Consider the following 265260-nt stretch of genomic DNA (forward strand, 5'->3'; position numbering starts at 1 on the left):
AATTAGCACGACAAAAGGTGAGGGTAGCCGCGCCAGCTGCCGCTTGGGGCTTCAAAGCGGTAAAATAATTAACAACAACAACAAAAAAAAAAACGGCAAAACGCCCCCCCCTCGGGCTCTGAGAGGGTCCCCGCGAGCGGGGGTTCAACTGAACAGCGAACAAAGAGCGAAATCCAGAGATCCCCCGCAGCTTTCAGATCGCCAAGTGGAGCATATCGAGTTCGTCGAGCCCATACCCCACACCTGCATTTATTTAAATGAAATCATTTTTAACATTTAAATTATTAAAAATAATTTAGAGGAATTTTTAAATACCAAAATGTAGGGAAATGCGTGAAGGGAAAAGCTTCCACAGGTCTAAACTACTGTTGTGGGAAAGGATTCAAAACTGCAGCGCCCCTGGCTCTGGCTGCTGTTTGTGTTTATATTCACAATACTCTTTTATTTTGCCTCAAGGGATCGTTTACACTGAAACCCAAGAGATTTGGCCTTTACCTGTACAGGCTGAATGAAAATTCCATATACACAAGAAACCTGCACACTTGAGAGCTCCTGGCTCCCTCTTCACCACTGAGGGGCCAGGCAAGCACTGAACGCTGTATCAAGGACCGAAAATAAAGAATCTAAAAAGAAAATTAAAAGCAACTATTTCAGTTTAAACACTGGGGCGGGGAAAATACTTAAGAACACATGAACATCTAAAGTTTTTATTTTGAGGTACAGACACACACCTTGAGTTCACTGAGGTACCCTGCATTTTTAGCTACAGAATGGAAAAATTACTCTTTCCTCCTTTATCTGTAAACCATTTAAAACAGAGCTGGTTTCTTACTGACCAGCACCTAGTATTACAGGGTTCTGACCCATCACAGGGTCTTCAGGCACTAACAGGACAAAGACAAGTACTCCAAAGAGAAGCTGCATCTTTAAGAAGTTTGTATTTAATTACGCAGTGTTATTGAAAAAGCCATGATATGTTTTAATATACAAGATGTGTTGACATAACCAAGCCCAGACCTTTGTTCATGTTCTTTATTGTATGTTTGCATAAACCAAGCTGAGATTAATTTGTTTTCCTCCCTTTGCTCTGTATTTCTTGGCACAAATGTTATGGCTAAGATCCTCTTAGTAGCTTTCATTTAGCTAGAAGACAACAGTATCTGCTGTAACCAAACACTTAAGCCTTGAAATTCCTCTAATTATCTCAAACAACTCTCCTATAATGCACATCAGCAGATTTTTGCTTTGGTTCTATCTTTAGTGTGTTTATATCTGCTAAAACTATCATCTCATCTCAGTGTGTAGATGTTTTTAAGTCAGGGCATGTCACTGAGATTTAGAAATAGCATTTTACTGGCTGCAAATGAGCTCTCTTGTCTGGGGAGCAGAACAGCCATGTACTTTTCAATTCAGATCAAGGATAACACAAGGTCTGGCAGTTTTTCCTCACTATCTTTTAGATGTTTCAAAAAACATCTTGTCTTTCAGAACTGGTTTTCAGGTCAGGCTGACACATTTAGCCAGAGGGGAGCAGGAAATGTCAGTGATAAAGCAATCCTGTACTTGAGCAGAAGCTGTTTCACTGGAACACACCAGGAAACCAGTTGAATGCTACAGTAAATTGTGTCATTCAGAGTTCAAGCAGGAACGCAAGGGGTATTTTTTTAAAATCAAAAGGGCAGGCAGTCCAGAATATCCAAAACACCACAATGCCCAACTTGCAAGCAAAGAGAAAGTTACCCATGCTTCACACTTCAGCTGGTAAAACCTTGGGCAGGTTTCCTCTCCTGCAGTGGAAGAAAAGGAGATATTCCCAGAGCTACAGCAACCCCAACATGTACAGAAGCAGCACTCCAGTGCCTGCCATGTCCTGGACTGCATGTCCTGAGGACACAGCACAGCCTCAGTCCCAGGGTTCAGTCTTGATCCCTTATCATCAAGATCTGAGATCCCTTCAAGAGAAGCTACTTCACCCCCTCAAATACTAACTTTTAAACCTGCTTTCTTCTTTTCAATGGTCTCAACACTAGGCTTCTTGTTCCAAGCCTCTGGCACTATATTCACCTCAGTTAGCCATGGGCAGACTGGGCTGCAGCGAGATGTGAGCTGCCTCCAGGAGCAGCTCATGCCCACCCTTCATGCCCCACCAGCCCTCCCTCTGCTAAAAAGGTGCAAGAGTGTGTCCTCAAACATGCTGCTTGAGCAGGGTCGTACTTCTAGACCCGACTTTGCTGTGCATTGCCACGTGGCAATACAGACTCAATGACCTCAGCTCCACTACACTTGTGCTACATGCTCTTACAACCCATTGTACATTTTCTATTGTGCAAGTGTCTGCTCAGTCTGGATTATTCCGCTTCCTCCAGGTAACCCAAGGCTGAGTGCAAGAACTACTGCATTTCCTCATGTTCCCAGGGAGCCAGTTTCTTCAGTAGGATCTACATTACTCAGATCCTCCTCTCATCCCTCCACTTTTGCTGCCACAGTGATGACTACTCAAGGTGTTCCCTAGCCACTATTATTTTTCACTCGGCATCTCCATTCCCTCTTAAAGCAAGTGTTAGTGCCAGCCCAGGGAAGCAGCTCCATCTGTGCTGGCATTGCAACAACTAGCAATTTGCACAGAAGTTCCAGGGAAGACAAATTCCCCAGAGCTTCATTAGCCCCAAACTGAAAAATGCTTCCAGCTGTGATCAAGATGAATCTAACCATGCACATATTCATGCCAGAGCATTTCAGTGGAACTGCCCACTGATGGACACTGCAGGAAGTAAGCAGCACAGATAAATCATTTGTTAAGTCAATAGTGAACCATTGCCCCAGTTTTATTCCACAGGTGACGAGCTTCTGGTGGTACATGATTTTTAGAGCCATAAAAAGTAAATACCTTGGGGTTACTAAGAGTCCCATGACACGCTTGAAACTAGTTAGATGCTTCCATCTGAGCCAAACATTAACTGGGGTAAAAATCTACCTAAGTTTTCCTCCTGTGGGAAATACGTTGAGTTTGTATTTTCTTAAAAATCTGCATGAAAGTATTGAGTATACAGTAGCATTAATTCTGTTTGGCAGAGGACCCTTGTTTCTCAATCAAATAAAGCTCAGGAAATCCACAGCTGTGATCTACAGGAACTAGGTGGATATTTGAATCTCTCCAGAGTGAACAGAGGAGGTACAAGGCAAGCACCCCAACAATTCAATAAAACTAGGTACTTTAGTTACTTTAAGCTCCTTATAAATTTGTTGTTAAATAAAGCAGAGGCAGGATACCTAAAGATACTTTCTATATAAGTTGTAGCTATGAATTAAGTCAGTGTCCATCAGTACCCACGTTGCATCGTCACCAGAATAAGAGTTTCTTCTTCTGCGCTGCTGAAACCGGTTCCATGCTCAGGAGTGTCTCTGAGAACGTACCTCCTTTGCATGACTGCAGCTTGCACATTTGTATATATACAGATACACAGAACACAACAAACTCAGCACCAAGAGTAAAAATACCATGGACACACACAGCTCCTTGAAGATCAGTTATCCAGGCCCTGAGCCTTATGGCCCAGGGGGATTTAAAGGGCTTGTGTTGAAGCAGCTTCATTGCAGCTGATGTCCAAACTCTGTAAATAAAAGCACATCCAGGCATGACTCCTGAGTCACACCCTGTAGGTTTTCTGTCAAATCCACACCAGTACGAAGTCACAAAAGCCTGCAGGAACCTTCAGCCCATTTAAATCAATATGCCTGGTTCATGCCCTAGCAGCAGGAGAAATATTTCCACCCTCAACCCACCTCACAGCACAAGAGCAAGCAGAGGTGGTTCTGCAGCAGGACAGCTCACCCAGGGCACAGACATTGCCTTACAGGGACAGAGGACAAACTCATCAGACAAGACCCACTTTGCTCACATGAGCTATGCTATACAAGAGATTAAGCCTATTTTTTTCTGAGCATTTCCTTTAAGAGGGCAGTATAAAGTCACACTGGCTCTCTGATTCATACCTTATCTACATAAGCAGTGCCTCCACCCTCAGCCCTGTCTGGGCCAGTCAGTTTTCAAGTTCAGCCCCACCAAAGTCAGAGGAATACAAGCAAGTCACTGTCCTCCCACAAAGCACAACGACACTTTCTGAAAGTGCTGGTGATTAAGTGCCCTATCACATGGGCTCTGTCCTAAGAGCAGCCCCAGGGGTTGTTCCCTACTGCTCTGGAGACAGAGACACTAAGCAAGGCCAAGCTCATAAACCCTGTTTCCCACAGCCTGGACAGCTTTTCTCTGAGCCTTCCCTCCAGCACACTGCAGAACCAGAGTCAGCAGCTCACTGAGACACAGTCCCAGCCCATCCTGCACCCCAGCAGACTGAGGTGCCCACCAGCCAGACACCCCTACAGCCAGAGCTAGTTCCTGTGTAAAGTCTGCAGGGAAGGATCCCTTCTGAGGTCATCTCCCCCCCTTGTCAGTTCTGCTCAGCCTCATTCACTTGGAGAGATCTGGTACAGCTACTAGCAGCAAGGCAAGGAATACAAACTGCTGCCAAAACTGTCCTGAAGAGCTCAGCAAAATCCCATCCCTATAACACCTCAGCTACACCTGATTGTGCTTCTGGCTTAAGTACCATGAAACCAGGTGCACTGAATTCAGGCAACCCCACCCAGCTGAGCGAGAGGCCATCTGAAGCCCACCCGGCCAAGGCAGTCTCATTTTAGAGTCCTCTCTCAGCAATGGTGTTTTTTTAGTTCCTTGTGGTTATGAGTTGTCTGTACTTCTGCTCAGTGCCAGCAGGCAGAAAGACAAAAGCAGAACATGATCTTTATGGGCATGCAAGGCTGATTATTGATCCCAGATGTTGACCTTGGTATGGGGGTTTCCCAAAGCAGGGCTATTCACAGCTGTGTTAGCTGCAGCCAAGGGAAAAAAATCCAAGCTAGAGGGGAACAAAAAGTCCTTACATTACAGAAGTCAGCCTTTAATGGTTTTCTTTTACTCTGGCAGGACAATTTTTGCTATAAAAGAGAGTTCAGAAGCCAAATTACAAGCTTCTAGCTATGCTGCAATAATAATGTTTCTTTCTTACAACATGCACTCCTTTGACAGAGCAGATAGAGGAAACTTGGGTCTGTATTTCACAGGATCCTGCTGGATATGAAGCTGTGACAGAGGTGAATGGTTTGGGGCTGAGTGGTGCTTTTCTAACTCAGGACTAGTATAAAGTATCTTTCTGTTTTTCAGTAGCTCTTCACAGTCTCGTGTTTGTTCTTGCAAAGGAAAATCTGTAGGTTCATGGGAACTGAAATGGAAGCCGTTATTTTTCCAGACAGATAGCCTGCCTCTCCTCCTTTGCTTGTACAATTGTCCGTGATGCCTTTCAGCTTTATTGTGATTTCCACACATGAGATCCAGAGAGGGGCTTTGAAAACCACCCAGCCCTGAGCAGCATCAAAAGGGGCTGACGGGTCCCAGCCGTGCCTGAGCGCCCCAGTGAGCAGGGGAACCCCCTTTTCTGAGCCAGGGGCCAAGAGGAAGAGCTGGGTTCCCAATTCTGCCGCTTTCTCAAGCGTCCGCAGGCCAATGTCCCCGCGAGTGTTGCGGGCTCCCCTGGAGAGGGCAGCCGAGCATTGCTGAGCGCGGGCGCACGGCTGAGCTCCAGCAGCCGCTGGAAACTCCTGAGCCACAAATAAAGGCTGAGGGGAAATAACATGAAACAAAGATTTGGAGAGCAGGAGATGTAATTGCTATTCAAAACCATCACGAATCCACCAAATGGGGGGAGCTGGGATCCAAGTGGGAGGGAAGGTTGAGTTCCCGCTTGGGAGAAGACAGGTTGATGGGGCTGTGGGAGGAGGTTGCGGCTGTTCCGTAGGATGCCAGAGCAGGACCTGCAGCGGGGCAGGGTGCATTCGGGGGTGAAGGAGCACAGCCCTTCCTTTGCAGCCAGCACAGCGTGTGCTCCCTACTATAGGTTGTATGGTCTTTACACAACCATAATGTGGCCAATTCCTTTGGGATTTTGGGCAAACTTGCCTCTACCCACCAACACGGAGCGTTGAGTAACAGCCGATATTCTCCCTGGTGCTCTGGTGTCACCCAGCACTGTCCCTGCTCTCCAGCAGCAGCAGCACAACCTGGAAATAACCAGCTACAGGCTGGTGCTGCCCAGCTGAGGGGAAGAAGTGGTTAGCTGTGAGGAAGGATAGCTGGGAGCAGGTAGAGCAGAGACCTCAGCCTCTGCAGCCCTGGGTCCACCATGACCACAGCAGTATGATTGTGTAACTTAAGACCTTAAGCCATTTCCTTTGCCTTCCACTTGCAAAGAGAAAATCACCTTACTCTTCTGGCATTAGCAGAGCACATCTGTGTACAGAGAAGTGGCTTGCCCACTTGCAGGGGCACAGAGAGGTGGGGTTCTTGCTGTTAATGGCGCCGGTGAGCATGCAGACAGCAGATTTCTGAGCTTGCCCTTAGACCTGCACACAGCTAGGTATATCCAGATTTTTCCATGTCTGCCTCCTAGCTCTTTTCCTTCCCCTCCTCTTCCACTTCCCTAGAGAAATCAGGAAAAGACCCTGAATGTCTGTTGCCTCAAACACTTCAGGTACATGGAAGAATCGGAGGGACTGAGCAAATTATTTCAGCGAGTCGGAGGGTTAGGGTGGTTGTGAGATGTGGCACTAGCAGCCAGAAGCAGAACACGAGACCCAGAGGGGAAGTGGGGAAGGAAAGAAAACCTGACACACGTCCACCAAAAGAATGCAAAAGAGAGCAAGAAACCAGAGGAAAGATTTGTGCTGATGGATTTCCAGCCCAGGGGAATAAAACAGAATGGTATGAGACACCCAGATGAAACCAGAAGTGATGTGAAAGGAGAGGGAAGCAGGCACCATCCGCAGCTGCACAAACTGCCCTGAGAGCTGGAGGGATGGGAAGCCCCCAGGCATCCCCAGCCCACGACACAAGCAAGAGGAGGTGAGTGGTTTGCATTTGCTGGCCCGTGGGGAGATCATGCAGCCAAAGATCCTTTTTCTCGCAGTAACACACATCGTACCTTTGAGCCCACGGTGCTGACATGCATGCATGGGGAGACTCCGCGGCGCAGGGTTTTGCACTGGGAGATTCCCGGTGTTATTCACAGAGGGTGGGAAAATTGTTATTTAGAATGAATGTTTCCTTAATGAGAACATGAAAGGTAAGTGTTTAAATAACAGACTGGGGACTAACTCTTTACAGCTGGTTTTAGGAAATATTAATGTCAGATATATCAGAGTTATTTCCAAGCTCGCAAGCATGAGTATGATACGAGCTCTCAGGCTGAGCATTCTGCTCGAGTCAGTGTTTATTATGACTCCGCGTGTGGTTGTTTTGGTGGAGTGAGAGAAGCTCTGATTTTCCATGCTTTGTACCCAAACTGGCACTCGCAGTGCTGCTCTGCACCCACGCACCCCTGTGCTTCGAATGCTGTCACCCCAAGCACTCACACATGGACAGGACTGGACTCTGAATAGAAATAAAGCGTATAATCCTCAGTGTGGCACTTGTGCTAGCCAGTTCTTACACCAGGGACTTAACTCCGCTCAGAATTGTTTAATATGGTTGGAGGGACAAACCGGGATGAACAGATATTTCCAAAATAACAGCAAAACTTCTGCAACTAAACCAAGAAATGTGTACAAACGAAAATATTTGTAAAGCAAAAGATATTTTACTTTTTCAGCCAGTGAAATGTCCAAGCGTTAATGAAAATTTTTGCATCGATCCCTTCACTTGTTCATATTAGGTGATCACTTAAGCCATTTGATTTTATTGTAAAGATCAAATCCGTCAGAAATTCTGGCGACGAAATATTCAAGACTGGCACTTTCAGAGTGCTGCAGGCACATTGCACTGGCTGATTGCAGCAGGAAAATTTAATTTGATATTATCTAAGCAACCACCATGTTAACTTATTAATCACAAGGATTCTGAGATGTCTCTGTAAATGAAGAAACCATCCCAAGTGATATCAGAAACCGTGCTGCTGCATGCAAGGCAGTGTCAGTCTGACAACTGAAATCAATTGCAGCAATGCACTGAAATGGAAAAGGACTTTTTCACTTGTAGATTTAATTTCCACTGAAGCCACGGGGGGTTATTAGCTGGAGTGAGCGGACTCACAAGCAGATCTAATGGGGGGAAGGTTTCTCTGCTGCTTCTGGGCACTTTGCAGTCAGTGAGGCTGTATCAGGAATATATTGCATTCCCAAATATCTTATCTGCATTTTGTTCCTAATAGCTGGGCTTTTTGTTCATTCACTGCCTTGCCTCCTTTGCTGCCTCCTGGGGCTATTGTTATTGGCACTGTCTGGGGGATTCTCCATTGCAAGAGATGGGGTTTCCATTGCTTTATTTTGGCAGAATATTCCCCACCCTGGGAGATCCTGCTGACAGGAGACACTTTGCTCTGCTGGGAGGAGAGTTAATCCTGTGCAGAGGCCCAGGAAATCCCTGCTTGGATCCTACAGCTCCCAGGGACCCCGTCCCTCTGTGCTACAGCCTCCTGGCTCTGAAGGAGGATGAGAAGCCCCTTCACTCTTTCTTGCTGAGCTGAAATGTCAGCCCGGTGGGCAGGGACTTTCAGGACTTGGTGGGCTGGTTGTGGTCAGGATGCCCAGTGGTGCCTGGGGCTGTAATTCCCAGGGAGGTGGAGCTGCTGCCCCTCAGAAGGGGGTTTCCACCCTGGAAGCGGGACTTGCCCCTTCAAGGATGCTGCAGATCAGCTCTCCCCTGGGATCCAGATAAGGGCTGGCTTGTTTCCTAGGAGCTGAAGCATGCAGGAGGCAGTGGGCATGAACAAACAAATGGTTGAATCCAGGAGCCCATCTGACAAGAGAAAAATGTCCCCTGGGCAGGAAAAAGCAGCCTTATGGCCAAAAAACCCAGGGACAGGCAGTACAAGGAGAGGGGCTCTTGGCACTGCCCGTGTTTTCATGCTCTGGAGCCTCTACAGAAGAGATCTTGTGCTGGAGCAAAGCCCTGTGCTTTCCATCACAGACACGGGAGCTGGAAGGAGGATTTGGGGAGCTCAGACAAAACTGCAAAGAGATTCATCCTTGTCATTCAACCCGAGACACAACAGATGTGGGAAGAGAAGGTCTGGGCTGACTGGCTGATTGCTACGAGCCCAGCACAATATTTTGAACCTGAGGGCTTATCTGAAATATGTCAGCTTAACCGAGAGAGCTGCACCAGAACAGTGTATCAGGCAGTGCAGGAGTTATTTTGCCATTACAACCAAATTCTCTCCCCATGCAACATAACGTGAAGGATAGCATTTTGCTGGCCTTCAGTCTCTTGCCTAGTGTTCAGTACAGTTTCCAAGCTCCTCAGTATGTTGGTTGGACTTTGCACAACTGCAGTTACTCAGAATTTAAGATGGTCCTAGGAATACTGGCTGCAATTAATAGCCGGGGTGATGCTGGAGTCTGCTTAATTAAGAGATGTCTTGGTTTGGATGCTGGAGTTTTGGCTGGGGAGTTTTGGATACTCGAGGAGGCAGTTGCTGCCCAGGTGGCCCCTGGTGAGCCCTGAGATATGTCAAAGTCCATCTGCCCACTAAATCCATCTCTCTCTGGAGGGAGAGATGTTGTCAGGTTTAATAACAGCAGTTAGCAATTACTGCTGCACTTGGGGTGTTTCTGCGAAAAGCTGCAGGAAACAAGAGTGCTGAGATTAGAGTGTAACATCTCCGGTCCTGCACGATTACCCCATGCCAGAGCTGATGTAAGAGGAGAGAGGCTTGCTGCAATGCTGAGCCACATTTCAGCCCAAAGTCCAGGCCTCCTCCAGTCCGATATGCCAAGAAATGCAAATCAGGGTTGAACTGCTCTGGCTCTAACATGCACCGAACACCCTGCAACTGCCGATGTTTGAGCCCCGACAGGCAGGCAGGAGCAAAGTGTGGGACTCAGGCTCTTCTCCGTGACCTCCTGGGCAGCATCTCAAGTGCTCAGGGGTATTTTGCAACTGCTGTAAAACACAGAAATAGTGATGAGTGTCAGGAGATAGGAGAATCAGCGGGGAAGGAAGTATTGAAGACAGGTATAAAATACTTGCCACTGCTAAGATGTTGCGGACAGAGGCTTTTAGCATGTTGGTCACTGCTGGCTATTGTCACCTCTTAAGACAGCTGTTGCCTTTGCTGAAATTCAGAAAACAGACAGAGAAACCACAAATGGTTGGCTACAGGTGGCTGGAGCCCAGCAGTGCAGCAGCCCGGCCCCTGCACCGCCTGGGCACTCGCTCCACTCCCCGGGTAGCTGTAGCTGTCACACGTCCCGTCTGCTGAGGCTCGTGCATTTTGGACATTTCTTCTTTTGAAAGAGAGCTGAGGGCAGGGACAGACAGTGACTTGTTTGTACTGGGGGAAGGGGAACACTGTCAGCTCAGTGCTTTCCTCCAGCAGCAGGAGCTCATGGTCCCATTGCCTGGATGTGGGATCCTGGATACTCCAAGCCAGGCAGACGCTTTCAGGAAGAGGGGTCCTGTGCCGTGGGCTTCTGTAGCAGGTCGGTACAACCTGCCGGTGCACGGCACTCGGGACACAGCATCTCTCTGCTAATAAGGCAGCTTTAGTGTATCCAACAACCGCCTCGTCATCTGCTCTCTATAACTCAGTCCAGGATGACCTTGTTCCCCCTGGTACATGAAGCAGCACAAGGCAGCTGAGCCCTCAGTGAAAGTACATTTGGTTTAAAACACGAGTATAATCAAGAGCAAGAATGGGAGAAAAATAACGTCTGAAGGACAAGCTCGCCAGTGTAATGAAGATGAAGGGATTTAAATGCATTAAGCTGCAGAAGGGCACCGAGCAGCTCAACATCTGCCTAGGGGAAAATAAGGCACTTCCCTCTATCACATCTCTGATGAAACTAAAAATATTGGTAAAATTAACCTAATCCTGGTCACAGACAGGGGTTCTTAGGTTCAGGTGGTCTAACTCTTTGCATGTCCCCATTTTGATGTCCAACCAGCACTCTAATATTGATGTTAAACAATAACTTTTAATCACTCTGACCACGGGACACACTGACTCACAACACAGGGGTTATGGGGGGAGAAATGCAACTTTAATGAGGCTGAGCTTTATAAAACTGCAATGAACAAGCTTAAATATAAAACCAGTCTTGTCATTTTATGTGTTCAAACAGCTTTGGTGAAGAGTAAATGTTTCAAAGTGCACTTTGTGTTCCCAGATGAGCCGCACCGAGTCCCCGGCAGTGCAGTATCCCTCGTCCTCCTCCATCCCAGCCATCTCCCGGGGCAGCATCACTCAGACGGGCTGTTCTCAAGGGCCTGTCCCTGGCCACAGCATGGTGTCACCATGAGCAGCCCCTTCCACCGCTGCTGGCCCTGAGCAGTGAATCCCAGAGGGCTGGTAGGAGCTGGCCCAGGATTTGTACAATTCTCAGCGTTGCTGCTTCCCTCTTGTGGTGAGGAAACAGCCAGAGAGACGGACGGGTACGGACAATGGACGGGGTACGGACAACAGACGTGGTATGGACGTGGTACCCATGGGCTGTGATAGACGGGTCTCAGCCAAATCACTGGTGGGACAAAGCCCAGATATCTGCTGGGAAGAGGTGGAAGCTGGCTCCAGCATTTGGGCTGTGAACCTGAACATAGGTCTCCCTGTGCTATTTTCCTTTTGTTTGCCTCCCTCTAAAGGGAGGGATGTGTCTGAGTGGGTTGAATTTATTGCTCGTTGTGCTCCTGTAAGTCCTCTTCATCTCGGTCTTTTTCAGAGCATCTGAAGAAGGGCAGAAGGAAGCAGAAAGGCTGTCCGCAAGCTCCTAGCTCCAGTTAATTACAATGGATATTTGTAAGATACCTGAAAACTCCTCCAAATGCACCGTGAACACTATGGAGTGCTTCATGGTCCTCAGCACACAAGCACAGAAGATAAGCATTGCCACGCTGTGCGGCCTCTTTGGGACATTGTGTGTTTTTGAGAACTCTTTGGTGCTGTACTTGATCTTCTCTTCCCCTGGGACCAGGAGAAAGCCTTCCTACATCTTTATTAGCAGCCTGGCCTTGGCTGATATCCTGGCCAGCATCATCTTCGTCTGCAGTTTTGTTAACTTCCATGTTTTTAATAAAACTGATTTCTCTAAAGAAACTTTCCTGCTGCAGCTGGGAGGGGTGAACACATCCTTCTCTGCCTCCCTGAGCAGCTTGCTGCTGACAGCCCTGGACCGTTACATCTCCATCAGCCGGCCCTCCGAATACAAGCTCCTCATGACGAGGAAGAGAGCGTGGGTAGCCCTGGGGGTGCTCTGGGTGACATGTGCGGCCATTGCTTCCCTGCCCCTCCTGGGCTGGAACTGCTGCACGCTCGATTCGACCTGCTCCGAGCTGTTCCCATTTGTGGATGGCAACTATCTGTCGAGCTGGATCTGCTTCATCATGGTCCTGCTGGGGTGCATCGTCTACGCCTACGCGCACGTGCTATGGAGGGCTCACCAGCACGTGGCCTACATGGAGAAGCACCAAGCGCAGGCAGGAAAGCAAAACACCAGGATGAGGATGGATGTCATGCTGGCAAAGACCCTCGTCATGGTGCTGACTGTCCTTGTGCTGTGCTGGTCTCCGGTCCTCGTTCTTATGATCTACAGCATCTTCGCCAGGCTGAGCAATCACCTGCGCAAGGTGTTTGCCTTCTGCAGCACCCTCTGCCTGCTCAATTCCATGGTGAACCCCATTATTTATGCCCTGCGGAGCAAGGAGCTATATTCCTCTCTGAGGATGGTCTTTTCTCGGTTCAGGAGGCAGCTGAAGACCTCTGAGGAGAGCCCAGAAACAGAGACCACCCACAAGTCCTCCGTGATAGAGACTGTCTGCGAGGACATGCGCGTAACATAGGGAGGCAGCTGTGGAAAGTCTGTGCTCGGGCTGGCAGAAACAGTCTGATCACTTTTCTTTTTCTTTTCTTATGGAGGTCCTGGGAGATGAGGGATCAGGTGCCTGTCACAGGGCCAGCTCCCGCTGATGTTATTCTTAGATGCTGGGACATAAAGTGCAGAGAGTTACATAGACAGGCAGTCCCTGAGCTGCAGAGATACCGGTGCCACATCAGCGTGCCAGCCATGAGGCAGAGGATAATGCCATGCCCCAGAACAGAAGATCCTGATATTTTATGACAACTATTCCTGCCTGGCCTCCCACCTGTTCACCAGCCACCTCCTAACCGATTTTTGTTATATTCAGTGCTGTCTTCCTTACACTCTCTTAAAATATAGCTACCTTCAAGTAAAACACTCCACAGACCTTCAGTTTCTGTAGAAATCCCCAGGCATCTTGTAACTCTCTAAACCCCTTAACTGGGCACAGGCAGAGTCATACAAGCACCACCAGCAAAGTGATAATAGCACATCACTACTTAGCAGAGGTACATACCAGTCTTGAATGCCATCCTGGGTGTTATGTGTTAACAGCACAGTGACAAGAGGTCATCAGGTCCTGGCAAAGGTGGCAGAGACACCACCAAGTCGTGACAAGCTCCTGCTGACAGTGAATGGCTCACTGCATCATGCGGGAGCAGGACTGGCAGCAGCAGGAGGTACCTCTGCCCTTGCTAGGAGACGTGCAGATGGTTTCTCTGGGCTTGTTTGCAGATGGTCCTGACTAATTGTGTCTCACAGCGTTTAGGATCATGTTGATTTTAGCATCTAATTCTTTATGGAAAACTGAAATGCTCTCACTGTGGCTGATGGACTCTGCCATAGTTGAGGATTTCGAGGTGGGCAGGACCCTGCAGGCAGCACATTTCTTGCAGCAAATTTAAGGAAGGCTAACCTGTGCCACAAAGGTGTTTGATGGGTGTTATGTGATTAAATATTAAAGCCATTTTTCAGCCTTTTCTTCCATTAACCTCTGGGACACGAACTCCTCCAGGTGATAAAATTAAGCCCAAGCTGGGGCAGATACTCTGAGGATAAGGAACTCGATAGATTTTTTTTTTTCGAATTACACAAAAGCAGCACCTTTAGGTGTAAAACCTGCAAGGAGAGCAAAGTGGGACAGGGCCCTTTGCCAATGCCCTGTAGAGCAGTGGGGCTGCCAAATGCCTCTGACGGGGCTGAGCCTGGCCCGGGACATGGCCACAAGGCCCTTGGACTCTGCCCTGTTTCCCCAGAGGATGCACCTGTCCCTCACATGTGGGTTTTGGAGCCAGGCCCCAGGCCTGCTCTGGCTGCACGGGAGGGCCAGGGGGAGAGGGGTCTTATGGAGGCTGAGCGGCCATGGGGCCAACCCCGTGGGCTCTCTCCTGGCTCCTCATGGGATGAACACAGAGGCTCAAACCGTAGGATGAGGCACACAGGCAGCGATAGTGGAGCAGAGCCGGGCTGGGAGGGAGAGAAGGAAGAAGGGAGGGAAGAAAGGGGCCGCCAGCCCCGCTGCCAGGCGGACCGCAGCCTCGAACCCGCGGCCCCTCGGTAGCAATGGCGGTGCCTCGGTAGTCATGGCGGCGTCGCGGCGCCGTTGCCTCGGTAGCCATGGCGGCGGCCGCGCTGACGTCACGCGGCAGCATGGCGGCCGGCGGGGTGCGGTGGCTGCTGGTGGCGCTGCTGGGGCCGGCGGTGGCCGCGCCGCGCTACCGCCCGGACTGGGCCAGCCTGGACGCGAGGCCGCTGCCGGCCTGGTTCGACCAGGCCAAGGTGGGGGTGTTTGTGCACTGGGGGGTGTTCTCTGTCCCGGCCTGGGGCTCCGAGTGGTTCTGGTGGCACTGGCGGGGCGAGCACCGCCCCGACTACGAGCGCTTCGTGCAGCACCGGTTCCCGCCCGACACCACTTACGCGGACTTCGCGCCCCATTTCACCGCCCACGACTTCCAGCCCCGCGAGTGGGCCCAGCTCTTCCGGCGGGCTGGTGCCAGGTCAGTGTCAGGTCCTGGCCAGGGCTGTTGGGGTCCCTGAGGGGATGGGGGCAGTGAGTCTGGGAGATCCCTGATGGGGTGAGGGAGCCATTTCTGGGGATCTGTGAGGGGATGGGGGGTCCCTGAGGGGATGAGGGAGCCATTTCTGGGGATCTGTGAGGGGATGGGGTGTCCCTGAGAGGATGAGGGAGCCATTTCTGGGGATCTGTGAGGGAATGGAGGGTCCCTGAGGGGATGAGGGAGCCATTTCTGAGGATCTGTGAGGGGATGGGGGGTCCCTGGTCACCCAGCAGATGGGGGAGCCATGTCTGGGGGTCCCTGAGGGGATGGAAAGGCCTGGAGAGGATGGGGGGCTGTCCCTGGGGTCCCCAAGAGGATGCAGGGGTTCCTGAGGGGATGGAAGGGCCAAGTCTGGGGATCCCTGAGGGTTTGGGGGACCCTGAGCAGTGCTGGAGATCCCTGAGGGATCATGCCCAGCGTGCTGAGAAGATGATGGGCCTTGCTACTTCCTAAGTCTCGATTTTTCATACTTGTCCAGCATTAAAATCCATTAATAATGTCTATTATTCCTGTAGTCGCTTCTAAATTTAAAGGGTAGTGAAAGGGGGCTCCTCCCAGCGTGGTTATTCAGGCCCTTGCTTTTTTAGTGACTGGGTTTGCCAGTGAGGCTGGGGAATATCTTAGGTAGTTCCTTTGTCATCCTGATCCTTTTTTTCCCTCAGGTACGTGGTACTGACCACGAAGCATCATGAAGGCTTCACCAACTGGGGGTCGTCCGTGTCCTGGAACTGGAATTCTCTGGATATGGGGCCCCACCGAGATCTTGTAGGAGAGCTGGGACAAGCCCTCAGGGAGAGGTACGGCGCTGCCAAACTGTGCTGTTGCTTTCACCTGTGTGCATTGAATTCTCCTGACTGTTCTCGGCAAATAGTGGAAAACAATGAGTTTAATATGAAGAAAGTAGTGCTTGCAAAGTCATGAAATCTTCTGTGAAATAATAATGCCAAGTAATCTAATCTGTCACTGGTTCTTAATCCTTACTGCTAGCCTAACTCTTTCCTCTGTGTTTTCTGCCTTTCAGCAACATACGCTATGGACTGTATCACTCTCTGTTAGAGTGGTTTAATCCACTCTATCTAGCTGACAAAGAAAGTGACTTCAAGACCCAGAACTTCGTTTTAAAGAAGACCATGCCAGAACTTTATGATCTTGTCTTAAAGTAAGAGCTGCAACCAGTTAGGAACCAAGAGCATTTCCTGGTTTCAATACTGTAGAGAAAGATGCAAAGTGGATGCAGAGAAGAGAGGTGACAAATGTTAATTTTTTTGCCAAGGCAAATCTGTTCACTTATCAGTAATGATTTGTGGTAATTAGAAAAGGGGTTCACATTTGCCCTGTGGACAGTCTTAATTTGTAGAATAAGGTAGGGACAAATTTTTCATGCAAGAGCCATTCCCTTTAATACTGCCTTTGTGCAGGGTGGCTTTGAAAGTGGAGCAAGCTGCTTCGTGTTTAGCAGAGTAGAGGAGTGACTTTACTGCAAATTTATATCTTTGCCTTGCTTCCCCTTGTTCACAAAAATACGAGGCTTGGACACATGTTGCTCAGAATATCCGTTGTCCCAGGAAAAGAATGTGCCTCATAATTGCCTTTGAGGTGCAAACTTCTGGTTTTTGAAAGAATTGCATCCTCTCTTGAGCCATGATCAACACATCGTTCTTTGCTGCTGCAAGAACCTCACTTGAAGCTTTGTCTGAAGCAGAAAGTCATAGCATAAAGCTCCTGGTAACGTCAGTAATAGGAAGAGGAAGTGAAGCTAGACTCCAGACGCAAGAAACACAGTGCTTCCTTCATGCTAGGAGAAAATAAGCCATTTTGAAATAACATTCATCTCTCTGTTAGATATAAACCAGATTTGATTTGGTCGGATGGAGACTGGGAAGCTCCGGAGTCATACTGGAATTCGACCTCTTTCCTTGCCTGGCTTTATAACGATAGTCCCGTCAAGGTATCGCTTTCAGCTACCCCGCATGGCTGCTAGCATTTTATGGGTATGGAAGGTCTGGCAGCAGTGAGATGTGAGTATGATCAAATCAGAAACCTGCTTGGCAGATGCCAAATGTGCTTTATTCTTTTGAAAAAAACCAAAGAAGCCTATACTGTGCTCCTCTGAGAAGACTCTAGTGTCCTTTACAGCACACACGTGGGAGGCTCAGAGGTGAGGAACCTGGTTGCCTCAACTTCTACCTGAGTGAATAGAGAGAACTTCTCCCAGAGAGGGATTCAGCCTCCTCTGGAGGATCCTCTCTCTTTCCATTGATTACCCAGGGGGGTTTAGCTGCCTTCCTCCTAACTTAGATGCCTTTGCTAACTTAGCGGGGGGTGAATGCAAGCTGAAAAGTCCAAAACAAAACATTCTCCCTACTGAGCTACGTTTCTTCTTTAGGACACTGTTGTTGTTAATGATCGTTGGTGTAATAACTGCTCCTGCCATCACGGAGGCTTCTACAATTGTGCTGACAAATACAAGCCAGGGACCCTGCCAACTCACAAGTGGGAGATGTGCTCCTCCATTGACAAGCTCTCCTGGGGCTATCGAAGCAACATGAACATTGCTGAGTTAATGGATGAAGCAAGTATCATTGAGGTAAGAAATCTGAAATCAACAGGTGTGGGGGAGTTACTGAGAATTAGAGGTTTCCTTCATCCTTCTACTTGCAGAAAGAGTTGTTGTGTTTCATACAGTCAGGCTGGAGTTAGAGGAGCAGCTGATGAGGACAAAGCCCTCCTCGGGTTTCTTTGTTGTCAGTAGTGAGAATAATGCAATTTGTTACCTTGATTTATCTGGCACAGGAGCTAGTGCAGACTGTGAGTTTTGGAGGCAACTACCTTCTCAATGTGGGACCTACAAAAGAAGGGGTGATTGTTCCCATCTTCCAAGAAAGACTTCTGGCCCTTGGGAGGTGGCTGGACACTAATGGGGAGGCAATTTATGAATCCAAGCCGTGGAGAGTGCAGATGGAGAACAGCACAGACACAGTCTGGTAAGGACTCCGTTGCTCAGTACCATCTGGGCTGGGACTTCCAGAGCTGACATTTCTTTCTTATTTGTTCTTAAATTGGGTATGCTCTGAAGTGTTGCCATCAGGTGCAGATGGCGTTTAGGTAATATCCTGCCACTGGAGTGCTCAGTTACTGCCCCAGGGTGTTATCTAAGGAATATTTTGCTTGAAAGAAGAGAATGAAAATGAAGACTTAATCCATCTTGCTTGATCTGAAAAAAACACTCTTCCTTTAAAAAAATTTCCATGCTGCTCCTGTCAGGATTGTTTAAGTAGTGGTCCTGGCTAGTCTGGATTGCACAAGTGAGTTCATGTAAACACATACAGTTTGTAAATGTAGTGATACTTGCTTTTAAGCTGTTATATAATAGTACTAATCACTGTTACCAAACTGTTAAGATTTATGCTGACTGAGAAGGGCATAGTGAGTCAGGAGCCAGAAATTGCTACAAAACAGAGTTATTTTTCTTCCTCAAGTGTGCCCTAGTGTGTTGAGTCTAGAAATGCAGAGCAACAATCGGGATAAGGCAGCATATCCACTCTGTTGACCAGAAGCTGAGGCAAGGACAGTTCTGCAAATGACATTTGCTTTTAAGAAGCACAACGGACTTTGTTTGGGTTTCATCAGCCAGTGCTGACTGGATAAATGGTGGGTCCAAAGTGACAGATTTTGGAATGAGGGGAAAGTAGGTGACCCCTGTGCGGTGACAGTAGGCAAGCCGGTGTTCTCTGGAAAGGTCAAGCTCATGTCTGGTTCTCTCTCTTATGAGGCTCTTGACCTTGCTGAACTCTTGCTCTCTTAGGTACACTTCTAAGGGACCAGCTGTCTATGCCATCTTTCTGATCTGGCCTCAGGACAATGTTTTGAAGCTGTCCTCGCCCACTTCATCCCCAGCTACACAAGTAAGGAGCTTGAAAAAAAAACCATAACACACTCAGAGAGCCCGTTTTGGGCACATGTGGGCTGGGAAGGTCCAATCTGACTTCATTGGGAAACTGGGCAGAGTGCAGAAGTTGTCATCCCATACTTCTCATTCTGGGGTACTCTGCCCTCCCTCCAGGTCCTTGCAGCATCCCAGGTTATTCTCCAGGCTTTAGCTCACTGTTAACACAGAACATTGGATGGGACCTACCAGGAGAGGCTCACAGTCTGCCACAGAATAGACAGAGACACTTCTCCCCCCCAGAGGCTTTTGATCCTGTTGGCACAGGGAGGTGAAGTAAATAACAAGCCTCACACATAGAAGGGATCACTGGTATTGCATCTCAAATTCAGATCAGGTACACTGACCCGCTAATTGTAAATGTAATTGTAAGTGACGCAAATGCTGGAGTGCCCTTTGCTCTAAACAAACAGAGGTAAAGCCTTCTCAGTTAAAAAAAAAAAAAAAAAACAAACAGCAAACTCCAGTCAGATGTTTGGCCCTAAAATATGCCATCTGTTACCTTTCATGGGCTGTGAGTGATGGATGGAAATGTGCAGGACTGCTTTGAACAGGTGGGAAATGCTGTACAGAGACTGCAAACGTGTTCTGGGTGTACTGGGGTGTTCACATGGGAAGCATCTGTGTGAGCTACAACTGAGTGTTTCCCCTGCCCTCCTCTGCAGGTGACGATGTTGGGTTTTGCAGGGACTCTGAAGTGGCAGAAGTCCCCAGGTAAAGGACTGCTCATAACTTTGCCCTACATGCTTCCATCTCCTCTGCCTCCTCAGTCTGGCTGGACTGTCAAGCTTGAGGGTGTGGAGTGACGGCTGTGGGATGAAAGCAGCAATCTGCCTTTCTTTTAAATTGAGGATTTTTCATTTATTGTTGAATAAATTGTTTTTCTCTTAAGAGATTCTCTCTTCCAATCCCTTCTGCCTGTAAGTGACCTGGCTATCAGTGGACCTTGGCTGGCAGCAAAGGACTGACCCCTTCGCTCAGCAGTGGGAAGCTGGGATGTCCTTTGCAGAGACCTTAGAGTGGCCTCCCAGGACTTAAAAGGGCTACAGGAAAGGGGGGAGAGACCCTTGATCAGGGGTGTAGGGGTAGGATGAGGGGTAACGGTTTTAAACTGAAAGAGGTCAGATTTAGATTAGATCTAAGGCAGAAATTCTTCCCTGTGAGGGTGGTGAGGCCCTGGCACAGGTTGCCCAGAGAAGCTGTGGCTGCCCCCTCCCTGGGAGGGTTCAAGGCCAGGTTGGACAGGGCTTGGAGCAACCTGGGCTAGTGGAAGGTGTCCCTGCCTGTGGCAGGGGGGTTGGGACTAGAGGGGCTTTAATGTCCCTCCCAACCCAAACCCTCCTGTAATTGCATGAATTTAACAGAGAAGCCACCGTTCTGAACCGAACCTCTGAGTTCTGCTGTTTCAGTGAGATAAGATTTCCTGCGCTGATGTCGAACTTCTCTAAAAAGGGCTGAACAATATGTACTTAAATGGTGAAACGCCCCTTAACGGTGTGTGTCTCTGCAGTGCAGTTGTTGTGTAGGCCCCACAACATTGCTTACGGGCTTTATTTTGTTACTGTATGATGTGGTGCAAGAAAAAGTTGCCAAAACACCAAGAGTTTAGCACAAGCTGAGCGCCAGTGCTGGGACAGCTGCTGAGCTGGGGTTGTTGGAGCTGTTACTCAATTGACAAATAATCATCAGTAACTGACGAACCTGTGTGGACTTCAGAGAACTGGCACTGCCTGCCAGAGAGCCGCTTACTCACAGGAGCATCACCCCGGCTCCGGTGATGACGTTGTTATGAACAGAGAGGTGGGAAAAAAAGGGACAACAGAGCGATGGCCTTTTTGTCTCCCAGCCCCATCACGCTGGCAACCTCTGGTGCAGGGTGGGGGCCCATCCAAAACAAACACGCCGTGTTTATTTAGCGGCAGGAGCCAGCACAAAAGCCATCGTATAAGTGAGCGGCTCCCGAGGGGCGGCACAGTGCCGGTGTCGGAGAGGAAGATGCCACAGTGCGCCACTGGGTCGCTGTCGCGGGACGGCCCGCGGGGACAGGTACGGGCTGGGCCTCCCTCGCTCCCCCGACGGGCCTCGGGGATGGGCAGCGACCGCCCTTCGCCGCCGGAGGGGACGGAGAGGCGGTGGTGGCTGCACAGCCCCGGCCCCCAGCGAGGGTCCCGGCTCCACGTGGAGACCGCGGGTGTCATGTGACCGTGAAGCCACGGGAGTCACGTGGGGGGAGCGCGGTCACGTGAGAGTGGGCGGACATGGCGGCGGCGCGGGGCCTGCTCTCGCGTTGGGCGGTGTCGCTGCGGCCGGTGAGGGGCGGGGAGGGGGGTGCCGGGCCGGGGGGCGCGGGGCTGGGCTGACGCTGTCCCTTTGTCCCCAGGTCAGCGCCGCGGCGGCGGCCGGAGCCTTCCCGAAGCGTGTGAAGGTGGTGGAGGTGGGGCCGCGCGACGGGCTCCAGAACGAGAAGGTACGGGCGGGCCGGGGCTCCCGCTGCCCCCCCCCGCACCTCCCGGGGGGTTTCTCTAACCAGACTCCCGTAACGTGCCATCGTGCCCCACCGACAGGGTTTGTTTCTTTAAATGCCGCTTTTTGGTGTTGAAAGATGAGGGGTTTTTTTCCTCTTTCAGTGGTGGAAAAGTTTATTGTGAAAATAATAAGGTCGTTTTTCTTTTCTTCTTCTTAGAATGTTGTACCGACAGCGGTGAAAATCAATTTAATCAATATGCTGTCAGAGACGGGACTTCAGGTTATAGAGGCCACCAGCTTTGTTTCCCCCAAGTGGGTTCCTCAGGTCAGTAATCAAGCAGGATTTACAACTGTATGTTATAAAAATGCCTAATAATAGATAGTAAACCAAGGAAAAGATTCTGCTTGCTCAAAATCTTGTTACCATGGCTTGTAACTGGGCAAGAAGCAGCAAAGCCAAATAAAAGAGGTTGCGATATCCCAGCCTTCCCTTTGGACCCTGCGAAAGAGGGAATGTACAGCTCAAATACAAACAGGTGCCTGAGCACTTGTTGGCCCTGGGTGACTGAACTATGATCCTTCACAGGGTACAATGCTGTTTGCTCTTTAGAGGCCCATTTCTTTTATTTGTAAATATTGCTGTCCCAGTTCATAAAATCAAATTTAAAAAATGATTTTGTAATTCGCAGAAGTGGATGTCGTCACCCTGAGAAACCTTTCCTTGTTTATTTTGCAGATGGCTGACCATACTGAAGTCATGCAAGGAATTAATAAGTTGCCGGGTATTAGTTATCCTGTGCTGACCCCTAATCTGAAAGGATTTCAGGCAGCGGTAAGAGATGGCAGCGTCTGTTCCTGGTGCCTCGTGCAGGGTTGCCTACGAAGAACGTTTGGTTAAGGGTGGGAAGTGCATCTTTTATTCTGGCAGGCAGCAGCCTCATCTTGTAGTTCCTTTACAAGGGATTGTTTTGCAGGCGAAATAGAAACGTGTTGTTTATAATAGAAAATACCTTGATACGTTCTCTATTGTAAAAAAAATAATTTGTTTTAATTGACAGTGATGCTTTCAGTCTTATCTGCATGTCCCACAGCTCTCCTGACTACACCCAGCAGATGTAGCTTTACTGCTGCATCTGTAACTTAACACTTCTTTTGAAGATTAACTTGGGTGTGTCATCATGGTTTTGCTGTAGAATGAATGGAGAAAAGAATTGGGTTATTCAGGGAAGAATTGGGGAAAAAATATTTTTTATAAAATGAGAGAACTGTATTCATGGTTGCTCTTGTCATTTCCCCTGAAGGAGAAATCAGCTCGCGTTAATTTATACTTTCTCTTGGCAGGTGGCAGCAGGGGCCAAAGAAGTGTCGATCTTTGGAGCAGCCTCTGAGCTCTTCACTAAGAAAAACATCAACTGCTCCATAGAGGAGAGTTTGGAGAGATTTGATGAAGTGATGACCGCAGCGAGAGCAGCCAGCATTCCTGTCCGGGGGTAAGAAGTTCCTGCTGCGAACTTCGCATCGAGCAGGTCGTGTGGAGAGATGTGACTGCTTGAGTTTATCTCTTTGGAACCCAGCCCATGCAGTGCTGGGGAGTGGGATTTCTTTTAAACTTTACCTTTTTTTGGGGGGGAGTCTCTCTACCTGAAAGAGTGCAAGCAGATGTGAGCTCAGTGCATTGAGAAATGTTAAATTTGGAAACACCGCCACACTAACGAGGTTTCAGATCGTGGCCTGTACTGCTCCTCACAGTTTACACTCTTCCAGATGGATTCACCCTTCGTGTAATTATTCTGTCTTCAGCTTTACCAAATGATCCAAAATAGCACTAGCTTCTTGGCAAACATTCCACATGAAAGTGCATAAATCCACAAACCTAACAGTCCTGTGCATTCTTGTCTTGGCAAATTCTTCATGTCCGTAGAAGAAGTAATTGTTGAATCGTTAATTATGTAAGCTTTGTCCACTGGACTGATTTTTAGAATATGAAATTAATTCTTTCATTGTATAGAGCATGCAAGATGCAGCACAAGTCCTGATGACTTTGGCTAGTATAATCTCACTTCAGTTCTCTAGCTAAAAGTGCGTATTTTTTTTAACCATAGATACGTTTCCTGTGTCCTTGGATGTCCCTATGAAGGGAAGATTTCTGCAGCTAAAGTTGCAGAGGTGAGTTCACCATAAATACGACCAGAATTTCTGAGAGGTTTTTGGCTCACTTTTATGGATGTGAGTTAGGCACTGGGGGCTGAAGGATGTGTTAAACCATTTAACCAAAGACTGAGGGAAAACTGGGGAAGGGTACAGCTGGGTACCACCGCAGGGAGGGGGGACTGAGTCCAGCTGAGATGGACAGGGGAATTCAGGAGGTGTGAGGACCTGGAGATTGGTGATCCCAGAGAAGAGTCTCCTGGCTATTGTCCCCGTGGCTGTTGTGCTCCAGGGAAGCATGCACTGATTCCTTCAAGCAGCGGGTCTCCAGCTGTGGGGAAGGGAGTGACAAAGCCGCCTTTTCAGTAAGTGTCTTGGCTTTTGGACAGGTCTCAAAGAAGATGTACTCGATGGGATGCTACGAGATTTCCCTCGGTGACACCATTGGCATTGGGACCCCAGGGAGCATGAAGGAGATGCTGACAGCAGTCATGAAAGAGGTGCCAGTGGGGGCTCTTGCAGTTCACTGCCACGATACCTACGGGCAAGCTCTTGCCAACATCTTGGTGGCGCTTCAGGTAAGATTTGTGCTTTGAAGTACAGCATCTTTCCTTGGTTTTGGTTTTTTTTTTTTCACCTCTTGCTTGTGAACTGTAGATTCAGAACCTCTTAGACTGGCTCTTAGGAAGTATTTCTTTCCAGAAAGGGTTGTTGGGTGTTGGAATGGGCTACGCAGGGCAGGGGGGGAGTCCCCATCCCTGGAGGGGTTGAAGAGTCGGGTTGACCCAGCGCTGAGGGATCTGGTGGAGTTGGGAACGGTCAGGGTGAGGTTCATGGTTGGACCAGATGATCTTCAAGATCTTTTCCAGCCAAGATGATTCTGTGATTCTGTGATTTGAGGAGCAGGACCACAGTTTGTCCTTTGAGGAATTTCCTGATAGCGGGTTTGTTTGCAGATGGGTGTGAGCGTGGTTGATGCTTCCGTCGCTGGCCTCGGAGGCTGCCCCTACGCCCAAGGAGCTTCAGGAAACGTTGCTACGGAGGACTTGGTGTACATGCTGAACGGCCTGGGCATCCACACGGTAAGCGCGAGCAGCCTTTGCCAGGTTCAGGCTTCAGCAGGGGTTCGAGATTAGCCCCAGGGAGCCCAAGCCTAGCGGGTACAGCTGGAGGATTGCTCTGGCTCTGCCGTGCAGGTCAGGCAGGCTAAGCCTGCGGGCCTTGTCTTGCTGTGCCAAGCCCACCCCCACCACCAGCACCATTGCCTCCTCTCCCTTTTTCTGCGCTCTGCAATTTGAACCCTCGCTCTCAGAATTGCACCAGTGAGCAGCAAGCGCTCAGGGCCTCGTTAAAGTACCCTCTAAAGGCTCCCTCACCCCCTGCTGATCTCTCCCAGTGATGCCAGTTGTTACTGGGCAGCCTTACGTGGCAGAACTGGTACCAAGGCATGTCGTATCTTTTTTTTCCATGAAGGGTGTGGATTTGCAGAAGTTGATGGACACGGGCACATTTATTTGCAATGCTCTCAACAGACGAACCAATTCCAAAGTGTCCCAGGCATCTTGCAGACTGTGATACTCAATCGAGTTTCTCTTTGGATCAAGAAGAAAGCAAGGATCCAGCGTGGGCTGGGTTTCCCCTCCGTTCTGCCTCTGATCTTCAGTGCTCCTTCCAGGCTCAGCACTTGAGAGGAAATGCATAATCCACCAGAATCTATGAAGAAATGAAAAAAACAAGTACTATATTCAACCTTGAAGATGTTAGCCATTTGCCTTAGAGAAGGGAGGACGCGGATGGACCGAGGGAGGAGTAGCACCAGCTCAGAACAGCATCCTGTGTAACTTCTACCTCGAGACTGTTGCCATAAACTACCAGCAAAGGATAAACCACAGCTTTTCCAGTTAGAGCACTTCTCCAGGTCAGGCTTGACCCTTCTTCCCTTCTCTCTTTTCACTACAAATGTTAAGACTGAAATCGAAAGGTTCCCCCTTCGTCATTGAAGTGTCAAGGGGCAGCCTTGGGCCTTCTGTCTTAGTGTTTAGGGATTGTAATAACGGACTGTATCTGTTGTAAGATACTTCTAAATACTAGCAGTAATAAACACATTATTTAATATTCTGCACTCTTAGAAATTTGGTTTAACTGAACCAGTTTAAGAGCTTTTGCTGCTGGTTTGGTTCCAAGTGCCTTTTTTACCAGCACTCAACATAGAAATGCTGCATCAGGGTGGGCTGTGGCCCATCCCTGGAGAGCAGACAGCCTGAAACACGCTCATTCTGTACCCACATGTACTCCTCACGTCCTAGGGAAGTCTCCCCCAATCTTCTATTTAAGATAATTTATTTAATAGTGTGTTTGTGAGACCAGAGGCAAGTGCAGAGCCCCTGTCCCTCCGTGGGCTGGGCCTGGTTTGTAGCTGCGTGCTGCGCCTTTCCCTGACTGTCCCAGCGTGCCGCGTACGGGACCGTCCTGCCGGGCCTCTCCACATCACTTAATAAGCTGTAACAATTAAACCGTAACACAGAAATAAGCTGGAATCGAATAAATCGGGGGGGAGGGGGTTAAACCCGGGGCTCAGTGGCCTCCTCCCGCCGCCAGGGGGCGCGATGGCACCGGGCGCTGTCCGCGGGGGCTGCGTGGCCCCGCCCACCCCCCGCCGCACCAATGGCCGCCGTCCCTCTGCGCTACTGCCGCCCCGAGGGGGCGTGGCCTCCACGCGCGTGCGCCCCCCGCGACTTTTTGTCCCAGCTGCCGCCCCGTAGCGGGAGCGGCGGTGACACGTTTCCATGGGAGAGCGGGGCGCGTGGCACCGCGGGGGGGCGGGGAGCGCGGCCCGGCCTTAAAGGGGCCGCGTCCGGCGCAGAGGCAGAGCGAGTGCGGCGGCGGGAGACGGTCGGAGCGGCGGGTGAGCGGCCGGAGGGGGTGCGGGTGGGGAGGGGGGCGCCGGGGAGCCAGGCCTGAGGGCGGGGGGTGAGCGGAGGGACATGCAGCCGTGCCCTCCTTCAGCAGGGGGGTCCCACACCCCGGGCCCCTGAGGTAAATCCAGCCCCTGAGGGACATTCAGCTCCTTGGGGGTCCCCCAGCCCCACAGGGCCCTCCAGTCCCGGCCCCTCAGGTAAGCCCTGGACCCGACCCCAGCCCCCCAGGCGATGCGCAGCCCCTCAGGGGACCCCCGGCCCCCCAGGCAGCCTGGTCCCGGCTCCTCGGGTAACTCCCGACCCCAGGCCCAGACCCACGGGTATCCCCGGCCCCGTGGGGAGCCGCAGCCTCGCAGGTAACCCTGCCCCATGGCTGTGCCACGTCCTCGCCCTGTCCCACATCCACACCCTGTCCCACAGGCCCTTGCCCTGTCCCGCTGCCTGCTCACCTGCCTGGTGAACAGCAGCGTTATTCTGTTTTTCCACCCTTCAGCTGCGTGGCTCAGGCTCTGGCCTCTCCTGGAGCTGCCCTCCCCGGCTGCCAGAGCAGCAGACACAGGGTAGGATAGTTTAGAGGTTTCAGTTTAGTTTTCAAACTTAGACAGAGCTCTGAGAGTGACTAAAGTCATCCAGGGAGAAAACTTTCCCCGTGCTGCCTCCACATGCCTTGGTGGATAAATAAAGTGGGTTCTGCCTCCTTCCCACTGGGCAGGGGCTGCTTGTCGGTTCCCAGGGATTAGGGGCTTTCTTGCAGGTTATTTTCCAGGTTTCTGCTCTGTGTTTGCCAGCAAATGTCCCCATAGTCTGCAGTGACCCAGTGCCCACCTTCCTGGGAAATGGGTGGAACTGGGCCAGAGCTGGGCAGAGGAAGGGAGGCTGGAGGGGGTGCTGGGACTGTTGTAGAGAGGGAATTTCAGAGCTGGAGAAAAACCAGGGAATGGGGGAAGAGGGCAGAGCTGATGCCCCTTGAGGAGACCACCCAAGCTAATGCCATTAGATGCCTCCCTGCCCCTGTGCTTAGGGGTGAATTAGCCTGAGGGATTTGTGCTGTAGGAAATGGGTGACAGCAGGATCTTGACTGGATTTAACAGGAAGAACAAGGGTTTTTCCCAGATATGTGTCAAGTGTCAGATAAGCCCTCCCTGTCCTGGAGGCGTGAACCACATCGGCAGGGTGTGCTGCAACCTGCCCAGCCCGCTCCTCTCCGGATGGTGGACTCTAGGCAGGGAGTGCCCGCAGGCAGTGCTGACGTGACAGTGTCCAGGTCCTGCCTGCCCCTTCCCTCTCAAGGCCCCTGGCTGCCGTGCCCACCCCAGGCCACCTCACACAATGCTCTCATTGAAGGGCCTTTCCTCCCTCAGGGAACCATGGCAGAGAAGATCCTGGTGACCGGCGGAGCTGGCTACATCGGCAGTCACTGTGTGCTGGAGCTGGTGGAGGCTGGTTATGTCCCCGTGGTCATAGACAACTTTCACAACGCCATCCGAGGTACGGAGAGCCTTCATCCCTTCCCATGCAAGAGGCTCGGCCCCTCTCAGCCCGTGTCGGGACCTCCAGCTCTCCCAGTGCCTCCACCCCCTTCCATCTCCCCAGGGGCAGACGCGCTCCCCGAGAGCCTCCGGCGTGTGCAGCAGATCGTGCGCCAGCCCATCCTTTTCCAGGAGCTGGATATCACCGACGAGGCAGCGCTGCAGGAGCTCTTCAGTAAGGTGAGAATAAGAGCTGTGGTGCCCCAAGGTGGCTTTGTGGGCTGCAAGGGGTGAGAGGGGTTTGTCCTGGGGGTGGGAGCCAGGAGGGAGACGCAGGAGCTGAGCGGGGAGGACAACGCTGAGGAGAGGCTGTGACCAGCAAATGTTTCTCTGGGCCATGGAGATCACACAGGCTGGCTGAATGAAACACCTGGGGAGACTTCTGACTGGTGGCACTAACACCAAGCTCTTTCTCCTTCTGCAGCACCATTTCTCAGCCGTGATGCACTTTGCGGGGCTGAAGGCAGTGGGGGAGTCGGTGCAGAAGCCCCTGGAATACTACAGGGTGAACCTCACCGGGACCATCCGCCTGCTGGAGGTGAGCAGAGCCGGGGGGCAGCACGCGGTGCTGGGGGGCCGCAGGGGTGCTGGGTGACCCCGATCCTGCTCTGGGGTGGCTGTGCTGGCTGGCAGCCTGGTCCCTGTGTGCTCCCAGGAGTGTGAGGGTGCCTGCACGGTGGGAGCTGGGTGGGCTGAGCTGGAGGGTGCGGAACTTGCTGGCTCAGTGGCGGCTGGTCCCTGCTCCCCAGACCATGAAGACCCACGGCGTGAGGAACATCGTGTTCAGCAGCTCTGCCACCGTCTACGGAGACCCCAAATACCTGCCCCTGGATGAAAACCACCCAGTTGGAGGCTGCACCAACCCCTACGGCAAATCCAAGTACTTCATTGAGGAGATGATTCGAGATCTCTGCAAAGCAGAGAGGGTGAGGAGCTGCCCACAGGCACGCAGGGCTGGGAACCGAGATCTTTTCCTAGTGGAGTGTTCTGGGGTGACCCCACCACCTTTGTGTGTCTCCCCAGGACTGGAACGCCGTTCTCCTGCGCTATTTCAACCCCATTGGTGCCCACGAGTCAGGCATGATCGGAGAAGATCCTCAGGGGATCCCGAACAACCTCATGCCCTACGTGGCGCAGGTACCGCCCCGCCGCAGCCTTTGAGGAGACCTGGGCTCGTGGTGCCTGCGCAGGGCACGGGCTGACGGGGCTCCTACGGGCTTGTCCCTCTGTGCAGGTGGCAGTGGGGCGCCGGGAATTCCTGAACGTCTTCGGGAACGACTACACGACGGACGACGGAACGGGTGTGTTGTAGAACGGGTGGAGCAGAGCCACCCCAGCTCCTCAGCCTGGTTGCACCCCGGGCAGGAGGGCTTTGCGCTCACCTCCTGTGTCCCCGCAGGCGTCAGGGATTACATCCACGTCGTGGATTTGGCCAAGGGCCATATCGCTGCTTTGAAGAAGCTCAAGGAGAACTGTGGCTGCAAGGTACTAAGAGGGCCGTGGTCTGGGGTGCGCTCAGGGCCGGGCTCTCACAGCCCTAGGGGAGATAAAGTGGGGCCTGGCCCTTCTCTCACAAAAGCAGCTGACCCATGTCCCTCATCCTCTTCCCAGATTTACAATCTGGGCACAGGCACCGGCTACTCCGTCCTGCAGATGGTCCAGGCCATGGAGAAAGCCTCAGGGAGGGAGGTAAGGTCTGACCTGCGGCTTGCAGGGCCATGGGCACAAAGCCAGCTGCTCCCACAGGCCGCCCCCAGCTGTCCCCGCCACGGCAGCCCTTGTGCCTGTGTCTGCAGCAGCCGCTCCCTCAGCTCCTGGGCCCCAGACTTCTGCTGAGCCCCAGGAGCCCCCAGGCCCCACGGTGCTGCTCTCCCTGCAGATCAAGTACAAGATCACGGGCCGGCGGGAGGGAGACGTGGCCTCCTGCTACGCCAACCCGGCGCTGGCCGAGCGCGAGCTGGGCTGGAAAGCTGCCTTTGGCCTGGACAAGATGTGTAAGAGCGTCGTCCCCTTCCCCGACAGGCCGTGCTCCACTGGCTGCCCCTCTCCTGGCCCCCCCTCACCGCCGTTCTCCCTCTTGCAGGCGAGGACTTGTGGCGGTGGCAGCTGCAGAATCCCACAGGCTTCAGCAAGAACTGAGCCGTGGCCCGAGGGCTCTCCTGGCTGCTGTGGGCTGCTCCAGGGCTCCCCCCGGGGCCGTCATCATCCTGGCTGCAGTTCCAGCTCCCCCTCCTGCCTCTTGCATGGGGGCAGGAAGGCAGGAGCACCCCCAGCCTCTCTCCTCGTCCTCATTCCCCCAGGTCCTTTGCATCTCATAGAGCAGAAACCCATGGAAGAACAGAGCCAGGGCCCAGCTTTGGCACCCAGGGCACGAAACCCCCTCGTGGGAACGCATAGGGGCTGGTGCTGGCCCCGGCAGGGAGGGGTTGCTTGGCTGGGCCCTGCAGCACCCCCCAGCGCTGCTCCTGGGCCCTCCCTGTGCCCTGGCAAGTGGCTACATCCAGCACTAAAACACACGGGTCCTGTTGAGCCCAAACTGCTGAGGAACCCACCCATTCCCTGCTGCAGCTGGAGCCCCCACAGCCCCCTGCCCTGGGCTACTGAGCCCCTACCTCATAGCCCCAGGAACCCCCCAATCCCCCACTCCCACAGGGACCAGACCCATCCTGAGCCCACCACAGCTCATTTCCCCAGGGCTGAGGCCCCGATGGCTGCCAAGGGCTTTCCCCCCATCAACACACCTTCTCCCCTGCCCCCCAGGGCAGTTTTGGGGACCAAGCCTCATCTCCCCCACGCTCCTGTGCCAGCCCCGGGCATGGCCAGCTCTGCCTGGCTGCTGTTAGATGTGGCTGGTGCCTGGTTTTCCTTTGTTGCCTGTGGCAGCCGCTTCCATCATCACGGTGCCAAAGGCTGCCCAGCTCTGCTTGGCTGTCAGATCCTGGTCCTATTTATTACTGGCAGCTCTTAACGGCTTCGTTACGCAGCGATGACGCAGTCAGCCCCGTTCGCTGTCGGTTGGATTAATAACTTATGCTACTAAATTATGAATTGAGCTTTTGATTTGTTTTTAAATAAACTTTCTTACTTTCTAAGTGGCGCTCTGTTCTACTTCCACTCAGCCAGAGCTGCTGTCCCTGGGGCCTCGTGCTAATTCCGCGCCCCCCCCCCAGTTATAGGGTGCTGATGGCGCGTCCTGCCTGGCCATGAATGACGCCAGCTCAGCTCTGGGAGAGGTTTATGATTTATTTAACCTTGTATCTGACTCTGTGGAACACACACACAAAAAAACCCCAAACATTTACAAGGAAGACAAAAGAGAGAGAAGGAAAGAAAAAACAAAACAAAACAAAAAAAAGCTGTATTGAGGAATGGAGAGAAGCCGTTCTCCCTCCCGGGTCCTCAGCACGGCCCCGGCCAGGCACGTGCTGCTCAGGCGGGGAGCGAGCAGGAATGCTCTGCAAAGGGGCCAGCACGGCCACCCGCGGCCGTGCCCAAGGATGGCCACGAGTCACAGGCCCCCGCTGGCCCCCACTACGCACACGGTTCCAGTTCACAGTCGAATAGGTCGGTCTGTCTGTCTGCCAGCCCTCAGGTAACCCGCGGGGAGCTGCGTTCCCACCCCAGCCAGCCCCTCTCGCCTTCCCCGCCCGCTGAGCGCCAGGAGGGGAGGACACAGCAGCTTTAAACCAGACAAAAAGTAGAAGAAACAGCAGGACTGAACCCCAAAAGCCAAGGGGCAGAGCTGGGCTCGCCCCGATGCCAGCAGCAGGTTTGCTGGTTTAAGACTTCCTAAAGGGAGGAGGGGGAAAAAAATAAAAAAACCAAAAACCCAACCCAAAACAACCCAAGAAACCAACCAAGGATGGGTCTGAGAGATCCAACTCTCCGGAGAGCGGGTTATTGCTTTGCGCATCCCGGGCAGGGAGGGAGGACGCGGCTGGAGCAGAGCTGCTGCCACCGAGCCCCCCGCCTGCCCCCCCCCCCCGGAGCAGCCCTCGCCCTCGGGGAGGTGCCAGCCCTGCAAGCCCAGCCACAGTCCGCTGCTGGCCACGGGGCAACCCAGCAGAGGCCACAGGGCAAGGGGCCAGACAGGACACGGCCCCACGCAGAGCCGGAGCACGCGGGAGGGAGCGACGGCCCTTAGGCTAGGTGGGTTTTGTGGTGGTTTTGTTTTGTTTTTGTTTGTTGTTTTTTGTTTTTTTTAAAAGACATGTACAGCTCCAGCCCCCGGAAGGACCCAACAGTGCTGTGGGCTCAGCCCATGGAGGAGAGGCGAGGAGAAGGGCAGCGCTGCTCAACAGCAAGTGCCCTCGGCCCTGCAGGAGGGGACGGGGCAGCCGGGACCCCACCCATGGAGGAGACATTCAGGGCCCCATCCCCGGGGAGCTGCGCTGCTGGTGGGGACAGTCCCAGCCCCACACCCCAGCCAGCCACAGCCGGGCTCCCGCTCGAGAGAGGATGAGCCTCGGCCGCAGCCTCCAGGTGAGGGATCCTGGGGAAACCTGTGATTGTACACGGAAAAAGGCCAACAGAGCCCACAGCCCCCGGGGGGGAGCACGGAGCCCCCCGCACTGCCCCACGGGATGGGGCACGGCGGCACCCGGGTGTTAGATGCTGGTGAGATGATGGCTGGGAGCAAAGCTGCTTCCTTCTGCTGCACCAGGAGCCCTCCCTGAGGGCCAGGGGGCCTCTCCTCGCCTCTCCTCTCCCTCCCCGAGCCAGCCCAAGTCCAAAGGGAAGGAGAAGTAGCAGCAAAAGAGACATTAAGGACCGGGCCAGCGCCGGGCGGGCTCCGTGGCAAAGCCGCTCGGACGCCGGCTGTAAACGGCAGCGCTTTGGGGCTCTGAGGGCGCAGAGCGAGGCCGAGAGAGGGAGAGACACCGCTGGGACCCCTCGCTGGGCAGCAGAGGAGATTGTAAAAGCAACAAGAGGAGGAGGAGGAAGGAGGCGATTATCTCAAGGAGGGCAGAGCTGCCCCAAGCCAACGGCTGAGGCTGCTGGAGTGTGGGGCGAGCCCGACAGGGAGTGTGCGTGTGCGACAGGGCGGGGGCCGGGGCCCCATGCCAGGAGGTGCAGGAGCTGCGCGGACGTTTTTCTGCCAGACCTGGGAAACGGGGCAGCCTTTGGCGGTACCGGCCCGAAGCAGAGCCTCTCCCCTGGGCCTTGAGGCGCTCGCAGGAGAGTCCCGGGTTCCTGAGCTCTGATTGAAAACCCGTGAGTCGCCTGAGTGGAGGCCGAGAGCAGCTGCAGAGAGGCCGGGCTGAGGGCAGAGGAGGAGCACAGGCTGCTCTGGGCCACGGAGGGCTCCGGAGGGTGCCCCAGCCCTGCCCTGTGCCTGCACCGCTCCTCCCGCCGCACAGGGACACGTCCCACCCCTAATACTGTTACAAAAAAACCCAAACCCAACAAAAAAAAACCTCACCCGCGCCGTGCCAGACCCACACACACTGCGGTGCCCGAACGGGGAGTCAAGGGGATGGTGACCCCCCCAGAAACCGCTCGGAGCAAGAGGAGAGAAAAGGCCACTCGAAAACTCGCCTTAGCTCCAATCTCAGCTCCGAGAGCAGCAGGGAGAGATGAGGCACCCCCAGCCGGAGAGGACGCGGTGCGAGGAGACGGGGAGAGGCGGGGGCCAGGGGTGCGGCGGGAGGTGCAGTGGGGTGCCATGGCTTCCGTTTGCAGCGGACAGGTCACGGGGGGAAAGAGCGGTGGCTGCAACCTCGGCGTCCTTCCCTGCGACAGTCTCGATTGGCTCCGCTTAGATCCGGGGCAGCAGCTTCTCAATGAACTCCTTCACCGCCATCATCTCCTGCGGAGAGGACAGAGCCCGTCGCTCCGGGGCTCCTCGAGGGCCGTGCCTCGCCCCAGGCGCAGGGGCTGCACGTCCCGTGTGTCCTGGACTCTGCAATTTCCCTGCCCCGCCTGACCCACCGCACTGGGGTCAGTCCCAAAGGCAAAACCAGCCCCCGAGGGCCCCGTCCCCCCTCCCTGAGGCACTGACCTGAGGACAGGAACTGTGCATCACACCAGGGTAGGTTTTGAACTGGACCTTGGTGGGGGTGACAACAGATTTCAGCTTCTCAGCAGTGAGGGCCCCGAAGCGGACAGGGATCATAGGGTCCATCTCCCCGTGGCACTGCAGGATGGCGATGTCCTTATTCACGCCATTATTCGCCGCCTGCAGCAAGGAAAAAAGTGCTCAGGGGTGCCCAGCAGAGGGGATCACCGGTGGGGAATGGGGCAGGTGCTTTGTCCGCGTCCCCTGGCAGCTCCCCTCCTCAGCAGGAGAGCTGCTCGCACAGCGCCTCCTCCCGGCCACCAAATGACCGAGACTCTGGGCACAAGGAGTCCTGGGGAGCAGATTGGCTCACGGATGCCCACACCAGATCGGTGGCAGAGCCCTGATCTCCGCTGTGCCCTCGCCCGCTCCACATCTGAGGAGGAGGGAGGTGGATTAAGCCCCAACCACCAGCCCCGGGCTCACTCTGGATGTGAAAATCCCCCCGCGGTGACCCTCCCTGCGGACACACGTGGCAGCGGCAGCGCAGGGTACCTGCGGGAAGGCCTTGTGCAGCGGGAGCCAGCAGCTGAGCGCCACGATGCCGGCCAGCTGGTGCTGGCAGGTGAGAGCTGTGTACAGCGACAACGCGCCGCCCTGCAGAGGATGAGGAAGGTCTGTTAGTGCCACGGGGCTGAGGGGGGCGGATCTGCAGCCCCGGCTCACCCAGCACCCACCCGCCTCCTCGCCACGGATGCTCCCTCTGAGGGGTGTCTTCGACACCCAACCCTTAGCCTGCTCCACCTCAGCCCCCCGCAGCCCAGCTCACCTGTGAGAAGCCCCCCAGGATGATGCGGTTGGGTGGGATCCCATTCTTCATCTCATGCTCAATAATTGCTTTAACTGGAAGAAGACAGAGAAAAGGGTCAGTGAAGGGTTGGGGGGGGGATGAAGAGCAGCACCCAAGGCCTGGGGGTACACACAGGACCCTCAGCACATCAGGGTGAGGCAGGTGCCAGAGGTCCCAGGGATGGAATGCACTTGGCTTCCACCAGGGAGAAGGTGTGCTGGGATCAGAGGAGAGCAGAAGGGAAGGAGCGGTGGAAGGAAGACACCCGCTCCTGTCCCAGAGAGGGAGAGGTGCCCACGAGCTCGGCGCTTCCCCCTCCCCAAAGCCACTTACTGTTTTCTGCAGCTTTCTTGATTCCAGCTTCATCCTCAGGGGCATCCGGAGTCAATCCCATCAGGTCAAACCTGGGAGAACAAGCAGGGTCAGCCCCAAAACCTCTCCTAGCACCCAGGGTGTGGGGAGGTGGGAGCTGGGTGTGCTCTGCCCTTCCCCTGACTCCTACAGGGCAGCAGATTTTGGCTCTTCAGTCCCCAAACTCTTCTCACTTCCCAAAATAACCCCCCAAAAGGCTCCCACCCACCCCTGCCACCCAAAGCACTGACCAGGAGGGCATAACCATCTTCATGTTGAGGGTCACCGGGATCCGGGGCCTGTGGAGAAAAAAAAAGTTTGGGTGTTTTAGTTCAAGTGCAAGAGAAGCAAGTCCGAGCCGAGGGGAGCGGGGTGACCGGTTCTCCTGCCCGCAGCTGCAGGATGAGGCTCCCAAGGGACAGCAGCAGGTCAGTGCCACCAGACCAGCCTGGGGGCTGCAAGGTGACCCCAGGGATCATCCGTGAGCCCCGAGCCGATCCCGGCTGAGCAGGCAGCTCCAGGGCGTTGCCAAGCAGCCTGCCAGGGGAGGAGAGCACCCGCGTCCCTCTCCTGTTTGCTGCTGCCGAGCCAGGAGATGCTGATGGAGCAGCTGCCTCTGCTGCCAAGACAGGACACCAGGACCCCGAGGCCCTGCTGCCAGGGACGCCGCTGCAGCGGAGCTCTCCCAGCCCAGTGAGTGCCCCCCTGCATGGGCTGCTATTGACACCGGGGACACACGGGGAGCGTTTCCTTCCCTTTCTGCTGAGCCCCCTCCTGCTCAACCAGGGGGATGGGGAAAGAGCTCTGGTGGGGCTTCTGGCTTTCACTGCAGCTGTCGGGGAGAGGCAGAAGACAGGAGCAGGGGGAAAACAGACTCAGAGAAGCGGCTCCTGCACTGCTCAGCTCTGTGGGGAACCCCGCTGCCTGCAGGCAGAAAATGCCAGGGCTGGGGCCCCACATGAACCAGCCACAGCCAGAGATTAAGTCTCACTGCGCAGCCCCGCGGGTAGGTGAGGGCACAGGCCACCGTCTGCCTCCCCAAACGGTCTCGGCAGTGGGCACCAGCATCACAGCCCACCCAGGCCCCCCAAGGCCCTTCCCGAAGCAAGGACGGCACTTACGCGTGAGGGCAAATATATTTCACGTAGGGGAGGCGGATGGAGGAGAGGGCGTCAGCCCAGCTGTGCCTGGGGAGAGAGAAGAGCAGGCAGTTCAAGGCTTGCCTTTGCATTTTGGAGGATGCTGGCAAAGGTGACGGATTTCCCCCAAGGACAGGTTTTTTCCAAGGCTGCTGGACCCCTGCCCTGATGTTCTTTTACTGGGTTCTGCCCACCCCAGCAGCCTGAATCCCAGAGCGAATCCCCAGCACAGGTCTCCTCTGTGGCAGGGCAGAGGCAGCACACAAAGCCCCGCAGCTGGAGGCAGAGGAGCCGCTGTCAGCAGGGGAGGAGGGAGCATCTCCTGTGCTGGTAGAAGCCTTTTGTTACTGCTGTATCTCACGCTGTCCTTTAAGGTGGCCTTGCACATTAGAGAGATGCACTCGCGTAGATACAACCCAACTCCCAGCCCTCCCAAGGACTGCAAAAACCGCAGTGCTTATCTGCTTGTCTTAAAGAAAGCAGAAAATCAAACCCGCAGGAGGCAGGGGGCTGCCAGGCTGCCGGGATCATAAATATTCAAGTGCAAACAGCTGCTGGCCGGCGATTCCCTGCGAGGGTGGCGCAGGCACGGCTATCAGGTCGAGTTCAAAGCCCCAGACAAATCTTGGAGCTGCCCCGGGGGAAAGCAGCACCAGCGCTGGCAGCAAACGGCCAGGCCTGGGTCTGCGTTCAGCAAACCTCGCGTCACAGCCAGAGTCGGCTCCAGGAATACTCACCCCGTGTCTCCAAGGCCATGTAAAAAAATGACCTGTTAAATTAAGCAGAAAAACAAAAGAATTAGCTGGTGCGACAGCCTGGGAGAGCGGCAGGGCTGGGCTCGCAGGGAGGCGGCAAAAGGCCACTTAGTCACTAACTAGAAGAGACTCAAACAGGCAGAAATTAGCTGATGCTAATGAGATGTCTCTGCAGCTTTGAGCATGACGGATGGGTGGAACAGGCGTATCATCATCATCATGCACAGAGTCTGCTGTCACAGCCAGGTCCGTGGGTGTCGGCGGCCCCTTGGCTGCCCAGCGGAGCAGGGGAGCAGGGAGCACGGGACCGTCCCGCCAGGCTGCCCGGCACCGCGCTGAGCGGAGGCTGAGCCTGCCCAAAGTCTCCAAAACCCACCCCTACAGGCTTTTCATCTAAGGCTAGAGCAATCCCTAACCAGTGGGGAGCAGAGGGAAGGCAGCCTGCTTGGTCCCAGGGAAGGAACAGAGGATTTTCTTTGGGGGATTTGCTTTTAAAAACTTAAAATATCAGTTCCAGCTCCCACTGACTTCCCTGCAGGTCAAGCCTAGCTGCGAGGCTGCGCCTGTGCTTCCACCCTGGATCAAGCACCAGAAACAAACAGCCCAGCCCAAAGGACAGTTACTTTTCCCCAGCAAGACGAGGTCTTGCATCCCCCCTGATGCACCAAGATGTACATCTGAGGAGCTGAGGGACTGTGGGCTCAGCTCATGGCTCCTCTAAACCCCACGGAAGCAGCTCCTTATCTTCAAGACTGCTAAAAGGGAAGAAGCAGGTAAGGCAGGAGGGGTCCGACCCTTACCGCGGCAGTCTCCCGCTCTGCCCCTGAGACAGTCACTGCATCAGCGAGGAGGGGGACAGACATGTTGTTACCACACATACACCGAGAGGGACTCAGACACTGGCACCTGTGGGACAGAGGGACAAAGGTAAAGCAGGAAAATAAAGCCCTCTTCCCCCTGGCAACTATTTGCTCCAGAGGGACTGGCTATTTGGGGGAAAATTAAAGAGTAAGTGAAAGGTTTGATGTTTAAGGCCCTGGGACAGTCCCACTCCATCCCTGGCCTGGCAATGCCGGAGAGCCAGGAAGCAGCAAACACCCTCCACGTCGCAGCACCAGATGCGTGCGAGTGGGGATGCGCGCGTGGGGTGTTGAAAGTGTTAAAATTAGCTCCTTCTGTGACACCTCAAAGCCAAAGTTATTTCTGTGACTGTAACGACGTGGGCAGAGGGCGGCCGGGCGATGCGCAGCCTCAGCATCCCTTCCCGGCTGCCAGCAGAGCTGAGGAGGAGCCTGACCCACATCTGCTCCGACGGGAAAGAAGGAAATGCTGGCCCTTGGCACGCTGCAGCACAGGCTTTACAGCACTAATAAAAGGTCCAGCCCTCTTTTATGGAGCCATTTAGGGATAAACTGGAGCGTTCAGGCGCTGGCCCGAGACCCAGCCCCGCGCTGCCTCCCAGAGCCTGCGCCCCCCGCAGCGATGGCATCCCCCTCCCTCCCTGAGGCAGCCAGCCAGGACCACTGCGCTGTCCCCACCGCCACGGCCTCCTGCCAGCACGAAGGGCTGATTGTCACCTCCCGGATCCTGGTCACCTGCAAGGCGGGTGGCTCTGGCAGAGCTAACAGCCCCCACGACACCGCCTTCAGACGCGACAGTCGATGGTGTTTGTTCCCGGTCCAGCACAAATCACTAAAACTACCGCACTTCCCGTGACAGACCCTAACCCCCGCTTACCACCCAGGACTAATTAGATCAGAGCACATTTAGAGCACTGGCATCATCTCCCAGGAGCAAGATCAGCCTCCCAGCTACTGCCAGGAGCAAGATCAGCCCCCACGGTCTGCTCAGGTCTTCACATCTCACACTGAGCACCATCCCCAGAGGGTTTTGGATGGCACAGGACCACCCAAACCCCCCCCAAACTCCCGGTACCCGGCAGACAGCCTTACCCAAGAGAAACAGCCGCCTCCTCTACCAGCCTGGACCAAGACCTGCCCGACTTGTTTCACCAACTGTTCGTCAGCTGTTTCCCCGACTCAAATAAAAACACGGGGAACAACAAGCTCCTCGGGTCTGGCGAACCTCGCAGACGCACAGCCCACGTGCTCGTGTGTACTCCAGGGTCAAAACAACCAGCGAGAAAAAACAGCACCTGCCAAAAATCCTGGCAAGAAGAGCCATAAATAAAAGCATCTTCCATGACAGATGGAGACGCTGAAACGTGCTCCCTGAGCAGACACAGACTCACGTCTTTGCTTTATTCACAGAGACTTCACAGAAAAGAGGGGGTTTGAGGGTCAAGGCTGCCCAAAGCACCCCACAGGTGACACTCCTTGGAGACACCCGAGATTTCTCTGGGGTGTTTCTGCCCCACTCCCGGGGTATCTACAGGAGGGTCCACAGCCATCACCACAAGAACAGCTCGAGCAGAGGCAGCCCTGAGGCCAAAACATAACACAGGAAGGATAAAACCCCCCCCAAAACGTATCTTTGCCTGCATAAAAGCACCCCCACGCAAAAAAAAGATCAACTTTTGTCCAGCCTCTGAGCTACCACACCCCACACCTACCCCTCGCCCACGAGAGTGACGCCAGTGGGAAACCCACGGCCCGGCCCCAGAGTTACGCGTCGTCAGGAAGGGATCAAGTCGCTTAATCGTCGTTTATTAACGTGCCCCAGCCTCTCCCGGAGGCCCGGACCGGCCCGGGGGGAACCGGCGCAGGGAGGGAAAGGCAACAGGAGGCTGGAGAAACCCCGCCGGGACGGGAGGGCCTGCGGCAGGGTGCGGGGGCCCGAGGGGAGGCCTGAACCCCACGGCCGCCCCGTCAGCTTCCCGCCTGCGGCGGCTGGAACGGGAACGCCAAATTTTCCGCGGAAATGGGGCTTTTTGGGGGTTTTCCTAAAGGCTGGGAACCTGGAGGACTCGTACCGACCCTCCGGGAGGCCTCTGGGCGTGGGAGGAGGTGGGTGCGCGGCGGGGGGGCGGCTCCACGCTGCGTGGAGCGGCCCCGTTACCGGCAACGTGCTCCCGCCGCCGCCCCGAGCACGAGGCCGCAGGGGCCCACCCGGGACCCGCCAACCGGAACCGCAGCGGCGGAGGCGGGCGGAGCGGGGCCCGGGGAGCGCAGCCCCGGATCTCCGGCCTCTCTGACGGCGCCTGGCCCGCAGCTGCACCAGCCGGTGATCTACCGTCCCGCTCCCCCCGTTGAACACCCCGCCAGCGCCGCGGGTTAGCGGCCCCCCTCACCTCGCCCCGGCTCCCCGCCGCTCCTGCCCTCACGGACCGACCCCCCCCCCGCCCCGCCCGTCCCGCCCCGCACCTCTCCCGCGGGCCCGGCGCGCGCTCTCCTCCCGGCTCCCCCGACGCGCTCCCACCGGAAGTCCCGCCCGCCGGGTCACGGCGGGGTCAGCGCAGCGGAAGTGACGCGCCGCCCGCCCCTCAGGGAGCCGCCATTTTCGCAGCGAGGCCCCGGGGTAGGGGCGAGCGCGGCCGGGCCGGCCCCGGCCAAGAGGGAAGGCGCGGGGCGGCTGGAGCTGCCACGGGTTTAGCGGGGGGAAGGCCCCAGGCCTGCCCCGCTTTCCCGTCTCTACTGCCGGCGAGGCACCGAGGCTCCCAGCGCACAACCGCCGGTGGCAGCCGCGGCCCGGAGCCGTCCCCGCTGCTCGCTCACCCCCGCACCCCCCGGCTGCCTGCCGGGATGGGAGAGCCGCTCCACCCCCAGGCTGTGACCCACCCTCCGGGACAGGCGTCAGGGTGACCAGGCCACAGCTCTGCACCTCAGTGTGTGTTTTATTGGCAGGCAGAGAAGTAAAAGATACCAGACACGAGCTCGCCACTGCCTAAAGACCGACTCTCCCTTCTGCAGGACCCAACACGCCGCTGCCCTCAGCGGCCACCTTCACCCAGGCCTTGCACACACTCAGTGCTCTGCTTTCCAAGGCAAAGACTGAAACGTAAAGCTGATCCAACACTCTCCGGTGCTTCAGGAAGCCATTTCTGTCCAAGTCAGCCCATCACGTCCGTACGCTTGCACCACAACCTCTGGAGATTGCCGACAGCACCGTTAGGAGATGAAGTGAGTCTGTGGGGTGATTTGTTCCAACTTGTGATCAGCTGGGTTTGCCGATGCTTCGTAATTGCAGATGGTGACTTCGTGGCGATGAGCCTGTATGAAGATTAAACGTGTTAGTCCAGAGGAGAGCAGAATTTGAGTCCCTCCTAAAACACCTGACTGGCAAGAGCTGAGCAGGTTCCCATCTTGGACTTTTCATCACAGATGGCCCCACACTACTCCCACTTCTTCCTCATCGCTAGAGCTCAACTTAAGCTACAATTTAAAGCCCTTTTTACACTATTAGCACAGTTTTGCTCATCTCTGCTCTCACCTACCTCTGTCCACTCTCCTTTCAAGCCTATGTAAAAAATCTTCGTTGTCTCTGCTCCAAAGTTCTTTGGAAAGTGGATGGAGAGGTGGTATACGTTGGAGAAACGGGCAATTCTGAAAGAAAACACACTCTGAAACTGGAGCTGTGCATATAAGCTGCCACTGCACTGCACTGTCACCTCCTCCCAGCACGGTGCTCCTGCCCTAATCCGAGTCAGACTTGGGAGCAAATGACTTGAGGATGCAGGAGGAGCAGTTTCCCTCACACTTGCAGTGAGTGGACCAGCAACAAGCTGCCACTGGGCCCAGGAGCAGGGGACACAACACCAGGATGATTCTGCACCCCGAAAAGTCCTGGGCCATGCGTGCAGGCACCCTGCTGGCTCCGGGGAGGAGGTTTTCAGACTGGAGCTCTCACCTGACAAGGGCAGGACAGAACTGTGGAGGCAAAATCTACTGTGGGCAGCTTCGAGATACAAGGGAAGGAACGGCCCTCTGCTAACACTTTCCTAAAATTCAGCAGCACAGCAGCAGGCTGGATAGAGTGCAGCTCCTGTGCTCGGCAGGAGCAGCCCCTGCACCCCCCAGGCGCGTGGGTCCGCATCGTACTTGGTGGGGTACTCCAGCTCGCCCGTCGGATCCCGGTTCAGGTTGAACATCTGGTCCGGTTCCCTGGCTGCGTCATCAAAGGACATGTGAGGAATATTCTTGAACCTGGGAAGAGAGGGAGGAAACACAGGAAGTTATTAACATACAGGTTAGCTAACTGGTCTCCTCCCCATCCATTAGCACTACCCAGATTCTTCTCAACAACAAGAAACAATTTGCTTTGTCTTCTAAGGGAAAAAATACTGACACCACCACAAAGCATCATCATGTTCCAGAATACCCAACACCCTGAAGAAATAACAAGGAAGAGTGAGGAACAAAGCTGGGGAGATACAGATCTCAGCATGCTTGGGTACACAAAGAAACCCAGACCCCAGTACACTGGAGGCCAAGGAAAATAGGGCCTTGATAAAGGTGTATTTCTTCCCCACAAGCAAGACCTGCAGAGTACTCGGTACTCTTTCATGTGAAAATAAAAGGCAGCAGTAAGAAGGATCTCTCTCCCTTTAGGAGCTAAAGCAGGCCACGCAGCTCAGCACAGCAGCAGCACTGCCAAGAGCCTTACAAACCTCACCTGGCTGCAGGACACTCCGTCACTTGTGTCCCTCCCTCCCAGGCCACAGTTTCCCCCCAAAGCGTAACCCCTCTTGGCCCACTGATCCTTCTGCAGCCCGCTAAGCCACCAGCAGGTCGGTTTCTTCACAGCACAGCCAGGGTCTCAACCAAACCTTCTCTGCTAAGTAAAATCAGCACCCCATTTCTCTAGAGAAAAGGCAGCAAGTAGCCACTCTCATCCTCGTACAAGTTACAGTTTCTTTTTCCTGCTGGGGCCCTGGAATGACGGAGCTGCTGCAGTGACACTGCCTTCTCCCACACTGCGCACCCTCGTCGGCTGCTTGGGCGCCCAACAGCCTGAGAATCGCTCTTCTCTTTGGCTACAAGTCAATCAGTTCAGCTTAGGCTCCAGCAAACTTAATGCTTCTTTTACTTACAGCCTCATCTCTGCCGGATGCGTACCGTCATCTTCTCCCATCACAATTACTCCTTTTAATTTCACGTTGCCCGTAAACCTGCCGAGAGACGCAGAAATGGCGTTTTCGCCTCCGTTCTGTCCACATCAGCCCCGGTGACAGGAGCACACAGACGTGCCTCGCTCCCAGGCACACAAAGGCGAGGCATAACCCCTGCCAGAAGCCAAAACGACACCAAAGGAGCTCAGGGAAAGAACTTACGGGATATTAAACAGAAGCTCCTCATCATCGTCGCTTTCTACGAACTGGGGAGAGAGAAGAGCAGGTCAGGGCTGGTGCGGGGTCGCGGGTGTCGCACCGGGGGAACACAGGCAGCGTGGGGCGGGTAACTCGGGGACAAGGCGGGGACCCACAGCACCCCTCCCGCCGCCCGGCTCTCCTCAGGCAGCGGCACCGCCGCAGGCCCCGGCCCGGCCCGGCCCCACCTGGGCGCGGTCGCCGCGCTCCTCCCAAGCGCGGAAGACGAGGGCGCCGCTGCCCTCCCGGCGCTCGTTGAGGCACTGCAGCCGCTGCCGGTCGATGCGCAGGTAGAGCCCCCAGGCCGCGCCCCGCTCCCCGTCGACCGCCGCCACCTCCCCGCAGCAGCAGCGGCAGCGCCCGGCACCGTGCGCCATGATTGCGCCGCGCCCCCCCTCTCGCCGCGCCTGCGCGCTCCCGCCCTGCGCCTGCGCGCTCCCGCCGCCCCGCCCACCGCGCCTGCGCACTGCGCCGCCCCCGCCCGCCCACCCGGGGGCGGTGCTCGGCGCTGCACGTGCTCGGCCCCCGGTGGAACCGAGCACCAGCGAGAGATGCGGCCCGGGGCGGGGAAGGGGGCGGCCAGTCCAGCCCCGGACGAGCCCCGGAGAAGGCCGGGCCGCACCGGCAGCGCCCGCCGCTGGGGGAAGAGTAAAGGTGCTTCACAGCAGCGCTGGGAAAGGCCCGTGGGGTTGAGACCTGGGGCTTGTTCCAGCCGTGGGGAGACCGAGCTTGGCCAGGGGCCGGGGTAACGGTTATTACTCAGAGACGGAAAAGGATAAGCAGACACGGTCCAGGGTTTGCCTTTTATTGGGACATGAGTTTTCTCTTTTTGTATAACTTATCTAGTTAAAATATTCATCTTCATTACCACAAAAAAAGGAACATAGAAAATTGTATATACACAGTTGGGGACCAAAATACAAATGCAAGTCCTGGTCACTCCCCCTCCTGCCCCCATCCCTCATCCTACCACCAGCGGGTCGGCGAAGAGGGAAGATGCAGCAGCTCTGCTCAGCGCCTCCATGTGTGGTGTAGCACAGAAACATGGCACCGGTGTAACACCCCGGGAATGGAGCAAGCGCTTTCACCCTACACTTTGCTTCCTTTATGTCTCATAGAAGTAACCCTCCTCTCTTCCTGGCTGAGGGCTGCTGCCCCCTCTTCCATCTTCGCAGCTTTAGTGTCTGAGCAAGAGGCAGGGGAGGGAAGGGAGAGCGGCTGCCATCAGTCCCAGGACCAGTGGGACCCGCTCAGCACCGAGCAGAGGCAGTTCAGACACAGTGTCCCACCTGATCCTCTCTGTACCCCCCCCCCTGCAATCCAGCCAAGCTAAAACACAGACAGAGCTGGCAAAACCGAGAGCAAAGAGGCTGATCCAAGAGAGAAGGTACATCACCCCGTAATAGCAACGCTTTGGGCAATACCCACAGCCCAGTATCAAGCTCTGGTATTAATCAAGTGGCAGTTGAGCAGTGCCCAAGATTGTTCTTGGGCCTCACCCAGGTCCTTTGCTCAAGGCTCTGCTGCAGCCTGAACACAATGCCAGACTCCCCTCCCCTCTGCCCCTACCCCAAGTACAGAGGAGAAATAAATGGTAGCACAACGATCAGCAGAAGATAATATATTGTTATCTAATTAAAAATACAGCAAAAATTAAATACAGCAAAAATGCAAGAGTAAGGAGCCATTACTTTACAGCACAACACAGACTGAAATGCTGCACGGTAACATTAAAGCATCTGGGACTGTAACAAACTTACAGCACATGAGAGTCTGAGAACGTTTTTCCAAGACTTCCAAATTAAGAAAAGAACAGACCAAATAAACAAGAGACAGGTGTTCAGAATGGTTCTAAAGAAAGGAAGGGAGAGAAAAAAAAAGAGGAAAGAAAGAAGCAAACCAACAGAAACCAGAAGCACACAGGGACTTTTCTAGAGCCCTCCAGGGAGGACTCTTCCCAGCAAGGTTTTCCCCCGATCAGCACGCACAGACAACTCCACCAGTTAGGGATTTGGCAGCCACAGAAAGCCAGCAGCAGAGCCTCCCAAGAGCTGCACCACCAACAGCACCCACTACCAGCACCTCTTCCACCTAGACAGCAAAGTCCTAGGGCAGCAAATATGGCTTGGAACAGGAGAATCTCCCCCTTTCCGATCCCACGGGACCTCTGAGCCCTGGTAGAGAGGCTGGCTTCCTCACTCCATGACCTGCGTCTAACCAACTCCATCCTCTGGTGGCACCACTTCCAGGGAAGTTCACTTTCAAGGCAGACGTAACCCTCAAGCAGAAACATTCACCACAATAAAGCTTCACATTTAAGAGCGAGTGCCTAGTTGTTTCTGCCTCCCCGCACTCCGCTGCGGCCTTGGCAAGTCCACCCGAAATCACACACCTCGTGCAGCGCTCAGGCTCCCGACCTCCCCAGAGGAGCTGTGCTCCAGGGCACAGCCTCACTGCCACCAGCCAGGTCACAGCACACACCTTTTCCTTCCAGTTCCTCAGACACCAAGCACAGCCGAGCTTTTTGAACTCCTGCTATGAAGTATGCACGCATTAAAAACAAACCACGGTCCGTTATTCACTTCCCTCCAACCGCAGACAAGTGGTTTCAGGTTCAAAGACTAAAATCCTTGCTCTTTCCAAAGAGTGGGCAGAGCAAAACATACAGCCAAAAGACAGGATTTAAGCACCAGCTTCCAAACTGGAAAGAAATCCTTCCCAATTCCACACAGAAAACCAGAGAAAAGTATTCCTTCTTTCCACTAAAAGAGGCAAACCGATGCCTCCATTGATATTTAAAAACTCTTTTAAATTCCAGAGGCGAAGTCCCCTAGCTCTCTCCAAAAACAAACAAAAAAAAAGTTAAAATCTGACTTGGTGCACAGTAAAATTTCTCCCCAAACCCCTCGTAGTTTTATTCCCAGTAGCCAGCAGAAGACAACAGCAGCAGAGAAAAAGTCCCCAATGGCTCTTGGCATCCCTGCACAACAACATAAGCATCTGTACAAGATCTACAGTAACAGCAGAGAGAAGGTCGAGAGCTAAGATTTTATTAACATACACGAGAGCAAAGCCTCAGGACTTAATGCGCTTGCCAAAGGATCGATGAGCAGATGGGCCACCAGTCTCACCTGTCCCAGAGAGTCCAGGTGGGACTTTGGGCCCAGCAGGTACCAGATCACGAGGAAAGACTCCCGTGACATCCAGTGTCCACTCAGACAGATGGATTCCTGCCAGCTCCAGTCAGAGGCTGGCCCTTGTACTGGACTGGGGGGGATGGACTACTGGGAGCAACATAAATAATACCAGCGGGATAGAGGGGCAAAATATTAATTAAAATCATTTTATAATTTATTAAGAGGTTAAATAGTAAATAGTCTCTGGATCTTCCACTCTCAGCAGGTGCCAAGACTTCACATTTTCTTGTGTCGGGAGATTCTGTACACCCTTCTTTTGACGGATGACAAAGCCAGAAACAGGATGTTAAGGGCAGGGGGAAAAGAGGGGGGGCTTGACACTGAGAAAGGGACCAGAATAAAAGATAAAATACTGTGCTGTCGTCTTGTGCAGATCGAAGCTTCTCCCAGCAGCTGCAGCCTCCAAAGAGTTCAAAGAAAAGGGCTGTTTGGGTACCTTCTCCCGCTTCAGTGCCACTCCCCCACGAGAGGGAAAGTCCCACATCTGCACTGCAAACTTATCTCCGAGAGAACCTGTTTTTGAACGCTTTGATAGTCTTTGCCATCATGGGTGCAATTTCTGCAATAGAAAGAAAAAAAAAAAAACAACCCCAAATCAAACAAAAAACCCACACATTAAAGCAGCAGTCACAACCTAGGAGAGCAGAGAGCAATTCAAAGCTGCAGCCCTGGCAAAGCAGATGCAAGGCAGGCAGAAGTGTGTGCTCTCTGATTACGGCCTGTCACATTTTCAGGTCACAGACCGAGGAGAGCCCGTTCTGCTATCTGCACTGCAAGAACACAGATCTCTGGTTAAACTCTCCCTGCTTCCTTCCCAAGGGAGCTGGACTACAATTTCATTGTGCCAAACAGCTGGACAGACACAGGAGGACAGCAGGAGGGGAGAGGACAGCAGGGTTTCTGCCTCACTAGTACCATTAGGACAGGCTGATACAGTCAGCACTGAGCAGGTGGGTGAATTGGACGTTTCCCCATGCTTTTTCTTGTGCAAGAAGTTTGAACAGACTTTTATCACCCTCTCCTTAGGGAGAGGCCACCGACATCAACCCTCCTGCACAGCCTGGATTTCTCCTACAGCAGAAGCAGCAGATTTGTGCGTTTGTAAAGGAGGAGCTCTAGGAGACCACACAGATGCTCTGCAGTTTGTACTTACTCTTCACCGGTGGTTTCCTGGGGTCATAGGAGGAGAAGGTGCTACCTGAAGATGGGACAGAATGGGCACTGCTGGTGCTGGGCCCATCATAGGATTGCTCCTCGCTCACACGAGTGTGGCTTTTGCTAGATGTGTACAGGACTGGTTTTATTCTGAAAGAGAGACAGGACAGACATTTCAGTAAAGGAGTCACTGTGGTTTGATGCAATTCTTCAGACACAAGCCACATCTGTGAACAGCAGCATGACTGATACCACATGGAAGCAGCAGCGACCGCGATCCCCACGCTTCCCAGCAAGAAGAGGCTGTTACCGTACAAGTTTCACTGCAAAAGGACCTCCCAGACACACGGTATGCTTTCCTGCCAGGACGGAGAGCTTCAGGGGGAAGCTGGCAGGAGCCCACAGGAAGAGAGGCCCTGAACAGCAAGTGCTACTGAAAAACACTCACTTGGTCTTCTCTGGCAGAAGAGGTCCTCCAGTGCCAAACTTCTCTTGTCGTCTCCGCACGTCCCGGGGGGGCTTTGCTGCAGAGTTCACAAACGCCATTTTGGCCACTCTACCTGTAGGAGGCCAGAGGAAAACATTGCTTAGATTCAACTTACTATAAAGGAGGCTCCTCGGTGCTTGTCTTCTTACAGCAAGCTCCAACCACCTCTCCCCAGTCCATTCATTCCAAAGCTCTGGTGATAGCCTCCTCCCTAAGAGCTGAACCTCTTGCAGTCACAACATGGGCTGTGAGAAATCAGACTGATCAGATCAGCAGCTCTCCTTATGTTCATCAAAAGAGCAGGAATGGTTCCCCCACCCTGGTTTGCTTCAACCCCAGCATGGAGAAGCCACTCTAGAACAGGAGGTGCCTCTACAACAGGAACATGTAGGGCTGCAAAGTCTAGTTTCCATCAACACAACTGTGGATGAACTCAAGAGCCTCCTAAGCCATTAAGCAAAGGCCATCACATAAAGAACAGAGAGCTAAGCAACTCCTAAATTGGACTAGATTTAAACCAGTCATTCCAAAAGACCTTCCCCACACCAAGACATCCCCTAGGCAGCATTCCCAGACCCCTCTCTGATCGTTCAGCCCTACTTTACCTTTGGGTTTGTTGGCATGAGCTGAGCCGATGTTCCGTGCTAACATGAGCAGCCGCTGCTCTCGTGCGTCGTGAAGTCGAAGGTACATTTCCCGCCAGGACTCAAACTCTTCTGGCTTCTCATTCTTGAAGTCTCGGAGACAGTGATTGTGCCACAGTTGATCCGTATCCTCGATGAGGACCTGAAGCAAACCCACATGTAAGCTGGGTTCCCTCCTGACACCTTCACTCCCCTCAGCCTCAGTGCCAGCGTCACTGGAATACCAGAGGGCAAGATGGCTTAGGGGCCAACTTGCAGCAAGAGATGGGCAGCTGGCAAATCCAGGAACTCAGGACTAGCAAAAGCCTTCTCTTGTTATAAAGAGTGTTGTTCTTTACTATTCTGCCACTGCAGCTGAGGACAGAACATCACTCCCACGTGTCACCACCCCTTCCCCAGGCCCGGGCACTCACATGATTACATTCCTCAATGCGATACAGCTGCTCTGGGGTGCATCTCTCCAATACTGGCTCCAGCACTGAGAAAGGGACACCACCCACTTCATAGATTGCTAGAGAGAAGCAAGATGCACAGAGTATTTATCCTGCTCCTTCCTTGCCAAGGAAAGGGCTTGATATCCTGAAATGCAGTGGAAAAAAAATGCAGTGCTGCACAACACTACACAAGACAAGGGGAAGGAGAAAGGAACCACAGATGCAATAGCTCTAGTGAGTCATCAGGCACCAGTATCTCCAAGTTAAGTGCCTGCACAAGGCTCTTGTTTACCACTATTTCCAGTGCTTTAGCACTCCCTGAAAGCACACTGGGTGCTGATTCCTGCAGCACCTGAGCTTTCAGTGACATCTCTCCCCTATTACTTAGCTTGCCTTGCAACAAGGGGCAACTAACTGTTCCCGTGCTCCAAGCCAGATGCTGTGGGATGTAACAAACAAGTTACCAAGACTTCAGTACACCCGCACGGCAACGTGACTAAGACAGATGAGGAAAGGTACTTACAGTCAATGTTGTTACTGAGGACTCTGATACACTGCTGATAGAGAGACATCATCTTTGGGAGGTAGGCAGTTTTAGAGCCCGAATACACTTGCATCTTTGAATTCAACCGGCGGCCTGTAAAACCCGCTTCGCTCTCTTCAACTGGTGAGGACACTGCTGTAAAGTGAAAGACTTGGAGTAAGAAGGGGACAGACAAGAGAAGAGCCCACTCTGATGAATGGCACAGGAGACACAAATTGGGAGTCACCCAGAAGCAACCTAAAGGGCTAAGTCTTCTCTTAAGAGACCTGCAATCTAGTTCAGGAAGAGCAAGTCCAAAGCCCAAGCCTCAGGAAGGGTCAGCAAAGGATCTTCCTCATTTCTGCTAGAACACGTGGGGAAGCAGCTACCTCCCCCTGAAACCTAGGCTCTGGGCAGGACACCGGACCCCAACAGAAAGACTCGAACCCGGGCAGCATCCATTCCCACTCTCTCCCACAAACAATGGCCGTAGCCCATTTCAAACCTATTTTCCTGCCCAACATACCTTTCCTTTTTGTCTGGGAGCAGGTAATGGACTCGATTGAAGGGAGAGGGCGGTAATTGGCCTGGATCGGGGGCAGCGGGATGTCTGGTAACGTTGGTACCACATCTAAAAGTATCTGGAAGCAGAGGATGTACATGCAAGTAAGCCAAGAATACAGGAGAACGTTACATCCTGCCAGCCTACAAACAGCACTGAACTGCATTTTGTTTGATATTTTGAATAAGCCATGTTACAGAATCACAGAATCATTCAGGTCGGAAAAGACCCTTGGGATCACTGTGTGATGTTACTGTGGCTCTGTCTAGGCTGTCTGTAATACAAAGAAGCCAAAATTTGGGATCTGAATCACACTGCTCTCTCCAGTAAGAGCCATCCACATCTTTAACCTGCTAGGTTCAGTGCTGAAGGCCTCTGGCAAGAGCCCAAGACAGATTAACAATGCAAAGAACTAGAGAAAAAACAGAAGAGAAAGCTGGCACAAACATTTCCTTGATCTCAAACACTCATTTACCCATTCTGTCTCTTCTCCTCCTCCCCACCTCCTACAAAGAACCCCACAGTGGTGGAGAGGGGAACCTCACAAACTGAAGAAAACCTAAAACTTTGATAGGACCACTTATTAGAATGAACGTCAAAGCAGGATTTTAAAACGCTGCTAAGATTATAAAAACATTTTTTGAAGAGCAGTGTTTCAAAGTTGAGTCAAAAGACAAAGCAGTAAAGGTTTTACACATTAGTCCCTGTTTATATACAAAACCCTGGCACCCATGTGGCCATGAATATGTACAGAAATATCGCTTGTTTTTCAAGCTTTCACAAAAGGTCTGTCTTCTAGACTAAGTTGCATTGTAACACCAATTCTCCCATTTCTCCCCCATTTCTGGAGACCCAACAGATTTAGTTAACAAAATTATAGTACTGACACAGGTAAGAAAAGGTCCATTTTAGAGAAGCATAAATACTCGAGAGGAGACATGGGAACCTCGCGAGCAGGTGGAGATGCATCGCCTGTTAGGCCAGATTTTAAGTTGACTCACATCTAAAGATATTCTATATGCATAACAAGCGTGTCATGTCCAATATGCTTTCATACGAGTATTTAGCTGAAGGTGTTTTCTGTTACTCTCCCCATTTTTGAACTAACAGCGTTTTGCCTTTTGCATTTCTTTTTTCCCCCCTCCCTCTTCACCCACTTTTCCAGCAGAGGTCCACTTGAACAGCACAAAGCAACGCCTGCGGCGTAGGGCATGCACAACACACCTTGTCTCCCAGCAGGAGCCAGGTCACACAGCCCTAGATACCCGTGAGACACCACAAGCACACCCTGATGCAGATCACAGCCCAGCACCTCCAAGCAGAAAACTAATAAGCCCCAGATGGCAGAGGACCAAGAGCAGCTGATCCCACCTTCTCTGTTCACTTTCAGATCCGTCAAAACCTTACCCTCTTTGGTTCAGGAGCCTCTGCTGGTTTCTTCTCTGCCCTTTTCTCACTTGTTCGCTTGTGGCTTGGACTTTTCCGACTCGAGCCTGAGCTGTTGGTGGTGGCTTTGGATCCGTTCTGTTTGCTGTGCCCTCGGTCTTTCTCCCCAGCTGACACAGAGGGTTTGACCACTTTCTTTTTCTTTTTCTGGGGCTGGTCATAGCTGAGGTATGACTCAAAAGACATCGTAGGTTGTTCAAATTCATCCTCCACTTCCCCCTCCCCAGAATTGGAGGAAAAGCCCATTGATTTTTTGTCCACATCGGAGGCTTTGCGCTTCCCCTCCAAAGCTTTTAAGCTCCCAGAAATTCCCTTTTCTTTAATCCTATTTGACGAGTCACTCTCAGCTTTCCGTTTCTCCCGCTCTGTGTTAGAGGTCTCCAGGCCTAGCTTGGGCTTCTCCAATTTACTTTTTTCAGAGTCCTGATGTTTTTGCTTCTTAACAGGGATGTCCAAAGACTCTTCCAAGTGCGGCAACGTGTGCAACTTCTTCTTTCTGGAGGTGCCGCCTTCTCGGTTCTTCTCCTTCTTGGTGCCATCTGACATCCTCTGCTTCTCCTTGCTGCCCCCTGCCACGGGGGCTTCTCGGAGTTGCTCTTTAAAAGAGGTCTTGTGCAATCTTTCTGGACTGAAGGCAGAGGTCCTGTCCTCCCCTCTGCCATCAAGTCGCTGCTTCTTGTGAGAAGACTTGTGCTCTTTGCTTCGACTCACATTCCCTTTATCGTAGAACTCACCAGAGTTCCTCTCCCGGCCTCCCCCCAGCTTCTCCTGAAAGCTGTGGCCTTTACTGGCTTTCCTACGAAATACTGTCGGTTCTTCCTGCTCCTCAGAGGCATAAGGGTCTGTGTACATATCCTGAGGGCTCTCACTTGGCTCAGGTGACACAGCTTGTCCATAGTCCGAGTACTCCTGATCTGAAGAGAGCACTGGGGAAGATCTGCCCCAACCCTTCCCCTCGTGGCTGCTATAGCCATAAGTCTCATGGGCTCTCTCAGGCCTGGGATACCTTTTGGATTTCTTTTCCCTATGATCTGGGCTATAGGACTGGCTGCAAGACGGCTGGAAGGGTTCTGAATACTCCTGCTCAGGTTCCTCATCCTCTCTGAGGGAGGGTTCTTGATGTCTTTTCCTTGAGCTGCTCCTCTCATAGTCACGGTCTTCAGAATCTAGGTTATTTCTGACGGGATAAGAAAACAAAATAGTTAAGATTAAAACTTCCCAATATGAATGAAAAGAGCCACTCCCCACAGACCTTGTGGATGGGAACCTCTCACATAAGACTAAGGTTGTATTTCATAGTATCATAGAATCACAGAATGGTTTGGGTTGGGAGGGACCTTAAAGATTATCCAGTTCCACTCCCCCTGCCCTGGGCAGGGACACCTTCCACTAGCCCAGGTTGCTCCAAGCCCTGTCCAACCTGGCCTTGAACCCTTCCAGGGAGGGGGCAGCCACCGCTTCTCTGGGCAACCTGTGCCAGGGCCTCCCCACCCTCACAGGGAAGAATTTCTTCCTTCTGTTTAATCTAACTCTCCAGGTGCTCTTCTGCTGCCCTGTGACCCCCCTCCAGGCTCTGGGAATCTCTTGCTGGCACTGGCATCAAGCTGGTAGGAGTGGGATGGATTAAGGCTTCCCTTCCCCAGCAACTCTAGTTTAAAGCTTGGCAAGAAAATGCTCTTCCCCTTCTCTGATAGACAGATCCTGTCAGCCCCCAGTAGACCAGCTTTCTCAAAGTGAGTCCCATGGTTTAAGTAGCTGAACGCCTGGCTGTGGTACCAGTCCTGTAACCAATTGTTGATTTGCCAGATTCAACTGGCCCTTTCAAACCTTTGACCAGGGCCCAGAGTCCCTTACTGCTGCTCCCAGGGCTCTGTAATCCTTCCTGATACTCCCCAGACTGCTCCTGGCTGTATCACTCGTGCCCATGTGAAACAGCAGCAGCAGATAATACTCGTCCGAGGCTCAGCAGCCTCTCGGTGACATCCCTGATACGAGCCCCCAGTAAGCAGCACGCCTCTCTAGAGTGCGTTAGGTCAGCTGATGGTGCCTCCGTACCTCTCAGGAGAGAGTCACCTACTGCTATCACCCATCACCTCCTCTTAGTTGCGCTGGTTGTTACATAGGGAGCAGACTGGGCTGCCTTACTCAGCTCCAGTCTCTCTCCTGATGTGACGGGTCTTTCCTCTGTGGTAAGTTTTATGGCAAGAATACCACTAATTTTCTCAGGCACAGTAACATTCAGAGATTTAGAAACTGCATTTTTAGTGCAGGAATTGATTAAGCCTTTTTATTAGGACTAGAGTCTTCACAGTTGTGAGACTGAAATGTCACATGACTGTCTCAAAGCTTGCTTGTGTCTGTGCAAACCTCCAAGACAAGCTGCTGCGGCCTGGGGAATGTTGCCCAGGGAAGCAGGAGTGTACTGAAGGATGCACCCCCCACTTCTTTGCGACTGCATTGTCAGACTCCTTAGACAAGTCTCAAAGGGGCATCCTGTAGCCATTTGTGGCTCTATTGTGTACACCAGGCACCAGGCATGCATTGCTAATGAACTGATAAGAGGCAAACATTTCTGCCCAGAAGCCGGATGCAACAAAAATCTGTGGGACCAGAGAAAAAAAAAAACTAAAGGTGGGCAGATATGCTAATCAGCAGATACGATGATCTTAAAAACTTTGCTCCTTGTGCATCCACCATCGAAGCTAGATCTGTGTGCACCCACCACTGAAGAACTGAAGACTGAGGACCAACAGGATGCCACTGGATCCATGGCGGTGACTATTCTTGCACATCCTTGCTTTATTTTTGTCTTTCCTTCCATTCTGTCCTATCGCTACCCCTCTTCACTTTTTTAATAATAAAAACCTGCTTTGGGTATACGGCATTTGACCTCGTTTGTGTCTTAATCTCGCTCTTGGGATCACATCAAAACCTCCCCCGACATTGGATCGGGACAACAGTTCACCAGAAAGCGGAGACAGATGCGTACAGAGACTTCTCTGTGCCTACACGCTCCTGGCTGTGTGGTGCCTATGGGAAACATGTCCCCTAGTTTGCCAGTGAAGCGTGGAGGGATACCACCACCACTGAGATGATCATGAATGACTAGGTCTTTATCACCCACATCTAAACGACCTCACTGCTGCGTTCAACACAGCTTTATCACTGCAACATCCTTGCTAGCATTAACTTTCAGTTTCCATAGGATTTTTGCACATAAAAGCCTTCTTTCAAAGCAAGCCACTTCCTTTACTTGGGCCTAGAACTTCCTCTCTTTAGCACCATAAAATGGGAAGCAAGCAGATTGCATGTCTTGCTTTATTAAGGGCACTTTTCTGGCATCTACCGTTAATCTCTTCATCAAACTGCAAATTCTTGAAAGTCAGCCCCTACTTTCATGCAAAACTGCAGCCATCAGCAACCCAATGCTCTGCGGCTAGCAGAGACAGGAAGTTTATGCCAAAACAAGGCAAAAACGCCATGCAGTGTTAGCACACTCGTGTTACAAGTTTTTCCAGAGCCATCACTTTGTTTCCTTGGTCAGAGAAGTTTATGATCTCCACTGCAAAAAAATGACAAAGCTTATCCATCAAGATAACCAAACGGGTTCACTTACCTGTCTGCCTCTTGGGACACTGGCACCAGCTTCTTCCACCTGGCTACGAGGTTCTTCGCAAAGTCTCCTACAAGCTCATGTTTCCGTAAACTGTTCACAGTCTTCCCAACACCCGTCTCCTTCAGGAGAGAGCCAAGACATGAATTAATCTCAGCAAAACAGTCAGCATTCTTACCTCTGCTAAACTTTCTACAAAGTAAATCAAGTTAACCTGCTACCTGTTGCTGCTAGATAGAAATAAACTTCCTTGATCTAATGGCAAAAATATCACATATATTATATTTTCAGCTGTCCTGGTTTTGGCTGGGATAGAGCTAATTTCTTTTTTCCCCCCCTTCCTTCTTAGCAGCTAGAATAGTGCTGTGTTCTGGATCAGTACAGGATCTGATATGAGAAGAATGTTGATAATGCACTGATGTTTTTAGTAGTTACTAAGAAATCAAGGACTTTTCAAATTCTCATGTCCTGCTAGTGCACAGGTACACAAGAAGCTGGGGGCCGGGGGGGAGCAGAGCCAAACCAACAGACCCAAGTTGGACAACTGAATATTCCATATCCTCTAACGTTATGCTCAGTATATAGATAAGGGTTGATTGGGAAGCTCACTCTGGTTGCTGAGATTGTGGGTTCAGGATTCCCTCTTCTCCGGGATCACTAGCTGGGAATGGGCTGGGCATCGATCAGCAGGTGGTGAGCAATCACATTGTGCATTATGCGTTTGTATCTTCCATTATTACTATTATTATCATTATTATTTTAATTTTATTTCAATTATTAAATTGTTTTTATCTCAACCTATGAGTCTCCTTGCCCTTACCCCTCCAATTCTCTCCCCCATTCCCTGGGGGTAGGGGAGGGTGAGCGAGCAGCTGCGGGGTGTTTGGCTGCCAGTGGGTCTAGACCACCACATCAGCAGACACCGTATCATTTATTACAGTTCCAGAAGTCAAAGACAACTTAACTCTACCTTAGTCAAACACTAATTATTTGTATTAATAAACCAAGACAGTATTTACCATGACTGTTGGTAAGTCTGAAGACAGAAGTCACTAGTAACGTTAAGGATTAGCACTTTCTAATTTTATGCTGATTCAGTTACGTGAGGAACTGCTCCAACTCTCATATCGCAGTCAAGTGTTAAGCTTTCGGGAGAACTGAGCATGACAAACTGTCCTCCGTGGCTTCCCACTTGCTCTGACACGCTCCTTCCCCGTGCCTGGAATGTCTAGAACTACGTCACAATGGTGCCTGTGACACCGGGCTGTAGCAGGTGGCCGAGGCAACACGCCCTGTTCCAGGGGAAAGCGGCACTTCCACGGCAACCAGTTATCCTGTGACTTGACAGACACGATGAAAGCGCGAGAGATTTCACAGCTCTTACCACAAGAATGTCAACTGTGATGGGCAACTCAGACAGCCTCTTCAGACTTTTCAGCAGCTGCAAAGACAAGAAGGAAAATGTTCATACTTCTCATACTGAACCACATACTGCAATTAGAAAGGAAGAAAATTCTGCACTGCGTGAGAGCTTGTTAGAAAGATCCAAGCAGCAGGCAGCTGCTGTCTTGCTCCAAATCAAGCTCCTGAAAAGATGAACATGAGGACCAACTGTACAAAAAATTATCATCTCTTTGCCTACGAGGGCCCACCTGAGAATCTTAAAACGCACTTAAATATTAATGCTTTCTTCACACAGGACTGCAACTTAACTTTGGCTTAAAGCATCAGGAACAGACACACACAACTCTGTTGCACAGCAAGTGGAAGAAAGGATTCGGGAACTTGTGACTCTCAGAAGGTGGTGCTGAGAATCGCATCACTTGTTCAGAGGAGGGGAAAAAAATTAAATATTAAGTCTCCATTCTGAAGTTTTGCAAGCTAGACACTGAGGGCAGGAAGATTTCTAGATACTCTTAAAGATCCAAGAGGGAGCCTGTATCTCCCCTGCAGACCCTCCACTCTGTCAGTGCTGCTGACAGTCTCTCCTCTCAGCTACAGGCTGTGCTAGAGGCAACTGATCCCTTCCACAGCCACTGCCTCTCGCCCCACTCTTTTCCCTTCCCATCACCATAAACCAGTGAAAAATGTTGTTTTCCTTCACACACACGCTGCCAAGCGAGGCCCTGCCAGCATGTACAGCTGCTCCGCAGGCCAGGGACGGAAGAGGAGCCCTCTCCAACTTGCACCCTGACAAGGGGCTGCAGCTGAAGGGGACGCAGTTGTACCTCTGCCACCCAGACGGCTTTGAACATCGCCTCACCGAGATGTCTACTGAGTTTTTAGTGACAGTACACTGCAGCACACATCTGACAGCACCACTGCCCCTCACATTATTTCCCGCAGCTCAGCTATAGCCACAGACCAGCCTCGTCAGCATTCCCATTATTATAGCCCCTATACAGCCCAGGCTTTGTTCAGCGCTGCTGTGCTATATGCCATACAAAGGGCTGTCCCTGATCCAGAAGATCTTCTCTTTAAAGGACTGCGCTCATGCTCAAATGTCAGCCTAAGCTATTCCAATCACCCCCACTTCCCCATGCAAGGATCAGAGAGCTTTAGAGGTTTCCTTCCTTTTGAAGGAAATAAGTTCTTTTAACCTATTGGAAGAGTGCTATTACTTTCAGAGAGAAAATACTCCTTGACACAGAGATAAGGCTTAAGCAGAACCACAGGACGGTTTCTGTTCACCAGAAACCACTGCCTCATCTCCATTATATTTAGGACTTCATTGCTGTGACTAAAGGTTTAGGTTTTCATAGTTATTTTAGAAGAGCGAAACACAGACACCAACAGTAACTGTGTTTCAGCACTCTTGAGCTGGGACACTGAGGGGGATGCAGCAGTTCTAGTTGTGCTGTAACCACAGCTAATTGGATCTTCAAGCCCTCTGTCCCTCCAACTCCAGGCTCACAGTAACATGGAGCCTCCCCCAGAATTCATGCGATCTGGGGCAGGTAATGTGCCCCACCACCTACCTCAGCTGACAGTGGTGGGGGGGAAAGAAGCCAGTTGAGCTAAAAAACCCAATGTCCTTTCAGTTTTCAGAACTGCTGTTACTTTGCCAGCACTGTGGCTCAACAAGCCCACTGGCAAGCAAAGCCATCGAACAGAGGCAGCAAAGGTAGAGACATAGCTCACCTCTGCTGCCTCCCCTCACATTGCCGCAGCAAGGCCCGCCACAGCTCACAGGTCGGATGCCCCCGGGAAGGCCAAGATCCTTCTGGCATCAGTAACGCAGGGGCTTGGACTAGTGTGTGCAAAGACCCTTTTGGAAGGGGGCAGGAAGGGAGAGGAAGAAGGATGGATCTCGTACTAGATAGAAAAGGAGTAAAACAGGGCAATATTAAAACAGTAACATCTCTGTAAGCTGATTCCCCTCCTAGAGGGTTGTTTCAGAGCTTACAAAATCCCACCATGAGAGGAAGAGTCAAGGGAAAACTCATTATGGTATTCTTAAAGCCTCCCAATTATTTTCTAGCTACACCCCACTGTAGCATCTTCCACAGCTCCTTTTGCTCTTTAGTTAGTTGTTGCCTTCAGGGCTGAATTCCGAGAAGAAAAGCTCTATTCTCAATGGAGCTCATCTCTGGATTTTGTATAGCTAGGGAAAGTGTGGTTTGAGACCAGGGGACCCACACATTTGTTCCAGAACATGTCTCACAGGGAACTGGCTTGTTCCACACCCACAGCAGTCAATGACTGGAAACCTGCACACACCTTAGGGGGGAAAAAAAAAAAAAAAAAAAAAAAAAAAAAAAAGGCTGGCTTTCTGAGAGGCCACCATACGCATAACCTTTGCCTAAGTGTCGCTTTACCAAGCTTTTATGCCTGCACGTTCATTAGAAATGTTAACACAGCTTATGTTCAGCAGACTTCTCAGGCAAGTTGTAAATCTCAAAATGACGCCATCAGGAAACAAGGCATTTTTGTTACCTGCGTCACCAGTAATGCACTTATCTGACAATCTAAGATACCAAAACCTGTGCTTACTGACGCTCTCCAAGCAGCCTGCAGCCTGGCAATATCCAAGCAGGGATAGATTTGGAAGCTGCGTTCACACAGCCTCACTCTGCTTGCAACCTCTGTGGACCACAGGTCCATGTGCATGAGACACACCAAATGAGACAACTCCGATGCAGTGAGGCTGAAGAACTTGTACCAATCTGTATTTCCTATGGAAACAAGCTGATGGAAGTACACCCCACTGCCTTCAGCTGAAATCGGCCAAGCTGACTCAAATCTGGCAGCTCATCTCCAAAATAACTGAGATCCTACAAGCCCTATGAGAAAAAGGCGACCAAGTAGAATCAGAAAACACAAGGCTCACATCTTGCTGGACACCAGATAAAATACATATGAGAAAGCTCTTTTAAAACACCCCAGCATAGGGTAGAGTTTCAGTCAATCAGACACAAGACACAAACCATAAAAACTTCACAGGGTGCCAGCCACAATAAAGTTTTGTTTAACTTGGTGCATTGTTTTCTTCTTCTAAAAGAAGTCAGCCAGACATTACAATGCTAACAACACACATTAATATCAAATTACTAAGCACAGCCTGGCCTCTTCCTCTCCATGAAGATGCTCTCGTGTTCATATTTCCCTTACTCTCTTCCCTCAGTCCTGCAGCACAGCTTCTATCCTCTCTGATGGAAAAAAACCCACCGTTTCCAAACCATTACAGCAGTGTCCAAAGTTTCACTCATGCAGTTCTGTGCCAGCAGCCTAATTTTCACCCCAAACCAATATTAATCCTTAACACCTTTCAGCAAGGCAATAGAGTTGTACATGATACTAGGCAAATAATATTCTTTCACATTACTGATAAAATATTTCAAACGGACAAGGCAAGAAAACCAAAGACTAGAAATGGAGTAACACGTGGGTAGCACCCAGACGTGCCGTGGATTTGTCCTACTGACAAAGTTGTAGCTGCTACAGAGCTGCAGAAACAGTTATAGCAGTAGAATCAAAAGCCATTTTCTGACATAAGAAGGTGTTCAGAAGATACATAATCTATCAAGACAATGCAATAGCAACTAAATTCAAGTCTAGAAACACTAACACTTCTGAGGATATAGTTGAAAAGGTATCAGAAGTAAGAAGAGTACAGGGCATGGGACCTTTCTGCTGGGGAAGGGAAAAGGTTTAAAGTCACTATCCTAGCTAGTAACAGCTTGCAACTGCTTACCACCTCTCCCTCCCCTTGCAAAACTGCGTAGGATCAACAGAGAAACGACTTAACACTGCAAGGTTACTGGAGAAAAAGTCAGCCTGTGCAAATAGTGCCCAAAGACTTACAATGCCCAAGAAACAGACAAGCAGTTATTGCCCCAAGCTGACACAAGGGTCAGGAAACAGGAGCACTAATTCTCTGTGCACAGCGTGCTGAGCCAATATTTGAAGTGTTGCGGGTGCTCTCAGCACCACGGAGCCCAAGATCCCCTGGAATTGACTCCTCAGCAGTCCCTCAGCTCCGTTTTGGGGTCCCACCGGTTAAACCCTGCTCTGTTCTTGGCTGAGAGGGTGAGAAAAGAAACCAGACCCTCCCATCGCTTCGCCCCCAGTTAGGCTGGAGCTGGGTACAGTGGCCTCTGTTTCAAAGGGTCAGCACTCAGCACCACAGCACCCATCCTTCTTCACGGGCAGCGTGAGGTCTCGGACACCAAGTGGTTCTGCAGGCGTTTGCCTCAATTAAACAAAGTTTGCTGAGTGCAGCGTGGCTGCACAGCCCTCACTGTCTCCTCTTTCATCTGAATTAAGTGAAACATGAACCAAACACCTGTAAATAGTCAAAACAGATGCTCCCCCTTTAAAATATAACATCCTAGAGAATGGGATAACAGCATGCAGTGGGTCCACACCTGAGCTCGACCCTAATTCCAAACATCAGTTGAAAAAACCAGCTCAAACAGAACTGAGAATTGCTGTCAGCAACAGACGCAGACGAATGTCACCAAACAGACCCGAGCACGAGCGTAGCTCAGGGCAGCGCACACGGCAGCCGCTCTGCGCCAGCTGCTGCGGGCAGCAGATTTTGGCAGCAGACACGTTCCCTCGTGGAGATGGGCGAGAGGCATCAAGCAGCCTCCCCACACCGGGGCAGAGTTAAAACTTGGCAACTACTTGCCCTGACCCCAACTCCCTAGCGATCGTGGTGCCCTTGCCACAGTTGTGGCCCTCCCTGGCCCCACGGCAGGGCTGCACCTCCCTGACACCTCCCGCCCGGGCTCACACCGGGCACCGTGGATCTTCCACCATGAACACGTCACCAGGGCAAGACTCTTCCGGCAAGTTCTCCCGTTGCCCGGTTGCCTCTCAAGCCGCACCCCATCGACATGCCACGGGGAGACCCCACACGAGGACCCTTGAACGCCACAGCGGGCCACCCGCGGGGCAGCCGGGGCCTGCGAGCTCAGCCCAGGCTGGCAGCAGCGCGGGGGGCTCCCACCGGCGACAGCCCCCCGGGTCTGCCCCGCTGTCGCGGCTCGGAGGCGGTGGGCCCACGGACCGCGGCCACGGCCGGGCAGGAAACTTCGGCGGGGGGCCCGCGGAGGGCAGGCCCGGCCCGGCCCGGCCCCGCTCCCCGCGCCCCCCGCGGGGTGGCCCGGGTCCCCCCGACCCCCAGCCCCGCCGCGCCGCATCCGCCGGGGAGGGGGGAGCCCCGGCCGCGCCGCCGCCGCCGTCACCTTCTTGGGCTCCGAGCTGCCCGCCAGCCGCGACTGCAGCTTGCCCACAACTTCCAACACCGACTCCGCCATTTTTACTGCTGGAGAAGCCGCGGCGGCGGAAGCGGCTTCACCGCCCGCTGGCCACACGGCGTTCCCCGACCGCCGCCGCCATCTTGGCTGCGGGCAGGAAACGGAAGTGGCGCAGCGGTTGCACCGGCCGGTGGCGGCCATGGCGGGTGAGGTCAGAGTTCAGCGGGTGCCATCTTGGGGCCTGGCAACGGCGGCGAGCAGCGCCATCTTGAGTGCTGGCAGGGCGCTGCTTGGGGGCCCGCGGCAGCCATGGGCGCCCATCACTGGGACGGTGGTGCCACCTCCGGCCCTACCGCCGACAGGACGGTCTTGTCTGAGACAAATGTCTCATCATACCTGTTCCCGTTGCGTCCCAACAGCTCCACCACGGCTGTTGGGAGTGAATGGAAAGTAGGTTTCTAAATTAATTCGCAGCCAAAGGCAAATGGAGCAGGGCTGCAGCTGCCCAGGCTGAGGGCTCCTCAGCTCAGGGTCTCGGAGCTGCCACCCCCTCCGCTCATTCAGGAAAGTGGGGAAGGCATCAGCAGGGTGATGTCCCCCCAGGTCATCCCCAAATGTCCTGGTGACCCCTCTGGAGTGGAGCCAGGCCTTTGGCAGTCTCCACATCGCCTCACCCTTGGCAGCGGCCAGGTAATCATGTTCAGCCTTTGGTTTACTGCCTTCTCCTGGTGCTGGCTGCGACGATGCCCTTGGCTGCAGCAGCGTTACCTGAATCCAGCCCTTCCCATGTCTCTGGGGACTCGGCTGAGGGCGGCTGTCCTCACATCACCCCAAAAGCCTGCTGTAAATGTAGAAGTGATAAGAGCAGTCAGCTGGCTGGGAGGGGAGAGGAGGGAGGAGGATGTTGTGTGGGGAAAGTTGAGGGTCTCTGTCTCTCAACTTGCAGAGCCCTGTGCTGGTCAGAGCTTCCCCTTGGACTAACCGGTCTTAACAGCAAGGTAAGGAGCAGACCCAGCCTATAGATGAGTCAGGGAGAACCAGGGCTCGCCTAGCAGGGTTTGCAGAGACCTTGCGTGGGGCACGGGAACTGCTGAATAATGGAAATAATGGCACGGGGAAAGACTTTGTTGTTTTCTAAAATGGGGCTGGAGGAATTATTGGCAGCAAAATAGTGCCCAGAGCTGCGCTGTCCAGGTAGTTTGCCAGGTCAGCTTGGTGTTTGCTATGACCCAGACCCTGCTTGAATGCAGAGCTGGGAGCACAGGCAGGTAAAGGAGAGGGACTCTATGTCTGGTCAGATATTAAAGAAAATAAGCTTGACATCTTTCCAAAGACACCGTATCACCCTGTATAGGTCCTGCTTTGCTGTTAACTCAGTAATATGGTGCAGGGCTGAGAGGTTGTGAGGACAACTACTGTCTTTTAAGAGAAGTTTACACAGCTAGAAAAAAATCCCTGTCTTCCCTCCTTTCTGTCTGGGCCCTTTGAAATCTCTTCAAACCATTCCAGCTCCCTAGATTAATCCAGCAGCCAGGATTAATCTGTAGGAAAAATATCCCTTTCAAGTCACTACAGTGGTATTTCAATCAGAAGCAGCAATGATGTCCCATTTTAAATTAACTGCAGGTAGTAAAGGTCACTCTGCCCTCCTGCAGCCAGACACTGGCATAACATGAACACGTGCTTCAAATCAGAGTCTGTCAAAGGTGCCCAAGGGGACAGGCAGGATCCCACAGACATCAATATGAGCCTTAAACTTCTCATGGTTCCATTGTACTTGTATGAAGTGTAATGCAGTTAGAAAACCTCTGTTTTATCCAGGAACAACTTCCCCCCTTGACTTCTGAGTGGGGTGGACAGGGGATGGAGAAAGCCAGCTGCATTGCTGGGCTTTCCAGAAGGAGTTAAGAAGGCTTTCAGAGCTCAACTGTGATGTTGGGCTCCACACCAGGCCCACAGGAGCTGCTGAGCACTCTCTAAAACGGGTCTGGAGCCCCTGAAAGGGGGGTGAGCAGTTTTATGGACAGAAGCAGTGGCTTGCTGCAGACACTGTGCTTGTTTCTGTAACAAAAGGCCAAAATCAAGGTGGTCTGGGGAGCAGAAGGGATTGGGCAGATCCTCAGTGCAGCCTGGTGGGACCTGACAGCCAGGTCACTTATTTCACGAGGCCAAACCCTCCTGCCCTGGCAGGTTGCTGACCTCGACCTGGCATCTGTCCTGCTGGGACTGGTCTCAGCATGGGGGCAGCAGGACAGCCACCTCCCTCCAGGACAAGTCCTGCTTCTCTTTGGGTTTGTTTGGCAGCAAGGATGTTCTTGCAGTGCTGTATCTCAGAGAGATGCAGGTCTGAGGGATCTGGAGAGAAAGCCTGGAAAAACATTTTCATTTCCTGGGAAATTCCAATATTTAACCTGTATTTTCACTTAGAATCCAGCTGAAAAGCTGAAACTGCAAATTTTCCTGGGGAATGGATAGTCAGAACAAAATGCATGTTTGGAAGCATCAAAGCGTTGTTGCTCTGAAAGGGTAAATCCCATTTCCTTTTCCCAATCCTGAGCTGGGTGTCAGAAACTGTTTCATATTCAAACACAGAGAGAGAGAGCAGCATTTGTGTCCCAGTTTCAGAAGGACTGAAGCCCGCTCCAGGATATGACACTGTGATAGACGAGCTCTCAGTGGTGTAAATTGGGGTAGTCCCGTGAAACTCCGCAATACCATGGATGGCTCAAGTGCCTGGGGCTTTGCTCCTGAATCCCCTTGGCTTCTGTGTTGTCCCTGCTCCCTCTGCTCACCCCAGGCAGCTGAGCTCAGCCAGGCTGGTGCTGCCGCTCTCCCCCTCAGACTCAGCCCTGAATCCTCTTTCCTGGCAGGGACTTTCACTAAACTTTTCCCTTCTTCATACTTTTGCTGAAGTCTCATAATGCCCTCCTTCTTCTTTGCCCAGTGCTAAATACGAGCTGATTACTCAGTTCCAAGAAACCTGATCTTTATGGCCAAGCATAATAAACAGTACCCAGACATGTGAGACAGCGCAGTAACAGCTATTTCTGGCTGGCAGATTTGTTCCCTCGTATATTGGCTGCTCCCAGCTCCCTCAGAGGAGCTGAGGTCACTGCTGAGTTTCAGACTGGACTTTCAAACTGGAATTTGGGAACATTCAAAAGCTGGATTTTTGCTGTTGTTGATTTTTGTTTTTTCCCCCTTTCACCTGCACTCTGAACTGGTCACCCCAAAGGGCAGTTGGCCCCACTGGTTACCCAGCAGTGCCTTGCTGTGCCCACGGGGCTGAGGGGGAAAAGAACACCTTTTGCTATACGGCTCTGCAGCACTGGGGTTCATCTCACCTTGCTGCTGTGTGGGAACCTCTGTCAGAGCTGCTGGGACTTGATTCACCCCATCTGACGTGTGCTTGAGTCAGGCAAAACACACGCTGCGATCGCTGTCTGGCTCTGCCTGGAGTCTGTGTCACCCCAGACAGCGGAGCTGTCAGCAGGGCTGAGCACAGCCCCACACCCCAGGAACCAGGGGGTGCTCCCAGTTTCCCAAGGCAACCACCCAAAAATCCCCAGTCCTTTTTTAACACAGCGAAGGTGCTGGTACTGGTTGAGAGTTGAGGATCCCCTCTTGCAGTCATGGCCCTCAATGCCTTTAACGCAGCTCAGAGGGGGTACAGGGCTTTGGAGGTAGTTTTCATCCTTCCCTTGGCCTGACCCAAAGAGTATATGAGTCCGTGAGAGTTTTTCCTTTGCTTAACTGAATCTTAAAGAGCAGAAGGACACCTTTACCCCTGCTACAAGGCTCCTCGCCTCTCCTTTCTCACCAGGTCCTGTTCTGATTCTGCCAAGATGGCACCTAAAAAGAAATCCCCCAAGAAGCCCAAGGTGGCTAAAGAAGATGCATCCATCACCCCAGTGATGGTGGAAGATGCTTTGTTAGATGTTGAACGCTTCAATCACTTGAATAGTTTGTACGACAGCGGCTCCAACGGCTTCCACTGCACAGCCACAGAGGTTGAAGCACCAGACCACGGAGCCAGCCTTCTGGAGGGGATGAACCAGATGCGCCAGAAGCGGTTCCTCTGCGATCTCACCATTGCCACCAAAACAAAGTCCTTCGAGGTGCATAAACTCGTCCTGGCTTCCTGCAGTGAGTACTTCCACTGCCTGCTGCAGAGGGACCCTCAGCTGCACCGGGTGGAGCTCCACGACGTCTCCCCGCTGGGCCTGACCACCATCATCACCTACGCCTACACGGGGAAGCTGAGCCTCTCGCTGTACACCATCGGCAGCACCATCGCCGCGGCCACCCAGCTGCAAGTGCCGGCACTGCTGAACCTGTGCAGCGACTTCCTTGTTCGGGAGATGGCCGTGGAGAACTGCGTGTACATCGCCAACATCTCGGCCACCTACGGCCTCAACCAGGTGAAAGACGCCACATGGAAATTCATCCGGGAAAACTTCCTGGAGTTCTCCAAAACCGACCAGTTCATGAAACTCCCCTTCGATCAGATCAATGAGCTGCTGATGGATGATGGCCTGCAGATACCCAGCGAGGTTGCAGCTTTCCAGATTGCCGTCAAGTGGCTGGAGTTTGACCCGAAACGGGTCCGATATGCTGCTGACCTCCTGAGCAACATTCGATTCGGCACAATCTCAGCTCCAGACTTGGTCAACCACGTGCAACCTGTGCCACGCATGATGCAAGACCCGCAGTGCCACAAGCTCCTCGTGGATGCTATGAATTACCACCTGCTCCCCCACCAGCAGAACAGTCTTCAGTCTCGGAGAACCAGGATACGGGGAGGCCAGAGGGTGCTTGTCACAGTCGGGGGTCGTCCAGCTTTGACCGAGAAGGCTCTTAGTAGGGAGATCAGCTACAGGGATGCAGAGGGAAACTGGAACAAGCTGACGGAGATGCCAGCAAAAAGTTTTAACCAGTGCGTGGTGGTGATGGATGGATTCATCTACATCGCGGGTGGTGAAGACCAAAACGATGCCAGGAACCAGGCCAAGCACGCTGTCAGCAGCCTGAGCAGGTAAGATGGGCTCCACCTGGCCACGCAGAGCCTGGGGAGGGGTTCAGAGCTGGGCCGTGTCTGCCTGCGCCCCAGCATCCCCCATGGGGCGAGGGACGAGTGCGTCGGGAAGGTTCTTCTTTGCTCTCAGTAACCAGTAGGTGGGTCTGGCCTCTGAGGTAACGCTGCCAGGGAGGGACAAACGCAGTGAGGCCCAGCACAGGGTGCTGGACTGCGGGCACGAGACCTGCAAACTGCTTCCAGGTGTTCAGTCTGCGTAAGCCCGGCCTGGGCTTCCCCTGGGGACTTTGGCACCGGGGCTGTGCTGCCCATGTCCTCCAGCAGCGCACAGCACCAGTGCAGGATGAGGGCAAGGCAGGGCCTCTTTGTATCTGCGAAGCCCCTGGAGAGATGGGAGGGCTCATTATTTAGAAGTAGCCGATTTTGTTACTCTGGGGAGCTCCCCTTTTCGCCTGCTGGCTGTTCCTCCAGCCAGTGCCAGCCTTGACCCAATCTCTGGTTTCCCGGGATTCCTTTTAAGATTTACTGTCTGTAGGATTCCTGTTGCCCTTCAGGCTTTCTCTTTCCACCTCCATTTCTCTCTTCATCATTTAAATGACAAGGTTTGTTTCCTAAATCCCCATAAACCTGTCACTGGATCGCCAAGGGATTACTATTCAAAGAAAGGAGGAGTAACCATGGCAACCTGACATGCAGTATTTTGTTTGCAGCCTAAACCTAAATTTCCCAGTGGCTCTGCCCATGGCTTGGCTCAGCTGCTTGAGGTTCCACACCCAACATTGGCAGTGGCACTGCTTGAGGCCAGCCCTTCACGTCCCTTGGTCACCACCCCTCGGTTAGGATCCGTCACTGGGCTCTTTCTTCTGCACCAAATGAGGTTTTAGGACCCACTGGCAGGTCTCCTTTCTATTTCTGGCTTATCCACCTTTCCCAGCATGACCTGAGTCCCCGTGGCATCACTCCGGGGACACAGCAGTTCCAGTTCCCTCTGCCATCTCCTTATCATGTGCCTGGCTTTGGCCTGGCAGGGTGGGCAGGGACCACTTGTCCCTAGGTCCTCTTCTACCTGCAAAGACCCAACAGAGGGGACAGTGACAGTGCCAGGGGACACCTCAGATCGGTAGCACTCACCATTTCCAAGCCAGGCTGGAGCTTGTGGTGGGAGGAGCATGCTGGGCTGTCACAAGGGTTAGAGCAGCAGCAACCCCAGCAGGCGCAGGTAGGATCCAGTCCCATGCAGTGCCATCGTCTCCATCTGTGCTGCCTGTCCAGATGTTTTTTTACGACTAGAGAAGACAGCGAGGCTCTTTCAGAGCACAGGTTGTCTCCTCTGAAGGCAGATGTCTGTCAGGCCCGCTTCTCCCCATGGGTCTGATGCTGGTCCTGGACAGACAGATCTGCCCTTGGTCCCCCAGGTATGACCCACGCTTCAACACCTGGCTGCACCTGGCCAGCATGCAGCACAGGAGGACACACTTCAGCCTGAGCACCTGCAACGGGCTCCTCTACGCTGTCGGAGGGCGCAATGCCGAGGGCACGTTGGCGTCTGTCGAGTGCTACGTCCCCACTGCCAACAGCTGGCAGAGCAAAGCGAGCCTGGAGACACCCCGCTGCTGCCACGCCACCACCGTCATTGACGGCAAGCTCCTGGTCACCGGCGGCTACATCACCCACGCCTATTCCCGCACCGTCTGCTGCTACGAGCCCAGCACCGACACCTGGAGGGAGCAGGCAAGGCTCAGCACCCCACGGGGCTGGCACTGCGCGGCCACCGCGGCCGGCCGAGCGTACGTGCTGGGTGGCAGCCAGCTGGGTCCCCAGGGCGAGCGGGTGGACGTGATGCCCGTGGAGTGTTACAGCCCACTGACGGGGCAGTGGAGTTACGTGGCGCCCCTGCCCACGGGGGTCAGCACGGCCGGGGTGGCTCTGCTCGAGGGGCGCTTGTGCCTGGTGGGTGGCTGGAACGAGAGCGGGAAGAGGTATCAGAAATGTGTGCAGTGCTACAACCCTGACCTCAACGAGTGGGCTGAGGATGAGGAGCTCCCTGAGGCCACTGTGGGTGTCTCATGCTGCACCATCACCCTCCCGCGCTCCCTGAGCTCCAGGTCCCGGGCCAGCTCTGTGGCCTCGGCAGCAGCCAGCACATAAAGAGGCCTGTGTGCCACGTGGCTTATGCCAGCAGCTAGGGAAGGAGACAGAGCTGAGGAGTGTGGGTAGCTGTATGGGGAGGCACGCTGATGTTTGGAGTTACTGCAAAGTCTCAGACACTTTTGTTTTGTCATGGCAAGTTTTGGGCTCTAGGAAAGTGTCTTCTGAGCTGCCTGCATCTCCATCCCGCAGCTGAAGCAGGGATTGCTCAGGCAGGGCAGCCACGGAAGCAAGCAGGGCAGAAGAGCTTTTCTCTTCAGCCTGCAGCACTGTATCGCAGTGTGGACTGGAAAAATGGAAAAAAAAAAAGACGAAAAACAAACTAGAATAACACAGGAGAAATTCTACTGTAGGAATAGTATTGCGAGACACTTTCAAAACAGTAGTATTGGTGTTAGGTACAAAAAAGTGACAGGTCTAGAATAGAACCTGTTGCTCACGTAGCATTTGTTCAAGGGAAAGACATTTAATATTCACTCTTTGAAGGTAGACACCTTCAGACCAGGAACAAAGTGAATCTTGATAGCAAGGAAGAGAACAACTCACCAAGATCTGCTCTTCCAAGTGCTGTGCTCTAGCTAAGCAGAAGGCACCGGGGATGCTATGAGACTCCAGGAGATTTGAGAGGCAAATGGTGCCCTGAAAATAAATTATCAGCTGGAACAGAATCTCTTCACATCTGAACCAGGAGCCCCTGCAGACATATTCCTAGCCAGGTCCTGTTATTTGTACCAAGCTGACAAGTTGGTTTTGAACTCAATCAGTGCTTCCCCATTACTGTAAAAGCAGAGTCTGACCTACAAAATAAGTGACTGGGAAGCTTGAGTTCCCTGGGGCAAGCACTTGCTCTGTGCCCAGGGTCCTCCCATCACTGCATCTGAGACAGTTACCAGTCTCTGTTAAAACCCTGGCTGCCTTTTCAGAAGGCGCAGACCCCCCCTTACAGCGCTGCAGAGCAGACTCGGGCTCCTGGGCTGGATACATCAGGACAAACCGCACCACAGCGCTCCAAAACCTGCCCCGGCAGGTCTGAGATACAGCCCCCAGCAGCCATGACCTGTGACAAGCAGGAGGCAAGAGAGGGGTGGTTATTTCCTGGCCTCAAACCCACAGCCTTTACATCGCCCAACAGCCACACGCTGAGGCCAGTGTCTTCTGAGAACAGGTCTCTGTCACTGGAGCACATGCACACATGACCCTGGTCGGGCTTGTCACCTTCGTCTCAGGCCAAGGCAGCAACGTGCTGCTGAGCATCTGGGCAAACGCTTTTGGTTTTCTTTTTTGCAAAACACAATGAAACCACATCCAGGAAGCCAATGAGCCACTCAAAGGAACCCCAATGTGCCATGAAGATGCCAAGAGCTTCAGCAAAGCAGGCTGATTTTCACTTCCTTTTGCAACTCACCAAAACAGAGCAGCCTGCAGAAGTTACAGTTCACAAAAAGGTATTGATCTTTGAGAATTCACTATCTCCGTTAAAGAGTTCACATCAAGCATAAAGCTATACCGAGGCAAAACATCATTTCTGTTTGAATTCTGCTTTCCTCCGTGTATTTCAGCATGCACAGCACATGCTGCCCTGGGTATTTTGGAACAGGCTCCGTCCTGAACAGCACTGGCAACCTCCCCTCGTTTATAACTCCAACCAGACTTGACAAGGGAACAGTCTAATCTTTGAGACAACACTGCACAAACACCCATGGAGGACCGTGGACGGATTTGGATGGAAGCAAGTTTGTTCCTTGAGTTTTTATTATAATTTTTTTACTGTAAGATGCAGAACCAACCACTAGAGGCAGAGGCAAGGGTGTTGCCAAACTCCACTTGTGTGAGCTGTATTGTCCTGCAGGGAATTTTCTCTTTAAACAATAAAGGCCATTCCTTTGCAGGGAAAAACTGTCCAGCTGTGTAATTAAAACAGTGTCAGTTCACACTCCTGAAACATTTTAACAAAGCAGTCAAGATTCATCCTCTACATTCCAAGCACAGCCAGTAATTGCTCCAGGATTTCTACAGCAGGTTAAGAGCCCCAAGACCTGTGGTGTCAAAACCCCAGCAGTGGTGGGTACAGGCACTCGAGCTCACTCATGCTGCCCACGGAAACAGCAGCGTGATGGGGGGGTTTCTGCTGGCTGATCTCAGCCCCCTCTTGCAGCACCAGGTTTGAATCTCAGCTCAGGAGCCTCGCCAACCCCCCAGGCCTTACCTCAGCCCCTTCCAACCACTCCCGGCGTGCTGGCTTAGACAAAGAACCGTCAGCCACATCTTGGCTTTATGGCTCTGCTTTATTAAGAGAGGATACACATGCCCCTTCCTTTGGCTTTCCATTGAACTTGCCCTCCCCATAGTTCCTAAAACAACCCCATTTTTTCTGCTAATTCAGAACCCCTGGTTTACTAAAGACCAGGCTGCCCTAAGACAGCAGGTTGGTCTGCAGAGGATCAGGACCAGCACACTGACACTTTGTTTCCTCTGGGAATTCACCCTCCAGAAATTCTGCTCTACAACTCCATTGGTCAAAAGTATTTTTTTCCTTCTAAGCCCATCTGCAGACTTTAGTAAAAATTCTACATATTATTTGTGCTGTTGGACAGTACAGAAGTGGAGACTGTATCCATGTAAATCCAACACTCGCTCCTGGAGAACAGCACGTTCTCTTCAAGTGCACAGCACCAGTCCATGGCTTTCTGCTCCCAGCACCTTCCCAGGTCAGGAGGAGCACCCATAAAATTCGCAACAGAAATTAGGGGTTAGAAAATTTTATTTGCTTTTTTGGTAACAGGAACTTCTCATTTACCAGGAAGGATGATGCCATCATACTGTGAGGAAAAAAAAAAACCACACAACCAAGTGAGAAAGCACTGTCAGGTAAAGGTGCAGTACCGCTGTGGTGAAAACTGAGCCACCGTGTTCATTCCAAGCCCCCCAGACAACACTGAAGTGAAACACCAGTTCTCCTTCAGCCTTTCAACCTCGCTGCTGTGCTGTTAACCTCCAAGGGGGGGCATTAAACTCCACTCATCAGCCCAGCTAAACAAGCCAACCCACCCTTCACAGGTTGATCCAGCCTACACTCCTCCCTTTTCCAGTCCCAGGATTTGGTCCCTGGAGGTAACTCTGCCACAGCAAGCAGAACCAGGCATGAGGGAGGGGAAAAAAAAACCAAACAACCCACACATTCAGCAGGAGTCAGCTGGAGCCTGCACTGCATGGGGTATGACCTGTGTAATCTAGGCAGAGTAACCATTAAAGAGCCTCCAGACAGACTGTCCACCTTTTCCATGTCTGAAAAAGTACAAGTAGTCCCCTCTCTGGCATTTCCAATCAAGCTTTCAGCATCTCCCATTCATTATCTGTGGCAGAGAACACTATGGCCAGATACACCAAGTAACTGGTTTTAGTTGGACCACTCCAAGTCTGGCAGCTGAGCCAGGAGCTGTGTCAGATAAACAAATCCTAACCCTGCCTCGTCACCTGTGATCCACGTACACACACCACCTCCAAAAACCGTGGGAGACAGATTTACACAAGGGCTGATACTTCCAGCTACCCTGCAAGAGCTGCTCTTTCAGTTCAGCACACAAAAAAGGGGCATGGACAGCACTCACACCCAAACGCAGCTTCTAGTGCCCCACAACAGTAAAAATTAATGATATAAGCAGTGATCAAGATCTCATCCTGCCCAGTGACTTGTTCCACCCCTTCCACAGTGAAGCATTTTGCTGATACTTGCTAGGAGACTCCTGGGATACAAAAATAAAGGTGGACTTTACCTTCTGCTGAAACCAGCGCATGGCTTCTTCCTTTCCAATTCTGTGCTTGGCTCCAATGTTGCCAGTCCTGCGTTTCTTGTCAGCAATACTGAAGCCAGGCCTGCCCAGCACCTGCCAGGAGAGGAGACCCACAGCACTATTTCATTCTGACATTTATTTATTTTCTTAAACTTAAGAGTTTTCTAGGAGGGAAGGGTAGAATTTCCACATCAGTAACCTCTCATTGTCATGTTCAAGACTGAGAGTGTTCTACTACCTCAGCTAAACTAAGAGCTAAGTAACTTCTGAGCAGCCAGGTAAACCGACAGGGACAGCCCCTAGGTTGGACACCTGAGCACATACACTGACTCAGAAGTCAAAAATGAGCATGGAAGATTCACTCACTCACTCAGAGGCCTCAGCTCTCAAGAAAAGATACACTGAACAGCATTGCTAACATGGACAGAACAGCTTCCCTCTATTTCAGAGATTCAGCATGAGGCACAGCAGAACGGAACGAGTCACACACACCACCCACCACCACTGCTACATGACCCAACCCCAGCCTTCTAGATGCAGAGAGAATCTTCCAGCACTGCAGCCCGTCTTTGTCAGCATTCCTGAAGCCCCTGCTGCGCTTCCCACTGCTGCTCTTTCCTTCCCCACACCTGGCACAGCTGTTCCGGTGCTATCCCAGGAGTACCAGTAAGAGCCACAGTATTTGTTTCTGAAGAGGCTTTGTGAGCCATGTCATATATCAGGGATTTTATGGCAGCCTTGGGAATCTCAGTTTAAACTTGGATTTTGTTGACATTTCTCTATCTTCCAGCACTCGGCCACAAGTTCATTGACAACCCAGCCAGGTATCGTTCTATGCTCCTTCCACACAAGCCCAGGAGCTGCACGGAAGCGGGGAATACGCACCACGTAAAAGTCCAAGCCGTAGATACCAATACTGGGATCGTATTTAATCCCCAGATCGATGTGCTCCTGGATTCCAAAGCCAAAGTTCCCAGTGTCTGAGAAGTTGTTTTTTCTCAACTCGTATTCTCGCACCTGAAACATTTGTTGTCAGTCATTATTGGCTGCAAACAGAGTAAGAAGTCCTGTGTGTTCCAACTGCCACCAGACCCACAACTTACTTACATGCAACAAAGTCTTTAGCTGTAAGATTTTGCTCCCAGAGGCTGCTCATAAATTACAGCAAAGATAAAACCTCAAGAGAAAGCAGCACCTGCACCCACTAGCTCTTAAAGAAGGATAAAGCAGCAACCAGACAGAGAAACAGTGCAAACACAGCAGCCTGTGTACTGGACAAAGCTGCTCCTCCATTCCTTAACATCCACAACTGACTTGTAACTAAATCAGGTGCAACATTTCAAAGCGCATATCTTTTCAGCTGGTACAGATTAAGTTTTGTTCTTTCACAAATCAAAGATCCAGAGCAGCCAGATTCTCACCTTCAACCCCTTCTCCAGAATCTCCTCTGCTTTGGCCCCACGAACTGTGCAATGAACAGCAATCTTCTCATTTCTCCTGATTCCAAAGGATCTTACAGTGTATCGTGCTGTAGGCAGGAATAATTACACTTAAAAGCTATTCAAAGCATTCCCACCCAGGGGATTTAGAGCTGGTTTAAGAAGAAATAAAAAATCACTTTAAAGGAAAGAAAAAAGAACTAAGGCAACCATACGCTCCCTCTTCGGGGATGAGGGCAGAGCAGCAGCCAATGTCTGGAGGCAGAACTAACCTGACAGAAACGACCACCAGCACCCCGATATTTAAGGCCCCCAATTCTCACAACAAGGCCCACATCAGAGCAGACCTCCCCACCTCCCTGGGAGCCGCACGGCCACTTCACCCTCTGCATACTCAGGAGAGAAAGGAAAACAACCACCGCTGAAGCCAAAACCCAAACTGCTCCTTTGCAACTTCCAGGACACGCTACCCCCCGCTTGGCAAGGGAACCCACCCCTCACCTTTGGAGAAGACGGGGGTCTGGCCCGTCAGCTGCTCCAGCACTTTGGCCGCTCGGGTGAGCCTGTCCCCGCTCTCCCCAACGCAGATGTTGAGGCAGAGCTTGCGGATGCGCAGCTCCCGCATGGGGTTCTCCTTTTCACCTTGGTCTTGCTGCGGAGAAACAACACGGGGCCTAACGGGGGGTGCCCGGGAGACAGCCCCCCGCTCGCCCCAGCCGCCGGAGAACGCTCCGCCACGCCGTTACCGTCGCCTGACACCGAGCCCTGCTCCACGCCGGGGGCCAACCCCAGCCCCGCCGCGGCGGCCCAGGCACCGGGCAGGCCGCGACCTGTCATGGCAGCCGCTTCCCCAGGGCGGCCCACCGGCTGCTCCCTGCCCGTACCGGCCCCGCAGCTCTCCCCCCCGGCCTCCCCCGCTCCCGCCCGCACGGGCACTGGCCCGGCCGGGCCCCGCCGAGGGCGGATGGCGGTGGATAGAGACGACGCAGCCCGACCGCGGCCCGCTGGCGCCGCTACTCACCGCCATGACGGGGGCGGGGAAGAGATCAGCCGGGCGCCGCCGCGGGGTCTTATGGGGCGGCGCGAGAGGGCGCGGCGCGAGCGGCGGCGCCCCCTGGCGGCCGGAGGGCGGCCGGCACCGCGGCCGGTTGCCGTGGCAACCGCGGGCGGGAGCGGGCCCTGGAGAGCCCACGCCGCCATTTTGTCCCCCAGGCCCGTGGGGGACAGAGGCGCGGCAAGGCCGCCGGCCCTGCCCATCCTCAGCCGAGGCTGGGCCGGGGCCCGGCCTGCGCCACCGTGAGCTGCTGCCTCAGCCGCGGGGTTTGCTCTGGGGAGCGCCGGCGGAGATGGTGGCAGAGGGGGCTGGGGTCCTGCCGGGAGTCCCGGCCTGACGCTGAGGCCGGGAGGGATGAGCCACAGCGGTTTTGCTGGGAGATGCCGCACCAGAAGGTGTTGGAGCTTCTCCACTCCCAAGCAGCATCGTGTGTAGCTTACCCGTGCCTGGCTCCCGGAGCTTCTCCCACCCCCACACCCCTGAGTTCCTTGAACCAGACCTGGGCAAGTGTTTCAATTTCACTTTGCTCTTTCAGGGAAGCATTTGTGGGTTTCAGATCTCTGCCTGGGATCTGGATCCTCTTTTTGCACCATTTTGACTTAATCTGGAGCAAGTGAGGAGTCGCAGCCTACTCCCTCACTGCGGTCAGCTGGGAGCAGAGCATAACACAGCTTCTCTGGGAAGGGGGCAAACCAAATTCACACCTCTTCTTGAGTCCAAACAACTCTTTCAGTGGCCACATCTTGAGCTGAATGCTTGCAATGAGGCTCTTGCTCAGTAAGGATGACACCAGCTCAAGGCTGTACCTGCTTATCCCCTTCCCCGCCTCTCAGGGGCCACGCTCAGGGCTGACAGGCTGAACTCTGTAATGCTCTCTCTTACTTTTTGCCCCAGCTTCTAAAATGGGATGAAAAATGAATGAATAATCAGCTTGTCTCATTAAGAAGAGAAAAAAGTGTCAGGAGTCTCTGTGCAGAGGGCGTGAGAAGATGCTAGTTAAAAAGTAACGTTACGCTACTACTTCATTATTGATTTACTTCACCTAAGAACAGCTTTGCCAGAAATAGCCACAGGCTCCTCACAGAGCTTGGCTGACAGCTTTACCAGCTCTCCGTGGATCTCATTTAGGGTCTGCCCATGCTGCAGCGTTCCTTCCCATGGGCAGAGGCTGAGGGCAGGGTTAAATGCACGGCAGGCAACACTGGTCAAGGGCTGGTGCCTCCCCAGGGGAGCAGATCGGGATCAGAAGGTGAACAGAGCTCGGTGAAGGTGCTGGGTGCTTCAAGAGTCAGAGTGTAGGCAGGGCTGCGTACTCATGCCATCGCCTGAGGATGCTGCAAGAGCCCCGGGAGCAGGCAGGAACACACGGCTCTTTGCTGCGCAGGTGAGAGCAGTGGAGGGGGCTCCTGCCTGCCCCGTGCCTGTTTGCAGCCCGTTCCCTTGTGTACCTTCCCATGCTCGTGGCTCTCACTGCCCAGCAGTGTCCTCCCTAGCCCAGTCTTGGATGGTTCCGCTGCCAAATGCTATGTAGAAGATCAGGCCAAACAGGTTGAGGGCTGCAGATACGAAGAAGGCATTCCTCCAGCCAGTCTGGAGATCCTGGGGGGCCAAGAACAGATCAGGATGGTGTCACCCTTCCCTTCATCTCCATGTAGTGATCACCCAACTACTGCCACCCGGTTCACTGGCATTAAACTCATCTCCATCCTCTGCTTGCTACTAATACCAACGACAGAAGAGCTTTGCTCAACTCAAGACATATGCCAGGCCCCCTCTTGTTGAAGATGCATTTCCTGCCTTGGCATTTTTGGAAACACTGTGTGCTGTGCTGAATTTAGGAAGCTTTCCTTCCTGGCACAGAGCTTCCCCCTCACCCCACTCCCTCAGCCCTCTCCCCATCTCCAAGTACATCCAGATGGGGCCCATGTGGAGCTCTTCCTGCTTTCTGAGTCATCCCCATGTCCTCAAAATGGTCCAGAGCTCTGGTTTGCCAGGTGCTACATTGCATGTGTTCGTTGGGAGAGGGGGTTGGCTTGGAGTAATTTTTGATTCAGTGCAGAGAAAGGAATCCATCTCTGAGAGCAGACCTGTGTTTTCATCCAGGGACATGCTTGCAGCTTGCAGCCCCAAATTACCTGGCCGATGAGAAGTCCAACTGCAGTAGGAGCAATAATTCCTGCGACTATGCCAAAGGTATTTGTGATTCCCAGCAGGAACCCTGCATATCTGGGGAGAGGAAGCAAAGATTTCCTGAGTGAGGCAGAGAGGAAACTGTCACAAGAAGGGAGATGAGTAGGTGCTGCCAGTCCCTTCCCTCATCTGCATGAATAGTGCATGTCATGCTGAGCAACACTAGGATCTTCCCTGCAAGACTGGGGGGATTTTAAGCCTTTATGCTCCCCCTTAGCTTACAATGCCATCAGCTACAGAGGATAAGGGAAGGGAGAGCAGGACTTGCAGAAGCCTTGGGGGATTGGGAACAGGAAGGACGCAGAGCTAGGGAAGGCACAGAGGTGAGACCCACTTACCTGGGTGCTATATCGATGTGGTTAATATTGATGCCTGCTCCTGTCAGGCTGATTATTGTCAAGGCCAGTGTTAGAAGGACCACAACAACTGTGGAACTGCAGCCAATGTAAGGCACAGCCACCAGGAAGGCGGCTGGGAGAAGCATCCCTTGGGAGGAAAAGGGGATGCGTTTTATAACAGGCCACACAAGTGTGTTGGAAAGGCTGGACGGCAGATGAAAGCTCGTCCTTACCGAGTGCTGAGAAGAGCTTCCTGATGGCTGCTGTGCCAAGCACTCGCCTGGCCAGGAGGAAATCGGCCAGCAGCCCAGCCAGGATGTGCCCCAGCCCGTTCCCAACATAAGGCATGGAGGAGAGGAGCCCGTTCTGCAGAGCAGAGAACAAGGCATTATCGTGTCCATGGCATGAAGCCATGGAGCCAAGAGCAGGGCAGCACTCACCTCTCTGAGGTCAAAGTGGAGGACGGTGCTCATGAACGTGGGCGTGGAGGTCAGCAGCATGTAGAACAGCCAGTCTGTGCAGAAGCAGGCAATGGTGATTGCCCAAAGAGGCAGTGATTTAGCCATGGCCACAAGTGGGAGGGAGTGGCCATGAGAGCTGCCCTGGAAGGAATAAAACATCAGCCAGTGCCTCCTTTCCTGTCTCACATTCCCCAGACAGGCTGTCCAGGCTTTCCTTGGCCTCTCCACCTACTGCTGAGCAGACTGGGACTAGCACTGGCCGTGGCAGAAGGAACCCATGTGCGCTGCCTCGGAGCAGTCCCTTTGCCACGGTGTCCGCAGCGTAGTCAGTGGCGGTTAAAAGGTTTGCGTGTACCTGGTGAGCCAGCGACGACATGATGTACTCCTGCTCCCCGGCACTGATCCACGGGTGATGTGCAGGGTCCTCGTACACGAGGAGGAACCAGCAGAGGCACCAGGCACAGCCCACGGCACCTGTGAGGAGTGGGGCTCTCGGTGCCAGCTCCTCTTACGGTGAGCTGCGGCAGTGGAGAGCCAGCGGGATGGAGGCTGGTGCTAGTGAAACGGCGAGTGTGGGAAGATGGAAAGGGACAAACTCCCCTGAACCCATTGCTCACAGGGAAAGGGGCTGCGTTGATGGCACAAAAGGTTCAGCAAAGGCACGTTCTCTAATAGTACCCCAGGAAAATGGCTTCAGCCTGGCCTGGCGGGTGAGAGGGGAGCCCAGAGCTCTGTGTGGGACTAGTTAGGATGGAGCTGATCCCACAGGACTCTGATGGGGAACCTTTAGGAGCTCTGCCAGCAAATGGTCTGCAGCGGGTTCGGAGTAGAGGGACATGATGGGCCATTACTCACCAAAGATGTAGAAGACAAAAGGCCACCCCAGACTCTGGCAGATGATCCCAGCCACAAGGAGAGCAAAGAATGTCCCAAAAGTGCATCCTAGGGATCAGAAACCAGGAGAATAATTTTAATGGGACTTTGTGTGACCAGCAGCGAGTGGGACAGACCTCCAGCCTGATTTGTGATGGGCAAATGTGGTGGCACAGATGAAGTGCCTGTGCAAACAATCACCCTTGTATCCAGGTTTGCTCCCTTCAGTGTCCATGTTCCCTCTTCTGCCTCAAGCTGACCTGAGCTGAGGAGACAAAGAACACACAGGATGGGAGGAGGAGAGGCGGAAAAGCTGAACGCTGCTAACGCTCTTTGCCAAGGACCTACAGACTTGAACTTGAGGTTACTACAAGGACTGGCTTGGAAAGAGGGGGGTGAGAGGAGATCCTGCACTTACTGAATCGGTGGTATGGAAAAATCTTTGTGTCTTACCAGCATCAGCGATGTTCATGAGCCTGCTGCGTTCCAGCGGAGGGGCCCATTTTGCCCAGAGTGTGTACTGAGCTGGAAATATCACTCCCTGAAAAGATAACAGGGGGGTATGGGGGGAAGAGACACGGGAGCGCAGCCAGGGCTAACCAGAGCAGGTTTTGTAGCCACCACTGACCTCAGCCAAGCCCAGCAGCACCTGCAGCCCGATGAGGAAGCTCACGCCAAGCTCTGCTGCTCGGGGCACGAGGAGGGTGAGCACGGAGGAGAGCAGGAGCCCGCTGCCCAGGATGGGTTTCCCCCCAAACAGCCCCGAGCAGTACCCACCCAGCGCCTGCGTGAGGCCGTAGCCGTAGAAGAAGGAGCTGAGGATGATTCCCTGAGTCTCAGCGCTCCAGCTATACACGGGGGCCTGGGGGAGACAGAACTTGTCAGACAGAGATCTCTGTTGTCCAGGCTCAGACTCCTCCAGAAGGGGAGAAGCAATCAGGAAACGCAGCCCTGAGCACAACAAGCTGAGCTCTCTGCTCCTTCACCCCCCTTTGTCCTCAGGGCTTTGTTCTGCTGCTGCTTCCAAGTCTGTCCTCATGCAAAAGCAAGAGTGGACTGAGCCCGGGAAGTGGCTTTCAGTTATCTGCATCTGCTTTCCACTTACGTCCTGAGCAAAGCCAGGGTAGGAGCTGCAGGGAGCGCTGCCGGAGCAGCCGTGGGGATGGCTGCTGTTAGTCATGGCGACGATGGCGATGCTGAGGCTGACCCGGAGCGCGTAGGCCATGAAGAGAGAGATGTGCAGGACCAGGGTCAGGCCACAGCGAGTGGAGCAGAGCCCTGCGAAAGTAGAGCACCCACAAACCAGGGCTGGTCAGCGAGGCCTCTCAGCCCCTCCTACAGATCCATGTCACCTTACACAGCAATAAATGGCTCTTTCCAGGTGCCCTCCAGGCATCTGCCACCGAGGCCCTGCCCTCCTCCTTGGCAGGGATGGCAGTTTGTATCTCCGGACGGAGAATGGAAGGGCAGGAAGGCAAGGAGACTTGACGGAGAATGGAGGGGACGCGTCAAAGCCTGACATTGTTGGCTCCCAGGCCCTGCTAAGGCTGCACTTCAGCCCTCTCCTCCCCAGGGAGCGGATTTACCTGTGCGGGAGGAGGGCTGCTCAGCAAGCAGAGGGGCTTCATCCTGCTTTGCTTCCGGCTCCTCCCCTGCCTGCGCGTTGTCCGTGTGGCGCTGCATCCTTTCCTGCCTGCAACGCTGCTGCCTGCTTCTCCTCAAGATAACGTCCAGCCCTGTTGGGAAGCAAATCTCAAACACCAACAAACACAGGAGCAGCTGGGCAGTGACCCCTGACGTTTCTTCCCAACGCCATTACCGGCACGGCAAGAGTGGAGCTGGCTTCCGGTCACAGATGCCTGCGCTGCTGGCACAAACGCTTTATGAGCCCAGGGATCTACAGCAGCCTCAAACCTCGCCGGGTCGGCCTTGTTTGCACCTGTGGTTTATAACCCTCGACCACAACAGCCTGGCAGGGCAGCGAGGTCTCTCCCACCCCAGGGGGCTCCTGCAGACGCCCCAGGGGTACCCACTGCCCTCCCTTGGCTGGTGTAAAGGGAGGCTCGTTCTTCGCCCCATCCCGTCCCCCCGGGGTAGCTCACGTACAGGGAGAGGTGTCTCCCCCAGCCCAGAAGGGACCAGCGGGGCCGTGGGTCTCCTGGCTCCGTGTCTCGGGTGGGGAGCGGGACGCAGGCACGTGCTGTCGCAGGATTTGGGATTTCAGGAATCTGGCTGGGATGGAGCAACGCCGGGGCTCGAACCCGCGCTCACTCGGCAACGCCGCGGCCCCGCCCCGCCCCCGCTAGACCACGCCCCGCTGCCGATAGGCCCCGCCCACCAGTCGCGCGTCCCGCCCCGTCTGGTCCCGCCCCCGCCAGGCCACGCCCCCACACCTGACCCGCGCCGAGCGCCAGTCATGTGCCCAGTCAAGATGGCGGCGCTCAGGGCGGCGGTGCTGGTGCTGCTGGGGCTGTGCGTGCGCTGCGCGGCTGCCGCCGTCCCCCTGGTTATCTGGCACGGCATGGGTGAGCCGGGACCGGCAACGGGGGGCGGCGCCGATCCTCCGGTAACGGCTGTGTGGGCGGGGCGGCGGTGCTTAGCTGGCCCGGCCCGCGGACGGGGCCGTGCTGGGACACGAGCAGGCCCGAGGGGAGCTCGCAGGCCGCCCCCGGCCCCGCTCCGGTGTCCCGCTCCTCCGGGCTGCGGGTTTCTGCGGAGACCGGGAGGTGCTGACCCTCCTCCCCCGGGTCCGTGTGTGCGTTGGCAGCTCCTGGCCCCGTTGCAGCAAGGGGGGGTCTCGGTGTGTTTGTGGAGGTGAGGTGAGAGCCTGGGCGGTGGCATGACGGTGCTTCACGGTGTTCCCCTTCACAGGAGACAGCTGCTGCAATCCCCAAAGCATGGGCTACATTAAGAAAATAGTGGAGAATAAAATACCAGGGATTTACGTCCTGTCTCTCAAGATTGGAAGCAATCTGATACAGGTAACTCACTCAGCTGTCACTCGCATTTCTGCTTGGCAGGGTGGCGGCCAGCGTGCGATGGTTATTGCAGTCTGTTATTAACACGATTCCACAAGGATTCGTGTTGTGCTTTCCCTGCTAATTTTTTTCTTCTTTGTGAAGTAAACAGCTTTGACAGGTAGAAACCAATAAAGTCTAGATAATACCTGCAGAAAAGAACTGGGGAAAACCAAATCCCTAATCTAAACTGGATTAATATGAAAATCCACTGATTTAGCATTATTCAGTATATATCTTCAGTATAATAAAGATACAGACTTCTTCTGTGCCTTCATTTTTTTGACAGTTTTATGTAGCCCTACAGAATTTCTTTAAATAGTGTCTCAGGATAATGTGCAATGTATGTTATTTTGTGGGATCTGGAGAAGATGGGAGAAGTTTGATTTTGAATATTTTTATTGTATATATATTATATTTATATATTACTTTATGTATATACACACACACAAAATCTGAAGGGACTCATTGTCAGGAAGTTTGGGGAAATGTCACTGTTTCATATGAGACAGTTTTGCCAGGCAGAGTAGGAACAAAGACGTGGTGAAGGGAAGTCTCAAAACTTGAATTTCGCTTCTGTCATTGTGAAAGTTAAGGTCCTCTCCCAAAAGCAGAACTGTTAGCGACCTATTTGCAGAGATTAAAATAGCGTAAAACATCATAAAGGGACAAATTATACTTTCTAATTTGGCTAATCCATCAGGATATGGAGAACAGCTTCTTTATGAATGTGAACGATCAAGTGAGAGAAGTGTGCAGCCAGCTCGCAAAGGACCCTCGCCTGAAAGGAGGCTACAACGCAATGGGCTTCTCCCAAGGAGGCCAGTTCCTGTAAGTTTACACTTCTCTTCCATTTCCATCAATTTCTGTTGGGGTTTAGCTTCTGATTTAAAACTCTTTTGAAGTACTAATCAGATGTAAAGTGACAAACCCCTTCATAAAGGTAGGAGCGCTCCAAAGGAGGCAAGAACGTGTTTCCCTGTAGCCCTCCTACCAGGAGGGGTTAATTCTCTTTGCAAACCTTACCAAAGTGCAGGAGCAGTGGCAGCTCTGTGTGAACCAGCGCTGGTGGCCTGGGTGGGCCAGTGCCGGCTCAGCTCCTCCCTCTTTCTCCACAGGAGGGCAGTGGCCCAGAGATGTCCTTCTCCTCCCATGCTCAATTTGATCTCCGTTGGGGGACAGCACCAAGGTATCACACTCCTAACTGCCTTGAAGGGTGGGGGGCTCTTGTTGGCAGGAGGAATGATTTTTTTGGCTTCTTCCTAAAATCTGACCATTTTCTTCTGGATTAAGCTGCCCCTTTGTTCTTGTCTGAATCTGGTGATCTGCTTTGGCCCAGTTGTTAGCCAACTACATTATCTCCTGTCTCGGTCTTGCTTAACTGGCAGTGAGAAGGGACCTTTGTAAATAGACGACTTATTGCCTGGGTGGAATTCCTGTATACTTTGGAAGCGCTTGGGATTAGTTGTTCTGGGAGAAGAAATTTCTAATTACAGAGCAAAGCCTCTGTGAAACTAAATCTTCTGGGTCACAAGGATATTTTGCAATTGGTGTTTGGAAGGCTAAAGCCCCAAGGAAAGGGAACTGATTTTTGCAGTAGATTAATAGAGAGGCAATATGAAATGGAATTTAAGAGGTGTACAATTAAGAGCGGCTGGCAATGAGTTTCAAATACTCTCCCCTGAGAAGTTCCATGGCTTGAGTCTATTTCTTTGTAGTGTAGTGGGAAGGCTTGTAGGGAACCATCCTGAGACCTCCTGGGAACACACCAGGCAAGCTGGACGGCTTGTCTGCATGCCCCCGTTCTCCAGAGCAATACCCTCAGCTCCAGAACATCATCCATTATCTTTGAGTGTAATAGTGCCCAGGGGCAGGAGGGCTGTCTAATGAGATTGCAGGATTAAAGGCCGCCTGATTCCCTGGGTAATTCTTGCCACTGCTCTGTAAGAGGCTGGTTCTTTACCAGCCAGAGGGATTAAGGGATTTCAGTTTGGCTCAGGGAGCTGTTACACGTCTCCACACCGCAGGCGTGTACGGTTTGCCACGCTGTCCTGGTGAGAGCTCCCATATCTGTGACTGGATCCGGAAGACGCTGGATCTGGGCGCCTACACACAAGCTGTTCAAGAGCAGTGAGTACAGTCATCGGGCGGCAGTGACGGCAGCCGGGCCCACGTGAGCAGCTCTGGGCTTCCGCTCTGATCTTTGGTTTCTCTGTTCTCCAGCTTGGTACAAGCAGAGTATTGGCACGACCCTCTGAAGGAGGAGGACTACAGGAAAAACAGCATCTTTTTGGCTGACATAAATCAGGAGAGGGTAAGGACCTCGCTAATGATTAACAGGAGAGCAGAAGCCTTAGCGCTGAGTTTATTCGTTTAGTTCTCCCTGGCAGGAGTTTAGCTGGAGGTCAGAGGGGAACATTTTTTGCCCTGCGTGCCAGGAGCGTACGAAGTGTTTTTGCTGGTAGATTTATGAATGAGGCTTGTCCATGGCAGAGCAGTTCCTGCATCACCACGCTCTTTCGGAGCCGTTGGTGTAGATGTGCCACGTGCTCAGTCCACCCATCACCTTTCAAGGGGGTGAATCCCCCCCTCTGCCCTGGGAAGGTGGGGGGGCCCATCCCCTCTTTACAGCCTGGATGCCACGAGCACAGCCAAGGGAGGCTGCTGGCAGAAACACACGTTCCTGCCTCCGAGGCTGCTGCGGTCCAGGGTTTCCTTTGCAGGTGCAGGTGGTTTCCCCGACCTCTCTCAGTGGACTCTCCGGTGACTTGGGTCTGTTCTCTGCTGCTCTCATCCAGGGCATCAATGAGACGTACAAGAAAAACCTGATGGCTCTGAAAAAGTTTGTGATGGTGAAATTTCTCAATGATACCATGGTCGATCCTCCGATCTCCGAGGTGAGGCAGGCAGGGCGGGTGCTACTTTTGGGTGACATTTTTGGTGCTTGTTTCTGGTTTGTCCTTTGGTGGCAGAACTTGAGGTTGGCGAGGAGCAGGCTGAATGCAAACATAGGCTTTCACCAGATGCTGGTCAAAGCCTGCTTATCTCCTGGGAGCCCTTCAGCAACCGTTCCCTTGTTTTTATTCCGACAGTGGTTTGGGTTTTACAAAAGCGGCCAAGCCAAGGAGACCATCCCGCTGAAGGAGACCTTGCTGTACACAGAGGTACGTTCTGCTGGAGGCTGAGGGGTTTCTGCTGTTTCCACTCTGTGGTGTCTCTGGGGCCTTGAGGAGCTCCAAAACCCACACCTCTGCCCTCCTCACCATCTCTGCCATTCCTGGGGCGTCGCCTCCTCTTACCAGTAGCTGTTTGGGAGGGTGTTTCTCTCCAGGCCAGTGGGAATTGCAGTGGTTGTCTCCTTCAGCATGTGTTTAATGAACTCCACTCCTTTTTAAAGCTTTTCTATAAGAGGCATCCCAAATGGTTTTTCCCCCTCTATGAGGAGAAGCTTTGAAGAGCAGAGGTGAACCCCTCCAGCCTGCCAGCAGTCTCTGACCATCGGTGCTTTCCTCCACGGCGGGTTCCCCCAGCAGTGCCGGCCTTTTGGCCATGGCAGTGCCCCGGGAAGTTACGGTCATACTTCTCTCTGCAGGATCGCCTGGGGCTGCAGGAGATGGACAAAGCAGGAAAGTTGGTGTTCCTGGGGGTGAAAGGGGATCACCTGCACTTCTCAGAAGAGTGGTTTTACACCACTATCCTCCCCTTCCTCCAGTGAAACCGAGGGGAGGCACCCTGGGAGAGAGCGCACTGGGGAGGGTCTACCACTGTAGTTAATGCAGCTGCTACTGTTCAACAGCACTTTCTGCGTACAAACCTGCGGGGAGCTGGGGAAGGGGAAGAAGAGGGGGTGTAGCTCAGCAGTTCCACACTGCAGTAAGAGCCCGGGATTTGTCTGGATGTGATTATGCTGCAGTGTGGGTGGACTGGGCCTCGCACTAACCCTGAAGCACTCCATCCTGCACAGGCCCGGGTAAATCTTCCTTCAGTTCTCAGAGCTGCAGCTCACTTGGCGATAGCAAAACGATTATCTGCACGAGAGGGGTGTTTTCCCCGTCACCTGTTCCTCACAGGTCACAACGGCAGTATTAACCTAGATCACTAGTGTAAGGAGGCTGCACCTCTTAAGGGGAGCAGCAAGTAGACTTACAGGGCTGTATGCGGAGGGAAAATAGTGCAGCCTCTCCTTCAAGATGGGGAAGGGGCCAAATTTAGGGGTTTCAGGGGAAAAAGGAGGGTTTTGGATTAAGCGGGTATTAACGGCTTGAACAGTTTTCAACTAATGGCTTGTTTTGTGCACTTTTGTACAGCAACTGAAATCAATAAAGACCTTTACATCTAACCAACTAAAAAAAAAGAGGCGAGATTTGACAACTACTGCCAGTTTGGTTTGAGGGGAGTGGAGGAAAGTCCACACTTCCCCAGGGGGACAGTATGCAAAGCAGTCAAGGCAGGGTCAGGCAGCAAGGAGCATCCTGTCCTCCCTGAGGTCCTGTGTGCCCCCAAAGAGCAGACAAGAGCCACTGTAATGAGCAAGTTGGCATTAACTTTATTCTATCTTCTGTATAATCTTAAGTACATAAGAAAGGTTTTTTTCACAAGCCTCAGGAGAAGACGAGTACAAGTCACAGGACAGTCTCAAAATAAAAAAATTGCATATTTTTTTTTTGTAAGTTTTGTCCTAGAGAAAAAGAACATTGACACTTTACAGAGGAAATGCTTTTAAGATATGCTTATGCCACCCGAGGCGTTGGAAAAATGAAGGTCAAAGCACGTGCAGCTCCCTTTATGGGTCAGTACAGTACTGTGTGACTTAGATCCATCACTCTGCTCCAGGGCCCTGGAACAGAGGCTACGAGCTTCCACCAAAGGAAAGAGCCAAGCAACAGGGGCAGGCTGAGAGGATTCACTTTATGGGGACTGATGGCAGATGAGGAAGAGAGTGATGAACCCACCTGATCCAACTTGGGTATTTTACAACACTGCACTACTGACCCTGGAATGAAGGAGACCCTTCCTCTGCAGAAGGGGACAGGTTCAGAAGAACCATCCTGGAAGACTGAACCTGAGAGTTCAGCTGCTCTGAGAAGGAAGCCCTGGGGCAAAGATTCCCTTTTGAGGTTGGAGGGCTCACGGAATAAGAGGTGCTCAGCTCCAAGCTACCAGCCAGACTGCTGGGGGGGGGGGGGGGGGGGTAACCGCCGTTAACTCCACTGCAGTCTTCCTGTGGCACTGGTTAATATAAAGCCTCCTGTCATGGCACAATCAGAAATACACTGAGCTAGTAGGAATGATGAAAGAGAAATGAGGGTGGAATGCTACGGCCCAGGTCCTCAGCCTTTGGTCCAACAAAGCCATTCCCAGGTCCTGTAATGCCACCAGCTCCATAGAGCTGGAATTAGCAGCTTCCAGGACCTTCTTGAGACATGTGCCATAGCAACTGGGTACTCTGGACCCCGACAGACCATTATTTGTTAAAAAGGGGACAACATTCCTCTCACACGAACAGTTTGCTTAAAGGCAATACAAAAAAAAACCCCGAACAACACTCTGAAAGCCAACTGCCAGTACTGGCTGTGAAGTTCACTGAAAATCTGACCTGATCAATTGGTGCAGTTAGATCAGACAAGGGGAGGAAAAAAAAAAATACACCTTCCTGCTAATAGATGTGGACAATCACTGACCCGCCACCTACACCAAACCCCAGGCAGAGGTATTTCAGTGACGGCAGGTAGCTGTGTCTCTCGGGTAGAAGAGAAGCAGTTTGAGAGCAGAAAGGTACAAGAAATCTAAGAGAATCATCTGAAAGCAGATTTGTCCCACAGCAGGGCCAGGGGAGGGCATGAGCCTTGGAGCTTTTCTGCTTAGCCAGCAATTTCTGTCACAGTGGTAACCAACTTCTGACCGTTCCACACTGTCTTGAACTGTTCTGGGACAGGGAATTCAGTCTGGAGGGTAAAAATAGAAATCCGTTGTCAAAAATCAGTTTATGACTGAGACCAGCAATTACTCCCACTGCTTCAGGCACTTCTTTTCTTAGATACATGCTGTGTCCCTTCCTGTACCACAAACACTGCCTGTTCTGCCCCCAAGAGATCCCGAGCAAACAGCAGCTCTCACAAAACTATCTCACTATAAAGACAAACGACTTGAGTTGCTGTTTTTAACATCTGATCATCATTCGCAACCTCCACAGTCTAGACTTGTCCCTCCAGACCTCACTGTAACTGACATTCCCCGCAGGGCTCAAAAATACTAATTCTGCCCTGTGTTACCCCAAGCAGAGCTCCCCAAGGATTTTAAAACTAACACTTACAAAGTCACCACCCTCTGTGGGAATAAGGACGTTCATCTCTGATGACTTGGCACTGACGATTTCGCAGTCTAGGGAGCTCTTGCTCAGATACACGTGGCAACCGTCTGTCTTGTTGATGGAAATTGTTGGCACTTTACCCATTACCTAGCAGAGTGGTCAAAGCAACGGTTAGAGGAGCTTGAACCAGGCAACCACAACATTTTTCTTTTACACTTGCCTTCAAGGCAAGAGGTTTGACTCCCACCCCTCACCACCGCAGACTAGCTGGATTCAAATACTCCCACCTTTGGCAAAAATCTGAAGTTATTTCTTGTTTTGGTCTCTTTAGAACAAAACTACAGTGAACGTTGGGCAAGTTGACCATCCCAAATCAGATACCAAAACCAGAATCAGAGTAGATTCTACTGCCGCCCACCTCAGAGACTAATCTTTTACCTAGAGCCCTGAGGCAGCTCAGCGAGGCCAATTTCAGTCCTTTCCTAGCTGCTGGGCAGGGTGAGCTGCAGAGCAGCAGGACAGAGGGTGTTTCATGAATGTTCTCCACAGATACACATTCCTGTTCTGGAAATAAAACTACTCCAAGAAGCACATGCTACAGACGCCCTGTTGTACAGTGCAGCAGTCACACTCCAGGCAGAGAATGGGTTGTAGGCACTCACCTGAACTTTAACGTCCCTGCTGTTTATGATCTCTACAATGCCCACCACGTCATCGAACACCAGACCCAGCTTCTTACAGTTATCTGCAAAGACAGAGCAGGTCACAGAAAGGTTTTGGAGATTCAGCCTTCTGCACACACACACCAGCACCTAGAAGCAGTTTTCAGGGTTTCTCCACTTACCGAGGGTGATAGAGTTGATCTTGCCTTTGATTTGGAGTGTACTATTTGTGCACTTGAAAACATACGCTACCTGCTTCAACTCTGTGTCACTGATTACCAGGTTAGTGGCATTCTCCTGGTTTTCCTGAAAAGGCAGGAAAAATGCACTCGATTTTTGGAACGCATACCAATTAATCCATGAGAACAGCAGGGCGGCTCCTTTAAAAGCAAACTGCAGCACCTTCAGGCTGGTGCCTCTCACAAGAAAGGTTTTCAGGAGACCCCCCCGCCCCTTCCCTGCTACAGAGCTCCCATCTCTCAACGCACTCATGCTGACGCCAGGCACTCACCACTCTCCACTTTTTGCCCTCTAATTCTAGCAACGCAGGAGCCTTTGGAGAGGTTTTTTGGGAGGGATTAGCATTACAGGCTGGTTTGGGAGCAGTGAAAGGTTTGGGTCCACTTCTCACAGGACCCCCTTGGTTCTTCAGTGCTGGATTCTTGTGGGTCTTCATGTCATCTGACACATGTCTTAAGCCTGCAAGAGAAATCAAACCTGAGATCCAGCTTTCCTCCGAGAACACCGTTCCACAAACACCAGGCATCAGTAATTACAACCACCAGCATGGTAACATTTTTCAAAATGCAAATAAATTAATAAGGCTAGGTCTAAGCTGAGCTCAAGCGTGAGTGACAGCAAGTGAAAGAGCAAGCAAGAAACACTGATGCAGTATTGACGAGAACACCAGATGTACTGTAGGACCAGAAAATGCCAGCTCTTTCACTCTGCAGCTGGAAAGAGCCCCAAGCCAAGCACCTCGCCTTTGTTTGACGTCTGTCCTGATACACGAACCAGGTAACACGCAGAAGAGATAAGTTCTGTGCAAATATGAATAGGTGAAAAACGGCACCTTTTGTACTGGAGACGTGCAAGCAGCCAAAGGGCTCCCTCTCTCCATTCCAGCTAGATTGATCTCTTGCTACACTTGACAGATGAGACTGAGAATTCTCTCTCAGATGTGCTCCCTTTGTCCCTGTGAACTGCCTCAGGGCTGCTTCTGGCTCCCACAGCCTCATCCTCAGACCAGACGGTCTTTTGTTACTGCAAACCTACTTCCTAAGCAGGTGCGTTGAGCCACAGCAGCAAAACAAGGATTCGCAGCACAACGGTACCGTCGCTGGTGGCTGCCCTCCCGCCGTGAGCTACTTCCACCTACCAGAGGTGATGCCTTCTCCCCGGTTGATCTGGGCGAAGAGCGCGGAGCGGGAGGCAGAGTCGTCTGTGCTGCAGCTCGTGGGGGCAGGAGCGGGCGGGGGAGGAGGGCCTGGTGGGGGAGGCGCAGCCCCCGCTGGGGGAGCGGATGGTGATTTAGTCCCTTCTGTTGCTACAGGACCCTGTAAGAGGCCAGCAAGAGGAAAGGCAATTGCACAAGCTCCATAACTGCTGCAATAATCGTGCAATACTCATCTAAGAAGCTCCTGCAGATGCAGCCAGCACTTACTGTTTTGCTCCAGGTCAGCCCTGTGGTGTGATACTCTTTGATATAGGCCTGCAGCTCTGTCCAGATATTCAGATAAGCTTTCACCCAGTCCACTTGCTTTTTATCTCTGAGGACACAAGGAGATCATGAGGTGCATTTGCCATTAAAACCCAAGGACTACAGTTCTTCACAGCTCTCCAACCTCTTGGCCGACAGGCAAGACCCAGCCTGGAGCAGCACAGCAGCCTCACACCTCCAGCGCTGCGTTCCAGCTTCAGGATTAACCTGGCAGCTGCAGGCAGGCAGCCCCAGCCCTGCTCTGCGCCCTGACTGACCCATTTTAACTGGGGAGTCTGGTACTTCCAACAAGACCCATTCCCAAGACACAACCTGCTGCTCTGGGAAACGGTTCAGCCCCCAGATGATGCTGAGACAAGAGTGAGCAGCAACGCACTTGCTATCAGAGATTCCAGCTGCAGCATGAGTGCAAGGAATCTTGTCCCTAAGGATCAGGAAAGAACAGCTAGGTGAGGCTTTATAAATATACCCTGCCTTTAAAAAGAAGAATGAATTAAAGACCAAGGCAGCTGTGGTTAGATACTGGAGTAGCCCCTACACACCCTGTTAGCTGTGTTCAATGGCATCGTTAAGAGAGAAGGTGAACTTACACATCCTTGTACTCCTTGAGGATCCGGTTGGTATAAAACATGGCAGCATCAGTCATTTCCTTCACATAAGGACCAGGCTTCGGAGCCTAGAGAAGAAAGAACACATTGACATGGAAGAGCTGACCAGGGAGCCAGACTTCTCCCACCAGCCCAAGGAAACCACTTCCCACTGGAGTTCTTACCATGGCCACCCAGCCCAGGGCGGGGATGCTCTCGCTGACTGCCGATAAGTGATTGAACAGTTTGCTACCACGGTTCTTCTCCCTGAAATTCTGCACCGTCTGGATTTGCTCTGAAATCGGCTTCAGAAGTGATGAGAACGCATTCTGCAGGACAAGAGAGACAATAACAGTGAAGCACATTAGTATTGCTCTGGAATGGCCGCACATCTTCATGGGTGGCTCTGCTGAGATGATGGTCACTCGGAGGAAGATTCCAACTGGCACAAGTTACTGCTGCAGCTCCTGTCCAGGCTTGGCCCTCCCCATGAGCCGAGCTCGATCCCACCACCTAGCTCCCCCAGGGCTGAAGTCATAGCTCCCAACCGGATTGGTACAATGGGAGTACGCCAAGAACTGTGACTCATGTTCAATCCAAGAGACACTGACAAAGCTTGTTAGTAACGAGGACAGAAATAGCATTTGCCTTTCCTGGATTCTTTTGTTCCAAGACAGTTTGTCAAATTTTTCCTCTCCTGTACAAACCCTCAGAGAAAGGGGTGCTATGCAGGTTTTTGCAGTCTGGGATCTACAGCCTGCATTCCCATCTGAGTCGCAGCAAGTTCTCAAGTCACCCTATCAAGCTAGACTTCAGGATTCAAGTTATTTCTCAAGTCAATCTAAGCCTTCAGGATTTGGATGACAGGAATTTTTCTTTGTGTTGTCCACTTGGAATGCTGACTGAAAGTGCTTAGAAGTCTTGTGGTCAGAGCAGAGCAGCCAATTACACACTTCCAGAGATGCCTTTTAGGCAACTCTTCTTTCCTTTAAGATCAGAAAGTCTCCTGCTGGTGGCAGCAGCGAGGGACAAATTTGGGCAAAACTTTCTTTTCAAAGCCTCGGCTTTTCCATTTGCTGTCCCTTCCTCTGTTTAGATGAAAACAGAGAGGTTCCAAGGACCACTGGCTAGGCTACACTGCCAGAAGCTCCAGCCTAGCGCCACTGGCAAGTAACATGATAGCGAAATTCTTTGCCACTAGCGATGAGAATTCATACATTCTGCATTTCAACCTGGCTACTCCAGAACTGACTAGACTCCTGCAAGACAACCTGCACAAAGACCTACACTAGATTAAGGCTGTTGTTTGTTCATAACCCTTTATTTAAATAATGTGTCAGTGGAATTTGTAAGCAGATTCTCAGACTAGAGGCTATGCAGAGCAGCATCCCAGCAAGCCCGGTGAAAGATAAACAACACTCCAGTGCTGAGTTTGGGGAAAAAGATGCAGATCTATTTTGCGGTGAATAGGAAAGTAGCACAGAAATCCAGCTACCACAAGGTAACAGTAGAAGCCATGACTGAGGCAGATAATAACTGCAAAGAAAAGCAAGGTGGGATCCTGTTGCTCAGGAAAAAACAGTTCTCAGCAGGGAAAAGCCAATGCATTCAGGATCAGATTCTCAGTCACACATCCTGCTGAGAAGCAGCAGCCTAGGGTAAAGTGTTAAATTACTCGCTAAGGACAAATCAATCCTAAAAGCCTAGCTATTATTCAGAGGCCATTCAGCAGAGACAAGTGTCTGTTATACTTCAGGAGTTTGATGCCTGAAAGTCTATAAGCATCACATAATGAAAAGCATGCTCTAGGCAAATCCCACTGTGGCTCCTGTCTGCGATAAGTTCCTGTCTGCAGGTTGCATCTCAGGGAACAGTGATTGCGCCGTGCTGGTGCCAGGTGAAACTCGAGACAGACGCTGTGAGATGACACTCACAAGCTGCTCCAACAGCTACAGAAAACTCGTTGCTCTAATGACTGGAAAACGACAGTTCTGCAGCTCTAAGAATCAACCTCCAGAATCCTGCCCAGTATCGGGTGAGCACACGGAACAGTTCACGCTTTCAGCAAGTGCCACCAGTCCTCCTCCGGTTCCTCGCTTGGAGCAGCTGCAACGGCCCAGATTCCCCTACACTTGCAGTCGTCCCCGGCTCCGAGGTAAGAGCATACAAGGTTTCTGAGATGTGATTTCCCACACTTACCTCTGTTGGCTGCTGATGTTGAGACGCCATCACCAGAAGCGCCCTCTCACTCATCAAGCCCGCATGAACCATCTCAGCCTAATAGAGAAAAATATGAGAGAACTTCCCTTGTACCCAGCGTAACGCTAACAGTCACTCACGGAGAGTTCCTAGTCTGTAAGGAAGCTGCTATGCTGATCTCAAAGCACATATTTTCAGAGACACCCATCCTCAGAGAAAACTCACAAGAGCACAACAGCTCTTGGGCTGGGTAGTTTACAGGCCTCCCAAAGGCACACACCGAAGTCTACAGAGAGCGCCAGACACCTAACTGCCAAAGATTTCAAGAAGGAGGTTTGATTTGTTGTGTGTGTGTAGGTGGCAATCTGCTGGAGGTTATCTGGGCATCTGCATCTGTTTTGAATCCTCAGGGATTATAAACATCCTAGAATACGGCGCTCAAGGAATGCAAACACTGACAGCAAACTTGGCCCTTAACAGCTCTGAAGAACAAGCAACATCTATTTAGAGCAGAGGGAGGAGAACGTGAGTCCTTACGTGCTTCTGCACATCCCCGCCAACTTCTTTGCTGATCTTGATGTATTCAGCTACTGGGCCAGCCAGAAGGGCATCAAAAGCCTGCACGTACTGAGCCACCCCTGCGGAGAAGGAACCAGAGCACAGGTATCACCGAGAGGCAGGAGGCTCAGCCCCGAGCACGCAGCTGAACGCAGACGAGGGAAGCGTTGCAGGCGCAGGAAGTCCTTATCTTAGCAGGATGGTAACCGCAGGCACCTCTGCGTTTGCACAGTATCTGCTGCAAAACTCACTTCCCCTCTGCACGCTGGCAGTTCATCCAACAGCCCTTCGCACGCCCTGTGCGAGCGCCGCCCGCTCTGCCACAGCTCCTGCTGGCGCCCGACACTGCCGCACCGCCCGGCTTCAGCACAGGGTGACGGGGGGGGGTGTGTGTGTGTGCTTTGGGCCTCACCTTTGGAAGAGACATCTGCACACATGCCAGGTCCTTGGCACACCGTCTCCAGGCGCTCCACAGCCTTCTCCAACCGTTCAACCAGTCTTTCCATATCTACCGCTGTCCACAACCTGCAGACAGAAGAATTATTCGTGTCCTCTGACAGTATAAAACTGGTAGGCCAAATATTGAAGAGGGTTTAACAGCTGTCTGGTACAAGCTCTACCAGTTCCAGAAGAATAATTTCTACCTAGCACCCTGATGATGGGCAGCAGGGTACCCTCAAATTAGCAGGAACGTTCGGATTTCACAACAGCCATGCACACAGCCACTTTCTATTGCCACAGTCACTCTGTAATGGCCACATAGTCTTATTCCATTGTAAGGACTTCTTACATGTACAAGGACACTAAAACTTACATTTTCTAACCTTGTACTCACACCACTCAAGAAAACAGAAGCCTGCACAGAATCTCACTGCAGCCAGTGCTTGGCCAAAGTCCCAGCTGTGACCATACAGCAAATCAAGTACAACTGCTTCACTGAGAGTTCACAGACTTCAGGTTAGAACTTCTGGGTTTGATTCTGCAAATGCATCTGCAGAGACCTCCCACAGTCCTGAATTCCTCCAAGGAACATCTGTAACTCCAGCATTGCTACAGCACAGAGCATCAGCGTGCAGAACGAGCCACCCTGGCACATGCAAAGATGAGCAGCTGCAGAAGCTAAGGCGGCATCGCTGCTTCTACAACAATGCGCCCCTGTTCATCCTCTCCCTCTGCAGACTTTGGTATCTGAACTGCAGAACAGACTCTGCAGGCACTGCACAGGAAAGAGATTTAGGTACGTAAATCATTTGCAGTGTCTCGTCTGCAAAAGTCTTAAGAGTCATATAAACTTTCCATTAATTACTGCTTTGCAGAGACTCTGCACCAAGGAGCAAGACAAGTCACGCTCCAAGCACACTAACGCACAGGGAATGCAGGGAGGGAGCAGCAAGTCACCAATTGCATTTTTATCTTATCACCACTCATCCAAAGATTTTACAGTATGAATCACGACTACAGCCTGGACACAGCTTCCTTCTTACTGCAACAGTCTGCGAGAGCTCAAAACCCTGCCTGGAAGGGAAGGTCCTTCCCAGCACACCCAAAAAGGAAGGCAGGGTTTACCCAGCTGCACCGATGAACTGATGCTAGATCTCCCTCAGAAAAGAAACCTGAAGTTCTAACTAGGGTTTTGCTTTTGCTCACAAGTCTTCTCAGCCCTGCTCCAAAGTGCATGTTTTCACCCAATTTCCAGAGGATGTGGGGCAGATCCAGCATTAGTCACAAGCAGCACTGATGTCACAAGACAAACAAGGCCGTTTTCCACCCTTCTTTTGCCTTCTTGCATCAGGAGAAACAGCACCGATGTGGGGGGGTGGGGAGAGGCCACCCCCCTTCCAAGAGGAAGAGTGTGGTTTCCTTCTCTGTGCAAGAGTGAGCCAGCGGAGACACTGTGCCTAAAACTGGACAGCAGTAACTGGATGACTTCCAGATACAAAAAAAGTTCAGAGAGGCTGAAACTTGTGGGCGGTCACCCATATAATCAACAGTAATGAATACCTCTTTTTTTTTTTTTTTTAAATTCTGTACAATGTAGGAATCCTGACCACAGGATCGTCAGCGCTCTGCTGCAGCCGAGGACGACGCATCCAGAATGGGGCTCACGTCTTCAAGTGGGAGCGCAGCCAAGAGCTGGGCTCTGCCTCCCCCGCTCCCAGCACACTAAAAGAAGGGTGGTTTTTTTTTTTTCCCCAAAAGAGCCACCTGTTAAAGAAACTCTCCCATGCTTCAAGAGCACAGCAAGCTAGAGGGGTGTAACGCAGGGGTTTCAGGAAGGACACCAGGTTTACTGAGCTTCAGGCAGACAAAGCTGCTGTTCTGCACCACTGATCCCCACCACATTCCACACGAGGCTCTAATCTGATCAGCCCCATTACCGAGTCACAAACTGCATTTCAAATCAGGATTACAAACCAGAAAGTCCAGATGGAAAGCTGCTTCCGACCCCCCGCAATAAAACACGCTGTTGCGAGGAGCAGATCGCATCAGTTCTAAATGCGCTGTCGGGATTAATGTCCTTTAACAAGAAAGGATTCCTTGAGATTCATATTCCTTCCAGTCCCCTTGCCGTTTGACACGTCCTTCCCGGGTTTTCCTGACAGAAGCCATAAACTCACAGAGCTTGGCACCAGCTTTGTAAACCTAGCACTATCTGGCAGATGGTGAACTCATTTTAATTTCTGTTTAATGGGCAGCACTAGGACAAGTTGCAAGATAAGTCACTTGGTAAACTGGCTGCAAAATCAGAACTAAGTGGAGGCAGCACAAAGTCCTAGAGCAGGCAGCTATAGCTCAGTTACGCCTCGCTAAAGCTATCTTGACTCACCCTTACTATGCTCTTTGCCCCGTGAATGCAGCTCTTTCTGCTATCTACATACCCATCCAGAATGAAAGAAAAAGGTTTAGTTGTAACTAACATCAGCAGTCCGAGTTTGCAATCCGGAGATTAACATTTAGCAAGGAAAAAAAAAAATAAAAAAATCACAAAGTAGACCTGTCTGGGCTACATCTAAACAGTGTTTTGTCACTTTGAGTGCAGAATAATTTGTCAGTAAGTGACAAACTGACTTCACAGATCTCAGTACAGTACATATAATCGGATCTCATTTGCCTTCTTTAAAGAGGAAGCTGAGACACACAGATCACTGAAGATTCACTTTTGTTCAGCACATCATCCTGTGTTCAGGAGGAATGAGAAAGGCTTCCAAGCTACGCCTGCAGCCGAGGGTTAGAGTTCTCTAGCTGCCAGGCGTGGAGTTGAGATGAAACGCTCCCTTTTGGGACTATACTGCCGGATTTCAATCTAGGTCTTGTTTAAATTCAATTGAACTTTGATTACCAATGGAGCAGAAGCTATGGACTCGCAGCAAACACATATTTCACCCTGGGCCAGAGAGTCCATTCATTTTCATAGCACATTTGGTTAAGCTATTAACTAGCCTTTATTTCCATCAAAGCTTGGGAACATGGTTTTGAACACACTGTACAGCAAAGAGGCTTTCATCTACAGCTAGACTGTTTTGATACACTGATCAGAGCAATAAAGGGAAGGGATTTTATTTGTAAAAACACTAGCTATCCCAAAGCTGATCCTGTATAACAACACAGTAAGAGGAGTTTCCTGTTTGGAGCACATCAAGGAGCCGGTGTCTCCCAGCCAAAGACTGGTCCTCAGAGGAGCAAGTGCTCATAAAACCAGCAGAAATGAAATTCTTCCGGTTGCCTGAGACACACTAACCTGAGTCCCCACTTAGACATTCTGGAAGACGCAAATGTTAGTTTTATAGCCAAAGCAAGTCAAACCTACGCCTCTGTTTAGATTCAGCTTTCGTGAAGCCTGACAAACTGCTGTCAGCAACACGAAATTTGCATCAGCTACTTCCTGTTTCTACAGGCAAAAGGAATAAAGATGGGGCGACTAAATTAAGAACATACCACAGTTTATTTCTGAGCTGACACTGGAATATCTCAGGGGATCAGCTACCAGATGATTTCCAACATTTATATCTTCCAAAAGTCCAAAGAATTTTTTTTTAAACAGTTCAGCTCATCAAGTAAGGAATTATTTGAAGCAAGACAGGACTCAAATGCCTGAATTTAGTCAGTTGTCAGGACCAGCCACGAACACAAGACAGCTACTGCTAGTCCCAGCAGCTGCCAAGACAGAGATCTCTGCTGTTTATAGTACAACAATACTTGCTGACACTGCTCCAGAACCCACGGTGTCTACTTCTGGTATTTCAGATCTACTTTGTTTAGCAAATCAGAAGTGCTTTAAAAAAAAAAAAATCCACTTGGACCTTATTTAAGCTCTCCCAAATAACAAATTCTACTGAAGTCATTAAAAACGTTTTTTTGGTATTTTTAATCAAACATTAAAAGACAGTTAAAGTATCACTTTGCTCCACGCTACAGCCAGCACAAGGACTCCTTTTTCATCACAATTATATGAAATAGGAGATTTGCACTCGCCAGACTCTGTTGCTACGCTCCTCTCATTTCCATTCCCTGTCAGGGCGATGAATCCACCAGGGAAGTAACTGAGGATCTCAGAACTCAGCTAAATTGGACACAGTACCAAGCTCCAGATCAGGAATTCAGAGCATCGCCCCTCGTCAGCATCCCTCCTGAGCTGTGCCTGCTCAAGCAGAGGCTGCTTGGCTGAACTTTGTTACATGAATAATAGGGGATATTTTTGGCTTTCAGAAAGCTCAGCAATATGCCGGGGACACAAGGATCGCCTCAGAAAGAAAAAGGGAATACAGCAGTTTCTCGACGTCACAGATTCCTGGTTTTCAGTGACGTGTATCTATAGCTCAAGTCTTGAAGAATTCCAGAATCCGATGCGCAAAAATCCCGTGACCTGACACATGAAACATCCATAACGGTTTTTTTCATTTCAGTAACACAAAATCCAAAGCAATCACTTACAGTTTTATCCCATCCTAATCACCACCAAAACGCAAAAAGGCAGAAGAAAAACCAGCAACAGGCTGAGACAAGAACTAGCCCAAGCCCAATAAGATGGAGAGTACCTGGGAGCACAAACTGCAGAAATATCCTCGCTTCGGGCTGCGGCAGATCGGTCCTGTCGCAGAAAGCTGGATACATCACCTGGGCACACACACCTCCCTGCCCCAGCGAGTCACCCAGCAGCTACCGGCACCGGTAACGCACCGGGCCCGCCGCTTTCCAACCCTCCCGCTCGCCGCATCACCGGGGAGAGGCGGCTTTTGACCGAAAGCCGCCCGCACGCCCCGACCCCTCTGCCAGGGGACGGAGCCAGAGCGGCCCCAGCGAACAGGACTAAAGGCCTCTCGGTGGGGCTGTGGGGGCAGGTACAGGCCCCCCCAGCCCGTCCCCCCCACCGGGACGGCGAACCCCGCCGCAGCGGGCTGAGCAGCGATCGACCACGGCGGCCCAGACCCCGATAATTTATACCCCCCGCCGCCCCGGGGCAGATTTCGGGCGCAGAGACACCCCCGGGCCGGGCCGCCGCGGCAGGAAGCGCCTCCGCTCGGCGCAGGAAGCCCCACGGAGGCCCGAAGCCGCCCCACGCGGTACCACGGGCGGCGGCGGCGACCCCCGGTAACAGCCCTACCGGGGAGTTTTCACCATTCCGTGACTAAATTAACCCGAAACCACCGCGTTTAACGGATTTACCCCCAACAGCCCGCAGGAGCCCCTCCCGCCTCCCTGCGCCCGTCCAACGCGACCCCAGCAGCGGCGGACGGGCCCCCCCCCCACAACCCGGGCGGGCCCGACCCCTCACCGGCGCCCTCCGGTCGGCCCCGGCGCTACCGCTGGCGGCTCCCCCCAGCGGACTCCTCCCGCCGATACCAGCCCCGGGACAGGGCCCGCAGCCCCCGCCGCCGCCCCGGCTCTCACCTCCCGTTCGCGCTCCCGCTCCCGCTCCGCCGCCGCCCGGCGCCGCCCAGCACCCCCCGCGCCCGCCGCTTCCGGCCCCCGCCCCGCGCGCCGGAAGTGCGCACAGCGCGGGGCGGGGCTTCAGGCGGCCACCGCCCTGCCATTGGTGGGGGGGTAGGGGGCGTGGCCGGAGAGGGAGAGGGGCGGGGCATCGATTGGGGGTGGGGCCACGGAGGTGCTTGGAGGCGGGGGGGCGAGGGGCAGGATGGGGCCCAGGACCCCCAGGGAGGGCCCGGGACCCCTGGAGAGGGCCTGGGGGAGGGTGGTCCGGGGGTCCTTGAGGTGCCCGAGGTCCCCACAGAGGGGCTGGGGGAGGGCTGAGAGCCCCAGCGGGGCAGTTGGGACCCCCCCAGGGCAAGTCTGGGGGAGGGCTGCAGACCCCCCAGGAGGGGATGTTGGGGTGGTGGGGTCCTCAGGACGTCTGAGAGCCCCTGAGAGGGATTGAGCGTGGTTTGGGGTGCTGGGAGGAGACAGGACCCCCGAGAGAGGGGTTGGGCTGGGAGTTGGGGCCCTAGAGATGTGGCTGGGGGCTGTGCCCTGGGCCCCTGGGGTGGGGTTAGATGGGATGAGCCCCCCTTGGGGAGGGGGATCGGCTCAGTCTTGCAGAGACAGGGCTTGGCTGGGGTGCAGGGCGGCCTGTGCTGGGGCTAGGAGGGGGTGGAAGGGGCACATCGGGTCTTCCCAAATGGTATCTGGCTGCGTCGGGGGCAGCTGAGGTCAAGACCCCTCCAAGCTCCATCTGGTGGGTACAGGATGGGAGAAAGTTCCCTCTGGAGAACTGCTGAACCATTGAAAAAAGCTACACCCTCGCCTCGGGGTAAATCCTGGGGGCGCTCTCTGCCAGGGGTGGTTGTCATTGCTGACTGTGTGCAGCAAAGATAGTTTTACTTCTGGTGTGTGCTGGCTCATCCCAAACATCAAACAACTCCTATGAGGCTCCCGTGCTTCCCTGGCTACAGAGCCCTTTGGAGCCTTGTGCTCACAGACCCTCTTTGAGCCGAAGGTCTCAAAGCACTTGGCAGAGGGTGGATAAATATTGTTGTCCCAGCTTTGTTGCTGGAGAGGCTGAGACCAGGGCAGTCAGGGGAAAAATAACTCGGCGTCAGGAAGAGGTCCCTGGAGGCAACATGGGATTGTTCCCACAGAAGGCTCCGCTGTCTGCTTTTACCATTAGGGCTCTGAAAAGGTGTTTGCTGCCATGGTTAGAGAAAGGGCAGCAGTTGTCCCTGCCTGCCGTGAGGGACGGGGGCTTTGCTCTGTGTTTTTGTGTCCCAGCAGCCCCAGGGAGGGAGTTGAAGCCGCCCTCGAAGCTGGGGGTCTGTGCAGACAAGCAGACAGAGCATCTGTCCCGGCGAGGGCTGGGACGCGTCGACAGGATGGGAAGGAGGAGAAAACCCAGCGAGGTCGCCTGACTTCATCACCGCTTCCTGCCCTCTGCTCTGCTACCGTAGATGGTCACATCTGCCGCCGCGCAGGGTGGAAGCGGGGCCTGTCCACGCCCGAGCTCCCGAGCGGAGCTCTGGGCTCTCTCTGGGGGATCCCAGCCGGGGCAGGCGGGAGTGGGGCCAAGCCTGGGATGGGCTGAGGGCTGGGAGCGGGATCGCTGGGAGCGTGGCTCTGCTGACATCTAGTGAGGTTGTCTCCTCCGGCTTCACACTCCCTGTGAGCTGGGGAGGTGTTCAGAACCCCTGGGAGGGTTTGGTTTTTCTGAGCAGCCAGTGGATAGGAGTTGTGTGTCTTCTTGGTGAAGACGCAGCTCACCACTGTCCCCCCTCCCCTCTGTGCAGCCCCCCCCCAGCTCCCAGCTGCTGCCCCGGCAAAGCACATGGAGCCCAGTGGGACCTGCACCGCTGTCCTCGCATGGTCCTTCCCAGTTAGGCTGAAGCCTATAGAGGAGACATCAGCTCCCTGCCGTCACTGATGCTGTTTGCCTGGTTTTCTGGTTTTTGTGCCTCGTTTTCCACCCTGCCAACACCTGATCTGCCTCTTGCAGCTGTCTCCATCATGATCAGACACCTTAGGATCAACTGACATGATGCAAAATAGAAAATAAGGTACAACCACCTCTTTTCTTTAGGTTTTATAGCATCCTAAAACAGTCACAGCAATGAAGCACCAGCCACGTCCTGCCTCACTGGTGCTGGGGGGACCAGTAGTCCTTGGGGGCAGCACGGGCAGGAGCTGTCCTCCTGAGCTGCATGTGTGAGGAGGAAGTGAGACTGGGGAGAGGAACTAGAAATAACTGGAGAACGGGGAAGAGGAAGATCATGGCTCGCTGGGGATATCGCAACCCAGGCCCAGGCTGGTGTGTTTGCTTCTGGGGTGGGTCCAGTCACCTGAATATGGCTCCTGAAGGAACAAAGATCAAGTTCCTGGTAAGGCTGGGTCATGGAAGACCTGCCTGTTTACAGGAGGACTATGAACCAGGTCAACGCTCTGTGGGGGATCCCAGTGCCCCTAAACCACGCCAGCCTGTGGCCATCACTGTCCTGTCTCCGGGTAAAAGCTTACAGCTTCCGCATACTGCTGCCAGCTGGTTGGTGCTTCGTGCCCCTCTCCTCCACAGGAATATTTGCTTCTTTTTTTAGCCATGAAATGTCTAAAATGCCTTTGTGTCCCCTAGACAGAGCCCTTTGACTTCTTGCAGCCAAAGGAGAGCACTTGTCCCTGCTCTGTTGTGGTGTGAGGAGAGCACTTGTCGAAGCTCCAGCCCAGGTCCTTGTGGTGCTCAGCAGCCTCCGACTCCTCTGCAGGAACAAACAGAATCCTGGCAGGGGCTAAGGCAGTCCTGTGCTTTCAGAGCTCCTTGAGACATCTCTGGTTAAGGCTAAGCCTGAGTGCCGCCTGGCGTGCAATGTTTAATTTCCCAGCAAAGCTTCAACCCTGGGAAAAGGGAGTTTCTTGGTAGCAGGAAACCACGTCACTGCCCCATTAGTTTCTGGCCACGTACTGTAGCACCTTGGCTGCTTACATCCTTGGCAGCAGTGGTTTTGTAAACCATTAACTAAAGCCCACCAAAATAGGTCGGTGCCCTCAGTCTCTGTTTACAGACAAAGTGAGTGACCTCAGACGGGTGACACAGACAAGATGACCCCGGGAGACAGCTGAATGCCTCTGTCCTGCACCCCTTGGGCTGCACAGCTGGCCCTGGGTTAACTCTGCCTTCCCCAGCTGGTGACAGATCCCATCACACCTGGGGATCAGCATGCTAGGGAGGTGGACCTGCTCACCTTGACCCACAGCACCAGCAGTCCTGCTTCTCCCCAGAGCTTCCCAGGCTGAGCTAATTTCCAGCTGGATCTGTTCTCTGATCCAGCCCCTCTGGAGACCATATCAGCACAGTGGGGTGGCCGTGCTGTCAGACACCGCTTTCCATGGGAGCCTGTGCTCGGTTCAGCTTGAAGCGTCTGTGAAACCAGCCCTGGGTGATTTCTGCTGCAGTGTGGGGCACGCAGGTCCCTCCAGCCCCGGGGTCAAAGGAAAACCTGTTTGAATGTTTCATACATCTCTCCTGCTGCAAGATAAACCCAAGGCTCTTTGCCCTTTCCCTGAGGATAAGGAGGGGAGTTATTCCTCACCCTCTGCAAGGAGAGACTTTTCAGACTTTCACTTATCCCCTGTAGGGTAAATAGACACAGTGTGGCTGCTCTCACCTCGGGGACTGCCCCTCCACTCACTCCTGCTGCCTCCCACTGCCTCAGCCAGGAAGGGACCTGCATCTTGGCAAAGTCACCTTTGGTGACACACAGAGGATGTAAGCCCAGTTTTGCAGGTTCATGTGCTGCCCTTTGGAGGCTACAACTGACATTGGCTTGGTTTCGTCCCCTCCTCAGTCGCCTCCCCAGAGGAGTGTTCTGTGGTTGGGGTGAAGGTCTGTCTGTGCCCCATCACCTCCCAGCCCCCTCTCCACCTTCCCCCTGGCACATCCATCCCTGATGGCACGTCACTGGCTCACCTCAGTGCTGCCCTGTGGTGTGGCCAGGGCAGCATCCTCCTGAAATGCCCCTTTGAGAGCTCTGTGCTGCAGGAGAGGCAGAGCTGCCCACCAGTCCAGGCTCAGCCACGGGCACTGGGAGTTGGCACTCAGCTGGTTTCCCCAGGGCTCAAGGGGAGCCTTGCAGCTTGTCTCCGGAGGCCCTGGGAAGGGGTATGGGGTGCACTGACGTACTGTGATGAGTGTCAGTGGAGAGAGGGGTGCCCACAGCAGCCTGCCCTCCCTGCTGAGCGAGCCCTGGGTGCTGGGACGTGGGCCTGCACCCCTGCCAGGCTCTTTCTACGAGCCTCACTACTCCCCTGCACCTTCACCAATGCACAGTGAAAGGCTCTTCCCTTTGTGAACAAAAGGGACCAGACAACCTGGTTCCCTGAGCAGAACAGAAATCCTCTGCTCCCTTCCAGGATGGGCAGCAGTTCCCCGAGTTCAGGGGAACGCTCCCCAAGCCCCTGGCCCCAGCTGGCCCAGGAGCCTGTTAAAGCCCATCAGCTGGGACTCGGGGCTGATTCCCAGCACCCACATATGGTTTCTGGGCAGCACAGCCCCAGCCCATATGCTGTTCCAGGCATCAGCTCAGCAGGTGCTGAGCACACAGCTGACACCCTGCATTTTCCATGTTCTGGCTTTGATTTCACAGGGCCAACGCTGCCTGTACATCAGCCCCGACACGTGGCTCACCCAGCCGGCACAGAGGACGCAGCAGCCATGTAACTCCAGCTCTGCAGGGAGGTGCCTCCCAGACGCTTGGGTGCATTTGCTTCAAGGTTAGTGTAGATTAAGCCGTAGCACAGCTGCTGCTGGAGGCCAGCTGTAGGTGCAGGCAGCATCTCCCCATGCATTTTTGGCCAGGCAGACTTCCCCTGCCAGAGGAGATTTCTTCATGCTTGGAGTGAAAGCCCTCTGTAATCACAACTGAAGCAAGACATGGCCTCTGCTTCAAGGCTGGAGTTTTGCCTGGGGCTCAGTGCTATCACCTCCCATGGTCATTTTTTTCCCCCTATCTATTTTCTTAAAAGCCTCAAATAGAAGAGGTGTGCTCAGCTAGGAACGTCCAGGCCCTGGTTCAAGCTCAGAATCGTTTTAGTCTCTTGAGCCGGCTGCAAAAAACCCAAACAGAGACTCCTCGTGAACCCCACAGAACCAAAAAAAAAAAAAAAAGGAGGCAAAGAATAAAATGTCCCTGATTTCTGTTGAAACTCTTTGAAAAGAAAAGCTTGCAGCAGTCTTTCAAATCCCTGGAGACAGCAGGGCTGCCCACACCCCTCGGAGGCAGCCAGGTCATAGCAATGGCCAGGATGACTCCTCACAAACCCGGCCAGGAGCAGGGCAGAGGTCAGTACATTTGTGACAATCTCCAGCTCTGTGCTTGGCTGGAGCGCTGCCGCCCTCCTTCTCTTGCAGATGGTGCACATGGCACCTACCTGCCCTGCCACAGGGCCTTCAGAGAGCCCTGGCTTTGTCCCCCTTGTTTTGTCCAGTCCTTGTTTCTCTGCTGCAAGCTCCATCCCTGGGAGACCCAGGCCATGGTTAAAGCCGCCTCTTGCCCTCTGCTCAGCACAAAGCCAGCTCCCAGCCTCCTTGCAGCATCCCTTTTGCTTCTTTCCATGACCCACGCCATGGTGGCAGAGTGGGGCCCAGTTAAGCATTCCCAGCTAAGGTCTAATCCCTCTGGCTATTTTTAAAACCCCACCCTCATTCCAGTCCTTTGTACCCAAACCTGGAACAAAGGATGAGCCATCCTTCCTCCGAGCCCCCCTGTGCAGAGGGGCCACTCTCAACTCAGGCACCAACCCCACACATCTCTTGGTGTGACAAATGGGCTTAACAAAAGGCAACAGCCCTGTCCCCCAGTGCAGTGGCCATGGGGACAGAGCGGCAGAGCTAGCCCAGTCCCCTCACACCAGGCATTTGCCCCAGCTGTATGGGTGGCTGCTTCATCTCTGGTGCATCCTCCCTGCACTTACTCCAGCCGCTTTTCCCCTCTGCATTACCCTTGCTGCTGCAGGAGCGTGGTGCTCCTGTGGAACGCAGAGGGCAGGGCTCTCCCTATTTCTGCTGTGGAGAGGGGAATGCGAGAGCAAGGTATAAATATCCATGAAGATTAGCGCTTGCACAGCACTCTGCCCTGGGAGAAAGTGTTGAGTGTCACCCACAGCCCGCATTCCCTTTCTCTCCGCTCCCCAGCTGCCTCTCCTGTTTCCAGCCCTGGGTTCACAATCTCCGCAGGCAGCACTTTGATTTCATTCCTCCCTCCACCCCCGTTCCCTCTTGAAAGAGAGAAAATAATAGAGCCTTTGTTGGGTTGCTGTGGTGCAGGCACCGAACAAGGAGCCACACGGGGGTAAGGGGCTGCCGGGCACAGCCGCCTGCCTGGATTACAGCATTCCTGCACCTTCGGCTCAGGGGAAGTCAATCCTGCGCCCCGTGGTGTGTAAAGGGACCCTGGGCTTGCTGACATCCACAAAAAAAGCAGCTAAACAAAAAAAAAAATATTCCTCCACATCCACACTGCTAACTTCACCCACTTTTATGTAAATTAATATTAATAGGTCCTCAAGTTCAGTTTCTGTACAGATATATACAAATAGGAAAGTTTCATATTTACATCATTAAGTTAATTAGGCTCTATAAAAAAAGAACAGCTTTCCAAGTTAGTGTCGTATGTACAGACAGCAGAGGTGAGCTCACGTCCTTGGCGCGGTCACATTGACAGTGTAATGTACACTAACCATCACCCCGGGTCCCACAGGCCATCGGCCCCGCGCGGGCCAGGCACAGATGGGCAGCGGGCACGAGTGTTACGAGCAAAAGGATCCCACTTCGGGCTTTTCTGCTCTCCAGGACCCGGCAAGGAATAGTGCTTGTTTCTCGTGCGGCACACGAGTACCACAGGGTCAATTTGTGTAATGTACACTACCAGCGCTCTGTGGATCCCGTGGAAGGCACGAGACCGGCACAGATCTCGTGTTTGAGTCGGTGGATGCTCTGCACGGCTTCTCCCAGGCGCTCCTTGACGGCGCACACCTACAGCGGCACGAGGCTGGTCCGGCCCTGGAGGGGCCGAGTCCTTCGGAGAGCCCCGGTGTGAGCGGACGGAGCCAGCCCGGGGTCACACGATGCTGGCCAGTTCTGTGTTGTCCGACTCCGAGCTGCTGTTGCTCTCCTCCCTGGGGGCAAAGGGTTGGGGAGGAGGCATGGAGTAAGCCATGGAGCAAGGCCTTAGTCACAGAGCAAGGCCTGCCTCTGAGCAAATCTCTGCCGCAGAGCTGAGGAGGCTCTGAAGGGCTCAAGAGGGACGGCACCGCCTTGTGCAGTTCCCAAACGAGTTTTCTTTAGCAACTGGGGCGGGTTCCCGTTGATTTCAAACACTTCACGCCATTTCTTTGGAAGTCGGGATTGGAAAAACAAGCCAAGCCTTCTCTCACCCCACCACCCACAGGTCCAAGAATCCTCCAAGACAAGTCACAGGGTGTCCCAACCCGTCTGGGCCTGATCCTGCCCCCACACACCCCACTGGCGTGCTGTGCTTGCTACCTGCATAGCACAAACTGACACTCACCTTAAGTCCTGCAGGGCTTTCTTGTTTTTCCTCCTCTTCTCCTCGTCGATGGGGTACAGCTTGAACAGGAGCAGGCCCAGCAGGATCAGCCCCACGGGCACAGCTGACACCAGCATCTTCAGGGTGAAGTGCACCTCGCTGGGCTGGGAGCAGCCCCGGGTCTGGTACCCTGCAAAGCTGCGGACAGAAAGGGACCTTCAGGCAAAGGAAACAGTTTGTAGGAGGTGAACCTGACCTTGCAAGGAGACGTTCGGAGCCACAACTGGATTTAGACCCGCCCCACCTCCCTCCCAGCCCTGGATGCAGAGGTGCAAGTCTTGCCTCCCCCCCTCCCTCCCTGCCCCTCGGCTCCATGCAAGAACTCACTCTAAGCTGAGTGTGGAGATGCCCAGGGAGACCCCAGAGGTAAACTTGGTGAAGAAGACATAGAAGGAGAAGAAAATGGCTTCATGGCCATGGGAGTCAGGGTGCTGCAGCTTGAAGTCATCTACAACGTCCGGGAGCATGGACCTGTGCAGACAGCAGGATGGTGAACACTAGAACTGAGCCAACAAAGCATTTCCTCTCCCTGCTGAGAGGATTTCCCTCCAAGAGCCTCATCTTGGGCTGAAAACATTGCAAAAAACCCTCCCAAGGATTTCTAACCACTCCGGCAGGCCCTGGAAGTACCTTACCCAGCTCTTGGGGTGCAGTGCTGAGGGCACCAGGACCTCACTCACCAGGGCAGGAGGAAGGCAGCTGCGACGCTGATCCCAGCTGCAACGGCCACGATGTAGGTGACGATGAGGTTACTGTCCAGGACAGCCACCACGATGAGGAAGGGGATGGCAGACTGGATAGGGAACAGAAACCAGGTTGGCGTCAGGAGTGACTGACCCAGACTCCTTGGCCTTTCCCCTTCCCTCCCCTCCGTGCCAGCCCTCTGACTGCAGGGATGGCCGGGGAAGCAGTGGTGCAGCCCTCCTCCCAGAGCCCCACCGCAGCCATTTCTGCTGGCCTGGGCCACATCCACGACAGCACAAACAGCAGGATGAGGGACAGGCGCCAAATCATCATCAGCAGCAGCCCCTGTCCAGCTCTGGGCCCTCTCGGAGGGACACGGCTCTGCTCACCCCACATGGGAAACACCATCCTCACGTGCACCTCTGCACTCGAGGGGACCCACTCACCGAGATGCCCACGTAGACAGCTGTCTTCTTCCCAAAGCGGGTAAGGAACCACTGCCAGAGGGGAATGGTCAAGGTGGCCGAGAGCTGTGGGAAAAGAACGGGGTTGTAGTGTCACTTGCTGGCCACGCTCTTCTCTGGGGGAAAAGCTCTTCCCAGCAAGGAGCAGCTCCATCATGTTTCCAGCTTTTTCCAGCAGCTGATTTCCACATGCTCCGAGCTGGCACACAGCCATGCTGTCTGCTCCTGCCTTCACCCATCCCTCGCCTGCCTCCGCTCCCAGGAAGGAGAGCTTGCAATTAGAGCAGGCGTGTGGGGCCACCTCCTCTCCTGGTGCAGAGCACCCTGGCACTCAGCACCGCTGTCCTCAGGGCACCCGGCCGGTGCCAGCACACCTGCCCAAACAGAGCAAGGGCCCGACTCAGTCCTCACTGCTGGGAAGGGACTTGATCTTGTCAGTGATTCCTGCACACAGCATGGCCAAGAGCCAGGCTTCTGTGAGGACCTTGGCACCTTGGACCTTCCCACCCCATTGAACAGGGAGGGTGGGAAGAGCTCCCAGGGATGAGGCAAGCTGGAAAGGGCTCCCAAGGAGCTGTTTTGCTCCATCTTCCTGCAGTAAACACTGAGATCCTTTTCTCAAGGCAGGGGGGAAGGGAGATAAGTGGCAGGATTTGGACAAAAGGCCCCCACGGCTCCTGGTCTCCCCTGTCTCTGGCTGCCTTCACAGGGGAACAAAGGCCTCGCTGTTCCTGCGAACCCGCCTGGCCTTTGCAGGACATTTGGCAGCTCCTTCTCCCTCCCCTCCTCCCAGGGGACCTTCGGTCACTGTCCCCACGGCAGACCATTGCAGCCCCACGGCCTCCCTCTCCTCAGCCCACGCCAGGTCCTGGGGAGAACCCACAGGATCCCACAGCCTGATTTCCACCACAGTCCCAGCCCCAAGGGGCTCCAGGACAGGGCCATACGCACCATGATGGCCAGGAGGATGTTCTGGAACTCGTTGCGGAAGCCCAGGGTGTAGGTGCAGAAGAGGGCAAAGTTACCCTCCAGCAGCTGTGGAGGAAGCAGGCAGTGGTTAGGTGGGGACGGGCACCCCAGCCACCCCGGAGGGATGCGCGTCTCCTCGCTAGGCCGCACCCAAAGCACAGGCAGGGGAAGAAAGCGGCCATTCACCGACCCATCCGAGGGCATGAGGCCACATCCTTCCTCTCTGCCTGGATCAGCTCCAGTTCATTGAGCTGTCGCCTCACATGCTCCCAGCCCACGGGGATCCTATTTGGGCCCTACGCTGCTCATCCCCCAACCTTCCCCAAGCTGTGCTGCTGCTGTACCCTCTCCCCAATCCTTCAAGCCCGGCTGCGCTTACCATGAAGGCCAGCGAGGTGAAGAGGAAGCCGGCGATGAGCTTGATGTAGGCCCCGTGGTTCATCACCAGCTTCAGCCCCTGGAAGAAGGAGACAGGCTCGTCCGACTGGAGCTCAGAGGACTCTGGGGAGCAGAGCAGATCAGCCCATCGTTAGACCCACTGAAACAGCACCCTTGGGTGCAAGAGGTGCAGTGCCTCACGCCTGCTGCTGAGCACCCTGCACAAGGCCCTGCCCACCCACAGCATCCCACCCCAAGGGAGTCAGGGCAATGCTTGTGGGGACCTCCCTGCCCTCACGCAGGCGTCCCTCAGCTGCACGGAGGGGAGAGCATGGCCTGATTCGCCCAGGATAAGCGGAGCTGGTCGCAAAGCAGAGGGAGGGAAGGGCAGAAGCTACTGGACTTTGGATATCACCTCACCCCGGGATGCCCTAACTGGCACTAGCAACCTTGGCCAGGCAAAAACTTTGCCAGATAATGTTTATCTCTGACAGTGCAGAGCAGAGAGCTAAGTCCTCAGGGCTGTGCTCTAACGCACCCGGGAGATGCTCTGGCCTCCTGCCCACGGTGCTGCCCTTCTGCAGCGCCTTCCCCAGCCCCCCATACCCCGGCCTCAGCTCTACCTGCCCCTCCCCTCTGGGGCTTGACCCACAAATGAGGGACTGAGAGCTCAGCCAGGCTCCTGGGGAGCCCCTGGCAGGAGCCACAGCGTTCCCATGAGTTCGGAGTGCTCCAGCGTGTCTCAAGCCTCACCTCTCTTCTCCCGCACGCCCACCGACAGGATCACGGCGCAGAGGATGTAGAGTCCCCCGATGACCCCCGCAGCGATCATGTAGGCATTTCTCTGTGCAAGAGAGGAAGGAGCAGTGAGGGAGGGGGCTCATCCCAGAAGCCAGCCCAGTCGAAAAGGCAAGGAGAGTATGACAGGGGCTGCCAGCAGGTCCTCCCCAGCTTACAGTGTCTGTGAGCGACCCGGTGTCGTGGGTCATGTTTAGCTCCTCCATGGCCACCGAGGAGTTGGTCTTGCCGATGAAGAGGGGGCTCTCAATGCAGGGAGTAACCACCTTGCCCACGATCTGGCCCTGGATGGCGGTGCCCAGCACAGTGCCCAGTACTTCCACCGTCATACCTAGAGGGAGAAGCCAGCAGGACTGAGCACAGCCCTTGGGCACCCAGGGCCTGGGTGCAAAACCCTTCTCCACAGCAGAGCCTCCCCAGCTGCAATTCTTTGTGCTTCACCAGGAGAAATAAGCCAGCCCAGCTCTCCTACAGCTCCCTCCAAATTGCCAAGTGATAAAGCTGTGGGGAAGGAGAGTGTCTGCTGGGGAAACTGAGGCAGGGAGAGAGGCCAAGACTTGGTCATGCTGCTCCCACTGCTGTATGACAGAGCAGAAGGAAAGACGCAGAAGCTCGGATGCCCCATCATCTGCTCCTGGCAGGTGGCTGTAACAGGGACCACCTCCCCCACCAGCCTAGCTCTTGCCAGACTAGATAAGGATGTCTGCTGGAGGAGCTGGGGAAGAGGAACAGGAAGAGCTCGACCAGCTGCAACTCAAGCCCTGAATGATGTTCATCACACACCATCCTTGGGGTGGGGTGCGACCAAATGAGCCCTTCCAGCAAGGCATGTGGAGGAGGATCATCCCCCAGTGAGAGCTGCAGCAGAGGAGCTGAGCGCCAGCTCCCCCCAGCCATGGCGAGGAAGGGAAGGAAATATTCTTACGGTAGGCAGTGGCTGAGTCCCGCTCGCTCTGCTCCCTGCTGATGAACATGGTCAGCGCAGAGTAGGGCACGTGGAAGCACTGCAATGGCACGAAGAGAATTACCTCAGGGATGGGAACCTCTGTGTAGTTCAGTGAGGTGAAGGCAGGATTTGTCCTCTTCATCCCTCACCCACTGGCCCCAGTGCGTGCAGAGCCCAACTCACCGTCACAAGGGTCTGGAAGATGCAGTAGAAGACAAGGTACCACATCACTTGGCCTCTGGAGATGTCCGGCACAAACCAGATGAGGAAGTAGGAGATGATGGCAAACGGGGTGGAGAAGATGATCCTTTGGGAAGACACAGTGTCAGCCTTGCAAGCACACAGTGCCTGGGTAACCCCACCAGCCCAGCTCTCCCCACTGCCACACACCCAGTGGGGTTCAGGCATCTGATTTTGGGGCGTCCTGAGCTGCCCCAGGGTGGCCCACCCTGCTCCAGCCCTTGGACAGGAGGTGGCTGCCACAGGGGTGATTCAGACCAGGCTGAAGGCACCAGCTCAGGTCTCACAGGGTGGGAAGAAGAGCTTTATTTGCAAAAACAGACATCCCTGCTTGGATGGAAGAGATTGATTTGCTCCTGCCTTTGGCTTCCACCCCCAGCCCCGACCTCTCCCCCAGGCAGCACGGCTGTGTGTTCAGCGGGATGTAATCACCTCCCTCGTCCCGGCAAGGGCTGGGGAGCAGCCAGGCAGGACAGCCCCGCAGCCAAATGCCTCTCACCAGCTTGGCTTTGCTGTCAGCCCCCCCGAGCCCCGGTCTCGGGGTCACCTCCGTTCTGCTGGCAGGGATGGGGCAAACCACCAGCCAGCAGCAGGCTGGCTCCTTCATCCACCCCTGCTCAGCTTCCCGGAGCTGCGGGCAAAGGGACACGGGATGCAAAGCGCAACAGAGGATGGGAAGGGATTGCTCAAGCGCTGGCAGCAGTCCCAGCAGGGCCAACGAGGGTGATCGCAGCGAGAAGCCACTCGGAGCATCTCCCTGCTTCATCCAACACATCTCATAACCCTTGTCCTGCTGCAACCCAGACAGGGAACAGCCCTACCCTGCACCAGCAGCCTGGGGACACCACAAGCACCCAGGTCCCCCCATCACTCGGGAGGGCACAGAAGGAATTCCTCTTCCTGGAGGGAAGCAAGCCAGGTGTCGAGGTTACATCCACATCTGTTCAGGAGACTGATTTTGTTTGGGGATTTACAAGCACCCCGTGCTCCACAAACTACAGGACAGGGGCTGCATCCTGAAATGAATCCAGCGGAACCGGACACAGGACAGAGCCATGCATGGTCAGGGCTGGCCCTCCGCCACTCCGCTGCCAGGGTACAGCGAGATCTTTCCGTCCGGGCTGACGAACAGGACGCAAAGTTTAAATTTAAGAGGGGGGGGGGGGGGGGCGGGGGGGGGAGGCAGAGAACGAGAAACTGAATCACCATGGATGGAGAGCCGGCAGAGACATTGCACAGGACCCAACACATGCACATTTTTCCAGGCGCACGTCACCCGGCGGGGGGAGGAAAGGGGCGAGCCAGCCCCAGCCACTCCTCTCCCGCGCGCTTATCGCCACACGCATACGTGGAGCCAAGGGAAATTTTGAATGAGTCACCACAAGCGCGCAGCGAGAACCACGTCACGCTTGCCATGGGTGCCAGCGTGTGTGCGTTGGGCGTGCCAATCCCCCCCCGGGCCCACCCCAGCACTGGGACCTGGGTGCTGAGCCCTGGCCAGCAGCTCCTGGCAGTGGTAGACAAGTGACTGCGAGTTACCCCTGACCGAGGCCGAGGTGATTAAGACGCTTGGAGGAGGCCGCCGTGACGCGCTCACCCGCTCATTGGCCACGGCGCGATGGTGTGTTCCTTTGTGCCACGGCTCGCACACCCCTTCCCGGCCCGGCGGTTAACCGTTTGCAAACGGCTGCTGCCCCGGAGAAGGAAGGTCAAAGCCGGGCTCTTCAGTCACCAACACATCAAGAAAAAGTTTAGTCACTGGAAAGTCTGGAGTGGTCAAGGAAACGGGGAACTGCTCAGGGCTGGGGACAGAGCAGGGTCCCCGAGGCCAGGGGAGAGGAGGCAGCAGCCTGTGGATGAGCTGCTGGGACAAAACGTGCCAAAATTGTTTCAGAAAGAAAGAACTGAAAGGGAGAGAGGTCATTGCCCCCAGGGAAGGTCTCCTCTCCCTTCCGAGGAGCCAGAGCAGCCCCGAGCTTTGAGCTAGAGCTGCTGGCAGCCGGCTGGGGCTTGGCCTCACAGATCAGACCCTGGCAGAAACTTCAGGCAATAAAGCCTCACACACGGGGGGGTTACACAGGGTCACCTCATGGGTGATGAAGGTTGGGGTCAGGCAGCGGCCTCCGAGACCACCCTGCAGCTTCTGGCTTTGCACCCAGGGAAACTGAGGCAGCAGCAAGCAGCTCTGCAGCCCCACTGCAGCCAACAAACCTTGAGTTCGGGAGCTTTAAACTCAGCTCAACTCCATCCAAACTCCTCACAGCCGGCTGCCCTGGCACTGCTGAGGGGCCCAGCACAAGTTGAAAGCTCTGTCTAATTTTAACGAAGCAGGAGCCGTTTGGAGGAATGCAGCCGCTCCATCCCCACCCCCTGCCTCGAGGACGAGAAGTTACGGAGAGCGGAGCAGCAGCGGCCATCCGAGCGCGCGTGGCTATCCCTGCTCCGTGCAGGCAGCCCTGCTCTAATCTCCAGACCCCAGACCCTGCCACACGTGTGGCTGCAGAGAAACTATTTCAGGCCATGTGTGGAGCCTGGCTTTAACAACAGCCAACTGCCGCTGCCCAGAGCTATTCCAGGAAAGCCCAGAAACAGAGGGTATAATCTGCAGGGGAAAGGACCGTGTCCCTCTAATTCCACTTCCCCCGTTGCTGCGTTGTATTTCAGCAATCCCACAGGCACCCAGGACGTGGGTTATTTAGCAGAGGACATGCAGCCATGTCCACACTTAGGCATTAGCACCCTGCAACGCTCCGTGTCCCGCACAGGGGCAGGGTTTACAGACGTCCTGAGTCTGCCCTGGGTGCAGGCACGAGGTTTTTGGGGCTTTGCAAACCCCTTCCCATCCGCTCCAACTCCCTTCCGCACCCCTTCATGCAGCACCCCGCTCCCAAGGGCAGAGGAAGCGCCCACGCGCAGACACCCAGATCCATGACAGCTCTTTTCCTGCCAGAAGAGCATCCTCGTGACTGTCAGCCGGCACCCCACCGCGCGTCGACCGCACACACCCCCAGCCCTCCTCCCTCTGGGTGCGAGGCCACCTGCTCTGCTGGCAGTGTGGCCCGGCCACCAGCCAGCGCTCAGCGACCGCCACGGAAACAAAGTCCAACATCGGAGCGTGGCATTGGGGCAGCTCTCAGGGAGGCTGGAGCTGCTGCAGGCACAGCGACACGGAGGAAAACCGGGTTCAGCTCATACGGGCACGACTTAGGCTCAGAGTAACAGGCACAGACTTGAAGCCCCAGCTTTTGGCAGCACCTTGGGCTTTTTGGGGCACTTGGCATCTCACCCGGATGAGATAGGGCATCAGTATGTCCTGCCCTGCAAACCTCACGCCAAGGGACACCCAAGGCTGACCGGAAGCGCTGTGACACATCAGGCAGGGATGCGGGGTACTACACGCGGCTCTTACCAGGGCATCAGGCGACCGAAGCGGGTCCATGACGTTTTGCTGATGAAGAAGCCCACCATGGGGTCTGTGATGGCATCCCAGGCTCGCCCCACAAACAGGATGATGGAGGCATAGAAAGGGTCCAACTGCAGGAACAAGGTCTTATGTCAGGGAACGCAAACCCCCGTGCCCCCGGCTGCCCTTCCTGAGCTCCTCAAAGCCCTTCCCAACCCCGCTGCCATTTGGGAGCAGGGGACAGGTCCCTCAGCCTCTCCCCCTCTACAGTGGGATTTGAGGCACGATGACCCAGTCCCTCCTAGCGCTGCCCCACCACACTCCCACACCAAACTCCTGCCGTTTCGGCACTCATCTCCCCAAAACCCACCCCACAGCCAGCACGAGGCCGCTCCCACGGGCACTTCTCCCCATGGCTTCCCTCCTTATTTCACACCGACCCAGAACGCTGCGGGTTTGTGGGACGGATCCTACATCCCACAGGACCGACACCACGAACCCGTTTTATTGCCTGGGGAACCCCAGCTCCACACCTGGAGTGGAAACCCCCAGCCCGCGACTCCTGCGTGACCGTGACCGATCCTCCCCCCGCAATCTCCCCAGCGGGGGCCGGGGCACTGCCAAGCCCCAGGCAAAGCGGCACCGGGGGCTCCAGCCCCCCCATCGCTCCAGCCCCGGTCCCGGTCACCCCCCCCCGCTCCCGGCCGTACCTGCGCCACGTCCAGGAGGTAGATCTGGAGGAAGAAGCCGAGCGCGCAGCCCGTGATCTGGTAGGGAGCCCCCCCGACGGCGTAGCACAGCTTGCTGCACACCGACAGCCGCTCCCGGCTCTCCTGCAACCGGGCTCGGCGTTAGAGTTACCGGAGAACACCCTCAGCGCCAACCCGACCTCCCCCAGACCCCCCGGAGCTCACCCTGCGGCGGGGCTGGCGGCAGGCGGCCGGCAGGAGCCCCCCGGGCCGGGCCCGCTCCGCGCCGCCGCCCCCGGCCATGCCGTGTGCGATGAATGGGGCCGCGCTGCCGCCCGCCCGGGCCTTGTACCGGCACCTCCCCGCCCCGGGAGGGGCCGTACCCGCCCCGCTCCCCGCCCCCCCGCTTCCCTCCCTCCCCAGAGCAGCGGCTGCCGTCTCCTCTTCCTCCTCCTGTCCCGGCCCTTCCTCCAGCCCGCAGCCCCTTCCCTTCGTCCTCCCACCCCGCCGGCCCCATCCTTCCTCCACGTCTTCTCTGTCCCCCACCCCTCACCCCCCAACCCTTCATCCCCACCCCTCACCCCCCAACCCTTCATCCCCACCCCTCACCCCCCAACCCTTCATCCCCATCCCTCACCCCCCGCCCCTCATCCCCCATCCCTCACCCCTCACCCCCACCACTCATCCCCCCACTCCATCCCCATCCCTTCATCCCCCCACCCCTCACCTCCCACCCCTCATCCCCCATCCCTCACCCCGCACCCCTCACCCCCCAGCCCTTCATCCCAACCCTCCATCCCCATCCCTCAACCCCCCCCCATCCCCCCACTCCATCCCAGCCCTTCATCCCTTCCCTTTCTGCACCGCCCCACCCCTCCATCCTCCCCCCCAGGTGCCCCCACTGATGCAGAGGCTGAGCAAACACTGCGTTGCCCTACAAGGGGACAGGGCTGGAAGAGGCACCGTCACCGTCCCTGTCCTGTGGGTTCCCAGTGGCACCAGCCAGTGGGAGCTGGAGACTGGAGACCCTCAGTGCCAGCCCCAGCGTAGCCCCACTCTTCCCCCTCCTCTGTAGGGGGCTGTAGTGAAGCAGGAGCCCCCCCCCAACATCAGCACCCATGGCCTCTGGCTGCTGCACTGCAGCTTCAGAGGGTGACAGTGACTCCCAGCACCTCTCCCTGGGCCACCTGCGGTGTCCCCTGTGCTGGACGGCCACGTGGACATTGATCCCAAAGCCCCTCAGCTGTTTGCCCACCGACGGGCACACGTATGCCCGTGTCAGTGCCATGTCACCACAGTGACAGCCACCAACTCTGCTTGGCTCAGGCCACTGGGGTTCAAAGATCACCCCGAGATGTGCCACGAGATGCAGCTGCATAGCGGGGCCGAGCCAGCGTGGCCAGTGTGGCACCCGGTGCCATCGCCTGATTGCCACTCGGAGCTGTCCTTGCATTGGGACAGGGACAGGCAGGGAGGAAAGGCAGGACAGGCAGCTGGCACTGAGCAGGGACCGAGCGGGGGCTGGGGACGAGCGGGGTGGGTGGCTCCTGGCATGGCGCGGGGGCACAGCAGCTCCGGGAACTCCCTGGTTTCGGGAGCGCTGAGCTGGTGTCACCGTTGACTCACGGTTTCCGGCCCCTCGTACGTCTGCAGCGGGTTCCCCCGGCGCTGCCACGCATCACAGCCCTGCGCCCCCGTCACGCTGGACACTCGGGGATGCCACTTGCTGGGGTCAGGGGCCCGTGCAAGCCTTCAGGCTGTCCAAATTTGTTCAGTGACACAAATACTGTGAAACAAGAGGGGAACGAGGTGTGGGCAACACCACTCGTCCGGACAGTTGGGCAGAGACCTGCCTCAGGCTCCTCGTCCCGCTGTGCCGTGCTGGCTCGCGTGCGTCTGGTGTGTGACACCCTGGTGTGAGCTGGAAGCCCCCCAGGAGAACAGAGCCTTGTGTTGGGGACGGGCTTGTGCCTACATCTGTTGGCACACTCGTGTAATGAATTGGACGGGCTCTGCTCTCCCTGAGCATCAGAGCTCAGGCGATTGAGATGAGCGTCGTGACCCTGCGCTGCAGTGAGCAGCATGAACACTTTAAGGGGTCTCGGTTTCGGGGTCTGTTCTGCCTCCTGTGCTGGGTGGTTGAGAGGTGTGTGGCCGTTCAGCATGGCTGTGGCCAGCTCGCTGCTGGCTCTGGGTGCTGGCGTGGAGCAGAGGGCCCTGGACACCTTCTCCCTGGGGATGACCATGTCCCCAGGCAGCAGCAGCGTGGCTGCTGAGGACATCCACCTGGGTTTGTGTCCCTGCCTGAGCCCAGTCCTCCCCAAAGCAGAGATTTGGATACCCCGAAGTGCTCTGCTCCCCCAACACACGTAACCAGGGATCTGCAGAGGAGACGTGTTGGAGTCAACACCCTCCAGGCTCGATGTAGGGTCCCTGCTCTGTGCCTCAGTTTCCCTTTCCACAGAGAAGGCCTCATGCACAGGAGCAGAGGGGTCTCCCTTGGTGGCACTTGCCTGCCCGTGGGGAGGGGACACAGGACTTCCTGCAGACAGCAGAATCTCATTCTCAGGTCCCCGTTGCGCTTGCCCCCAGCGCTATTGCTCTGCTCCCTTTGTCCCAGGGGCTTCCCAGCTCCTGATGCTTTTGGCATTCCTGTCCTTGAGTAAAGCGCTGAGAAGCTGCCTCCTGGGCAAACACGGCTTTAGGGGAACAATGAGCCGCCCTTTGTGCTGGAGATTGTGCAGAAAGACCGCAGATAGGGATAGCCCTGCCTTACATATGAAGTAGGAGAAGTAGAAAGGCCAGGATTTCCCCGGATTAGGAGGATTTTCTCCCCCAAATCTGGTATTGCACAATTTCCGGTGGGGGATTTTAGACCTTCCTCCCAAACAGATGCTCTGGGAGATCCTCAGACCAATAAATGAGCCATCAACGGCTGATCCCAGTGGGGATGTCAGTGCAGCAGCTCCCGCCAGGCTTGGGGACTCCCAGGACCCCACGGTGGTTGGGTCTAGGCCATTCACAGAGTCACCCTTGGCACCAGGACCAACTCAGTGTGATGGTTTTGCGGGCAAGACCAGAGCTCAAACACCCCGCTGATGGCAATGCTACACCATCCCGGCCTCCCCCTCCCTGAGCTGGGGACACCATCGGGCTCTGGGAGTGACTCTTCAGGGGCTGGGACCCAAATGCTGGCCCCGGGGACATGGTGCAGCCCTGGGGACAGGGATAGGGATGGGAGCTGCTCCAGCAGATGATGGCTCTGCCATCCTGCCTGCCACCCACGTCTTCCTGCTGATGTGGAGCTGGCACAGCCCAGAGCAGGAACTGAGCAAGCGTGAGCGCACCCGAAACCAGACAGCCCTGCCAGGCTGGGCCAGCCGGGACAGGGAGGACGGGCTTGGGGACATACGGCAGCGAGCCCATCCCGGAGTTGTTGGGGGGCTGTGGGCTGCAGGCCAGCCTCAGTGGGGCTCCCCAGCTTAGGGAGAACGCTTGCCCGCACGCTGCAGAGCTTCTCCAGGGCTCAGGGTATCTGCTGGCATCAAGCATTGAAAAAATGGGTCTGGAGGGGTGAGGAGGCAGCAGGGCTGGAGCAAATGGTGCATTTTCCTTCCTCTTCTCTGGACTTCACTGCCTGCTAAATGCAGAGCGGGTGGCTGCACCCCCAGGGCGCTGGGCCTGCTGTGACCCCAGGGCTGTGAGTGCTGTCTCTGTGGGGCTGAGCAGTATTTTGTGGTGCTCCCGTACCCCATGGGGACTCGGGCAGGCGTTTCACAAGGGCCCAGCCAGCCCGTGTGGCCGCTGCCCAACATCTTCACGGGGACAAAGGGGACGCATTGCATGGCAGCACATGGCAGCTGCCCTGTGCTGCCCAAACCTCTCCAGCGTGGGACCCTGGGGAGTGTGTTACGAGGCTGAGGGGGACGAGACGGGGCTGGGGTGTGTTGGCACAGGGGCTCACAACCTCCGCTGTCCCTGGGGACCTGGGACCTCTGCGGGGACAACGGAGTGACTCTGCTGCTGCAATGGGATGGGGACAGCCAGAGGCAGAGCTCAGGGCGCCCCCGGGGACACCCGTCAGGCTCGGGGTGGCTGTCCACCATGGGGAAGCGCTTTGGGGTTGAAGCTTCAAAGTCCAGCCCTGCTGTCAATGGGGATCCAAAGGGCACGGGGGGCCCCCGGGAGCTGCCTTGCATCATGTGCCGGAGCCGCGCCAGCCGCCGGCCGAGCCACGGCAGCTCCGCCGAGCTGTGCCAGCGCCGGGGGCACGTGCTCGGTGATGGCTGCGGCGCCGTGCCAGCGCCCTGCGACTGCGGGGCGCGGCGAGGTGTGGGCCTGACCCGTGGGTGGCCCCCCCCAGCCCTGTCCACCTGCGGTGCCACAGCTCCCCGGGGCGCTCACCACCCACCCAGCCCTGTTTGCTCAGTGTGGGCGCTGGCAGCGAGAGGCTCTCGGGTCCTGTTTGCCGAGTGCCTGGAGAGGCCGGGATGAAAGGGCTGCGCGGCCCCTCCAGCCCTCTCCAGCGGTGCTTTTGCACCTTCAAAGCATCCAGATCCCCTTGAAGCCAGGACAAGCTCCTGCCTCACCCTGGGAAAAGCCAGAGACATCCCTGAGGCCAGCAGGGAGAGGAAGGAGACGTGGCCGAGAGCTACAGGTTGTAGCAGCCTTTGCTCCTGTGCCCGGGGATGTTGGTGTTGGGGCAGTGCCAGCCCTGTCCCCAGTCCTGACCCTCCGTCCCTGCCGACCCCAACGGCACTGGGGCAGGACGAACCTCTGCAGCCTTTAATGTTGACAGGGCAATTTGTTTCCTAAAAAGAAAGAGAGGACTTCCCCGTGCTTCCCAAGGAGGGTGGAGGGCTGGGAGCAGCCCTAGGGTGGGAGAAGCCTGGCTGGGGACACCCTGGGGGACAAGCCCAGGCCTCCCAACCTGGCTGGGGACCAGGGCCAAGGCTGGGACTGGAGCACAAAGGGAACATCAGCCCCGGCTCCCCGGGACTTTAGGGGGGTCCCAGAGCTCCTGCCTCAGCCCCGCAGGCATGCGGGTGGGATCGGGATGCTCAGGGCTGCTCTGGACGGGCCATGAGGGCATGTAGGGTGCTGCAGCCGTTGCAGGGACCCCACAGCACCCTCATGGCTGGGAAAGTGCAGCCCCGCGCCCAGCACCCTCCCGCTGCGCTGACCCAGGGGCTGGCAAAGCTTTGCAAGCTCAGCTGCAGCTCCTGCCAGCAAGGAAAGGTCTGAGGTGGCCCTGGGGCATCCCACATGCTCGGGGATCCTGGGGACAGGCAGGTGCCACTGCCAGCCCGGCTCCTCTGCCCCCCTCCTGCCCTCTCTCAGCTTGGCAATGGGGAAACTGAGGCACGGATCTGTGGGCAGCGGCAGCACCGGCCCCCCTCGGCGCTCCCCGCCGGGCCCCGGGGGTGCCCCGGGGGGTGTGGGGGGGTGTGGGGGTGTCCCCCCGTCCCCGCGGCCCCACGGGCCGTCGGTCCCTCACGGGCCCCGGTGCTGACCGAGCCCAGCAGGTGGCGCCCAGCGCCCGCCCGTGGCGGCGACCGGAGCCCGGGGCCCGGGGCGGGGGACCGGGGGGGTGGGGGGGGGGCGGTGCTGGACAGCGCTGGGCAGCGCTGGGATGTGCTGGTTCCTGCAGGGCTGGGCTGGGTTGGGCTTTGCTGAGGTGTACTGGGCTGTGCTGGTCCATGCAGGATTATGCTGGGCTCTGCTGGGAAAAGCTGGACTGTGCTGGGCTGCACTGGGCTGTACTGGGCTGGGCTTTGCTGAGGTGTATTGGATTCTGCTGGTCCATGCTGGTCCGTGATGGGCTGTACTGGGCTGTGATCTACTGAGGTGTACTGGGCTGTGCTGGTCCATGCAGAATCATGCTGGGCTGTGCTGGGAAAAGCTGGGCTGCACTGGGCTGTGCTGGTCTGGGCTTTGCTGAGGTGTACTGGGCTGTGCTGAAGTGTACTGGGCTGTGCTGGTCCATGCAGGCTCATGCTGGGCTGTGCTGGGAAAAGCTGGTCTGTGCTGGGCTGCACTGGGCTGGGCTTAGCTGTGCTGGTCCATGAAGGACCATACAGGGCCATGCAGGGCTCTGCTGGGGCTGGGCTGCACTGGGCTGTACTGGGCTATGCTGGTCACTGGACTGGGGCTGATTGCTCCCTGCAGGGCCAGTGCTGCCCCAGCCACCCGCCCCCCCAGCTCCCAGTGCACCCAGCCGGGGCAGATCCTGTGGACCTGACCGCACTGGGTGGCAAAAGGAGGGTGCTGGGGCTGAAGGGGGCTAACGCACGCTGCTGGGGGGCACCTGCTGGTCCCGGGTGGGCTTTGTAACAGCAGGTGTGTGTGTGATGATGCCACGGTCGAGGCGAAAGCCTCACTGTGTTTTCACAACATTTATTGCCCATCCTGGAGGGCCCTCGGCAGTGGAGACATCCCACCGCGCTCGCGCGGGTCCCCAAGGACACAGTGTGTCTCTCCGGACCCCCAGGCTGGATGTGCCGGGGCCAACGCTGGGGCAAAGCTGAGTTTGGGCAGCAAGGATGGGGCAAAGTGCTGGTGGTGGGAGCTGCGTGTGCGGGAAGGGCTCTGCTGCCCCCAGTCCATCCCTGGCTTCCCTCCGGCCCGTTGCTCCTGGCTTTGCTCCCAGCCTCTCCGGACGGTGGTTTCGGAGGGGTGAAGCTCTCAGCTGGGCCTGCGAGGGCTTCGGTGGCTGTGGGGGCACCCCCGTGGGAGCACCCTGGGCAGGATGCAGATGCTAAGTGACCCCACTGCTGTCTGGGGCTGGAGCTGCTGTGCTGCCTGTGTCTGCAGGGAACAGCCACGCAGCAGCGACGGGCGGCTGCGGCAGAGGGTGGTGGCTATGCCCCAGTGTGGGCTTGGGAGCCCAAGGGGAAGTGGGGGGACACCCAGGCAGGGGGGGTGGGTGGGAAAGGGCACCCGGGGGTGGTCTGTGGCAGTGGGTGACGCCTCTCTGTGACATGTCCCCATTTCCCCAGATTGTCATTGCGCTCAGCCGAATGTCCCCAGGCTGGTGGCACAGGGTGGCCCCAGCCAACGTCTTCTTTGGAAGAGTCCCTCCTTAGCGCTTGTGGGGGGGCCCCCTCAAACCCCGGCCTTTCGGACGGGCTGAGGATGGCATCAGGAGCTGGTGGGACACTCTGGGGGCAGCGCACGGGGGGTGGCTGGTTAATAGCCCCGTTAGCATCCCCGTTAGCAAGACCGGGGAACCCGGGGCGGGGGAGGGGGGGCGGGCCACGGCATCCTTCACACCGTGTCCCCCCGGGGGGGCGGTGAACAGGGTATATCCCCGCCCTCTATGCAAATCTCATCCCGGCGATTGGCGGCCGGGCGGGGCCGGGCTCTTCAGACAGGCTATAAGAGCGGGGGGGAAAACAATGCACCCGCCGTCCCGGCTCGGTGGCTGGTGCCGCCGTGACCCTCATCGCCGGGCGAGGTGGGTCCACTGGGGGTTCCCCCGCCTTCATCTATGGGGCTGGGGGTGCCCCTTCCCTGAGCGGGGCTGTGGCTCGTGCTGGGGGGGGGGGGGGAGTGTGTGTGCCCCCTTTTCTTTCTGCAGCTCCCCCCCATCCATGCTGAGATGGAGTTTGACTCGTACCAACACTACTTCTACGACCATGACGCCCAGGAGGATTTCCACCGCTCCACGGCTCCCAGCGAGGACATCTGGAAGAAGTTCGAGCTGGTCCCCACGCCCCCCCTCTCCCCCCTGGGCCCCCCCGGGCCGGAGGAGCGCTCCGGCTGGCTCTCCCGCTATTGCCTGGCCGGGGAAGAGCCGGAATATCTCATCGGGACGGGGCAGATCTTCGGGAACCTGAGCGCCTTCATCCTCAAGGATTGCATGTGGAGCGGGTTTTCAGCCCGGGAGAGGCTGGAGAAGGCGATGACAGAGAAACTTTCCACGGGCACGCAGAGGGCCACCCCCCACAAACCCTCCTTCGCGCAGGATTTGGGGTTCAGCAGCTCGGTGAGCGAGTGCGTGGATCCCGCCGCCGTCTTCCTTTGCCCGCTGGCCGAGAGCAAGATCCCCGCATCCTCGGGATCCGAGGGCCAAAGCGATTCTGGTAAGGGATCCATCCAGCTGCGGGCTGCCCCGGCCCGGCCACCCTCCAGCCTTGCGTGGAGGACACGCGTGTCCACACATGTGCGTGTCGGGAGCCTCCCGGCGCCTTTGTTGCGGCTCCAAGCGAGCCCCAGTCCCGGCCCCACGAACAAAGCGGGCTCGGCTGCTCCCCTCCCGCGGGGCTTCTGCTCGGGAAACCCCTGCCCCTCACAGGAGGGGGCGTGGGAGTCCCCCGCGCCCGCTGCGTGGGGCTCTGGTGGCCCCTTTCGATCGCCACGGCCCCACGGGAGCCTCGCGGGCAGGTTGGTGAGGGACAACTTTGCCCCTCACCGTGGAAAGTTTGCTTTTTCTTTTTTTTTGAGCGTTGCAGCGTGTTCTGCCGCCGGCTCGTAACCTCGGCTACTTCCCTTGCCCCCGCCCCCGCCCCCCCCCTCATTCACAGGGCCCACTCGAGTTTTCTTTGGGAAAAAAGCAAAATATTCCCTGGGGCCGGCGGGTTGCGGAGCTGCGGCCGCGTGTCCCCCCCCCCCCGCGGCGGTGGCTCAGTGGGATGAGCAGGAACATCCCGCATCGCCGTGGCGCGTCCCAGCCCACCCCCGGGGCACGTCTGCTTGTCCCGCGTGGGCGAGGGGGTGTGTTTATACAGAGGGGGGGTCGGGCTGAGAAGCGGATGCCTCTTAAACCTTCCAGCCAAGGGCAACGCGGAGCCAACCCCCCCCCATCTCAGGCCATATCACCTATTTTCAGTCCCTATTATTTACACACACACACCCCCCGCGGTCTCCCCAAACCCACCCGCGGGGGCTGTTTCCCTCGCTCCCACGGAAGCCGGACTGACTCGGTTGCCCGTGGAAGCGCTGACGCGGCCCCTTGACCCCGTTAATAAAACTGCCGGTGGCAACGACCTGCGCCGGTGAGTCACGGCGCGGGACGGGACTTAATGCCATTAGGAGCCCGGGGACGGTAAGCGGGTCGCGGGCGTTAAGAGGCTTAATCCAAATTGGGGGGTTGGGGGGTGGTTGGAGGGGTGGGGGGGGGTCGTGGGGGTCCCGGGGTCGGTCCCGATCCGGATCCGGCCGCGCCACGTGGGCGCCGAACAAAAAGCAACAGATTGCAAACAATGAGAGGGCCGGAGCTGATGGACAGGGGCGGGGGCCAATGGGGTGGTAAGGCGGCCGGCCGGCACCGCCAGGCAGCCAATGGGAGGGGGGGGCTCGGGGGGGCGGGGCCCCGCGGTCGGACTTTTATTAATGAGCCGTTGTGGGGGGTGTGTGTGTGTGGGGGGGTGTGTATACACGTGGCTGAGACCGGTCGGGTTGTGACACTGATGAGCGATGCCGTCGGCCTGTGTAGGGGCAGCGGGTGCCCCTCCCAGTAGCTCCAGTAGCAGGGTGGCTTCGGCTTGCTGGGCAGGACCCCCCCAGAGCCTGAGGGGGGGGCCGGGGTGTGGGTTGGGGACCACAAGCAGGAGCGTGCCCTGGAGGCTGCTCCTGCGGCCACCGCTGGCCCTGTTGCAGGAGGGGTGGGGGCCAGGCCTCTGTCCAAGATGCTGGTGGGGGTTTGGGCATCTTGGGGGACCTTTAGTGAGCAGCTCTATTTTCCCTCAAAGTCTAAGAAAAAAGGTGGAAGCGCTTCCCTAAAGTGAGAGTGATCACAGGCATCTCTGGAGCCAGGTCACCACCCTGTCCCCAGGGGCCAGCTTCATCCCATTGGGCTTTGCTGCGTGGGGACAAGCTGCAGTGACAACAGGCAGGGTGCTTTGGGTCCAGTTGTGCTTTATTTGGGTCTTGCTGTTCACAGCTCTAATAACCTCCCCCCCCTCCACTGACTCTTGGGCTTGGGATGCCTTCGAGGTTCACCGAGTCTGCTGGAGGGACCCCTTCAGCTCTCCCTCCCCCCCTGCCCTGCAGGGGACTGTCCCCTCTGTCCCCGGGGAGCCTGGGCTGAATGGGGCTTATCACTTGTGAAAAGTAACAAGTCACCGAAGTGGGAAGCTGGAGCCAAGGGGAACAAAGGGCAGCTCTGCCCCCACATCCCTCATTTACAATTCCAATGGGCCATGAAAGCGCCAGACCAGGATGAACTTTGGAGTTAGGCTGTCCCAGGTCCCTAGCATCCTCCTCCTGTCACACCCCCCCCACCCCCGGGCAGGTGGGCTCGGGTGTTTCTTGCCTGATGATCCATTATCCTGGACACATGTTGCTCCTGCTGGAGAAGTGAGGCAGAAGTAAAGCCCTATCCCAACTTCAGGGGATTGGGTACATGAATGTGGAGGGAAAGCTCCCTCCCATGCATTAGAAATCACGTAATCCATTCTGGAGATCGCAGAGTGGCTTTGCAGTGCATGAACAAACTTTTGTGGATGGCAGCAGGGAGATCCTCTGCAGACAATGGGGTGACCAGGGGCTCCCAGCTGATGCTGACTTCTGTTTTTTTTTTTCTGCGTCTGTTTTGAGCAGAAGGTGAGGAGATTGATGTGGTGACGGTGGAGAAGAGACAATCGCTCAGCCTGAGGAAGCCAGTCACCATCACGCTGCGCGCCGACCCCTTGGACCCCTGTATGAAACGCTTCCACATCTCCGTCCACCAGCAGCAGCACAATTACGCCGCCCGCTCCCCGCCGGATGCCTGTTCCCCGCCGGAGCCACCCCAGCAGGACGAGGATGAGCCACCGAGCGCTGTGGAGCCAGCCCCTGCCATCACGCTGCCTGAGCCCAGCTTGCCGAAAGCCGGCAGCAGCCCCGGCTCTGACAGCGAGGACGTGGCCAAGAGGAAAAACCACAATTACCTGGAGCGCAAGCGGCGCAACGACCTGCGCTCGCGCTTCCTGGCCCTGCGGGACCAGGTGCCCGGGCTCGCCAGCTGCCCCAAGACGCCCAAAGTGGTGATCCTGAGCAAATCCTCTGAGTACCTGCAGTCGCTCATCAGTGCCGAGAGGAGGATGGCGGCCGAGAAGCGGCAGCTGCGGCTGCGGCAGACCCAGCTGCTCAAACGGATTGCTCACCTGAAGGGGCACTAGCACCCCATGTGCCCCCCACCCCGGTCCCTATGACCCCTGTCTCCCTCTCAATTTGCACATTTTTTTTTTGGTTGTTTGTTGAACTGTTGGCCCTGGGGGCTGGAGCACGTGGCAGTTGTTGTATATGGGCTGGCGGTGGGAATGGGGCCAAAGCAGGGCCCCCCCTTATGGCATCATCTGGCTGGGGCTGGCTGCTTGGCACCGGGTGTTGCAAGATTTCCCCTGTCCCCGCTGTGAAGCTTTCTTAAGTGACCGCTTCAATTTGCGGGCTCAACTCCATTCCCCCTCCCCTGCACCCCTCTCTGCCGTTTGCCACTGACAGCATCGCTGGGAGCTGCCCTGGGTGACCATTTTGCCCTAAATATCCCAAGCAACCATGGTCTGCTCTGGCTCATGGAAGCAGGTGGAGCTGGACATGGAGAGCCCAGTGGGGGGCTCATCTCCGGATGGATCCTCACGGAGGTGGTGACAGCAGGGTGTCTCTCACCAGGGTTAACAGCACCCCGTGGGCAATCCCCTTGCTCGGCTGGACCGTACCTCACTTTTCTTACCACTTCATGCAGTAGCTTGTCTTGGATTTTATGTTCTAGAAACTGCTGCTGTAACTGCGAGTCTTATACTGGAGGCTGTGTTTTTATACTGTATTTTTGTACCACTTTTTGAGAAGTATTGGTAAAGAGTTTGCTTTTTTTATATATATAAAAACTTTTTTTTGGAGGGGGTTCCTGCTGCACTTTAGGGAGATCAGGAAGGGGCTGGCTCCTGCTGGACCCTTGAGCTGAGTCCTCGCAGAGGCCAGTTCCCCCCTTGCAGCTCTCCAAACCACCCGTTTGCAATAACAGGGGTTTTTTTCCCCTTTCCCATCCTTGTGACCCCCTTTCCCACCCTTGTGAGCACCCCCTCACCAGCAGCCACTTAAAATCCCCAGTGAAGCTTTGGGCTTTTCAGGGAGCCTGGCTGGAGGGGGCAGGTTGGGTGCATGGGGGGGCTGTGCTGCCTTTGAGGCTTCCCCCTGCTTGTGCCATCCTGCTGCCCAACCTGTGGTGGGGTATGTGGGTGACAAGAGTCCCCTGTCCCCTCCCCAGGGTGCTGGCAGGGGTGGCCCCACAGGATGGCACCCTTGGGTCCCCGCTGACCTGCTGAGAACCCTTAGAGTTAACACTGTGGTCGGATTTAGCACTTTCTTCATTACCTCACACTTCATAAATAAATAAGTTTGCAACAGCCTGGGTTGGCTTTTTCCATGTAGGTGGCTGTGGGTTTCCATGCATCACGTCATGATGCTCCGGGGGGGGGGCGGGGGTGGGGGCTGGCCTGGCTGCTGTGTTTTAGGGTGTCCCAGCCATGAACAGAAATGAATATATTTTGCACCGGGGCTTGGCTGCCTCACTGCCAGCAAGACTGAGCTCTTTGTCTTGACTTTCTCCCAGTGATCGAAACACAAGTGGTCACGGTGGTGGGGCCAGGGAAACGAATCACCTGGATTATTTTTCCTCCTTTTAAGTGGCTTTATTGGTAAGGAGGGGCAGAGAGCCCACGCTGGGCTCAGAGAAGGCTTTGGTGTAACTGTAAACCCCGCTAATGGGGCTCGGGGCGGTCGGTGTGGGGCGGTCGCTGCCCTGCGGGTCAGGGACCGGGGCTGTGGTTGGCAGTAACCCTATAGGGAGGGGGGAATGCAATCCGCTCGCTTCGAGGGGCATCGGAGAACTTCATATACCCAGATCTGCCGAGTGGATGAAATTATATATATGTGTGTTCTCCCTGCTGTCCCTGAACCCGATGCTTTTGGGTTTCCTTCATACTGGTGGCAAAAGTCTTACTCTAAATGCAGGAGGGACACAGGATCCTGTTACTGCTGAGAAGTCAGAAGAGAGGAGCTGCTGCTGCTGCTGCAGGAGACTCAGTCACCCGGAGGAAGCCAGCCTTAAAAAGCAATGATTCTGCACGGACGCTCTTAAATACCCCTTCCCTTTGGTTCCGGCAATGTCTCACGCTTTCTGCATGTTGCATCACGCTGTGTCAAAGCTTTTTAGAGCTGTATTAAAAGGTGCTCACAGGAACCACAGCTTAAACATGAAGCAGGGTGACCTAAATCTGACACCTCGCCCATGCGCAGAAAACAAAGCCCAGATATACCAGTCCCTCAGATGTTTATTTTTGTTGTGTGTACACTGACACTTGCAGACTGGTGTCTTTTTTCAGCTCAAGGTGACCCTCCCAGTAGCATTTTTATTAAGGTGTGCTTTTCATTTTCATGCTGAAGGCACACAGGATGCTTAAAATGTTATTTTTCTGTCTTGGAAATGATGTGCAGATCCTGTGGCCTGAGCTGAGACCATTATCAGTGGAAAATGTAGTCGGTCTCAAATCAAACTGAGGAACAGTTGCAGTTTTGCACATACCCTTGAGTTCTCCTGCTTAAAGCCCACATACATAAATATATATCTGCCTGAAACTTCCCTGGTTACTAAAGCAGATGCCTCCTCTCATATTGCCACGGTAAGGACCAGGAAAGCAGAGTGACAGTGCGTTTAAGTGAACAAAATAAACACACAGGGCTTTTCCTCCATGCTGGTTCAGTGCTACAATTTGCAAGTGTTGGCTGTAGCCATCACAATTCAGCATTTGCCAGGGCTGACAGTTATTTTTTTAACACACATTGCCCTGCTCACACCCTGCTCCTTGTGACTCACCCACCCCCTTGCCCCTGCTACCACACCCCCCCAAACCGCCTCTGCTTTCCCACCGCAGCTTGACTCCTGCCAGCCCCGGTTTGGCGTGGGGCAGCCTCAGCCGGCCCGGGGATGCTGCGGGCGCGGTGCTGCCTTCACGCCTGGGCTGGCAAATTTTTAGGACAGTTTCCTGAGGCGGTGATAATCCCTTCCCCTCGGAGGGGGGCTGGCTGCCCGCACCCCTCCCCAGCCCACAGCCTCCTGCTCCCTGTTGCTATGGCAAAGGATGTGTGTTGCCAGGGAGAGAGGCACCGCGGAGATATACCCTCCTCCCGCTATCTCCATGGCAACCGTCTCCCTGCCTTCCCGTCCTTCTGTTGCCACGGAGACAGTCGCCCGCTCCTCATGTCCTCTTGTTGCCGTGGCGATGGGGAGGACGAGCCTCCGTGGAGGCTGCGGTTGCCACGGCAACGCGCTCCTTTCTGTTGCTATGGCAACAGCCCCACTCCTCATCTTTCTGCCCCGTTGCTATGGCAACAGCATCCTTTCCACCCCACCTTACCCCCCCTTCAAGGTACCATGGGGCAGAACCCCACGTGTGGACACGGCCCGGGTGTGGGGGGCCGGGGGGCTCTGAAGGTGAGGGGTGCCCGGGGGACCCGAAAAAGGGGCCGGTGGCGCGGGGATGGGCAGGGCAGGGGACAGGGATGGGGCCGGGGGCGAGAGGAGGGACCCGTGCTGGGGACAGGAACCCCGCCTGGCAGAGGGACACAGGGCACAGGGCTCGGCCCCCGTCCTCCCCGCGGGTGGCCCCGGCCCCGGCCCCGGCCGCGGCCCCGTCCCGCCCCCGTCCCGCCCGCCCGTCCCCATGGCAGCCGCCGGGCCGGGCCGGGCCATGGCGGCGGCCGCGCTGTGCCTGGGCCGGGCCCCGCCGCCGCCGCGGCCGCTGGTGGTGATCCTCGGCGCTACCGGCACCGGCAAGTCGGCGCTGGCGCTGCAGCTCGGGCTGCGCCTCGGCGGTGAGATCGTCAGCGCCGATTCCATGCAGGTACGGCCGGGCCCGGCCTGCGGGGGGAGGCCGGGAGTAGGCCCGGGGGAGGCCCGGGGGGAGGCCGGGGGAGGCCGGGAGTAGGCCCGGGGGAGGCCCGGGGGGAGGCCGGGAGTAGGCCCGGGGGAGGCCCAGGAACCGGGAGGCGCCGGGGCCAGGCCTGGGGCTCGGGGAGCGCCGCGGCTGGGCCCGGGGAAGGCCGCGGCCGGGCCTGGGGACCGGGGAAGGCCGGAGCTAGGCCCGGAATCCCCGGCGGGGCCCCGGGCCTGCCTGAGGGTGCCGCGCGGCAGCCTGGCCTGGTACCGGCGGGGCAGTAGGGCCTGGTCGGGGCCAGGAGAGGCCCAGCCCCGCGGGGCTGCAGGCCGGGCTCCCCCGGGGACCCCAAGCCCCGTGGCTGGGTGCCTGTGCGGGACAGCCCTGGGGGATGGATCCTGCCCGGTGCAGGGCCCGGCCTGGCCCCGGTGCCCCGTCCGGGTGGTCAGTTGTTTGTTTTCGAGTGAGCGCTGTCACCATCTCCTCTCCTGCTCTCGGGGGAAGCGCGTGCCGTGCCTCGCCTGTGCGCGCTGAACGAGGCGGCACGACCAAAACTGCAGAGCTGGGCTTGTTCAACCTCCCTTCCCCCTAATAAATTCGTCTTTTGAAAGGAAACCAAAGCAAGAAAGCAAGGGTGTTTTAATTTTAACCCACAAACAGTTTCGCGGAGGTGTAAGGAGCAGTTAGACGAAGGGAACGCAGCAGCTGGAGTTAATAGGTAGGAAGCGATACCCAGGATAGCTCCTGCAGAGCTGGGTCTGCTGACATGGACCTTGGGTCGGGACGTGGTGCGAGTCCTGCCCAAGAAACTGCAGCTGGACCCGGGCCTTGGGGTGCTCCCGTCAGTCAGGGCCGGTCCCTGCGTTGTGTTTCGCGTCCCGGCGGGGAGACCTGGCGAGGCAGCGGTGAGTGAGGCTGTAACGTGGCAGCTGAAGGCAAGCGCGTCCCTCCTCGGTCACCAGCAAAGGGACACCAACGAGATATGGGAAGGAATGTTAAAAATGATATTTGCTACTTGCCAGTGACAGTCTCTGTGGTCTCCTCAATTCTTGCAAGCGGCAGCGTGGAATATATCAGTCGTACGCTCAGGGTCAGTAAACACAGAGGAACCCAGCCTCATTTTTTTGGTCCTTATTGCATTCAGCTTTGTCACAAGATGTAGATTTCAGCCACCGCAGGGATTTTGTTATTGTTTAGCAAAATATTTTCCTTCCTAATCAACACTTTCACTGTTCTCTTTCTATAATGCCTGAGCTTTCCATCAAGTTTAATGTTTAACATATTTATTATGCTTTTTAAAAGGGTGTTTTCTGCCAACACCCTTTGCCCTTTGTGCTGCTCAGAGATCGACTCTCGCTGTCCTGCGGCCACCTCCTGGTTTCTTGCACTGGGCTGCTGATACTGGTGCCTGTTTGTATCCTAGAGAGATAAATTTAAAAACTCCCTCACCTGAATTTGGAGCAAGCAGACGGAAAGCTTTAATTTTATGTAATGTTTTCCTTCAGCTCTTGGGGAAAGAGTGTTTGAGGTCTGAGCTGAACTGACAAAATCCTGCAGGGGCAAAATGTTTGTGCAAGATGCATGAGCTTTGTCCAGCGCTGCCTGGTTGCGGGCAGCTGCCTGGCTCAGCCGTTGTGAACCACCAGGCATTGCTGGTGCTGCGAGCCCTTAACATGTGTTCCCTAACGAAGGGCTGGCACGTCCGTCTTGGTCTCCTTGAGCCCGGGGTGGGACTGCCTGAGCCCGGTCTGGGCTGGGGCGGCTTTTAGACAGCTGCCGTTAAGTTTCCAAGGCGAGTTACTCTGCTCTAGTGTCCGCATCAGAAATGTCTCTGAGCAGAGCTCGGCTGGTGAGGTTTTACTAGTACTGACCTTCCTGATCCGGACAAGCCCTAGAGCTTTTGTTTGGTTATTCGTGCCTGTTTGTGTCCTATGAATGCCGAGGTTCTCAGACCTTGCAGTAACCATCAACCCAGCCTACAGCAGGGTTTAATATTGGGGAAGCGGCTGTTGGCTTGAGTGAATCTGCAAACACGAGGCTCTTGCTGCATCCTGAGCTCTGCCGCCGTGGCTGGAGCCGACTGGCATACTGCGAATTCTCATTTCACACTGGTGGATGTTTTGAAGCGTGTATTTTGTGCTCTGGTTGTTTCAGGTCCCACTATGGGAATGCAGGCGCTGGGAGGACTCTGTCTGCAGGCGCCCAATGGCATCCGGGCTCGAGTGGCTCTTGTCCTCCTTTCCTTTTAATCTCATTCTAGCGTGACTGTGCAGCGAGAGCTGAGCAGCTTCACTGCTTTATGCCGTAGCACAGCGTGCTTTCGGCACGGGAGCCCTGCCTCTCCACGGCCCCGGCTGCCTGAAGGCACAGCCCGGAGCAGCGTGCGTCTGCGCCTCCCCCACCGCGCTCCACTAACCCCCGTGCCCCGCTTAGGCGGCCGCAGCCAGCCAACTGGGTCTGCTTTCTTGCTGGCTTTGTTCCCGTGGAATATCGTCTCCCCGCTGCATATCCCTCTTGCCATGCAGAGCTGGCTCTGGTGTCCTTGCGGAAGAGTCGACGGGTTTTAAAAATCCCATTGCTCATTCTCGACTGACAGCTGCCAGCGACCGTGTCGCCCTCAGCCCCCTCTGTCCATTCATCGCTGCAGCCCGTGCGGGCTCTGCGGAGCTCTGACAAATGCTGGCAGTGTTTTGGGCAGCTGCTGGAGCTGGAGCCAGGCTGGGGAAGGGGCCGGGGAGCCCCGAGCCCACCTGTTCCCACACACAGTCACCCCTCTATCTCCAGGGTGTTTTCGTCACCGCCTTGAGTCTCTGTGGTCAAATTACAGATTTAGCTGCTGCCTGCATGCAGCTCAGGAGCTCTGGTTAATCTGATGGGCTCTTAATCTTTCTTTTTGTCCTTTCTGTTGCCATTTGTCATCCCAGTGAGTTTCCTTTAGGAGTAAGTCATTCCCTGGGGAAGTTAGGCAGGGTGAAGCCAGTCCCGCTGCTTCAGTCCTGGGTGAGCAGTGAGTGCGCAACGATCCCGGTGCCAGGGTCCCATCCGCTCCCGATCCCACTGCCCCTTCTGGATTTCACACCTTGGACTGGCGATGCAGCCCTTCTCCGGAGGCTGTTGTAGCACACTGGGTACATTTGCCAGTTAGTGTGTAAGTCAGGACATCTTCAGAGCCTTTGCTGACATCCTTCTCGTGGCGGGGATCAGAGCAGGGAGTGAATCGTGCTCTCCTTGCACCCTGACATGGTTTGGTTTCTCCATGCCACTCTCCAGCTGGGAGATCCCTTGGCCCCTGTGAAATCTTCACGCTTTTCCTGGCCGTAGGTGGCTTGGATGTGTCTGGGGTCCCTGTGCTGCACAGCCATCGTGTCACCTTCTCTGCTGTGCTCCCTGCACTCAGGGCAAGGACAGTGCCTTTCCCCCTCCAGTGCAGATGGTGACAAAGAGACAGAGTTTGGGATTGTGCACGAAACTGGTGGCAGAGCGAGGGTTTGGGAGAGCCCACCCTTCCTGGGCTGCGGGCTGAGGATTCTCACAGGCACCGTTCCCTGAGGATCACTGGTGTTTTTGTCTCCTGCCTCAGTTTCCCCACCCTTTAAAAGGGGAGATGGCGCTGACCTGCCAGCAAAGCGCTGTGAGCTGTGGGGCTGACCTGCCCGTGGGTTTCAGCGGCAGAGGTGGGAGGACGCTGTCAAGGCTAAGCATCTTTAGTCCCTGGCTTGTATTCGGTGCCTCGGAGGCCTGCTGCTCCAGGCTGTCGCTAATCTGTTTTGGGGCCTTAGAAAGCAACAAAGGCTTATCTGAGCTGCTTGCTGAAAATAGAAATGAGTGTTGGGAGGACGTCTCGGTGCGAGGCCCTGCCGACAGCCAGCTGGTGGAAACCTTCTCTGGGCTTTGCTGGGTGTGTGTAAAAGGCCGCCTTTGTTTCCTCCCAGCCCACACACTGACACCGCATTCCTCCTCTTGTTGCCAGATATTCGGGGAGGCTCTCGGTGTTTAATCTCCAAGAGAACCTTGGGAGATTGGAGCCTGAACTGTAAATCCCGGCTCTGTCCGTGCAGGGCACTGGGAGCTCCTGGCTGCCTGCGAGCCTCCCTGTCAGCCTGGACTGTGATTTCAGGCAGATGAGTGGGAGTCGGAGGAGCTGGAGGGCTGGACTGGCCCTTGCCGGGGGAGAGAAGGCACTGAGCCAAAACTCACCGAATTCAAAGGCTTTGGGTGCTCAGCCTGGGCTGGGGAGTGGAAGGGGATCGGAAGGGGATCGATAGGCTGCAGCCAGCCGCGGGGCATGTTGGCAGAGATCTGCCTCCGGGGCCTCTCCTGCCTGCTCGCCATCCCCTGGAGCCAGCTGGGTTTCTGCAGGGCAGAAAGGAAGAGCATTTGGTTGCCCTTCTGCTCCCCACTCGCTTCCTGCCCCCAGGCGAGCCTTTCTCTGCCGAGGGACCAGAAGCAGGAGCTGGCCCTGGCCCTCCAAGCAGCAAGAGTTAAGCAAGATGGGGAGTGTCTGCCGGGCTGCAGCCGGTTCAGCCGCCCCAGCAGCTCGCATGACTGCTCCAGGCAGGGATCGGGCTTCCCTGCTCCACTAACCTCGGATCGTCCCTTGCTGCCACTCCGTGCCTTCTGCCTGTGGGTCACCTCTATGTCACCTTGTCCTTCTGTCTGGGACCAGGGGAGGCAATGGGTGGAGGCCGCGCTGCAGCCAGAGGCTTGGCAGCTTCTCTGAGGGGATTAGAGGGAAATTTGTTTCTGGCTCTCTGGCTGGGGTGGTTTCTGGCTGATGGAGGAGAAAATGAGTACAGCCATTTCCAGTCACTTCTCCCACCAGCCTAGTTTATCCCAAGCTGGGAGACTGCTCCGTTCAGGAAGGTGCTGAGAGCTGAACACATCCCTGTGACCACAGCACGAAGCAGAGCCTTAGCCACTGCCTGGCACGGAGGGTGCTCGGTCCTTGGCACGGTGCAGAGCTGGGCTGGACAGAAGGGCTTTATGTGCCCCACTGCGACCATGTGCCTGCTGCCAGCACCCTCGGGGTGCGGGTCCCCGCTCTGATCCCTGTTTGTCTGCAGCTCTGCGGAGCCTCGCAGCACCCACAGACAGGTGTACCCAGGGTGGTGCTGGGGCACAGGGGCACCCCACGCTGAGGAGGGTTGTGTTTGCATGCTGTGGGGAGCAGACCAAGGAACCTCCTCCCCTCTGCTGGGTGAAAGATGCTCTCATCGGGAAGGGCTCTGCTCACAGGACCCAGCCAAGCCGTGGGGACGGGATGCCAAGCTGAGGTGGCTCTGGTACTTGCACCGCCTGGGTCTGCGGGCTGAGCTGTGGCTGTTGCTTTATGCAGCCTGGAGGGGGGATTTGGGCTGTGGCTCGGATGCGGGCTGCTGGGATCGCAGGTTGCCTTGGCTCTTTCCCAAGAACGCTCCCAAGAGGTTGGTTTGGGTGGTTTTTCTTTCTGCTGTGCTCTCTAGCTGGGTGCCAGCATCTCTCGGCAGTGCTCTCCCAGGGTGTACATCCCAAACTCGGGATTGAAGACGTACCTTGAAGCAGCGAGGTGCTGCTGGTTGTGCTCACCAGTGTCTCCTGGCACCTTGGTACAGTACAGTGCCTCTTTTCCCCAGGGGTCACTGACCTGCATCGATGTGTTTTGCTCCCCTCTGTATCTGGCTGGCTCAGTGAGAGCAGGCAACACGCCAGGCTTTTAAAGTGTGCATGAGCTGAGACCGTTGGTGTGTGTTTAGGAGGCTGGATGAAGTTGCATTATGTATCCAGAGAGATCTTTGTGTGGTTACGGGAAGCGGTGATCCTTGTCCCCAAACGAGACTTGGTGCTGTGCTGGAGACGTGTGTTTAGAGAGAGGGACACCTGAGCTTTTAGCTGCAACAGCAGCAGATGAGGAGATGGCAGCTTGGAGGCAGCTGCCCTCATTGTTTCAGAGCTCTGTGCTTCAGAGCTGGGCTTGGCTGGTTACGCTGACCGGGCTCTGACACCCTGCTCTGATCTCTCGATCAGCCTTTCCATCCCTGACTGCAGGGTTAGATCAGACCAGGAAAGCAGTTGTGAGCGGTTGGACTCATGGTTCATCTCCCGTGGGCAGGAACAAACACCAGAGAGAGGCAGTTTGGCCCTGGCAGGAGCAGGCGTTGGCGAGATTCCTGCTGCCTTGCCTGAACAGGACATGTGCCCCTGCCTGTGCTGCTCCCTTCTCCAGAGACTGGCGAGGGGCTTGGAGGGGCGATTGAGACAGGGAGTGGCTGTGCGTGGGGGAAGGAGCAGTGGTCAGTGAGGGTTCTGCGGGATGCAGAGGTGAATCACAGGCTCTCCTCTTCCCCAGGTGTACAAGGGCTTGGACATCATCACCAACAAGGTTTCTCCCCAGGAGCAGCGTCTGTGCAGACACCACATGATCAGCTTTGTGGATCCCCTCGTCTCGAACTACACGGTGGTGGATTTCAGAGACAAAGCCGTGGCTCTGATATCCTTTTACGCTGCAGCCTGCCTGGCCTAGCAGATATGGACTTCCCCCCTCCACAGCCAGGCCTGCAAGAGAGATCAGTGTTTGCATCAGCCTTGGGCTTTCCATGTTGCAGCTAACTACAGTTTTCAGAGGATGCTGCTGGCGAGGGGGGCTTGGAACTTCTTTTACCCAGCTAACGCGCAGGGCAGCCGCTCCTCAGGGCTGGTTGGGGAAGATTTCTACTGCACCACAGCAGTGCTGAGCTGGGTATTGCCCTCCCTGGCAGTCCCTGGGTGTCCCTGAATTTTGGTGGTAGCTGGCACAGGTAGCAGAGGAGAGTGGGAGGTGAGGGACACCTCTAACCCTGTCCTGCAGCCTCACTGGCTCCTTGGGGCTGGGAGAGTGGGGTCTGGGCCCCAGGCTGCTGCTTCCCACAGCCCTCCCTCCCTGCCATGCATCTCTGCTTACGCTCCCTAACTGTGGCACATAGAAGATATCTTTGCCCGAGACAAGATCCCGATTGTTGTGGGAGGAACCAACTACTACATCGAGTCCCTGCTCTGGAAGGTCCTTATCAACACCAAGGTACCGTTGCGGGGCTGCGTATCCCTCCGGGAAAGGGTGAGCCCCGTGTTCAGGACAGGCTTCCTGCCACCAGGCATGATGCTCCCCCTGCTAGAGTGGGGCGAGGAGAACCAAAAGCCCCTTATTCACCCTGTGGGTTTGGGGGAACTTCTTGCTTGTGCTAGCCTTGCACGTGGGTGAGTGGGTTGATTCAGGGCTGTCTCGTGCCCCACAGGAGAAGGCCAGCACAGCCCCTGGGCTGGTCACTGACAGAAAAGTGGAGCTGGAGCAGCTGGATGGCGTTGAGCTCCATCGCCGCCTGAGCCAGGTGGACCCTGAGATGGCGGCCAAGCTGCACCCCCACGACAAGCGCAAATTGGCCAGGTGAGCTTGGCGTGCTGGGGGCAGCGGGTGCCAGGGCCCAGCACCCCTTCCTGAGGGAATTGTGTGCCTGGCAGCACGGCGGGATGGGTCTCGTGTCCCAGGCGAGTGCTTCTAACCCCTTAGCAAGGTGCTTGGGGACCTTGGATCACTGGTGTTGGGGAGCTCTCTGGGATCTGAGACCTTTGGCCACGCAGCCCCCAGCTTGAACTGCCTTTGGGCTCCAGGACAGCACATTGCTCCTGGCTTGTGTGCACCGGGGCTGCTCCTGCTGCGGTGCCCCAGCAGCAGGGTTTATCTGGAGCTATTTAAAGAGCAAGCTGCTGTGCTGGCTGAGTAACATACCTGAGCTCTGTGGGAACAGCACTGCAGCAAGACCAGGCTTGCTGCTTTGGCGGGCCCATCCCAGCCGAGCCCTGGCCCGGGGGGAGCAGAACACCGCCCACCCCATTCGCACGGTGCAGGGGGATGGAGGGTTGGGCACCCTGCACAACTTCCTCCACCTCCCTGGTTGGGCTGGGCTGGGCTGAGCTGGTGCTTCGCAGCATCAGCAACGCTGGCCCCTTCCCTGCAGCTCTGCTTGGCTGGAAAGGGCAGGGCTGGAGCCAGAACCCTGTTCCCTTCCCTGCAGGGCTTGTCCCAGTGCCAGGCAGGAGTGGGTGGCTGTGCTCTGGGCTCCTTGGGTACCATTGCTGTGCTCTGCTCTGCGCTGCACCCCCAGGACCTGGGTGTGCTCGGGATGCTGGGCACGGGAGGAGGCAGAAACCTGCCCTCCCCCCACATGAGAGGGTTGGATCGTAGCGAATGTCTGCGGTTCCCTTTGCTGGAGCCCCCGGGGCTGCTGGGGAAATGGAAAAGCTCATCCTCACCCAGCCTCTGAGCTCTGTCTGTCTTGGCTTACAGGAGCCTCCAAGTGTTTGAAGAGACGGGGATCCCCCATAGTGAAATCTTGCACCAGCAGCAGGAGGAGGAAGGTGGGGGGCCCTTAGGTGGGCCCCTGAAATACCCACATTCCTGCATCTTGTGGCTCCATGCAGACCAGGCAGGTGAGAGGGGGCTCCCGGCTGGCTGGCTGAGGTGACGCAGGATTAGGGCTGACTCCCTGCTCCTGCCCCAGCCTCCTCCCTGAACAAGGCAGCAATTCCTTCGGCATCAGTGGGCGCGGCAGAGGACTCGCTCCCCTCGCCTGCTGGGCTCTGCCTTCCTCGGGTGGATTGGGAGCCTGGCAGTGCCAAGCCGTGTCCTGGCATGTTGTGCAGCCGTGGGCCTCCTGAGGGCACGGCTCCCAGTGGCTCCCAGTGGCTGAGCGTGTCCTGCTCTCTTCCTCCCAGCTCTGGACCAGCGGCTGGAGAAGCGGGTGGATGACATGTTAGCTGCAGGACTGTTGGAGGAGCTGCGGGACTTCCACCGACGCTACAACCGAGAGAAGGTGGCTGAGAACCGGTGGGTGAGACACCAGCTCCCTTTCTGCTCCATGCAGGGCCTGGACCAACTCTCCCTGCAGCACCTCAAACGTATCGCTGCTCCCAGCCCTCTCCTGGCAGTGCCTGTGCCCGCAGACGGGCCGAGTGCCTGCCTCTGTGGGGGCACCATCAGCAGAGAGCTCTGAACCAGCCAGATCCTCCAGCAGAGTCCCTGTGGGTCTCAGCATTGAATTAATTTTGTCTGGACCATACCTGCCAAGTGGCGACCGTTTCCCTTCAGTAAAAATTACTTGGTGCTGGTGAGTGTTCACACAGCAAAGCTGACATGGGCTGGCACTGATGGCACCAGTCTGTGTCCCTGTGTGTGCCTGGCTTGGCTTGTCCCCTGAGGCCATGGGCTTGTGTCACCTCTGGGGGGTCCTCTGTGGCGAGACGCAGAGACCTCAGCTATTATGGGGAAGGTTGAGGTCTCCCACTGTTCTGAAGGAGACTGCCTTGAGCCCTGTCTCTTCTCTTATTCTCCAGGCAGGATTACCAGCACGGCATCTTCCAGTCCATCGGCTTCAAGGAGTTCCACGAGTACCTCGTCAGTGAGGGGAATTGCTCACCTGAAACCAGTGCCCTGCTGCTGCAAAAAGGTGGGAGGAACACCCTGCGTGCCCTACGTTCCTCAGCCCCACGCAGCTTCAGGTGACACTTCTTGATGGTCTGAACCAAGCTCAAACCCAGGGCAGGTCTTGTTGGGGTTGAGCTGCACCTTTCTCCATGCATTTTCCTCTTCTACCAGCCCAGAGGAGCAGGGACTCCTTTTTCAGTGCTTGGAGAGCATCTCTGGGCACACCCAGAGCAATTCCTCCCTCCTTTCCCCCAGGCCTCCTTGCAGGATGTACTGGGCACAGCATAACTTGGGATCTGGAGCTGGTCCACTGGTGACCTGGGTGATGGGACCCCACCTGGGGTATGAGTGCTGTGGAGAACAAGGCTAGAAGGAAGGAATGAAGCAGAACTCGACATCTGGTTCGGCAGCAGGATGGTGGGAAGGGATCTGGGGATCTAGCAGATCACAGATGAGTCAGCAGCAATGTGTTTTTTGATGGCATGTGTTGTCCTGGAGTGTCTGGACAGATGTTGTTAGAGGGGAGAGCTGCTCTGCTTCTCGGCACAGCGGAGGTCCTGGGCGAAGTCAGTCTGCTCGAGGAGGGTTCGGTGTGAAGTGGAGATGGAGGCTGAGGAAGCCACAAAAATGATAAAAGGCTTAAAAACAAGTCTGGTGCAGAAGGGGCTTGTTGTGTCTGCTCAGGAGTCGGTTATGGAGGGATAGGGATACGATAAGTCTCCTACTAAATATTGAAAGGTTGTACAGTGATAAACCATCCTCTGGGCCCACCGTGGGTAGGACAAGGAGTCCTGGGCTCTGTTTGTGCAGACAAGTATTCAGTTAGGCGTTATGAGAGCAGTGCAGCCCCTGAACAGCTTGTCCTACTTCCTAAAATAAAAACAAAGCTTTTATTTTTCACTCCTTCTGTTTCAAAGGGATCCAGGCCCTGAAACAGGTGACCAAGAGATATGCCCGGAGGCAGAACAAATGGGTCCGAAACCGCTTCCTGAGTCGTAAGTCCTCTGTTCCTGCCCTGCCTTGCCATCCCTGCTCTCGCATCTCGTCTCATCCCTCCTCAGCACATCTTCTGCTCCCAGCTCGAGAGAGGAGAGCAGTGGCTCCTCTGTTCTGGGGCTGTGTGTGTGGGGGGGGGGGACGTGAATCTGGCAGAGATCAGACAATCCTGCCTGGATCCTTCCTGCTGTCCTGGGCTGCCCTGGCTCTGCAGGTGTCTGCTGCCAGCCAGATCCCTCCAGGAAGGCACTGAGTGTCCCAGTCCAGCCACGGGGCTCAGCCCCAATTTCTTCCCACATTTTTGGGTTGCAGAGCAGCTGCTCGGCCCTCCTGAGGCAGCCTACCCGGCACTGACCATGTTTATCTTGCCCACAGCCTCTCTGCTCAGGCACACAGGACACCAGCTCCTTCTCACTGCTCCCCCTGGACCCCTGGCTGCCTGTCAAGGGCAAATCTTCCCCTCCCAATAGAAACTGGCCATCTGGATGGCCAATACCCCAATGGAACAGGGTGAGCAAAGGCCCAGCTCCATGCCGGGCAGCAGTAGATGGTGATGGTCACAGTGTCTCTGCAGCCTGTCCTGCCAATGGCTCCCAAGGGGCTTGGGGAAGGGGTGCCCAGCACGGTCCCTCTCCCCACACACCCCCACACGATCCCAGCACAGGATGAAAAGCCCAGTTGGCAGCTGCCCTCCAGATTAGGAACAGGAGCCCACTGGCTGCTCGTAGCCTGGGCCGCACTCACCGCGGTGGCTGGGAGCCAGCAGGACTTCCCCGTCCCAGCCCCAGCTTTGGAGCAGGGCCAGTAGCAGCAGCTGGGAGCCGGGCACTTGTTGAAAGGTGCTTCGTAGGGGCAAAACAACAATAAAATATGTTAAAACAAAAGGCAGGGAGAAACTCGAATCAAAAGACGGGCTTTGAACGAGGTGCAAGAGCTTTCCTGGAGCCATGTGCTTGGTGGCTGTGTCTCACCTTTCTGGTGGCAGGTGTGCTTCAGATCAGCCCAGTCGGGAGCTTGTTTGTGGTTAAGGCAATAAAAAGCAGCACCTGCCGGAGGCTGGCACGCGGCAGCCTTTGATGGCTTTGTCCGAGCGGGGCCGTGTGCCCGGTGCCTGTGGGCAGGTGAGCCATGGCACGGCGGCGACGTCGCCGGAGGGAGCAGGCGCTCTCTGATTGCAGCTATCTCGCCCCAGCTGGGCCGCAGCAAGCCCCCGAATGCCCTTGTGCCGGGCTGGGAGAGGCCAAAGGGGTGGCTTTGAAACCGTGCCTTGTCAGGTCGAGGCATTAGTAAAGTATCTCCGGCTGTGGCCGGCTACTGTGAGCCAGGAGCGTTGGCCCCGGCAGCCACACAAGGAATTACAGCTCTGAATGGGAACCAGCACCCACACTCAGACTCCGTGCCTGCATCTCCTTGTAAGCTTTGTGTGATGGCGTTGTGCCTGGATGTAGCTTTTGATCTTCTGCAGCCTCCTGTGGACCACAGCCATGATGAAGTGTTTGCTGTTATGATGGGCTGTCGGCGTGCTTGGATTTCATAACGCTGTCCCAAAGGCAGACAACCATGGAGATGCTTGCTTGAGGTCTTGGGTGTTCTTGCTATTTGCAAGAGTGGTCCCCCCTGAGCTGAGTCTCTGGTAATTTTGGCTCAACTCCCCTGAGTCTTTGGTAATTTTGGCTCTGGAAAGGCTGGTGCCATTTGCTCTGAATGCTGAAGGACAGTTAGAGAGGAAAGAGCAGATCCCCCCCAGCTCACAGCGTAGCCCCGTGGGTGCTGGGACACAGTGCTGGGGGGATTCTGACAGTGACCTGCCTTTCTGTGTCTCCATAGGTCCTGGGCCCAACGTGCCGCCGGTGTATGGCTTGGAGGTGTCTGATCTCTTGCGGTGGGAGGAGGATGTGCTGAAACCTGCTCTGGAGATTGTGGAGAGCTTCATCCAGGTACTGGGTAACTGGAGTTAACACGTGAGCTGTGGCTGAGAAGCCAACTTCTTGATAGTCTCCAGGCCCCATAACTTGACACTTATCTCTCCCATGAGCGGGGCTGTCTGTGTACCTGTCCAGCCTTGGGCTTTCCTCACAGTGGCAGAGGGTTGTTTTCTAAGCTGAAAATTTCTCCCAATGCACCGTGCTCTGCTCATCTTGCATGGTAAAACTGCAGTGTCTGTCCTGCTAATCTTAGCGTCCAGGTATGGCAAGTTCACATCCCAAACTCTACCAAAGTGAACCCAGGCAGCAAATTTTCATAGTAGAAACCAACTTGAGACGTTATTTAATCTACAGGGACGTGAGCCCTCAGCAGAGCCCGTGAAGATGAAATATGATGTAAATGAGAACAAACGGAGTCATCGCGTGTGTGAGCTCTGCGACAGAATCATCATCGGGGACAGGGAGTGGGCAGGTAGGATCTGGTGAGGAGGAGAGGAGAGGATAGGGCCTGGGAGGGGGCACGGCGAGCGCAGTTATGTGGAGAGATGGAGTGAGGCAGTTCTCCGAAGCAGAGCCGCTTCCTTGGCTGTCTCCGCTTGGCCGGATGACCCTCGGCACATGATCTTGGGCTTTCAAGGATTGTTTACAGCCCGTGTATGAAAGCAGCCATTTGCAAGCCCAGAGGGGGTGCAGGAGCTGTGCCACAGCAGCCATCTGTCAGGCTTCCCCCCCCTTCCCCGGCACCCAGTAAACACTGCTGCTCTCTGCCCTCATGCCAGACGTGGGGATCTATACGTAGCATCAGGCCTCAGAGCTGTCTTGTGTTTAGTCAGCGCTGCTGGTCCTTTTCAGCACTTTAGATACTTTGTCAAAAAACACAGAACGAATAGGTTTGTTCTAAAATTTTGTTGTCTAAAATGAAAGTTTCTTAATGTTTTAATAGCTCAGTTTTGCTCCAATATCTCCTATTCGCGTGTGTGTTTGTTTTTTTTTTTTAAAAAAAAAGTATTCCTAGCTGTAATGGTAATAGAAAGGGATTTTCTATTTTCAATAGACTCACTTTAAAAGAGCTCAGCTGGAACCAGATTAACTCAGTGAATTTATCTGTGCTCCGAGGCTCATGCTGAGAACCAGAAACAAAAAGTAGTGGAGAAACTGGCTGCAGAAGTGAAACTGGTAAATCTCCATGTGTTGCCCAAATGCAGTGTATGCAGGCACAATGCAGAGATAAATTTCCCAGGTTGTTGGTTGTTGGATTTGAACAAGTCACTTATTCCTATTGAGCCAGGGAACTGCTGAAAGCAAAGATGGGAGTTGGCTCAGAATAGGAAGCTCATTGTGGTGAGATCAGTTGTTGTTTTAGCCAGTCTCAGTTTGGAGGGGCTTTGAAGGAGCTCTGCCTACTCCAGAACTAGAGGACTGAAAGCTATCGGGGTCCGTGCCCTCCTCCCAGGTCCGGCAGGTTTTGTGACCAAGTGGGAACTCCTCAAGATTTCCCCAAACACTACAGCAGCGACTGCGTGTGCTCCAGCGATGTCATCCCAAATTCTGATAGATGACGACAATATCCTTCTCATCCAAGACCAGCTGTTGTTCTCTGCATCCAGCTGAATTTGGCTTGAATCCCCAGATGGTGCGAGAAAAATGGTCTAAAACCTGGGTGTTACAAGTAACTGCAAAATATAAAAGCTCAAAGGGAAGTGAAAACGGTAGTGGGAGCTGAGTCGATCTGCAATCTGGTCTGTTTTCTTAAGCCGAGTTACAAATAGTTCTGGAAACTGCTTCCCAGTACCCCACTGGCTCTGGAAGATTTTAAAATTTTATCTAATTTTACAATTTGTATGGGCTTAAAAGAGCACACCTACCCCGACAGCAGCAGCAGTCAGCGCTTCTTCCGACCACTGTAAGCTCTGGTGCTGCTTGAGACAAATTGTAAGAGGTGAGACTTTTATTTCAAGCTGAGGGTGACCCTACAGCGTTGTGATAAAGCAGCAGCTTTGCATGTAATTTCATCCTTTGGCAGAAAAGGATGACTGGAAAACACCTGAGGGCCTTGATTCAGTGAGCACATACCCTTGCTTAATTAAGGCCCTGCCTGAAAAGTTTGCTGCTTTAATTGCTGCTCTGATCTCTTGGAAATAGCAAAACCGCCCTGCTAGGATGGTACATTGGTCTGGTTAGACAAAGCGCCTTCTACTTAGATAATACCACTGATACAGGAGGTTTTGCAGGAGGTGTTACTGTCCTTAACTATGTGATTTCAAACAGAAATTCATCTCCCGCTGCCCTGCTGTGTCAGTACAAGTTGCATCCTTGGGATTACGCCTCTGTTCCCACCCGGCTCCTGCTGAAGCGCTCTCGTAGCCGAGGGCCTTGCCCTGGAGTTATGCAAAAGTGTAATTATGCTCCGGGCTCCATCCCTAGCCGCTCTGTAGGTGTACAGGATATCCCCGGTGCTGTGGTGCAGGCATCTAGGCTTACAAATGATCCTGGCAGCGCTCCATGGGGTGGCGGAGAGTTGCACAACCTCTCCCGCATCCTGCAGTGTGCCGCCTCTTTGGTAACACTTTCCTTTCTCCCGTCCTCCCGGCGTCGTGTCTCAGTTGGGAGCAGACGTGCTGGGAGAGTTGAGTCCTGACAATCTGGGCTTTTTTTTTTGCATATAGAGAACGAGGATTTTTCCCTCTCCCAGTCCTTCCTGCTGTTGGGAGAAGGCTTGGAAGAGTTGTCCCCCTCTGAGCCCCGATAGTTTGGCTTAAAAGTGTCCTGAGAAATGGCCAGGGCAGGGCTTGGGGGTTCACTTTTCCGTGGGAATGAATTGTGCGGGGGGGTGGGAAGGGAGGGTGCTCTGCGCTGCGCGGGGGGGATCAGGTCGGGTGTTTCCTTCTCCAAGTTCCCCAGAATTAAACGCTCTGTTTGCCTTTTCCTCCAGCTCACACGCGATCCAAATCCCACCTGCACCACCTGAAGAAGAGAAGGAAGCTGGAGGCTGCCAGCCGTGCTGCAGAGGCTGAGGGGGACAGTGGGGGCACACAGACCCTGGCCGAGGACAGCAGCTTGCTTTTGCCATAGGCCTGCAAACCAGCCGGCGAAGGGGAGCAGCCGCGCTTCCACCCGCACGGCGAGGGAGCCATTTAGTCCTGGGTGGCCTTGAACCGAACGAGCTGAGTCATTTTTTTCAGGATGAGGCAGGTGTGTAAGTGACGGCCAAAGGCTGTCGGCTCCGTCAGATCCTCTTCATGCGGCCTCATTGCGCCATTCCCATCCTTCCCAAGCCCTGCCTGGAAAGGGCTGGGCCCCGGGGCCAGGGTGCTGGGAGCATCCTCCCATGCCAAGCGTTAATTCCTGCCAGAGACGCAGCGTTATCCTTGGAATAGTTGAGCCGATCTTGCTGGCATGCGAACGTGTCGTTCTCCGAGACAGAAATACCCGGCGCTCCTCCGGCTTGGCCAGGAGTGCGACTCCAGAGCTGGGTCAGCTCTTACTGCCTTGATTGTGGAGAGGAGATTTTTTTCTTTTATATAAAAATAAAGTTGCAAGATTATTGGGGGTTTCCCTCCCTGTTAACAAGTGCAGTTTTCTTGCTCTTTCCACGCTCTAGGCACGGGGAAGGATGTCCAGGCCTGGTTCCTTCTTCCAGTCACCTTTTCTGCAGCTTCTGAGGGAGCTGAGCAGATGTTCTCAGCTCGGTGGAGGCAGCCTGATCCCTACGCACATAGCAGGTGCAGAAGGAGCTGGCACCTGTTAAACAGGAACTTGGAAATGATCTCATCAAGTTTGCAACAGATGAGTCTGTCCTAGTTAAAGCTGAATTCCCGGGGGTTTACACTGTGGTTTGGCAGTGGGAACCGGCCCGGCATTTGAATCTGTGTTGCTGAGCAGCGAATTCCTTGTGCCGCATCCGCCAGGCAGTTGGTCTCCGCAGCGTCGTTCCTGGAGGACGCGAGCGCCGTCTGTGCCGCCCCACTTCCCGGCGTGCCGCTCTGGGTGCGACCGGGAGGGCCTTTTCCAGGGCATTTGGGATTCTCCTGGCAAAGGCAATCAAGACGGTTCCTCCTGGGAGGGTTTTGGGTTGGTAGAGCACAAATCTTTCCTTCAGCTGCTTGCGATGCACCGTGTGGCAAGAGCCATCTCCTGGGGCTCAGTCTGCGAGGGGAAGGGCTGCGTGGGTGGATCTGCCATCGCCAGCTCTGGAGGTGCCTGCTCTGGTGGGGATTAATTAGATTAAACCTCCACTTTGTGTTCCTCAGCACTGATCATTACAGGGAAGGGATCTGACCCCTGTGCTCGGCACTGGTGAGGCCGCCCCTCGATGAGTGGGTTCAGTTTTGGGCCCCTCACTCCAAAAAGGCCATTGAATGACTCGAGCGTGGCCAGAGAAGGGCAACGGAGCTGGTGCAGGGTCTGGAGCACAGGTGTGATGGGGAGCGGCTGAGGGAACTGGGGGGGTTTAGTCTGGAGAAGAGGAGGCTGAGGGGAGACCTCATGGTCCTCTCCAACTCCCTGAAAGGAGGGTGCAGAGAGGGGGGATGAGTCTCTTGAGCCAGGGAACCAGCGCCAGGCCAAGAGGGAATGGCCTCAAGCTGCGCCAGGGCAGGGTCAGACTGGCTCTTAGGAAGGATTTCTTTGCAGAAGGGGTTGTTGGGCGTTGGAATGGGCTGCCCAGGGCAGGGGGGGAGTCCCCATCCCTGGAGGGGTTGAAGAGTCGGGTTGAGCCAGCGCTGAGGGATCTGGTGGAGTTGGGAACGGTCAGGGTGAGGTTCATGGTTGGACTGGAAGAGCTTCAGGGTCTTTTCCAGCCAAGATGATTCTGGGATTCTGTGAATTATTTCTGTGGAGCGGCTGCCTTGGGCCATTTGATAGGGGTGTGGGGTGGCTGGGGAGCTCGGACTGAAGGGAATACACAGGGAAGAGCTGGGAATTTGGGTTGGCTTTTCTGTGCCAGCACTGGGCAGAGCTGGGCATCAGCTTTGAAGTGCTGGGCGCTGCATTTGTGTCGCTGGGGCTGTGCAGCGCCAGCTGAGCCTCTTCTCCAGCCCAGACTTGTTTGCCATCCCCGCTGACTCAAGCGTACGTGGATCTGGGCTCAGCCCAGCACTGGAGCACACGGCCGAGGGGTCATGGCGTGGGACTGTGTTCTCCTAGCCTGGACGGATGAGGTGCAGGTGAGGCCGGGTGTAAGGCCGGGTCTAAGGCCCCATTCGCTGCTGATGTGCTGAGCACGGTCAGCACAGACACGTTGAATCATCTCCCCAGACCAGGCTGGGATCACCGGGGCAGCTCTGTGAATGAGGGGAGAGATTATCTGCTCTGTCTCCTGAGTGCAGTCAGATGACCATACTGTTAGAAATGGATTTAATATCCTTAATCGGTTTAATATGAACTTTGTTATCCCCACAGATAAATGTTTTTCCTCTACCACAGTAGCTGCTAGTCTGCCTCTTCTGGCCATGAGCCTGCTCCTGCCAGGCTGTGCTGCAGCCAGAGTTGGGCAGGGTCCCCCAGGCCTTCCCCCTGCTCTGTGCCGCCCGCTGCGGTGCCTTGTGTTCCGGGGAGCAGCTCCCAGGTGTCCCAGGAGAACGGGGCTCTGTCATCCTTCCTTGTTCATGCTGTGGCTGGACCAGGAAATGGAAGGTGGAAGCACACCCTGATCCTGCCAGCAGCAAGAGGCAGGTGAGTTTGCTTTCTCGGAGAGGTAGGGGCTGTTGCTGAGGACACAGGTTTTTATTTGCCAGCATCTTGGCGATGATTTGCTCTCCAAGGAAGAAACTGGTGTCTGTTTTACTTCTGCTGTTCGAAGGACTCAAGGCCGGGACTGGGATCGAGCTCCTGGCAAGGGTCACACCAGTTCCTGGCACTGGCAGGTTGTTCAGCTCCTGCTCCTCTCGCTCCAGGCCCTGCCTGCCTCCCCGGTCTCCTGCAGAAGGGACAAACAATGCGAAATCCCTCTCCAGTCCTGGCCGGGACTCGCTGAGAAAGTTGTTGTGGTCTCAGGTTTCAGGCTGCTGTCAGTGCCGAGAGGTTTGGGGATGGGGAATGGCACTTCCCTCCATCTGCCCTCCGCTAATCCCCAGACAAACGCAGCTCTTCCATCTGTGCAGCCTGAGCCGCCGAGCCCATCACACCAGCCACTTAATCTAAATGGCTTTGGCCAAAGATAAGGTCATTAATTACACTGGGATTAGAAAACAGTCCAGGCCTGGCGTGGTTTGGCTCGCCATCAATTGAAGTCCTCAGCACCTTGGCCCGGCTGAGCATCGCAGCTGGAGAGCTTGAGCTGGAAGAGACCCGTCCCCTCGCTGATGGGGCATCGTCCCCAGGGCGCTGCCTGTCCTCCGAGGAGTCCCCTCGCTTGGGTGCTGGTGTTTGGGCCTGGTGCTGGGGTGGGCTCCTGCCCCCGGCAGAGCTGGGTGCCAGGCGGGGTTGGTGATGCAGGTCCCAGGGGCCAGCCCCGGGAGGAGCACAGGGGCGCTGGCAGCCAGTGCAGCCCCAATCCTCGCTTCTGACAGCCAGAGGTACACAGGCAGCGTCCCCCCGTCCGCATCCCCATCGCTCGCTGCCTCCAGCCTCCCCCAGCCCCTGCCGTGGCACCACATCACGCTGGGCCCCTGCTCGCTGCCCGCGCGGGCAGGTGGGGCTGGCTGAGCCCCGCTGCTCTCGCTTGTGGCGCCATCCCCAGAGCTCGAACCAGCCAAAACCCCTTTGCTGATCTCAGATCCAACATCTGTCTGTAGTGTTTGAGGACTTGCGCTTGCCTCTGTTTCCTCCAGCTTTTGGTTCCCTTTTTTTACCATGTTTTGGCTATAAAAGGCTCCGGTTGGCTCATCCTGCAGGAAATTTCTCACCCGTGTGCTGTGTGGGGGACAGCGGGAGCTGAGGCCACGGATGGGGCATGAGTTTGGCCTCAGCCCTCCCCTCGTAAGGAAGAGGCAGCACCGCAGGGGGCCGGGAGGGACGTTACAGGCTGCGGCTCTGCGCCAGGAGCCGGCCGGTACTGGGGCACGGTGGCACAGCTGCCATCTCGCCTGGCACCGGTGACCAGCTGGTGTCTGTACCCGTGTTTGCTGGTGGGTTTAAAGGATCCGACTGTCCCTTAACTCCAGTTGGAGGTTCTGGGTGATGACACTGTCCCAGCTCTTCCCACCCCAATTCCCACACTGGGAGGACAATCCTGTCCCGGTTCCTTGGACAGGCTGGGGACCATCTGGGGAACGGTGTCACCTGGGGACGGCGGCTCCTGCAGACACACGGCAGCTGCAGCCACCGAACTGAGCCGTGTCCTGGCCTCTTCTCAGTTCCCAGGTGGGATCGTTGTGCTGCAGAGCACGAGGGGGATTTAACGAAGCCCTGGGTGATGGGCGCGGTGGGAGGGAGCCCTCAGCGCCTACCTGGGGTCCACAGGGCTGGCTGGCATCGCTGCCATTGCCGGGCTGGTGGGCAAAGGTAACTAACGGGGAAACTGAGGCACGGCTGGTGCGTGGAGCTGCTCTGAGAGCTGCGGCAGCTGGAGCAGGGTGTTGCGGAGCCCGTGGCCCATCTCATGCCTTGGCGGCGTTTTGGGCGGGCTGCGAGGAAGCCGTGTCGCAAGAGCCTAAAAATAAAAGGAGCGGTTGGCCAAGGTTGTGCAACAGCGTGTGCGCCCCGTGCCGCGCGGGAGTTCGGCGGCTTTGGCGGCAAAGCTCGGGTGTGCGCGGCCAGAGCCTGGCACCAGGCCCGGGAAATGCCGGGATCCGAAGGGCTGGGGGCTGCCAAGTCTCCCCCTGTCTTTGTCCCCTTCTTGTGCTGCTCCTAATCCCCTGGGGCTGCCGTGGCTGGGGGGGGGGCAGGTGGGTGCCTGTGCAGCTTTGGGGATGTGGGGGCCGAGCTGGGCTGCGGTGGGTGGGATGGGTGTCCCCATGTTGGCACCCTGAGCAGTTCAGGGGGTTCCAGAGCTCAGGGGGCTGTAGGGACCCTGCCCGTGCGCCCCGCAGCTCATGCTGGAGACAGTGGTTGTCGCCCATTGCACAGGTGGGGGAAACTGAGGCACAGGCATGCCACCAGAGAGCCACCCTGCACGAGGGCTCTGGGGTCCTGGTATCACATGTGGGGTGCCCATCGCCCCCCAGCAGTGGGGGGGGGGCCGTGCAGGGCGGTGAGGGGAGGCTGGCAGTGCAGGCAGCTGCCCGCGGCTGCCTGGCGGGAGGAAGGCTGCGGGAAGGAGAGCGCCGTCGGGCTGGCGGGACACCAAACCCCGGGGGGCTTGGCCCCGCGCCCCAGGAGTGTGGCCACAGCGGGACGAGTCCAGGGGTGTCCCTGTGAGGGGGGTGACGCAGCCCCCGCCACGGGCTGGCACCGGGCCCTGTGCTGCGGGGTGCCCGTCGGGGCCTCCCCCAGCTCGGGGGGGTTCAGGGGGGGTTCGAGGCCGAGTGGGTCCCCCCACAGTAGAGCTGACACGAGGGGGGGGCTGCCGGGGCTGCTTTGTCACGGTGTCACAGGGCCATCTGCCGGCAAAGGCACGGGCCCCGTGGCAGCCAGCCATGGCCTCCAGCTTCCTCCCAGTCCTCCCAGTCTGCAGCTGCTGGGGCACTGGGGGAGGAGGGTGCCGTGGACGGGCTGGCTTGGGGGCAGCTGGGGGGGCAGCACCACCATGGGGGGGGGCAACCTGGGTGCCAGCCCTGGGCCGTTGTCCCTCCAGGAGCTCCTGGTCGCTGGCAGTGTCATGGTGGGGGGGACACATGGCTGGGAGATGGGATTTGTCCCAGCAGGGACGGGTCCCCAAGGTGTCATGGAGGGGGGATGTGGTCCCTGGGCGGGGTTCGGTCCCAGGGGTGTCACGGACGGGGCCCCGGGGACCCTGATAGCTGGACACGATGGTCCAGGTGCCTCCAGCCAGTGCAGTGCGGGATGGGACACAGCAGAGATGGCCCCACTCCGGCCACGAACAGATTAAATGTCATTTTATTTCACACCCAAAAAAAAAATGTAGAAAAGAAGAGGTGAGTGGAGATTTAATTACTCTCATTAAAAATCTACCAGGTGAGACTGAGCCGTTTCCACCAGAGTCAGTGCAGATCTGCAGGGATGTTTATTCCTCCTCCTCCGCAGCTGGATGCTCGGGGATGAGGATGGGGACAGGGGTGACACGTGTCCCTTTCCCCCCTCCCCAAGGTGCCCCCGTGCCGTGGGTGCTCGCTGCCGCTGGCCCCATCAGTGCATCCCTGCCCGGACCCATCCTGCCTGGCCCCAGCACCCTCGGCACGGTGTCCCCATGGTGCCACCCGCACTTTGTGTCCAGAAGCGGGTGTTAATTTGGGGGGTGGGGGTGGGAAGGGGAGGCAGGAGCGCATAGTGGGGTGACCTTGGGCCATTTTGGGTTTTGTTTTTTGTATTTCTTATTGTCCCTTTTCCCTCTGTACAAAATGAGCGGTATGGTCATGGGAGTAGGTGACACGGTGACGTGCGCGGGGTCGGGGCCAGCTCCGGCGGCCGCCCCGCGCTCACTGCAGCAGGGCCCGGATCTGTTTGGACGTGGTGTCGTCGTTGAGGTGCCGAGTGGTGTACCTGGGCAGAGAGGGGACGGTCACCCCGCAGCGCCCCGACCCGCTCCGCCACCATCCCACAGCGCTGTCGGGGGACGCCACATCCTCCCCCACCCCGCCATGTCCCCCAGCCTGGCTCACCTCAGAGCATTCAGGAGCCCCTCGGTGCTGGTTGAGGGTTGGTCTTTCAAGACTTTGATGCAGCCTTTCATCTGGTGGGGGGGAGTGAGAGAGGCTGTGAGAGCCTGGGTACGCTGTGAGGGGCTGCCCCCCCTTCCTCCCCATCCTCCTCCTTGCTCCTTGTGGGGGGATGAGTTCCCCTTTGGACCAGCTTGGACAGAGACGTCCCCACAGGAGACATCCAGGGAGAGGGACCCCCAGGCATCACAGCTACATTGGGATGAGGGGGACGGCTGGGACCGCCCCCCCCGGTGCACCCCATGGGCACTCACATCGATCTTGGATGTCTTTGCAAAGGCCCCCACGGGGTGAACGTGGTCATAGAGGATGATGACGCCGACCATCACCCGCATGCAGAAGAGGAGGGTCTCGGTGTTGGTGAAGCGGCTCCGGTACTCCCTGTGCCAGGAGATGGGGCTGGCTGAGCCCGGGGGGGTGGCACAGGGACCCCAGCATCAAAATGTCCCCCCCCACCCTGGTCGGGGTACTCACGGGGTCTCCAGCATCACCCTGCAGACACAGGCCATGGTGCTCAGGCAGTCGGTCGTGTCCTCAATGGGGAGAGTCTTGTTCTGAAACCCAAGAGGTCCCGGCTGCCATCTCCCCTCCTGACCTCTGCGTGGTGCTGGGGCTGGAGGGGGCTTCCCTCACCCCGAGGGTCCCCCCCGGCCTCGCTCACCTCTGAAACGAACTTGGTGGTGGCATTGCTGAGTGTTTTGAGCATGGGGGTGGCCTCGGCGTAAAAGAGGGACATCCTGTTGGCCATCTCGTTGTTGACCTCGCTCTCCGCGTCCAGCTGTGGGTGGGGGGGGATGACAGGGGCCATTGGCATGGCTGAGCCGTCCCCAGTCCTGTGGCCCCCCCGGGGGGAGGCCATCCCTGGGTGGGGGGGTGACAGCACCGTCCTCTCACCTGCAGGTTGTTAATGCGATTTCGGCTGATGGTTCTTCTGTAGTAGCTGAAGTCGTTCTGGATGGCGGGGTTGGTCATCTGCGGAGGGGAGTCCTGTGTTTGGGGCGCGGGGCGAGCCTCGGGGGTCACAAGGGACTGTGCTGGCTCACAGCTTTTGCACGGTCCCAGTTGTGGGGACGCCGTGGGGCCCCCCTCAGCCCTTGTCCTGCACGGGGGGCACGGGGAAGGTACCTTGAGCTCATCAAAGCTGAGGGTGAAGTGGAGGATCTCGGCGAACTGCTTGGCCAGGGCTTGCTCCCGCTCGAGGTGCTGGGTCGGGGCGTACGGGGGGCTGGTGAGGGCCTCCAGCAGGCTCCGCAGGGCATTCTCTGGGGACAAAGCACCGCTGGTCCCTGTCCCCGCTCCCATCCGCCTCCCCGGCCCCAACTGAGGCACAGGGCAGCGTGGCATCCGCAGCTGAGCACGCCCCATGGCCGGGGCTCCCCCCAACCTGCCCCGTTCCTGCATCTGGAGAGGGATGCGGGATGCAACGGGGGGGATGCAGGGAAGGGGGACGGAGGCTCGGGGCGCTCACCCAGCCGCAGGGAGAACTCGTAGAAGCGCTTCAGCTTGGCGACGAGGGGGCAGACGGCGCTCCAGGCCCTCTCCTGCAGCCGCAGGTCGCCGGGGTTTTGGATGGCCTGTGAGGGGGAGAGCACCAGCCGTCGCCCCAAGCCGTGGTGGGTGGGTGGGCAGCGGGCGCCGGGGCTGCACCCACCTCTCGGATCTCCTGCCCGGCGCCCGTGTATGACTGCAGCTCGGCCAGGACGGCCTGTGCCTCCTCCAGCACGGCGTTCACCTGGTTCCACACCGCCGTCTCGGCCTCCGTCGGCTGCGCATCTGCAGGGCAGCGCCCCGGGGAGAGAAACCCGGAGGGCTCTGAGCGGGGCCCTGGGCGGCGAGAGCCGGGGTGGGGTGCCAGCACCCCGTCCCACGGCTCTCCCGCCAGCCTGCAGCCCTTCCTGGCGGGGTTTCTCCCCCTGATCCGTCTCCTTGCCCAAGCTTGAGCCAAGCCGTGGAGGGGGGGGGGGGCAGGTGGGGGTGAGTCCTGGCTGCCCTGTGACCGCGGTCCTGCTCACGGGGGTCCCCGAGCAGCCCCCAGCCCCGGGCTGGCCCCAACGGGCTTCAAACTGCCCCGAGGAAGAGGTGCGGAGCGATAGCCCCCGGCCATGGGTCTGCCCCGGCGGCCACGGCCCCCCCTCCCCGGGGAGACCCCCGGCCGGCAAAGGTGGGGGGAGGACGTCTGGGATGGGCGCGATGCGATGGGCGACGGGTACGAGAACTCAAAATGGCGTGGATGTGGAACTCAGAATAAGTACGAAACAAAAAAGGAAAATAAAAATCCCATCTCACTTTCAAAGTCAAGGAAAAAATTAGGGCCTTGGTCAAGTTCGTTATAAGTCAACACTTTAAGAAGGTTCCCCATGTGAAACCTGCAAGAGAAGAAACAAGAGGAAAAAAGCATGATGGTGAGGTGGTGCTCGGGGAAGAGGTGCTGGGCTGCGGGCAGCGGCCGCCGGCGGCTGGAGCCCCCGTCCTCCCCCCGCTGCTCCCAGGGGGCTCAGGGGGCTCCCGGGGGGCTCGGGGGGCTCCCCGCTGGCCGGGGGGTGACCCCACAGCTGCTCCCGGCCATGGGCTGCAGCCTCTTCCCCCCCCCAATGGTGATGAGCGCTGGCAGATGGGGTGATGAAGAGGAAGGAGCGAAGGGAGGAGAGAGCCGCCGGGCTCCGGTGAGGAGGGCGAAGCAGTGAGCGAGTCCCCGGAGTCTTGGCTACAGGCATCCCCGCGCTCTAGCTGCGGAGCCAGCCCCAAAACAGGGGGTCTGGGGGAGCCCCCACAGCCCCGTCCCCATGCCGGGGGGCTGCGGAGGAGGCTGGAGGTGGATGAAGGCTGTGCTGCCTCGAAGGACCCAGGAGGAGCCAGGAAGGGCCCTGGCTGTGGGAGCGGGGTGGCTGCGCTACCCCAGCCCCGGCTATTTTGGGATGTGCCGGTGCTGGAGGTGGTGCGGCGAGCTGTGCACGGCCTCTCCCCGCCGGGGCCGGGGCTGGGGCGAGCGCTTGCTGCTGCACTATTTTTACCCGCCTCGCTCTTGCTCTGAGCTGCACCCCGGGAGGAAGAGGTGGAGAGGGAGGAAGGAGGAACCACAGGGCTGCGCCGGGTCTAGCATCCTGCCACAGTGGCCACCACCTCCCGTACGCTCCCGTGTCCAGCCCGGGAGGTCTGAGAGCCCTGCTCTCCTGTCCCAGTTAGCCCGGGCCAGTGGGAAGCTGGGGCAGGTCCCCAGGCTGAACCGGGGTCCCCGATCCCCGTCCTTCTTGGCAGTGCAGGCAGCATGGATCCTTCCCTCCTCCTTCCCCAGCACCCCCGGCCTCCAGGCTGTCCCCACCATGACGGTAGCGGGGGATATGCCACATGGCCACCCAGGGCCATTGACTAACAGCAGCGGGCATGTGCCTGAGGTCCTCGTGGGCCAGGTCCTGCTGCCGGGACGTATCCTGCGTCCCTGCCACTCAGCTGGGAATGTCCCCCTGCGCTTCCAAGGACGGGGCATCTCTCGGGGTCCTGCTCCCCTGCCCCACTCAGCCCTTTGTGGGGCACGTCTGGGGCTGCCCCGAGGCATCTGGGGACACTGGGCTGCTTGGGGACACCGTGCCTGTCCCCATCTTCCGGAGAGCAGCCGCAGCAGCGGCCCCGGCCCCCTCCCCGCGCCCACCCTGCTCACGGGACTTACTTTCAAAATCCAGGAAAAAATGAGGACAGTTTTCTAAATCTTTGCCCAATACCTTTATCAGGTTGCCCATGGCCAGCAGACCTGAGCGAGAGAAACAGAACAGAGTGGAACAGCACCGGCGCCGCTGGCCGGACACCCCGGCACGCCCGAGCCCCCACCGCTGGCCGCTGCCGTGGCACCTACCTGTGCCCGTCCCGCCGGGCTCCGCACCCCACGGCCCCGCCGTTCCCAGCCCCGCACCCTCCTGGCCGAGGCACACGGGTGTGAGCGTCTGCCGAAACGCGGCGGCTCTCCCCGGCGCTTCTGCCGCTGCTGTTTGCCGGGGCGGGGAGGGAAGCGGGGCGCCAGTTCGCGAGCGTCGGGCTTCCTGTGGGTGCCCCTGGCCACGCCGCTTCCCCCGAGGCACCCCGGTTCCCCCGCCCCGGCCCCCCACACTCGGCTGGAGGATGGGGGGCTGCTCCAAGTGACCCCCACGGGGTCATGGCAACTCCCCCCGATTGACGGAGCTGGACATCCCCCATTGGGGAAGACCCCAATTGGGATTTCTACCCCACAGACTCGATTTGGGGGTCTGATGCCTGCGCCGGAGCGTCCCACCCACCCCACAACCACGGCCCTGGGTCCTTACCTCAGTGCCCGGTGTGACGGTGGCGGCTACGGCAGGAGCAGGGGCTGTGCCACCCGCCTGGATCACTTCATGGGCCGGCAGGGACCTGAGGGCAGGAGGGCGGGAGGGTCAGGCCACCCCACCAGGCACCCCCCACCCTGGGGACCTGCCAGTAGGTGACCAGACAGTGGGACGCTGGCTCTCCCCGCCCCGGCTCGCAGCCCTGCACGCTGCCGCCAGCCTTCACCTTATTTGCCTCCATTATTTTTTCATTGCCAGCAGCCGGTGTCGCTCGCCGGGCTTTCCTCCGCACCCCTTGGGGGACCTGCCAGCAGCTCGGGGACAGCCCCGGGGCTGAGCCATCTGTCCCCATCTTTCCTCAGAGGGACCAAGACCCCCAGGGATGACTTTCCCGGCACCGCTGGTTGGGTTTTCCACACGTTGGATGAAGATCCCTTTATGCTGCTGCTGAGCCACAACCCAAATCCTGCAGGTGCTGGGATGCTCCCCAGGTTCCCCCATTCCTTATGTTTCCCACAGGGATGTGGGGGGGGTTGGCCCCACGATGTTAGCGGGCTCCAGGAAGCAGCCGTGGGATTCAGCAGGTCGTAATTAAGCGTTTGGGTTTAATTAATGTGGCTGGGGAAGGGGAGAGGGAGAGCTGGGGGAGGCAGCAGCAGCAGGGAGGGTTGGAGCAGCCTCGTGCCTGGGATGGGGCTGCTGCCCCCCAACCCAGCACTCCCAGCTCAGCCCCAGCGCAGCCCCTCGGCATCAACAGGGATGGTTCTGCCTTCCTCCTCCTCCTCCTCCTCCTCCTCCCAGGCCCGGTAAGCGGTGGCTTTACATTGAGGCCACATGGGACGCACCAGCCTGATGCCAAAATTCAAGCTGCTTTGGGGAGCCAGGGCACCCACAGCACCCCCCCTGCCTCAGTTTCCCCACGTGTGGTGGGTGCTCGTACCCCATAGTGGGGTGTAAAGACACCCAAGGCTTCCCCGGCGCAGTGACCCTGGGGTTTGTCCTGCTGAGTGCTGGGGTGTTTTGGAGGGGTGCTGGGCCCTGCAGGATGGTGCTGGGTGACCCTGGAGTGCCTGGGGCAGCCGGCGGGGTGGGAGATTCACACCCGCTCCCCTCCGACACGTGCTGCGATCCCCGTGCGGGTGTCCCTGTGCCCGCGCCGCGGTTGTCCTTGACGGTTGGCTTGGGGCTGGGATTTGTCACCGCTGAACTCTGCCTGTGCCCAGGGTGGGGGCACGGATGGGTCCCCACAGTCCCCGGTGTGGGGACGCCCCGGCGTGAGCCCGGAGCCGTGGCACAGGGGCTCGGTGCTGGGTGGGAGGGTGGGGATCGCTGCAGCCCCCCTGGAATGGAGGGGTGGCTCCGCTTGGGGCTCAGTGCCTGATTTGCACCGTTTCCTTGGCCCCAGGTGCCTACACCCCGTGGTGGCCCTTGGCCCAGGGAATGTCCCCCTGCCCGGGTGGCTAGTGGGGAGGGCGAGGGGCTCCCTCCACTGTGGGCTGCCCATTGCTGTGAAGCTGAACTGGGGGAACCACGCGCCCCAAATCCACAGGGAAAGGCACCGCACCCCAGCACTGATCTCATGGCGGGGTGCGCTGCTGGAGGAGGGCTGCCCGCGAGGGGTGCAGGGCCGGAGGCAGTGGGTTCCCCCCCCCAGCCACACCCGAGGTGGCCCCGGGTTTTGTCCCTCCCTGTGGTGGCCTCCCTGCACCCCCATCCTGCTCCAGCACCCCCTCATCACCCTGCACCGCCACCTCTCCCCACTCCCCCTGCCCCACGGGGACCCCACAGTGGCTGTCACCTCCATGGGGACACCCCAGCTGATGGGGTGAAACCCTCCTCCTGCTCCAGGCAGGGCCAAATTCTGCACCCAGGAGCATCGCTTCCCCCCCCCCCAAGCCTGGGCTGGCTGTGCCGAAGGGACAGCAGTGCCCCCGGATCGGGCCCACCCCGTGTCACCCAGGGCCGTTTTTGGGGCTGTGCCCCTTCGCCGCCGGCAGCATCGCTGTGGGCACCGCAGCCTGGTGCAGCGCCGCACCCCCGGCTGGAGATTGGGGTGCCCCTTCCCCTCTGCTCGGCTCTGCATCCCACAGCCCCCCCCCACCCGCTGGGTGCCCACTGGGTGCTGGGCCCGGTGCCCACCGCCACCGCCGAGCCCCTCCTGCCCGCTGCCCCCCACCCATGGCCACGCCGGCATCACCGCAGCCGTTGCAGGGTCGGACACGCGGTGCCTGAAGGTTTTTCATCGGGTGGGGGGGGACCTTGTCCCAGAAATCAGGGTGCTGGGGCCAGATCCTGCCCCAGGGTGAGCTGGAGCACCCCCAGCCCTGCCCAGGGTGGAGTTGGGGCTTCTTGGGGCTGTCACCCCCCCGCGGTTTGGGAACCTCCCTGGTTGGAGGGAGGTGTGGGTCCCCCACCATGGGGCTGAGTCCCTCCCCAAGTGGGGCCGGTGGGGTGCCGGGGGCCTCCCCTCTGCCGTGCTGCGGCTGCGGGTGAGCGGCAGGATTTACCGCAGGGCTGCCGGGGAGCTGAGCCGCAGCACCCAGCCGGCGCGGGCGAGCACCCAGCCGTGCACCCGCACCCACCCAGGGCCACCGCGGGGCTGCAGCAACCCCGGGGTGGGGTTGGGGGGGGAGCTGCACCCACCCCATCACCCCCAGCCCTGCACCCAGCAAGCGTTGGGGGTGCCAAGAGGGATGCCCTGCGAGGGGCTGCTTAGCGGTTTGGTTCTCCGCAGGGAGACAGCCAGCGGCTGCCAGAGCCCCCCACCCTGGTCTCAGGCCTGGTGGCAGCCCTGTCCTCGTCCCCCCCGTGGCGGCCCTCGCTCACCGTGGCGGTGGGGAGCTCGAGGCGTGGGCAGGCGGTGGCCGCTGCCGGTTGTCTGCGGATGCTGCCGGAGCGCGGGGTGTCGGGGAAGAGCCGCCCGCCGTGTGCGTGAGCCGCCCTGCGCCAGCTGCCGAATGCACCACAAAGACCACCATAGCCCCCCAGCCCCCCCCCCCACGCCACTGGTGACGGTGACGTCTCAAGTGTGAGGGAGACGGGGACGCTTAACCCCCTACGTGCCGGCCGGAGAACCTCTGCGGCCTGCCAGGGCGAGGGCTCTGGGTCCCGCTGGGGTGATGCTCCTTGGTTTTGGGGGACGTGGTGACACCGGGAGGGTGCCTCTGTGTGTCCCCCCCCTCCATCAGAGCCAGCCCGGCTCAGCCCCAGCAGCCTGAGCACCCGCAGCTTGCTCTGAGCAGGGGGAGGGAAGCCCCAAATATTTCTTTGCTCCTGCCCCAGCCCATGGATGGTATCACTCCCCCCCAGTTCCCTCTCCGGGGAGGGGGACAGTCACCAAACCCACCCGCTGCCACTGCCACGGGGCCAAACCAGACGCACTCCCTGGGAGCCCCGTTTCACCCAGGCAGCACCATCCATCCCCCCTTGGCTCCCCCCCCAGACTGGGGCCAGGAGGGGTTTGGGTGGCACGTGCTGGCCCAGAGCTGTTCCCACAGGGTGATGTGGGAGGTAGGAAGCAGGTGGGGAACCCCAAAATTGGAGCAGGGCTGCTTTTCCACCCTGCACCCCTTTTTCCCGGGCCAGCACAGCGCATCACTGTAGGGACATCAAGAGGGACCCCCAGTGTTGTGGTCACCCCAGGTCCAGCTTGCTCAGTGGCACCCAGAGGTGTTCCCCAGGGACACGGCGTGGGGGGTGACAGCAGCTCCTCGCTCCTTTGCAAGGGCATTTGTGCACAGCAAAGCACTGCAGGGGTGCCCACCCTACAGCACCCGGCACCAAGCCTCAGCCCTGGGGCGCAGCAGATAGAGAAGGGACCTGCTTTGGGGGCGGCGAGTGACTGGGGAAAGGCTGAGGCTGCTGGCAAACACAGCTCAAAAGGAGGGAGCAGCAAAAGAAACGGGCAAGCGAGTGAGAAATCCCCGTTTTGCTCCAAAACTCTGCAAACCACAGTTGAACCCCAAACGCTGCCCGCAGCGGGGCTGGCACACGGTTCCCCTGGGATGTGCCACCCATGGCAGGGCTGTGCCGGGGAAAAGCCACTTGCAGCCCCTCCCGATGTCCCAGCATGTGCCCGTGGACCACCAGCCCCGTGCTCAGGCCATTTGGCTGCTGCCCAGTGTGCCACTGGAAAATGGGGGTTTTGTGGGGTTGCACTGGCTGCGAATGCTGTGCACTGGCCCCGAGGGACGGTGACCATCCGTGTCCCCAGCCCTGCCCAGCTGACCCCACCCGGGGTGATGGGTCCCGCCCTGGACTGTGTCATGGGGACACTGGTGGGAGAGGAGCGTTGGGGGGTCACCAAGGGGCTGGTTGAGCTGCCGATGCCCCGAGCACCAACTGTGTCACCGCTGGCGGTGCAGCGGGACGAGGGCTGTCAGGAGGCTGGGGTGAGCAGTGGTGACTCCTGCTCCCCACGGCTTCCAGCAGTTTGGGGGGCCTGATCCGACTGCAGCAGCCCCAGGCAGTGGGGGGCTGTGGCTGCAGGGTCCCCCCATTGGGTACAGCCCCCCAAGCTGTGCTGCTGCAGCCCGTAGCCGCTGGGGGAAGCTGCAGCCCTTTGCATTCGGCAGTGTCACTGGATAATGAAGATTTTAGGAAACGGGGAGGCCCTGGCAGCTCTGCACCCTGGGCACCCCGGAACAGGGAGCTGGGGTGATGCTGCTGCAGGAGCGGGGAGCAAAGGGCTGCCATGGAACCAGTGCTGCCTGCAGAGGCGGTTGTCCCCTGCTCCGGCAGCCTGGTGTCTCCTCCGCACTCCCTGGGCCAGCATCCCAGTTGAGCTTGGGCTTAGGTTGGGGTTTGGGGTGCCCTGATCTGGGTGCTGGGCTCAGCCAGATGCTTCAGCCCATGTGCTCGGGGTCACCAGTGTGGCCAGCCCCGCATGAGCCCAGGCATCTCCGCAGCACCAGGACTTGGGGTGTCACAGCCCCAAAATATTGGACACCCCAGTACCCCACAGCCACCCTTGTCCCTGTCCCCAGGGCATCCCTTTAACAAACCACCCCCCCCGGTGCTCCCCCATCTCTTCCAGCTGCCCCATCCCCTTCGGCACACCCTGTCCCATGAGCTGAGTTGTGCCGGTCTCAGCCTTGGCAGCCGTGGTGCCTCAATTAATCACTTATTAATTTTTCAGTCCCCCTGCGCACCCTGAGCGCGGGCGGTTTGCAGTGGCACTAATTGATGTCTTCTCTACTTTGGCGAGTAAGAACCAGCAGCAGGTTGCCCAGCCAGCACTGGGGGGGCGGGGGGCTTGTCCCCCCCATGCTCTTGGGGAGGCTCATGGAGAGGTTTTGGGGCCAGGCAGAGCCGTGTGCCCAGTGCCCGGTGGAGGCTGCTGGAGTGACCTGAAAATCACGGGGCTCAATCACCCCACCCCAAGTGGGGGTCCAGCCCCGGAGCGGGGGCATGGCCACATCCATCCATGGTGGGGGGTCCCAGCCCTCCTGCCCCCCGGGAGGGTGAGTGATGGATCCCTGCAGCCCCTGCTGCACATACACAGCTGCAAATATTTGTGTCTTTTTGTAAGGCAGCCCTCTCTCGCCTCCAGCTGGGGCAGCTTCGTGCAGTCACCTCCGCAGCGAGGGTGGGTGACCCCGAGAGCAGCGCTGGGCCGGGGGGTGCTGAGCCATGGCGAAGGGCAGAGCACCCCACAGCACCCACAACCCCACCAGGGACCAGCCCATGGCTCGATGGAAACTTCATCCAAGCTCAGTGGCCGCCAGCTGCGGAGGGGCTGCTGGTGGGGGGGGGACATGGGTGGCACTGGGATGGCCAAGGTCACTGGGAAGAGCCGCCACCGATCGCCATGGAAACGCTCCACGTTCGGTTCTGGAGATCAGAGCGGTTTTCTCGGCCCTTTCCCCGCTGCGCTTCAGCTGCGGCTCTGCCAAGCGAGGACCGAGGTGTGTCCCGGGGCCCCCCGGTGCTGGCAGCGGGGCCCTGCCCTGGGTGCCTGACAGGGGGATGCAGGCAGCGTAGCCCCTGCCAGCCCTGAAGCACCCCAAGGGAAGCGGATTTTGGGGTGTTTGGGGATCAGCCACACCAGGGACAGGAGCCAGAGGCAGGTGAGTGGGCAGAGGGAGGAGGAGGAGGAAGCAGGGAGGCAGCAGCAGAGAGTGGCAGGAGGGGCAGGGAGGGCGGGGGGGGCTCTGCTCTAGACTGGGGACCAGTCAGGCACCTCTGGGCAGGCAGGGCCGGCAGCATCCCTGGTGCTGAACCCAGCACCCCCCGCATCCCACTGCCGGCATCGCCCCCCCATCCCTCTCCCAGCATCCTCCCCAGCATCCCCTCCACTCCCCCCCCCCAGCATCCCAGTGTCATTTCCCATCCCAGTACCCCCCAGTAGCCCACCTCGATCCCCCCCGCGGCCCCTCCCGCTTGATTGGCAGCGCTCCCAGCCAATGGGCGAACGTTGCCGCCGGGGGGGCGGGCGGCCCGCGGCTACAAGAGGGGCGGGAGCGGCGCGGGTGGAGCCGGCGGGCTGGACGGCGGCCCCTCCGGTACCGGCACCGGCTCCGCGCCCCGCCCGGCCCCCCCAAACCCGAGCCGCCGCCTGCCCGCGCCGCACGACAGGTAAGGGCCGTCGGGGCCGGAGCCGCCCCCCTCCCGGGGCTGGGACCCGGTTTCCCCGGTGCAGAGCCGGTTCCAGCGGGTGAGGGGGCCGGTGCCCCGGAGCTTCCCCCCCTCTCCCCGGGGGTGGGCAAAGCAGCCCCCGCACCCACGGGTGCTGCTGCCCCCAGCCCGGCCGCCCCATCCATCCCCTGGGGCCGGGCCCTGTGCCCCTTCCCCGCTCCGCAGGGTGCGGATCCCTCGGGGTGGTGCTGGAGGCTGGGTGCAGCCCCGGGGTGGGGGGGGACACCCGTGGCGACCCCCCCCTCTGTCCTGTTTTGGGACCAGCAGCCGGTGACCGATGATGATATCGGGACTTTGAGCCAAGTGGTCCGTGCCAAGCGTGTGATGGCCCTTCTGGCTACTGGCCCCAGCAGCCATGTCCCTGTGTCCCCTGCCCTGGCGTGGCCTGCGCTGGGCCCTGCTCAGAGAGGGGAATCAAGGTCTGTGGTCCAAAGGATGCTCTTCTTGAGTCCTGGCCTCTTCGAGGGCTTTGCTGGCAGGGTAAGGGGTGGTGCTCCTACCAAAGGTCCACGTTGCTGTTCCCTCACAGGAAAAGCTGCACCGGCTGGTGGGAGATGCGGGAGCACACGAGCATGGTCCATGGTGGGGATTAATCGGTCCCTGCGGGTTTAGAGCCGGACTGTAGTGCCGGGAGGGCTTATGCAGCTCCACAGCCGAGCTGGGGATTGTTGGGGAAGCGTTGTGCTTCGTGGGCGTCCGGATGTTTCCTCGGCTCTGGCTGCTGAGGGGTGGTGGGTTAAGCGCTGCCGCGGCAGACGGTGACAGATGCTGGTGGGATGATGGGGCAGGAAACAGCCTCTGCCTGCGGGATTAGCTGGGAGCGGGGCTGGCCGGGAGCACGAGGAGCCCCACATCGCTGCGGGGGGAGGCGTGTGCCTGTCCTAGGGTACCCCCATGTCCTGCAGCCCACATGGCCAGGAAATCAGATGCTCGGAAGGGAGATGGTGCTTGGTCAAGCTCCAGGTGAACTTCTACACAACTTTCTCTTTGGAGAGGGAAGCTCCAGGAGCTCTCGGCAAGCCATCTGCTGCTCGGGCTGAGCGGCACCGGTAGCCAAGGCTGCGTGGGAGCGGGCACGGCGTGTATCGGAGCAGCTCCGCATTCTGCCCACGCAGCTGCAGGCTTGCCAGCGCTCCGGCGCGCCGTGCCGCAGGCAGCCCCGCGGCAGAGGGGTGCCTGGCCGCAGACCCCCTCCTCACTCCTTGGAGCGGGTCAGGCATTGCTGCGGCCGTTGGATGCTGCAAGTCAGATGGTGCCAGTGAGGTTTTTCCCTGCTTTAATGGCAGACTGTTGCCTCGTCTTTGTCCCATCCTTACAGAGAGCAGCTGGGCACTGTGGCCTGGTAAAGGTCATGTGAGTTCTGGGTCTTCAGTTGCTTTTTGAGTGTTTTTCTGCAGTCCAAAGGGAGCCAGCCTAGGAGATGGAGGGGAGTGAAGGTGATGCTGCTGGTCTGCCCCAGGGCCAGCTCCTGCACATCTCCAGCTGCACAGGCCACAGCTGAGCATGGGCACCAAGCTTGTCCCAGTGCCCCAGTCACTGTCCTGGCATTTGACACTGCACGGCCACCCATCAGCTGGGCGGATCAGCTCCAGTGTGGGGAAGAGGGATGTGGGGTTGGCCAGCTGTTGGCTTGGAGCAGGGCCTGGGAGCACCAGCCCTCCCCATGCCTGGTGTGTAGGAGCCGTGTGTTTTCCCTCCCAGGGGCAACCATGGGCAAGCACAGCAGCAAGCTGGCCCCAGAGATGCTGGATGACCTAGTGAGGAGCACGGAGTTCAGCGAGCAGGAGCTGAAGCAGTGGTACAAGGGCTTCCTCAAGGACTGTCCCACCGGCATCCTCAACCTGGAGGAGTTCCAGCAGCTCTACATCAAGGTGGGCTCCAGCCGGGGATCCGAGTGCTGCCTGTGGGGCTGGAGCACCCTGCTCCTGCTGGGGCGAGGGTGCTGCTTTGGGTGCAGCCTCCGCGCTGAGCTCCCCCTCCCTGTTTCGATCTCTCTCTTCTCTCCTCCCTGCAGTTCTTCCCCTACGGAGATGCCTCCAAGTTTGCCCAGCATGCTTTCCGCACCTTTGATAAGAATGGTGATGGGACCATCGACTTCAGGGAGTTCATCTGTGCCCTGTCTGTCACCTCCAGGGGCACCTTTGAGCAGAAACTCAACTGGGCCTTTGAGATGTACGACCTGGATGGGGACGGGAAGATCACGCGCTTGGAGATGCTGGAGATTATTGAGGTACCAGTGATTAAAATCAGCAGGGGTAACTTGCTTTTCCCAGGCTTTTCCTGGCTATTGGGTCACTTTTGGCACCATATAATGAGTTTTCCTGCCCGGAGCCTTGTCTGAAAGGTACCTGGGGTGTACCTGATTGTAGCTGTGCAGCAGCACAGCTTGTGCCAGCAGCTAACTGGATCCCAGTAGAGCAGCAATCCTGTCCCCTGCCTTGTCCTGGGATCTTGCACCCATCCACCATTCCTGCTCTGGTACTTTGCTTCTCTTCTTGCTCCAGGCCATTTACAAGATGGTGGGGACTGTGATCATGATGAGGATGAACCAAGATGGGCTGACGCCCCAGCAGCGTGTTGACAAGATCTTCACAAAGATGGACAAGGACAAGGACGACCAGATCTCCCTGGAGGAGTTCAAGGAGGCAGCGAAGAGTGACCCCTCCATCGTCCTCCTCCTGCAGTGTGACATGCAGAAATAGAGCCCTGGGGGCTCATCTCTGGACTGGCTGCAGCCAACCTCTGCTCCCTGTGACAGTTTCCATCCCCATTTTCTGCTGAGTCCCCCCGTGCCCGCTTGGCCCCAGGTGTGAGCCATGCTCCATCCTTCCTGCCACCCATCCACCTCTGGTCCCGGCTGTGTACTGGGCAGCCCATGGTCCATGGGCTGTAGCTCTCCCTCGATGGCTAGAGCCTGCTCTAGGTATTGCTGGCTTGAGGTGACCCCCAAACCAACCCTCTCCCATCCTGGGGCTGGACTCCCTGCAGCCAACTGTCCTGGATCCCCAGGGCCAACTGTTCCCATGTGCCTGCTGCTTTCTCCCTGCTTTTCCTTGCTGCTCTGCCTGGTCCATTCCCTGATCCAAACTGAAAACAGCTCTTTCCCCTTTCTGCTGATTCCCCCTGCTCATTGCTTGTGATGCCTCCAGGGAGGCTGAAACGTCCCAAGTCCTGGCCTTGGTCTTTCCTTCACTGGCAATTCCCTGCAAGGCTGCCCAGAGGGGCCAGGGCTGGCCCCAGGGTGCTGGGGAGCTCAGGCAGGGTGCTGCACCCTCCCCAAGGGCTCACTGCCTTGACTCCCCCTGCCCAGCTTTAGCTTTTCCATCTCTGCTTTTGCTGCTGGGAGCAGCCAGGGTTGGTCAGGGGACTTTAGGGGAGAGCAGAAGTGTTCAAGGCCACCCCTGACCGTGGCCAGTGTCTGATCCCAGAAGCCACCTTCCACCCTATCACCAGTGTGAGCTGGCAGAGCAAGTGGGTGACCACAACTGGCCTGGCAGCATCTTGGATGCTTTGTGGAGTTTCTGGCCATCCTGGATATTGAGGTGATGCCTGGGGTCCCCAGTTGAAGGTAGAGGTTTCCCAATATCTCTGTGGGATGCCCTGGGGCAAGGTTGGAAATTTGGGTTGTTGAAGGCAAGTTCTGGTGCTGCTCCTGGTGTGTGTGGGGACTGGTGGGTCCTGGACTGGGGCTGTGGAGAGGTGTGGATGGGTCCTGTACCTGCTGAGCCTCCTGGCAAGGCTCTGAGGCCACAAGAAACGTGTTTGTCTCCTTCCTCCCCCCATCCCAGCCTGCTGCCTCCATCCCTCCTGCCCCAGGACAGGAATATTGTCACAGATCGGTATTTAGTCTGCACGTTGTGGTGTTGATGACTGTAATATCCGTTAGGAGATGGTGATGTTGTTATCTATTTTTTTAATGGAAAAATAAACTGTCCCCCATGTGTGGTGTTCCCCCCCTGAATGACTGACTTGGGGGGCAGCTGGCTGAGGCAGCTATGGGGAGAGTGAGAGGACAACACTGCACTCCTGAGCATCATTTATGGGTCTCATCTGAGCTTGTGACACTCCAAGGGATGGAGAAGCCCTTGGGGACAGCACAGTGGGGCTCAGCCTGGGCAGCCTTGCAGATGGGTGAGAGTGTGACCCTTCAGCCACGCAGGCAGCCTTGGGGAAGGGAATGTTATCTCCTGGGGGCAGGTAGGACCAGACATCCCTGGTCTGTGCTGGAAATAGGTTTCATTTGTCAATCAGGAGCTGGACCCTGGCTGCACCCTTCATTCAGGGCTGGGCACAGCCAGAGGACCCGGTGGCTTTGTCCTGGGTCCCATCCCAGCGCCATCAGGAACTGGGACCCGCTATCACTGTATCTTTGTCCTTCTCAGCCTCCTCTTCTCCACCCCCATCTTCCCTGCACATATTTTCTTCTGGCCTTTCTTCTCCTTCAGCAGCCTGCAGAGACGGTGGCTGTTGCTAAGGAGCTCTCACCAACTTTAAATACTCCTCTGTAGTTAATCAGGCAGGGCTGGCTCCTGGGCGGCAGCGCTGGCTCCCGGCTGCGAGCCCAGCTACGCCGTGCTGCTCACCCCATCCCGCCTGGCTCCAGCGTGCGGGGAGGTGTGTGACTTGGCTTCCACCCTGAAAATCACCAACATCTTGTCTGTCCTGCAGCAGCCAGCACCTGAGCACGGAGATGGGAGGATGCCAAAACCGTAGAAGCGTGTGTATTTTTAGGAGTGCTGCTGAGGGGAGAACTCTGCACCTTGGGTTTGGCGGCCGTGCTCGCCTGGGCTCTCTGGGAGCGTGCGTGTGTGTCTGCAGCTCAGCGGTGCCTGGGGAAGGAGGGACGGGGCAGGTTGTCACCACTGTGTGGGAGCCTGGGGACGTGCCAGGGCTGAAAGGGCAGCAACTCAAGCTCGAGAGGGGACTCTGAGAATAGTCTCGGTGATCCTGGGGCCCTCAGAGCTCCTGCTCCCCTTGGGGCCACCCCAAAGGAAGCTCAGCTATTTCCCAGGAGGGACCAGCAAAGGCTCTGGGTAAAGGGAGTCTCTGAGGCTGAAATGATGATAAACTCCCAGCAGGGCATCCCAAAGGGTTTGGGATCCAGGCAGCTGGGTGAGCCCTGGAGCCAGCCCTGTTCACCAGCAGCCAGCTTCCCCTGGCTCTGCTCTCCTGGTTGAACCTCAGTGCAGGTGAGGTTGTGTTTGATCAGTCTCATGGGCAGAGACACAGGGGTCCCCAAGGCTGTGGTCCTGAGGGAGGGTCGGTTGTCAGCTGCTAGCACAGAACTTTGGGCAAAACCCTTCTGCTGGCCTCAGTGCTGGGGCTCTGTGATCTCCTCCCAGGCACTGCCCTGTGCCAAGTGAGACAGGGTGGGCTCCTCCATCACTTGGCCTCTCCTTGCTGAGCAGTTTTGGTCTCTGGGGTACACTCCCTGCACCCCGAGGGCCTCGGGGCAGGGTGGGGGGGTGTGTCTGCTGGTCATGGTGCAGCTTTCAACCTGAGCTGAAAGCTGGGCTCTGTGCACAGCTCTGTGGCTGGACTCGGTCCCACCAGCATTGGTGGGAGAACGTTTAGTGAAGAGCCTTAATTAATATCCACGCTCCTGCCATTCACTAGCCCACAGGTTACCCTGGCAGGGAGCAGAGTGCGAGCGTGCCTGTGACCCACATCCTTCCCCTCCAGCTCCCCGTGCTGCCCACCCTTGTGCCCTTCCCTCTGCCCGCTCCTCTGGCATCGGGGACCAAACCCCACTGACCCCCGAGAGCGACCTGGTGTCTCCCATGGGTGCCCTGTCACCTCCTTCTCTCTCGGGTCCTCCCGAGACTCTCTGCTGATGGCACCTTTCTCCCCCAGCCCTTTCCCTTTGCTCCCCGGGGCTGACTCTGCCCTCGAGGGGCTGCGGAGCGCTGCCCCCGGTATTTGGGGGGGGGGGGGCGGCGATGGAGGGGAGACCGCGGCGGGGCGGGCTCGGTCCCGAAGAGGTTAAACCGTGTCCCGGTGGGCTGAAACCCCGGAGCTTCATGGGATGCCTTATAAAGCGCGCTCCGCCGGCCCGGCAGCGGCTCCGGGAACTCCCGGTACGTGCAGACTCGCCGCCGCGCACGGACCAGCCGCCGCCGGTGTCCCGGAGCCGCCGCGCTATGGAGCCTCCGGGCACGGCCGGGGCGCCGGGGCGGCCCTGGGAGGAGGCGAAGGCTTTCTACGACAACCTCGCCCCCAAGAAGAAACCCAAATCGGTGAGACCCCCCGAGGTACCGAGCCGGGCAGCCGCTCCCCACCCCGGGGTGGGGGAAACCAGCCCCTCTGGGTGCCCCCGGGTGCTCTGTCTCCCCTGGGTGCCTCCCCCCATGGGACCCATCTCCTCTGGGTCTCTCTGGGTGCCCCATCTCTTCCAGGTTCTCTGGGGTCCTCCTGGGTGCCTTATCTTCTCTGGGTTCCCCTGTGGAACCCTCTGGATCTCTCTGGGTGCCCCATCTCCTCCAGGTCCTCTGGGGTCCTCCTGGGTGTCTCTGGTTTTATTTTGACCCCCTGTCTCTACCCGGGTCCTTGGGGAAGCCCTGGGTGTCTCTGGGTGCCCCCACTCCTCCATGGAATCCCTTGGTTGCCTGGGGTCTCTCTGGATTTTTCCCCCCCCCCCAAGTCTCTGTGGGTTCCTGCAGGTCCCCGGGGTGTTCCCGGGTCCCCCCCCCGGGGCTGAGGTGTCCTTGCAGAGCGGCTCCGTGCCCCACGAGCTGTCCCCTGCGCCAAGGCGGGAGGCCCTGCCAGGGACAGGAGGGGTGGCAGTGGCAGAGCAGGGGGACAACCTGGGGGCCCAATCCCTGCCGGGGGGCAGCGGGGTGTCACAGGGGGTAGCCGCCCCTGCCAGGCCTGCCTGCTCCGGGAGATTAGAGGGGAAGCCTGCGTTATCTAACCAGGGCTGAGCCTGCCGGGTTTAAACATGGGAGTGCCTGGAAGCATGGCCAGATCGTGGAACAGCTGCGGCAGTGCGGGGCTGGCAGCCTGGCAGGGCTAGCAGCCTGCAAGCCCACCCAGCCACCGTCATCCTCGGGGCTGCGGGTGCCCCTGCAGCGTGGGGCTGAGGCAGAGGTGCTGCCCGCGGCGAGGTCAGGAGCCCGGCACCTTTCGTGGCAAAGCTCTGCGTGTGACCTCTGCGGCGAGGGGAGACGGCCAAGCCCCGCTCTGCGGACCCCGACTTGGAGCAGCCCCTGTGCTTTCCCTGCTGGGGACCCGGCTGCAGCCCCCGGGCTTGTACCTGCTGCCAACTGGCAGCGCTGCTGCCTTCGTGCTTCCCGGAGGAGAGGGACAGCCTGGCTTGGTGGTGGGATGTGGCTGGTTATCTTTCATGCCATGCTCTCATCCTCCTGCGGATGTCAGCCCAGGCTCCTCCTCTTCCTCTCCTTGCAGCGAGCTCGGTGACCAGCACACCCGTCTCTGCTGTAGACCTGGGGAAACTGAGGCACGGGGCAGTGATGTGGTTCGCTTGCACAGCAAACCCGCGGCAGAGCCAAGATCCAGGCACTCGGGCCCTGAAGTTAGGCCATGCCATCCACCCCTGCGGGGCTGGGGACGATGCCTGTGGTGCCTGCCCAGCCCTGTGCCCCTCAGCCGGGGCAAGCTGGGGGCCCCGTGCCTCTGGCCAGGCAGCTCGGCTGCCCTCGCACACAGCTGGGCTGCCGGGCCCTGCCAGGCAGCTGTCACGCCCCGTGATGGATGGCTGCAAAGCGCTTTTCTGTATTATAAATAATGTGTTTGGAAAACTCAAAAATATCTCAGCCATTGCCCTGAACTTTAATCTGATCCCGAGCAGGGGGCTCGCGGCCGCCCAGGGCTCCCTCATGCATGAGGGAAATGGAGTTTTGTGTCATCTGTCTGCGCCCTTGCAGGTGCCGGCTCTGTCCGGCCTCTTGGCCAAACATCTTGGCCAGTCGGAGCAGGTACCAGTGGGGGAGCAGGCACGAGCTGTGGGGGCTGCTCCCTCCTGGAAATGGGCTGTAAGATGCCAGGAGGCAGCATGATTTTGGGGAGAATTTTTGGGGAGCCCATTCCTGGCTGGGAAATGGGTTAACAGGGCATCCCCGCAGCCCACGGGGCTCCCAGCTTTGCAGGGGTCTCCGCTCTTCCCACGCCCTGGCTCCCATGCCTGCTCCGGCCTCGCTGCTGCCAGCTGGGGAGGTCAGCGATGAGACTTGTCACTCTTCAGCAATGCGGAAAATGTGCCCCAGCCTCTCCAGTGACGCCGCACGGGGAGGAGAGGCTGGGTCGGTGGGAGCTGGCCTTCTGCAAGCTCTGCTCCTCTGGGCGCCCCGCTCGTCCCCTGCTCTGCCAGTCCCTGCACCCTTGGGGACCCATCCGCCTCACCAGGGTGCCTCATTTTTGGGATGCTTTAGCTGGGGTGGGGACCCTGCTCGACCCTGGAGTCAGCCCTTCCTCTTCCCTTTCTGTGCCTAAATCTCACACCAAAATTCACTTCCAAATTTTTCATTTGGCCACAAGGATTTGGTCTTCTGCAGCATCCAGGGAAGTGCCTGGAGTTCCTCCAGGTTTTTAGGACAGAGGCGACTCCAGCAGATTCAGCCCTAGGCAATGCAAAAGGATCAAGGGGTGCAGAATGGGGTCCCCACTGTGGCTCCTGCCTCAGCGCCAGCCAGTGATGGCCTCCAGGGGTGGCAACAAAGCCACTGGCGTTGGGTGCCACTGTGGGCACCTGTGGCTCTCATGGGTGGGAGGGCACGGCCCTGCTGCACATCCCAGGAGCGTGTGGGATTTCCAGATGTCTGCCCCTAATCCTTGGGGGGCTGCTTAGGATTTACGTCTGATTAGGAGGGCGATTTAAAGGCCTGCCAGCTGTTGGGTCTGCAGAGGAAAATGTGCCATTTCCAGTCACTACTGGAATAGGTCTTTACCCCAAAACTGGGGTGTTTGGATCTGGGATGAGTTTTGCACTTTATGGAGCCAGAGCCTGCTGAAAAGGTCACTTATGCCTCTGAGATGGGGTTTGGACCTCGTGGACCACCTGGAGCTGTGCCAAGGGCTGATGCTCTCTTCAGAGGGCTGGGCTGCAGGACGTGTCCCTGCTCGTCCCTCCTGCCTGGCTGAGCCCGGGGATGGACCTGGGGTTGGGATGAGACCTTCCCCCATGCTGCCCTGCTCACACTTCTGTTAAACACATCATTCATCTCTTGCTTGAAGTTCAGGATGGTTCAGGATGGTGTCGAGTCTGACCTTCCCGTGGGAAGGGAGGAAGAGGAGCTCATCATGAATCCCCAGGCAGCAAATTGGGTTGGATTCAGCTGAGCAGAGCCCCACAGCCGCTTCCTGGGCTTGTGTCGGATGATGAGTTTTAATCGACCTTGGCTGACCTTGGATGCTGCTCTGAGGGTAAAACAGGGTCTGTCATTTGGAGTGCCCAGACCCTCCAGGACTGAGGCAGCTGGAGCAGGAGGCTGAGCAGGGACGGGGTGCTGTGCAGGGACGGGGTGCTGTGCAGGCTCCACGGCAGCTCGTGGGACTAAATGTGTCCTGATGAGGACTGCGAGCAGGACCTCTCCCATGCACATACTTCCTGTTAAAAATAAAGGGTGTGTTTGCCCAAAAACTCTGATGTTTCCAGGCAAAGTGGGGCTTGTTGGTTTGTTCGCAGCACTCCGATGGAGGATTTGAGGTGCTGTGGTTCCTGTAGTGCTGTGACTTTTTAAAGCCCATTTTTGAATGTCGTAATGATCATCTGCAGTACTAGTAGGGATGGAGAAGCATCCAAACAACCTTGAGGAGGGAACGCTCCCAAATGAAATCTCCACTTCAAAGAAATGTCAAAATGTGGCTCCCTCCTTGCAGAGCAGAATTGCCTTATTTTTCAAATGTCAGCGTTTCTCAGAAAACAGCAGGGCTGTTCCAGCCCAGCCGGAGCTGGGAGTTGCGTTAGCGCCCAGGTGAGACTTTCCTGCAGAAAGTGCTCCAAAGGTGCAAAACTTCCTTGGCAGGAGCAAACAGGATCCAGCAGGTCCCATTCCCGGAGGCCGGGCTTCCCGCCCGCAGGCAGCTGGGGCTCCAGCAGCCCACGCTGGGGCAGAGTTAGGCCCCAAGTTTACGGTTATTTTTATTGCCGTGTTTATTACCTCTTAAATTAACCTCCTGGAGGCTGGTGCCTTTAAATGGCAGGGAAGGGACCTTGAGCAGCCTGTTGCTGTTGCGCAAGGTACCTGTGCTCTGGGCACCCTCCGGGTGCAAGGTGTGTGCCGTGGGGAGATAGAGACGCAAATTCAGGCTGGACACCCAGCTAGGCTCGGCTTATGGCCCCGCACACACATCTCACCCCCTTGAACATGGCTTTGTGCCGTGCGTGCTGCTGACCTACTTTCTGGGCTGGGGATCCTCTGGCGTGGCTGGCTGTGGAGGATGCTCTGCCCTGCGGTCTGGGGGGGACCAGGAGCGGGGAGCAAACGCCCAGCAGCTCTTCTATGTACCTGGATAAGTAACCCAGCGCTGCGGGGACCCGGGAGCAGCACGGAGCGGTGGCAGGACTCCTTGCTGAAGGCTAATGGCCGGATGTCCCAAGACCTTTAATAGTTATTAATATTTTCAGCTAATAAATGGCCCATGACACCGGAGTTATTAATTAATGAGTTGGAGTGCCAAGACTTGGCCCATGACAAGTTAATAGCTAACACCCACTGGGTAGCTAAACGTAAGATGGGGACCTGGCTGTGGGTCACCGGTGGGAACGATGCTGGTGTCGCTGATCAGCTTCTGCGTGGACCTGGGTGATCCTGCGTGTCCTGGGGGTTGTTCACCTGCTTTCTCAAAAGAGCCGCTTCCAAATCGGACCTTATATCTCTGCAAATGCCATGGGAAAGGGATCCCTCTGGCCACAGTGATGTTCTCAGCCTGAGCTAATCTGTGTCTAGTCCTGACTGCCCACTGTTTAATCTGCGTGCTGGGGATTTTGGGTACTGATGCAGCAGCGTTGGAGAGGTGTCTGGGACCCACCGCGCTGCAGGGCTGGCCCTGGGCGCCGCTTACAGGGGGGGTGCAGTGCTGGGAATGGCATGGGGGCTGCCACTGACTCATTCCTGGGTGCGTCTCCGTGCTGGGCAGGATCAGCGGGGCCGGGATGGGGGCAGAGCGAGTCCCAGGGCAGGCCCAGCCCTGCGGGGAGCCAGGATTCCCAGTGCCGATGGGGTACCTTGTCCTTGCCAGGCTGCTGTTTCTGTAAAGCTCAGCCCTAGGCAGGGTGGGAGCTTGAACTTTGGAGCACCTGGGTGTGAGGAGCAGCTGGCAAAGGTGCCCGCCTGCCCCTGGGCAAACGGCATTGCCGGAGGATTACTCACGGAGCAACGTGCTACACGAGGATCCTGGAAATCACTGGAGGAGCTGAGGTGTTTCTGAAGCACTGAGTGGATTTCACAGGCTCCCTGAGGAGATGAATCCCTGAGCGCAGCCAGAGAGTTCGTGGGCTGGGATTGATCCCAGGGAGCATCCCCTGCGTGAGCCCCCAAGCCCGTGCTGCTCTCCAGGCTGAGTCTGCTGAGGACAGGGCTGCCTGCGCCACTGTCCCTCCTTAGGATTTGCCGTTCTGGGAGCGAGGATTTCTTGTTGGCCATCAGTAATGAATTTGCTTTCATCCACGAGGATTAACACCCTTCTGCCCTCCAAGGGGAGAGGGCAGGCAGGTGGGGGTCAAGATGAGATTGACTTTCCTGGTGTCCCCTCTCTCGCTGCCAAGTCCCACTGGAGGCCTCTTGTTGACTTCAGTGGATTTTGGATCAAGCTCTTGAACATTAATAATAATGACTCATAAATCATTGCTTGCGCCACCTGTTTGTCATGTTTCCGCCCACAATAACTATATCAAGTGTTTTTATAAGCTGAGCTGGCATGAGTTGTTTGTCACATCTGGACAGCATCGTGGGAGCGCGGATCTGGCCGAGCCGCAGTGTGTGGTTTTTCCTGGCTGGGAGGGGGAAAGCCACACAAATTCCTTTTGCATGGGGTTGAGTGGTACTCCTGGGATAGCACGTTGGGTCTGGATGGGTCCTGGGAGCCTGTTTGCAGTGGGAGGGCTTGGGCATGGCGCGAGCAGTGGAAAAAGGCTCTTGGGTATCCTGAATGTGTGGGGACGGTGCATCAGGGCTTCATCTGTTGAAGCATTAGAAGATGAGGATTGCAGCTGCCCCATTATCCTCCAAATCGCTATAGAGGTGTCACTCACCCCATGGCCTTTCACGTTGAAAGTTAAGAGATGCCTTCTCGGGCAGCGGGGCTGGGTGCAGGGGCTGCCTCCCCATTTTCTCCCTTTCCCTGCAGCCAAAGCCCGAGAACGCCATCACCATCGCGGTGTCGTCGCGAGCGCTTTTCCGCATGGAGGAGGAGCAGAAGATTTACAATGAGCAAGGGGTGGAGGCCTACGTGAAATACCAGCTGGACCATGAGAACGAGCCCTTCCTCCCTGGGGCTGCCTTCCCCTTCGTCAAGGTGAGCATCCACCCGCCTACACTGAATCAGCACCGTGGTCCTGACCCAAAAGTTCTGGGGAGAGGGGAGTGCTCCGGGGTGCTTGTGTGGGGAAGGGGTGGGAAATGAGCAGCGTGGCAGAAGGGATGTAGCCACAGAGCAAACAGAGGTCAAATAAACCTCCTGGCAAGTGATGTGCTTCTTCCAGGACTGAGGAAATGCTGAATTTTCCAAATTGGCTACTGAGCCCAAGAATTGAAGAAATCATCTCTTTGGACCGTATTTAAAGTTTCCCTTTAGGGAATTCTCATATCTTTTTTTTTTTATTATTACAATTTATTTATTCTTTTAAATTGGCTGTATTTAGCCTTGCTACAGAGTCGGCCAATTTCTCATTTTGACATGTTGAACTGAGACATTTCAAACTTTAAAAATATTTTCCAATTTCTGCCCCAGATTCACTGGATTTAGTGCGGTTCTGCATGCTGGCCCTCACTGAAAGCAAGCTCTTGCCCATTCCCAATGAATAAACTAATCCACTTGGTGGGGAGAGACTTGTTCTGTTTCTGATTGCTTGAAAAACACTTGTCTGTAACTTTGAGCTAATTTATTCTCATCTCCTGATGAAAATTTGAAACCTTTTATGTTTGAAAATAGAAGAGTCTTTTTCCCGCAAATCAGTCTTTTTTTTTCCCCCCAGTTAAAGCTGCTTGCTGATGTCAGCTTGGCTCAGGGTGTAGCTGGGGTTGGGCCAGATCCCTTGTTTTGGTGAAGTGTTTTGCTCAGTGAGAAGGGGGTCAGGGCCATGCCTGGGGCTCGCTGACACCCACCCCCCCTCGCCCTGGGGTGCTGCAGGCGCTGGAAGCGGTGAACACGCAGCTGCGCGAGCTCTACCCCGACAGCGAGGAGCTCTTTGACATTGTCCTCATGACCAACAACCATGCCCAGGTTGGGGTTCGCTTGATCAACAGCATCAACCACTACGGTAAGCTGAGAGCAAACCGTCCTTTGCGCGGTGCCGACGGCTTTTGGGCAGAGTGTTATTGCTTGGCAGCAGGATAAGGAGACATTTTCTCCTGTGTCTTCCTCCAAACCACACACTGAGCCCACTTCTCCCAAATTTCCTGGGCTTTGTGTGGAAGTTGGCTGGTGATGAGGATGCTTTGGCTGCCGGCCATGCTGTTGAGCGGCAGTACCAAAATCAGCTCCCGTCCTGCTGACTCTTGGGAGGCCTCAGGGGAGCAGCGTCAAGGCTTGTTTGGGGGGCAGTCAGGCTCACCCTAGGGTCCATCTGCCCTCAGATCTATTCATCGAGAGGTTCTGCATGACAGGAGGGAACAGCCCCATCTGTTACCTCAAGGCCTATCACACCAACCTCTACCTCTCCTCTGACGCCGAGAAAGTGAGTGGGGCCATTGAAGAGGGTGAGTCTGGGGTCCAGCGTGGAGGGGGGCAGTGGGGGGAGCCTGGAGCCCTCAGGGGGTTGGTGCCAGGGGTGGTAGCTCCAGTGTCTGTCTAGGGTCTGCCTTGTCCCACATCCCATCCCTGGTGCTCCAAAGAGCCTCTAGTTTCCATCGAAATAAGGCTTTCCTCGAGCTCCACAGCTCTTCCAAGGCAAAGGCACTGTTTTTCCCCGTTAATTCTTGTATGCAAAGGGAGGTTTGTCATCTTGGGATTTGTTTTTGCTGTAAAAGGTCTTGGGGCCAAGCTGCAGGCGCTACTGGGTGCGTGCATTTCCTTGCAGTGTTTACTTCCAGCCCATCGTGTTTTGCTTTGCTCCTCAACAGATAAGCCACGAGGCCAGGTCCTTGGGTAACTGCCACCTCTTGCCTCACACTTTACCTCCACAGGGATCGCCGCAGCCACCATCTTCAGCCCCAGCAAAGACCTGGAGGTGTCGGAGAACCAGCTGCGGGTGGCGTTTGATGGTGACGCCGTGCTCTTCTCTGATGAGTCGGAGCAGATCGTGAAGGCTCACGGCTTGGACATGTTCTTTGAGCATGAAAAGGCTCACGAGAACAAGCCTCTGGCACAGGTAGTGCTGGGGTGCAGCCAGAAAAAGCTTCTGGGAGAGAGACAGCCCGCAGGGCTGCTCTCACCTCTGGGAACAAGTCAGGGGTCAGCATGTGGAGTGTGAGGTGGGGTGGGTCCGCAGCCTGGTACGACTGGCCCCTCGCTGTCATTTCTGGGGGTCACAGGGACAAGGGGTTAGCCAGCCTGTCTGACTCTGCTGGGACTGGATGCCTGGAGGAAGGGATAGCGTGAAAATCTGCAAAATTTCTTCTTGCTTTGGCAGGGACCCCTGAAGGGCTTCCTGGAGGCCCTGGGGAAGCTGCAGAAGAAGTTCTATTCCAAGGGGCTGAGGATGGAGTGTCCCATTCGCACCTACCTGGTCACTGCCAGGAGCGCGGCCAGCTCGGGAGCCCGAGCCCTAAAGACTCTGCGCAGCTGGGGCCTGGAGACGGATGAGGCTTTGTTCCTGGCCGGGGCTCCCAAGGGGCCGCTGCTGAAGAAGATCCGTCCTCACATCTTCTTCGATGACCAGATGTTCCACGTGGAGGGAGCCAAGGAGATGGGCACTGTCGCTGCCCACGTCCCCTACGGCATCGCCCAGAAGCACAAGCGGCCAGCGCAGGAGAAACAAACCCCGAACAGCAAGTAGCAGAGCTGGCTGGTCCCACGGCCCCTGGCGTGCGGCACAGACTTCACCCTGTGCACCACGCTCTGACCTGCGTTGCGGTCTGCAAGGCAGAGAGCATTTGCCCTGGCAAGTGCGAGGTTTTTCCCCAGCGGGAGCCTTGTTGCGGGCATAGATGGAGGAGGGGGCTGACGAAAGGCTTCGTTTCGCCTCTGTATTTGTTGCAATGTCGTGGTGTTGTCCCCGTTCCTGGTGGGGCCGGAGGCTGCCCTGCGCTAGGCAGCCCCACGAGCCTTTTCCCCTGTTCCTCCTGCTCTGCACTTGCTTCAGGCAAAATTCCTCGAGGATGGATCTTGCCTTTTGTGGACTGTTTGTGCCAGGCAGGTTTAACCTATTGGTGTTTCTTTAAAATCCCGGGTAATTCCCAAAGCCTTTGATTTACAAAGCAAATGTTCAGGCTGAACTGTTGAACTGGAAAGTTGGGAGCACACAAGAACCCTTCTTGCAGCTTTGAAACAAAATGTTTCTTTTAACTAAAATTAAACCGTAATATTGTTCCTTCACAGACCCAGCCCCTGCTCTCCAACCAGAAAATCTTTCATGTCTTTGTCCTTTCATCAAGATTTTGCCAGCTGAACAGCTTTCCTAAAAAATTTCCACTAAAATTTTGAAAAATAGAAACAAACAGTAATATATGTTAAAAAAAAAAATACTCCTGTTTCCTGCTTGGAGTTTTGGGCTAGTGTATTGTTGGCCCAGGTTTTAAAATTTGGGTTTCACAGTTGCATAAGTTAGCACTTAAAAATAATGTCAGTGAGGCATCCAAAGCCCAGCTCTTGTGTGAGCCATCCAGGGTCTGCAGACACATGCCTAGGGCTTGAATTAAGTTAAAAGCAGGCCTTAATATATTAGGGACATCATTTGAAGTCCATTTAGGTAAATCTGCAGAGAATTTTAGCCTTGGGGTTTTAATTAAAGGAGTCTTTTTTTTCCCTCTTTCTAGGCTGAGCCCATATGAGTTGATAATCTTTTTCTCCTCAGCTTCTTAAAACCTCTGGTGTTTCCTAAAATAGACACCTCTGCTAGTGATGCTGTGAGAGAGAACCAAATCTCCGATTAAAAAACAGGAAGAGAAATCAATTGGAGAGCTGCTCCAGAGTCGGTGTGAAAATCACACTGACATTTCTGCACAAAGCCCCGTCCCAAAGGACACAGGAGAAAAATATAAAGATTATTTCTTGTGGGTTTTTTTTTGCTTTTGGGGTTTTGTTTGTTTGTTTGTTGTTTTTATTAGGCAGTACACCCCATGGTTGGGCACAAAGGATGCCCAGTGTTATCAGGCAGTAGTTTTCTACAGACCATGGGCTGAAGTTTTCCAAGGTATGTGTCTGCCTCTGGCTTAACTTTGCCAGGAGGTTTCAGCTAAAAGAGCTCAGCCCTTCCCGACAGTGAGGCTAGAGCTCGAGTTATCGCACTTTTGACGAATATATAAACAAGCTAGTGATGCCTTCAGTGGCTCGGGAGACTGTTTTCTCATTGCACTAAATCCTGCTCTAGCAGTGAAAAGCAAATTGCACTTTTTTCCCCCCCGAACTGTTTCACTTTGACAGACTGTTATTTGTCACATCTGGGTGATGAGCACCTTAGAGGAAGGTCTAAAATCCAAACAAACAAAAAGTCTTGAAAGAAATGAGTATCTCAGTAACACATTATCAATACAGGTTTATAATAAGGTCTCGTCTTTTTAATGTGAACCCCAGATACTGGGATCTGAACTGTATCTTGGAGACCTGTTTGGCAGCTGGGAGGGGGAGAACAGCCTGGCCTCCCAGTTAAACATTTCCAAGGTGTTTCCTGAGGATCGCACTGTGGAAACCCAGCCAAGCCCAGCTCGCAAACGGGCTGCACTGGGGCCTCCTGCCAGCCTGGGGGGTGACATTGCAAGAGGAATAGGGTTGTCAGCAAGCCCTTAGGACCCTCCCCCCCCCAGGCCAGGGCAGGGTGCTGATGGCATCCGATACAGGTGCTTGTACCGGGTGCTGGGGGGGATGCGGCTTTGGATGAGGGGTGTTGTCAGCGCTGGGCTGTGCAGGAGGAGATGCCCTGTCTGAAAGTGCTGTTAGCTGCAGGGAAGCAATGTGTTGTGGTTTTGGGGCAGGGCCCTGGATCTCAGCAGCTTTCACTGCTGCCTTTCCGGGCCCTGAGATGCACAGGGAGCTGGGTGCAAGCTGGGGGGCAGGGGCACAGTGCAGGCAGGAGTTTTAGTGACTCTGCTCAGGGTCCTTCTGCTGCCAGGGGCTCACTGCGAGACATGGGGCTCAGGAAACGGCCCCCAAGTGAGGTGGAGCTCCCTTTGCACCTCCTGAGTCCTTCCTGTGTGGGGAGGATTTTCCATTCCTGCAATGGCTGCCCCCTTTGGTTTTATCCACATGGCCTCTTATATTATTTTTTTTCTCCTCCATCACTACAACTGGCAGACGTGGATTTGCTGCTTGTGTACTTTCCTCTTGTGCCCATCTGTGACACCCCCTCGGGCTGGGGGAGCGATGCGGTCTCCAGGACCAGCTGCATGGACTGGGCACATCTCCCACCCTGATGGGCCAGTGCGGTTGTGCCTCTTGCGCTGCGCTGGCCAACGACTGGACTTTCCCTGCTGTGTGTTGTTGCTGTGGGTTTTGCTTCATTGTCCTCCAGCGGTTTTTCTTGTGAATGGACTGCCATGTTAATGAAAACCCTCTGGGTGTTTTTCTGTAATAAACTGTGTTGGTCCCAGCCCGGCTCTCTTTTGCCATTCTCACAATGGGTATTTTGGCTCCCTGGTGCAGCCAGCAAGAGAGTCTGGGTTCCCTGGTGAAGGGGTGGGGGTGACGAAAAGGAAAAGGGCCTTTTGGGATTTGAGGGAATTCAGAAAATGTAATAAAAGCAGCTACCTGGGAACTGGAGACCTCTGGGAGAGGTGGGATTCCAGAGTTGAGAGATGTGCTGTGATACAGCTACCTCCCTCTGCTTCGTGAACAGGCTTTTATTGTAACCTGGGATCGTGATGAAGTCCTGGATAAAAATACAATTTGGCAGAAGACTTTTGTCAACTTGATCTTCTCCCAGCCAACAGGTGGGAGGCAGCAAAAGCTTTTTAGAGAAGATTTATTGCTGCTGAAGTACCGGGTTTATCCGAATAGCGACACTGCAGTTCTGGTGTTAGCTCCTCCCTGCCAATAAGGAGAACACATGGGTTAAGGGGAAGCAACAAATTCTCCATCCGTCACCAAATATAGCCAAGGAATGTCCATATGCCCCAGGGGAGCATCTCTGCTATGGGTGTTCGTTTAAGGGATGGGTGGCCCTCAGCAGAGAGTGTTCTTGTGCAGCCTTGCTTGCTGGAATGCTTTCCCCTCACCCATCCCCGATCCTGCATGTTCTTCCACCAAATGCCTGGAGGAAAAATCAAATTCCAGCACTGATAAGGCTCATGTTGCACCAGTGAAAGTCCAGGTGGGCCCACCCAGCCCTGAGAGCTCAGGATGTCCATGCCGAAGCCAGGAGCTGCCTCTGATGTTCATCAAGGCAAAGACTGCCCCGAGCCCTTGACTCACTCCTGGGGACCAGCGTTGGCACTGGGGCCAAGGAGCCAAAGGGTCATGGAGAGATACGGGCCAAGGCCATGCTGGGAGGGAACAGGGAGGTTTATGCAGTTGCGTCTGTGATGTCTTGTCGTTGGTTTGCTGCAAGCCTGAGTTTTTTGTTTCTGTTGCCTGTTTTCTGAGCTTTTTCCTTCATCAGGCATCGAAGGACTTTGCAATGAGTGTGCTTTGAAATAAAGAACATGGAGGAGGAGAAAGCGGAGGCAGAGCTGATGGAGAATTATGCTGCCACTCAGCTATTGTCAGCGCAGATGTTCACAAGGTAATCATGGCCTTTGAATAGCAAGAACTGCTTGTCATGATGAATCCAGGATTTAACCACAAGAACTTGTGGGGCTTCTTGGTGAGGGTGTGACACCCCCGATGACCAGCTGCATGACAGGGAGGTCTGGCAGAGTGTGGACTCTGCTCTTCTGGTGCACACGGTAAGTCATGACACCTCCCTGCCTCAGTTTCCCCATCACTGTATCAGAGATCAGGATGATACAGAGGTAAAATCAGATCTGGAGGATGACTCCAGCTCCTTGCAGAAGAAAATCAGAAATCCAGGAGTGCAGTGAAACCCTATATCTCTGCAGTGATGCCTGCACGCCCAGCAGCAGGTCCCAGTGTGCAGGGGCCATGCAAATACAGGGTTGTCCCAACAGCCCCATGGTGTTAGCCGTGAGGGGTCCCAGGCTGCGCTGGCAGAGACTCCACCTTGTCCCTGCAGTGCATTTCATTTTATGTCCTTTCTGGAGTGCAGAGTAGGGGCCAACCAATGTGAGCAGGGACCTGCAGCCATCCCAGGAGGCTAAAATGTCAGGGCAGGGAACCTGGTGACAGGGTGACAGAAACACCCGGAGTTGGAAGAATAGATAAGAGGACCTGGCGGCAAGAGAACAAGCAAAGGGCACTTGCTATCAGCACTAGCGGGGCCGTGCCAGGATTTGAACAGCCTGACCATCTCGTTCCTTCGACACCGCTATTTATAGCAGTGTTCGTTGATGCCTCTGTCACCGGAGCCTAAAATGGTTCCCCTGTGTGCACCCGGGGCGGCTGGGCTCACTCATCCTGCGCTGGGGAGGCCACCAACGAAGCAGTGACTCAATGGAGCGTGTGTGAAGCTGCTCATCGCCCCGCTGACGGAGGAAGCCGATGTCTCCCTCTGCCAAGAGGCAGCTCCATGCTGGGCCAGCTCCTTGGAAGATGCACCAGACGGTTTCTGTTTAAGGCCTGGCCTCTCGCCAGAAAGAGTCAGTGGGGTAAATAGACCCACCTTCCACCCCGCTTCTTCCTTCGCCCCAGAACTGGGGCTTGTCTGATTCTGTCTGGGAGCCTGCAGTTTCCACAGCTTGATGTTGGTCCTTAAGGTAGCTGTGGGGATCGCTCTGTGCGTTACCCACGCTGGTGGAAATAACCCTTCGGTTACTGGGCTGCAGCAAAATGCAAGAGGGAAAAGACCTTGTAACTGCAGAGCAAATATGCCCCATTCCCTGCCTGGAGATTTGCCTTTTAAAAAACTGCTTCGTTTTCCCAGTTCTGCCCAGGCCAGTGAGCGATGGAGGTGGAGATCAATCTGTCCTGGTGTTTTCCCATTCCTGCAGCGAAAGCTTCGTTACCAGGGCTGCACTTCAAAGCTTTGCTGCCAGTGCTGCGCTGGCTAGGACTGTGCACATAATCCCACCGAGGAGGAGAGGAGGGGGTCTCCGCAGCCCTGGGGCTACAGATGCCAGGCAAGTATGGCTGCAGCCGCCAGGGAGCGATGGCCAGCCCCACGCTGCTGTGACACAACCAGTGCCAAATTTTCTGATCGAATGACTTGAGATGGACATTAGTGTTTAAAAAAAAATATAGAATAAAATCCTCCGGGATCACATCCAGCAGTCCTGCATACAGGATGAGACTTTTGCTTGTTTTCTCTTAGGGCAAATTGCATGGTTATCCCTTCCCTCTGGTGCAAAAAGGGGATGCAGGGCCCAGGACCGGCTCTGAATTTTTAAGCTTTACTCAGTGGGAGCTCACATTCCGCCAGCCAGCGGTACCCCCGAGCAGCCCCGCAGCTGGAACCAGCCCACGCTCGTGCTGTGGCTGTGTCCTTGTCACCGTGGCCGTCAGCAGTGAGCAGCGGTTTTCTCCTCGAGATAAAGCAAACCCGTTCAGGGCCGTGAGGTTAGCATCTGCAGGCAGCAGAGGTGACACCGTCCCCCGCAAAACGGGGACTGCTTGCCGTCACAACCACCAGACCACTGCCTTAAAAATGCCGCTCAGAGGTGGCAAAGCCCTGAGCAAGGACCAGCAAAGTCTTTATCTGGGGAATCCTGTGAGAGGCGAGAATAAATGAGGGAAAACACGCTCTGATTGCCCTGTGAGGGAAACCCGGCTCCGCTGGCCCCGCGTGGCGCTTGCTTTTGGGGCTGCAGCCGTCGGGAATTTGTGCATGGGTGGAAGCGGCCGCATGCGCTGGGAATTCACACCCATCCTGGCAGGGATGTGTTTACCCCAAGGAACGGTGGGCCCATTTCTGCCACCACAGCCGTGGGGACAGGGATGGGGATGGGGACAGTTGTGGTGCCGAGCGTGTGCCACGAGAGGGCGTGAAGGGCTGCGTGGTGTGGTAGGGGGGTGCGATGGTGGCAGGCGTCCCCCCCTCACGGGCGTCCTTCGTGGGCCAACATGTTCCCAGTGGCATCGCCACCTTCCACGGTGCCGCCTGTTGCTCCTTCCCCTTCAGGCGTGTGTTTGGGGAGGGTGTGAAGGGTGTCTCTGCCTCAGCGCAGCCCCAGTGGCCATCGTAGCCCCCAGGCAGTCCCCAACCCATCACTGCGTGGGGTATGTCCTCCATGGGGAAGGGCAGCTGCTTGAAGCCCACCAAGCTGGGAATGGAGACGTGTTCCTGTGCCATCTGTGGCATGGGGCACCATGTCCGTAAGTGCTCATGTGGCACTGAGGTAGAGCCGCCATCTTGAGCACTGTGGGCTGAGGCAGGGCCGCCATCTTGGGTGCCATCTCAGGCGCCACAGCAGGGTGGCCATCTCGGGCACCATGGCAAAGCTGCCATCTCAGGCACCTTGTCACCCGGGGTGACCGGGCTGTGGGGCCAGCCCCCATGGCATGGTCAGGGTGATGGGGGACTTTCCTGCTGGCTGTATAAACAGGCCCCCACTTCCTCGGCGGCTGGGCGGCCCCCTCCAGGTGCGGCTGGGAATCATTAGGAGCTCTCCGCGCCGGGCTGAGTGTGGGAACTGGAAGAGAAAGCTGGAGAGAGGCCTTCTTTCATCTCCCCACTCCCTCCTCCCCCTGTGTCTGCCAAGCCTGGCTTCCTTTTGAATCCTTTAGCTTGTGCCAAGCGAGGGAGAAGGGGGGGGGGGGGAATAAAGAGAAAAAGGGAAGAAAAAAAAAAAAAACCCACAGGAATGTGTCCAGGGATCTGGCTTCATTCAGGCTGCAGAGCCCTGAATACCCCGGCTCCCGCTCGGGGAGCCGGAGGGAGGGAGGCCATGGCCGCCCCCGCGATGGAGGCAGAGGGAAAACAAACAGGGAAGCGGCATTTGCGCCGCGGCTGTTACCACAGTGACTGACAAAGGGCTGTCTGGGAGGGGGCCGCGGCCGCCTCTCCCCCCCACCACGGGACTGGGGAGGCGGGAGCGCCGGGTCAGGGCGCCCCGAGTCCCGCGGGGGGAGCGAGGGCTCTCGGCGTCTGGGCGAAGCCCGGGCCGCGTTTCATCCCGGCATGGGGACGTGGTGCCCAGACAGACGCCCTTGTGTCGGGCCTGTCTCTCAGTACAAAGGCGACAGGGCTGCTCGCAGGGAGGGTGCGAGGGGGAGGGTGGGAGGCTTTTCTCCAGCGCTTCGGGAGGATGGGTTTTTGACTCACTGCCGACTTTATTCCCAGCAAATTAATAATTTCCTCTCGTGGCAACAATGTTGGCCTGTGCGTCTGCGTGTGCATGTGTGTCAGTGTCTCCCACTGCCCTCCCAACCGCGTTTTCCCCTCTCCCTGCTGTGCACGGAAGGTCCACGCTGCTCGCAGCGGACTCCCTCCATCCTTGTCCTCAGCTGGGCTCCTTCCAGCTGTGCGTAACTGTCAGATTCGGCCCAGCTGTGACGGCCGCTGCCTTGGGAGCATCCTGGCGGGAGCACTGGGCCCGGCTGTGAACTGATGATGCGAGTGCTGGAGGTGGCGGGGAAGCACGTTGGGTGGCGGGGAGGGAAAAGCAGCTCTCGGGTTTGCAGCGTGTCTGGCAGAGCGCTTGGCGAAATGGGAAAGCGAGCTGGCAAGCAAGTGCGCGGGGCAGCCACCAGCACACGCTTTCCTCTGCGCCTGCCTGCACAGGGTGCTGGAGACACAGGGCAGCCGCACGACAAACCCAGCATGCCAGATGGGAGCACCGGTCATCCCAGCTGCTGCAAAACACCCGGCACTTAATCTCGCGGTGGTATGTGTCACCCAAGAGTACTTGCATAGCTCTACACGCTCGCATGAGCCCGTGCACACGCGGCAGCCTGCTCGTCCACGCACCTCCCTGTGTGCCGTGGCTGTGCTCTGTGCGGGGCCCCTGCGTGTTCACTCCCATCGCCCTGCAACCCGTTCCCACAGCACCCTGCCTGCACGGCTGCCTGGAAACGGCGCAGGGCTGCCTGCGTGCCTGCCGCAGCACTGATACCTCTCTCTTGTGTGGGCACACAATATGGCATAGAGTATCAGGAGATCTTCTGGGAACACAGTCCATTCCTCTGGCAGCATTGTGTTTTGTTCCTTATTTATATCCCCGGGGTGGTGCCACAGGTGGGCAATTGTTCCAGCTGACAGCCTGAAAGGCAAAGAAACAAGATTTAACTTCCTGCTATTCAATTAGAGAAAGTGAGCATTCATCACCAGCTGCTGGCTGCTGGCAGGAACAGACCCACCCGCCGTGGCGGGCGCAGGAAAAGCTCTCCTCGGCAGGAAAGCTGCCTGCTGCCGCGGGCATGGCGGGCTCCCCGCGCGGCCCGGCTGCCAGCGCTGCTCCAGAGAGCCCCTAGGTAGGGCACGATGCTTCCTCTCCTGTCCTGTGCTGCAGTCGGTGTTCTCTCCTGGGGTTGTTTTTGGAAAGATGATTGCCTGGTCAAAGCATCCACATTGGAAAGCACGAGCGCGGGTTGGGGGGGACACTAAGTGGGGAGCAGCCACGCCAGGAGGGAAAGCCACGAGCTTGCAGTGCTGGAGGGAATGACAGCACAGTGGCTTCCCCGCAGGCCAGCCCAATCCCTGCAGGTTCAGCCTCTGCCCTGAACTCTGCACGATCCCTGAGCCTGGGGCCTCTGTGGCTGAGGGTTGGCGGCTTTGGAAGCCCTTTGGACGTGCACTTCCCCTCCTCTGTGCTTGAAGCTTGTCCTGACCAAGCCAGCAGACGCTGGCTGGTGTGTGGAGAGGCAAGAGATGATCCCCGTCCCTATTGAGGACCAGGAGCCTCCTTGTCTCTATTTCCCCGCGCACGTGTGTGCTCCCTCATGGTATTTTCTAGGCTGGTGAGGGAGGAGAGAGCGCACGCTCCTGCAAGCTCCAAGTAACAAGGCTGCCTCCATCTTCCCCTGTGCTGACTCTGAGACACCCATGAGGCACCCGCTCACCGAGGCCTCGTGGAATCCCCAGCAGTGCCTGGGCTGCAGCGAGGAGCCACGGGACTTTCAGGGGCTTCCTGGCAGCTCCACGTGCTGGGAGCTCAAGGCCATTCCTGCTCCATTTCCTTTCCTCACTCTTCCCCTCCGGAAGCCGATCCAATCGGAGAAGAGTCTCCCGCTGCCTCCTCTCCCCGTCCCTTCCCCGTGCCATCTGTCCCCAGCACAGCAACAACTTCACAGCTCTGCGCCGGTGGCATTTCAGCTAAAAGTCCTTTTGTGCACCTCTTAGCTGGCTTTCTATTTTTAATCCTTCTGTCTCCACAGAGACTTGGGGTATCTTCCAAGCTGGTTGTGATCATCAGGGATACAGTTGGAATCCGTTTTGCATTGCTGCACCAAGCCACACGCACACGTACATGTTCACATGCCTACACGCACGCTGGCTGCCGCGCCAGACATCGCAGCACTGTCACTCTCCCCGGTTTGAGAAGACAGGCGTCCCGTCGGGTAGGACCCAGCTGAGCACAGCACCTCGCACGAACATTGGTTATTACCCCAGACTAGGAAGGTAAGGCGCTGCAGCCAAGACAACCAACAGCAATTAGCCCTTTTGGGAACTCGACTTGAAATGCTGCAGAGGCTTTTCTGTGCGTGCCGATTGCTCTTCCTCCGGTCCTTTGGAAGTGATGTGAGTTGGACATGCCAAACCACTGGTCATGTCTGAGCAAAACTTGGTGCCTCGTGTCATTTCCATGAGGCTGGGAGGGCTCGGGGGGATGTCTGTGAGTTAAAGGCACTTGTGTACCCAAGCAGCGAACGCACATGCTGTCATTACCTCTGCAATGCCATCTGGCCAGCAGCAATGCAGCTAGAACCAGGGCTGTGCGCAGAAGAACATTTTACAACAGAAAGCAATTAACCGAATAAAGCCCTTTTTAAAATCCAGTAATTAAAACCAGTCCCTCCCCCTTGTTTTCCTTTTAAGCTGAAAGTTGCTGTTTACTCATTTGCTTTACAAAGTGTGCCTTGTTGTGGCTTCAGAAGAAATGAAAGTTTGAAGTGGTTAGAGAAGAAAGGCTTTGGGGCTGGTGCGTTCCAGGCAGGGCGGAGGGGCAGGGGCTCTCCAGCCCGGCTTGTTTGTATTTGTTCTTGTCTACTCACAAGATCGCTAAACACACATTTAACAAGTGGTGAAACTGTCTACCAGCCTGATCTCTCCCAGGGTTCATGAGAAGAGGCCTGGCACATTAGCATTGCTGGGGGAAGGGGAGGGGGAGAACAGGCCTTTTGAAGGGTTGGTGTTTTGGGGCTGAGCGAGGGAAGGGCTCCTTGTGCAGGCCAAGTCACAAACAAAGGCATTGTGTTCCCCGGAGCCCTGGGGACTGGCCCCGGGGGAAGGCCAGGGCCTCGCTTCACCAGCCACGGGTTTTCCCATCCCAGCTCCTCTGGTTGCTTTAGCATGGGTGCAGCCTTAAGGCCACCCGTGTCCTTCCAGCGCCCAGAGACAGGAGCAGGGCTGGCACCTCCGGGCTTGGCTCACTGCCCCTGACAGCCGAGAGCCAAGTTGCCCACCGCAGCATGGAGGGCTGCAGCGTTCGTGCAGACCATCCCGTACTGCAGCAACTCGCCTTGTCCGCGTCGCCCTCTCCAGATCTAAAACTTGAGAGGACAGTGAGTTTCTGGGACCTCTCTGTGTAGCCACAGGGGAGCCCTAACCTCGGTTTGGGCTCCTAGATGAGCCAGTAACCCCGGCTGTCAGCAGGGCTGGTGCAATATTAATTATCACTCATCGCTGCTTCTCTGTAAAGTGAGTGCCCAGTGTATTAGTATCATTATGGGTGGGGAAACTGAGGCATATCAAGGGCAGTCAGGACTGAAACGCTGGCGTCATCTGACGCTAACTGTTGGGATGCTCTGCCGATTCTGGAGCAGGAAGGCGATCCTGTCCCTGGCCGTCCTCCAGCCCCGCTGACCTGGGGACGCAGTGACAGAGCCACCTTACGCCTGGCACTCACGGCTGCGGGTCCCGGCCTTGCTGTGGGCACAAGCTCAGGGGGAAAAGCACCATTTTATGGGGCAGAAGCTCTTGCAGAGACAGCAGCACCTCCACAGTGCCCCAGCCGTGGCAGGTGCAGCCTCCCGGTGCCCCATCCCGCGGAGTTTGCACGGCTGCCCAAGCCAAGCCGCATTCCTGGCCGCGGCGGCAGGGCCGGGCGCAGACCCGCCGCGGGGCAATAGGCGTGAGGACACAGCCAGCCGTGCCAGGGCGGCCAGGGTAGCGCCGAGTTTCAGTCGGGCCCCGAGCAGATACAGGATCTGCCCTGTCCCTGCCTGGGGAAGGGTGAGGCCATGGGTTTGTGGGAAAATGTTGTTTTTCCCTCCCCTGGACTGCCCCTAGCAGTCGGCTGGGCCGGCTCTGAATTGCGTGGGCCGGGGAAGTTGGGGGGGAGTTAACAATTGTAGTGCCTCTGGCTTGGAGCTCAGCCACGGCAAACAATCCTCTCCTGGCTGTGCTCCAGATCTGACAAAACATGGAGGTGATATCGTATTCGTACCTACATGCTTTCATCCCAAATCACCTCCCAAAAGCCCTGCATGATTCTCCCGTCTGTGATGAATCCCTCTGCTTAGCCACAGAACAAGACAGCCTGTCCACAGCGCTGCAGCCAGGAATCCCGTCCAGCATCCCTGCGAGGCCTCTGCTTTTGAAATTACAGCTGTGGATCTGGCAGCCAGTGGTGGGACCTGAGGTTAGGAGGTGATGTTGACTGAAGACGTGCGGACAGGGCATTCCAGGCATGCACGGGGTTAAATCAGAGGTGTCAGTTCACGGGGAGGTAACAGATACGTCCTGCTCTTCGCTGCCTCTGGCTTTCCAGAAGCGTTTGCCCTCCCTCCCACATTCCAGCTGCTGCAGCTTTTCACAGCTGGCCGCTCTCCGGGGACATTTCCCAGAGCTGAGCAGGAGGGAGGGGAGGGAGCAGCCCTGGTCCCAGCACAGGAGGGGGGCTGGTGGCTGGGCTGGCTGTCACCCCCCCCAGGGAACCTCAGGCTGGAGCCCTTCACCCCCAAGAGCGGGCTGGCTCAGGCAAACCTGGGCAATCCCAGGTCCCTGGCAGGGATCCACCCTCAGCCCTGGCCCGGAGAGTTTTTCCTGCTGCAGAGAAGGGACATCAATCTTTGCAGCTCACTTATTCCTTGGCCTCCGAAACAGGGGAGCCAATTAGTGCTGGGTGTGATGGATGGCTTAGCCCCGTCCTCGTGACACCCATCCTCTGGAAACGGCTCCGACCACGCAGAGGCACAGCCAGCCGTAGCAGGGGACGGCTCTCGCCAGCCTCCGGAGTCCCAGAGGGTCTCACCGGGGTCCCAGGGACAGGGACAGGCACTGCAGCAATGCTTGCTGAGCTCCCAGAGATCGTGCAGGATGGGAACCAGCCCTGAACGCTGGGCCAGGGTTGATAATTCAGGGCTTGGGAAGAGATTTCCTCTAGTAATTCCCTGGCTTGGCCGTGGCAAAGCCCGTAGCTCTCTGGGGAAGAGCAGACCGGCTCTGGGAAGAGGTTGGTCACCCAGTTTGTGGCTCTGCGCTTGGGGCCAGGCTTTGCCACCGCACGAAAGTGTCCCGTGGGAACAGCTTGCACGGATGCTCCATGAGAGGCCAACAGGCGGCAGAAACCCCATTTCTGCAGCTGGACCCCACCTCCCCCTCGCCGGCATCACCCCTTGCCCACAGCCGGGTAGGTCTGTCCACTCTCTCCTGCGAGACGTGGACGATGCTTTCTGAAACCTGGCTTCCCTCGCACGCAGCTAAACCCATTTAATCCTTCCCTGTCGTCTCCATTGAAGCGACCTGCGAGGGGTCTCAGCACCGTCTCGGCTTCGGCTGCTGCACAGCTCAGCTAATCCTGGGGTGGCTCAGATGGCCCTCGCAATCCCCCAGGCTCGCTGGGGGCGATTATAAACGACTCTCCAGGAGCACAGGCTGGAAAACGGATCCAATTACAGGAGAAGTGGGTTTCAGGGCCCCTGCTCTGTTCATAATGAAGTGTAATCCTAGAAAAACATGTTGCCAATTACACTTCAATTGAACCCAGATAATGATGCTTAGACAAGGCCCAGAAAAGATGGAGTCTGGACAGTGAATTCCTTTCTAATGGGGAAGAAAAGTGTTCCTCCGTGGCAGGTCTGGGCTCTGCTTGGTTCAGGCTCGTTGTGACATGAGCAAGAGCCTGAAATAACCAATCTCTGGATCCCATTTAAATGGTTTTATCAGTGGAAAGAGTATTAATCTCTCAAAAACACATGTTTATGAGAAGTTTAGTTTGGAGATGTATGTATTTTTAACTGAAATCACTTTGGAAAGGGAGGAGGAGTGGGTCTCAGAACTGCTAAAATAACACGTTTCTAATTCTTCTGGTTCAAAGTAACTTTTCATTTTGAAAAGTAAGCTAATAACAGCTCTGTTTCTTGACCACTTTTTATAGTGAAAATTAAAACAAAACATCAAAATTATAGAAACAAAGTGCTATAACCTAAAGCAAATGTTTTATTCTCATTTTGGGGGGGTTTACAAACACTTCTGAAACATCAGCTTTCCCCTCCAACACAGGTTCAGGTCTCTCTTGTTTTACTTTGGGAGGGAGGACGGTGCAGTTCAGTCCCGAAAACGGGTCGTGGGGGCCGTGCCTGGCTCAGCCCCGGCGAGCTGGGCTGGGGCACGTGTGGGCGAAGGGCAGGCGGGAGCTGGCATTTGGCTTTTACGGGAGCTGCCTGCGCGGTGCTGGGGGATCGCAGCCGTCTCGGGGTTGGCGGGTGCAGTGCGGGTGAGCTGGCGGAGATGGCTGAGGCAGATAGGGAGCACCCGACCACGCGGCCTCCGTGCACGGGAGACGGGTGGTGGGGTGGCTTGGCTGGCCCGAGCGGTGACGGGCTGTTATCGCCGCCACGGTCTTTGCAAAAAGGCTTTGGGAAACCCACGTGTTGCCAGATCTCAGCGCTGATTATTTTTTTCAAAATAAAAGGCATTATTTTTGTACTGCGAACCTCCACTTCAGCTCTCTCCCTCCTCCCCTCTCTCTCTCTCCCACACGCACACGTTTTTGCTGCCTTGGGGGATTTGAACAGCACAGGGCTCTGAAAAACAGACTCCTACCTCCTTCCCGCAAGCTCAGGGAGAGCGAGATGCTCTCTAGATGCCGGGCTGCGGGTCAAAGTTTCCAGCATTATGGAAGGAGACAAGAAAACAGCAATTCATCCTAGTGTCATAAAACCTGAAGTTGGGCTTTGGTTGGCTTGTTTTACAGGGTAGGTCTCAAATGCCCTGGCAGTGCCATGAGCTGGCACTTGAAGACACTCCAAGGCTGTGGGAGCGTGGCAGGGGGCCGAGCTCCCGGTGGGACCACCGTGGCACAGTGCCGGCGTGCCAAACCCACCCCGATGCCTCCGAGCGCGGTGCCACCGCTGCCGTCCCGGCCCTGGGCCGTGGCCGTTGATTAATCCCAGGCGAGGGCCCTTTGAGCGGCGTCCTCAAACAGCACCGCGCTTCGAATAAGCTGGTTTCCATCTGAATCATAAGTCTCCAAAAGTGCCTGCGCCGCTCAGAGCCGGGCAGACATGTGTGTGCGTGTGGGGCTGGATGTTGATTTTTCCCTGAAACAACTCAAGGCTTTATCAGTCCCATCTCTTTCCCACGGTTTTCTGTTGCCAGTGAGGTCACTGGTCCCTTTAAACTGGGGCTGAGGCCAATGTGCAGCGGGTGGAAGGGGGGCCGTGGGCAGAAGGGGGGGGACATGAGACGGTTCACACAGACTGTTCCTTTTACAGGAAGACTTGGGATTTCGACCAGCGAGCGGGAGGAGGCGGAGGGGGGGGGGCCCTGGGAACCTGGGAGCGCCGGCGCGGCCGCGTAATCCGTCACTCCCGGGAGATGTCTCATTAACCCATTAACCGGGGAGGTTGGGGACGTGCTGGGAGGAGAAGCGAGGGAAGAGCCGGGGGTGTGAAAGGCAGCGAGCGGGCAGGGGAGGAGCCGTGCGAGGCAGGCACCGCGCTGGGGCCAGCTCCGCCGCGCAGCCCGGGGAGGGACCGCACTTCCCCGAGGACGGCGGGGAAGGACGGCGCTGGCCTCCGGGGCCACGCGTGGGGGGCAGCTTCGTCGAGCCCATCGGCTTCTTCCCCCAGCGCCCCGCGGGGCCGCCCGGAGCCGCCTGAGAGGATGAAGCGGCTGTGCGAGGAGAGCTCGTCCGACACGGAGTCCGACGGCACCATCGACGTGGGCCGGGAGGAGGAGTACAGGTGAGCTCCCACCCGCGGGGACGGGCTCCGGTCCCACGGCGCTGCGACCGAGTCGGGGTTTGGGGTCCCTGCAGCGGGGGTGAGCTCGGCATCCTGCGGGGAGAGGAGTGGGGGGTCCCCGGCTCCGGGCACGGCGCTTGCAGCGGCTCCCTGGCACCGGAGAGCACCGGGCTCCGCCACTGACCCGCCGGGAGTCCCCTGGCACGTCGCTTAACCCCTTCGGGCTGGGCTGGTCCTGCCGTGGGCCAGGACGGGGAGGGGGGTTGGCTGGATCGAGGGTGCTGGCGTCGGGACTGACCCAGCGGGGAGACCCAAGTCGCAGCACAAGTGGTAAAGCTGCGTTACGAGCGGATGGCAATCAAGAAAATGCCTCATTAAAGCCAGTGCGTTTGCCTTCTCCTGCCGGGTGGGGAGAAGGGCAGCTCTGATCTTCCTTAGCAGGACCCCGGTTGCGCCGCACCCCGAGTTGGGGCAGTGCCCCCCCCCAGAGCAAAGGCACCGGTCAGCGGCCTGGATGCCACTGCAGTCCCAGCGATGCAAGGGCTCCTGGGGAATGTGGAAGAAACGAGGAGGTTTTGCATGAGAAACGCTTCTGCTCTGCTGATGCATTTGTAATGCACCAGCTGGGGCTTTGATCTTTATTAAAGAGGGAGCCCGTGCGGTCTGGCCAGCGAAGGCTGCCCTGCTTTAGGCGTGCACTTTCAGTATCGCAGTTCGCAGGCTCCATCCCATCGCTGCTGAGCTGCAGTTTCGGCTCTGGAGCTTTGCTGCTTGGTGAAATGGGAAAGAGCAAGGACAGGATCTCTGTGTGGTCCCCCAGGCGATGTCCTCAGGCTTCACCCCGCTCCCCCACGCTTCGGCTCTGCTGGCAAAGGGCATCCCCCGCTGCCGCTCGCGGCTGGGTTCCCATGCTGTGCTGGCCCTTCACGGGCACGCCCGGGCTCTGAGCGTGATGAAGGAAGGGCTCTGTTATTTGTTCTCATCCAAAAATCAGCTGCTTTTGAACTCTTGTTTCAGTAGCCAAGCGTCCCCCTCCCTCTGCGTCCAGCGAGGCCCCAGATGAATTAATTCCCTTTTGCTGCTTGGTATCCTGGGCGAAGTCGCCCTGGCCGGTGCCAAGCTCAGGTTCTCATGGGATTAAATTCACGAGTCTGCTTCTCACTGATACGGTCGCAGCAGAGTCGGGCTTGTCCAACACGTAATGTCCTGCACAAATTCACTGATCCCTTATGCAGTTTCAAAGTGCATCAGCATTTAACCTGCCTTCGTGCTGCACGTGAAATACATCCCCCCTCTTCACAGCAGTGCAGCACACTAAGTCTATGGTACCCCGATGGATGAAAGAGAGGAATTGTCATAATACTTTATTTCAGTGAACAGTAACAATGAGTTTTTGATCTCTCTCTGGTGCTGCTAATACGTTTGTCTTCTCAAGCCAGTCGTAGGACCAGGCAGCGCTGTGATCTGGTGGTATTTGTGTACGTGTATATTGGTGCTTGTGTCACACAAACACATGGCCAAAAGAGCTGTTCCTGCCCTGATGAGCTTACAGGCCCAGGAAGGTGGGCGGCCCTGCACGGGAGGCTGGCGGATCGGGTTAAATGAAACACTTCCAGGTGGGGAGCGAGGTGGAGCGCGTAGGGCAGAGGGAGGCAGTCGGGCTGTCTGGCCGGGGTTCCCAGCCCATTACCCATCGGTCGGGTGGTTTGGGCAAACCAGTTCCCCTGTACGAGGGGATGAGTCACGCCGGGTGTGAGGCTTGGTTCAGTGTGTGCTGCAAGTTTAGACTCTGGGGTCACTGCAGAAGTGCAAGATACTGCTTGGGTTTGGGGCGGTGGGTTTCTTTGCTTTCTGTTTTGAATAAACAGCCAAAGTTACGCTGTAAATTATAAAATCGAGCAAAGAGCAATGAAGAAAGTTTAATCATCAGAGAATATAGTTACGGTATCTTTTATGTGGTTCAAATCTGTCAGACATATTTTTAAAATGTATTTTGCAGTAAGCTAAGTCTTTATATCCACATCTGGAACCGTAGCTCACAAACAGCGACGCGTTCAGACAGCTCGGCAAAGAGAGTTTCAAAATTCACTGTTGCAGACTCCTTGAGTGCGTACTCCACATTCCTGCGCTGCCAGGCGAGTTCAGTGCCTACCCCCTGCACGTGTAAGAGCCCAGCGTCCGCGCACAGCCCTTTTTCACATCGTCCGTGCGTTTACGGATGCTGGCAACGCGTGTTCGTACTTGCGAAGCCAGCCAGCACCTATGCCCAGAGAAAGCCCACCCAGCAGACATTCAAATCGGGTACCTGCATGGAGATGAGCGGAGCAGTCAGTAGAAGAACGTGTTATTTCGTCTGATTGTGTAAAACCACTTCTGAAAGCACCTCACTTGGGCCTAACACAATGTATTTTTAATGGGCTGAGTTTGGTCTAGTTTTTGGCGTGCTGCGCAGACAGCACTGTCTCGGCAGAAACATCTTTAATAGACTGCTATTAAAATGCTTCATCAAACTGAAAAATATTTTGATTTGATGGGGTGAACCCAAATGCCCCTTGCCAGATTTGTATGTCTTGCGCGGTCACCGAGTCCCTGCGGAGCGCTGGGCTGGCCGGGGTTGCAGACTGCCGTCTCGCCTGCGTGTTAAACATCGCTGCACCGAGTTTCGTAAGGCGCAGAAACAGCCCCGAGCCAGTCCCGCTTTCCGGAGGGAGAAACCCCGCTTGGGGGAGGTGGAAGGTGGCCCAGCCAACCTCCCCCCGAGCAGAGGGGGTTTGCTCCAAGGAGTTTCCCACGCCCGGTTATCCATCGTTATGGAGACCTCACCGCCGCGGGGACCTAAGGATTGAACTTTGCCTCCCTGTGTGTGTTTAGTGCTGACCTTTGGTGTCTTTAGCCTCGCCCGTGCCCACCAGGCGCAGGATGGTTTGTGGGGCCCTTCTCCTTAGCCTATCTGCCCCTGTGTCCCTTATCCCTTGAGCAGAGCTGGTCCCCGGGGCTGTCGGCCAGCAGGCAGGGTCCCTGCTCTGTCACCTCCTGCCAGGTGTCCCCCCTGCCCAGGTTCTGGCCCCTCTCTGTCTGGTTCAGGGGTGTCCGTGCATTCAGACTATCGCAGCCCACCCCAAAAATTGTGGTTTGTGAAGCGACTCTGCAGGAAGCCCTCAGAAACCACATCAACACTGCTGTTAGCCTCACCCTGAGGAGCACCCAGCCCTTTGCTGCCGCCCTGGGTGGGAGCTCAGATACAAGCTCGTGCTATCGCAGCTCCAAGATGCAAAGACCTGCAGACAGGGCAGGCTCAGACACGAGAGCCAGGAGGTTCACACATGGAGAAAAAAAAAAAAGACCACGACTCCAGAGCTCGGATCGCTGCTTTTCCAGCCCTGTGGAGATGCCAGCATGGGCTGAGATTGGAGATGTGTGCCTCGTAGTGGATGGACAGTCTGGTGCAGAAATCTGTCCCAGGCTGGTGGGAGACTCTTGAAGGGGAGAGAGTGGGATTCGAGTCTCTGCTTGGCTCCCCGTCCCCAATTCCTGAGCTCTGTGTTGTGGGTAAAAATGAGATGGGAACCACAGAAGATATTACTCAGGGGGGGAAACTGCAGATGGCAAACGTGTGTAAAGCATATGTGCAATGGAGGTTTCTCTCCAGCTAGAGCAAGAAATGATTCCCTCTTCTTCCTTTCCAGCCATGTTTCCAGGTCTGTGTCTCCCACTACGACATCTCAGATACAAGCCAGGAAGAAGAGGAGAGGGGTGAGTCTCATCTACGTTGACCAGGGTGGCTGTGCTGTGTCTCGCTGGGGGGTCAGGCTGGGCCCAGCTCTGTGCCAGGGCTCCCCAGGACACCCCCAGTGTGTGTGGGGGTGCTGTTAGCACGTCCCTCCTGAGGGGACACCGTGCAAAATTGACTTTACACCATTTCCTGCTCCATCTCCTGCAGAACTCTCCCCACAGCCATTTTTTGTAGAGATTTGGCCTCAAATCTGGCAGAAAGGGGTGGGGAGAGGGGTGGAGGAGAGCGATTTCACCTGGGGTTATCGCCCCAGTTAGTTCCTTTGCTCAGCTTTTGCACCCAAAACATTTACGTATATGGCCCTGTTGAAAGCGCCTCTCTCAGCCGTCCACAGCTGTTAATGAAGGCTTTAGACCCGTGAGCTGTGGTCCTAAATGACCGTGGTTTCTTCTCTCCACTTGGAAATCTCCCGCAGATCATCGAGAAGCGGCGCCGTGACCGTATCAACAGCAGCCTCTCTGAACTGCGGCGCCTGGTGCCCACCGCCTTCGAGAAGCAGGTGTGTGAGTCCATGATTTCCACCCGTCCTCCTGCGCGGGCTGCGTTTCGGCAGCGTTAAGGGTAGAGCTCTCAGAATGAGAAAATCTGGAGCAATGATAGGTCTTTCTTATCATCATCACTTCAGGGAGTAAGTAGGTGGTGAAACCGGGTGGTAAAACAATATTAACAAATATTCAGGAGCCCTGGGGAGGATAAATTCAATCCAGAAAGTGTTTTGCAGATATGAAGATGCACGGAAATGGGGATTTTCAATTTGCATCAGGGGATCTTGGGAAGGAGCTCTGTTTTCTACTCACTCGATGTAAAAACCAGAGCCAGTGCCCTGGATGGATGTCCTGCTCCGATCCGAGCACTCCTGGGCTTCAGGAAGGTTTTGGGGAGGACGTCACTGGGCAAAACTCAGCCCCTGAGAGGCACAAAGCCCTAGACCATAAAATGATGAATTGCTCTTTTTTCCTGCTCCCAACACACAGGGGTCTTCCAAGCTGGAGAAGGCAGAAATTCTACAAATGACTGTAGATCACTTAAAAATGCTTCATGCCACGGGAGGAACAGGTAAGAACCCCTCTTATAAGCATAGCGGTGAGGTGAAGGTGAAAACCTGGAAGGAAAATTCCCCATCAGCCTCAGCAGCAAGCAGTATCTTGATGCTGCTGTGCCTTGCTGACACCAGCCAGCACCAAAATGAACGCTGCCCTGCCTGCTTCCCAAGGGAAATATTTTTTGAGGGAGGGCAGATGGACATTTCCTGCCCTGTTGTTTTTCATATGGGTCAGCATCCATTTGGCAGACCGGGGTATGTGGGACGGCAAATCCCACAGACCCGCAGGGACGGCACCGCTGTCATTGTCACACATCCCGCTAAAAGCTGCCCAGCCAGGGACGTTCTTAGTCCTGCTCAGAAATGGAGCCTGCTTCCAGAAAAACGATATTAAACTCTTTACCTCCTCCCTGGGATACATTTCCTGCAGCGGCTGGATTCTGCATGGGGACTCTGCAAATAAACAAGGCTTTTTTCCCTTTCTGTTCTTTTTTTTTTTTTTTGTGTGTGTGTCTCTTGGTTGTTATAAGAAGAGAGAGGGAGCCCTGTGCAAAATTCAACAAAGGTCTTATTTGTACTGAGACCTCAGTACAGACCCTCTGTCCTGTTCCAGTTAACAGGATGGAGATCACAGCTCCAGTAAAGAAGCCTCTGGCTTGCTTACCACCCATTTTTGGCTTGCTGGGGACATTGCTGGCATCCAGGCTTTGGTTCAGAGCTGTAACTTGGTCTGGAACATTTGTTTAGATATTCAGTTTGACTGCACTGCAACAAAGGGCTGTATTGTCACGAGAGACCCCGTCAAGCAAAGTGGTCCAGCGCTTCACTGTGCTGTGACATTCTCTGCTTTATTGCTTATCGCCTCATGAAGCTGCAAGTAGGGAGCAGAAGCCTAAAAACCAGCTGCCGCTTGCATTTTATCTTGTTGATTTCTGTGGCTTTGAGCTTCCTTGGCCCAGCGGTTTTGGTTCTGCCACTGTCCCGTGTCCTTCGGCCAGACATCTGTTTAAATGAAGTATAAAGGTGGGGACCCAGGCAGAGGAAAATGGTGCTAAGGTGTGTGCTGAGGAGACACAGCGTCCCGCTGTTCTGCAAGACCAGGGATGGTTCGTTAGCAAAGAGGGACCCAGTGCCCTTCTAGCCCACAGTCGTGTCTCCAGCAGTGATAACTGGTAGAGTCCAATAGGAAAAATTTCTTCCTGAGCACAGTTAATGAAGCCTCTTACTCGTCTCACATGCTGGAGTAAGAGGCTTCATGACCCTGGCAGTTTTATCCCGATGAGATAACCGCAGATGCTATTCTCACGCACGCAAACGTCCAGTCCTTTCGGACACCCACTTGGCTATCTGCTTCAGTAATATCACACGGCAGCAAAGTGCCTCAAGTGAAATACACTGTGCACTAGAGAGGGTAGTGAAATCAAAGCACATTCCTGAGCTCTCCATGGATTTACTGTCATCCGTGTCCTCTCCCTGCAGGCTTCTTAGATGCTCGAGCTCTGGCCGTCGATTACAGGAGCATCGGCTTCCGCGAATGTCTCACTGAAGTTGTCAGGTACCTGGGCATCCTCGAGGGCCAAAACGCCGCCGACCCCATCCGGCTGCGACTCCTCTCCCACCTGAATAATTACGTGGCAGAAATGGAGCCTTCTCCCGTGGCCACTTCCCTCCTGCCCATCCAGACGTGGCCGTGGTCCTTCCTCCACAGTGCTGCTGGCCCCGTGCAAATCCCCAGGAGGGAGGCTGCTCCCGCTCCGGTTGTTTTGACTGCATCTTCCCTGGCTTACCCAAGCCCTGCTGTGAGGCCAGCCCCGCTTCGCCGTGTCCCCAGCGACATGCTGCCGTCCCGCCGAAGCTTCCTGGCCAGCAGGATGGCCTCTTCTAGCCGGAGGGCCCGAGGCGCGGGCTCGTCCACGGCCGTAGCAGCCGTGCCCAGGATGCCGTCGCCAGCGGGCGTATTGAGAGAGGGCTCGTCCAAGAGCAGCCAAATCGCAACATTCCTCTTCTCACCAGCTTCCGCCGGCATCCCTGTTCCACCGGCTTACGCGGCGCCTCCCGCCTTGGGCACTGCCGTGCAGGGACCCGGGATCAGGGTTGGGACATCCAGGATCTGCCGCTCCTGGGCGACTGAAATCGGGGCTTTCTGACCCTCCCCTCCCCTTTGGAGACAGGAATTATTCAGCACTCATTGCCCGCAGGCCTAAGAACAAACTCAGCTGAAAAGGCATCTTTCCTGCTTTGCAGAAGCCAAGGATCCATAAAGAAAATTCTCTTTACTCTTCCCTCCCTCCTCGCAAGCCTTCCTTGCCTCACCATCACACGTCCTCTCCCTCGTGATGCCTGCAAACATAAATCACATCCAATTCGATGCACTTGTCTGCACGCGGCTGTACTCCAGATCCTTCTGGCTACGAGGGAGGGGGCACACGCAGATCCCAACCCTGTTCCTCCTCCAGCAAACCCCTCTGCAGAGCCCAGCGTTGCTCTCCTTTGGAAAACAGCCAGCCCTGAAATACTGTCTTATTTCCTTGGGGACTCAAAGCTGCCAGAGTCTTGCTCACGCCGATTCTCTGCGATGTGTCCCCCAGCTGCAGCACCTAATTTTGGTGCGGTGGGACGGACGCAGCTCACCCCCCTCCCCAGCACTGCTGGCACCCCACAAGGCAGGCTAGAGCCCCCCCAGCTCCCTTAGCAACCTGCCTGCCTGCTAATCCCCATGCTTTCCTTGCCGCATTACCAGCTTTTCCCACTTACGTGCCCTTAAGGTGGAGTGAGGCAACAGCTTAACAGAGCTCGTTCCCACAGCCGAGCTGAAACGCTGCCGTGTCTGCAGGGCCTGCGCTGGGTCCCCGCACAAACCGTGCAGGAGCAGCCGGCCAGGCCGCCTGGGCGGAGGGAGGCTTCTGCAGCCCTTGCTCCTCACCGAGGTGTGAAGAGGCAAGACGGAGGATTTCAAAGGGACGTCTGTCACGGAGGGGAAGGCTCTGATAGCCACGGTGAGAAGAAAAGGCCTTTCCCTCTGCCAGTCTCCCCGCTGGAGCCGTCTCTCCTCCATCCCCCGCTGAACAGCTGTGACTGCAGAGGGGGGCAATGGCTCAGACCAGGCTGCGTTTGAAGTGCCTCCGTCGTTCTCTCTTAGCCCTGCATCCCTCACCCTCTCCTCCCACAATGTGTCCGTTTTCTTTCTTCAGCGCCATGTTTTGGTCTCGCATTGCTCATCCCTCTCCCTGGGCCGGGACCAAAAGCCACTGAGGTTTCACTGCAGACCTCAGCAAGCTCTGGGTCTGCACTTGTCCTGATTCCCGAGAGCTTTTTCTGCCTTGGCCTGTGTGCCCCTAGATCACTGATGCAGCAGATCTGCCTCTGCTCCTCCAGCTGTCCTCCCCTCCTCTCTTCTTCGGGCAGAAAGAACAGAAACTTGAAGCTCTCAAGCCACCATGCTCCTGTGCCACGTCCCTAACTCCCGTGGTGGCCAGGGCAGGGTCTCCCAGTGCTCCCCCTCGTCTGAACAGCCCCCGCTCCCTGCGTCTGTGCCTTGACTTGCTGGGATACACGTGCAGAATAGCCTGGACCCAGTTGCATGCCCACCCCAAGGAGTCTCGCCCACCTCTACAGCACTGTGACACGAAAAGAGAGAAAAGTGTGGAAAGGTCAGTGCAAAGAAAGGTAAAAAAGAGGGAGAAGATCTCTCTTGAATGGGAGAGGCTCTCCCCACGCCTCAGGTCAAACGCGCAGCCGGTTAGACTGTGTGGATGAGCTGGTGTTTTTGCGTTCCTACAGATTGTATCTGCCATGTGCATGTCAATGTATGTATCTGCTATTGTTTTGAAAGTGAGTCCCTCCCAGTTGTTTTGATGAAAGTCACCGCACTTAACACACAGAAATGCCTCCGCTACTTCTCCTCACCCTTGTCCTGAAGTGCCAGAATCAGCCAGGAACTCTCTTTTAATAAAGTCAGAGGAGGTCCTCACAGACTCCGCTTGTTCCCGCAGCTGGTCGGCACGCTAGAGCTCACAGCAAGTAGCCCGGCCTCACTTTACACTGTGCAGAGCTGTTAGATTCACGAGCTGTGACATCCAGCAAAGGTGTCAAATAAAGTCTTTCAAACCCCTGTCCTGGTTGTGAAACGTAGTGTTGATGTGAATCTTTTCTGCTAATCCAGCCTGCCTGGATGACTGCTAGGTTTGCGGCGGGTGAGCTTTAATTCCTGAAAAGCTTCAAAAAATGTAAGATGCAGGCGGTAAGGTAACATCCCTGCTGGGTGTTTTATAGCTGCTGCTCTTGGTAACTCCAGTCCCATGACTTTTTACTTCGCAAACCAGTACGTGAGTCAAAATCATCTGGCAACGCTTGCCCTGAGATTGGTGATAATCTGTGGCTTGAGAACAAATCATTTCATTTAACTACCAGCATCTGCAAAAATGTCAGGGAACGAATCGGGGCCAGCAGAGCCTTGCAGCCAGATGCCTCGGGCTCGCCTTGGTCTCCTGACCCTTTGCAAGCGGGACCAGAATAACCCCTGCTGCATCTTGCTGTTGGGAAACGCTTTGGACTAAACAAAGAGCCACAGCTGAGAGTTTGAGGGCTGTTTTGAGGAAAGGACCAGTAAATGATCCTTCTTGTGAAAGATGCTGGGAGAATTTTCTGGGGAATGGTGGGAATTTGACTTCCTTTCCCATAACTCCTTCTCGCTCCAAAATGCCTTTCAAAACCGCCCATAAATCCCTGCCTTAAGTGCTGTGTTGGGAATTGCTGGAAGGGAGCAACTGCAGCTGTGATGGAGTAACGCAGCATCCGTCTGGAAGCTGAGAGAAACTTCAAGGGCAATAATAGGGCTATTGATGACGGGTCGTCCTGCTGGTGCCTGGGCTGCCCCGACCCGGCTGGAGGCGGCGGTGGGAGCTCAGTGCTCTGGTGTGGCCTCGGCCAGAGAGAGGAACCAAATTACCCTCCGTGGGAGGCAGGCATACAAACCAGCCCCGCGGGCTACAGTGGTAAAACAAAACAGAGACAGTGAAAAAAAAAAAAAAAACACTTCCTGATCTCTGCTGATCAAACAGGAGCAGGAGCGGGTGGGAGGGCATCAGTTCAGGCCCGTGGGGTTTTCTCCCCACAGCAACATGGTGATTAGAGCGGTAGCCCGGGACTGGAGCTTCATTTTTTTTCCCAGGGTTTTCTTTAGCCTAAACGTCTCCTCTAACACATCCTGGCAACTTTTGATCTACCCTGTAGGGGAAATCCCCGAACTCTCCACGCACTCTCTTCATCCTTGTTCTTCAGGCAAAAAAACATAATGAAGAGGCCTATGGGAACGCGTGGGCTGCGTTCAGCGCGGTCCGGCTGGGGTTGCTCGGTGGCATACGGTGGTGTTAAACACCGCTCCAGCTCCCAGAGCGGTGAGGCTGGAACAAAACGGGGCTGGGACGAACAAGCCTTCACCTGTTACTTGGAGGGGACAAGGCCACTTCCAGGCTGCGGGAGATCTGCTGCGCAGCAGGTGCTCCAGCAGTGAGCGAGTCCTGCTCTCCCAAATTCCCCTGCATGGAAAACGTTGCTTATCTCAGTTCTGCTATGGCGTGCCCTGAGTGAAACTCTCTCCCTCCTGCGATGCTGCGTTTTTCTGCTCCTGGTGCAATCCCGGCCTGCCCTCTGCTGGTAAAATCCCAAAGCTAAGGAGGAGAAATCCTAAACCAGGGTCAGCATTTGGTTGAAAACTTGCCATCCGTGTTGAAAAATGTTTTATGATGACGACCAGCGACTGAGACACACGGTAGGAAAGCGGCTTGGGAGGCCTCTGGGTGATGATCCTCACAGCAGTGCCATCGATGGGGATGGACTGGTGAAGATGAAGACATTAAAAGGTGTAACCTTTCTCCAGGCACTGCTGGAGGTCTTGAGAGGGTGAACTGGGAGGATCTTGGGCATCGTTGGTCACCAGGAGCAGCTGCACTCGTGTGTTGAGGGTACCAAGAGTAGTGGGGTCCCTGGGGCAGTTTTGGGCCCGTCAGTTTGTGTTGGGAGTGAAAAGAACCGAGGAGGACACAGGACTGTAGTTGTCTGCATGGTGTCCCCTGGGAGGGGATGCAAATGTCAATAAATATGTTTCAAATAAAAGCCATTCTCAGCGTAGCCACAGCGGCTGCTTGCAGCCAAAGGGCGTTTTATGTGGAAACGTATTCTTCCAGCTCTGCTGTGTTTTGACTTTAGCTGTCAGAGCGGGAGCCGCTCCGAACTCCTTCCACAGCGAGACTCTTGTCTCTTGGGTGGTTTCCCAGATGAGGAGATGCCGGGCTGTGGAGGACTGAGCTGTGCAACAGTGGCAGGCGCCAGGCGTGATCCCACCAGTATGTACCAGCGCTGCCTCCCAGCACGGCCAGCTGCTGGGAGGAAGATGATGAGCTCAGGAGGAGGATGATTTGTGTCTTTAGAAAATAACCTGGACTGAAAATACTGCAAAATATTACAATTTACTTTGCTAATTGTTACCTTTTATTCTGTTTCTCTTCATTATTCCACTGTAATGAAGGGATAGGTATCATATTCCATTTTTATGACAACATCATATCCTCTTTTAAAGCAAATTAAAGGCAATGTAATGTGGAATCGAAAAGTCACAGCAGACCAGCTACTAGCCTCTGTAGGCTATCTTGGTCCCCCTTAACAGGACATCCATGGTGCCTGACGGTCACTGATGAGTCACTGAGTCCTGTGCTGCTGTGTCCTCACGCTCTGCTGAAGATGCTGGAAATGGGTCTCCCTGGAGCTGAATCTCGTGAGCATGAAGCTGTGGGACAGTGGAGGGGGGTGAATCCCTCTCTTGTTCCAGCGGGTTTCTTCTGCATTCAGAGTTGTTCAACCCTCACCCTGGGAAGAGGGACTGACAGCTTGCTTCCACAGAGAGATGTCGAGGACCCTTGGTCCCGCTCCAGGGTGGCCCATGATGTGAGCTGGCGCAGCGCCGGGGCTGCCGCAGGAACTCGCACTTATTTGAGGAAAAATTATGCTCTGAAGAGGAGGAGGCTGTGGGAACGGCTCCAGCTACGACTGCTCCTCATCTCACCATCAGCGACACCTCCAAAACTGTAGCTTGGAGCAGCAAGAAAAATTATCCCAGAGGAATTATTCGCTCTCCTGCTGCATTCCTCTGCTCGTTCTGCTCCTTGCCTCCGTCCCAGCCCCACGGCCCCGCTCTCTCCAGGAGGCTCCCCTGGGTCCCTCCTGTTTCCTGGTGGGACTGAGCTGCCACGTGAAACACTGGCATGCAGAGAATGGGGATGGGATGAAAAAAAAACCCAAAATCCCCCCCATTTCTGGGGGGTCTTGCTGTGGGTGTGTGTCCCTGCCAGCTGCCCCCAGAGGATTGTTTCGCCCCTAATCTGGTCCACCATCCCCACACAGGGACAAGACTTTGGCGTTGCTCGAGCCACCGTGGGATCTGTACGTGGACTGAGCCGTGAGACTGCACAGCTGTCCCCCAAACGCCACCCAGGTGCCATTTTTTGTGGCAACCACATAGATTTGAAGGGTTAGGAAGCTGTTGTGCTTATTTATTGAGTTGGTTGCTGGCTTGGGGGAGGTGGACATCCCTGAGGGGTGAGCGGTAGATGTTGTTGGCCAGCCTGAGGAAACCAGGTGTTGCTGAGGAGCAGCGAGGGGCCGGGGTCTGAAGGGGAGCGCCTGGCAGCGTGGCACTAGTCCCTCCTGGTGCAGGTGAGGGGCCAGAACCACCCGGGGGTATTTGGGATTTCTGGTGCTGGGAGCGTTTTGGAAAGAAATGGAGGCCCAGCTTGTCCTGGGGCACGCGAGGAGGCCGGAGCCAGAGCAATCCTGAGGGGCCGCCATGTCCCCGATGAGGGTCGTCGACCGGCGACCCCAAAATGGCGGGCGGGGGCGCGCGGGTTGGCCCCGCCCCGCCTCGGGCCGGGCGGGCGGTACCGGTCCTCCCCCCCGCTGGGGTCGCTGCAGCGGGCGGCGAAGGCGCGTCGGGCGGCGGGGGTCGCTCCCCGCCGGGCCTCGCCGCCTCCTCTCCGCGGCACGGCGGCCCGCTCACGCCGCCGCGGCGGCTATAAAGGGGCGCCCGCCGCCCGCCGCCGCCTCTCCGCTCGCCGGGCCGCAGCGCGTGAGTCGGTGTCGGGCCCAGCGCCGCCCCGGGCCGGGACCGCAGGGCAGGGAGGGCACGGGGAAGCGCGGGGGCGCCGGGCGAGCGCGGCTCCGGCCCGTTGCCTCCGGTCAGCCCGGCCGCCCTCTGGGCGCTCAACCGCCGCCGCCGCGTGTTTTTATTGCCGCGCTAGAGCCGGATCTATTTTATATATATATATAAAAAAATATAAACCTAGCAGAGAAGATCTAATTTTAACAGAAAGGTTCGTGCAAATATATATTACAGAGAGGATTATTTTTTCTAATTTTTTTTTTTTACCTCAAAAAGTCAAACGGCCTTTGCTCTGGCGAATTGGGGCTAAATTAGACTCTTAAAGCAAAATACGGGACGTGGTTTTAGGGAGATCGAGGAGGGTTTTGCCCCAGAGCTGAGGGAGAAACGCTCAGGAGCTAGCATATAAATTTTGGCTTCATATCTGAGCCCCGCTGTCCTGGAGGCTTAACTTTTTTTTTTTTTTTTTTCTGATTTCCAGGCCTCTCCTCCCCCCTCAGCTGCCCTCTGTCCCGGGGCCTGGCGTGACGGAGCAGCCGTCCCCCGGTCCCCCCCCACTGTGCCCTCCCTCCGGTCACCGGCCTCCTGACAGCCCCCCCCCCCCCCCCAAGCTGTTTCTGGAGGCCCCCGCTTAGTGAGGCTTTTAAATAAGATTTTGAGTTTCTCCCAGGTTTAAATATTTACGAAAAGCTTGACTTAAAGAAACCCCAAGAAGAAACCCCTCTTAGATCCCGGTGGGAGCGCGTGCTGGGTGGAAGATGAACACGGCTGCCAGCAGCTACCCGATGGCATCGCTGTACGTGGGTGACCTGCACCCCGATGTCACCGAGGCCATGCTCTACGAGAAGTTCAGCCCCGCTGGGCCCGTTCTCTCCATTCGGGTCTGCAGGGATATGATCACCCGCCGGTCCCTCGGGTATGCCTACGTCAACTTCCAGCAGCCAGCCGATGGTAAGTGACATAAACAGCCACATCTGTGCTTTTTTTCTTCACTTTTACTCACTTCTTTCCGCTAATTCACACTGCTGTGAGCGTGCACTGCCATGTAGCTGCCTATGAAGTGTTAGTTACAGGTAAGTAATCACTTGTTAGTGATTGTGAAGCTGGAATGTTTTTTACAACTTGGTGTCCCCAAAATACTCTGCAAATGCACATCTTGGTACCATCTCTGATAGACCTATTTCTCTCTTACTGATAATAAACTTTGGAGACTTGGGTTTGTTCCTCACGTAAGAGAATAATCTCTACTGTGTTCTCTTTTGTTCTTGTGTAGGTTTGGGCTATTTGTGGGGGTCTTTGTGCAGTCCCAGCAGAAAAGAGTTGTCAGCGCTGGTTGAATGCTCAGTTTGACTGGCTGAGCCTCTGGCTGCTCACTCAGCCCAGTATTTGGGGGATCTGGTGGACTGCAGGTTGCGGTGTTTGTGTAAGCAGCTGGATGGGTCTCCCAGTCTGGGAAGTGGTATTCTTGTGTCATTGGGAAAGAAGATGTTTTGTCTTGTTCAATGTATGAGAAACCAGGCTGTCTCACATGCCTTGTTGATTTGCTCTTGCCAGACTCTTTTTCATGCTTCGGTTTGGTTCCTGCTCAAGTAGGTCTTTCAGAGCTGAAGCAGAAGTAGCATGTGAAAGATGGGACAGAAAAGGTCATTTTGGAACATGCCTTTTCTGGAAGAAAAATGGGTCAGCGTTTTCTGCCCTAGTTTTCAGAGCCTTTGCTTGTCGACTGGTGCAAGTTTATTGTTCTGTGCTGTGATTTAGCAGTATCTAGATGCGATAGAGACATCCAAAGGACAGATGAGGGAACTTTTCCCTTAAATTCATAATCAGTTCGTAACAACACAGGCTGCAGCAGGGAGTAAACTTTCCATTAGCCTGTAGTAGGTTGTCCTGCTTTATGTTTTTAGAGACAGCAGAGTGGTTTGTTTGTTGCACAGGGTAATGTATCGACTTCGGATCAAAGTATTTGTTGTGTAGAAAACAAAAACGTTATTACAAAATTGTATTTCCGCAAGCCATCAGAGCCTGTGGGATTGAGCTCTTGGCTGAAATGTTTGGATTTTACTATCTGTTGTGACTGTGTGCCATCCTAGCTTCCCTACTCTCCCAGGTCAGAATGCCTTCTGCATGTCCTTTCCCCGGGATGTGGACTGATCTGATTGAGCACTTCTGATCCCTTCTCTTGCTAGGCTGATAAAAAGCTGGCTTGCACCCCAGTGAGTAATTTCACATTCATGGAACTCTCAGAAGTGCTTTTTATGCAGGTTAAGTAACGTATTTGTGTGTTTTAAGACTTCTCAATGAGAAGGAAGGAACCTGAGAGCCTGTATATGTGGTCCTCTCCGTCTTATAAAACCACCTTGGTATGTTCATGTGCTGTACAAGGCTTACCTGCCTTTGTCTAGGCTATCATCTCATTTTGCAGGATAAGAGAAATAAAAGCAAGCAGCAGAGATAAAGCCAAGAAGGAGTTCGGATTGGATAGATGCCGGGGAGGTGGGGTGCAAAAGACTGTAAAGTTCTCTTAAAGTAAAGACCTGTATAATGTGTGTAGTTCTGATCTTAAAAGGGAGGAGTGTCTAGTCACATGTGCTTGCTTTAGCAGAAAAGTTCTGCTCTTGTTACAAAGATATGGCCTTCCAATATTTCAAGGTAATCTTTTATGGTGATAAGTAGTCAGAAATTTAGAGGGAGGTTGCATCATTCTGGGCTCCTGGTGAGGCAGCAGACATTTTAGGAAGTCCCAGTACTTCAAGTGATACTTTGCCAAAGTAAGTGGTGTCTTGTTACTGGTAGGTCTCAGAAGGTCAAGTGATTTAAACCTAATCATTTAGTTAATATCAGGAAGGAGAAATATTCAGACTTGGTCATGAAGAGATCTGTTCCGATATGCTCCTCATTTCTTCTGTCTGGCAAACTGCAGCACGTGTTACTTTGCATAAGTGAAAAACAGCTGCTGTACTAAATGTAATGCAGTGGAACATAAACAGATAATTTTGGAGAGGTGAGCCCACTGGTGGTATGTTGTCATCTCTCTGGAGCAAAGACCTGAATATGAAGAATATAATTCTTATTGTCAAATGCAGAGATTTGGCTTTTGTTTTCAAGGTAGCAGTACTCAGTACTGCCTGCACGAGGGCTTTCTGAGAGAAGGAGGGATCTGTATTTTCTTCCAGGAATGCATAATCAGAAATGCATTTGGACTTGATCTTACTAAATCTGTGAAACGATGGGGAGTGTTCTGTAGCACTGCAGGGGTCTGTTTTGATGTATGGGCGATAGTAGATGCTACAAAATACCACTTAAAGTAATCGGGAAGCTTTGCGCTCTGAAAACTGTCGCGGAAGTTCTTGTGGACACGTTATTAGTATGCTTGAAGTGGCAGTAGGTGTTAAAGAAGTTGATATATGATAGTTTGCATTTCTCTGGCACCTTTTGTGGAAGGGTTGAGTGCTTTGTAAATCTAAAGAAAACGATGTTTTAACTTTTTTGTGTGGTAAATAGGACTGTGTGACTATGGCTAGAGAAAGTCCATAGAGCAAGTCAACAGAACTCATCTCCATTATGTGGGGCCACCGGGAGCTCACGCTGTCACATCCTGAATGTGCTCTGCTCTTCCAGAGTTCCCAAATTGGTTCAAAGCTTGCTTTTTTTTCTTTACATTTTTGTTAGCTAACGGGGTGATGCTTGACCCTCAAAGGGGCTGCTTTCTGGATGTGCATTGTCTAATGTAGTCTGCTGCAGAGGGGTTATTTTTAGTGAAAATAAGCTTTGCTGTTTTTGACTGCACTTCTTTGGCGTAGTAACCAGTGAATGCTGAATACTGAATCTGTCATACTGTGATAGACAGATTAAGGAAATGCTTCAAAGTTCTGACTAGTTCAGGCTCAGCTGTGGTCGTTAATATTTATTCTTTTTGACTGTGAAGAAAGGAAAGAAAACAAACTCATTTCATTTGAAAGAAAAGCTGAACTTCTTTTTTCATATGTTCCTCATGTAATTTAATTTCGTTCCAGGGTTTCATAACACTGACAACAGTCACGACATGACAACTTGGATAATGAAGTAGAGAAACTTTAAAATGGCTATAGAGATAAGCTGTTCTGGAAGTACAGAGAAAATAACATTTCCCAAGCCAAGAAGGAACCCAGAGCTGGGATTAGATAAGTGTCTATGAAGAAGCAAGGTGTAGAAGAGTATAGATAGACTTTCTGTCTCTTCTCTTTCTTAAATAAGACCTGTGTAACATAAATGCAGGTGTGAAGTTAAAAGGGAAGAGTAGTTACTTACATATGCTTCATTGCTAGCAGCATTTTGCTTCTAACCTCAGCGATCAAGGGATTTAAACCTGTTCTGTATGCAACCTCTCTTTAAAAAATAAGTGGTTAAATTTGTGCTATGTGCTTTTGTTGTGAGGTCTTTTTTGCTTAGCTTTTTTAGTAAGCAAGAGCCCAGAGGTTTGCAGAGCAGCCATCTTTAGAGAATACAACTCCTTATGCAGAGTTTCTCATGGGTGAATCTTGGGGTGTGTGTGGTTATCAGTCTTTATGCTGCTCAACCACAGTTGCTAATTCCAGCATTGTGTTTGCTCTGCATCAGGGAGCCTGTAAGGGACATTAATTACTACAAGGCCTGAGGCAAACTGCAAGGAGTGTTCATATGCTTTCCCTATCTAGAAGGCTACGGAAGAGGAGTGAAAAGGAAGCCTGAAAGGGGTTGAGAGTGTGCATAATGTATATGAGTTGCAGTTGTCTGCTGGAAGGATGACAGGAACCAGTGGGAGAGAAACAGATACAGGAACTGAAATGGCTGAAGCTTTGTGGCTTAAATAGAAGAAAATGAGAAGGTGTTTGCTCAGATTAAGGACACGAATCAGATGTGCTTAGTCTGAGTCATTCACATAACTCGTGCTGATCCTGTACAGGTTTTCTTAGGTCCTGGTGTAATACGATTGCATTTCCACCTGTGGGTATGGCAGACCTTCCTCAGGTCAGGGAATCCTTCTAGGGCTTTCTTACACCACTGCTCACAAGAAGTGTCTGAGTGAATTTCAAGCAGAGTATAATAATAGAGTGGAATACTAGCGAGTTACTGAAAGAGCAGTGCAATAGTATCTGCTTAAGTATATGCTGAGGAGGCTTGAAAGAACTGGGGGTCAGTTCATAACTAGTCTCTATCGGTAGCTGCTGCAGAGTGTTTCGCAGTTCCCTCTGCTTGCATGCCACTGCTTCATCTGCTTGTCACCTTTCAGCAGGAGCCCTGTTTCTGCTGCAGATGGTATATACAACTAGTTTGTGTCCTTGCCAACACATACTTCTGGAGGACCTTTCCCTGCTATAAATAAACACTGCCAAATTTGACAAGCCTGGACCAAGTCGCCTGCCGAAGTGCCTACTAGGAATGGACTGCAGGAAGAACCTGGGTTGCATTGATTCAGAGTAGCAGCTGAGGAATCATTTTAGCATGGCAGTTAGTTGCATGTAACACCTTTGACTAAACAGAGCTAGTAGAGTCCTAGCAAGCATAACTTTCCTCCCTTAAGTCATTTTCTTTTTTTGCAAGCCCGGCTACTTCAGGAATGACATCCAGCAGTTTGTTTCCCAGCTGGGTGTATGTGTGAAGGACTGGGGAAAATAGCAATGGCACCACTTCAATTTAAAAAGCAACAACAACAAAACCATTTCAAAGCAAGTGAAAAATTCTGAGAAACTTCCATGCAGTGGTTGACACTGACTTTGGGGGTAGGGAGTTCAGGAGACTTTTGTAGGCAATGTCCCCTTGGAGTTCCTTAGAGGTAGTTCTGTGAAATGCTGAGTAGTTACTCTGGCTGCACTAGCAGAGTCACGTGAAAGGAGGTGTTCAAATTGGCATTTTCTTTGAATTTGCTGCTCCTGAAATCTAATCAAGTATCACTGATTGGAGTTGGCCTGGAAGAACTGAGCCAAACAAATTTGGAAAACTTGGGTTCTGCCCTGTTAATATTCCTTGGTTTTAATGCATGTCTATCCCTCTCTTTCCCTGCTTCATGCTGGGAATTAACAGTCTTTCTTTTTCTCTGCTCACTCCATGCTGGGAGTGTTTTCTGGCACAGAAGAGTCCCAAGCATCTCAATTTTATGAACAAGATCCTAATGTGTGTACGTAATGATCCTTTTAATATATCAGTAGGTAGCAGAAATAGAATCATGGAGGGGGGTTTCAGTGTAGGTTAGAATGACAGTGCTGGGGTTTTAGAGTTTAGATAACACTTCCCTGTTAATCAAATCGGGTGTATGGACTTTTTTCCAGAGTTTTGTCCACTCTTGCTGTCATCTTTAGATTGAGCAACTTGGGAATAATTTTTTAGCCACAAGTTACAGAGGGTGACTCATGTCTTCTTCCCAGCCAGCCACGTGCTCGTGCACATTTTTCCTGACCTGATAGGGAGATGATCCTTTTCTCTTAATAGAAATGAGTATGGGTAGATGTGAGCTTCATGAAAAGCAAACAAGCCAGTCACTTTTACTTCCCTTTTTTCCCCAGGGTTTCCTGTATTTCCTTTCCTTCTTTGAATGGAACAATTTACCTTTATAATAATTAAGAATATAACTAACAAACCCCAGGCATTTTGACATTCATTTTGCTCTGGCTGTTAAAACATTACTATAATACAAATCTAAAATAGGCTGTTAAACCTATGATATACTTAAAAATGTCTAGTGACTGTGCTGCAAACACCTCCCTTGAACCATTAAGTTAAAAAGTCATTGGGATTGGTTGCCTGTGGTATTACCCCAAATGTCTCCGTGAGCTGAGTAAAATTCAGAGAAAGCAATCACCCACATGATGGAAACCTTTATATTTTTAACAAACCACAGAAATCTGTTCTTGACTTCTCTTGCAGCTGAGCGTGCTCTAGATACCATGAATTTTGATGTGATCAAAGGAAAACCTATTCGCATCATGTGGTCTCAGAGGGACCCCTCCTTGAGGAAGTCAGGGGTTGGGAATGTCTTCATTAAGAACCTGGACAAATCCATTGATAACAAGGCACTTTATGACACATTCTCAGCGTTTGGGAATATTTTGTCCTGCAAGGTGAGATGTGGTTACTTTGTCCAATTCTGTTATAGCGGTGACATGATCAGACGCGTCCAGCGTAGGAAGCGAAAGGGGACACCTTTCACCAAGCGAGGAGTGGAGTCTCTGAAAGGCAGAGTAGAGTTGACCAAAAGGTCAGGGATTGCTGAAGTTACATCAGATTTGGTCATGAAGTGCGCAAGTCTGAACACAGATAATGTTTTCCTAGTGTTGAACTTTGGCAGTAACCCATTTTTGTGTGCTGGCCTTGTGTCTGAGCGTGACAGAGGAGAAAACGTGTCCAGAGAGCTGACGTTTTGTTTTCCTTCCGCATATCTAGGTGGTGTGTGATGAGAATGGCTCTAAGGGCTACGCATTTGTGCACTTTGAGACCCAGGATGCTGCAGATAGAGCCATCGAGAAGATGAACGGCATGCTGCTAAACGACCGCAAAGTGTGAGTGTCACAGCCAGAAGCAGCAACGATCGCATGAACCGTGATGCATCTCGGTATTAACAGGGACACACAAGGCACTGGTTCTCCTGGCCCAAGCCTTGGCCTGCTGCCTCTCCACTACAGGGCTGGTGAGTGACCCTGCCCAAGCCATGGCCTGCTACCCCTCCATTACAGGCCTGGTGGGTTTCCCTAACCAAGCCTTGATTTGCTGTCTTTCCACCAGTGGGCTGGGGTGGGTGTCTGTGGCCAGAACTCTCTCCACTGCAGAGCTGGGTGGGTGTCCTTGGCCAACCATAGGACAGGTGATTTTTCTCGTTGGCCTGTGGCCTGTTTGTCCTTCTTTTCTGCTGTCACCCTTTCTTATCCCCATTCCCAGCTCCTTTTACACACTCATTTTTCGCCTTGCTGCAAGTCACACATTGTTTTTCCACTCCTGAAAACAAGCTGCTTATTGGGATTTTCATTCTTTCTTACAGATTTGTTGGGAGATTCAAGTCTCGTAAAGAGCGGGAGGCGGAGTTGGGAGCCAAGGCGAAGGAATTCACCAATGTTTATATTAAAAACTTTGGGGATGACATGGATGATGAAAGACTAAAGGAGCTCTTCAGCAAATATGGTAAATACAGAAATGTTTTTAATGAGGCTGTGAATTTCATGACCCTTGGTAGTTTAATAGTTTATCACGGTCACTTTGAGGCTAAGAAATGCAGAGGATTGAAGTGTGGGTAACAGTTGTGCCAGGTGCTGGACAGGAGGCAGAGGCTGCCCAGCAGATGAGAGAGAGAGAGGGCTGGGTCTATTACATGGAGTTTAGTAGTCTTGAAATAGTTTTATAATATTGTCTAAACCTGTCCCTTGGTAACAGGTAAAACTCTGAGTGTTAAAGTGATGACAGACCCCTCTGGAAAATCCAAAGGCTTTGGCTTTGTAAGCTTTGAAAAGCATGAAGATGCTAACAAGGTATGACTGATTTTTATGCTGCTTGGGCATCTTCAGAGAAGAAAAACTTACTTGGTTTATCATAGAAGCCTGTTACTAAAATGGGAGAGAACTCTGCCTCGGGCATAACCTCTTTTAGATGTGGGAACTTCGAAACCTTTTGCACCTTACTAGCTTGACATTCAAGGGTAACTTGGCATTTCTCCAGATTACTAGATCCACACAGAATGCAGTGGTGTAATCAGGAACGTTAATTGCTGAAGACTAGCAGTGCAAGGCTTAAAGAGGAGGAAGGTGTCTAGGGTGAGAACATTGCTTAGAAACAGTTTTCTCTAAGCAGTATGCTTGTTAAAATTTGGCCTTAATTGCGAGAAGGGGTGGGGATAAATTCACAAGTTGCTGGACGAATGCTTACAGTGGGGTTGTCAGCATGGTCTCTCTTGATAACTTCAGCTTGTCTTTAATTAGCCTGTTGTTACAAGGAAGCAGGGTAAAGGTAATGTGGCAACGTTGGTTTATTGGCTAATAGACAGGTTTACAATGTGAGCTTTGGACAGTCCTGTTCTTAACAGGATCAGATGCTGTATTGCTTCAGCAGTTGATGGTTTCTTCTTGAACCCTCTGTCCAGGCAGTAGAAGAAATGAATGGAAAGGATATCAATGGGAAAATGGTGTTTGTAGGCCGAGCACAGAAGAAGGTCGAGCGCCAGGCAGAGCTGAAACGGAAGTTTGAACAGCTAAAACAAGAGAGGCTCAGCCGGTACCAGGTGAATAGTCTGTTCCTATTCTGAATTTAAGTACCGTTTTGTCTCTTGGCAGACTTGAAAAGAATTGACAAAGTAGTCATTGTTCTATGAGAGATCCTGGGAGTTAAAATGTAAAGGCCACTCCATGGTATTTGGGAGCAACGGGGGCCTCGGGGCCTAGTCTTGACAATGAAAGTGTTTAGGAGGACATGAGAAGTCATGCAGTCTCCTTTACTTTCAAATGGACATACCTAGAAGGACGGAAAGAGACAGCATAACCCTGCACTGCTGTCTCTAATTTTCGGCAAAACTGGGTCATGTCAGAGATCGCATCTGTATCTTTCCCACTCCTTGCAATACAGTCCTGGACTGGGGACACATGATGCAACAGGAAGGCACAGGAAATCCAGACAAGCTCCCTTTCACCACAGTGGGAGTTGTCTCTACGCCTTTGCAACATTTATTGCCTTCAGCTTTGGGTGGTACGAAAGGAACATTATGCTAAATTAAGAGTTTTCAGATAAATTACAGCTCTGGCAGATGGGTGGTAACAGTCGATGTGCTCAAGATTTTCTTTAGAGTTATGAATGTCTGATTGTTCTCTCCCTTCTAGGGTGTTAACCTATACATTAAAAACCTAGATGACACTATAGATGATGAAAAACTGAGGAAGGAGTTCTCACCTTTCGGGTCAATAACAAGTGCCAAGGTATTGTGGGGTTTGGGGGTATTTGGATTTTAAAGCGTGAAGAAGGAACTGTTATCTGACTGAAGGGCAGTTCTTGCATTCTCTGGTCACTGTGGTCCTGAGAAGATCTGGACTAGTAAATACAGATTTCTTTGTGTCGCGGTGGGATTTTACTGAGAACTTGCTTCATTCCCTCATCAAAGGAGGAGGCAGGAAGTGGCAGACATGCTTGTTTGAGGTGACTCCCAATAAGCATGAAATGGCATTTTCCTACATGCATTTAGAGGCTGCACCAAATCTTTCCCATTCCTTACTGTGCAGTGTGGGCCTGGGGACACATGGTGCTTACAGAACAGCAGAGTAAATCCAGACAGGTGGCTCATTCATCGGGTACCTGTCTCTACACCTCTGCAACAGTTATGTCCTTACCTGCCTGACATCTGACATTTAAAAATTACCGATTTTTAGGCTAAGTTCTTGTAATGGCACTCCACTAGCAATTGATCTTTACTGCAGGTGATGCTGGAAGATGGACGGAGCAAAGGGTTTGGCTTTGTCTGCTTTTCCTCTCCAGAGGAAGCTACAAAAGCTGTGACAGAGATGAATGGGCGAATTGTGGGCTCAAAGCCGTTGTATGTTGCACTTGCACAAAGGAAAGAAGAGCGAAAGGCCCATTTAACTAATCAGTACATGCAGCGCATCGCTGGGATGAGAGCCTTGCCTGCCAACACTATTATTAATCAGTTCCAGCCTGCTGCTGGGGGATATTTCATGCCTGCTGTGCCCCAGGTAAGCTGAGCTGGGGTGTTTTTTCAACCTGTCTTGGAGCTTTGATGGTTCAGCTGCAGTGATCTCATTGAGCCTTTCTTATGCCTATAAGCAAATAATGCCTAACAAGGGCTGCAGTCAGTGGAGTGAATTCTGTGACTTCCCAGCTGCCTGTTCTCTTGATGTGAATTGAGTGTTGAGTCCTGGCAACAACTGCCAACGCATGTTGTAAACAGTGTTCGTTATTCACTTGGATGTTGCCTCTGAGCTCGTCTGATCTTTCTTCAGGCTCAGAGCAGACCCACTTACTATGCACCCAATCAAATGACGCAGATGAGACCCAACCCACGCTGGCAGCAAGGAGGAAGACCTCAAGGTGAGCATGCTAGAGACAATATTTTGGTTGTGTGACCCTTCTGGCTGTACTTTCCAACAAGAACAATGCATGCTTTCCTTTCCGTGCACAACCCCAACCTGCTTCCTGTAGCTGACTGTCCTGACTTGCCAGTCGGTTCTGGTTTGAGGATTTCCCCTCATTTCTTCCGCTAGGCTTCCAGGGAATGCCAAATGCCATGCGCCAGTCTGGACCACGGCCAGCACTGCGCCATCTGGCCCCTGCCAGCAACGCCCCGGCCTCTCGTGGCCTCCCTGCTGCTGCCCAGCGAGTTGGTAAGGTGTCTGCCTCCCAGGCTCTTCCCCTTGTCTGTGAGGAAGGAGGATGCTATTGAGACTTGATTTCTGCTTCCAAAGATGGTTGTCAGATACGGAAAACCAAAAGCCACCTGGAGCAAGGGACAGAGGCAGCACCTGAATCTTTCCTGTTCCTTGCTGTGCAGTGCAGGTCTGGGGACAGTTGGTGCTACAGCACAGCAGTGGAAATCCAGATGGGTTGCTTTCTGCTGGTTTGGAACTCATCTCTACACCTCTGCAACATTTACCACTTAAAAAAAAAAAAGTCTGTGTAGGTTATGGATATTGTTTTCAGAGTAGAGCATCCAAATTAATTGTATTCCAGTGAATAGCTAGAAAATATCTTAACCATGGATCCTATATTTTAGTTTTAGGGAGAATAGCCCTTTCCTAAAGTAGCCAGTTGCATTTTGGAGACCAGTTTCTAAAGAAGTACTAGACTCTGCAGGGCATAGTCTGAATTCAACAGTTAATATCAGACATCCCAATTTACTTGCTTGCATGTTGCTACAGGTGTCTGTAATTCTGTTCTCCTCTTTTGCAGGCGTTGGCACCGCAGCGCAGAATTTAGCTCCTCGTCCGCCTGTAGCTGCCCCTGCTCCCAGAGCGGTTCCTCCTTATAAATACGCCTCAAGTGTCCGCAGCCCACACCCAGCTGTACAGCCTTTGCAGGTAACACAGGGGTCTGGGCTGGGAAGTCCCTGCAGTTCCTGCAGTCCAACAGGTTTTACATGCAGCTGAAGTGTTTTACAGAAACTTCAGGCTACTTATGTAACCCAGACAGGCATCATAAGTTGGAATTTAAAAACCTGGCAGTTGTACCTTTGCCAGGAGCAACCTAGTTGATTTATGTCTTGTACTTGCAAGTCCTTTTTTACCCAGATTTGCTGGACGGGTATTTTTCTTGGCTCTTTGCTTTCCCATTTTGCAACCATTCATTCTCACCTCTTTGCCAGATCTTCGCTAAGGTATCACTGAAGGCACCATTTGCTTCTCCCACAAACCTCTGCGTTGTAAAATAAGCAGGCATGGATGTTGCTTTTTCAATTGTGATATTTGTCTCACAACGTTTGATCCAGTTTTTGCAAGATATTTACAGTGCCCATGTGTGACATTATGGGGTTTGAGTTCAGGACTTGGAGGGAGCATGTTTTTGTGAACCGAGGGCACCTTACCTGCCCTTTTCTGAAACTGAAGTCTGATGCTGGTTTGACAAAGATTGTGTTTTAGAAGGAGAGAATATCTGACTGTATTGCTACTAGGCTGATTGCTTCAATACTTATTTCAGAACCCTCATGTCTGCCCTTCTATAGGCACCTCAACCTGCAGTACACGTGCAGGGACAGGAACCGCTAACAGCCTCCATGCTGGCTGCTGCCCCTCCCCAGGAGCAGAAACAGATGCTGGGTGAGTGAAACTCCAGTTCTTACAGATTGTGTTTTACTTTGGAAATCCCCTCAGGTTTCAGGATGACTTTTTAATTGAAACTCGGCTGTCTGAACGGCTGGTTTTTTTTTTTTTCCAGGAGAACGTTTGTTCCCTCTGATTCAAGCTATGCACCCCAGCCTTGCAGGGAAGATCACAGGAATGCTGCTAGAGATTGACAACTCAGAGCTGCTGCACATGCTGGAGTCTCCAGAGTCCCTCCGCTCGAAGGTGGACTGGCCTGTTCCTTTAGATGGGGTGGGCTGTGGGTGGCTTTGGCCCAGAGAGCAGCTCTCACTAGATAACTTGTCTCCTCAAGGTGGAGGAGGCTGTTGCCGTGTTGCAGGCTCACCAAGCCAAGAAGGAAGCTGCCCAGAAGGTGGGTGTGGTTGCTGCTACCTCTTAAACCAGGAAGACTGGTGAGTGTTTTGGACCCTAGCTTCAGTTAAAAGCTTCCAGGATCGGAGTGAATAAAGAGTGATTGTTAGTGAATGCAGCTGGTCTGGAGGCCTGTGTAGGCCTGGGTGCAGCACTTGTCTGATTTTAGTCCACTCCTTAATAAAACAAACAAAAAAACCCCCCTAATGTAGTTTCTCCCAACAGAATCCTTACTGTAGAAGCTTTAGAAATATTCTTCATAAATCTTATTTTAATTAAGCATCAGAAAGATGTTGCATAAGTCCCTGAAGTGTTCCTAGCGGTTGACATGTCAAGGAAGGAGTAATGTATTGAGATGAGTCTTGTGAAACTGCTAATCTGGGAAATAAAATGAGAGGCACCAGATGTTCTAGTGACTTTGAGGCTAAACTGGCTGTTAATGCCCATTCCATATCCTGACAATCATCTGCCTACAGTATGTATTAAAGTGCTGGTGACAGGAGTGTCACTTCACTGCATCGGTCTGTCCAAGCAAATGTGATCTCCTGTGTTTGGAGCTGGCTGTTGTTTAACTTCTGAATAAGATTTTTTGATTCTTCTGACTGCCTCTTCTCTCTTTTGATGATCCATTTTTCTGTGGGTTGTCTGGAGTTGACATCTTCAGTATTTGTGAAGCTGTTGTGGTCAGATGTCACAACTCAGAATGGTGAAGGGTTTTTCTATTTTCATCCATGTATTTCTGGCTTCTCTCCTAAAGAGTTTAACAGCTGTGGGTATTGTCCATTTCTGATGATCCGACAGCAGCTCCTCTACCTTGTGAATTAATTGGGAGCCCTTATGGTCTGTAACACTGCAAGGGTCACTAGCCTGGCGTGAGGTGTGCTGTAACTTGTCTTCCTCTTTCTCTAGGATGCAAAGAAGCCAAATAGCCCCTTCATAGACATCAGCTCAAGATGTTTGAAGATTCTTCACTGTCCTGCAGATCTCAATGCCACGCATCGTATCACATAGTTATATTGCATTTTGTAAATTAATCTTTAAGATCTTATTTAAAAAGCCAACTCTGAAGCTCTAGATTTCCAAAACCAGAATTGAGCTTGCAAGCTTTTCCTTTGTGGTCAGAACAGACCCACGTTTTTGTGTCTTCTAAGGAGGACATTAAGGATTTTAGGTTGAAAGTATTTTGTGGTTTTGGTTTTAACTGAACAATCCAGTTTGGAAAGTCTGGAAAGCATTTATCAATAAAGGAATAAACTTTCACTGTGTTTGTCATCTTTTTCTCTCAATTTGATAAGTAAACGGGATATAGCTTAGTAAAATTAAACTGATGGGCAGTTGTATGATTGGTAGATTAAAATTGTGATTTAATGGAGTTATTCTGCTTGTTAACTTTGGACAGTCACTGCTTTGAAGCTGCTGTGATAAAATTCTGCCACAGGCCCCGTATGCTGGCTCTGGTTAGTGTCTGAGTGGGTGCTGAATACAACTAAGCAGTGATCTAATAGAGGGTTTGGGAGGGGGTTTTCTGGTGAAGTGTAGAAGGGGTTTGACTCCCTTTTTCCTTGTCTGCTGGAGAGCAGAAGCTTTGCTGTTCTCTATATTTCTACGTTTAATGGTTCTGTTGTTTTATGCTCTGGAAGCGGCTGCTTTTGGCAAGGGGCTTGACAATCGCTTTGTGAACTCTTCCGGATCATCCTCCGGGATCAGAACGGTTGTAGCACGCAGTAATTCTGAAAGAAAGAGCAGTTGCCCCGGAGACTGCGGATGCTTCTGCCGAAGGACCAACCTTGTTTCCCCCCGCGGCGCACAGGCCTGCTCCCTCGCGGAACCGAGCCCCGGGCTGCGCGGGGAGGAGCAGAAGGGGGTGTCTGGCTGTTAGCGCTGCTCCGCCTGTCCCCTCGCCCTGCGGGCGGGCTGTGCCCCTCAGACGAGCGGGAATCCCCCTCGGCCCTGCGGTGAGGGGCTGCCCGCGGCGCGGCGGCGCTGAGCCCGGCCGGGGCGGGGAGGGCGGGCGCAGCCGCCGCTGGTTCCGGGGCGGGCCGGACCGCGAGGGAAGATGGCGGCCACCAAGCGGGTGCTGTACGTGGGTGAGTGCCGGGGCCCGGGCCCGCCCCGCGCGGCGCTGGGGGCCGCCGGCGCTGACCGCTGTCCGCCCCGCAGGCGGGCTGGCGGAGGAGGTGGACGAGAAGGTGCTGCACGCCGCCTTCATCCCCTTCGGCGACATCACCGACATCCAGATCCCGCTGGACTACGAGACGGGTGCGTGGCCGGGCCGCGGCGCCCCCGCTGTCCCCGCGGGGCGGGACAAGGCGGGGGGACGCGGGACCCGACGGCTGCCGGGTCGCCGTGGGGCCGGTGTGTGTTTGCTGCCCGTGACCGCTCGCTTCTCCCTCTCCAGAAAAGCACCGGGGATTCGCCTTCATTGAGTTCGAGCTGGCGGAGGTGAGAAGGGGGCAAATCCTTGGGCCCTCCTCTTCCTCGCCGGGCCTTGTCGGGCTGGATCCTCTTCCCAGTGGGGACGCTGCAGTTGATGGAAGCGGGCAGGGGGTCACCAGCCACAGCCTCGAATCTCTCTCCAGCAGCTGGAGCTACTGTTCCACCTTTCCCATTTTCCCATTTGCTTTTCTTATTTTCTTTTGGGCTGAAGCACGGCCACCGCCAGCCCACGCTGCTCCCCCGCTGCCCCTGGAGCTCAGCAGTGGTGGGGGGTTTCTTGGCGTCATGGGCAGCACAGGCTGTCATATATTTGCCATTTCATAATCTCTCCTGGGTTTCATACGCGAGATCTCTCCCCTTTTCCCAAATACTTTATGTAAGTGATAAAGCATCATACCTAAACCAGGTTTACTGGATCGGTTGTGGGAAGACAAACCCCAGACACTGGTTTGGATGTGGCTTTTGCAAGATCCATCAGTGCTTACCCCCCTGGAGTAGATGGGGTTTAGGAAAATTGCCCTTTGGCAATCTTTATTGCAACGAAATGCCGGGGCACGTGTACGCTGAGCCTCGCTTTTAAAGGCAGGGAGAGAAGAAACAGCAGTAATAATTTTCTTCTGCTTTTTTGGCAGGATGCAGCAGCAGCTATCGACAACATGGTACGGACCCCGTGTCCCCTCGCCCACGGAGACGTGTGGCTTTGCCGTCTTCCCGGTAGCACGGAGCGAGCCCCTGTGTGGCGTGGGCTGCACAGAGAAAGCAAGCTCTCTTTTCCTCTGACCTCTGCAGGGATTTGGGGGACACGGTGATTTTTTTTACCTTTTGGTGGGCTTTGTTTTGCTTTTCTCCTCTGCAGAATGAGTCTGAGCTCTTTGGCAGGACAATTCGTGTGAACTTGGCCAAACCAATGCGAATTAAAGAAGGATCATCCAGACCTGGTGAGTTGGTACCCGGGAGGGGAGAACATCCCTGTGGATGTTCAGAGCTTCGTGCATCAGCCTTTCTGCTTTCCCAGACCCCGAGGCTGCATCCTGCCTCCCATTTGCGGATCTTGAGGATCTGAGCAGCATCCTAATAACCAAAAATACTCCTCAAGTCCTTGGATGGAAACACTCTTGGCTGCACTTCTAATTGCCTTCCTGCCCTCTGACAGAGGACACGACACACACACGTGCCAGGCAAAATTACCCACACATCTGGCCACATCTGTAAAAGCAGATACCTGTAAAAGATACCTGCATGGGGGTACTTGCAGGGATCAGGCCATGAGCTTGCCCTGCCCTCCTCTGGGAGGGAGAAGAGATTACTTTCTCCCTTCTTTCCCCACACTCTGTCTTTTGGGGTATGCTGCTGCCCACTGAGTGCTCCCACATCTCGGGTGCAGTCTTGCTGCTGGTGCCGTGCTGTGCCCTGACCCATGCAGCCGCGTGCGTGCTCACACGTGGCCCTTCGGTTTGGTTCCTGTGCTCTGACCCTCCCTTTTGCCATCACAGTCTGGTCGGATGATGACTGGCTGAAGAAGTTTTCAGGAAAGACTTTGGAGGAAAACACAGAGGAGGGAGGAGCAGAGGCCCCCAAACCAGAGGTGCAGGAGGTAGGAAAAACAGCTGGAGCCATCTGTATCCTGCTGTCCCGAAGGCTGAGAGCATGGGGCCAGCTGTCTCTGGAGGCAGAGCAGAGGAATGCCATCTCAGCTTGCGTTTTTCTTTTCCTGCCCAGGGCGAGCCTCCTGCCAAGAAATCACGGGTCAACCCTCAGGTTTACATGGACATCAAGATCGGAAACAAACCTGCGGGGCGGCTGCAGATCCTCCTGCGCTCAGACGTGGTGCCTATGACCGTAGGTGAGGAGAGCGTCAGCCTCCCTGGCGTGGTGGCTTCCAGCTGCGATGCAGCTCTCACATCTCTCCCCCTTGCCCCCAAAACAGAGAATTTCCGCTGCCTCTGTACCCACGAGAAAGGCTTCGGCTTCAAAGGGAGCAGCTTCCACCGCATCATCCCCCAGTTCATGTGTCAGGCCGGCGACTTCACCAACCACAACGGCACCGGAGGCAAATCCATCTACGGGAAGAAGTTTGATGATGAAAACTTCATTCTCAAACACACGGGGCCAGGTAGAGCCACCTCCCCAGGCAGGGGCTGGAGAACAAAGTGGTTCAATATCATTTAAGGGCCACACTTGGGCTGCTCTGATCTAGACCGTGTTGATAGCAGCAGCCCTGAATGATAGTCTACGTTGGCCAAATGCTTCTGCCGCGGTGTGATCTGCTGCGTCATGTATCACCAGCATTCAGCAAGCAGAAATGCAACGTTCACTCTCCATCCACTGTTAATTTCCAGTATTACGTGATGGAGAAAGTTTCAAAGCTGCTTTCCTGTTTGATTTTAAAGGAGGAATGTCGCAGTGTGACTGTGAAAAGCAGCAAAAAGCAAGCAGGTTTATCTCCGTACAAACAGCTTTTCTATTACTGCAACTAAAAATAGATGAGCAATCTCTACCCCTTTCCACCTTCCGTGCTTGGAAGTGTTTCTCTCTTGAGATAATTGGTTTCCAGTAGTTCCTGTGGAGTTTAATATTCAGAGACTTTCTGAGAACCAGCAGCGTTTTGCAGGGCATGGGAGTGGGTTTGGGTTGAAGCCACGGCTCACCTGCTGGAGCTCATCGCTCCTTCTCCAGCCATAACAACTGCACTTTTTGATCACAGGGCTGTTATCGATGGCAAACTCTGGCCCGAACACCAACGGCTCCCAGTTCTTCATCACGTGCGATAAAACAGACTGGCTGGACGGGAAGCACGTGGTGTTCGGGGAGGTGACGGAGGGCATGGACGTGGTGCGGCAGATCGAGGTAGGTGCCGGCAGCGGGGTGGCCTGGGCAGACCTGACCTCCTTCCTGCCTTTAATTCCTGCTGCTCGTTTCTCAAAGGCTCAGGGCACCAAAGACGGGAAACCGAAGCAGAAGGTGATTATCTCGGACTGCGGGGAGTGCCCGTGAGCTCGGCTCTTGGAGGGGGCTGGCTGGGGTGACTCTGGCCCCCCAGCAGTGTCCAGCTCCTGTGGCTTCTGTCGAAATCCCCCTGCAAAGCTTCATGTGAGTGTGCCTGTGGGCGGCGCTGCGGGGCCCCGACCCGCCCAAGAGTCGATGGGGGGTAGATCGCTTCTCTGCCTGCCCTGTCCTCTGCTGCCCTGAGCGGGGCAGGGCTGATTCTGCTGCTGTGTTCCAGAAAGTATGTTTGGTAAAAATAAAACCTAGTTTTAAAAATACTGAGGACCTACCCCTGGCTGTTGAATTCTCCCCATGTGAGGATGGTCTTTGCTTTTGAGCAAAGATGCTTTTTTTTTGTGCCTTTGCTCTCATCTTCTCCCACCTGGTGCCTCCAGGGGAAGTTACCTGTGCCAGAGCAAGAAGAGCAGAGCTGAATCTGTCATGTTTTTTTCCACAGCAGGATCTTGTGGAGGTGTTTTGAGCATGTCCCGGGCTCTGTAGTGTCCTTTCCCAGCAGCAGAGGGAGGCAGGTCCCTGGCTGGCGGCAGTTTGCTGGGAAGCCAGCCTGCTCCATCTCCATTGAGAGGGAGGGCGTTTACTGGGATGTGTAAGTGGGAGAACAAGGTCTGGACAAGAAGCACCAGGAAAAGAAGAAACCCTTTGGGTGATAGAAGAAGAAAAAAAAAAAGATGAGGCTGTAGGAAGGGGTTTAATTTCCAAAATCTGGTTTGCAGAGCGGGAGAGCCGTGAACCTTTATAGTTCCCGTCAGTGGGTGGCTCTGGCCGTGCACCGGGAAGGTAACCGCAGCGTTGGAAAGTGATTGATTTGGGGTTTCCTAGGAAATGGTGTCACTGGGTACTTCTGGGAACGGGTGTTGGTGGGGAGGAAGGGATGTGTGGTTTTGAGCTCGCGCAGGCGTTGGCAGGAGGGCTGGGGCTGCCCGGGCAGAGGGGAGGGTCAGGGGTGCGGGGCCGGGGTGTAGGGGATGTTTTTAAGAGCTTGTGCGATTGGGGATGTTCGGTTTTGCCAACCCAGCTGCTCACAGATCAGGGGTGTTTCTTTTCCATAACAGACACTGCGTTGCTTGTACTCACTTGCTGTTTTTCCACGCTGTTTGGGGGTCGTGCATTGCCCTACAACGGGGACAAGGTGAGATATGGGCACTCAGACGTGATACCGGACAAACAGACAAACCAACCCAGCACTTGCCCTCCTCAGTCCCTTTTTGCTGTTTAAATCTCACATTTTTGAAGGCAGTCTGTGCAAACACCTTCAGCCACACCTGAACCAGGGAGAGCCCTCGCTCCAGGGGTAGCTGAGGGAAGCCCTGGGCTTTCTCTCTGCAGAAGGCACCACGTTGCACGGAGCTACGATTGCATCCTGAGCTGGATTTCATGTGAAATTAGTCAGCAGATAAAATCTTTCCAAAGAAGCGAGACCTTTTCTCAGGAAGCTGGGCATCGGCAGGGAGCAGATCTTTCTTATTTTGGTGGGTTTACTGGGATTTTTTCCTTTGCGTTCGGCTAAGCCAGGTTCATTATTTGTTTAGTGACGCAAGGTTCCCCGGGTACCCGCGCTGAGCAGCAGGCCAGGCCGTTTCCTTTTAAAATCACAGCAAATAAGTAACTTAATTGTGCAAATAGCACAGGGAAGCTGCCTGGGGCCGGTGCGGTCGCAGCCCCGTTGTGAGCCCACAGGAAGCATCCACCGGTGAGCACAGCCGCTCTCCTGGCTGGGGAGACACAGCCTGACCTAAAATTCACATCACAACAGTTTGGCAGGGCTCGTTTTCAAGCAAATAGGTACAATTTTAGCCGATCCTGTGTATTTTTTCATTGCGAAATCCCGTCCGCCCAACAGAGCACTGCTGTGCCGTGACATTTATTAAAAAACAAAGAGCAAGAGAAACTACGTGTTTACTTTCCAAACTAGGCGTTTATTTTATAACAGAGTTGTAGCTCAATATGGAGATTTTTTTTTTTTTTTCCAACTGGCTGAGTTTTGTGAACTTTAAGTAAACAGGAGCGGGTTAGTCAGCCAGCTATTTAATTGGCTGACGGTGTTTTCATTAAAGGAATTAAAAGCGCTGGGTAGAGGTGGGTTAGTTAGACATACACGGCTAGAAACAACCCCAGAGCAACTCGGACGCCGCCTCCCTTGGCCTAATTACCCTTCAGCCCAAACTGCCTCCACCGGAGACTGCAGCAGCCTGTGAGCCAGCAGCGTGAGGGGAAAACACATCAGCCACGAACAAAACAGACACGGAACCAGCCACAAATCCTCTTTCCTATATATATATATATGTATATATGTATGTGTCTCATTAAGTGTGGTAAGAGAATAAAAGTTTTATATTATTTACATCCACTTCTAGGAAGGGGTGGGAGGGATTTAATCTTACTATTTATTATTATTAATGGACTTCGCTATGGTGCAGCCCATGAAATTCCTCTTCCACACACGCAGCAGAAACCCAGTGTCACATTGCTCTGGCGGGGACGGGATGGGATGTTCAGGGATGGGACCCGGCCGTCAGTGGCAGCCACAGGATTTCACCACCATGTTGCGATGCTTCTTGAGGATGACGTTGTTGTTGCTGTCGTAGTAGAGGACGGAGGTGGCGCTGAGCTTTGTGGGGGCACAGCACGCCTTGGGCACGGCCTCGGGCTTCATCAGGTGGACCTGGGGGATGGATGGAGCCTGTGAGCACCAGTGAACGTGGCTCTGGGCAGAAGAAAAAGCATCAACCAGCTCTTAACTGCAAAAAGCCTGGGTGAATGGGGAGATTATTTCCAGCTTTTTGCAAAAATATTTATTCTAAACTCTGGGCAGTCCTCGTTGCAGTTTATATTGGATCGGGGCTCGTGGCACCATGTGGGCCAGGCAGCCCCTTCGTTAATTTGGGATTTCTGGGCCCTTTTCTCACTGTAAATAGGCAAACGGCTAAAAAAAAAAACTCAGGGCAATGCGGGTCTCATTCCTGTGTGGGTGGGGGGTGCTGGATGCTGTTGCAATAGAGATTCTCCTTCAGGGCTCAGTGCCGCCCCAAATTTAACGCACTGCACTAAAAATTACACAACACCTCTCTGAACACAACTGTCCTTCGGCTGGTTCATCCCCTGCTCCGGACACGCGTTATCCCGGTAATTCACTGTACAGCAGGAGCTGGGAGGCTCACAGGCCTCTGGACAGACTCAGCCCTTGCTGGCTTTACCCGACATGTGCGATTAATTTATTGCAGGGGCAGCCGAGCTCTCCCAGTTCGGAAGTCCGGTGTTTTTGCTGTCAAACCCTGCTATTTGCAGCACAGGCCGGGGCTGGCACAGCTCCCCAGCTGCGTTTGCCCCGGCGCTTCCCAGAAGGGCCGGATCCGGGCGCCAGGTGATTCACATCCTGCCCAAACGGCTCCGTTTCGGGAAGAGTGTTGGGTTTAGGGTTGATGGGTGGGTGTAGGGGGAAGGGGACCCCTCCCCACTGCTGCCAGGATCATGCCCAGCCCCGGATGGGGCCTCTAGCAGCTTCGTTAATGCAAAAATTAAACCCCGCCAGGCGACACCTTCAAAGGCTCGGCCAAGGACTCGGCGCTCCCTGTAATTAACCGCGAACACCAGAGCTGGTGTGAGTCTGCCATTGGGAAATCAAACACTCACAGGGCAGGAAATTCCAGAAATTAAAGCACCGGCTGGGATGTGGGGTGGGTTTGGGAAAAATGGGGCATTAAAGCCTTCCTGCTTGGAATATGCTGAGCCCAACATTTGGATGCTGAGCTGCAGCGGTGCTTCGTGGGACCTCGGACCAAACCCTTGCGCACAGCTGGTGAGGAGGAGGATGCACGGGTGACGCGATGCCCTTCCCCACCAGCGGACAGGGCAGCACCCATCCAGGTGGGCACGCACCCTCCGGCGCTTTAGAGGGAGCTGGAGCTAAACTGCACCCTCTGACCTAAATGTTTTCAAACCAAGACATGCTCAGCCCCAAATCCATCTCTTCATCAGGCTCTGACTGCTCCCGCAGGGCCCCCACTGTCCCCCCCCCGGGGCTGCCATCGCACGTTGCACTGACCAGGGACTGCAGGATGGCATGGTTGGTGGCGTTCATGCAGGAGTCCAGCGGGAAGGCACACTCCCCCTCGCAGTAGTAGGCTGAGTACCCCTGCGGGGCGATCACCCAGTCCTGCAAAAAAAAAAAGGGTTTCCACCAGTTACACCATGGGCTTCACCCTTTCTGTGCCCCTTCATCCATTCCCCACCTGCAAAAACAACCCAGCCGGCTCCTCCCCGGGCGGCCGTGCCAGCAGCAAGGGTTTATGTTGATTTTTCGGACTGAGCCATGAGTTGTTCAGGGTCACTGGTGGGGTTTGGGGTTGTGGCAGTTCATGTTTGCCTTCCCCGCGCCCAGCTGCCCTGCACGGCTGCAGATCGCTTTATGGGCAGGAGAAGCCAGGCTGGGGAGAGCCCGGGGGGGGAGGACAATGGGTTTTGTTTTGGGTTTTTTTTTTTTTTGCATTTACTTCTCCCAGTAGACAAGTACCAGCCAGCCGAGGTCCTGAAAGCTGACGTAGAGCTCGTGGCGCCGGCAGACCTGCCGCCCGTCCGCGGCGTGGACATCGTCTGTGGGAGAAGGGGACAGGCAGCATCAGCCCCGTGGTGTCAGCATCCCGCTCCCCCCACTGCAGCCATCCCCGCTCAAGGGTGGGACCGAACCCGCACACTCAGGGTTAGGCCAGAGGAACAAGAGAAGAGAAGCCTCCGTTGTTGAACAAAGGGAAAAGAAGCTTCAGACCAGCCTGAAAGTTAATGCTCCCACATCAGGACAAGGGGATTCAGCCTGGGAAGGGCTAAATCCCAGCTCTGCTCACAGAGGATTGGCTTCGAGGGTTTCCCAAGCTCAGTGGGTTTGGGAGAGCCGGGGCTTTCTGCTCCCCTCCTGCCTGAGCAGCTTCCCAGGGCCGTGACACCCTCCTGGGGCGATGCCCTTCCAGGGTGGCTTCAAAGCCAAGAGCAAGGATGCGAAAAGTCCAATATTTAGGTATTCTGAAAACCCCACCTAACACCACTGCCATGAGGGCATTCGCCCCAGACCCCCTGCACCTCCCAAACTGCAAACAACCCCAATCTTAAAAACCCAGAGCGCTTTGCTCTGCTTCCCTTGGGGCCAAAACTGGGAGTTCTGACAGGGCAAGGCACTAACAGAAGGTCCCTTGACCATGGTGGCAGCAGAGCCCGGTGTTTTCCATAGGGACGGCTTCTTGCCAAAGCTCTTTTTCTTACCAAAAATTCCCGGCAGCTTGTTTGGATGCGGGAGGTCGTTCGTCTTCTTGGGCTGCCGCCTCCTCGGGGGCTTGGCCGCCCGTGTAACGCGCGTGGGGCCGGGGCTCGCCCGGAAAAACGTCACCATGAAGGGCTGCTTGGAGCGGGGTCCCCGGCGCCCCAAGAGCCCTGCCGAGCCCGGGTCAACACTGTGCCCTGCAGGGACGGGACCACGCAGCAGTTTACTCTCAGAATGAACTCATTTGGTTAAAGCAAAGAGAAAAAAAATACAGGCAATTTGCAGCAGAGAGCTGTGGTTTCAGCATGCCAAGTGGCTGCCCCCACCCCGGCACTCCCATTCTGCTGTTGCCCACCAGGAGGGTGCGTGATGGGCAGCTCGCAGGGGTGGTACGGCCTCATCCTGCCCGGCCATCACTGTCCCATGGTCACATAGAGCCAGTCAGGGATTAAAACCAAGTGAGACCCAAGAGACTGATTATCCCCTTTTGCCACTGGGGAGGAAAGCTCGGTGTGCTGGGAGGGAAGGGGGTGGATGGGGCATTCATGGCTACGCTTCCTCCCCGCCGTGGGAGCAGAGATGCTCTTTGTGCCCCTCAGCACCGTGCCTGCGCACATGCAAAAGGCACCATTGGAGCAGATTTGATCCCGTGGTGAGAAGAGGGTTAATCCTCCAGCACACACACAGGAGGATCCCTCCAGGTAAGGAGTTCATTAAGTGCTAATGGGGTTATTACAGCCCACACCAGGAACCCCATTAGCATGAATGCCTTTGGGAGGCTTCTTGCCTGCAAACCCAACTGACTTCTGGCACCTGCAATTCTCCATCACAGCTGGAAATTTAAAATTGCAGCAAGACGAACCCCACCCGTGGTGGCACCAAGACGACTCCAGTTCCTGGGGATTTGGCCCCAAACGCTGCTGGTAGGTTAGGCAGGCTTACCATCATCCGTCTCCACGTAGAGTCGCAGCCCCAGGTTGTATTTCCGATCCACTAACCAGTGGTTGCTGGCGGCCGTGACGTCAAACACCAGCCAGCCCTCAGTCCCGGCACGCAGGTCCTGGACATCCAGCAGGAACAGGTCAGACTCCCTGTGGAAATGGGGAAAAAAATGAGCAGGTGAGTAACAGTACCCAAAGGGCACCAGCACCAGCGATAATTCAGGGAAATGACTCCTCGGTGCTTGTGTCTGTACAGGTCCTGGCACAGCAGGGTCAGGATGGTGGCTCCTCGTGCCTCTGGCTGTGCCGGACATAATAGTGACACCCTGGCAGCTGCCCTGGGAAAAGCATCCTCCCAGCCCCGGCCGAAAAGTGAGGTGTGGCATTGCCCGGTGGGAAAGCGTGGGAACAGCCGCTGCGGCGGTGCTGCTTCCCTCGGCGTTTGCATGGTGGTGGGAGGGGAAAGTGCTGGGGCTGGTGCTTACGGGGGGCCCCATCCCCATCTTCATCCCCATGACCTTCATTCCCATCCCCATATCTTCATCCTCATCCCCATATATTCATCCTCATCCCCATGACCTTCATTCCCATCCCCATATCTTCATCCTCATCCCCATATCTTCATCCTCATCCCCATATCTTCATTCCCATCCCCATATCTTCATCCTCATCCCCATATCTTCATCCTCATCCCCATCCTCATCCTCATTCCCATCCCCACAATCTCCAACCCCATCCCCATCCTCATTGCCCCCTGTCTCCACCCCCATCCCCATCCCCATCACCTGTTGGAGTGCTCGGCGGCGATCTCGTAGATGCTGACATGGAGGGTGTTGTTGGCGTGGCGAGTTACACCCCGCGCCTTGTAGATGCGAAACTCGGCGGCCGTCACCGACTCGCCCGTGGGCACCTGGGTCAGGTCGAACCTGAACTCCTTCCAGTACGGCTTCGGGGAGAAGATGTCCCGGTCCTGCTCAACTGTGGGGCAAAGGGATCAGGGAGGGCTGTGCGCGGCTGCCGTGGCCTTTGCTGCACCACCAGCCACCCCGATGAGCTGATCAAAGCCTGAAGCCCCCCGCCAAGTCCCACCGACCCAAATTGCCCCCGATTTGGGGACAAACCCCACTGGCTTCGGGCCCCTCACTCCGCTGAGCTCTTGGCTGCTGCTGCAAACTCCCATCTCTCCTCTCTTAAGAGTTTTAATTTTTAGCCACACCTCCCCCGTTTTTGCACAATCCCCCCCGACTTTATTTTGCTGTAAACCCACCAGCCTTCCAGCGCTCTTTCTTTACTATTAATTAAAAAAAAAAAAATAAAAAGCACAAAGGCTTGGCTGCAGTGGGAGCACAGAGAGGCTGCCCCTCATGCTGCAGTTTAGCGGCTGCATCCCTTTGCACTTCTCCAAACGGTGAAAAACCCACCCAAAAAGCTGAGCTTTGGGATCAGTGGGACCGTCTGGCGCAGGAATTGGGGATTTTGCAAGCTCTTCTGGCAGGAGGAGCTTGGGGGACAAAATCTGGACAGCCCAGGGCTTGCTGGGACCATCGCTGGGAGTCACAGGTCCCCTCACCCACAGGCTTTGGGCTGCTGAAATTAAAGATTTTCAGCCTATGCAAGACTGAGGTGGGGGGGATTGTCAGGTCACCACTCTGCAAAAATAAAACCTCGCTTTCCTCTGACAATACCTACTTTCTGCAGAAATCCAGAACATGTTAGGAAAGGAAAAATCTGGTGATTAATTTTTTTAAGTCCATAAAGAAAAAAACACTGTCTTTACAGTAATGCAGCCCCACACAGTTTCTCTAATATGTAATTATTTTCTTCAAATTGTTCTTTAAAAATCTTCCAAGCTGCCATGACTGAATATAATTAAAGTGATTAAAGCTCCTCCTGCTTCAGGCACAAAAGCAATGTAACAAATCTGACCCAGCGCTTACTTTTTAAAATAAACCAAACAAATAATTAAATAACTAAAAAAGCACGTTTTAAATGCAATTTTTAACCCATTCTGGGGGGAAACACATTCCAAATTCAATACACCATAAAGTTGCCATCCCTGTTTATATGGGGGGAGCAGCACGGCGCACCCCTCCAAACCGAATGTTGAGATTTTAATTATGCATCTGCAGGTCTTTTTTTTGCCTTCTTTTTTTTTTTTTTTTTTTCCCTTTTTTTTTTTCTTTTTTAAAACCCCACATTCCCTCCAGCTACTGGGCTCACCACAAGTTATGTTATAAAAAAAGCCCGGGGCCAGGCGGGCAGGGGCGGATGCGGAGAGCGCTTCCTGCTCCCGTGGAGAGGCCGCCCGGCCGGCGGCCAGCTGTGGGCAGGAGGATGCTGCCGGGAGCTGGATCTGGCCGATGCACCCCCTTGGGGGACACACACCAGCCCCCCAACCCCGCTCCAGCCCCTTGGGCTCTTTTGTGCTTTTCCATTTCTTCTACCAACCCATCACTGATGGTTTAACACTCCAGGGCCATCAAAGATGCTGCTGAAGCCACCGATGCCTCATGGCTCTTGCAAAATCCTTAAATCCCCCCAAAACACAACCAGAGGAATCACCTCTTTTTTTCTAATCACTCATAAACCCCCCGTGGGAGGTCCTGCAGTCGATCCAGCAGTGACCAAGGTACAAAACAGCGTCCCCTTGGGTTTTTTTGGTCACCTGGGTATTTCATGGGTCACCCCTTTGCTCCCCGGCATCAGGCGAGACCCAACCAGACTAAACACGAGCTCAGAAATCATCGTGTCTTCAACAAAACGAAGCTACGGGTGGACCTTCAGCCAGGGAAGGGCAGAGGGGAGTTTTGTGGCAGAGCCAAGGAGGTCACAGGGACCCAGCAACACAGAAAAAAGACCCCAGGGTGATTTTTGGCCCTGGAAAAGGGTGAAAACCTTTGCTAAAGAAGCAGTTTGTTATGAATCTTCCAATCTATGTGCTGTGGAGGTGATGGAGGAGTCCGAAGCTGAAGGCAGAGGGGGGTGGGCTTGTGGGGACACCCAGGAGTACCCGGTCAGGAATGAGAAAGGCTAAATGGGACCACAATTAGATCTGCACCTTGACGAACCAAATGATCCAGACTTAATATCCAGCTGCCTAGTATTTGAGGTGAGAGACTAGCAGGAATCCCTGCTTTCTCCCCCATTTTGTGGAGCAGAAGAAGGAACCCCCTTGGAAGGACAGGACCAAGGGTGAAGCATCCTCTCCAGTGCCAACACGGGGTTAGTGGGGCAGAGGCGGGCGATGGGGGTGGGACTGGCTGCACGGCAGTTCAGCAAACAGCACCCCGGGGTGACGATCAGCAGGCTGGAGGAGGTTCCACATCGCCCTGGTTTCTGGCAAAATTATAAACAGCTGCAAAATGACGACCGCGCAGCGAGGGAGCGCGTGTCGCATCCCGAAAGCACTCGGCGCCCTTTGGCCAGGCAGAAAAGGGGGTGCTCAAATGCTGCTGGTGATGGGGGTGCGCGGGCGATGGGCCCTCCCCGGCTGCGAGCCCGTCGCGCCTGGGAAGCTGCTATTGATTCGAGGCGGGTTGACTCAGCCGCACCACCAACCCTCAATTATCTGTGGGCGGATTATCCGGATTGTGGATGAGACACACTAAAAAAACCCAACCCAAGCTCTTTGGTCTCTTTGCCCCCTCCTTTGGCATTTACTGTCTCACCCCTAAGAGCTGCTGCATCTTTCCCCAAAGCTGAATGCCACGACTATGCCGTGTACTCCCACCACTCCAAAAAAATAATTAAAAAAAAAATTATATACATACATAAATGGCTGTGGGGCCGTGCAAGCCCTGGCTCCAGCTGGGCTGAGCCCTGCCGTGTGCCCCAGCCCCTGCGTGCTCCAGATCTCGTCCCAGAGATGGGGCGACGGGGCCGCCTGCCCTTCGTCCTGCTCCCCAGGTTATTTTTAGCTGCACTTTTTCATTGTAAACTTTCTCTGTTTCTATAAACTGTGCATCAGTCATAATTACTGGTCCTGGCTGCTCCCAATGGTCCCCATGATCATTTCAGACACTAAATTAAAAGGAAATGCCAGGATATTCAACCACATCAAGTGCTCTGAATCCTAAAATAGGTTTAAAGGAGATGCAGGGAAGATGCTATCCTTTACTTGCAAGCAGGAAAAAAATAAGTTCCGGCGGCTTTCTGAAGTGGGGAGAGATTTAGGAGTTATCCGCAGTGCTGTGAAATGCAGCCGAGCCTCTGCCAGGCTCCCACTTTGTCTCACGAGCGCTTCCTCCATCCTCCTGAGATGAACCTGCAGGACACGGGGCTCAGCACTGGGCACCCCCAGCCTGGCTGCATGTGGCTGCTTGGCCCCCAACTTGCATCCTCCCCTGCTGCCCCAGCCCTGCAAACAGCCAGCTGAGAGTCGCAGGGGCTTTTCTTCGCGAAGCTTTCCCCATTGCAAACACGCACGGTGGGTGCATACAGAGCACCCACACCTCTGCACGGGCTCGTCCCGCTCCGCCACACCTCCCTTGTGTCTCTCGCCCTCTCTGGCAGACCCACCATGGACACCCGGAGGTGCAAACGGCTGCAAAATGAAGTCAAGCGTGGGAAAATCCTGAGCCTGCTGCTGACAGAGCACCTGCCTGGCCACCGAGGCCAGTGCGGGGAGCGGAGCAGCACACCCCAACTCCCTGGCTAAATTAAAGAGGTTGCCGTGAGCTCCCACCCCGCGCGATGGCTCCTCGCAGCACCCAGGGCACTGCAGCCCTTTTCGCAAAGGTGCGCTGCCTTCCTCCCCCTGCGCTCCCTGGGAAGCACACCCGGTGAAGCCAGGGCTTGCCAGAAAGATGTCAGGCCATGGGCAGAGCTGCCCCACGGCTTCATCCAGACGGGCCGCAGGGGGGGTTCGGCCACATCCCGGGGCAGCGGCAGATGCTGGCGAGGGAAAGGGAGGACGAGTGTGTTGTGGTGCCGACGAGCGGTGACGGGGGGCTCGGGCACGCTGCAGCTCTGCGAGCTTCCTCCTCACCTTCCCGTTACAAACCTCTCTGCTCCGTGATTATACCCTGTGCGTAACCGTGACTCACAGCTGGTGGCTCAGCCCCGGCCGAGAAGAAATCTCAAAGCCCATCCTTACCCCAGGCTTAAAAATACAACCCACCTGACTCCTTCAGCACAGAAATAGCACGGGTCAGGTTTATATGAAATGTTTTATCTTCGTGCCGAGAGGCAGCGAGCAGGACGGGATGGGTGGATCCATCATCACCAAACCCAACTGAAGGTGCCCAGTGGCCACCCACGGCCTGGAGGCCCTCGTGGCCTCCGGCCCCAACACTTGCCCAGGCCAGCAGGCAGGCAGGGTGCTCTGCCCGCCCAAACCAGGACGTGTTTGTGCGCCGGGGAGGTTTGTCATTCCCCCTTCCCAGGAAAAAGGTGTGCCGTTGGGAGCCGCGCTCCGGCCCGGCTCACACAGCCCTACGTGGGGTGGCTGCGAGCAACGAGGTCCAAGTGCCCAATGGAGCACCGACTTACCCCATTTGCATGCCCCATCAGGGTAATTGTGCAGCAAATTATGCATGCAAATGAAAGTTAGCCTTCTCCCACAAAAATTTATTTAATTAACATGAAGGGGCTGACGAAGCCGCAGAAATCAAAGCCATTCAAATTGAAGGCTGGAACTGTGCTCCCCAACTTTCCCGGCTGCTCCAGGAGCACCGGGAAGGGGAGCGGCACCAGCACCCCTGCGCCAGCACCGACCCCTCCCAGGAGGCTCCCCCAGCCCCCCCAAACATCCCACCCTCGGCTCTCATCAAACCTGGCCATTTTAAAGCACTTTTTGGTGCTTTTGTGTTGAGTGTTGAGGGGAGCTGGGATTTGGTGCCTCAGTGTCGCCTCCCTTGGTCCCGGCTTCCCTGGGATGCTGAGCCCCCACATCCTCAATGTAGATGGGTGCTGGGTGCCTGCTCCCCTGGGCACCCCTGAGCACCACCCAGAGCAGCAGGATCTGTCCCAGGGAGCTCCCTGGCCTCTTTACACCCACATGTGGCAGAGGGGATGCAGGAAAGGATGGAGAGGACTCAGGAGACGCCGTCAGAGCCCTCGCTCACCCATCCCTCCTCCCGAGGGTGCAGGTTGCCTCCCTGCCCGGGATCCCTGGGGAGGGTTTCTCCCCATTTTCAGAGCACTGGTTGTGGGGGACCCCGTGCAGGGCCTGGAGGGGTACAGGGGAGGTGGTGCTCTCCTTTGGCAGCGAGGCGCAGCAGCCAAATCCAGCCCTGCTCTGAAGAGGCATCCCCAAGCCCGAGACACCAGCCCTATCTGTGGCTCACGGGCCAGGACGCTGGTCCGTGCCTACGAACACCCCCAGCCTTGGCACAGATGCTCCCCAAAAGCTTTGTGCTCAGCCTGGAGAGGGACACCCGAACACCCCTTAAAGCAGTGAGCAGAGGCAGGGAAAAGCTGCGTATCCAAACGCCTGGTCTGTGCATCCCGCTGGGTTCAGGCCACCCCAGTGCCTGCGCATTTTGGGGGGGACCCCTCGCACCCCGAGTGCTTGTGGCCCCGCTGATGCTGGCTGGAAATAGCTCTGCTTTCGCTGCCGCTCACGCAACCGCCTGGAAATAGGACGGTGGCTGGAGCCTGGCATTGCTCAGTAACCAGCTGGACGGGATTCCAGCAATAATTAGCAACCTTGAGGATTTTATTTTGAACCGTGATTCAGTGTCCCACCGCGGGTAATTCGGTCCACCCTGCTGCTGGCACGAGAGAGCCGCTGTCCTGCCCCGCTCGCTCCGCAACCAGGTCACGTCTGCCCACCGAAACGGGGAGTGCAGGGTGGGCGACGCAGCTCCCTGGAGCGGGACGAGCCCGTCTCATCCCACGGTGCTTCCCAGCCTCCCTTGGAGAATTTGGGGGAAGCAGCCCCGTTTATTGCAACTCGGGGACAAGCTTGCCCAGTTGTCCCAGCTTGGTCCCAGCCCTCAGCCCACCCTCGCTGCACGACTCCCCCCGTCTCCATCGTCACTTTTTGAAGCGGAGCTGAGTTTTGTGCCGAGGCCCTGCCAGGGCCCGCAGCGGCTCTCTCCCAGCACCCAGGGTGCAGCCCCAGGGCCACCGCGTCCCCTCCCGCGGTTATTAATTTCAGCTCTGGGCAAAAGAGGCTTTTCTCAACAGGGGAGCACGGAGAAAGCACCCGGGACTGGGGGATGCTCGGAGCTGTCGGTACAACAGCTACAGTCCGCGGCCAGAGTCCGGGCCAAGGTCCAGGTTTGGGTCGGGGTCAGTTCAGTGGCCCGGGCTGAGCTGGCAGCGGGGGCTCCGTGTGCTGCTCCCCGGTGCTCCCCCGGTGCCTGCCCGGTGCTCCCCGGTGCTCCCCGGTGCTTCCCCGATGCCTCCCCGGTGCTGTGGGTGACGACCCGGAGCTCGGCCCCCGGTCCTGCCCGTGCGCTCCGGTCCCCCCGGTGACCCCCGCAGGTTCCGGTCCTGCCCGTGCGCCCTGGTAAGCTCCGGTCCTCCCGGTCCTGCCCAAGCCGTTTGGATCCTGCCCGTGTGTCCCGGTCCCCCCTCTTGCTCCGGTGTCTCCGGTGAGCCCCGGTCCTGCCCAAGTCGCCTAGATCCTGCCCGCGCGTCCCAGTCCGCCCGGTGCCTCCGCAGGCTCCGGTCCCTCCGCACGCCCCGGGAGGCTCCGGTCCCTCCGATGCGCCCCGGTCTCCCCGCAAGCCCCGATCCCCCGGTGTCCCGGCAGGCTCCGGTGCTTCCAGCGTCCCGGGAAGCTCCGGTCCCTCCGGTGCGCCCCGGTCCCCCCGGTGCCCCGGCAGGCTCCGGTGTTTCCAGTGCCCCCGATGCCCCCGCACTCCCCGGTGCCCCCCGATGTCCCCGCACGCCCCGGTGCCCCCCGGTGCCGCTCTCACCCATGTTGACGAGACTGACGACGGTGTCGGCGCGGCTGACGACGCTGCCGGGCGGCGGGCTCTGGGTGCTGAGCCCGGTAAGCACCGGCCGCGACACCGCCGCCTCCTCCTCCTCCTCCTCCGCCTCCTCCTCACCGGCCACGGCGTGGTAGAGATCCAGCATGAAGAGCGGCGCGGCGGCGGCGGGGGTGCGGGCGGGGGCCCGGGGCCGCGGCCGGCCGGGCAGCCCCAGCACGGCCAGGATCTCCCGCTGCACGTCCCGCCGCTCGCCGCCGCTCAGCCGCCGCTGGAGGAAACCGGCGGCGTGGAGGCGGCGGCGGAGGACGCTGCCGTTGCCCAGCTGCCAAAGCACCGCGGCCGCCCAGAGCAGCGCCAGGGCCCGCCACGGACCCCGGCCCGCCGCCGCCCCGCGCCCCGGCCCCATGGCACCGCCGCCGCCGCCCGGGCCGCGCCCCCCCCTCCCACCCCCCCCACCCCCCCCCCCCACCCCCCCCAGCCCGGTGCGGTGCGGTACGGCCCCGGGCACGGGCACGGTCCCGGCCCCGGCCCCGGCCCGCCCCGGCGGGGCGAGGGAAAGGGACGGTCCACGCCGGCGGCACCGCCCCGGCCACGGCTCCGGGACGCCCCGGCCCTCCCCGCCCCGCGGGAGCCTCCCCTGGGGGTGCGCACCCCTGTGGGCATCCAGACCCACGGACATACACCCCCCACTGACACCCAAACCCACGGGCACCCACCCCTAGGGATGCTCAGCCTTATGAGCACCCGAAGTTTGGATGCTCATCCCCGTGGGCACCCACCCCTATTGACACCCAGACCCGTGAACACCCCCCTTATGGATACTCACCCCCACTGACACCCAAACCACAGGCACCCACCCCTACAGATGCTCACCTTTGTGAGCACCCAAACCCTTGGACACCCACCCCTAGGGATGCTCACCCTCGTGGGCACCCAAACCCACGAACACCCAAACCCACAGGCACCCATCCCTATGGATGCTCACTCTTGTGGGCACCCAAACCCATGGGCACCCACCTCTATGGATACTCACCCCCATTGACACCCAAACCTGTGGGCACCCACCCATACAGATGCTCACCCTCATGGGCACCCAAATCCAGGAACACCCACCCCTATGGATGTTCACCCTTGTGGGCACCCAGACCCATGGGTACCCACATTAACACCCATCCCTAGGGATGCTCACCCCCGTGGGCACCCAAATCCAGGAACACCCATCCCTATGGATACTCACCCCCATTGACACCCAAATCCATGGGCACTCACCCCTATGGATGCTCACCCTCACCCATGGGCACCCACCCCCATGGCCACCCAAAACCACAGACACCCAACCTGTGCATCCACCCTCACAGACACCCATTTCAGCAAGCACCCATCCCTACAGGCACCCCCCCCCAATGGGTGCTCACCCTGTGCACCCACCCCCAGACACTGACCTCACCGAGCACCCACCTCACCAACACCCACCCTCATCGGTCGGCATCCTCACCGGCGGGCACCCACTCCAGCGGTGGGTACCCACACCACCCAGCACCCTCGCCAGCACCCACCCACCCACCTGGGCCTTTTAATTGTGGGGCTGGTGGTTCCCTGCTCCAGTTCTGCAAGGAAACCCGGGTGCAGACACCCCGGGGCTGGCGCAGCCGTCGCCTCCTCGCACGGGATAAACAGCTCCGGCTCTCAGACTTAAAAAGCTAACACTGTGGAATAAAGTAGGAGGCAAGATTGTTTATTACCGCAAGCAATTTTAATACAAAAATGTGTCTGGTTTTTAAACAATTCATTGGTAGAGCTTCAGTTTTGCCTCAATTTAAACCAATTGAGAGAATCACACAGCAACACGGTCAGAGCCGGAGAGGAACAATATTTAATAAATACAGGAGCTCTGGAGAGTCCCACTCCCCCGGCCCGTCTCCTGGTCACTTGGTCAGTTTGATTTTATTACAAAGAAAAAGTAGCGTACAAAAGCGAGACAGGACTCGTAGCAAGTGTGCTGGTGAGACTCATTTCAAGGACAAGCAACTGTGCGTGTAAGTCCAGATTTCTTCTAGGAGCAGAGGTCACATCAATCTCAGCCTGGTTGGAAGTGGAATGACCAGTTCAATAATAAATAGGAAAAAGAGATGCAGATAAATAGTGATTCTGTAGGGAACACCTTGGTCTCTTAGGCCATCAATCCAGAAGAATCCTCTAATTTGTCGGCCCCACCACCGCTAAGGGATGTATCTGAGTGATCCAGACCTGCAATCTTACCAGCGTGCTCTCCTCCGGCCAGCTTCAGCGTGAACCCCCTCCCCAAACCCCTCCCCATCGCTTTGCTCTTTACAAACGAAGTTGTCGGGACAGTATTTTCGAGACAGCAATTGTCATGACCTTTGCTGTAGTGTGTGCAAATTTTATTAAGTCAAACTCCGCTTTCTTCAGGTAAAACCACATAGCTTTAAAAAAATGGAAACATAAGCCCCAAGTCCCCTCACCTCATGTTTCTCTGGTTGAGGTATCTGTGATTTACAAAAAGAGAGTTCCTTGAACACTGTAGGATTCAGGTCTTTGTTTTTAAATATAATTTACCTTGCTGAGACAGCAAGTTAAGTTTATAAAGATGCATTTAGGAAACAATCCTAAAAGATAAAGCAGGTTCACACCCTGCACCGCGCAGAAATCCTATTTATATTTTAGTTTTTCTTTACACTTTCACATCTTGACCTTTTTTTGCTTCCTCTTTTTTTTTTTTTTTCTTTTTCGTTTTTTTTTTTCTTTTTTTTCTTTCTCTCCCACATTTCAGTTTTCCAGGCCCCTCTCCAAACAGGGGTCACCGAGAGGCAATTTTTATCTACATAAATATTCACATGAAAATAGTAACTTACAAAAAAGGAAAAAAAAAAAAAACCCAAAACAAAAAAAACCAAATAAGGCAGCTTCATAACACAACTTTCTTTTACACTTTTAACAATATAGTTTCTCCCATTTAGAATAAATATACATCCAATGTACGTAGCAGGGTTAAAAATTGGACACAGGTTGTATTTTCTTTCTTTCAGGAGGGCGTGGGTACAGTATTATCTTTTAGGGCCTGGAGTTTTTGGGGTGGCAGTGGTTGTTTTCTTGGACATGGTTGGGATTTTGGAGGGTTTGGCCATCCCCCGGCGCGAGCCGCCCTGCCCGCCGGCCACGCTGCTCTCCGAAGTGTCCGAGCACGCCGACTGCGTTTCCAGAAGGTCAAAATCGGAGGCGTCGCTTCCCCGCCGGCTGCTGGCCCGGCTCCCCGTGCGGCTCCCGGCGCGGCTGGTGGGACGACTGGCTGTTTTTTTAGGATCTGCAAGGAGAGCCGAGGGAGCCGTGAGCAGGCTGAGGAGGAGGAGGAGGATGCCTCTCCATCCCCGGACCGACCGGCACCCAAATCCCCAGCACCGCTGCAGCTGCTTTCAACCACCCCCCCAGTACCTCTCAATCGGGGGGTTCAGCACCAGAACTGTTTCATTTCTGAGCTTTTAACGAAGCAGCAGCGTCCTCCTCTCCCAGGCAGGACACAGCGGTGGCCATCGGCCTCCCCCACTCACTGCGGGCTCCCGAAATATTATTTTCTCTGCCAATTTAAGTAGGAAGAGCAGCGGCAGGAGTTTTTTTGTTTTTACACCTAACTTACCTGCCCGACTGGTTTTGGCACCTGTAGAGACAGGTGAGGAGCTGTTACTGGTGTCCCCAGCCAGGGAGGTTCGGCTGGAGTGGAAGGTGGGTCGCTTCAGCTTGCTGCCCGCCGAGGGGGTCACCTTGGGAGGAAGCACACACAGAGCATCTTTCAGGTGTCACCTGGGCTGTAACGGGTCAAGATCACGCCCGAGATCAGCACCTCGGCAAAAAGATTTGGACGTTTAAGGAACACCCATCTTAATGGTCAAGGAGAACACAAGCTGTCGTTTCAGCAGCGGTTAATAAAAAAGAAAAAAGCTTGGATCCGGAAAATTTGGAGGGCAACGGCAGTTTGTGCGCTGCGGGCTGATGCACAGCTGGTTGTTGGGAAAAAAAATAAGAGCAAAGCTGCTATCCAGCCAGAGGACAGCATCATCTGGGTTCAAAAGCTCCACAAAGAGAACACGAAATCTTGCAAAAATGGGTATTTTAGCATTTAAGCAGCTCAGGACCATTTTGGAAGGTCAAATGCAACATGGTGTCTTGAGAAACGCATCCCGCTGGAGGGAGGCATCAGCGCAGGGTGACTCTGCGAGGAGGGACGTCACCCCGGTGCCCCGGGGGGGTCCACGCACCCAAGGGCAGACAAATTTTAAGAGCAAGGCACCAGCGACAAACAGGGACACAAACCACAGCGAATCAGCTGCGCTCGCATCCTGAAACGGTGCTTTTCCTGACCTTTAAGATGTTGCAAACGCAGGGAAAGCGGCACAACAGGCAGCTCTGCTCCCGCCGCTGCGGAGGAAAGCGAAGGGGAAGGTGCCGGCAGGGCGAGGGCACCTGGATCCAGCTGGAAAGGGCAGCTCCAGCTTCTGGACACCAACCAAAGCTCTTGCGTTTGGGGCAGCGCTGCAGGGTGTCCCCTGTCCCCCGGGGCTTGGGGGGACATCGCTGCAGGGACGGCTCCAGCACAGCTGCATCCCCGGACAGACGTACGTTAATACCAGAGGGCTTTTCCCAATGAGTGTTAAAGCAACAGCTGGGGAGGTTTCCCTCCATCCCCTGCAATTTTGTGATTTTTGGGAAACTGGGAAATCTTGAAATGTCATGAAACTGGAGCTGCAGTGGGGAAGAGGAGGGTGGGAGAGGGGCGGCTGAGCAGCGGGCTCCCCTTCGGGCACCGCAGGAATTCAAATCCATTAACACGTGAGTGCGAAGGTACCACGTCCACCATCAGAGATTTCGATTCTCCTCCTTGATCCTATTTTATAAACATGTTAACAGCAGCAAGCAGGCAATTTAGAGCAACCGGGGAAGTGCTCCTGACCTTCTGATGATTTAAAAATAATTCCTTTTCTGCGTGAAAGCGCCGCCAAGCAAGACGCAGTTATCTTGCCAGTGAATCACCGAGATCTACCCAGGATTTCTCATCACCGATTCACAAGGTCAGGAAAAGTCCACAGGGAGGCTGAAACTTTAGGGAGATCAAGTCTCATCCCGAATTCATCCTCCTGGGAGCATCAAGCTGGTGACAGTGCCGGACACACCAGACGTGCTTCAACACAGTGATAAAAACAAGCGCTTCATAAAAACGAAGGCGATGTGGTTACTGTGCATGCGCTGTAGCTGATTTTCAAGTCTCAACTCGGCTGCTGGATTTTAATTTTTTGAAAGCCAAACACAGCTGCTTTCCCATGCTTAAGCTCTTAAAGCTTGGAAAATTTTTTTTTTTTTAAAGCACAAGAGGATAAACGTCGCTCTCGCGGTCTGAAAGCAGGTGAATGTGAGCTGCAAGCCGTTGGGCTTTATGTTTTATTTAATCCGAGTTAGAAACCCATGAAAAACGCTAACAGTCCGAGCGTTAGCGGTGCTAACAAGCGCTGCTCTACCACAAGGAAAGCGTTAAAACAGGCAGGGGAGCAGGAACTTCTCCGTGCCAGCGGCACTCCGGCCTGTCAGCAGGTCCTCGGGGCTGCGAGACCATACTCTACCTCGGCGCTCGAGAGCTGGAAGTCGGAATAATCGAATCCCCTCAGGGGGGTGCCCGCTTTACTGTTTATCAACCAGGGTTTGTCATAACATCGAGAGAAGTGATGTGGAGTCTGTGAAATGGAAAATCCAAGGGGGGGGGGGGGGAGGGGGGAGAGGTGGGAGTAAGTAAAAAAAAAAAAAAAAAGAAATGGAAAAGTATTTGGAATGGGGGGAAAACGGTACTAAACCGAAACGAGAACCAAACAGGAAATATATAGATTAAAATAAAGGTTAAAAACCCAAACAGATGATGAAATAAAACATGCATGGGTGAATGATGTGGTGGGAGAGACGATGGGCGATGGTTTCTTCCTGCCAGGCTGCGGCCCGGCCCTGCCTTGGGGACCAGGAGCCTTCGGCTGCACGACCAGCGCCGGGGACCCTCCTGAGGAGCCACGAGCGTCCACGCTTGGGCTGAAAACCTGTCCTGCAGCATTCCACCCCACCCATCCCGCAGGGACAGGGGGTTCTCCCTGCAGACACCATGAACATCATCTAGAGACCACAGTAACCATCAAGCCCCCAAGCCCCAACCTTCCTCCTCCTCCTCCATACACCTGCAGCTCCTGATCTCGCTGGGAGGGTTTGGAGGCCACTGGTTTCTAAAGGAGAGGAGGGAGGAAGGTGCCACGCGCGAACCCCACCTTGGCTCCGCTGGCCGGAGTTGCGGGAGAGGATGGCATGGAGGCGCAGCTGTGGTTGCTCTGGCTGGCGCTGGAACTGGATCGCGTCGGGGAGGCTGCTCGGGAGGATGGTTTGGATCTTCGGCCTCGCGATCGGAATGGCGTCATTCCCTGGGAGGCCCCTTCTGGCAAGATGAATTTCTCTCGGAGTTCAAGGTTGGTCCGTCCTCGTGCTGGAAGGGGACAAAGGAGAGGAGACCTGAGGTTTGCACGAATCCAACATTGTTACCAGGGCTCAGGAGGCTCCAGGGGTCGGAGCACGTGTCCTCCTGATGCCTCCCCAAGCCCATCTCCCCGCTCTGCCCTAACCACCTCCTGCCATGGATCAGCTCTTGGAGAAACTGGCCGATTAAGAGCTGCCTGAGGGCCATGAATTCATACTGGATGCTCTGTTATTCTCTTGTGTCTCAGGGAAAGCATCCTGATGGTCTTTAAACACACCACGTTACAACAGTGGCCAATGTCACCTTTAACATGGCTTAAAAATAGTAAGAGCAGCTTTGAAGGGTTGAGATTCTGCTCTCTCACAGCTCCGGGCAGCTCTTCACCAATTTTTGGGAAGAGGTGAGAGAAAAGTGACCACCACTAAAAGCCAACTTTAAAATTTTCATTGAAACGCCTCAAAGAGCTGGAGGGTCTCTCTTCGACAAGAAAGAGGCAACCAAGCAGGGAGAAAGTCTGTGGACTTCAGCTCCGGGGCCAGCTGACGTGTGTTTCATGCTCACGGTGTTCGAAGAGAGAGCAAGGGCACGCACCGAGCCTTACGGGACACGGGAGCAATTTTAGAGTCGATGCATTATGGACCAGAAAGCCAAGAAAGCAATTGCAGAAGGGAAGCACCATGCTAGATAAGCAAGGGATGGAAATAACCTCGATGTCAGCGCTGTAAAACATCTGCTGCAAAGCGTGAACGGGGGAGGCCGGAGGAGCAGGAAAAGCTTGGAGCTTCCCCGGAGCGAGCGGTACACGCTGTAAATCGTGCTGCTTTCAGCAACAGCCGTGGGACAGCAGGAGCAAGGAATGGTTAGGCGGCAGCTTGAAGAAGCCAGATCCGAAGCAATTAACATCTCGGAGACCCCAGTGAGACAGGGACATATGGAGCACAGACCTAAGCTCTCCAAAACACACAGCCCTGATGCACTTCATTCCTGGCCAGCCCCCTTGCTAATCCTTCTCTGTCCCCCGGTCACGGCTCTCGGCCCGTCGCAGCGGAGCGTCGCTTCCAGCCCCCAGCTCTGACCACGATAAAACCTCAAGACAGAAGGTTCTGGAAAGGAGGCGACTCCAGTTCTCTGCGCCCACGGTATGTGACCCCAGCCTGCGTTAGCCCAACCATCCCTCCCAAACGAGTCCCACCAAACGAGCTCCAGCAAGATTTGGGTGGTTCTTCCCTTCTAATGTGCTGCTGCGTCTTCCTTAAGCTCAGTTCATCCAGGAGCTTCTTGCACTTGAATTTTCCTGTTTAAATGCTGAACTGAAACGTCTTTTTTCTTTCACTGCTGGGCTGGTCAATCCCCGGGACACACTTGTGTAAGGTGACCCTTATTGACACACTTCCAGCAGGATGTGGTGCACAAAATCCCCTAAAGAACCCAGCCCAGCCCTGAACAGCCCCACGGACAACGATGTCCAAATGCACCCCCTTTTACAACTCTAATCTGACACGTGGTAATCTGGAAAAAAGAAGGGGGGCCACATTCCACCCTCACGGGCAGAGCCGGGGGAAGAAAGTTAATTTAAGCCACTAGAAGACCCAGCACCAGCAGCACCTCTCGCTGCAAACAGGTATTTATGGTGCCTGGTACTGCACACCTCAGGGTTTCCAAATTAGTTCCTTATGCCACTGCTCCAAAGACAATAAATGAGCTGAGAAAACTTGTATTAGAAATACATCAGAGAGAAATCAAGTGGTTCAAAGTGACAGGAGAAATGTCTCCTTATTCACTAGGATGAGCTGGACCACCAGTGCCCCGTGGTCACAGCCCTGTGTGGCAGTACCACAGGTTCACAGACCCTGGGCCAGAGCATCTTCTCCCCAGAGTGTCTCTGATCAGGATTTTACCATCTCCTGGCTTTAAACCTTTTGAATTCTTTCAGGTCACCTTTATAAAGCTCACTGCATCACCCACAGCCACACGTATGCACCGACCGCTTCAAAGGGAAGCCAAGACCCCCAACACGGCAACGCAGCTCCGCTCACCGGGCTCTTAAAAACAAGAAACACAACCCGTCCTTCTCCTCCTCCCAAGACACCTGGCTAAACGCTGCGAGACTTGATCCAGTATTGCCAAATTTCACGATTTTAAGTCCTGTGGTTTGCTCTGGATCTGTTTTCTCCAGCTCCCGCCTGTTATTTGGATAACTCAGACCCTCTCTGGTACCATCTGGTCATTCAAAGTCGCAGCAGACCAAGTTCTCAAACTCCCCTTACTGGGTGAGAAGACACCAGTTGTATAAACCCCAGGAATAGCCTTACCTCTGCAAGGATCATTCTTCACTAAAAATTCATCCAGGGCCATCCATCCTCCACCGACGCGAACCATGACCGTGCTCCGCAGGATACGGACCAGCCGCAGCTGCTGGGAATCGCCGAACTGCGGAGCCGAGAAACAGTTCAGACAAGGGGGACACAACAAGGGACACTGGGCTCCTTCTCACAGCAGGCTGCACCAAATGCTTTTAGCAATCTATTGAATACTTCTAAATTTTCTCCAGATAGGTTCTTCTGGAATAAGCGCAGGCTGGTACCGGTTTACAGGAGTTTTTCTGCTGCGCGGTTTTAAGATGATGCAACTATCCAAATGCTTTAGTTTTAAAGCTGGGAAGAGAATTTTTTAGAGCAGCAAATAAGATTTTGGAATTTGGTCTCTGGATGGGTTTTATCGGCCAGAATTGTATTTTTTTCTTTTATTTTGAAGGAAATAGAGGCTGGCAATGCCATCACCCTCCTGGTGCAGCCCACGTGGAAAAGAGCCGGCTGATTCAGATCCCTGAGTGCCGGTGAATCAGCAAGGCAAGCAGTGCTGCGTCACCGCTGAGCCAGAAACCTCTTATCATCAAGTCTGAAGCCCAGGGATTTCACTGAGCCTCAGACTTGACCCCACCAGCCAGAAAGCCCCCGCCGCAGAGATCACCCAGTGAGGATGTTTCGGTGAGTGCAGAGTGATGGGAATCCAGGCAGGAATCCTGCAGCAATGTTGATTAGTGATTGCAATGTTCATTAGTGATTTTAAACACCTGTTATATCAAACAAATGCACCCTGAATCAGAAGCATGTGTCTGTTTTTTCAAAGCTCCCTAAATCTCCTGGACAGCCAAGTCCAGGCTCCTGCTTGCCCTCTGCACCGGGCAGGTGGCAGAGCCGGTGCGGGACACCGGGAACCTGGCTCGGACGTAGCAGCTCTGCATCCAGGTGTGATGAGAGAACAGGGGAACCAGCCTTTGAAAGCAAGACCATCTTCAGAAGAATTAAAAAAAAAAGCAAAAAAAAGCAGCAATGTTTTCCCTGGGACGCAAAACCCAAGAGATGAAATGAAAACAGAGAGTGCGAAGCCACACTGAGATGGGTCGTGGCAGGCGGAGGGGCAGGAGGTAACAGCATCTCTGACCCTCCTGCCCGCAGGGAGATGGGACCCTGGACCGTGCACTGGTGGCTCTCCCTGCTCGGGGGGTCCTACCAAAACGTGCTGGCCCCAGCGCAGCAGCGAACAGCCGCGTTCGGCACGGCCACGGTGCCCGCGGGCAGGGAGAGGGCAGGGGAGCTGCCTTCCCTCTCTCCGGGCTCTACGTACTAGTTCTGCACCAGGGACAAGTCAATTCTCATTTCCCCTGCCATAGGTACGTTATTTTTCAGTTGCTGTTGAAAATGTTTCTATAATCACTGCCTAAATTAAAGCCAGAGCTCTCTTGGCTCCGTCCACTTCCGACATCCAAGTTTGTTTCTTTTTGGGCATGTTTTTGGTACCATCATTCCACATGAAAAATATGCTTTTCTATTCGAGCGGGGGCAGAGGGCACATCGTAACGGCACGTGATGCCTCAGTCCCGTTAAAAAATAAAATCAAATAAGAGCTCTGCCCCCCGAACCAGCCGCACTCATGCACGCTGCCCCGCTCAGCCCGGGTCGCGGGGACACATGCAGGTTTTGTGAGCCTTGCTCCGGTTAGGAGTTACTCAGTAGGTGTAGCGGGGACGGGGGTTTAGTTATCGTTACCTAGGGGATTAAAGGGGTGGACTCGGCATTCTCATTCCACCGTGATCGCGATCCAAACCCACCCAGAGCCTGGTACAGCCCTCGTGCAGGTAGTTGTACCCCCGTGATTTCACCCGGGCTGGCCATGATTTGCTACTGGTTGCCATTGACACCCCCAATGTATCCGAGAAAGTAGCCACGGAGAGAAAAATCTCTCAATTTTTGTCAAATCCTGCTTTTTCCACGGAATTTTTCCCTTTTTTCTGCCCAGTGCAGTCTTTTTTTTGGGGCGGCCCTCCCAGCTCAGGCACTCCCCTGTACCAGGCTCTGCTGAGCAGCGCTCACAGATCACATCCTCCCACAGCAACAAAGGACAGAGCAGCATCACAGGCACACAAAGCTACGTGGTTTTTTTTTTTAAAAAAAAAAAAAAAAAGAGGTGAGAGACAGCATTGCAAGGCAAACTGTACCTGATTGCCGAGGAAGAACTACGGAGAGAGAAGAGTTGTGGAGGGAGAGGGGATGGGGAGGGGGGGGGAGGAAAGTCGAGAGGAAGAGGAGGGGAAAGAAAAACAAGAAAAACATTTATGGGATTAACAGTGCAATAACCATGAAAACTGTTAACTGCAGGTAGTTAGAAATCTGTGGGGTTCATGCTATTTGGGGGTAGGGTAGAAGCTCAGGGAGCCTGGGCTGGTGCAGCCAGGGGTGGGGGGGCGAGGGCTGCGGCTCGGCTCCTCCCAGCCAGAGCATCAGCCCCAAAACCAGCGGGCAGGAAAGCGGCAGCTCTGCTGCCAGCTCCTTTCACCAGTTCACCTCGGTGAACGATCTGAAACATAAACAGCGAGCTCGTTACAAAGAGATTCTTTAAGGAAATTATTCTCCCTTCTTCGGGACCGAGCTAAGAAAAACACAGGCGTAAGGTACACTCATCCACGAGCAAAACTTCAAGGGCGGCTGCCGGCGGAGTGAATGCAGCGTTTCACGGGGCCGGCGGGCCGGCGGCCCCAGAACAGGGCCACTTTTATGCTCTCCCGATTCGGGGAACGCCCTGGGGCCGAGGATGACGCTGGGCAAACACAGCCCAGCCACCTCCGCCGGGAGCCGGAGGACGAGGTCTCCATCTCGCCCCGGGGAGCCCAGGGGGGTCCCCCGGCGCCAGGCTGGGCACCCCGTCGGTGATCAGCCCCCCATGAGTGGGAAGGGGGAGCAGGATTTGTGCCGCCGGGGCAGCGTTTGGCCCCCTCAGCCTTACCCGGTATTTGTTCTCGCCGATCTGCTCCACTTGAAATCTCTTGGCACACTTGCACTGGGCCACTTGCCTGGTGACCTGCCATCACCAACAACACAGGTAAGGGACCAGGATTTTGGGATTCTCCCCCAAATACAAGGCACTGCTTGGATAACGCACAGCCCTAAGCAGCCTTTCCTTCAAAAACATGGTAGGTACTGGCAGTACCCAAATATTTTGGGCTCAGCACCACCACAATCCTTTTTTTTCTTCTTTTTTGTCCTCCCTACTGCCAACCCGCAGCCTGAACCACCCCAACGCCCCCAAGCACCCATCTCTTCTGGTGCTTTACCTCATCTTCGATCTTGTCGGCGTCAGTGGTGGGGCGGTAGGCATCCTTGTTGGGATGGAGAGCAGCCACAAACTCATAGTAATCGATGTAGCCGTCGCCGTCACGGTCAAAGATGTCAGCCACCGCCGTCATCTCCAGCTTCGTGGTGGGGAATTCTGGAAAGAGAGAGAAAGGAGTGACTGATGCAGGGACCTCACTCATCAGATGTCGGAGCTGCGTCTCAGTCCTCGAGCAGGGTTGACCTCTCGTCACACTGAGGTGGCCGTTTGCCGAGCTCGTTTCAGGCAGAGAGGGACTTACTAGAGGCCAGGATGCCGTCGATAAACTCCTGCCGGGTGATCTTCCCGTCTTGGTCTTTGTCGATGCGCCGGAAGAAATCCATGACACGGGATTTCTTGTGGTTCATCCAGCGCATATACTTCTTCCGCCAGACATCGAAGTCGAAGTTTGCAAATTCCTTCAACTGGAAGGAAACCCGTGAGAGTCAGTGGGGGAAATCCCCAAAGGAGCAGCACCCCTGGCCCTACAGCACCCTAAAACCCCAGCCTTCAGGTCAGCCCCTGCCCGAGCTCCTGGCATTAACACTCAGCCCCCGCACCGCCCGCCCTCCCGGGAAGGTTAATCTGGGTTTATCCAGACGACCCCCGTTAACGAGGGGGCCACTCCAATGGACTTTCCAGAACAGAAGGACACACAGCGTAGCCGACAGCCACCACGGGGACCGCGCATCATCGACACGGGATGCAGCATCCCCCACGCTGCTGTACGTACACATACGCAGAGATATCAGCTACTTGCACACAGACACACACACACCCCCCGTCTCTGCTCGGGCGTTTGGGGATGGTTCCTCACCCGGGATTTCGCCTAACGACTTGCCAGGCTCTGCCCAGGAGGAATACTCATTGTTGGCATCATTTTGGGCACGTGTTTCCCCTCTCCCTTTCCATCTAAGGAGCTGAGGAGGGATTTCTTGCTCATCCTCCAGGTAAGACAGTGCCTGGGGCACATCTCAGCTCTGCAAAACCTGGCCCTGCAGCTCTGCCACCAGCCTCAGACGAACCAGTCACCCTCCAATTTAAACTAACACCCTTTTTATCCCCCCCCTTAACAGGACTCCCACAACCCCACCAGCTCAAGCAGCTCACAGCAAGGTAATGCAACAATTTTTAGCGCTTTTTTTTTTTTTTTTTTTCTCTAAACATTCTTGGAGTTAAAAGCAACAAAGAAAAAACATTAATACGTATAAACTGAACTGACCTACAGCAAAAGCAACAAAAAACAAAAACACTCACTTCTGGGCATAGCTGCTTTGTTAAGCATAAATAAAAACAAAAATTACATTAGATGTTTGGAAAAGATATAGACAGTAATTGTTAAACTAATTACTAGGAGTAAAGCAGGCCTGGCTGTCATTACCTCTACAGATACCGACTGCAGGGGCACAAAACAGTTCATTAATGTGCAGTTAATTACAGAAGGTAGTTTTCAGCCTTAATACTTCAGGAGTATTTTTTTCTTTTTCTTTTGGCATTTTCAGAAAAGGCAGCAATAACTGTCTGCAAGAGCTGGGCAATTCAAGAGGCAGCACTAATTTAAAATGCTTCTCAACCCCCAGCACTGCTCCCCACTCCCTGCCCCGAGCAGCCGGTGGCCGTTACCTCCTCCAGCCTGTCCAGGGCATCGTTGAGCTTCCGCTGCCGCTCCAGCGCCAGCAGCCAGACCTGCTGCCAGCGGGCCGAGAGCTGGTTTATCCGGGGGTTCTTTGTTTCTGACTGGGAGATAATGGGCATGCTGGGGGGGGCGGCCTGACTCAAAGATTTTCCTGGAAAAAGGGAGAAAAGGAATTGGTTTGAGGTGGTGTTGATGGGTTCAGCAAGTCTGAGCAGTCCGGGAAAGAGCAGCAATGAAATACATTTTATTTTTCACATAGAAAACCTCCCACGGCCTTGCTGGCTGCTCTCCAAAGGGATGCAGTGTCCCCAGGTAGGAGGACGGAGTGATGGATGGCTCTACACCCAACTCCCACCCCCAGCGCTCCCTTTGCACTTGGGAATTCACAGTGGACTCTGGCTTTGAGAAACAACATAACAAAAGACCCCAAAACCTCATCACAAAGCAACTGCAGAGAGAAAGAGAAGAGCAGTGACAGCACAAGCTTCCCCAGGCGCCGCACACCCCAGCACGGGTGTTTTGGCAAATGCCACCTGGATTTTCCCCTCCTGACAAGTTTCAACTGCCTTCCTGGTGGCTGTCAATGCAGGATGCCTTGTTAATTGATAATCAAAGTTAATTAGTTTCCTATGCGTTTCATTTCCTCCCACAGTAGCACGTTTCACTGAAAGCTGCGTATCGAGCGGAGACATACTGTTGCTGCGGGACTTCTCGATGAAAGGCCCGTGGGGGGGCTCAGTAGCTTTCCTCTTGTATGTCTTTGTGACCCGGTCCACGTCTGGCTGTTTCCGTGTCATCTCCTCCATGAAGGACTGTCAAAAGGGACAAGAAAACCTTTGCAGTTTCAAGATATTTTCAGTCTCCTGTTGCTCCAGATCCTCGCTGGGACGTGCCAAGCCCATAGCGGAGACGTGAGTGTTAAGCGATGGGGGCTCGGGGTCAAGCTGTGGCTTGGATCTGCAGATGCTGGAGATCATCCCCTGGGCTGGCTTTGCTCCCAGGTGACAGCTCCGGTTGGGCCACATGCTGTTTGAACAGGGACTTCCAAGAGAAGTCACTGCCTCCTCCATGGAGGGGTAGGAAAATCCACCCCCCGCCCTTCTCCCGAGCGCCTGCTGTGTTCAGCACTGGGCTCACCTGGTGTTCGGAGATGAGGGCTTTGACCTGATCAATATTTTGTGGCATGGGCTCCTGGTCCCGCTGGATCAGGGTTGTCTCAGCCCACTGGATCCAAGCCAGGAGCTCTTCCAGGAGCTCTGCATTCGCCACCAGCTCGGACAGCGCAGCCTCCAGTCTCTGCTGGTGCTGCTTTGCCCACGTGAGGACCTGTTGGAAACACAGAGACGACCGTCAGTCCAGCGTGGGAAACCTGGCACAGGAACCATCACCCTGTGGCCATCCCTGGTGGTGGTGGTGTCCACCAGCCCCTCTCGCCATCAGCCTGGAACAAAGGACTCACCTCCTCAAACCTGGCTCGGATGATGGTGATCCAGTGTTTGATGGTGGTGATGCAGTCGGGGTGGCAGGCAGCCAGGATGACCTCCCCCATGCCCACTGCCGCGTTCACATCCACTCTCTTCTCCTCCACTTTCTTCATGAACTCCTGAAAGGCCCAAATGAATTATTTTGCAATATCGTCCACTATAAATTTTGCTCGGGTTGCCTTTCCGAGCTCCCCGCTACCTTGTGTGCGTCGATGAGGGACTGCAAGGCCTCGGCGTCGTCGGGAAGCGCGCCCCGAAAGCGCAGGGACTGCTCTGCCTCCGAGAGCCACTCCAGCAGCATGTGCACGGCCGTCCTGAACTCCTCTGCCTGTGGCGACAAGAGCATAGCTGTTAGCCCTCCTCCTCCTGAAACAGGCCGCTCCGTTCACTGCTGAGCTGGATAGACAAAGGGCTGAAAGGGACTTTAAAAATAAATTAAAAAAGGGGGGAAAAAAGCCCCGTCGGTTGGCCTGGGTTTGTGCAGCACCAGCAGATGGGTCCCACCATGGCTGGGCACCTCCCTCCCCTCGGCGTCAGCTGCACTGAAGAACTAAATGTTTTTAAAAACAACTACCTGTGCTCTGACCAATTTGGCACCTGGGTAGTTTATTCTGTAAATTGCCTGCTTGACATAAAAACTACTTAAGAGCCTTTGACCTAAGGAAGTATTTCTTTCCAGAACGGGTTATTAGGCAGCAGAATGGGCTGCCCAGGGAGGTGGGGGAGCCCCCATCCCTGGAGGTGTTTAAGAGTAGGGTCGACATAGTGCTGAGAGATATGGTGTAGTTGGGAACTGGCAGTGCTAGGTTAATGGTTGGACTAGATGATCTTCAAGGTCCTTTCCAACCTAGATGATTCTGTGATTCTGTGACCTTTTTTAATTAGCTTCAATCTAGGTCTCTCTCTTGCACTGGACATTAGCAAACACCAGCCTGGACAGTCTCTGATCACCGCTCTATTCCTGCTGTGCACATCGGTGAGATCTTTTCATCCTCCCTTTTCAAATCAGCCTTTTTTGGCTCTTCTTTGGGGAAAAGAATAAATAACTGACACCAACCCATTGCTTTGCAGTTCTCACTGGTAACTGCTGCAGGGCTGGGGTGTCCTGCTTGGCCAGGAGATCAGCCACCGGGCAAAACCTCTTCCCTGAGGTTTGTGTTGACCTCCTGGCATGAACCTGGAGCCCAGCAAAGCTCTGTGAGGTCGTTTCCACCCGTAACCTTCTGCTCACCTGCTTCAAGGCCTGTTCCAGGCGGGTTTGTTTGGACACGGACAGCTTGCACACTGTGTCCCACCGGTTGCTCAGCTCCTGCAGCTGCACCTTCACCCAGGTCGTGTCGTCTCGGCTGTTCTCGATGAGCTCCCGGCCGGAGCGTTTCAGCACCTGGACTGTCCCCGTGCGCTTCCCCAGCTCCTTCTGGAAAACCTGGAGGGAGAGAGGGCAGCAGTCAAGCAGGGCTGGTCAGTCCCAGCAGGTTGTTTCATGTGGGGGAGGAAAAAAACCCAGGAGGGAACATCTGAAATGGTTTGGAACATGGTTTTCTGCACGCACATCAGGGATCCACCACAACCCGGCGCGATGGGAGGGCAGGCAGGCAGGGAGCTAGACAGCGCAGGCAGCTCCTGAGCGCGTTTTGGGGTAGGAGCCCCAGCTTTCCACCCTGGCAGAAGTGGTCAAGACCTGGAGCAGGCAAGTTCTAGTCCCTGCTCAGGCTGTAACACAGCGGCTGTCTTGAACGGACGCCCAAGCCCTGCCCGGGGATTTCAACATATGACCAAGAGAGAACTGCCAAGACCAAAGTTTATAGAGGACTATAAATTCAGCCACCTTTTCAAGACTAAACCCTCAACAGATCTGACTGATAGCATCTCAGAAGGACAGAGCTCCAGCTCCTGTAACCTTCCCAGTAACGTAAAAGTTTCTTCCCACTTCTTCGCCCTGTTTTTGCTCTCCTTGTCCACCACAGCAAAGCAGAGCAGCGAGACACACGGCTCTGCAGCAACTCTGGCTCCTCTGTTCTTTGGCTCCTGGGGAAGACAAGCCCCACTCATGTCTCTGAGAAGAGCTGGAAAAGGCGCTCTCACCTTGTGAGCATCCATCAGGTTCATGACCAGATCCAGGTCACCATGGACAGGCTGGTCTTCAGCTAACTGGGGTTCCACCTTGTAGAGCCAGTCCACCAAGGCCTGCAGCGCATCCATGAACTGGCCAGAGAACAAGAGAGCTTCTTCCAGCTTGTGCTGCCTGCAAAGCAAACACCCCCATGAACTTCCACGAACAAACTCACCTCCTTTTGTCATGTCCCAGTGACCTTCTCCAACCACCCCATGAAATGACCTCCCCTGCTCTGCTCTCCCCTTTGATAAGTCCTTGGCAAACGAGCGCAGCTGGTGCAACGTTAGGGCTGGACTTACCTTTCCACAGATTTGCCACACACCGTGTCCCACTTATCCCGGACTTCTCCCAGTAAATTGTCCAGCTTTTGAGTGTCATCTGGAAGCAAGGCTTTTTCTTTGAGGGCTCTGCCTGTCCTGATGGTGGTATCATAGACGGGTTGCTTCCCGCCCAGTGTCTTCTGGAACTCCTGGAAACCAAAGAGAAAACTGCTTCAGAAAGCCTGGCCTTGGCTCTCTGAAGACACCTGATGCTTGTGAAGGTCCCCATCTGAACGTTTTCCATGGCAGCGGTAGGCATGGACATGCCTCTCCGTGGTCCTGACTGCAGAGGAGATGTTGCCCTGCTCCCCCTCCCAGCGCAGCACCCTTCCACCCAGCGTCCAGCACCAGTCTTGCTTTGGCAAAGCTCTACCTTGTGTTTGGAGAGCTGGAGCTTGATTTTGTCGGGATCATTGGAAATCTCCAGCTCCGAGTCCAGGTGATTTTCTGCATCCTCCAGCCAATCAATCAGTTTCTTCCAAGCTTCGTGGAACTACAAAGAAACAGGAGCAAGTCTGAAACTTAACACTGGTGGTATCCCCAGACCTTTTCTTGTCTCAGGACCTCCTGCCCTCAAGGCTGGCCCTTGGGGTCTGTTGCACCTTTCCCACTTCTCTCACCTGCTTGGCTCGCTTCCTGGCATCATCAAGAGCCCGTCCCCGCTCCACCGAGCGCTGGACGACCTTCTCCCAGCGGGACTGGACGCTCACCAGCAGGTTCTTGATCAACACCACATCCTGCTTTTGACTGAGAAACTTCAGCTGGTTCCCAGTTTGATCCAGCTCGATGATCCGATCCCGATGAGCGTTCACCTCGTTGGCGAACACCTGTGAACAGCAAAGGTGTGTCCTTCTGTCTGTAAGGGGAGCCGGACGGGCCTGCGAGCAGCCCGTGGGTGCAGGGGAGATGAGGTGCCACCCTTGCTCCCTCCACCCCGGGGAGCCGTTGGGTGCTCAGGGCACCGGTACCTTGTGCTCGTCGATCTGGGCCAGCACAGCGTTGAGGATAAGGCTGGCCGGGGGTGCGATGTTCAGGCTCTGCTCGGCCAGCGTGAGCCAGTTGATGAAATCCTGGAGGGAGTTCTGGAAGTCCGTGGCCAAGGCCAGCGCCTCCTCCAGCTTTGCCTGCCGCAGCAGGGAGGGAGAAAGGGAGGGGGGAAAAAAACACAACACAGAGGGTGAGAGCTCACGATCCGCTGTTTCGCAGACAGAGGCAGCCTTTGTGTCCCTGCTGAAACATCCCTCTAACAGGAACCTCATCGCCTCGGCCCGGGAACGCGACTTGTTTACCAAGGGGAGGGGGCTTCCGTGAAAGCCACCGCTTTCTTTCAAAACAAGAATCGTCCCTGAAAGGGGAGGCCTTCATCGGCACACGAGCAGCTGCGTCACCCTCAGCTTCCCAAGAAAGGGATCGCCATGGGGAGAGCGGCTCGGTAAATGAGGTGGATGATATTTCGATAGCAACAGCTGCAGCACTGCAAATTTATTCTGGGCTGAGGCCACTGCGTCCCTTGTTTTATCTCATCACCAGCCAAAAGCCTAGGATGGAGTCAGCTCGGAGGAGGATTTGGCCTGCTGTCTCTCAGAGGACCAACAGAGCCTGCCTTTCAGAGCCGCGGGAGGTTTCTTCCCACCTTTCCTCTAAATTAACCCAAAATGCAATTTCACTCTCATTTTCTGTGTGATTTAACCAACTCTGGTGACTATCTAGAAAAAAACAATAACAGCTTGATGCTCAGACAGCACCACCTGAAAGACAAACTCAACCTGTCCAACCAAGAGAGAGGTTGTCTAAAAGAACCACCCCCAGCCCTCCTCTCCGGCCCCGACTGGCTCCATCCCTCCTGGGAAAGCCGAGCAGCGCAGCAGGGAGCACGTGCTGTCAGAGCAGCTCACGGGGCGAGGCTGGACGGTGCCTCTCTGCCAACACTACCTTTCTCTCCTCCATCTTGGTGCTGACCAGGCACCATTTCTGCTCCAGCAGCGCTACGCTCTGCTCCGTCTTGGAGCCCGAGCCAGAGTCATCACGGTTCAGCAACATCAGTCGCCCCTTGGCCAGCAGCTGACTGTAGACGTCCTCCTTGGCCTTGAGCTGGCTGTACAGCTCCTGCAAGGGAGGCATCACCCAAACGTTACACAAAGGAAGAGCTCGGAGAGGGGACACAGCTCGCTGCGACTCAGGGCGAGAGAAAATTACGTTCAGGGCAGGCAGCAAAGTGACAGCAGTGGGTCACTTTGATCAGCGAAAGGTGGTTAAAGCATCATGATGCTCGTCCCAGGCATCAAGTGCAAAATTATCTCTAAGAAAAGACCAGAGAAACACTCTTCTTCCCATTAGATATAGAAAGGAAAAGTTTTAATGCTGATATTTGACAGACAGGAGCTTGCTGAATTAAAAGCATTAAAAATCTCTCCTAAGAAATTACCATGTGGGCATTGAGTTGTTCCCGGGCAGTTTCTGGCAGACCTCCCGTGGGTTTTGATGCCGACAATTGGCTCTCCATCCTCGTTAGCCACAGGAGGAAGTCTTCAATCTCACCATGGAAACCCTGGGCCTGTTCGGGAACATATTATCGGCCACGGATCAGATGACATCAGCCACCATTGATCATGCGCCAGGGTTAACGCTGTGTTTGCTTCAAAATCAGATAAAAAGGCAGAGCTGGATGTACCAGTGCCTTAAGGAGGGGTATACATGGCATATCCTTCACCACGCGGATGTGCCTGGGCCCTGCCATGCTTCTGGGCAGGCACTGAACCACTCCAGGTCTACGAGTTACGTGAAAAACTTGCATAAAAAAATTCCAGTGTCTCTCTACTTCTTTCCCTCTTCCTCTCCTCCCAAAGCAAAGGGGGGAGCGGACCCTCAGCAGCAACCCACTGCACAGGGTGTACCCCCGACACGTCTCGCTGACCTGCTGGAGCGTGGACTGCAGCTGCTGCTCCCTCTCCTCTGTCTTTTGCAGCACCGACTCCCAGCACGAGTTCAACTTCTCCAGGCGGTTCCGGAGGCTGCTGGCGTCATCCCCTGCGCTCGACTCCAGCAGCTCGTTGCCCGCTTTGTTCACTGTCTCCACGGTCGCTTGGTGGGCCAGGACATCGTTCTTCAGCACCTACGAGAGAAGTGTTGGGCAAACCTCTCTAAATGTGTTGGACACTTCTCTAAAACCCCCTGTTAATTCCTGCAGGCTCTCATGGACTTGAACCCTTCATGAGAAATAAAATCCTGCAACAGGAATAGACTAAAAATGGACCTGGAGTGGGAGTACTCACATGGTGCTTTGCAAGTTCAACCTCGATGACTTTGGGGTCTCCATTGATGGGTTTTTGTGCATCCAGCAGCTCCTCGGTGTGGGTCAGCCAGGCCATCAGCTCCGCCAATGCGTGCTGGAACTGGCCGAGCGCCAGGAGAGCGGCTTCTAACTTGTGCTGGGCAAGGACAGGGATGGAAAAGGAAAGTTTAAGTGATGAAGCAGGTGGAGCATGCCAGCGAGTTTCAGCCCCGCACTTGCGAAAGCCCAGATCTTCTCTCTACCTGTCTGTGAGCAATTTTCTCGCCCAAATTCTCCCAGAGATGTTTCAGCTCTGTCAGTGGTTCCTTTATGATGTCTCTGTCTGTCTCATCTGTAGCTTTTTTTAGCATCAGTTCACCTTGGTGATTAAGCTTTTCCATCTCAATCTGCTGCTGGTAAACCTCCATTTTAAACTCCTGCCAAAACAAGCAGGACAAAAACCAGAACAAAATGAATCACTGGAGCACAAGCTCTGCTCTGCAAAGCAAGAACCGGCCCCGCTCTGCCCGTGTACCTTCATCTCGTTCATTTGCTCCTTAACCGTGTTGAGGTCAGTGCCGACAGGAGACATGTTGCAGAGTTTGATCACGGCGTTATCCAGCCAGTCAAACATGGCCTGCAAGGAGCGCAGACGCCGTTAGCAAAGGGAATGGCAGAGCGTGCTCCCCCCGCAGCTGGTCGGGGAAACCCTACAACTGTGAAACTTGTCTTTGGGGGCAGAGGTGCCTGCTTGGCCAGCACTCGCTTTTGCAAGCGCTTTCCTCCCCTCTCCTGCTTCCAGCACGAGGACCTGACAGCAGCCAGGCTCATCCTGCTGCTTCGTGCGGAAATGAAGCAGATTTGGGAAGACAAATGCAATCAAATATCTGCTCCTCCTTGGAGCTGGTTGTTGAGCCCTATCAGAGGCTGCAAACACTCGCCCAGGAGATGTTTTCTGCTTTGTGTTAGTGCACCTCAGGGAGAAGATTTGCAGTGGTGTTCCCAAGGTCTACCCACTCCACACAAACAGCTCTGCCTCTTACTTGAAGCGTATCTTGGTATTGCACAGCTGACTGCATGGCTTCTTCAAGCTTTTCAAGCCTCTCCTTCCACGTTTTGTTTAGATTTTCCCACGCGTTGTTCATCTGCGGAACACACGATTGCCCACAAAATTCGTTAGGCTCTTCTACTGGAGCTCCCACTTGCTCCTACCTGATGTTATCTGAAGGAGAGGCTGCTGGTTTTCCTACCTCATCAATGCTCTTTTTCACTTCTGGTTTCTCAGTTTCGCCACAGGCAAAAATTAAATCAGTTCCAAGGAGTCGGATGAACTCCAGCTCTTCATGCAAGCCGTCCGTCTCCTCTTTAATAGTCTGTATGTAACAAAGCCACAGAAGAAAAATGTTTATTACTAAATTCTCTTCCAAAATTGCCCCCTGAACAGGAGGGCTAAAGCACGGAGAGTCCTTCCTGCTCTGGTGTGCTGCACCCTGACCACAGCCCCGGCCATGTCCTGCTCACCAGCATCGCCCCCACCAGCCTCGTCTGCTCCCACCTCTGCCCACAGTGGCAACGGGGGAACTAAAATAAGAACATCTGTATTTACCTTGACGTGTGCCTGAACTGCCTGGCTGAAGATGTTGTTTACAAGAGATGTACTGTTTACAGGAGTATTTTGTCAGTACAGGAATTAGTTTTTGAGACTCAAGAGCAGCAAACCAGAGTCAGAATGGTTATAGAAAGGAAATAGCAAGGACAAACTTAGCAAAGCATAAAGAAACATCCCTGCTCCCCCAGGTCCAAGTCAAGTCAAACCCACCTGAAGTGGATTTCACCACTTTTGAAACAACCAACAACATACAAATCCAAGCCCATCCAGCTTCACACTTATCTCCAGTCTAACCAAAATCTAAATATACACTTCCCACGCTAGACAGCACTCAGATGCCTTCGGCTCAGACTGGGAGCAGAACCGTGCAAACTTTCACATCACTCAAAACAAGTGGGCACACGACTCTGGCCACACGCTTGATAAGCTTCCCAAAACAGTAGCAGATAAAGTGATTTAAGCATCATTTCCGTGTCTGGAACAGGGGGTGGTGGTGGTGGGGAGGGATATGTGAAATACGCTTCTGGTTTTTTTTTCCTTGCAGTTCCAAATTGCGATGGAAATAACATTTCATAATCCGACTGCCTGCCTACAAAACTATTTTACAGCCACGCTCATGTCTGAGATCTGTCCCAGTTTAGCTTACAAGCTGGGTACAGACAAGCTCCAGGCTGAGTTACAGTCCCATGGTCCTCACCTCTGCCGCTTCCACCTGCTGCTTGATGATGGAGGGGTCAATGCCTGGGCTCTCCAGGTCGTGGACGATGTCCTGTGTGTCTTTGATGGTAGTCAGGAGGGCTGCCATGTCGTACCAGAACTTCTCTGCAAGCTCCAGGACATCAAGGAACTTCATTTCACGTTCCTCCGCCCGAGCTTTGATGTCTTCCCAGAAGAAGACCATCTGATCCAACTTATCCTGGATTACTGAGGAAGGGAATAAAAACATTCAGTGAAGAAGGAAACCTTTTTACAACTCAAAAGCATTTTGCAAACACTTTCCTCTTAGAAATAGCCAAGAGAATACTCAAATGGGAATTACAGATGACCAGGACTATCAGAGCATTAACTCCGAGGGATACTGAGGGACATGAGAAACTCCAGCTTGCAGAAATAAAGCCTTTATTTATGTGCAGGCAAGCTCAGGGCAAATTTGCCCATACACTCTCCTCCAACGAACTTCTGTTCTGGCCACCTCTAGCGTGAAGTCTATGCTCACTCAGTCCATGAGCTGGCTGTTGAGCTGCCAAGAAAGGTGCCAATTAGTGCCAATCGTGTTGACAGGTCTTTTTGTGCTGGGGATGTTCCTTCCCTCCATTAGATGCTGAATCGACACCAACAAATCATTTCACAGGGGCCACCAACGGTTGCCACAAGAGACCAGCTCAGCGTGAGGGCTCAGCTCACAAATGCTTCTTTCTCCTCTGGCTGATGCCACCCTGGCTGCTCCAGATGGGAGCAGGCACCAGATCTCTCCACACAGAGGACTCATCCTTCCTCCGAAGGCCCGAAGAGCCTCTGAAATACACCCCTGGGACATCAAAGCAAAGCGATGGAGCCACGGTTTGGGTAGGAGAAGCTGGGCACTGCCGCCAGCCCAGCCAGCACCTCCCGTTCAATCCACCCGGAGATACCTTTTGCTGCCAGGTCCTTATCTGCTCCTTGCGATCGGCCGATCAGCTCTTCCCCGCGGCGTTTCAGAGCCTCGAAGGAGGGCTGCAGCTTTTCCAGCTCCACGGTGGCATTTTTGTTCTCGCTGATGCACTCCCGGATCTTATCGACCTCGGCGGGGATGAGGGGCGGCATGCGCAGGCGGGAGGAGAGGGCCTCCAGCGTCTCCAGCATGGGCTCGATCTTATCGTGGAACTGGAGAAGAGCAAGTCCATTAGGGCGGGCGAGAGGAGGTGAAGCGACGCCGCACCGCTCCCTGCGTGCGCGACAGCCCTCAGCGCTGCGCCCAGCGGCCTCTCGGAGAGGACAAACATTGCCTGCA

The 265260-nt window shown here is 55.2% G+C and overlaps 23 protein-coding genes and 3 non-coding genes across 61 annotated transcripts in view; 16 read left to right on the plus strand and 10 right to left on the minus strand.

The window, feature by feature from the left end:
• Nucleotides 1-6802: 6802 nt before the first annotated feature.
• CNR2 (cannabinoid receptor 2) lies at nucleotides 6803-13815 on the plus strand. The gene is made up of 3 exons (XM_074894257.1): nucleotides 6803-6955; nucleotides 11218-11500; nucleotides 11767-13815. The coding sequence occupies exon 3, from the start codon at nucleotides 11834-11836 to the stop codon at nucleotides 12881-12883; it is 1050 nt and encodes a 349-aa protein (XP_074750358.1). The 5' UTR covers nucleotides 6803-6955; nucleotides 11218-11500; nucleotides 11767-11833; the 3' UTR covers nucleotides 12884-13815.
• Nucleotides 13816-14550: 735 nt separating this feature from the next.
• FUCA1 (alpha-L-fucosidase 1) lies at nucleotides 14551-19794 on the plus strand. Its single transcript, XM_074894301.1, has 8 exons — nucleotides 14551-14897; nucleotides 15620-15754; nucleotides 15979-16116; nucleotides 16800-16905; nucleotides 17344-17544; nucleotides 17751-17941; nucleotides 18763-18862; nucleotides 19569-19794. The coding sequence occupies exons 1-8, from the start codon at nucleotides 14551-14553 to the stop codon at nucleotides 19707-19709; spliced, it is 1359 nt and encodes a 452-aa protein (XP_074750402.1). The 3' UTR covers nucleotides 19710-19794.
• A 1053-nt stretch (nucleotides 19795-20847) lies between these two features.
• On the plus strand, nucleotides 20848-25635 carry HMGCL (3-hydroxy-3-methylglutaryl-CoA lyase). Of its 2 annotated transcripts, none has more exons than XM_074894302.1 (9): nucleotides 20848-20949; nucleotides 21284-21370; nucleotides 21587-21694; nucleotides 22106-22201; nucleotides 22711-22859; nucleotides 23472-23535; nucleotides 23907-24095; nucleotides 24474-24599; nucleotides 24991-25635. In XM_074894302.1, the coding sequence occupies exons 1-9, from the start codon at nucleotides 20899-20901 to the stop codon at nucleotides 25090-25092; spliced, it is 972 nt and encodes a 323-aa protein (XP_074750403.1). In that variant the 5' UTR covers nucleotides 20848-20898; the 3' UTR covers nucleotides 25093-25635. The 2 variants fall into 2 exon arrangements, with proteins under 2 accessions (XP_074750403.1, XP_074750404.1); XM_074894303.1 differs by lacking the exon at nucleotides 20848-20949 and adding an exon at nucleotides 21043-21212.
• A 459-nt stretch (nucleotides 25636-26094) lies between these two features.
• On the plus strand, nucleotides 26095-31056 carry GALE (UDP-galactose-4-epimerase). Of its 3 annotated transcripts, none has more exons than XM_074894306.1 (11): nucleotides 26095-26422; nucleotides 27797-27923; nucleotides 28029-28144; nucleotides 28389-28502; nucleotides 28714-28890; nucleotides 28988-29101; nucleotides 29199-29265; nucleotides 29364-29449; nucleotides 29576-29653; nucleotides 29844-29958; nucleotides 30048-30247. In XM_074894306.1, exons 2-11 carry the CDS (start codon nucleotides 27803-27805, stop codon nucleotides 30101-30103), a joined length of 1044 nt encoding a protein of 347 aa, XP_074750407.1. In that variant the 5' UTR covers nucleotides 26095-26422; nucleotides 27797-27802; the 3' UTR covers nucleotides 30104-30247. The 3 variants fall into 3 exon arrangements, with proteins under 3 accessions (XP_074750407.1, XP_074750406.1, XP_074750405.1); XM_074894305.1 differs by lacking the exon at nucleotides 26095-26422 and adding an exon at nucleotides 26976-26995; XM_074894304.1 differs by lacking the exons at nucleotides 26095-26422; nucleotides 27797-27923; nucleotides 28029-28144; ... (2 more) ...; nucleotides 28988-29101; nucleotides 29199-29265 and having other exon boundaries at nucleotides 29384-29449; nucleotides 29576-29958; nucleotides 30048-31056.
• A 130-nt stretch (nucleotides 31057-31186) lies between these two features.
• Nucleotides 31187-40466, minus strand: LYPLA2 (lysophospholipase 2). 2 transcript variants are annotated; one of them, XM_074894309.1, is made up of 11 exons: nucleotides 40381-40459; nucleotides 39010-39224; nucleotides 37858-37963; nucleotides 37040-37071; nucleotides 36285-36350; nucleotides 35415-35462; nucleotides 35146-35216; nucleotides 34792-34865; nucleotides 34518-34619; nucleotides 33966-34142; nucleotides 31187-33773 (listed from the first exon to the last, which is right to left on the minus strand). In XM_074894309.1, exons 3-11 carry the CDS (start codon nucleotides 37933-37935, stop codon nucleotides 33723-33725), a joined length of 699 nt encoding a protein of 232 aa, XP_074750410.1. In that variant the 5' UTR covers nucleotides 37936-37963; nucleotides 39010-39224; nucleotides 40381-40459; the 3' UTR covers nucleotides 31187-33722. The 2 variants fall into 2 exon arrangements, with proteins under 2 accessions (XP_074750410.1, XP_074750408.1); XM_074894307.1 differs by lacking the exon at nucleotides 39010-39224 and having other exon boundaries at nucleotides 40381-40466.
• A 511-nt stretch (nucleotides 40467-40977) lies between these two features.
• On the minus strand, nucleotides 40978-43742 carry PITHD1 (PITH domain containing 1). The gene is made up of 6 exons (XM_074894310.1): nucleotides 43511-43742; nucleotides 43287-43330; nucleotides 43047-43124; nucleotides 42055-42159; nucleotides 41451-41559; nucleotides 40978-41226 (listed from the first exon to the last, which is right to left on the minus strand). The coding sequence occupies exons 1-6, from the start codon at nucleotides 43697-43699 to the stop codon at nucleotides 41125-41127; spliced, it is 627 nt and encodes a 208-aa protein (XP_074750411.1). The 5' UTR covers nucleotides 43700-43742; the 3' UTR covers nucleotides 40978-41124.
• A 371-nt stretch (nucleotides 43743-44113) lies between these two features.
• Nucleotides 44114-62234, minus strand: ELOA (elongin A). 3 transcript variants are annotated; one of them, XM_074894298.1, is made up of 11 exons: nucleotides 62076-62234; nucleotides 56768-56824; nucleotides 55387-55505; nucleotides 51732-52947; nucleotides 50289-50403; nucleotides 49763-49915; nucleotides 49219-49316; nucleotides 48767-48947; nucleotides 48123-48234; nucleotides 47673-47824; nucleotides 44114-47078 (listed from the first exon to the last, which is right to left on the minus strand). In XM_074894298.1, the coding sequence occupies exons 1-11, from the start codon at nucleotides 62145-62147 to the stop codon at nucleotides 47017-47019; spliced, it is 2337 nt and encodes a 778-aa protein (XP_074750399.1). In that variant the 5' UTR covers nucleotides 62148-62234; the 3' UTR covers nucleotides 44114-47016. The 3 variants fall into 3 exon arrangements, with proteins under 3 accessions (XP_074750399.1, XP_074750398.1, XP_074750401.1); XM_074894297.1 differs by having other exon boundaries at nucleotides 49763-49918; XM_074894300.1 differs by lacking the exons at nucleotides 56768-56824; nucleotides 62076-62234 and adding an exon at nucleotides 56403-56748 and having other exon boundaries at nucleotides 49763-49918.
• A 799-nt stretch (nucleotides 62235-63033) lies between these two features.
• Nucleotides 63034-71166, plus strand: LOC141954622 (kelch-like protein 31). Its single transcript, XM_074894311.1, has 3 exons — nucleotides 63034-63085; nucleotides 65911-67122; nucleotides 68538-71166. The coding sequence occupies exons 2-3, from the start codon at nucleotides 65933-65935 to the stop codon at nucleotides 69268-69270; spliced, it is 1923 nt and encodes a 640-aa protein (XP_074750412.1). The 5' UTR covers nucleotides 63034-63085; nucleotides 65911-65932; the 3' UTR covers nucleotides 69271-71166.
• Nucleotides 71167-72013: 847 nt separating this feature from the next.
• On the minus strand, nucleotides 72014-75596 carry RPL11 (ribosomal protein L11). Its single transcript, XM_074894312.1, has 6 exons — nucleotides 75522-75596; nucleotides 75002-75152; nucleotides 74483-74589; nucleotides 73947-74078; nucleotides 73044-73154; nucleotides 72014-72089 (listed from the first exon to the last, which is right to left on the minus strand). The coding sequence occupies exons 1-6, from the start codon at nucleotides 75525-75527 to the stop codon at nucleotides 72060-72062; spliced, it is 537 nt and encodes a 178-aa protein (XP_074750413.1). The 5' UTR covers nucleotides 75528-75596; the 3' UTR covers nucleotides 72014-72059.
• A 967-nt stretch (nucleotides 75597-76563) lies between these two features.
• Nucleotides 76564-81675, minus strand: LOC141954797 (sodium-dependent phosphate transport protein 3-like). Of its 2 annotated transcripts, none has more exons than XM_074894742.1 (12): nucleotides 81523-81675; nucleotides 81003-81152; nucleotides 80522-80694; nucleotides 80045-80278; nucleotides 79870-79957; nucleotides 79399-79485; nucleotides 78899-79017; nucleotides 78523-78684; nucleotides 78316-78448; nucleotides 78083-78230; nucleotides 77690-77780; nucleotides 76564-77153 (listed from the first exon to the last, which is right to left on the minus strand). In XM_074894742.1, the coding sequence occupies exons 2-12, from the start codon at nucleotides 81097-81099 to the stop codon at nucleotides 77022-77024; spliced, it is 1464 nt and encodes a 487-aa protein (XP_074750843.1). In that variant the 5' UTR covers nucleotides 81100-81152; nucleotides 81523-81675; the 3' UTR covers nucleotides 76564-77021. The 2 variants fall into 2 exon arrangements, with proteins under 2 accessions (XP_074750843.1, XP_074750844.1); XM_074894743.1 differs by lacking the exon at nucleotides 81523-81675 and adding an exon at nucleotides 81236-81426.
• Nucleotides 81676-81806: 131 nt separating this feature from the next.
• PPT1 (palmitoyl-protein thioesterase 1) lies at nucleotides 81807-86772 on the plus strand. Of its 2 annotated transcripts, none has more exons than XM_074894747.1 (9): nucleotides 81807-81941; nucleotides 82288-82397; nucleotides 83137-83264; nucleotides 83552-83622; nucleotides 84461-84563; nucleotides 84657-84747; nucleotides 85232-85330; nucleotides 85526-85597; nucleotides 86026-86772. In XM_074894747.1, the coding sequence occupies exons 1-9, from the start codon at nucleotides 81833-81835 to the stop codon at nucleotides 86146-86148; spliced, it is 906 nt and encodes a 301-aa protein (XP_074750848.1). In that variant the 5' UTR covers nucleotides 81807-81832; the 3' UTR covers nucleotides 86149-86772. The 2 variants fall into 2 exon arrangements, with proteins under 2 accessions (XP_074750848.1, XP_074750847.1); XM_074894746.1 differs by having other exon boundaries at nucleotides 81850-81982.
• A 184-nt stretch (nucleotides 86773-86956) lies between these two features.
• Nucleotides 86957-100436, minus strand: CAP1 (cyclase associated actin cytoskeleton regulatory protein 1). Its single transcript, XM_074894744.1, has 13 exons — nucleotides 100359-100436; nucleotides 94882-94994; nucleotides 94449-94549; nucleotides 93912-93989; nucleotides 91898-92041; nucleotides 91716-91801; nucleotides 91069-91174; nucleotides 90784-90961; nucleotides 89917-90104; nucleotides 89588-89711; nucleotides 89406-89488; nucleotides 88747-88890; nucleotides 86957-88378 (listed from the first exon to the last, which is right to left on the minus strand). Exons 2-13 carry the CDS (start codon nucleotides 94973-94975, stop codon nucleotides 88295-88297), a joined length of 1410 nt encoding a protein of 469 aa, XP_074750845.1. The 5' UTR covers nucleotides 94976-94994; nucleotides 100359-100436; the 3' UTR covers nucleotides 86957-88294.
• A 6467-nt stretch (nucleotides 100437-106903) lies between these two features.
• On the minus strand, nucleotides 106904-116930 carry MFSD2A (MFSD2 lysolipid transporter A, lysophospholipid). Its single transcript, XM_074894420.1, has 14 exons — nucleotides 116786-116930; nucleotides 116582-116704; nucleotides 115878-116002; nucleotides 112412-112535; nucleotides 112208-112286; nucleotides 111441-111613; nucleotides 111238-111328; nucleotides 110486-110607; nucleotides 110089-110172; nucleotides 109120-109203; nucleotides 108670-108782; nucleotides 108317-108460; nucleotides 107951-108127; nucleotides 106904-107558 (listed from the first exon to the last, which is right to left on the minus strand). The coding sequence occupies exons 1-14, from the start codon at nucleotides 116861-116863 to the stop codon at nucleotides 107501-107503; spliced, it is 1575 nt and encodes a 524-aa protein (XP_074750521.1). The 5' UTR covers nucleotides 116864-116930; the 3' UTR covers nucleotides 106904-107500.
• Nucleotides 116931-123981: 7051 nt separating this feature from the next.
• MYCL (MYCL proto-oncogene, bHLH transcription factor) lies at nucleotides 123982-128886 on the plus strand. Its single transcript, XM_074894516.1, is given in 4 exon segments — nucleotides 123982-124279; nucleotides 124281-124383; nucleotides 124386-124644; nucleotides 127103-128886. Coding segments are annotated over 4 exon segments (1041 nt in total). The 5' UTR covers nucleotides 123982-124160; the 3' UTR covers nucleotides 127663-128886.
• Nucleotides 128887-131200: 2314 nt separating this feature from the next.
• TRIT1 (tRNA isopentenyltransferase 1) lies at nucleotides 131201-147339 on the plus strand. 7 transcript variants are annotated; one of them, XM_074894326.1, is made up of 13 exons: nucleotides 131201-131382; nucleotides 137741-137881; nucleotides 138350-138448; nucleotides 138663-138811; nucleotides 139712-139854; nucleotides 140140-140251; nucleotides 140758-140870; nucleotides 141766-141843; nucleotides 143672-143781; nucleotides 144124-144241; nucleotides 145223-145368; nucleotides 146038-146165; nucleotides 146702-146827. In XM_074894326.1, the coding sequence occupies exons 1-12, from the start codon at nucleotides 131203-131205 to the stop codon at nucleotides 146131-146133; spliced, it is 1485 nt and encodes a 494-aa protein (XP_074750427.1). In that variant the 5' UTR covers nucleotides 131201-131202; the 3' UTR covers nucleotides 146134-146165; nucleotides 146702-146827. The 7 variants fall into 7 exon arrangements, 4 of the variants coding, with proteins under 4 accessions (XP_074750427.1, XP_074750428.1, XP_074750429.1 ...); XR_012632218.1 differs by lacking the exons at nucleotides 145223-145368; nucleotides 146038-146165 and adding an exon at nucleotides 144824-144945; XM_074894327.1 differs by lacking the exon at nucleotides 146038-146165 and having other exon boundaries at nucleotides 145223-145402; nucleotides 146702-146825.
• Nucleotides 147340-152690: 5351 nt separating this feature from the next.
• LOC141954719 (CYFIP-related Rac1 interactor A-like) lies at nucleotides 152691-160768 on the minus strand. 4 transcript variants are annotated; one of them, XM_074894498.1, is made up of 13 exons: nucleotides 160604-160768; nucleotides 157778-157862; nucleotides 157150-157230; nucleotides 155772-155851; nucleotides 155137-155258; nucleotides 154954-155059; nucleotides 154611-154747; nucleotides 154380-154457; nucleotides 154147-154263; nucleotides 153960-154039; nucleotides 153740-153866; nucleotides 153429-153499; nucleotides 152691-153309 (listed from the first exon to the last, which is right to left on the minus strand). In XM_074894498.1, the coding sequence occupies exons 4-13, from the start codon at nucleotides 155842-155844 to the stop codon at nucleotides 153246-153248; spliced, it is 975 nt and encodes a 324-aa protein (XP_074750599.1). In that variant the 5' UTR covers nucleotides 155845-155851; nucleotides 157150-157230; nucleotides 157778-157862; nucleotides 160604-160768; the 3' UTR covers nucleotides 152691-153245. The 4 variants fall into 4 exon arrangements, with proteins under 4 accessions (XP_074750599.1, XP_074750600.1, XP_074750601.1 ...); XM_074894499.1 differs by lacking the exon at nucleotides 157150-157230; XM_074894500.1 differs by lacking the exon at nucleotides 155772-155851.
• Nucleotides 160769-164222: 3454 nt separating this feature from the next.
• On the plus strand, nucleotides 164223-168356 carry HPCAL4 (hippocalcin like 4). Its single transcript, XM_074894205.1, has 4 exons — nucleotides 164223-164353; nucleotides 166115-166284; nucleotides 166428-166643; nucleotides 166918-168356. Exons 2-4 carry the CDS (start codon nucleotides 166123-166125, stop codon nucleotides 167113-167115), a joined length of 576 nt encoding a protein of 191 aa, XP_074750306.1. The 5' UTR covers nucleotides 164223-164353; nucleotides 166115-166122; the 3' UTR covers nucleotides 167116-168356.
• A 2062-nt stretch (nucleotides 168357-170418) lies between these two features.
• Nucleotides 170419-182273, plus strand: NT5C1A (5'-nucleotidase, cytosolic IA). The gene is made up of 6 exons (XM_074894440.1): nucleotides 170419-170649; nucleotides 176717-176884; nucleotides 177719-177848; nucleotides 178165-178287; nucleotides 178714-178898; nucleotides 179160-182273. Exons 1-6 carry the CDS (start codon nucleotides 170434-170436, stop codon nucleotides 179523-179525), a joined length of 1188 nt encoding a protein of 395 aa, XP_074750541.1. The 5' UTR covers nucleotides 170419-170433; the 3' UTR covers nucleotides 179526-182273.
• Nucleotides 182274-194615: 12342 nt separating this feature from the next.
• HEYL (hes related family bHLH transcription factor with YRPW motif like) lies at nucleotides 194616-203984 on the plus strand. Its single transcript, XM_074894478.1, has 5 exons — nucleotides 194616-195022; nucleotides 198709-198775; nucleotides 199231-199314; nucleotides 199790-199871; nucleotides 201337-203984. Exons 1-5 carry the CDS (start codon nucleotides 194943-194945, stop codon nucleotides 202002-202004), a joined length of 981 nt encoding a protein of 326 aa, XP_074750579.1. The 5' UTR covers nucleotides 194616-194942; the 3' UTR covers nucleotides 202005-203984.
• Nucleotides 203985-207854: 3870 nt separating this feature from the next.
• On the plus strand, nucleotides 207855-222414 carry PABPC4 (poly(A) binding protein cytoplasmic 4). 4 transcript variants are annotated; one of them, XM_074894338.1, is made up of 16 exons: nucleotides 207855-207976; nucleotides 208680-208960; nucleotides 214889-215082; nucleotides 215405-215520; nucleotides 215997-216136; nucleotides 216386-216480; nucleotides 217089-217226; nucleotides 217819-217914; nucleotides 218410-218682; nucleotides 218950-219037; nucleotides 219211-219330; nucleotides 219896-220023; nucleotides 220665-220758; nucleotides 220877-221007; nucleotides 221096-221155; nucleotides 222064-222414. In XM_074894338.1, exons 2-16 carry the CDS (start codon nucleotides 208768-208770, stop codon nucleotides 222163-222165), a joined length of 1968 nt encoding a protein of 655 aa, XP_074750439.1. In that variant the 5' UTR covers nucleotides 207855-207976; nucleotides 208680-208767; the 3' UTR covers nucleotides 222166-222414. The 4 variants fall into 4 exon arrangements, with proteins under 4 accessions (XP_074750439.1, XP_074750438.1, XP_074750437.1 ...); XM_074894337.1 differs by having other exon boundaries at nucleotides 207869-208220; XM_074894336.1 differs by having other exon boundaries at nucleotides 207869-208960.
• Nucleotides 217535-217667, plus strand: LOC141954813 (small nucleolar RNA SNORA55). The gene has a single exon (XR_012632265.1). It is a non-coding gene; the product is annotated as a small nucleolar RNA SNORA55 (small nucleolar RNA).
• Nucleotides 218183-218312, plus strand: LOC141954812 (small nucleolar RNA SNORA55). The gene has a single exon (XR_012632264.1). It is a non-coding gene; the product is annotated as a small nucleolar RNA SNORA55 (small nucleolar RNA).
• Nucleotides 219465-219597, plus strand: LOC141954811 (small nucleolar RNA SNORA55). Its single transcript, XR_012632263.1, has one exon. It is a non-coding gene; the product is annotated as a small nucleolar RNA SNORA55 (small nucleolar RNA).
• A 747-nt stretch (nucleotides 222415-223161) lies between the features above and the next one.
• On the plus strand, nucleotides 223162-226853 carry PPIE (peptidylprolyl isomerase E). Its single transcript, XM_074894317.1, has 10 exons — nucleotides 223162-223241; nucleotides 223315-223413; nucleotides 223553-223596; nucleotides 224223-224249; nucleotides 224447-224528; nucleotides 225084-225184; nucleotides 225310-225433; nucleotides 225518-225703; nucleotides 226295-226437; nucleotides 226516-226853. Exons 1-10 carry the CDS (start codon nucleotides 223211-223213, stop codon nucleotides 226582-226584), a joined length of 906 nt encoding a protein of 301 aa, XP_074750418.1. The 5' UTR covers nucleotides 223162-223210; the 3' UTR covers nucleotides 226585-226853.
• A 1638-nt stretch (nucleotides 226854-228491) lies between these two features.
• Nucleotides 228492-241077, minus strand: LOC141954626 (bone morphogenetic protein 8B-like). Its single transcript, XM_074894316.1, has 7 exons — nucleotides 240654-241077; nucleotides 233571-233763; nucleotides 232787-232935; nucleotides 231847-232041; nucleotides 231107-231186; nucleotides 230639-230749; nucleotides 228492-229258 (listed from the first exon to the last, which is right to left on the minus strand). Exons 1-7 carry the CDS (start codon nucleotides 241075-241077, stop codon nucleotides 229109-229111), a joined length of 1302 nt encoding a protein of 433 aa, XP_074750417.1. The 3' UTR covers nucleotides 228492-229108.
• A 1313-nt stretch (nucleotides 241078-242390) lies between these two features.
• The window catches only part of LOC141954788 (microtubule-actin cross-linking factor 1-like), a 146023-nt gene continuing 123153 nt past the window's right edge, over nucleotides 242391-265260 (minus strand). For 9 of the 16 annotated variants that reach the window (XM_074894697.1, XM_074894692.1, XM_074894696.1 and 6 more), the window contains 30 exons: nucleotides 264902-265133; nucleotides 263968-264194; nucleotides 262912-263034; nucleotides 262705-262806; nucleotides 262197-262298; nucleotides 261925-262098; nucleotides 261663-261818; nucleotides 261305-261502; nucleotides 260816-260944; nucleotides 260323-260496; nucleotides 259359-259514; nucleotides 259011-259217; nucleotides 258764-258883; nucleotides 258370-258539; nucleotides 258040-258199; nucleotides 257186-257380; nucleotides 256154-256282; nucleotides 255930-256073; nucleotides 255608-255796; nucleotides 255165-255282; nucleotides 254458-254621; nucleotides 253097-253259; nucleotides 252797-252951; nucleotides 252469-252543; nucleotides 251684-251701; nucleotides 249498-249615; nucleotides 246983-247194; nucleotides 246299-246409; nucleotides 244324-244447; nucleotides 242391-243993 (listed from right to left, as the gene is read on the minus strand). In XM_074894697.1, coding sequence (XP_074750798.1) covers nucleotides 243737-243993; nucleotides 244324-244447; nucleotides 246299-246409; nucleotides 246983-247194; nucleotides 249498-249615; nucleotides 251684-251701; nucleotides 252469-252543; nucleotides 252797-252951; nucleotides 253097-253259; nucleotides 254458-254621; nucleotides 255165-255282; nucleotides 255608-255796; nucleotides 255930-256073; nucleotides 256154-256282; nucleotides 257186-257380; nucleotides 258040-258199; nucleotides 258370-258539; nucleotides 258764-258883; nucleotides 259011-259217; nucleotides 259359-259514; nucleotides 260323-260496; nucleotides 260816-260944; nucleotides 261305-261502; nucleotides 261663-261818; nucleotides 261925-262098; nucleotides 262197-262298; nucleotides 262705-262806; nucleotides 262912-263034; nucleotides 263968-264194; nucleotides 264902-265133 — 4602 coding nt within the window. In that variant the 3' untranslated portion in view covers nucleotides 242391-243736. The remainder of the gene's footprint in view (nucleotides 243994-244323; nucleotides 244448-246298; nucleotides 246410-246982; nucleotides 247195-249497; nucleotides 249616-251683; nucleotides 251702-252468; nucleotides 252544-252796; nucleotides 252952-253096; nucleotides 253260-254457; nucleotides 254622-255164; nucleotides 255283-255607; nucleotides 255797-255929; nucleotides 256074-256153; nucleotides 256283-257185; nucleotides 257381-258039; nucleotides 258200-258369; nucleotides 258540-258763; nucleotides 258884-259010; nucleotides 259218-259358; nucleotides 259515-260322; nucleotides 260497-260815; nucleotides 260945-261304; nucleotides 261503-261662; nucleotides 261819-261924; nucleotides 262099-262196; nucleotides 262299-262704; nucleotides 262807-262911; nucleotides 263035-263967; nucleotides 264195-264901; nucleotides 265134-265260) is intronic. The other 7 variants (XM_074894707.1, XM_074894695.1, XM_074894694.1 and 4 more) reach the window with 3 other exon arrangements.

This window comes from Strix uralensis, chromosome 25 (assembly GCF_047716275.1).
Source record: "Strix uralensis isolate ZFMK-TIS-50842 chromosome 25, bStrUra1, whole genome shotgun sequence".
NCBI classification, from domain to species: domain Eukaryota; kingdom Metazoa; phylum Chordata; class Aves; order Strigiformes; family Strigidae; genus Strix; species Strix uralensis.

What these genes read in the sequence shown, in the direction of transcription:
- CNR2 (XM_074894257.1), top strand. Translation starts at nt 11,834, where the DNA reads ATGGATATTTGTAAGATACCTGAAAACTCCTCCAAATGCACCGTGAAC.
- FUCA1 (XM_074894301.1), top strand. Translation starts at nt 14,551, where the DNA reads ATGGCGGCCGGCGGGGTGCGGTGGCTGCTGGTGGCGCTGCTGGGGCCG. An exon ending in GGACAAGCCCTCAGGGAGAG is followed by an intron (nt 15,755 to 15,978) that starts GTACGGCGCTGC and finishes TCTGCCTTTCAG; the next exon opens with CAACATACGCTATGGACTGT. An exon ending in AACAGCACAGACACAGTCTG is followed by an intron (nt 17,942 to 18,762) that starts GTAAGGACTCCG and finishes TTGCTCTCTTAG; the next exon opens with GTACACTTCTAAGGGACCAG.
- HMGCL (XM_074894302.1), top strand. Translation starts at nt 20,899, where the DNA reads ATGCCACAGTGCGCCACTGGGTCGCTGTCGCGGGACGGCCCGCGGGGA. An exon ending in ACGGGCTCCAGAACGAGAAG is followed by an intron (nt 21,371 to 21,586) that starts GTACGGGCGGGC and finishes TCTTCTTCTTAG; the next exon opens with AATGTTGTACCGACAGCGGT. An exon ending in CCCCCAAGTGGGTTCCTCAG is followed by an intron (nt 21,695 to 22,105) that starts GTCAGTAATCAA and finishes TTTATTTTGCAG; the next exon opens with ATGGCTGACCATACTGAAGT.
- GALE (XM_074894304.1), top strand. Translation starts at nt 29,683, where the DNA reads ATGGGCACAAAGCCAGCTGCTCCCACAGGCCGCCCCCAGCTGTCCCCG. An exon ending in CTTTGGCCTGGACAAGATGT is followed by an intron (nt 29,959 to 30,047) that starts GTAAGAGCGTCG and finishes TCCCTCTTGCAG; the next exon opens with GCGAGGACTTGTGGCGGTGG.
- LYPLA2 (XM_074894307.1), bottom strand. Translation starts at nt 37,935, where the DNA reads ATGTGTGGTAACAACATGTCTGTCCCCCTCCTCGCTGATGCAGTGACT. An exon ending in AAGATGGTTATGCCCTCCTG is followed by an intron (nt 35,217 to 35,414) that starts GTCAGTGCTTTG and finishes TTGTTCTCCCAG; the next exon opens with GTTTGACCTGATGGGATTGA. An exon ending in TGCACAAGGCCTTCCCGCAG is followed by an intron (nt 34,143 to 34,517) that starts GTACCCTGCGCT and finishes TCCTTGCTGCAG; the next exon opens with GCGGCGAATAATGGCGTGAA.
- PITHD1 (XM_074894310.1), bottom strand. Translation starts at nt 43,699, where the DNA reads ATGGCGCACGGTGCCGGGCGCTGCCGCTGCTGCTGCGGGGAGGTGGCG. An exon ending in AGCGCGGCGACCGCGCCCAG is followed by an intron (nt 43,331 to 43,510) that starts GTGGGGCCGGGC and finishes CTCTCTCCCCAG; the next exon opens with TTCGTAGAAAGCGACGATGA. An exon ending in CATCCGGCAGAGATGAGGCT is followed by an intron (nt 42,160 to 43,046) that starts GTAAGTAAAAGA and finishes CTCTCTTCCCAG; the next exon opens with GTTCAAGAATATTCCTCACA.
- ELOA (XM_074894297.1), bottom strand. Translation starts at nt 62,147, where the DNA reads ATGGCGGAGTCGGTGTTGGAAGTTGTGGGCAAGCTGCAGTCGCGGCTG. An exon ending in TCACAGTTGACATTCTTGTG is followed by an intron (nt 55,506 to 56,767) that starts GTAAGAGCTGTG and finishes TCTCTCCTGAAG; the next exon opens with GAGACGGGTGTTGGGAAGAC. An exon ending in CAGGAAACCACCGGTGAAGA is followed by an intron (nt 47,079 to 47,672) that starts GTAAGTACAAAC and finishes TTTCTATTGCAG; the next exon opens with AAATTGCACCCATGATGGCA.
- LOC141954622 (XM_074894311.1), top strand. Translation starts at nt 65,933, where the DNA reads ATGGCACCTAAAAAGAAATCCCCCAAGAAGCCCAAGGTGGCTAAAGAA. An exon ending in GCTGTCAGCAGCCTGAGCAG is followed by an intron (nt 67,123 to 68,537) that starts GTAAGATGGGCT and finishes TTGGTCCCCCAG; the next exon opens with GTATGACCCACGCTTCAACA.
- RPL11 (XM_074894312.1), bottom strand. An exon ending in GACCCCCGTCTTCTCCAAAG is followed by an intron (nt 74,590 to 75,001) that starts GTGAGGGGTGGG and finishes TCCTGCCTACAG; the next exon opens with CACGATACACTGTAAGATCC. An exon ending in ACGGCTTGGACTTTTACGTG is followed by an intron (nt 73,155 to 73,946) that starts GTGCGTATTCCC and finishes CTCTCCTGGCAG; the next exon opens with GTGCTGGGCAGGCCTGGCTT.
- LOC141954797 (XM_074894742.1), bottom strand. Translation starts at nt 81,099, where the DNA reads ATGCAGCGCCACACGGACAACGCGCAGGCAGGGGAGGAGCCGGAAGCA. An exon ending in TCCACTTTGACCTCAGAGAG is followed by an intron (nt 78,449 to 78,522) that starts GTGAGTGCTGCC and finishes TCTGCTCTGCAG; the next exon opens with AACGGGCTCCTCTCCTCCAT. An exon ending in CACATCGATATAGCACCCAG is followed by an intron (nt 77,781 to 78,082) that starts GTAAGTGGGTCT and finishes TCCTCTCCCCAG; the next exon opens with ATATGCAGGGTTCCTGCTGG.
- PPT1 (XM_074894747.1), top strand. Translation starts at nt 81,833, where the DNA reads ATGTGCCCAGTCAAGATGGCGGCGCTCAGGGCGGCGGTGCTGGTGCTG. An exon ending in TTGGAAGCAATCTGATACAG is followed by an intron (nt 82,398 to 83,136) that starts GTAACTCACTCA and finishes CTAATCCATCAG; the next exon opens with GATATGGAGAACAGCTTCTT. An exon ending in CGTTGGGGGACAGCACCAAG is followed by an intron (nt 83,623 to 84,460) that starts GTATCACACTCC and finishes TCCACACCGCAG; the next exon opens with GCGTGTACGGTTTGCCACGC.
- CAP1 (XM_074894744.1), bottom strand. Translation starts at nt 94,975, where the DNA reads ATGGAAAGACTGGTTGAACGGTTGGAGAAGGCTGTGGAGCGCCTGGAG. An exon ending in TGCAGATGTCTCTTCCAAAG is followed by an intron (nt 94,550 to 94,881) that starts GTGAGGCCCAAA and finishes CCTTCTCCGCAG; the next exon opens with GGGTGGCTCAGTACGTGCAG. An exon ending in AGGGCAAAAAGTGGAGAGTG is followed by an intron (nt 89,712 to 89,916) that starts GTGAGTGCCTGG and finishes CTGCCTTTTCAG; the next exon opens with GAAAACCAGGAGAATGCCAC.
- MFSD2A (XM_074894420.1), bottom strand. Translation starts at nt 116,863, where the DNA reads ATGGCCGGGGGCGGCGGCGCGGAGCGGGCCCGGCCCGGGGGGCTCCTG. An exon ending in CTGTCTACGTGGGCATCTCG is followed by an intron (nt 108,783 to 109,119) that starts GTGAGTGGGTCC and finishes TTCCCTATCCAG; the next exon opens with TCTGCCATCCCCTTCCTCAT. An exon ending in AAAGCCCTGCAGGACTTAAG is followed by an intron (nt 107,559 to 107,950) that starts GTGAGTGTCAGT and finishes CTTTGCCCCCAG; the next exon opens with GGAGGAGAGCAACAGCAGCT.
- TRIT1 (XM_074894326.1), top strand. Translation starts at nt 131,203, where the DNA reads ATGGCAGCCGCCGGGCCGGGCCGGGCCATGGCGGCGGCCGCGCTGTGC. An exon ending in GAGACAAAGCCGTGGCTCTG is followed by an intron (nt 137,882 to 138,349) that starts ATATCCTTTTAC and finishes TAACTGTGGCAC; the next exon opens with ATAGAAGATATCTTTGCCCG. An exon ending in AAGACCAGCTGTTGTTCTCT is followed by an intron (nt 145,369 to 146,037) that starts GCATCCAGCTGA and finishes GATTTCAAACAG; the next exon opens with AAATTCATCTCCCGCTGCCC.
- LOC141954719 (XM_074894497.1), bottom strand. Translation starts at nt 157,670, where the DNA reads ATGGGGGATGTCCAGCTCCGTCAATCGGGGGGAGTTGCCATGACCCCG. An exon ending in TTTTTTCCTTGACTTTGAAA is followed by an intron (nt 155,259 to 155,771) that starts GTGAGATGGGAT and finishes GCTGCCCTGCAG; the next exon opens with ATGCGCAGCCGACGGAGGCC. An exon ending in CAAAGACATCCAAGATCGAT is followed by an intron (nt 153,500 to 153,739) that starts GTGAGTGCCCAT and finishes CCCCCCCACCAG; the next exon opens with ATGAAAGGCTGCATCAAAGT.
- HPCAL4 (XM_074894205.1), top strand. Translation starts at nt 166,123, where the DNA reads ATGGGCAAGCACAGCAGCAAGCTGGCCCCAGAGATGCTGGATGACCTA. An exon ending in TCCAGCAGCTCTACATCAAG is followed by an intron (nt 166,285 to 166,427) that starts GTGGGCTCCAGC and finishes TCCTCCCTGCAG; the next exon opens with TTCTTCCCCTACGGAGATGC. An exon ending in AGATGCTGGAGATTATTGAG is followed by an intron (nt 166,644 to 166,917) that starts GTACCAGTGATT and finishes TTCTTGCTCCAG; the next exon opens with GCCATTTACAAGATGGTGGG.
- NT5C1A (XM_074894440.1), top strand. Translation starts at nt 170,434, where the DNA reads ATGGGATGCCTTATAAAGCGCGCTCCGCCGGCCCGGCAGCGGCTCCGG. An exon ending in GAGTGGGGCCATTGAAGAGG is followed by an intron (nt 178,288 to 178,713) that starts GTGAGTCTGGGG and finishes TTACCTCCACAG; the next exon opens with GGATCGCCGCAGCCACCATC. An exon ending in AGAACAAGCCTCTGGCACAG is followed by an intron (nt 178,899 to 179,159) that starts GTAGTGCTGGGG and finishes TTGCTTTGGCAG; the next exon opens with GGACCCCTGAAGGGCTTCCT.
- HEYL (XM_074894478.1), top strand. Translation starts at nt 194,943, where the DNA reads ATGAAGCGGCTGTGCGAGGAGAGCTCGTCCGACACGGAGTCCGACGGC. An exon ending in CCAGGAAGAAGAGGAGAGGG is followed by an intron (nt 198,776 to 199,230) that starts GTGAGTCTCATC and finishes AATCTCCCGCAG; the next exon opens with ATCATCGAGAAGCGGCGCCG. An exon ending in TCATGCCACGGGAGGAACAG is followed by an intron (nt 199,872 to 201,336) that starts GTAAGAACCCCT and finishes CTCTCCCTGCAG; the next exon opens with GCTTCTTAGATGCTCGAGCT.
- PABPC4 (XM_074894338.1), top strand. Translation starts at nt 208,768, where the DNA reads ATGAACACGGCTGCCAGCAGCTACCCGATGGCATCGCTGTACGTGGGT. An exon ending in TCATGCCTGCTGTGCCCCAG is followed by an intron (nt 218,683 to 218,949) that starts GTAAGCTGAGCT and finishes ATCTTTCTTCAG; the next exon opens with GCTCAGAGCAGACCCACTTA. An exon ending in GGAGCAGAAACAGATGCTGG is followed by an intron (nt 220,759 to 220,876) that starts GTGAGTGAAACT and finishes TTTTTTTTCCAG; the next exon opens with GAGAACGTTTGTTCCCTCTG.
- PPIE (XM_074894317.1), top strand. Translation starts at nt 223,211, where the DNA reads ATGGCGGCCACCAAGCGGGTGCTGTACGTGG. An exon ending in TTGAGTTCGAGCTGGCGGAG is followed by an intron (nt 223,597 to 224,222) that starts GTGAGAAGGGGG and finishes CTTTTTTGGCAG; the next exon opens with GATGCAGCAGCAGCTATCGA. An exon ending in CCAAACCAGAGGTGCAGGAG is followed by an intron (nt 225,185 to 225,309) that starts GTAGGAAAAACA and finishes TTTCCTGCCCAG; the next exon opens with GGCGAGCCTCCTGCCAAGAA.
- LOC141954626 (XM_074894316.1), bottom strand. Translation starts at nt 241,077, where the DNA reads ATGGGGCCGGGGCGCGGGGCGGCGGCGGGCCGGGGTCCGTGGCGGGCC. An exon ending in CGTCAGTCTCGTCAACATGG is followed by an intron (nt 233,764 to 240,653) that starts GTGAGAGCGGCA and finishes TTTGCCCCACAG; the next exon opens with TTGAGCAGGACCGGGACATC. An exon ending in TTCAGGACCTCGGCTGGCTG is followed by an intron (nt 230,750 to 231,106) that starts GTACTTGTCTAC and finishes TTTTTTTTGCAG; the next exon opens with GACTGGGTGATCGCCCCGCA.